At 40.3% G+C, this 257,532-nt stretch overlaps 3 protein-coding genes and 2 long non-coding RNA genes across 10 annotated transcripts; 2 read left to right on the top strand and 3 right to left on the bottom strand.

The window, feature by feature from the left end:
* Window positions 1–18,383: 18,383 nt before the first annotated feature.
* Window positions 18,384–23,311, bottom strand: ZFP36L1 (ZFP36 ring finger protein like 1). Its single transcript, XM_063289802.1, has 2 exons — window positions 23,098–23,311; window positions 18,384–20,986 (listed from the first exon to the last, which is right to left on the bottom strand). The coding sequence occupies exons 1-2, from the start codon at window positions 23,152–23,154 to the stop codon at window positions 20,030–20,032; spliced, it is 1,014 nt and encodes a 337-aa protein (XP_063145872.1). The 5' UTR covers window positions 23,155–23,311; the 3' UTR covers window positions 18,384–20,029.
* LOC134487764 (uncharacterized) lies at window positions 22,202–51,276 on the top strand. Its single transcript, XR_010066884.1, has 3 exons — window positions 22,202–22,347; window positions 30,479–30,535; window positions 47,572–51,276. It is a non-coding gene; the product is annotated as an uncharacterized LOC134487764 (long non-coding RNA).
* A 25,813-nt stretch (window positions 51,277–77,089) lies between these two features.
* On the top strand, window positions 77,090–81,430 carry LOC134487766 (uncharacterized). Its single transcript, XR_010066886.1, has 2 exons — window positions 77,090–77,147; window positions 81,090–81,430. It is a non-coding gene; the product is annotated as an uncharacterized LOC134487766 (long non-coding RNA).
* LOC134487765 (serine/arginine-rich splicing factor 5-like) lies at window positions 78,597–95,315 on the bottom strand. 2 transcript variants are annotated; one of them, XM_063289805.1, is made up of 8 exons: window positions 95,148–95,310; window positions 94,109–94,245; window positions 92,124–92,194; window positions 90,728–90,820; window positions 88,850–88,922; window positions 82,819–82,892; window positions 81,339–81,449; window positions 78,597–80,032 (listed from the first exon to the last, which is right to left on the bottom strand). In XM_063289805.1, exons 2-8 carry the CDS (start codon window positions 94,232–94,234, stop codon window positions 79,786–79,788), a joined length of 795 nt encoding a protein of 264 aa, XP_063145875.1. In that variant the 5' UTR covers window positions 94,235–94,245; window positions 95,148–95,310; the 3' UTR covers window positions 78,597–79,785. The 2 variants fall into 2 exon arrangements, 1 of the variants encoding a protein (XP_063145875.1); XR_010066885.1 differs by lacking the exons at window positions 78,597–80,032; window positions 81,339–81,449 and adding an exon at window positions 83,471–83,859 and having other exon boundaries at window positions 95,148–95,315.
* A 9,558-nt stretch (window positions 95,316–104,873) lies between these two features.
* ACTN1 (actinin alpha 1) lies at window positions 104,874–216,638 on the bottom strand. 5 transcript variants are annotated; one of them, XM_063289809.1, is made up of 22 exons: window positions 216,377–216,638; window positions 162,960–163,074; window positions 159,116–159,235; window positions 154,101–154,187; window positions 152,161–152,248; window positions 150,213–150,291; window positions 147,247–147,328; window positions 145,117–145,202; window positions 132,680–132,772; window positions 130,592–130,822; window positions 129,421–129,568; window positions 125,385–125,535; window positions 124,258–124,366; window positions 122,645–122,785; window positions 119,099–119,281; window positions 118,172–118,306; window positions 116,098–116,277; window positions 114,195–114,341; window positions 112,292–112,372; window positions 111,681–111,746; window positions 107,837–107,995; window positions 104,874–105,763 (listed from the first exon to the last, which is right to left on the bottom strand). In XM_063289809.1, exons 1-22 carry the CDS (start codon window positions 216,479–216,481, stop codon window positions 105,605–105,607), a joined length of 2,745 nt encoding a protein of 914 aa, XP_063145879.1. In that variant the 5' UTR covers window positions 216,482–216,638; the 3' UTR covers window positions 104,874–105,604. The 5 variants fall into 5 exon arrangements, with proteins under 5 accessions (XP_063145879.1, XP_063145880.1, XP_063145877.1 ...); XM_063289810.1 differs by lacking the exons at window positions 111,681–111,746; window positions 145,117–145,202 and adding an exon at window positions 139,768–139,853; XM_063289807.1 differs by lacking the exon at window positions 112,292–112,372 and having other exon boundaries at window positions 216,377–216,637.
* Window positions 216,639–257,532: the final 40,894 nt, after the last annotated feature.

Raw genomic sequence — 257,532 nt, forward strand, 5'->3', positions numbered from 1 at the left:
CAGAAAACTAACTCTGTGCTGCTATCTAATATTAATCCAGATTTTGGCAGCCCAAATATGGCAGCTCTATTTATGCTAGTGATTCATTTTCTATTTTACTTTCTGTTTGTAGCATTCACTTAATCATCTGCATGTTCTTTGCCTCCATTTATGTGCCATTTGCTCCAGCTTCTTCCACTGTAATTAGAGAAGTTTTGATGTGATCCAGCAGGGTTCTTCTGATGTTTTTACATTCAGAAAATATACGAACACATTAAATAATGAAAGGGAAGCCTATATGAGGGCAATATTTTGGGCAAAGCAAGCAGCAGTTGTAAGAGATCTTTCTCTTGGAGGCAACAATTCTTTTTGTGGTTCAACTGTTAGTAATATGTTCACTTTTCAAGGTAGAAGACCATATTATTCGAATTAAAGCACATGTTGTATCTTAGGGATACATACAGTCTCTAGACCTGTGTTCTTGTTAAGGATTTTCCCAGCACCCAATGAGATGTGTAAAATTATACGTGTATTCATGTATGTACAGTATTTCTGAGCCTTGGAGCAGCTGCAAACTCAATAGTTACAATGGCAGTGTGTAACTTGAGGCCTGTTTAGGCTACCAGTACTTCAACCAATGGAGTAGACATTCATATATACACAGAGTCAACTAAAATGCACAGAATGGCTTCTTTAAGAAAAATTATAGAATAACAATTGGCTTTTAAAGATTAGCATTGTGGTTACAAAAGCTGATAATGTTAAAGCTTCCGTCTCAGATAAAATTGGAAGAAGCTGGAAGAAATCTACCATAAGTGGAGATAAAGAAAATGCAGTTGACAAAATGAGCACTATAGAGATAGGAAAACAACAACAACAATGGAGCACTACCATAACAAGGCCACAATATCTGTGTGGCAAAAATCAAGATGACCATGAGTTGGCAACAAAGAGTTTAATGCAGGGCCAAGAAATTTTGTTACCTTCCCCTGTGGTCCATGTATGGAAGCCAACTGGTGTGCTTGCCAAATCCAACTTCAGCCCTGGCAATCATAGTTGAGGACAGTAGGCTCAGCTCAGAACAGGGGCAGGCAACCCACAGCCCCTATGCTGCATGCAGTCCACCTGTACCCAGAGACCATGTGGGCAAATTTCAGCTATGTGATTTTTCATTCCCTCTCCCCCAGGTAAGGGTGGGAGTGGTGATGGCAGGAAAATGACTCCCATTCCCACCTGAACCCCCAAAGCTCCCAAAATAACTTCTTTATGCAGCAACATGTCCTCTATTTTAAGTTGTTTAGAACATCTGGTATTTGTTTACGGTTCTAAACTCTTCCTTTGACTTATTCTTAGCTTTGTTTTCATTCTTCATGCCATTGTTGTTCTTATTCCTCATCTTCATTCCAGCGGAGAACAGTTCATTCCGTATATCATAATAGTAAAAGTAAATAATTTATGATCTTACCACAGAAAAAATGCTAACAGTGGAGAGATACGGCAGCATAACTACACTGGTCCATAGCCATCTTCCACTTCCAGTAAACTTTTCCCTAAAATAACAAGAAAACCAAAAACCAAAAAATTCAGCTCCACCTTTTCTGGTGATATCACCACATCACTAGAAGGTCTTCTGCAGCCCATGGGCCAGTTGGAGAGTGAGTTGCAAGTCCCAATGCAGAGAATGCCCATCCTTGTTGTAGAAAGTGCAGGACGGGCTGTGTGAAACACCAAAAGAGGAGAATGGTCATTGGCCAGGAACCTTCGAAGAATCTCTATGGAACCAAAATTATTCCCTGCGCTCCACATTTGTGGCATGAAGTTGTTGTTTCATTGAACTGAATACGGGGGTGGGAAATCTGAGACCCAAGAGCCATATGTGGCCTCAGTACCCCTTTCTGGCAAGCCTCAAAATCCTGACCACAATTGCCAAAAATCAGTGGCTTAGTTTCCCGTCATTCTGATTGCTTTTTGACTGACAGTACTAGAAGACTTAGCACTGCTTATTGGAAGCGGCTGTATTTCCCTAACAGAGCCTGTTCTTTGTTTTCTTCCATAGAATAACCAGCTTTTCCATCAATGCATGTACTGCTATTGAGTTGTACTAGAGAATGTGATTGTATGACTGCCATAAGCAATAAGCTAACATTACCTCCTATGTGGCATTAGCAGCTGTTCCAGCTGTAAATCGAAAGTAAGAATAGTCCTTATGCATTATGAATCCTTTCTAGATAATTATTTTGAAACAGCAAAGCTATCTTTATAAATCCTTATACTACTAACTGCCATACTGGTGAGAGATTTAAAAAATCCTTGATGTTTAAAGCCCGTTTTAGATAGGATACTTCCTTACTGGCACTGGTTGGTATAAATCATTCCTGTTTTCCCTTTTCTTTTTGCTTATTTGTGCTGTTTACATCATTCTTTCCATTTCCTTCTAAAGAACCTTTGCAAACCTTTGCTCATGTTTCTCTTCCTCATTCTCACTCATCAAGATTTTTGCTAGTTACAGACAATGGAGCAACAGAACATACTCAAAGGTTTATATTTGTTCATCCCCTTGTGCCTAGATAGATGACCTTGGCTGATTCCCAAAAGCTAAGCATGGTCAGACTGGTTAGTACTGGGAGCAATGGGCACCAGGAAATCCCAGGGCTGTAAGCTAAACTGGAAAGTTGAAGAAGGCAATGGCAAACTATTTCCATATTGTTGCCATGAAAATGATATGGACATGATGTAGTGGATGGGGAGAAATCCCATCTCAAGAGGTTCAGACACAAAAGAGTTAAGGGAAAATTTAAATCTGATCTATCACCGGAGATAGTGGGCAAAGACCATCTCAGACTGGGGAGAAAAGCCTCTGAAGAACCCAAATTCCCCTCCTCAGGTGGACTTTTAAAAAAGGACAGGAAAATTCCATTTTGTTTTCATTGTACCTTCTCTCTAACTGGGAGGAATGGAGTTGCTCTTTCTCGGCTGTCATAAAGCCAAGTGAGCAAAACCCCACTTCCCATGGAATCTGAACTGGATAACCAGAAAAAAAAATCAGTCTAAGGAACAATGGAGCTAGATTAGCTGGGGGTGGGGAGCGTTATTTTATGGAATGAGACGGGCTGTTGGGAACTTGTTTTTTTGCATGTCTTTGTTATATCTCATTATCCCATCCTGTTTCCTTCTGCCCTGTTCTGGGCCTGTGCATTTCTGATAGGCTAAGAGAAACCTCTTCAAATTAGTTGCTTACTCTCATTTTTGTTTTCCTTTCTCCCTGTGTCTTTAACTCCTGTTTATTTCCTAGTTTTTATACATATAATAAAACACTTTAATTTCTTTACTGAATCGGCCCACTTATTCCAAAATGGCTTTAAATATCATCATATTTCCTCTTAGGCTAAGCTAATGTTTCTCAACCTCAGCAACCTTAAGACGTGGGGACTTCAACTCCCAGAATTCCCCAGCCAGAATGCCTTCAAAGTTTCAGATATACTGCTGGCCCAAAGAGTTGCCTATTCTTTAAATAAGCCTTTGGGTGGTCCTTGTATTCATCTTTTGAAATTCTTTGCAATCCCTTTTTGTTTTTATAGAACCCTATGATTTAGAGCCCAGAGTATAGAGTGGGTTTCAGTGGTAGAACTAAGAGGCTTATACACTTTCTCTAAGCAATTGCAGCTATTTCTCTGAACTCTAGCATTATCATGCATACAGTAGTCCAGAAAATACATTCATTACTGTATCTAGCCTTGACATCCCAAGGTATGTATACTGGATCCATGAGGTCCAATCAATAGCATGCTCTTCCCACATCAGGCACCAGCATACAGCTATGGTGAGTTTCCATTCTACAGCTTCTCTTGCTTCTACAGCTCCTGATAGAAGAGAGACAAAGCAAGAAGTTAATATAAGCATAGGTAGACTTGAGTGTGATCTGGATCTGAGCAGCTTTTGAGAGCCAATATCCATAGTTTGACTGCAAGTTGCTTTCTTGAACAGATAACTTCTTCCTTCTCCGTGGAGGTAGAAAATATTAGATTCCCATTTTCAGATGTGCTTATGTGCTGGCACATAATAAGTCAGGAAGTTGTAACACCCTAGATAATTTTGGACAGTATCAGATCACCCAAGTGTTAGTTTGTGCCCACTGATACAACACGAATCATTTGCAACTTGTTGGATCTGTGAAGGAATGTAGTTAATATCGCATAAGATTATAAAGCCAATGAAAGCTTGCCAAAGCTTACCACATTTGCCTTGCTGCACTTTATTCAGTCACAGGTTGTGAGAAAATACAATACAAATATTAACACTAACTTTAAAAAGCCTTAGCGTCTATCACCAAAGTGAAGTCAGTGTTTGGATCCTGGATGTTCTTCCCACTTACACTAGCAGTGACTTGGAGTACAAGCCGAAGTACATTATGAGCTGTTGCACTATGGAAAGCAACTCTAACTCACGCTCAGAAGAGGAAATATAGAATAGAGGCCTTTTCAATATTTGTATACAGAATTAAATGTGATTTGCTTCATGGTCAGACTCTATATGCTTAAGTTTTTAAGAGACTGCAACAGCACATATTATGCCCCTTACTATTGCTCTCTTAATACCTAATTTTCTAGTCCTCTGCAGTGGGAGTTCAAAACTCCTAGCTCCTTTCAGCTGCACATAACAGAATATGTGAAAGAGCAGATGATAGATCAAGAGCAGGAAGGAGAACCTCCCCTTGTTGGAAAGAAGGCATGGAAAGAAGGCATGCTGAGCATCTACTGGATAAAGTTGCTTGGATTCACTCCAGGCTGGACTCTGGCCTTGAGGCAGTTCTCATGGAGCTGACCGAGGCCCAGTCTGGCCTGGTTAATTGGGATGCATTTGCTCCTATTGGTCCTGATGAAGTGGACAGGGTTCTTGGAACTGTTAGCTTGGCCACCTGTGTGTTGGACCCATGTCCCTCCTGGTGGCTGAATCCTGGCACTGGTGAATTCATCCTTGAGAAAGGGAGTGGTCCCACCACCGCTTAAAGAGGCTGTGGTCTACACCCTCCTTAAGCAGCCATCACTGTATCTGACCATTCTGGATAACTTTCATCCCATCTCCAATCTTCCCTTCTTAGGGAAGGTTGTTGAATAAATGGTTGCACTGCAGCTTCAGAGAATCCTGGAGGAAATTAATCATCTGGGCCCCTTTTCAGCCAAGTTTTAGACCTGACTGGGTACAGGACTGAAACAGAATTGATTGTACTTGTGGATTATCTCTAGTGGGAGCAGGGTGAGGTGTCCATCCTGGCCCTCTTGGAACTCTTTGTGGCTTTCAGTACCATCAATCCTGGCATCCTTCTGGACCAGCTCCAAGGATTGGGGGTGGGAGGCATGGTTTTGTGCTGGTTTTCCTCCTTTCCCCAGGACCAGTGTTTGGAGGCTTTGAGGGTCTGGATGGGGAAGAACAGGCTTTAGCTCAACCCTTGCAAGACTGATTGGCTGTGGATTTTAGAGCCCCTTGGATACAGGGATTTTCCATCTCTTGTTCTGGATGGGGTTGCACTACCCCAAACAGAACCAGCACACCTTCAGGGTCTTCCTAGACTCATAGCTCCTATTTGAGGAGCAAGTGAGAGCTGTGGCCAGGAGGGCTTTTACTCAAGTTTTGTGTGTTAGTTGCGTCCCTTCCTGAACTGGGAGGCACTGCTCATAGTCATTCATGCTTTAGTCACCTCCCAAGTGGATTACTGCAATGCACTCTACATAGGGCTGCCCTTAAGGACCATCTGGAAGCCACAACTCATCCAAAATGCAGTGACACAGGCAAGTTATGGGTGCATCTCAGTATACACATGTCAGTTCTGCTCCATGAGTGCACTAGCTCCCAATATGCTTCATGGTGCTGGTTATCACTTATAAAACCTTTCATGGGGCCAGGTTATTTGCAGGACCACCTCTCTCCAGTTGTTTCTACCCATCCCACTTGTCCTAACAGTCAGGAATCACACTGAGATGAGGAGTAGGTCTCTAGTGTTTATTACTGCTACATAAGCAGAATCCTAACAAACTGAAGAAGTGTGGGAAAAACCCAGACATATAAACCCCAAAAGCTAAGGCGGGTCTGATCTGCGTCTCTTTGAATGGCTGCTTAATTCCTCGGTACTACGCATGCGTTTTCCCCCCTGGATAGGGGCCCCCTCCTGCTCGCCATCAGTACTCATGACACCACTAAGTCGAATAGGAGAGGTTTGCTCCTGGGTTCCTCAATTAAGGAATGCCAGCTAATGGGACCTAGGAAGCAGGCACTTTCTGTCACTGTGCCTGAATTCAGGAACACCATATCCCCCAATATTACATTGGCCCTGACCCTGCCAGCCTTTTGCAAAACAGTTAAGACCTGAATATGCTCCAGAGCATGGGAGTTACGAGGTTAGGTGGCCCATGCATTGTCACTGTCCTGCTGATTATTTTGGCTTTATTCTTGGCACCTATTGTAGATTCTTCATGTTTCAATGATATTGTTGTTCTTATCGTTTTTAACATGTTGTAAGCTGCCGGGAGTCGTATCCATGAGATGGGTAGCCGTATAAATCGATTTAATATAAACAAACGAACAAACTCCAATTAATTTTACTGAAAGAGTTAAGGATATGTTTATACCTCTGATTGACAACATTTGGGTTTACATTATGTGACTTTGCCTGCCTCTTGATTCTTTTCTCCACTTTTAAAATCCCTGGGCAACATCTACACTTTTCAGGTTACTAAATTTCCAGAGCATGATTTAAAAGTGCTATTGTAATACCACTTTAGAAATGAGAACCAAACCACCTGGTTCTGATGTGTGAAATGATTGGTTCTCAAACCTTTATGGGCCTGAGCTTTAGTAACTTCAGTTAAAGGGACTTCCAGGAGATATGGCTCTTTTTGTGGGAAAGGCAAAGTATGCACATTTCATGGGGCTGAATGATAGCCATACTGAAAAAAGCTCAAATAGCTGGAGTGATAAGGGTATCAAAGACAGTGAGTTCCTGAGGAACTGAACTAACTGTCTTAAAAAGCTAAGTGGGTTTACTATCTGAGAGTTCTGTTTATGGAAACAAGGTGTTTATGGACATTTGCATTAGTCAGCCTAATATTAGCGTTAGCGCCCCCAGTTCATTTAACTGTTAATGGCAGAGGCACACACTTTGACATCTTATTATACAGAGAGCATGGCCCTTATATTTTAGGTCATCTGACGATCTTAGCCCAGTAGGTTGTTGGAAAACTGTAAAGGTGTAATTAACTATAATAAACTTTGCATAACATATTATTTTCTTCCTCAAGCTAAATAATTATTTTCTTTCCCCTTTCCATAAAACAGCATTGCCCAACCAAGACATTTTTCTGGATGTCAGCAGTCTTCCTCTCATTAGCCACGGCAAAGGATAAGACAACGGACTACAGAGCCTTTGGTTTTGTCTGGTATGCTTCTTATCAGCTACAGGAAAGATTTGTTCTGGAACAGCTGGGTTAAAGAAAAAACAACATCAACAATGGTAGTTGGCTGACTGCTGAAACAGCACTCTGCATGAAGAAGTGGTAGGTTTAGTCAATGCCACAAGCCCCACGCCCTCTACCACCAGTCAAGCCTCAGCTCCAGTGCAGAAACAAAATAAAACAGTTAGAGGAAGTATGTGGTTAAAAACACCCAGGAGAACATACAGTTCTGTGTGGCATTTGGAGATGGGTGGGGGCCTTGTGATTCTGTGCTGTATAGAAAGGAGGGTGAGGTTAATCTGTGGGAACAGAGCATGCTACAACAGGCCAAGGTTTGCACCATGTGGTGGCATGCCTCACCTTGATGCTGAAGCAGAAATAGATGCAACATGCAGATCCAACCTATGTAGGTTATTACTGACTGAATGTAGGACATCCTTCCCAGGCATAGCTGTATTTGTCTCATCTCTTACTTATTTATTCCTCTTCTTATCCATCTTCTTCAGATTACAATGTCTATGGAAAGCTTCTGCTATTGTTTGCTTATGTCCATGTTCAGGATAGACAGCAGCAATATGAATTTGGGGTGAGGGAAATGGTATCTGCTTTCAGGCTTATCACAAGTTGCTTGCAGTGGGAATATGCCATCAGTCAATAAACAACCAGCTAAACAAATTACGCTTTCATGCATTGTCAGATTGTGAAGCTGTTGGCAGATACACATGCATGGCACACAGGACACAGAAAGCAAATGATAAACAAGGGGAGTTGCAAAGGCTACAAAGTGCAAGGCATAGCAATAAGCCTGTGGTATACCTCTGCAGAACCCAGATATATATGTAAAGAAGGGATGAGGTAAGCAACAGCAGACTGGAGAGATTACAATCTCCAACTATGTTGTTCTGCTCAACACCTGTACTTGGAGGGGGAGAGAAAACCCATGGTGCTAATTAAGCCATAACAGTCTTGAATATGCTATGAGATCCACAGTCTCATGCTGAATGTAGCCATTAGAAGTTTGCTTCTCCTGTTATTGAGATCTGTTGAGTGAAGTCAATAGACAAATGGGGTTCAGTCCATTCCTACAATGTTTTAACATGGCTTCCTTATACATGCAAATTCCTTTAGCTGAAAATTGTGTGTGTGTGTATTTGGTCTGATGTGGTATGGAAGTTCTTGGTCCAATGGCAGTGGTTTCATACATGTAAAACATGCAGTTGCCAGAAACCTTTTATTAACAGACTTCCAGGAGTCCATCACAGCCAATACTTTGTGCAATGATAGAGCACTAAGAAAGCAAAATACAGGGGGCTATATTTGGGTGATGGTACTGGCAAGGTTTGCTTTGTTATTGGTGGGAAAGTGGTAGGAATAGAACTTTCTCTCCCATGTACTTGGGTAAAGAACTTTCTTTGACAGGTCCTTGGCTTTAAGCACTTGGAAGAAAAAGTTCAGAATTTGGAAGGTTTCGTCCTAATGGTTTGACTTGGGTCTTCCATGTTTCCCAGAACTAAATACAAGCCAGACTTGAATTGTTCTTGCCTACAAATGACCACTTCAGCAAAGGATCGTTACCTTGTTGTGATGCTGGAGTTTGAGCACCTCAATGATGCCATGAGCTAAACCGTGAAGGGCCACCCAAGGCGGGAAGGTCATGACAGAGAGGTCAGACTAAATGTGATCCCTGGGGAAGGTAATGGCAACCCACCCCAGTATTCTTGCCGTGAAAACTCAGTGGATCAGTACAACCAGAGATATGTCGGTATAGCATCGGAAGATGAGACCCCCAGGTCAGAAGATGGTCAAAATGCTACTGGGGAGGAACAGAGGATGAGTTCAACTAGCCCCAGACATGATGACGCAGCTAGCTCAAAGCCGAAAGGACGGCTAGCGGCCGACGGTGCTGGTGGTGAACGGCGAATCCGATGTTCTAAGGATCAACACACTACTGGAACCTGGAATGTAAGATCTATGAGCCAGGGCAAATTGGATGTGGTTATTGGTGAGATGTCAAGATTAAAGATAGACATTTTGGGCATCAGTGAACTGAAATGGACTGGAATGGGCCACTTCACATCAGATGACCACCAGATCTACTACTGTGGACAAGAGGACCACAGAAGAAATGGAGTAGCCTTCATAATTAATACTAAAGTGGCTAAAGCAGTGCTTGGATACAATCCAAAAAACGATAGAATGATCTCAATTCAAATTCAGGGCAAGCCATCTAACATCATGGGATCCAAATATACGCCCCAACCACAGATGCTGAAGAAGCTGAAGTAGAGCAGTTCTATGAGGATCTGCAGCACCTATTGGACAACACGCCTAAAAGAGATGTTATTTTCATCACAGGAGACTGGAATGCTAAGATGGGCAGTCAAATGACACCTGGAATTACAGGTAAGCATGGCCTGGGAGAACAAAACGAAGCAGGACATAGGCTGATAGAATTTTGCCAAGACAACTCACTCTGCATAACAAACACTCTCTTCCAACAACCTAAGAGACGGCTTTATACATGGACTTCACCAGATGGACAACACCGAAATCAGATTGACTACATCCTTTGCAGCCAAAGGTGGCGGACATCTATACAGTCGGTAAAAACAAGACCTGGAACTGACTGTAGTTCAGATCATGAACTTCTTATTGCACAATTTAGGATCAGACTAAAGAGATTAGGGAAGACCCACAGATCAGCTAGATAGGAGCTCACTAATATTCCTAAGGAATATGCAGTGGAGGTGAAGAATAGATTTAAGGGACTGGACTTAGTAGATAGGGTCCCGGAAGAACTCTGGACAGAAGTTCGCAACATTGTTCAGGAGGCAGCAACAAAATACATCCCAAAGAAAGAGAAAACCAAGAAGGCAAAATGGCTGTCTGCTGAGACTCTAGAAGTAGCCCAAGAAAGAAGGAAAGCAAAAGGCAACAGTGATAGGGGGAGATATGCCCAATTAAATGCAAAATTCCAGAGGTTAGCCAGAAGAGATAAGGAATTATTTTTAAACAAGCAATGTGCAGAAGTGGAAGAAGACAATAGAATAGGAAGGACAAGAGACCTCTTCCAGAAAATTAGAAACATTGGAGGTAAATTCCAGGCAAAAATGGGTATGATCAAAAACAAAGATGGCAAGGACCTAACAGAAGAAGAGATCAAGAAAAGGTGGCAAGAATATACAGAAGACCTGTATAGGAAGGATAACAATATCGGGGATAGCTTTGACAGTGTGGTCAGTGAGCTAGAGCCAGACATCCTGAAGAGTGAGGTTGAATGGGCCTTAAGAAGCATTGCTAATAACAAGGCAGCAGGAGACGACGGCATCCCAGCTGAACTGTTCAAAATCTTGCAAGATGATGCTGTCAAGGTAATGTATGCTATATGCCAGCAAATTTGGAAAACACAAGAATGGCCATCAGATTGGAAAAAATCAACTTATATCCCCATACCAAAAAAGGGGAACACTAAGGAATGTTCAAACTATCGAACAGTGGCACTCATTTCACATGCCAGTAAGGTAATGCTCCAGATCCTGCAAGGTAGACTTCAGCAATTCATGGAGCGAGAATTGCCAGATGTACAAGCTGGGTTTAGAAAAGGCAGAGGAACTAGGGGCCAAATTGCCAATATCCGCTGGATAATGGAAAAAGCCAGGGAGCTTCAGAAAAACATCTATTTCTGTTTTATTGACTATTCTAAAGCCTTTGACTGTGTGGACCATAACAAATTGTGGCAAGTTCTTAGTGGTATGGGGATACCAAGTCATCTTGTCTGCCTCCTGAAGAATCTGTATAACGACCAAGTAGCAACAGTAAGAACAGACCACGGAACAACGGACTGGTTTAAGATTGGGAAAGCAGTATGGCAGGGCTGTATACTCTCACCCTACTTATTCAACTTGTACGCAGAACACATCATGCGACATGCTGGGCTTGAGGAATCCAAGGCTGGAGTTAAAATCGCTGGAAGAAACATTAACAATCTCAGATATGCAGATGATACCACTTTGATGGCTGAAAGTGAAGGGGAACTGAGGAGCCTTATGATGAAGGTGAAAGAAGAAAGTGCAAAAGCTGGCTTGCAGCTAAACCTCAAAAAAACCAAGATTATGGCAACCAGCTTGATGGATAACTGGCAAATAGAGGGAGAAAACGTAGAAGCAGTGAAAGACTTTGTATTCCTAGGTGCAAAGATTACTGCAGATGCTGACTGCAGTCAGGAAATCAGAAGACGCTTAATCCTTGGGAGAAGAGCAATGACAAATCTCAATAAATTAGTTAAGAGCAGAGACATCACACTGACAACAAAGGTCCGCATAGTTAAAGCAGTGGTGTTCCCCGTAGTAACATATGGCTGCGAGAGCTGGACCATAAGGAAGGCTGAGAGAAGGAAGATAGATGCTTTGGAACTGTGGTGTTGGAGGAAAATTCTGAGAGTGCCTTGGACTGCCAGAAGATCAAACCAGTCCATCCTCCAGGAAATAAAGCCAGACTGCTCACTTGAGGGAACGATATTAAAGGCCAAACTGAAATACTTTGGCCACATAATGAGAAGACAGGACACCCTGGAGGATGCTGATGCTAGGGAGAGTGGAAGGCAAAAGCAGGAGGGGCCGATCAAGGGCAAGATGGATGGATGATATTCTAGAGGTGACGGACTTGTCCCTGGGGGAGCTGGGGGTGTTGACGACCGACAGGAAGCTCTGGCGTGGGCTGGTCCATGAAGTCACGAAGAGTCGGAAGCGACTAAATGAATAAACAACAAACAAATGACCAAGAACAACAACAACAGCAACCTTCTAAAGGAGAAGCTTCTGGATGACATTGCCAAACCATAATTTATAGCACATTCAGCATGTATTTTCTAATAACCCCTACAGAGCAAAGGAAGGTGCTAGAGGCTGGCACTTGGACGTATGTTAGCTTCCTATTTGATTTTGTAAAATGAAAAGAATGTTTTAAAAATATGCAGTAGGACTGGAAAGTTGGTAGATGCCCAAGTAAGTATCACCGGTACAATGATGCCAATGGGCACTGTACCATCCACCTCTATAGATTGTCAGTCAGCAAAATAAATGAAATCAATATAATTAAATATTTAATACTTAAATAATGTCTCCATATTACCTACCCATACGTTAAGATCTCCAGCAGGGGCTGCCAGAGAGTCTTCACTGTGGTGGGGCATCCCAGCTGTTGAATTCTCTTCCCAGAAAGGTTGACTGATGAGTTACTGTTTTCAGCACTAAGGCAATACTATTTTACCTGCCCAAACCTCTCAGACAGTTTTAAGGTTTCTTACATTTTGCTGTGTTTATCTTATAAAGGTTGCTTCTTTCTTATCAATTGTCCTGGAAATGTTATAGCAGGATGGGATTCACAAGAATCCAATAACAAACTATAGTGTTAGAATATAGTGCTAGGTAAAGGTAAAGGTTTCCCTTGACATAAAGTCCAGTCGTGTCCGACTCTAGGGGGCGGTGCTCATCTCCGTTTCAAAGCCTTGGAGCCGGCGTTGTCCATAGGACACTTCCGGGTCATGTGGCCAGCATGACTCACGGAACGCCGTTACCTTCCCGCCGAAGCGGTACCTATTGATCTACTCACATTTGCATGTTTTCGAACTGCTAGGTGAGCAGGAGCTGGGACGAGCAACGGGAGCTCACCCCGCCGCGCGGTTTCGAACCGCCGACCTTCCGATCGACAGCTCAGCGGTTTAACCCGCGAATATAGTGCTACACATACATTATTTCAGCAACTCTTGGAACCACTCTTTAATGTTTGTTAGTAGTATATTATCCCACATCCCACAGAGATGTGGGCTTGAGACAGAGCTAGTTATCTAAGGCAACCAAAATGAGTGCGTAATTCCACCTCATTGCTCATGCTCTTAATTCACGGTTCCCTTAACTACTAGACATAGCTGTAGTCTATTGCATTAACAGAAAGTAAATGCAATGCCCTTTCAGATGGTTAGCACTGCCAACTCCATGTGCAGAGTTCAACTGTTTTTCACAGGCAAACTTTGGCATAATAAGAGCACTGTTACTTAATACTAATCAACTAAGCTTCTACCCCCATGGCTGAAAATGACTAACTTCCAACTATGTCTACTACAGGGACTCTTTAAAGCAAGCAAAGCTTTGATAGCTGGGGTTTCTTTTATTCCCCTTCCCTCACCAGAAATTGTGTCTGTGTAGGTCCACTGTTTTGAGGGCCTTGGTTATATAGTATCACTCTGTGAATCATCTTCAGCATTTATTCATTCTAATCATCCAGAACGTTCAGAAGAAATATTTCCTGTTGATGAGATGAAACCGGATGTCAAGGGGGAGGGATGGAGCAGAGCAATGGGACAGAGCTGCTATTCCTAGGCCTGCTGCTGAGTCACTGCGTACCTTTTGGCACTTTAACCAATGTTGAGAGGGGCTTGTTTCCATCTTTCTCCAAAGACTTCAACAATATTAAATGTTTGTAAAATGCCAGGAAACAAATAGAAAGGTGGAGCAACATTAATTAGAAACAGTATGCACAGTTGTATGCCATGTCCTCCTGGAAGTGGAACAAACGGTCCAGCCTTCTTGATGGTTGTGAAAAAAATGCTAGCAAAGTTTTGGTTTGTACCTTGTTCTTATGGTTGTAGTATAGCTGAAGGGCAAAACATGCTGTGGGGAAAAAGCAGGCAGCCCAGCAGCAAAAAACTTGAGCTTTGACCAACATAAGTTCCCAGTACAAAGTAATCATGACTTCTCTTGCATCATTGCTAAAGAATGTTGAATAAGGCTGCCAATGTACTATGCATACAATTAAACCTAGCATAGGAAAAACAAACCAGAGAATGTTTATCATAAAGCATCTACAATCCTCTTGATACCTAGAGATTTTGATAGGTTTCCTTGTTTGTTTTAATTGACCTGAGTGGTTCCAATTATTTTCCCAGCATTTAAGCAAAGTGAGGAAATGCCAGATGGTACCCTCTGGTCATCAAGACTCTTCTGAAGATAGTAGCCAGATGTTGAAGACAGTTGAAAAATCTGGAGGCAGTTAAGTAGAGGTTTCACTTCTGCATGTTGAGCAAGAGGGTGAGGGTAGTGGAAACAAAATGAAACTATTTTTTTAAAAGATTATTTTCTGGCAGCTATTAAAGGGGAAAAAGCTTTTGTGTGCCTCGCCATTCTTATAAAGCCTTAGTCCTGAGGGAAACTTTTTCCAAGACACTGACAGGTCCTAAAAATTTAAGTGTTGAAATATGGGGGAAAAAAAATATGCAGATGGAACAGTAGTATCTGAAACATTTGCAATGCAATCAATTCAGTGCAGCTCAGGCTAGCTTATAAAACACTGAGAGCAAATAGGAATTCTGTTATAACTATGAGGAAATGTAATAAACCACATTTTGCCTGACAGCAACTGGCCCACAGTCCTGTTTCCTCTGTTATTGCACAATTGTGTTCCACAATCACCTTAGTGGTATTTAAACACTGCAGTGGTTTCCTTCCTAGCCTCTTTGGCTTAGATGGAAAGACTGTAAATCAAGAGCCAAATTTTCCTTCATCAGTATTCATTTAGGAGAGGGCTGGGCACTCTAAGTCCTAAACTTGGTTCCTGGGCCTCTCAGAACATCTTTTCACTGGCGTCACTGCCAATTGGAAGCAAGATCTCCTATCATTTTGAGACAAGAAGCATACAAAAAGCCTGTGCAACAGGCCAAAAGTAGGTTTAGCCATTGTTTCTTGGCCAAAATATATATCAAAAATAATAGAAAGCAGTCAACTCCCCCCTTTCCACAAAAAACAAAACACAAAAAAACCAACAACAGAAAATCCCAGCTCTAACTTGCATGTCACGGCCATATCCATTTTTTTAAAACAGGCAAAGATTTGCAGCAGCAAATTATAAAACCCAAAGTGGGCCAAAGTCATGCCATTGATCCCCAATGATGTGGCAGTGTGTCTTCTTCCTGTTTACCTTTGCACCAAAGTGCTGCAGGGTAATGGATGAACGTAGCTGAGCCTCTTTCTGTTCTAGCTTATCGGTTTCTCCTCGAGCATTAATATACAGCAATCAAATTATCCTTACAAGATGGGAGAAAGAAAAATGCTTTTCTCCAGAGAAGTTAAACAAGGAGTTTGCTTGCTACTCAGTTTGGTGCAATGACTATTAAAAGACAGCATTCATTAAGAAAAATATGCTCTTTGTAAAGCATACTTATCAGGAGTCAGATGCAGGAGCAAATGAAACTGACGTGTACATGTGTCACAAAGAGTTCAGGTGCTTTTGTTATCTCATCATTTCCCTTATAAATGACCTGTAAGGAGAAGTTTTAAGCATAGGGTTACTTTTTCATCCAGAGGCCTGAAGCTTCTAGTAGGGGATTGAAACACAAGCAGCTTTAAGTTCTATCATTGGGAGTCAGGCAGTGTAGAAACTGAATAAATAAATGTATATTTTGTACGTAACTTATACTTCCAACATCTACCTTCTCAATTACTTGAGTGCTGAAACTATAGCAAGAGATTTCCCAAGGCTGCCATTCTGTCACGAGCTAAACATACTTGTGCTGTGTACTACTCAGTTCCTTTTGGGAAACCATACTATGGTTTGTTACAATTTGCACTGTAGCTTTTATGTCATTTTTTCTCATCTGGCATGTACTGTTTCTAAAAGGTATGGTCTTATTGGTTACTTGTATCCTGCCATGGTAAAAAGCTTACTCAGAATTGATTTTATCTCCTTGCCACATAAATGTGATTATTGTATGAAACCCCAGTTTACTACAAGACATTTCCCTCCTCCTGAAAAAGGCCCTGTTACAGAATTTCTTTGCAAAAAAACTTGTTTGCCACCCACTTGAGTCTTTGCATTATTTTTAAAACCCAAGGAGATTCAATTGGCTGCTTAGGTACCACCTCTCAACTCTTGACTGCCATCTTAAGTGATCTCTTTCCAAATGGGGCACTGAATACCCTGGCCTTCACTTTATATGCTAACTGGGAAATCTAGAAATTTAAATTTCACATTTGGAGATTACCAGATGAGGGAAAGCTGCTTCTGTCAGGCCACAATATTGCAACCACTGTCGAAGTCTTACATCAATTACTTCCCTTTATGTGCCTCCTAACGATTCAATGATCCTATTCATGACCTATAAATCATCCTTACCCATTTTTCTCTGCTATATGCACACATTTGTCTTCCACTTTCTTCAGCTGTCCTGGATTATTCACATAGGACATCTCCTCCTGTTCATCCCTGCACCATCACATTAACCCCCAGTACCACACGGCTCTTTCTGAGCTGCTCTAACTTTTTTAAGATTCATGGCAGAGTCCTTGCCAGATTTTCCCTTTCCTCATGGAATCTGGACTGCAAAGTTTCTTCTGCTAATTGATGGACTTGTCAACATTTTGAAGGTTCTGTATCATCAGATACTTTATCCTATTATTAGTGTGTTCATGTACAGATATAGGAACAAAACATTTCACTGATGCTCTCCCACCACCTATCAGCTCACACTTGAGCATGTGGATTGGGGCAATGCTCAAACTAACCTACATCCAGTAAGAGATCTTGCTCAATCCTATATTTCCCTCCTTACATCAAAGTGCCCTTCATGCTAGTTTACATGCAGGCGAAAAATATGACCAGCGGCAGAGTACATGACTAAATACATTCAGTCCTATCGTTAAAAGGTTTAATTATCAGGAGGAACTATAGAGCCCAGATTTATAAAGGACCTGGAAAACATTTGTCTGTTTTCCCAGATCAGTACTATATAGTTTCATTTTTAGATCTATACAAAATAGTTTTTAAAAGGCATAAATTGGATTTACGAACATTGTCTCTTGATTTCTTCCCTTTTTCTGCTTGTCTGCATACCAAAGGTAACATGGTTCTGACAGATCCGCAGTACATAGGCCTGCCACCCAGATATGGAAAATCCTTAGAATTCCTAGCCACCACACACTCAAAACATATTAGACAGTATGAGGCTGAAGGATACTGCACTTTCTCAGTTTAATACGTGAAGTATTGGGTGAGGACTGGGGAGCCGCAAATGCAAAACTACCCTCAGCTATGGAAGCTCACCCCCTTAGCCCAACCTACCTTGCAGAGTTGCTGTTATGAGGAAAACCTGAGGAAGGAGTGCTAGAGAGGCTACCTTGAGTTCCTGGAGGAAAGGTAGGATACAGATCAAAGAAATGCAACAGCATCTTCCACATTTCTAAAAGAGCTGAGTGCACAAGCATACCACATCTGCCTAATGTTCTCTTCGATAGTTTTGAAGCTTGTCCTTACCTTTTTCTTTCTTGAAGAGAGCTGTCTTTGCAATGGCACTGGAAATGATAGATCCCAGAGACATACACGAATACCATTACTCAGAAATATGTGACACCATGTAAGGAGGGTAATGGGGCGGGGGGGGGGGGATTATCCTAAGTATTTCCTTAAATATTTAGGATAATTTTTCATCCACAATATATATGTAGTCATTCAATGTGGCATGATGGGGATGACTCTGAAGCTCTTGGACATTTGGTAGGGGAAGAAAGTAAACTAAGTAATGACATACTATCAACAAATCCTGGAAGCTCGAGGTAAGGTTTGGATTAGGAAGCAAGCCACTCAGCGTTTTCCCTCCATTACAGACAAACTATCTGGCCCTTAAAACTACACCTTCTGTATTTTCTCACCTAGTATAGTTTGCTTTGAAACCAGGAATCATGTCTGCTTAAATATTAAAGAATTTGCTACATTAAAATAGCCTTTTTCTATGAACAGAAGTAAAAACCCAAAGGTAATATTAGCTTAGCTTATTTTCATATAGATGTTTGGAATGTCAGCTTTCTTAAAAACTTGTGCAAATCTGGTGTAAGAGGATTTAGCAAGGTAATCTCTCATTCCCAGCAGCTTCCTTTTAACTTTTTTTGCAAGTAAAACCAGTTTCACTGTCAATTCTTGAAAAAACACTTGGGATTTATTGATTTAAACTGCAAACAGTCGTTACAAAAAGATTCTCTTAAATAAACTCACACAAAGGAAAAAGGAAAAAAAAGCAATGTAGTGAACAGTAATGGGAAAAATTACATTCAATGTGTTCTTTGTGCCAGTAATGTTTACCTTAAAAAGAGGAAACACTCCATTCTTGGAATACAGAAATGCAAAGACAAACTACATTTGGAATGTCTTTAGATAGGCACTTGAAACCAAAGGGTAATTTTTTTTCCTTTAAATACTTACAAAAAAAGGAAGCGAAAGGTCTTCCTTTTTATCGTCTCACAGCACAGCTTATGCGTATACATTCTAGAGGCCAGCAGTGAAATCCTCATTCTACTGAAGTCACTGACAAAACCCGCCAATGACATCAGTATGGCCAGAATTTCACCCCACCAGGGAGAGGCCTTGTTGGGCAAAGAAAGGCAAAGCAGCACATGAAACTCAATTTGCAGTCTGACACAAAAAGGGGAACGATCTAAAATAAATAATCCAAACACAGTTGTTGCATTTTTTAAATTAAATTTTCATTTTTTAAAAATAAAATAACCAAAAAAAAGTGTAAAGTTACAAAAAATGTCATTGTAGTATAATATATTAAACTGTGGGGGAGGGGGAAAAGAAAAAGACTTCACAATCTTAAGATTAATATGGAAGATCATAATTTAAACATAAAAGAATATATTCTATGAATTCATCATCCAGATAAATATGAACAAAATTAACAAAAAAGCATAGGTTTCAGCAATAAATACGTTTTGATAAGTTAAATAAGCTTTATATTGTTGTGCAGTGACAAGCAAAATTTGCTCTCCAATTTCTGAAGTTATACAAAATTAAAAACCCAGGGAAAAAAAAAAAAAAAGCCTGGCGTGAGTGCTCTATGGATAGGTCTATTGTACTCTAGAGCAAAACCATTAAAGCTATGACTACTGGAACTTTGTTTACACTGAGCTTGCATGTGTGGAATGAACACCGTTAGACACCCCTCCCCTCCCCACTTTTTGTGAAGACGTCACATGTACATGCGGAGAACCTATAGCACCAAAAGCAAGTCGTTCACTGTCCATCTGGCTTAACTCTCCATTTACCAAGTCCCACGCATGTTAGAGTGAACTGTCATCCATTCTCAGCTGTTCTTCTGGCTGACCTGAGTTGATTCAGGCAACTAGCCTTTATAAAAGGTGGAAAGGGTTGGATGTTAACAGATGTCCACCTGCCATATGTCCACTAAACACAGGCAAAGGAGGGGAAGACAAAGGAGAGGAAGAGGTTCCTGCTGAACTGCTGCTCATGAGTTGCTAGTTCTGGATATTCCTGCACATCTGGAAATGCAGAGCTTTATAGAGGCTGCTGGTGCCCCCTGCAGCTGGAGAGGTAATATAGTCACAGTGAACATATTGAAAGGCACTACACTTGTAAACTTTGATTATCACTTTTTTGTAATTTGGCACTTTCGGTTTCAGCCAGTGTCTGGACTCCAGGCAGGTGGACAATCTTGGTGTTAACATCAAACCCAAAGATGCTAAGGGAGATTTAGGAGAGGGAGGGGGCTACAAGTTTAACATTGTAATACACATGGGAAGATGCCAAAAGGCAATACCAGGTTACTCATCAGAGATGGACAGTCTGCTGAAGATGGGAAGACGTCTTGAGGTGTCCAGGATAGGCGAATCCGAGCCACTGTGGCTGCTGCTAGAGCTGCTCAGATAACCTTCCTGGTCAGAGAGGGAGTCCTGTGGACTCGGAGGAGAGTCAAACATATTTGGGGACTCAGACAAGGGTCTAAGAAGGAAAGCAGTGGGTGAGCCCCCCCCAGGCACCTGCACCCCCATGCTAGGAGCAAAGAGATTGGTCAGCTCCTGGCTGGAGAAGGTGAAGGGATTGCTGGCACAGTCAGGCAGGGTAGGAGAGCCCAGGAGGTCATCAGCACTTATGATGGGTGGAGGGGTTATTGAGGTGGGGCTGTCCAGCAGCCCATTGGCAGCAACGGCACTTGGGAAACCAGCGAAGCTGAAGCTGTGCTGGAGGCGGGGTCTTTCGGCAATTGTTGGCTCTCGGCCGCCCCCAGCCACAGCCCGGCGCTCCTCAGCGTTGTGGATGAAGTGACAGCGAGGCCCGTAAGGGCAGAAGCCGATGGTATGGAACGTGCGACACAGCTCCGTCTTGTACTTGGGATGGCGGGTCAGACTCCGCAGCTCATGGATGCCGTGAGCAAATTGGCACTTGTCTCCGTATTTGCAGGTCCCGTTCTCCTCAAACGGGCGGCACAGCTCCGTCTTGTAGCGACTTGAGTTGACTTGCCCACCAGGCTGCTTCTGCTGAAGCAGGCGCTCACCCCCTTCGGAGAAGGAGCGGTCCCGAAAGCGGTTCTCTCTGGGCCCCAAGGCTGGGGCTGGCTCTCCCTTAAGGCTGCTAAGGAGATGGGTCTGGTGGAACTTTGAATTGGGCAGGGTGACAGAATGCCTCCTGGGGAAACCCCCGCCAGCCGGAGTTCCTACTGCCTTCCTGTCCAGAAGACACCCTCCGGCAGCCGAGGGGTTGTAATTCAGCATCTTGTTACTCTGGAAGGAGGAAGTAAAAAAGCAGTCAGCAATCCAGCTTGACTTCTGATGCCCTTAAACCTGGCCACGGTGCCACCCTCTTTCCACAGCTGCACAACTGATTTGCCAACAGTGAAAGACTAAAGCTCTCTTCTGCACCAGACATGTCAGACTGTACGAAGCACACACTACTAGTCACAAGCCATGGAGTAGCTTTGCAGTGGTTTTCCCTCAGGTTCATCTTTATCGTATCAATGAAACACACTTTGATTTGTCTTATTCTAGGCAAAGGTCTATCACCCTATAACAGAAAAGAGTATCAGCCATAATCTGATCATCACAGTATACTACTTTTCTGAATACTGGCTAGACTTCCTTAATTATGCCCAAGAGACAAATGTAATTTTAGCAGAATTGTCCTCCAAACCCGTACCAGTATTTGCTCCAATCTGAAAGAGGGAGGCACCTGGACAGAGAAACAGCCAGTCTTTTTCACTAACACTATCTTTCCAGGAACCCAAAATGTATTTCTTGATAGGGGGAACCTATGCAAGATTTTTATAAGGAGGTGTGAGCCTTGGGAAAGATACTAGTTAGAATTTCTCAATTAGTATCATCCTGCCACTTCACCTTCTGCAAAGGAATTGCATTTCATGTGATGCATACAAGACCTCGTACCTATATGGATTCTGTTCCAATTAAGTTTTCTGGCCCTTCAGGGGAGTCAATCTTAGAAAAAGTTCAAGCAACTTTTAGCTTGGTACATGTGATGCTCAATCTAAAATACTTTATTTTGAAATGGATTGTGTATCTATATTACACACATTTAATAAAAAAAGAGGGAAATCAAATGCAGAACACACCCACAACAACTCACTTTTGCAAGTGGTTAGCAATACCCAAGAACGCAGAAACAACAGCACAAGTTGTGGATTTTGTTTCTCAAGTTAAGGAAGTTACTTGTTCTTCCCACTGCCTTACACTTACACAAGCAATAACAACTCTTCACAAACTTAAGAAATGCAAACACCCAGCGACTTCGGCTAAACAAAGATAAGCTGGCGAGAGAAAGAGAAAAACGTAGCCACATGAGTGGTCTGAGAGATAAGAAAAGCAAACTGCAGAAAAAGCGAACTAAGTAAGCAGGCTAGAAAACGAGGAGGCGGGAGGGGGCGGGGTGACTAGCCTGTAAACGGTATTTTGCAAAAGCCCGAAGCCAGAACCTCCTCCCCCTACCTTCCCGTCGCCCAACACGCACAGGCTCGATTTCCCTTTCGAGCAAGCTGAGATCGTAAACGTGAAACAGCGGCGCACCAAGCTTGCGGGAAATTCGTGGCAACAGCCATCTTTCTCCACCCCGAACAAACGTGGTGTGCGGCCGAGTAAGTAATCGCAGCAACTTTCCAACCCAGGCCATAAAGCGACCCCATAAATCCTAGAACCCGAGCGCAGGGCTGCAAAAGGTTGCAAAAGGCTTTGCATTCCACCACATGGGGGAGGGGGGCAGCCAAGAGGAAACACGCCTTAGTCTCAAGCACCGAATTTAGAATGAAGGGACGCTTCCACAAAAACAGGCTGCTTCGCCCAGAGTTTAACAATGTAAGGCTTTTAAAATGGAAAACTTTTCCGAACTTATCGGGTGAATGGCGCAACCATTCTAAACTGGCTTCCAAAAACACAGGCAAAGTTACATGGCGATCCAGAGAATTACTGAAAACAGAAAAGTTCGAGGAGACATCCGATTTTAAAACCTCGAAATAATTCAAAGGAGAGCCAAGCAAAACAAACAACTACCAAAAGTCAAATATAAAACACTTCCCCACCCACTCACCCCCAAAGACTTAGCGCTCCAGCAATTCAACTAAGACTTGGGGCTCAACAAGGATTTTCCTAGACAACTTTCCCAAGTAACTTCTCAAATCTCCGAGCGGTTATTAAGGCCAAATACAGCTTATGCTGTTTTAAAACACGCACGTCCGCTCAAACTTTTAATTTCTTAACTGTTGAATATGGAGGAAAAAAGGAAGGGGGCATTAGATGTAGAATGAGAGAAATCCTGTTTACTCTCCCGAAGCAATCGGAATAAAAGCTTTATTTAAAAGTTTTAGAAGATAATGCGGGAGGTAACTTACTTTGCATAAAACTTCACTCAAGTCGAAGATTGTTGGAGACACGAGGGCTGTAGACATCTTCAACTAGCAAAAAGAGGAATGAAAAATTGGAATCACACTAACAGAAAAACAAAATGAATCAATGTAAGGCACAGCCTCCAGTTTCCCTGGGACGGACTCCCTTTTGCCCCCTCCAGCTCCAACAATTCCCCTTTCTCGTTCCTTCCAGAAGAACTTACCAAAAAGCTCGATTTATAAAGTTTCAGCCCTTACGCCGTGGGAGGAGTTCTAACTTCATTTAAATGAGAGAGGCGGAGGGAGCGACGACGAGAAGGAAGAGGGGATCACCCGGTGGGGTCAAACGGGACGGGCCTTGAAGCTCTTGTTTTTAATTTGGGGAAAAAGTTTTGAAGAGGGTAGTGTTTGTACAAGTTACCTCTAATTAGGCGACGAGGGAAGGGCTAGTTAAGCCTCTTTTGTCGGGATTTGAATGTAACGTGACGCTATTCGCTGCACCCGATGCGGCGGCTCCCCTCCTCCTCTACTTAAAGGCGGGATCAATTGTTTTCTTGAGAAATTTTGGGGGGTTCTTCGAACTTGTGAGCGAGAGGGCTTTTGCAAGGTTTGGGCTCTTCATTCGCCTCACCCCCCTGCCGCTGAGAGGATTTGTTTTTTTCTGACTGCCGGATCGATACAGTACAGTCATCTTGAAGGCGTGGGCAGTCGACGCCCACCTCTTCGGGAGCCAGGCTAGCTGAATCCCACAGGACTTACTTTTGAGTAAGCAAAGCAGGAGTGGGAGCTGGCTGCGCGATTTTGATTCTAGACACGTTTCCTCGGAAGTAGGTTCTGGTCAAAGCAAGAGTTGAAGTCTTCATAAATCTCGGTAGGATCAGGACATAAAATAAAGAACTCAAACGAGTTTCTTCGCGGCGACCATGGTATTTAGCTACATACGAGTTTAAACTAGATCGAGGCTTGTCCCTTTTTTTTTAAAGTAATACTGATTTTCTAAGTTGATAGTTAAAGAAACGTTTATGGTGTTGCAATTTATAAACGACTGCAATCAAGTTGGGGGGAGAAAGGAAAGAGGAGACATTTCGAGAAAATTCCACGAACCATTTGCCTAAATTCCCGTTGGAAAATGCCTTGCTGAGTTTTTGCGTTTCCCCCACCTGCTCTGCAGGTTTTACAGGGACTCTCTTCGATTCCCATATTGCTAACGTGCGTTTCTGCAAAGGGCACCGATTTTTTTTAAAGTGCTTTCATGTTTATTTGAATCACAGACTTCCAGCGGTTGCACTTTTATCTCTGGCCTTTCCTCCATTTCTTCAATTGAATATCGGATGGTTTCCCGACCGAGTCGGGTTTTGTCCCCTTGTTTTTGGCGCGATTCGAGTTGGGGAAGGGACACATGCATCGGAACGTGACTGACACCGCGATTTGCATCTGGGAGGGGAAAGACATTGTCGACTGAATCCGTTCCCCCGCTGCCTTAAGTTGTGGAAGAAAAGGCTAGACTGAAGTGGAGCTGCTAATATTTCCTTCCTCTTTCCATGTGACCTCGCAACAGAAGTCTCACCTACACAGATGGTTGCGGCACAACACTTCAGAGCTCTCGGCCTGTTAGGAAACGCGGCGCCTTGAGTGCAGTTTCCATCGCTGCGTAATGAGGCCACTTGCTGGCCGCATTTTCGCGCTCGTTGTAGCGCGCACCATTTTGGTTTCCTCTCCGCCCCCTCTTCCCGGTACGTCTGAAGCAAGTGTAGATTATACAGGTTGTATCTCCGTTTTCCATCGCCAAAAAACCTCCCGCCTTAGGCAGGCTCGCATCTGTCCGCTTTGATTTAAATCGACTGCCTCGATATATACTCAGTCGTTGCCTTTTTCCCATCCCTCCCAGCGTTCCCCTTTTCTGTCTCATTGCAAGCGTACAAGACTGTTGCAGAAGAAAAAAAAACCCTCCCCATTTCAGTGTCTCAAAACATGGTTTGGTTCTTAACTGGTTCAGAAGTAAAGAGGATGTTTGCCTTTGCGAATTTCATGAAGGTCTTTCTCCCGCCCCCCTTTCCGATGATCAGTGGCAGGCCTTAATTTGGTAAGAACGTGATGCCGTAGTTTCCATTTAACTTTAGCTTTTTTTTTTTATGGTGGAGAACATTTACAGCATTCAACGGGCATGGGGATCCGGACGCTGAGTTCAACTCTGCTGAAGAAACCGTTCAAATAAAGGGGATTTGCAGCAAATGAGAAACTCGGAAATGATCCCTCCCTCTTGGAATGTACTGCCCAATCCAGAGCTGATGCCAGACTCCCCATTCTGGTGGCAGTGGAAAATGAGCAGAATCAGCTATGCTGAAATAATTGTTAAACTTTACAGCATCTGTAAAGGAAAAAAAAAGTATATTTTCTAGAACAAAAACTTGATTGAAAAGTTAAAGCCTTGTCTCCTGTATTAAGATTCGTTTGCAGCCTTGAAATATATATCATGCCTGAGCTGCAAAAATCCGGATGACAACTTACTGGCTGTGAAAAAATACAGAAAACTTGAACTCTGATGCCATTTCACAGCCATCCAGAATTTTGCAGTCCAGATACCGTATCTGAAGCCCAGACCTTAACAGAAAAGTAGAAGCTTATTCAGAAATACATCTACAGAATACAGTGGCTCTTACTTATTGGTAAGAATATTCTTCAGTACTGATTTCTAAAACTTGATAAACTTTCAAGAAAACCAGAACTCTGCTGAATGTCAGTTCTATAGAGTTAAAGTCAGGAATCTTATCAAATACACCTTGTTCCAGCTTCCTCCCTTTTGTTCCAGTCTGGCAACAAATGAAACCTTCTGCCAGCCCCTTCCTCAGCTGCTTAATACTACTTGGTGGCCCCCCACAGGAGCACTTAAGTAGTGTTCATAGCTTGGTAGCATTCATGCAGAAGTAAGCACCATTGGTATCTACATGATAATAGCCAGTAGTGCAAATGCTGTCACAAAAATGCTGGTACTGTGGTTGTACAATGACAACAGCTGTATAGCTTTCCCAATTGTGGAAAGAATTGTGACTTGGGCGGAGCAAGCGTGGCTTTGGCACATAGGCAATAGACCTGTGCACTTGTAAAGCTTGCAGTTTGCAACAGACATGAACTAGACTTGACTACATTAGTAGGTTTGACTTCTTTCATCGATAGTTAGCCCATGAGAATACTTACTTGCAAGGCTAAGTTGACTCCAGCAATACCTGCACCAGCGCAAAAGAAGACTTCTGATTTCTAAGAAATCACTTGAGAATAAAATATTTTAGTGAGCATCATACAGTAGTGGAAGCTATGTCCTTTGAAACTTGTCTGCTGATAGTTTTGATTATATCTGTTGAAAAACTGATTTGGTTATTTATCCCAAGACTTGTCTAAATAGAAGATGTCTCATCCTTTTGGAGTAATTTACCCTCTGTAAAAATCCTGTGATTTCTTTAGGGTGTGGCGTGTGTGTGTGCTTTCGAGTCAGTTTTTGACTTCTGGCGACTGCCTGGACTAGGCCCTGCAGTTTTCTTGGCAAGTAGTCGTTTGCCATTGCTTCCTTCCTAGGGCTGAGAGAGAGTGACTGGCCTAAGGTCAAAGCTGGCTTTGTGCCTAAGATGGGACTAGAACTTGGTCTTCCAATTTTTAGCCTGATGCCTTAACCACTACACCAAACTGGCTCTCCTTAGGATGTGGATCCCCTAAATATTTGATGAGGAACCAAAATCTATTGGAATCTCCATTGTATGAACCTCATATCGCAAAAATAATAAGTATTTCCAATTACCTTAACTTCAAAAAAACTATTTGAAACCGTAATTGCACTTCCAACAATTGAATGAGCTTCCTAGAAGAGGTTCTAGTACCTATGGTATGCTGGAATAAGCTGGAGTAAAAAGCAGGAACATTCCAAAACCAGATGAAAATATTTAGACAGTAAAGTCTCATAGTGGAGGCACCGCTAATAGATGATGATCAGCTGGTTCAAGAAGTTACATCTGTTCCAGAAGCCCAACTACAAAAGCAGCTGGGGTGGAGTAGCTGAAGAGTTCCCAAGAAAGTATGCACAGTTAAAGTGTTTACAGCTAGAAGAGCTTCAGCCAGTAAAAGGCCAGGAATTTGCCTGCTGGGGTGAAAGTATGCCACCTGAAGGTGCATTGAACATGGAGGAGAAAAAATAGAATTCCCAAAATAATAAAAGGATTGGCAGAAGAAAGATGTTGTACAGCCAGGAAGATCTGCACAGTCACAGCTACATCCTGGGGCTGAGGCTAATAATTCCCCTAATAGGGGAAACTTCCATGTGTGTCCATTGCAGCGGGAAGTAAGAGGGAGAAGCAAAAGCTGGAGGTGTATGTAGGGGTAGAGCAACCATTAGACAATAGGGTGATCTAAAATTGTTGGGTGATTTTGCCTCTTGAGTACCCCAGGATGGATGGGATTCATTCTTTTGTGTTTCCCCAAAATAAAACCCCACGTGCCTATGGATTTGGGGGGCAAGAGGCACTTTGTGGAAGTGTCCTGCCTCTGGTTACTTTATAATTTATCCAGCAGATATTTCCTGCTGCTAACTTGAATAAAATAACAGAGATGGTCCTGATGAATTTCTCCAAGATAATGTTTGTGGCAGTACTTTGACTTGCAGTTTGTACAAAGGAATGTGCTGGGCCGTTTGGAGACCCACTAGCTAAATCACAAGGGAAAAGATAGTTGGTCATGGAAAACTAGGGTTTTGTTTGGGGTTTTGAAGGCCTTTGTACAGCAATAGCAGAGCGGGAAATTGTAGGATTGAAGCTTAAGTGAAAAAAGTTGAGAACTAATTCAGTTGGAAGAAAGGCCCCAAGAAGAATACATCATTTGGGGATGGGTTAAAATTTGGGAAGAAAGAACACTTCCCTTCCCTGGGCTTTAACTTCTACTTGGCCAGCCAATATCTGATCATTCAGCATGATGAAAAGGAGACAGAATGTTACCTGATGCATACAGCCTGATTAGATTTCCACTAAACTTTAAATGTATGTGTTTCAGGCATGCTACATCTCTGGAAAGTGCCCCATTCCTCTTACAATGCTGAATTTCTGTGAGTCAAGCATTACGAATATGTCAGGAGATACTGAGTCAACCTGGACATTATTTTTGCAAGAATCTTTATAGAAACAGTATGTGCTCTAATTCTTTTGACTTAACACCTGTGAATAATACAAAAGAATCTGAAACAACAGATTAGATGACTTAATGACAAATGATGTTCTTAAGCCAGCTGTTTGTTAAGAGGACTCACCAATTTCTCAGAAGCTGAAAGGCCCTGGATGGGAATTATGGGAGCTTTTATCAAACGTAAAAGGCACAACTTTTGGCAAGACTTCAAATGACATGTACTAAGGTAGCAATGAATCCTAGCATCCGGAAACTGATTGTTTTTAAAAATCTCCTCCTTCCATGATCTTTAGAAATGCCTCTAGGCAAGCCACAGATTCAGCTCCACCCCTCCCCCTAACAATAAAACGTGATTATTCTTTCATGGTCGCTTACTAACACAATTGTCTCAATTTCTAGGAGGCAGATTGTATAGAAATTAAAACTACATATTCTTTGCAAAAAATACATAGATATACAAATTATAAACTCAAGTCCTTCTAAAGACGGGCTTGGAAAAGGCAGGAGTGCATACGAAGCATCTCTTCAGATTAATAAAGTGGCCATGTTTTTTTCCAAGGCTTAAATGGTTTCTATGGAAGCTCTTTCCAGCTACCTCTGCATGTATGTGCATGTACTGCTTCATTTTTCCCAGCCTGCAGAGAACTCAGGGACCTCTTTTTTCAGGACCATGTGGCTGTTTCGGAAGCTGCCCCTGGGTGTTTTCTGCGTGCTGAGAAAAAAGAAAAGCGGAGTGGCTGTGCATGAATACACATGTATTACGCAGCTGGAAGCAGCTTCCGAAGCAGCCACACGAGACTGGAAGACATGGCCTTCTTTAACAGTTTGAAAACAGAGCCTTTGTATGTCTTCTTGCACATTCTGAAGCACCACTTTCAGAGGAGATGTATAGTCCTAATGTATATTCATTACAGCAGCAGGAAGGCCCCAGTGTAAAGATTTAGGACTGTTCCTATTCAATTCCCATCTGATATCAGTAACAATCATTTAGGAAAACTAAGACTGAATCTTTCCCAGTTCTTACGTTCTAAGCCAAAAATTTAGAGGTCACTTTGCTTCATCTTCACAATCCAAATGTAGCATCTGTTGCATGATCATGGAAAGTGCAGGTGTAGCACTTGAGGATTATATTACAGAATACTTTAAATATTTTAATGCAATATATAAATATTGTGGAGAGCAGTATTAGAAGAGCAATGATGGTAACTGAAGAAGTTAATTTTCTGGCAAGAAGCTATATAACGAAACCATGAAACAGGTTACAGTGGTTACAAGAAGATAGTGATGGAAAATGCAGAGGTGTCTTCACATATTGTTTCGAAAGAAAGCTAAAGAAAAGGGCATCATATGTTCCAGTGGAAATAGTAACATAACAATGACTTTCTATACCGTAAGATGTTTAAAGTGTAATTTTCTTGTTTTTAAACATGAATTGTGCTAGCTGAAGAATTCAGGATTTGGAAGGTGTCTTGCCCCTGCAAAATTTAAAATGCTCTGCCAGCAGGAGAAAGGAGTGGACAGAAGTAGCCAAGTACCAAAGGTACATTGGTGGCGTGGCTGCAGCGGGGCACAAGGATAGCAGAAAAGAGAGGAGCACCTTGATGCCATGGCCATGTCCCAACCAATGATAGAGGGTTATACCAACCATGGACTTGGGAAAACCCTGAACATTATTTTTTTTCTTTAAGTGCCCTTCACACAGCACATAGTAGAATCAAAGTGCTAGACCATATCAGTATACAGAGAAACCATAGCTCAAATGATAGACCAGAGAGCTTTATCTCTTGAGATTATGTACGTTTATAAGGGGGATGTTGGTGAAGGACAACAGGGAGAAAAGACACTTTTAATAGTCGAGCTCAGTGTTTCTCAACCTGGGCAACTTAAAGATATGTAGACTTCAACTCCCAGAATTCTTTCTCCAGAAAGTTGCCAAGATTGAGAAACACTGGTTTAGCTTAACAGCACAAGAACTTCTGGAAATCGTTAACACTTCTCAGCTCCACCAGGCACCTCATCTTGGGTCTCCAAACAGTCCCTCAAACTTCCCAACAAGGGGGGGTTACAGGCTGAAGTGCTCACACATGTAAGTAATGGAAGGGAGCAGCTGACAAGGAATTCTGGGAGTTGCCTTGTGAGGAAGAAGACTGGTATTTTAGCTACAGTAGTGCTTTTTTTTTTTTTTGCATTATAGCAACACAATTCTAATGTAATTAATATATACCAGCAGCTACAATCTGGAGCTCCCCCAAAGTCCACAGTCTTCAAAAGTTATCTTCAAATGGTAAGTTTGAAATGTGATTGAAAGGAAAATCATTAAATATATAAAATATCTATTGCAAATGTTCACTTTCTATTTTTTTAGTCCAAAATGTCAAACATTTGCACTTGAATGAAACGTTCCTTATATACATAGTTTCTCTAGTTTTACAGGAATGTCATTTGTGGTTAACTTTTAATTCAAATTAAATTAATTAAATGTAGATTATATGATTACTTCCCACTTGTTCAATAATTTGCTCCTTATGTCATATTAAAAGTGATGACTTTTAGAAGAGTTCTGGTGCCTGCATTTCTGGCTTTCAAGAGCTGCAGGCTGGTTTGCTCCAGGGGTTTAACTCATTTTTCCCGGACCTGATGTCTTTCCCCATAATTACTAGCTAATGCAAAAGACAGTATAGAGATTGTGGAAACTGGAAGACACCAATTTGGGCATTGTTGGTGGTTCCCACCAATTCATTATCCCCACGTGGATTTGGACCAAGGAAAAGTATGTCATCACATGCAGAGCAAAAATGTAGGCTGATGCAGTTTTCTTGGCAATGTGTGGTTTGCTACTGCCTTCTTAGGGTTGAGAGTTACCAGCTGGCTTCATGCCTAAGGTGGGACTAGAACTCGGTCTCTTAGTTCCTAGCCTGGTGCCTTTAACCACTACACAACACTAGCTCTCTAATACAATTTGGAGATTGTATAATACTGTCACTGACCCTTAGGGTATCAGCCTTAGCATTACAGGTAGTCCTCACTTAATGACCATTCATTTAGTGATGGTTCAGACTTAACAGTGCTGAAAAAAACAACTTAGAACCGGTGCTCACACTTAGGACTGTCACAGCGTCCCCACGGTCACGTGATAATGATTTGGGCACTTGGCAGCTGGTTTGCATTTATGACTGCCGGAGCATTCCACGGTTAAGGGATCGCCATTTTCGATCTTCCCAGCCAATTTCTGGCAAGCAAAACCAATGGGGAACCACATGATTCACATGGTTTGCTTAACAACTGCAGTGACTGCTGCAAAAAAGGTTGTAAAATTGGGGCAGATTCTCTTAATGACTGCTTCGCTTAGCAACCGAAATACAAATCTCAATTGTGGTCATTAAGCAAGGACTAACTGTACATTTCTTGACTTTGCAGAGTGTAACCTGGCAGACGTTTAAAATGATGTAATATCTTGTAGTCTATGCAAGTTAATTGACTCCTTTTTGTCATCTTTCCAATGGCAGTTTTTGAGTTTGGGTTTTTAAAGCCATTTGCATTTCTTTTAATTATTACTTATTGAAATGGGGATTCTATAACATAGTTGAATCTACACTTCTCCTGAATCAATTAATCATGCCAATTTTATTTATCTTAACTTTAATATACTGCTTTTGTTCTGAAATTGAAATTGTCTGTTGTGCAAGACTGAATAATTCATATAGATTAGGTGCCTTATTTAAAATTTCAACACTTAACCACTCTGTTTCAAAAAACAGCCTTCAAGTTGAAATACCCAGCAAGTTTGAATTTTCAATTTTCTTAAACATAATAGATAGAATTCCTTATCCTTATACAGTATCCAGATACCTATCTGCTAAAATGTTGACTTCCAAGTAACACGTTTTACTTCTCCTCTCAGAAACACTATATGTGAGGATCTCTTTTTTTAGGCACACATGTGGAAAGAGATTTCATTATACAGGCATGTTAAGTATCAACAGAACGAACTCCACTTCCTTAAATGCAGTTAATTTTTTCCTCTAATGTTAATACAAATAGTTGGTAGTACTATTCCAGTAAACCTTTCAATTTGTTTTGTTTTCTTGTTTCAAAACCAATTTTGTGTTCTCTGTTCATGTTCGTTTAACTTTATTTTCCATGGGGCTTCCCCCCCACAGTTCTTCCATTTCCTTCCTCTACCAGTTTTTAAGATATTTATGTTTTATTGTGCTTTTCTTTGTTGACTTTAGTGCTTCCTTAAATTTTATATCCTATATATTTAGCTTACCTATAGTGCCCTTTATTTTCAAATTCATTTTTTCCACCATTCTTCCATAGTTTTTCACCTTATACTTGATCTATCATATATTTTTAAATCTTTTAGTTTTAGTTAGATCCTCAACAAATGTTCAGTTCTGTAGAAAAGATGGATTTAACACCTATCAAAATAGATGCCATTTCTTGTTTTCTTCTTCATTTTAGCAGCATTGATTAGCTAATGAGCTGTATTTCCTGCTTTGCTTTGTATAGACTTAGAAATTAATAATTTTTAGAACGATTAAGCGATGTATTCATCAAATAGTCAATACAATCATCAAATAACTTTTCCATTCAGAAAAGGGAATACTAGGTATCTACCTTTCCCTGACATTAGATTCCATTCCTTACATTGTTTCATCTCTGTTCCTAATAATTACTCAAAATGTTACATTAAACCATTGTGTGTTTAATTAGTTTCCTATATATTATAAAAGCTTTCATAATGAAGGAAGAAAAAGGATGGGGGAAGGAAACAAATGTATACACAAGTGCTGCCCTTGGTCAAGCAAAGATCCACAATTTAGGCCCTCATCTTTCTCGTGGTCCATGAAAGCTTTAGACACAGCCCCCAAAACTTCCCTTCTTGTTGCAATTAAATTATATTTTTCAATGTAATAAAAGGAACAAGCTACTAAACAGTGGGAATAATCATAAAATAATCAGATCAATAATCAGAGTGCTCTGTGGGCACTCTGGATTAAGTCCCCAAAGATGTTTCAGGGCAACATGAATGCAGATATAGCACTTGTCCACAGGATTGCATGGTTGCTGCTTTCTGCTTTCTCAGGCTCCTGAGAAAACACATTTAAGATGTTGCAGGCAGCTCCTGCATGCTCCAAAGCACCTCCTGGGGATTAGATCCAAAGTGTTGTACAATCTTAAAAATAGTAACAATGCTCCAAGTACCACTCAGAGTCCCTCTGTGGGGGGAGATGGGCGGTAGTACAAATTTGAGAAATAAAGATAAATGCTAATGTAACTTCATTAAATCTAAGTTCAAATTTAATTGTAGTCTTGGCCCTGTTTATTTTTTGGGCCCTTTAAAAATCTTTTGCATACCAGTCTAAACTCAAGTGTAGCCCTTGGTAGAAAATTCTGGGGCAGCACTACTGTAAGGCTTCAGCAAAATTTTCAATCTTGAATTGTTGCCAGAAGAGGTGCAAGCCTTTCTGGTGTGCTCCTCCAGCAGCTCAGAGTTTGTTTTGTTTCGGTTTTTCACTGCAAGAGGTCTGGTGGAAATGTCAGCCCATTTCTCCACTTCCTCAGGGGAAAAAGAGTCCAAAATAGTTGCTGGCCAGTTATTTCGTCTGTTGTTTCACTGAGGGAAAGGAACAATTATAGCTTTCTGCTTCTCCCCACGATTTTTTTGTTGAAAGCCAATAATTTAATTGTTAAGCAACTATACATGAGTTGATCTGGATAAATAATATACCTCTGGAGTAGAGAGAAAATATCACAGAATCAGGCAGCTGAAAAAGACTACTTAAGAACATCAAGTCCAGCCCTCTGCTTAATGCAGGAATCCAAATTAAAGCATCGCTGACAGTTGGCTGTCTAGTCCCCTTTTGAAAATCTCCAGTGGGGGGAAACCAACCACTTCTTGAGTAACAGGTTCCACTGTCAAATTGTTTTTATAGCATTCAGTCAAATCTGAGAGAACAGATCTAGACCTTATTCTGCCTAACTTCCTGTCAGGTATTTCAAGAGTGCTGTCATAACTCCTACTCAGTCTTCTCAAAAGTAAACATTCTTACTTTCCTCAGTTTCTCTCTTTAGAGTTTCTGATTCCCTGATCGTTCCTGATGCCCTTCTCTTAACTAGTTCCAGTTTGTCTGAATTCTTAAAAGAATGGTGCCCCAAACTGGTCACAGTACTCAAGGCGGTGGGGGGGCAGTCTGGTCAAATAAAGTGGAGTGATTACTCCCTGTGATTTAAAGCTTATACTTCTCTTGAGACTAAATTTACATTTGCTTTTGTACACTGCTGGATCATACTAAGTGTATCAATCAAGTGGCACTCCAAGATCGTTTTCACACATTTCTACGAGACCAGGTTATCTCCCCATCCTATACCTATGTAATTGATTTGTTTCCTAAACGAGGAACTTTGCATTTGTTTCTGTTAGACTTAGTTCTGTAATTTTATTTTCAGTCCAGTTCTCTAATAAAGATTATTTTCAATTTGATTCCTATCTTCTGGGATTTAAGGGACCCAATTTTCCTTCTAAAAAACTCCATGTTTAAAAAAAATGCAAAAAAAAGATAAAGAAGATAAGGATTTGGTGCCTACCCATTCTGGGAGTTCTCGGGACCACAGATAGGTAGCTGATGGGGTACGTGTATTTTTTGCCCTTCTGTGCTAGGGTATTAGCTATTCCATCCAATTTTGTTTCATCTACATATTTGATAAATATTCTGTCTACCTCATTAATAATGTTGAAAAGTAATGGCCCAGGACTGGACCTTGACATCCCAGTCAGTATGTCAGTGCAGTTTGATGAGGAATCATTGATGGGCATTCTTTAACTACTTTTTGAGCCAATTGTCATGTTATACAGCCCACACTTAACTAGCTTGCTAATCATAATATGGGGTTCTGTGCCATGGGGTAAATCTATAACATTCCCACAGTCTACTGGGGAAGTTACTAACTGAAAAATGATACAAGATTAGTCTGGCAAGAGCTGTTCTTGAGAAATGCTTGCTGACTTCTGGTAAGTTCCATGTTTTTTTCAAGAGGCTTATAGGTTGATCATTTAATGATTTCCAGAATGTTCTGATGTCAGACTGACTGGTCTATACTTCCCTGGGTCCTCTTTTTTCCCACTTTTCTGAAATAGAGACATTTGTTCTTGTCCAGTCATCTGGCACTTCATTACTTCTTCAGGATTTCTCAAATACTTACACACGCACACACACGGTTTCACTGGACCATCAAGTTTCTTCAGTAGTCTACAATGCAATTCATCTGACTTGGAGATTTAAAATCATTCAAAGTAAATAGGTATTCCCTGATCATGTTTCTATCGATCTCAGGGGTTTTCTCTACTTGCACCCAACCATGAAACAAACTTGCCCTAGCAACATCTTTTTTTCTTCAACCTTGTCTTCATAATGTTGCCTTCTCATCTGAAATCCATGTGTGAGATAGGCTTAGCAAACCTCAGCTGTATTGGGGTCAAATAGTACTTCCCCTCTTGTTCTGATACTATCTACAATCTGTTTGATCATAACTTCAATTACCTTGGCAGTCAGGTAGCTGGGAGCAACTGAAACAGGCAGTAGAGGTAGGATGTGGTTCAGCAATGGGAACAGCAAATGCCAGGCCAGAATAGTTTTATTTCAAATCAAAGATGAATGGATAGTACTTCATCTCAGCAATGGAGAATGATCCTCAGATTTCAATACTGCCCCTTCTTTCTGGTGTTCGCAGTTGTCTGGTGGAACATAATTTCTTTCATTGTCTTGACTAAGACAAATAGGGGTCTGCTTTCCTTTTCTGCATTTTGGTGTTTTGTTGATAGGCTTGTTCATTTCCTTTTACATTAAATATATCCAAAGCAAACTTTTTGGGTGGTCTTAGTATCCTTTGCCAACCTCAGCTCATTTTGAGCTTTAGCTTTCCTGACACAGGAGAAGTTCTGAGCCACTGGAGGGTACATTTTCTTGGTAATCTACCCCCCCTTCCCCTTTCCTGTGCCCCTTTTTTTTCAGATCTTCACTAAACTTTTTATGCTGCATACTGGATTCTTCTCTGTCCTTCATTCTTTTCCTCACTGAGTTCCAATTCATTTGGAGTTGTGCTTTTATTATTCTCCCTCTTTTTTTCTAGGAACTCCCACTCATCTTAAGTGCCATTTCCCATTACTTCTTCTGCCATGGAGTCCTACTCAGCATTGCTCTGAGTTTATTAAAAGCCACTTTTTTGGGAGTTCAAAATGTTTCATTTCACTCATCTTTAATTTTCCTTAAAATCAAATATAAGGTACATACCGTTTTTGCCTGCCCAACTGGTAAGCGTCTCTCTGTTATAATCATTTTCCTTGTATTTCCATTGACTGTGGTGACTATTAAAATCCCCCACATAGATGGCTGGGTGACACAAAATAGGCAAAACTTGGGACACATAATACAAGAATGTAAGACTAGAACCTACGATGGGAACTTTGCTGATTTCCTGATGGCAACTGATGCTGCAAAAGACTATATTGGTAATCTTAATGTTTGTTTTTAGTTATATTGCCCTATGACCAATGTATATTTTCTATATATTTTTTTATATTCCCAATTTTTAAAATATATTTGTGATATGTATAATATGCTGCCATATGATAAATAAATAAAATAAATTCCTTAAAATCAAAAGATCTTGATTGCTGTTACAATCAAGATCAGTTTTCTCCCATATTCCTGCTACTTCTGCTTCCTCAACTAAGTTAACACCAAGTGAGTAGAGTACAGCTGATGATTGTGTGCTTTCCTTACCCTCTAAAGGAGAAAGTTCAGGCATTTCCTGGAAGACCCAAACTTGGCAGAGCTGATTTTTCAACAGATGTCAGGGTAATCAGTGTCCTCCATCAGTACTACTTCCTGGTTGGCATGTATGTAAAATTCAACCAGATCGTTGGCGGCAGGGCCTTTATACTCCTATTTTAAGATTATAACAGCTCTTTCTGAGTTTTATTCACAAATCTTGTTTGCATTGTTTCTTCTTCATTTTCTTGACTGCTGCCTTTTCCTATACTGCTCTCTAGAGGCCAGATTGATATTTGTCTTTCACACTGTCCAAGCTTTCTTTTCCACTGTCATAATCTGTACAAGACATCATTGTCCACTTCGTTGGCTTTATTTCTGCTTCCTCCTTTTTTCTCCACCCAATCTGCTTTCATTTTGTGACTTCTTCCTGTTCAGTATTTTAAAATGAAAACTTCTCAGTCTCTTTGGTGGCTGACTTCACAGCTTGAGCTGTTGTGTGGCAAGAGGAAAGTTTGTGATTGTACCTTTAACAATGGTGGTTGCTGCTAAGGCACATATTGTGATTTCTAGAATAATAGTACTGAACTGATATACCACTTTTCTGTAAGCAGTACAAAATAAAATAAAAAATACATAAAGATACATGAATCTCTATAAAATTATATCATAGTATTAAAATAAAATCCAAACTACAGACTAAGGAGAATGTTTAAATGCCCTTTCAAAAAAAGATGCAAGATTTGAATTTAGGAACTAGATAGATTCATTACAAGATAAGTGTTTTGGAAAACTCTGGAAACTTCTGCAGAAGGTTTTTCAAGGCACTAAACTTTCCTCAGTAAGGCTCTTAAAGTAACTCAGCCCTCACTTTATCCCTTGCTGGGATAGCAACAGGCTGTTTTATGTGTACACTTGTTCAGATCACACCAATTGTCTGGATTCACACATTGTGCTAAACTATAATATTTGCTTTTTGTGGCTTATGAAACAGTTATGAATAAGTAAATCATGACTTAACCTGATTTTGTGAACCCAGTCATTTTCTCCTTCAGTGCATTCTGTATTTTTGAACAGTTCTGCTATCTTCTTCGTGTCTTTATCTATCTATCTATCTATCTATCAATCAATCAAATTTGTCACTGCCCATCTCCTCCCACCAGAGAGACTCTGGGCGGTTTACAACAAAATCTTGGTCACCTTCTGTTTAGTTTGCTATGTAGAGAACGCAAACGCAAACGCACCCTTTTCCTCATAGCTAATAATCACCACACCCTGCTCTGCTGGTATTGTCCCAAAGTGTTATCTTGTGTTTGTTTGCTCTTATTTAAACTGTAAATGCTTCAGTGCAGGGAGCTAGCTTTATCTCTGTTTGTCAAGCCCTCTGCAAGTTCATGGGTCAATATAAGTGCTTTCAGTAATCCACAACAACAGTAAAACAGGTCATTTTAGAAAAAGAAGTATAGGGAGATGAGAAGGTAGCATCAATTCCAGTACCACTATTGTTTGTTTTTTAATCTTACAAGAAATAAGCGTAAGAAAAAGGATTATTGCTGGGTTTGAGGTGATGTCTTGTGGCAAAGAACAGTTTTCAGTTGCTGCCAAGGCACCTACTAAATCTCTGCCATGTTATTGTTCCATTGCCTTTGTGTTCTTTCAGAATAATAAAAATCAATTTGTAGTCTACTGTAAATGGTGTCCCAGAGGGCTGTATCAAGCTTAAAAGAAAACCTAAAAGATATCTGAGGTGATGATTGTATCTGGTTATGGAATCATGTTAGGAGTGGAAAAGCCAATCTGATAATCAAGAGCAATAACTAGAGCTGTTCTACTCACTCATAACTTAAAACAGCCTACCCCTACCTTGTTCCCTTCCACCACCACCCCTCCAGATATGTTGTATAACTTCCAGAGTTCCTAAACTACATAATCATTGGCCATACTGGATGGGATTTGGGGAATTCTAGCTGAGGCATGTGGAAGGCAGTAGGCTGGGAAACACTGCTTTAGAGTCCCATCACTCAATGATTTGAGTGTCTGTTTATGTAAGAATAGGACTACCAAATCTAGGTTGCAAAAATCCAGATGACAACTAGATGGTAGGAACAAATCATTTTGCTTCCATGTAATGGTTATCAAGATTTTTGCAATCCAAACATAGTAGCCCCATGTAAGAGTGAAACACAGCATGTTCAGAATTATCCTTTGTCATATGAACGTAGTACATACATTGACAAAGAGTTTTTCTTTTCACTGAAGAAAATGGGCATTCCAGGAAAGCACATTTGTAACACTGGAATTCTGTCTGTCTGTCTGTCCATCTATCATGCCTGTCAAAGTAAATCTAACGAAGTTACACTTAACCTGTTTCCAACTGCGTTTGTTTCTACCCTATGGAATCTTGTACAGCAGCCTTTCCCAGCTGGGGGCTGCTAGATGGGTTGAAATCCCATCATCCCCAGCCACCAGCTTGGGGAAGGCTGTTATACATAATTAATTGGAAATAAGGCCCATTTAACTTGGGATACTTCTGAGTAAATATACATATGGTTTAGGATTTATCCATCTTTATTAAAGTTATCCTGGTTAGGGTTTATCCGTCTTTATTAGTTGTCTGATGATTATGTTGTTGTTATATGCATGTGATTCTCTGGATAGAAAGAAGGTCCAGGGGCAATACTGTAGAATTTAGACTCACTTGAGAAGACCTTAAATATCTGTATAATATTTGCTTTAATTACAGATACTCAAGCAGATAATTTGAAAGCAAATATATTCTTGTCCCCAGACCAAATAGCCCCCTATAGGACACTATTCTAATCAATTTTAAAATGACTTAGCTAGCTCTGTTAGTCTACTAACCAGCAACTTGCTTAGCAAACAATGGGTTGACATCAGCAACAGGTCAAATAGGTAAGAGGGATGAATTTGTTGCACTCCAAATTTTGATGATTTCATCCTTCCTAGTCCTGGGCCATGCTATTTGAAATAGGATATAAAGTTACCTTATATTTATAAACTTAGACTGGTTGCACAGGACCTTTTCTCTGGACAAAATGGTGTTTTTTTTTGTGCTAAAATTTTCCATAGTAGAGCTGTTTGCCAGAAACAATAGTTCTTTTATAACTTCAGTCAGAATGCTGCAACAATTTCCGAGAAGGCAAGTGAAAGAATTTAAGACAACTTTTAAGTCAGCATTGAAATGTTTCCAAACTCTGGGTGTGCATGTGTGTGTGTGTTGCTGGATTGCTAATGTGCTCTTGCTGTTACTTTGAAATCTTGTCTAAATGAAACTGAATTTACATGGAGCCTTTTGCAAAACTGGAGGAGATCTGGAGTTGGGTTTTTATTTATTTTTTAATTAAACTTTATTATATGTTTGTCCCATTGTTAATACTATAATCTGGAGCCATATTTTAAAAGAAATTAGGGAACACATTTGTCTAAATGGGTGATATGTAGTTCTTTTCTCCTCTGCATAGTTTGAATGGATAGGGATTAGTTTGTTAGTTTTCCATGAACACAATTTACCCATCTTAATCTCTGAGATTTCAGCTGGTGTTGCCTACGTGTTTTCAAACTTGTTTTCACAGCTGCTAAGGATCTTCAAGATAGTCAGAATGCTCTGGTTTATGCTCAAAGACACAGTATAGCTCCTGTATTTTTATCAAGCTCTGTGAATCCATGCTTCACATAGCCAAGGTACAACATCATTCCCAGGCCAACCATTTTTACATGCCAGAATGAGCACAAAAATGGTTCTGATTTATATATCTGTATATTTAGGTAGTGTTTAGGTTAGTCCAGTCCAGTGCCCAACCATTGGGACTGGAAATCCCAGAACTCCCAGTCACATGGCCAGTTTGACTAACCCAGACACCAACCACATTAAAATGATTGAGACATGGAATGGCATTTTATCTCTGCATCTCTTATGCATTAAAGTAGCTATAGCATTTAGGAGAACATATAGAAGCAATTCTAGATTGTTGGGAAATCATCGTGGGTGAATCACAAGAGAGAAGCAGAGTTAGTGATGTGTGGGAAAAAAGCTACTTGTACTTGGAGCATAATAAGGGGCTGTGTAATAATAATTACTGTTATTGTAACAAGGGCTGGGTGCCTTTCTGAGTAAAAGGTGTCTGACAGTAACCTTGGCTTGGTTTGTTTTCATCTGTGAGTAAAATAGTAGTTATGTACATCTGGCATTAATACCCATGGCCAAAACAGAACCCTGGCTCTTGATCAACTATGCAATATTCTGTTCAAGTGTATGTAGGCCAGATCAAATAATTAATTGAAGCTCACATACATTCTGACCCTGTGCGGTGCAGAAAGTCTGCAGCACAGGATAGAAACCAGCTCTGAGCTTCAATAATTGTTGTAAGGGCTTACCCTCAGATTTATCTCCTTTTTCCAGAGGCAGAATCAGCTCTAACTCTGCCCTACAGTAGCACCCACCGTCAGCAGTGCTCCTATACTACTGCCAGACTAGAAGCTGCAACAGGTTTTAATGATAGACCGAATTAAAATGGGAAGGGAAGAAGGTTGAGAAAGGCCTTTTCTGTCCCATACAAAAGAGTTCTTAGAACAGCCTCTTAGGACAGGCTCCATTCTAAATTTGATGGGTGTGACATGCTAATGCTTGCACTGCACCGTTGGTGAAAGGTGAGTTGTTACTTCCCTTTGTGATGAGGGCTCAGCTGTACAAACTAAGTAGGGGAAGGTCACCATGGTGCTTATACTCTCTAGGCTATTTTATTTGCTTCTGTAGGGACTTGGTCTGCCTCACATTTTAAGATTTATGGCTTTAGACATGTAGCTTAAGGATAATGCAGTTAGAATACTTGTTCTACATGTATGATTCCCCCCCTTGAACAAGTTAAACATGATAAGGTTTCTGTTTCACTGCAGGATTTCTTTCCATTTTATCTAGTCATACAATCCTCTAATCATTATTTATTAGGCTATGCAGTACTTTGGATTAGATTCCAGAAAGGTGCTTTGGAGTGTGCAATGTAGCGCCCGTCTGTAACTCTTCAAAGCAGTCACATCTTTTCCCAGGATGCTCTCTGCAGCTACCACATGATCCCAGGGAAAAAGCACAGCTGCTTTAAAGAAAATATTTTAAACACAGCCCTATGATTTATCACCATGGTAGATCAGCAAACAATAGGAATCAAGGGCAGCCTTTCTCAAACAAGTGCCTTCTGGAATGTGTTTCCAGTATTTCCAGCCAGAAAGCCAAAAGCCCTGTAGAATGTAAAAAAGGGAGAGTTTCCTCTGCATCGGTCCATGTTAAGCATCATCTGTTGCGTGCTTAAAACAAGTGTGTTTTACAGTGGTGTCAGCTTGATGGTACACATTGCAAATATCAAACTTTTTTGGAGGTATCATATCGATCCATGTTTTTATGACTGCAAAATTATTGAGAATGTGTCGAATTCATAGTTTTGCAAGCTAATATATATGCAATGTGTGTATTTGCCATACAAGATGTGACTGTGGAGCATCCCAAAGAAAAAAGGAATACATGTAAGAAAGAGAAAAAGAAGAAACATTGAAATAGGAAATCCAAGGCACATACATCCTTTTCTTGCTAATAACCCAAATTCAGTCTGTCTTTAAATATTGTGACCTACGAGATGTTGTCCTCCTCCCCTTTTTTGGTAGTACACAACAGTAATATGTAACATTCTGTATGAATGTTAAAAGTTAGGTTTGGAAAATCTAGCTAAAATGCAGCAGAGCTTTACTGAATTGTTTGTGTTCAGTGAAAATGAAGGACACACTGAATTTGTCCACATACTTTGGAAATACTGTGTCAGGCAGCTCTGTTGCGATTTCTAACTAGGAAAAAAGTACAAAGTGCTGAGTAACTTTGACTCATTGTGACTTCATGAAAATGTTCATATGGTTTTCTTGACTACAATACAAAGTGATTTGAACACACCCTCACAAAACACTTGTCCGTTGATGGTATTGTTGTCACTTGATTGTTGCAAAGTTTGCACTTGCTTTATCTGTGATGGTGATCATTTTCCAAAATGTAACTGATGTTCAGTTAAACATATGACAAAGAATATGCATGCTAGTTAAAACAGGAACATAAGGCTATGCACACTTCTTTACTGAGGGAGAAGTTGTAGATGCTAAAAATACCATGTTTGGAGCAATCAATAGCCTGGTATTTGCAGTTTCCAGTTGATACAAGGTTGGTTGATTTGTGGGGCCAATTTTCTATCAGCCAGAAAAAAATAATGCCAGAAATCTGGATTGGCATACTGTATGTGTTCCAACTGGAGTTCACTATTTTCTAAACAAGCCAATGAAAAATTGCCAAGTGTGCTTTTATCTGTTGAAGTGTGTTACTCACGATATTTTCACTGCTGGAAAAATTTTTACCAGGTGAGACTAACTGATAAGTCCAACAATAGAAAAGCTGAATCAAGTCAATTAAGTAGCAGCTGATGAGTTCCTTTTGGTATAAATGATAAACTAAGACCATTAAAATCATAATACATGAGAGCAGAGAAGAGAGTTTTGTACAGATTGCCCTTCCCTCCCTTGCAGCTGATAATTAGATATTAGAACTTTTGAAGCAGAGTAATAAGATTTTCAAGAGTGACTCATAGATAAGTAGATTGAATTTGTTTAGTCTCTTTGTAAAGTGACACATGTGCTATCAAAGCCTGGGAAACCATTGATTAACTTGAGATTCACAGTCTTCCTTTTAATATTCTGTCTGCTCAGTGGCCAACGGTTTGCAGCAGAATTTTGCCTGGGACCTCCACCTGCAGACACAGGTCACTACGTATTTCCTGCCAACTGAGTTTCCATGTAAAGTAGATATTTTCTCTCTTTTTGAACACTATCTATGCCATTAGAAGGGGAGCAGCCAAACTTTTGGGGAGGCAGAAGCCCATGGGTTTTACAGTGATTTGAACAAGTAGGAAGGTCCTGTCCAAAATGGCACAAGTCCATTCATCCCTCAATATTCTTTAAAAATGCCCTGTTCCTAAATTGTATGATGGAGAAAATGGTTTTATTGTAACCATGTCAGAGATACAGTTTGGCAACCAGGTTACTATTTTCTTCTGTCAACCAGAGTTACTGGGGGGTTTTTTGTCAGGGGAAATCCTATTATTTGAATACCTTTGAGAAGGGCAGACACTGAGCTGGAGACCCTTTTCGGATCTCTGAATATGTGCCAATTAGAAAAGGGAGTATTGGTGACCATCCAGTGACACTCTAGTACTCTTCGGCAAGAGTGTGGTAAGATGTAGATAGAATTTTACGTATGTGCTTTGTGTCACCTCTTTGTATATCACTCTGCCTGATTTTTGTCTTAAGAGATTGCTAATGTGAGGTCACTTCCTTCTGTCTTTCCAGGGACGCAATGCATGGAACATGTGCTTTTGGACCCTCTCCCTGGTAGGATGTTAACTAGCTGCTGGGTTTTGCTCGCCCTATGATCCATGTCCTGTAAATAAATCCTTGTTCTGTTACAATTATAAAATCTGCTTTGCTAATAATTGTACAAGCCAGGAACGCTCACACATGTACACACATACAGAGAGAGAAAACGAACACACACCTCAATCTCCAACAGCAAAGAGTTGACACAGGAGGACTACGGTAGCCCTTGGTTGAACATCTAGGCTTTGGTTCAGTGACATTTTGTTTTCTTTTAAAGGCCTTTTCAATTTTTATTACATGTACTTATTTGCTTATTTATTACATGTCTGTTTTATACTTTATCCTAGGAATTCAAGGCAGTGTTTATGATTTCCCTTTCTTTCAGGCTTCTAACTATTCTAGAGGTTAGATTAGGGTGAAAGACAGCAAGTAGGCTGAAATTATTAACAAGTAGGATTTTTTTGGCCTAAATCCAGCCTCTGCTCTCCAGAAGCTTAGTGTCAAGTGGCAGAGCACAGTCTGAAATCTTAGGCTATCACTTTCAAAATGAGAATCATCCTTTTAATTCTGAATTAACTTATAACTAGTTAATTCATTTTTTCGCTGTGTCTTTAGTAGCTACATGGCAGGTGAACATTTATCAAAAGGTTCCTGATACTGACTAGGAAAAGCTTCTAGAGTTCGGGTTTTGTTTTGTTTTGTTGCCCTGCTATATGCTAAATTAAAGGTATTGTTAGGAGATCCCTTGTGATATTCTTGTACTGACTCAATAGGCCTTATTCCAGGTATGGGAGGCTGTTGTCTTTACAGATCTGGCAGAATGACACTGTTAGAAATCTGTCAGAGATACCTAAAAACAAAATATGGAGGTTTGCAGGATTTTTTTTAATCAATTAAATGTGCTATATGCAGTCTGAATATAGTGAAGGACTTTAAAACTATCTCTTCTTACTGGAAAGTCTAAAAAATTAGTGCTAATGGAATTTGGGTTCACGCTAAAGTGAATGTTAGCCTGTAGAATGAAGTAATTCGTAGTTCATGTCATTGCATGTTTAATCTAGTACTGGTTTCAACAAACAATTTAGAAATGTAAACTAGCAGTCTATCTTGAAAATAAATTAAGTTAAATGGTATAATGGAACTTACAGAATTTTACACTTAATATGGCCTGAGTGATCTTTTGTAAAATAGCAAGCTTTTTAAAGGTGTATTTCCAATAAGTTACCTTATATACTTGAGAAGTTCTTACTATTGATAGGATTAATGATGATATGTCTTGCATGTTCTGGTGCTTCACTTGTGCAGCTGTGGCTTATGATTTCTGTAAAAACAATAATTGCTCTTGTAAGGAGGAGCATTTACATTTGATGTTATGGATATGGATCTACTGCTGAGTTCAGAGGAAATCCCCTAATGTTGGAGAAAAGAGCAGGGTGGTGACTTTCACTGATTCCCCTTGTGCGGGGAACCCTTGCAACAGCCTGGGATCTGGCACTGGAGATTTAAGGGGGATGGGAAATTGCCAGCCTGCCCTGTTCCTCAGTGGGAAAACTCTCATTTCCTCTACAGACAGGAAGACTAGTTTTAGAGTGGCAAGTCTGGATTTAAACCATTAACACTTTGAATAAGAAAAGCACTACAGAAAAATGGAGAAGAGATTTTGGTTATTAATGTGCAGAACTAATCATGTTGGTTTAAATCAGTAGATGGTTAACTTTAGAGGGACTTTCACCAGCTATAAACAGCATGACCCAGTCAGGATGTGGCTAACAGCCCTGCTCCTCCCATTAGATACTTGAGTTTTATTTCAAAACTATTCACTTCCCTGTTTGCTTTTCCATTTAGGAAGTGAAACTTGGGCTTAAGACACCATGTCTAAATTCTTTGGTTTAAATTTGTCACATGAAATAGCTTTCTGTGATTTTGTCTAAGGAAAATGATTGTGCTTTCAAAAGTCTATATAATTAGTCCTTGCAGTTCCACCACCCTCAGTGACTCTTTGTGCCATCTTTCAATGTAGCAGTAAAATACTGTTTTCAAATATTTAACAAATATGCTTTATGAAGCGTATGCATGCTTCATGCTTTATGCAGCACCTGCAATCAGTTTGATATATGATAGCTTGGTATTATGGATGACTTTCTGCATGAATATAAAAATGCAATAACCTGAAAGCTTATTTGTCCTTTCATGAACTGAAATGAGATCTACAAATGATCTTGCCTTACCTATTTTGTATTTTATCCTTAATGCTTTGAATAAGAACTTTCCTGCGCTGTGATCTAGTGAAAAATCAGTTCTGTTCTCTCATGTCAGAATGTACTGGTTCTGTCTCCACAGAGATGTTTCTTCCATGACCCAGTAGACTCTTCTATTTTCCTGCCCCAACTCAGACCTCAGCATGAAACAAGATCATGTAATGAGTTTGAATGAACTGAGCTATGCTAGACAAGAATACCACAGAAGCCATCTCATTTCTTGCTTTCTTTTGGTTTTCCTTTTTGTTACTTTAAGCATTTAAAAGATTCCTAATCAGTCCAAGAACTGTTCTGAACATATGTCTTTCTGCATTTGTGTGTTTTTACTAATATGGATCCACATTTTGCAGAAATGATACAGTTCCGTTTTAACAGACTGTTTACTTTCATTGTTAGATTTTCAGGCCTTAACCTGATATGGTAGTAATCAGATTTCCAAAATACTGAGGAACTTTTACATCTTCTGAGAACATTTTGTTCACTCCATGTTTTAAAAACTTTTAATGGAAGTTGGATGTATCTTATGTTCTTCTGAAAACATCTTCCTAGATTTGTGCCCTTTGAATGCAATGGACCTAGTGTGATCTATGGTCATGGTAACCAAAGAATTATTGTGGTTGAAATCCAACACATCTGGAGGACATCAGGTTGATGAATTCTGTTGTAACTGCTATTTATCTGGTCCAGTTGATACGTACTGGACAGAATAAAATCTTTTCTTTCATCAGGAAAAGAATCTTCCAGGGATTAAGAATAGATACAGTGCAGTTTCTTAGCATGTCAACTGGGGAGTCCCCAATTTAGGTTTAATCTAGAATTTGGATGTGGCTGCAGCTAGTTTCCCAAACCAAATGTTTTTGTCTTCACAGCTCCTGAAGGCCGAAAGTGATGATATTCCAGATGTCCCAGGAGGGCTTTGGCATAAGGTTGCATTCTGCAAACAATCTTAGACAGCAGCTAAAAAGAAGCTGCTCCAAAATCTGGAGATGGAAAACATGGCAATGCCTCCTCCCACAAATACAAGATAAAAGCTGGAGGAAAGAATCTTCACAAAGCCATCATGTAGTGAAGAAACGGATTATCACAAGTCTATCTTTGGCAGACCAGATGCTCTTTCCATTGTAGTACTTGTCTGTGAAGCAGATACTTGGGTCAGCAGCTTTGGGCCAAGGAAACAAAAGGGCATTTGTTGTCTTTTTGGCAACATTTACAATCTTTACTTTGAGGTATTGTAGGCTGTGTAGCAGATAGTCTGGTCAGCAACTTTGAGCCAAAGAAACAAAAGAGTGTTTGTTGTTCAACTAAAGTAATGCTCCGTCTCCTAGTTAAAGAATTACTGGACTTTACCTGCTCTTATCCTTTTGCAGTGCAAAAGGCAAAGGGCTTAATAAGTTACCTGCTGGATCTGATTACAATTAAAGAGGCACAGTGAAGAAACAGGAATGCCCTCCCTTTTCTTTTAGATCTCCCATCCAGAGTCTCGTAACAGTGAAAGAATTCTTTGGTGCTCTTTTAATTAAAGTAGAAAACAGCCCATAAATCCTTCACCAACTACTTTTATCAAATGTATTGAATTAGCACCACACATGTAAATTATTCTGAAATAAATAATAGCTGGTATGTCACTCCTAGGCTGCTCTGGTTGTAAAAAGCCATTTACAGCAGGCCCACAAAGATTACTGCTGAGATAGAGTGAAGTTATCAGGCAAAACATGATCAAAAACATGAGGGGGAGGGGAGGACAAGGAGGAGGAAATTTAGCCAGGTTTCATGGTTTAAAACTCTTTTTGTAAGATAAATCATGATGACAAAATATAAGGCATTTAAACAAAAGGTCCACATGAATGTCTGTGTGTGTGTGTGAGAGAGAGATTGGGGGGGTGAGAGTGTAATTTTTCACATACTATCCACTGAAAATGCAGTTTTTTAATTTGAAAGAATTCCAAAGGATCCTCAAGTCAAATAGATCTTCCCCTCTGGGCTAAGCTGAGCAGCCTGTTGGTTTCCCTAATGTAGCGTCCTGTAATGAAAGGATCAGTCTGCTTTGGGAGGCCTTAAGGGGCACCGTCTTTATTTCCAAGAATACTGCTGGGCCCTCTACAGCCTCTGAGACATTCCTTGGCAGTAGAAGGGAGATCCAGGCTGGCTAAAGGTAGTGCATAATTCTGACGGGGGCTAAACCATCCAGGTAAGCTGGGGGATAATAGGGAGGGGATAAAGGGGGCCATAGGGAGTCTTTGGAGGGCAGCTAGAGGGGATCATAGGGAGTGAGCTGTGTGGTGTGTGTTGCTTTAAGGGAAGTGTGGTAGTTTTTCAAAAAATGTGTTCCTTTTGCCCAGCATGTATGTTTTCCATTGAGGTTTTTTCTTTTCTAAATTGGTAGGGGTGTCTGTGTGTGTGTATACGCTGAACTTTATAAATTTTCCTGCTGTGAAACAGCTCTTATGATGTGCTTTATAAGGGCAAATAGATAATTTTGGTTTTGGTGCTTAGTTACTCTCCTGCCATCTTCCCACCACCCCACTGTTGCATTTGGTTTCTCAACCAAATTCCTTTCCTTTTAGTCTCATCACTTTGCAAAACAGAAAACAAAAACAAACTAAGATCAAACATACTTGATTCAAGTATGGTTTGGAGCCCAGACGTCACATCTGCCTTGTATTCCATTTCTTAGACAAAGTTCCTTTCCTTTAGCCTCATCACTCTGCCTTCTAGGGAATACAGTAGCTATTTTATGGTTGGCTGCACAAAATGGACCGCTGTTTTGGAAAGGCCTTGGCCATCATGGCCACCATTTAATGGAGGTGCTAACAGTGGTTACTAAATTCTGAATGTTGTACCTGACCAGTTTATTTCAAATTTTAAATTAAAAAGCTCATATTGAGGAAGCCAGAGTAACAAAAGAGGTTGTGTTTCCCACATTCTGTTCAAGACTGGGATAGATTACTTGGCTATTTCTGGATCTGGAGCTTAAAGTAGATCCTAAATTTATTCTTTCAATGGTAGGAACTTAGGTTGAGTCTTTGTGAATCCTTACATCCCACATAAGAAGATTTTGTTTTTCCTTTCTTAGTAACCATCTATCTGCCTTGAATGGTTATTACTTTTCCTTTAGGATGTCAAATAGGCAGCCTCATGCTATCATCTGCATGGAAAATATTTTACAATTGCTGGTAAACATTTTTAATCCTGAACCCAAGCTCCTCTTCTGAATGTAAGATTTATTTCACTAGCAGTTTAGATAAACCATCTCAGGGGAGTAGGACATAGCTTAAGTTTTATACTCAAGTGCCATGCTCACTGTTGTCAGCATATAAGTAATACAGTAAATAAGTTAACTTTATTCCTGGCTGAACTAACTGCCAGCAGCTGCTCCTGGCTTTGAAACTTGGGCCTAATGGATTTTATTGAGTGTAAAGTAGAAATTAAATCATAGGACCACAATCCAAGTGATCTAGCCATCCTGTTTCGTGATTCTTGTGTAAAAATAAAGGAGGATATAAATATTTTAGATAAATAAATATTGACCCTGAGGACATTTCCAACTGCAGTTTTTGAAAGATTTCTCTGAAAGCAATATAGCATTATTACTGCAGACAGAAATATTTACCATTTTGATCTGTATTTAATAGTTCTTCCCTAATGTTCTATTCCTAACAATTTCTTTAAAAGCTCTCTTTTCTTTTTCTTTTCTTTTCTTCTTTTTCTTTCTTTTCTTTTCCATATTCTCCAATTTACCATTGGAAGAGGTTTTTCCAGTCAGGGGTAGAAGATAGCAAGTGTGGCTTTAACGAGGGGAGAGAGAAAGAGTTCAAAATTATGCCACAGAAATGACAGAGATGCACGCTAATTGCTATTTCCCCCCTTTTGTTTCCTACCCATATCTATCTTTCAAATTCTGTCTTCCAAATCTCATGTTGGGATGAGTGACTTTCCTAAAATCATCAGTGATTTTTATGTTTGAGCAAAGTACTGATCTTCGGTCGCTGAGTTCAGTGCTAAATATTTTAGCTGCTAATCCAGACTGGTGAAAAGTTGTCTTGCTTTTCTCATGCATTTCACTCTACTCATGGAGATCTTACTGGCTACACTTCTGGGATCTGCTGGTTCAGCTCTTCCAACACGTCATTCTGTCAGGACACGCAGTGACCTGGTTAATCTCTCGCTCTTCACTTTTGACTTATGCTTGTAAATGATTTATCAATTGGCGTGGATCCCTGTTTGCTTAAGGAGGCGTGTAATGACCTCAGGCATGCACTGTATACTGAAATCCAAACTACATCTTCGATAATGACAACCAGCAAGAGGCCATCCCATGGTAAAGGCTAGAAGTGAAAGCAGAAAAATATCTAGGGGCATAAACTTGAGGAAACCACTAGTGGCCATACTATAAACAGGTTACAGTCCTGTTGCATGATAAACAGGTTGCAAGCACAGATTTTTTTTTGGCAGAATTAATCTTAAATTCATTGTTCATGACTGCAGTTTTTGAGCTGTTTTGGACTCCTCTCTATTATCTTTTTTTTTTTTTTTGTAATAAATTGCCTGATTAAAAGTTCTGAAGAATTCCAATGCTTGCATAGTCTTTTATGTCATTTTGGTCGATTCTAATAGTTTCTGCAATAAGCATTACTTTGCTGGTCTTGTTTGGACTTAGAGACTAAGCAGAGTGAATAATACTTGGATGGGAGACATTAGAAAATTCCAGAGCAGTAGATCAGTAGTAGTAATGGTAAATCACATTCATATTGTTAGTCAAGAAAACTGCGTGGTTGGATCCATGTAGCCACCAGGGGTTAAGCTCAACTAGAAAAAGTCTTTTCAGTGAAGGTATTACCCAAATGTGATTTTGAACATTTCAAAAAGAGGTGTTGGTATTTCAAACACATAATTAAGAGTAACTTGCTTGACAGGAGAGGGTTTATTGGGGCCACACAACTTCCCCTAGCACAACAGTGGGATTTGATAATTCATGGTAAATTTGCAAGGGGATGCTTTTCATGGCAACTAATGCTATGCTAGATGCTCAATCTGCATGTGTGTGTGTGTGTGTGTGTGCGTGCGCGTGCCTTTATCTCCATCTCTATCTCCGTCTCTATCTGAAGCAAAGTTTTGCCACCTTAAAGGAGAGAGGCAAAGTATCTCTAGTAACACAATATCTTCTAGCATTAGCCAGTCATTGCTGAGGCAACGTAAAGCTTGTCCTCATTAGTGTTATTTCAGCACAGTGATGGATGGATTATACCACAAGTCCCTAGTGGGGATCTTGCCCAAATGTGGGGAATAATTACTTTCAGCTATAACATTTGCTAGGTCTGTTGTATAATGAATGTGCCACTGGGGTTTCTCATTACTGTTTGAACTGAGTTTTGATTTAGAAAACGGTACCAACTCCAAACAAATGGTAGTAAATGCTCTTTGTGTTATTATTCCTATTTGTTTAGCTCTAATCCTGAATCCTGAGAAATGGATAGAACATGCTTTCTGTCAAGTGTCCTTGAAATCTAAAATGATAGGGCAATATTTTGTAATGGCACTGTAGGTATGAAAAAGGATAAAGAGAGCCTAATAATGATAGCATTATGGAGGTGAATCTATATTGGAAAATAGTTTGCTGAAAATAAATTTTTGAGAAGAGGACTGAATAGAGTGACTTCCCAGGGAGGTAGTGCAAGTGAAGGCAGATCTGCAGAAGTGGAGCCGATGACCGCAGCAAAGTGAGTAGATTGGTTCCTTGGAACCTCTCCATAAGGAGAGGACGGGAGATCACCCATATGTGCTCCAGATGGCTGCTCCTCACGAGATGGCAGGACACTGTTTTTCTGCAAGTTTGAGCACCAGGATACAACGGGATTAGCCGTCTTGCTTGCAACTGCAGCGGAGACTTTTAAAGGACACTATTTGCAAACCTCACTTTCTAATCACTTTTGGAAATTGCTCATTAACTACTTTTAAGCTATTAGAGACCTTAGGAACAACAAGTTTGAAAACGCCTGGTGAATCTGCCTTCAATCCTGAATGAAATAGAATATTGATAATAAGCTTAGTAATTTTAAGAATCTGAAATAAACAGCAAAAAGCTAAATAGGATTTTGATTTTAGAAAGTTATAAACAGACTAAGGGTCCAGATAAAATTGGAATATTGAAACTTTTACAATAAGATTTTGGAATTAAATTATAAAGAACAAACAGCTTCCCTTGGGAAATAGATCCTGACCAGCCGTAGCAACTTAAGCCTGTTTTACTCACGGACTGGGGATGAGATTAAAGTAATGCCACATTAATTTTTTTAATTCTCTGTATTCGTATCCAGTATTTTTTTGCTTTTCCCTGTGTAGGGAAAGTAAGCAAGAAAGCCTACAAAAGGCTATACGTACATACATGGAGTTGAAAGCTTGAGAAGGTCAAGAGGTAGTAGAAAACGTATCCTCAAAGATCAGTAACTGCCCACTAGCAGAGTGACCCTACTGGAATACAAATGAGAAAAAAAATGTAGTCACTAGTTAAACAGATGACTGCAGCAATATTACAAGGGCAATCAAATCTGCTAATTGGTTAAATTAATTTAAAGTTTCTTTAGCAATATCCAGTAATATGGTCATTTGTGTCATGTTGCCCATTTCAATGTTCTGTTAACATTGTAACGTTTCACATGTCAACTCATTTTCCGTGTATACTCGCTTGGCTCGTTCGGGGTTTTTCCATTCCTGCGTTCTCCGTTGTTTTGGATCTTTGGAATGTATGTTTGACGTTTCACATGTCAACTCATTTTCCGTGTATACTCGCTTGGCTCGTTCGGGGTTTTTCCATTCCTGCGCTCTCCGTTGTTTTGGATCTTTGGAATGTATGTTTGGGTTTGCAATCCTGTTCAAGGTTACTTTCCCAGGCGTGTGTAACGGTTCCTAACACCTGGGAGGGGGTGCGTGCTGACAAGTGCTTGGGGCGGAACTGGATTGAAGGCAAGGCTTTTAAAGTTTGTATTTGGCGCGCTTTTGCTCATTCTCAGCTTTCTCTGTATTTGCATACTATTCCTTTAATAAATCAGTTATCTTTAAGCCCGAGCTTGCAAGACTGAGTATTTGGGATTAGGCAACCATTACATAAAGCTGAGAATCAATTTCAATCATATTCCGCTAGCCCCATCCAATCGTTGGATAAGAGGGAACGCTAGCGATGACCGACCATCAGCTTCGCGCGAGCGAAGGGAGCGAAGAAGAGTTGGAGGCGGCAAGGACCCGGCCAGCTCTAACCTCGAGAGCGCAAAGAGCAGCACGTTGGGAGATGTGGGATGTCCAATTAGATGAGTTGCTGATATCTATGCAGGAGAGTCTGAGGAGTGAACACAAAACCGTGATGGAGAGAGCAACGGGGAGGGGGTCTCCACAACTATCCTGGGAGCCCGAAATCCCCTTGTCACCGAGGGTGGTGGTAACCAACCAACCCCTTGAAGAGCCGGTCACTCCTGCGCGTATGAAAGCACTCGAGGACAAAATGAATCTAATAGTGACAATCCTGAAGGATCTCCCCAGGGGTGCAGAGCCAAGCCAGGAAGATTGGGAGGAAGAGCCGTCACAGCTGGCTTACCCCAGGCCCAGCACCCTACCACCCAGGGGGAGAAGCACGATTCGAGCATCCCGTCAGGTGGGGGGGCGTGAGGCAAGACCTCCTAGGGATCGGCCACCCCTGGGGGCTCGGCATACCCTGACATTTACGGAACCACCACAGCCAGCTGAGCCGGTAAGAAACTTCCCACCGTTTGGAGTGAAGTTCGATGGGGATCCCACTACCCTCTCCTTCTTTATCACTAACGCTAAGCATTATATGGAGGATTGGGGCCGAAGCTTTCGTTCGGAACACGGCAAAATCAATTTTATTGCCAATAAACTGAGAGGGAGGGCAGCCGATTGGTATGTGCAACTGTGCCAAACCGAGGCGACAGAATTAGAGGACTTAGATGACTTTTTGTGGGCGCTTAAACAGCATTTCGAAGACCCTCTAGCCCAAGAGACAGCCAAAAACTCCCTGAGGAAACTCTACCAAGGGTCCCTCTCAGTTGCCAATTATGCGCTCGAATTTAAAGCCTTATCAGGGAAGGTGGAAGATTGGTCCGAGCCAACTTTAATTGAAATGTTCAAGCAAGGGCTAGAACCGGAAATCCTCCGTTGGGCACTAGGAAGAGACGACCCTAAAACACTATACGGATGGATTCAATTAGCAGGCAGCGCCGAAAATGCCCTGCAGACCTATGCCCATACAAAAGAGCTTAGACAATCCCGAATTGCCAGAGGAGCGCGGACGACTGGACCTGCCAGCCGCCCCAAACCAAAAACCTGGGAAGAGGAAAGAGAATGGCGCTTTTCCAAAGGTCAATGCCTGAGATGTGGAAAAGAAGGGCATCGCGCCACTTCATGCCCTAGACGACGTCCAGAAGAACGGCAACCAAAACCTTCAGGGAAGTTGCCTGCCCTACCGCGGAAGATGAAAGCTGCCATCGCAGAACTCGACCCACCAGAACTACCATTCGGGGAAGAGGAGGAGGAATTACAATTCGAACAGCCGGCGGGAAAAGGCTACCACCTGCCCTGAAGGGCGCTCTAGGGCAGGTGGAAGAAACCGGGCGTGACCACGATTTGGTGAGTGGGAATTTCCCTACGCTGACTGTAAAAGTTAAACTAGGCTCAAAGACCAAAACTGTGGAAGTTTGGGCTATGCTTGACTCGGGCTGCTCCCGCTCCCTTATGCACCCTGATGTCGTAGCGGCTCTGGAACTGCCTACGTTCCCTTTGCCAAGACCTATGATCTTCACCCAATTGGATGGAACTATGGTGGGGGGGAAAGCAGTCACTCATTCCACAGGACTGGTGGCTTTACAAATGGGTTCCCATCGGGAAAAGCTACCATTTGTTGTAGCTCCAGTGGGGGGCCCTCTAGTGATTTTAGGTATGCCCTGGTTTGTACAACAAAATCCTTTTATCAACTGGCTACATAGAACTGTCACCTTTGCGGATGGATTTTACAAAGTACCCGAAAAGGATCTCCTAGATGACATGGAGGGTGGAGGGATAGCACACACCTCTGTACAAACACTTCAACCCCTTGAGGGACTACCCAGTCAATATCAGGATTTAGCTGATGTATTTGGGGAAAAGGAAGCAGATCACTTGCCACCCCACCGAAAAACAGACTGTGCCATTGAGTTTTTGCCTAATGTGAAGTTACCTCACCCAAAAATTTACCCCATGTCTCCCAAAGAGCTAGCCACACTAAGGGAGTTCATTGATAAAAACCTGGCTAGGGGTTTCATTGAACCTGCTAACTCCCCGGTTGGGGCTCCTGTCCTCTTTAGACCAAAAAAGGATGGCTCATTGAGGCTTTGTACCGATTTCCGCGGGCTCAATGCGGTCTCAATATTAAATAAATATCCTTTGCCCTTGATCAAAGATATGTTATCACATCTGGCAAGAGGCAAAATCTTCTCAAAACTAGATTTGAGAGAAGCCTACTTTCGTATTTGCATAAGGGAAGGGGATGAGTGGAAAATGGCGTTTAACTGTCCTCTTGGGGCTTTTCAATACAAAGTTTTACCCTTTGGGTTGTCGGGGGCGCCTGGGGTTTTTATGCAACTAATCAATGAGGTCTTGCATGACCACCTATTTAAGGGAGTACTGGTGTATTTAGATGATGTATTGATTTATACTGAAACCATGTCAGAACATATTCAATTGGTGCGTCAGGTGTTGGCTAAATTGAAAAAAGCAGAGTTGTATGCCAAACTGTCTAAATGTGCCTTCCATCAATCACAAATGGATTATCTAGGATATAGAATTTCCGCTAAGGGCATTGAAATGGACCCTGCTAAAGTGGAAGCCATTGTGGCATGGGAGCCTCCCCGTACCAGGAGACAATTACAAAGTTTCCTTGGATTCGCCAATTTCTATCGGGCATTCGCCCAAAATTTTGCCGAAATCGCCCTCCCCCTCACTGAACTGTTGAAAACTAAAGCGCAGGGGGATACGCGGCGTTCAAAAAACCCAGGAGCGCTCCTTAAATGGACTCCAACCTGTCAACAGGCATTCGAAGCGCTCAAACACATCTTCACCACTGAACCAATTTTACAACATCCAGACCCAACCAAACCATTCGTGGTGCAAGTGGATGCTTCTGATTTCTCAATCGGAGCACTCCTACTGCAATCCGACCAATCTGGCGCCTTAAAACCCTGTGCCTACCTCTCCCGCAAGTTCACCGAAACAGAGCGGCGATGGCATGTTTGGGAAAAAGAGGATTTTGCTGTAAAAACTGCTTTAGAGACTTGGCGACACTTATTAGAAGGGACTTCAAATCCTTTTGAAGTCTGGACTGACCATAAAAACCTAGAGGCACTAAGCACCAGCCGCAAACTCAGCCCCAAACAGCTTCGCTGGGCTGAGTTTTTCAGCCGCTTTGACTTCACCCTTAAATTCATACCAGGCAAGAAAAACTTTTTAGCTGATGCGCTCTCCCGCTGGCCCCAAGATGCTGGCCCGGGGCCAACAGTCCAAGGCACCGTCTGGACAGAAAAACAAGTTTGGCAGCGGTGACGCGCAGTCAGACGCGAGCGCATCAAACACAAACTCCAGCCGCCCCGCCTCCCAGCGGCTCGCCGCGCTTGCCAGTTCCATCGGATTTGCAACAACAGTTGCTCCTCCACCTGAAAACTGACACTTGGTTACAAACGAATAAAAACATTGTAACTTTCACTGACGATTTTGCTTGGCGCAACGATCGTCTCTATGTGCCTGAGGCTTTGCGTAAAACAATCCTCCAGCGCTGTCACGACGACAAGCTGGCTGGGCATTTTGGTTATTTAAAAACACTCCACCTCGTATGGCGGCAATTCTGGTGGCCAACGTTGCTCAAAGACCTTAAAGCATATATCACCGCATGCCCTATATGTGCAGCAACGAAGCGCAAACCAGGCAAACCTCAGGGTCTCCTGCAACCTGTCGCCACCCCATCAGTCCCCTGGCAAGACATCTCCATGGACTTTATCGTTGACCTACCCCCCAGTCAACGAAAGACCGTCATTTGGGTGGTCAAAGACTTTTTCTCGAAACAAGCCCATTTCATTCCATGCGCTTCAATCCCCACCGCGCAACAACTGGCACGCCTCTTCCTCGTTCACGTGTACCGCCTTCACGGTATCCCCGCCCGTTTGGTGAGTGACAGAGGCACACAATTTACGTCACAATTTTGGCGGGCATTTTTAAAACTACTTGGCACCAAGCAAGCCCTCTCCACCGCATGGCATCCACAGACAGACGGCTCTACAGAGGCGGTTAATTCTACACTTGAACAATATTTGCGAGCTTTTGTCAATTACCAACAAGACAACTGGGTCGACCTACTCCCTTTTGCAGAAGTCGCTTATAACAATGCCTTACATCAAAGCACTGGCCAGGTTCCCTTTAAAACTGTTTTCGGTCGGGACTTCGTCCCTATCCCTGAACTTCCTCATCCACAACCCCTACCCGCCTCCCTCACTGACTGGGCTGACTCTCTCAAAGACTCATGGCTAAACATTCAGCAAGCTCTGCTCCATGCCCACACCACTTACAAACGTCATGCAGATGCAAAACGCTCACCTGAACCTGCCTTTACTGTGGGGGACAAAGTCTAGTTGTCAACCAAGTTTATCAAGTCACCACAACCTTCCAAAAAACTTAGCCCTAAGTTTGTGGGTCCTTTTCCTATTGTTGCACAAATTAACCCTGTTACTTTTAAACTTGACTTGCCCCACAACCTAAAATGTTTACATCCTGTTTTCCATTGTAGTTTACTCAAGCCCTACCTGCCATCGGACCGCTGGCATCCCCAACCCATTCCACCGCCTCCTCTCATGATTGACAACCAGCAACATTTCGAGGTGACAGACGTCCTGGACTCTCGCCGCCAACGCTCCACTTTACAGTACCTCGTTCGCTGGAAACATTTCCCTCACCCTGAATGGGTTGCTGCTCCCGATGTACACTCGCCCCGTCTAGTGGCTCGTTTTCACTCTGCCTACCCTGACAAGCCCGCTCCTTAGCATTGTTTTGGGGGGGGCGGCGATATGTCATGTTGCCCATTTCAATGTTCTGTTAACATTGTAACGTTTCACATGTCAACTCATTTTCCATGTATACTCGCTTGGCTCGTTCGGGGTTTTTCCATTCCTGCGCTCTCCGTTGTTTTGGATCTTTGGAATGTATGTTTGACGTTTCACATGTCAACTCATTTTCCGTGTATACTCGCTTGGCTCGTTCGGGGTTTTTCCATTCCTGCGCTCTCCGTTGTTTTGGATCTTTGGAATGTATGTTTGGGTTTGCAATCCTGTTCAAGGTTACTTTCCCAGGCGTGTGTAACGGTTCCTAACACCTGGGAGGGGGTGCGTGCTGACGAGCGCTTGGGGCGGAACTGGATTGAAGGCAAGGCTTTTAAAGTTTGTATTTGGCGCGCTTTTGCTCATTCTCAGCTTTCTCTGTATTTGCATACTATTCCTTTAATAAATCAGTTATCTTTAAGCCCGAGCTTGCGAGACTGAGTATTTGGGATTAGGCAACCATTACAATTTGCTTCCAATAACTGTAATGGTGCAAAAGCTCTTCCATACCCTCTGAAAATACTTTTATCTTACACTGATCATCTACTGAACTTTTAAAGCATTTAAAAGCCATTTATTCTTTAATATAATTGTTACTGTATCTAAGCATTACTTCCATATGTATAATAATAGGTGAAACCAGACCAGCAGTTCTGTTCATTCTCAGGTGGGTCATTATGGGATAAAGAATTTATCTACCAACTAATGTTCTGTCTCATACATAATTGATGTGTTAAGATTCTTCCTGGATGGAATTGGACAGACAAGAAATGTGTCAAGATCCCAATGATAGCCTACTTATCCCAGGTATCTTCATTTCCTAAACATTAGATCCACCTGCTAATTGGGCCTCAGTCTTCTAAAGTCTCGACTACTATTAAGATCTTGAGAAAGCACTATAACTGAAACAGTAGATTAGCTTAGCATCTAAATACAATGTTCTTAAACATTCAGGTGACTTACTGAGTCTCAGCAGTGAGTCAAAATATTAATGGAGAATATTTAATTATGTATTTGTGTGCCATTGCTATTATTTCATTTCCTAAACTATTTTGTTCAAATCATCTGTGGCTTTTTGAATGGCATTGTAAAGGGTGTTGAACTCATGATGTTTTAAAATAAATGTACTAGACTTAGTATTGTGACTTTTTCTGCAATGTTGAAATTCTGGGAACAAGATTGAAAATGAAATGCTTTCATGATGTGGTATATATTGTCTAGTACATGTTTTAGAAGTGGGGGAAAGAGGACAAATGGAGCCTCCAGTGGAATGAATGGAATTAAAAATAAAAATGATGAAATAATTTGGGATGAAACTGAGGGAATGTTGAAAGGTGTATATAAGAGAGCTGTATGAGAATGATAGTGATAATGTCAAAGAGTGAAACTGAAACAACTATAAATGTTAGGGTCCAAGAAAAAATGATGAAAAGGAACTCGTAAGTGCTACAAGAACGTTGAAAAATGTAACCCTGCAGGAATAGATGGTGTAACTGAAGAAATGTTAAATTATGGATAGAGTTTCCTTCTGAAGTGGCTGAATGACTTGCTTAATGTGTGTGTGAAGAGCACATCTGTATCTGATGAGTAGAAGAAGACTACTGTTGTTCTCCTATACAAAAGGAGATATATCAAGAGTAAAGTCAAAAACTACAGGAGGATTATTTTATTAAGCACACCTGGGAAGGTGTTTGACAGAATTATGATTGAAAAGCTATGAGAAACGATGATGAACAAAATTTGAGAAGTGCAGCATTGTGAAGCAGGTGGTGGCTGACCAGATTTTTGCTCTTCAGCATGTCATTGAGGAATGTTTGAATGTGAGAAAGAGTTTATTGTGCTTTTGTTGGTTTAGAGAAAGCGTATGATAAAGTTAATAGACTGTAATAATAGAGCACTTTACACAGATACGGAGTGAAAGGTTGTTGCTGAGTGTGATGATATGATAGAAGTAAATGTGTGAAAAGTAAATGCAATATTTAGAGATCCAGTTTGGTGCAGTGCTTAAGACACCAGGCTAGAAACTGTGAGGCAGTGAGTTCCATCCTACCTCAGGCTGGATGTTCTTGGGCCTGTCACTCACTCTCAGCTCTAAGAAGAATGTAATGACAAACCACTTCTGAAAAATGTTGCCAAGAAAACTGCAGGGACTTGTCCAGGCAGTCATTAACTCAAAGGTGCACAGACACACACAAAAGGAATGTTTAGCAAATGGTTCAGCATTTAGGAGGGAATAAGTGTGTGATGGTTGTTCATGGATAAATGTGTGAGGAATGCTTGTAGTGATGTTAAAGGTTTGTTGATTAGGATGTGAATGTTTATGTACTTTTGTATGCAGAGGATGCCATGTTATTGGCTAAGAACATGAATAATTTTTCAGTAAATATTAAATAGTTGTGTGATGCAACAGGAAGTATGGGTCTGAAAATTAGTGAAGCAAAGGCCAAGGTAGTTGTGTTTGACAGGGAAGATAGAGTGAATGTTTGCAAATTGTGCATATATGGTAAAAAATTAGAGCAAGCAGATCAATTTGTGTAATTTGGTAGAATGTTTACCAGAGAAAATGGATGGAGAATTTTTTAAATGTACAAATGCTCCTAGAAAGGTTAATGGGTAGTAAGTGGTGAGTGGTAAGGAATGAACGTTTGTCAGAAGAAATGAAAATGGCTGGGTACAAGACTATGCTTCTGCCCACTGTTGTATATGGAATAGAAAGATATATTAGGAGAAAAATACAAGTAAGAAAGTATTTAAGAAGTGTGTGTAGTAAAACAAGAAGAGATAAGGTCAACAGTGAATGGGTGCTGAATTAAGGTGACTTGAACAGAAATGTGAGTGTCCAGTAAAAAAAAGTATATTGAAGTGGTTTAGTCATATAGAGAGAATGAATGAGGATCCAGTCATAAATCACACATATGAAAGAAGAATGAATGGGTTGAAAGGAAATTGAAGACAGAAATATCATGGTTGGAAGGAGTTGATATCCTCAAAAAGAGAGAGCTGAAAACTTTAAATGTATGTATGTACGTAATTATAAGTGGTGTATGGACATCATGGAAGCAAGAAGGGTTTATAAGGGGAGAAAGGAATAGAGTTGTGTAGTGGATGGTCTGAAAATGAAGAGGAACTGAAGAGCCTTATGATGAAGGTGAAAGAAGAAAGTGCAAAAGCTGGCTTGCAACTAAACCTCAAAAAACCAAGATTATGGCAACCAGCTTGATGGATAACTGGCAAATAGAGGGAAAAAACGTAGAAGCAGTGAAAGACTTTGTATTTCTAGGTGCGAAGATTACTGCAGATGCTGACTGCAGTCAGGAAATCAGAAGACGCTTAATCCTTGGGAGAAGAGCAATGACAAATCTCAATAAAATAGTTAAGAGCAGAGACATCACACTGACAACAAAGGTCCACATAGTTGAAGCAATGGTGTTCCCCATAGTAACGTATGGCTGCGAGAGCTGGACCATAAGGAAGGCTGAGAGAAGGAAGATCGATGCTTTTGAACTGTGGTGTTGGAGGAAAATTCTAAGAGTGCCTTGGACTGCAAGAAGATCAAACCAGTCCATCCTCCAGGAAATAAAGCCAGACTGCTCACTTGAGGGAATGGTATTAAAGGCAAAACTGAAATAGTTTGGCCACATAATGAGAAGACAGGACACCCTGGAGAAGATGCTGATGCTAGGGAGAGTGGAGGGCAAAAGGAAGAGGGGCCAACCAAGGGCAAGATGGATGGATGATATTCTAGAGGTGACACACTTGTCCCTGGGAAAGCTGGGGGTGATGATGACCGACAGGAAGCTCTGGCGTGGGCTGGTCCATGAAGTCACAAAGAGTCGGAAGCAACTGAACAAATAAACAACAAGTGGATGGTCTTGATATAAACTAAATTTAGTGATATTTCCTTTTTCTTCATTTTACCCTTTCAGTTTCTTTGTTTTACTGTATCTTATTTAACATAAGATTATTATTTCTTGTATATCATTGATTACCCCAGAAGAGAGTAGCATATGGGCATATGTGATATGTATGCATGTACAAATGTGTGTATGTAGTACATGAATTATCATAAATAAGCATTTGCCACATCAAGTGAAGGATGCAAAATGATCTTATTACATGTATAGGCAGTGTGTGAATCAGCGTTCAGTTCAAAATCACTGGTTCCGTCCATTGTATTATGTTCTCCTTTGCACTTTCTGAGTACTTTAAAACCTTTACTCGAAGGCTAGTTTCTACAGTAGTGCTATACATATTATAACTGCAAAACTAAAGACAGTGCTTGCTAATCCAGCAAGGTACAGATGTTTGGTTGTCAGAATTGTAAGACAGAAGCTACGAAGTGAAATGCATGCAGCTATAAATTCTTTGCAAGCTGGATACAAGTATGATGAAATAAATAGATGATGGACTCTCTGAATGGTGAGTGTCCAGGTAGTAAGGGATATTGTGCCTTCCTGACTGGCTTTGAATTGGGCTGCCATAACATTTCTGGAATGTTTATTCATCTGTTTTCTAGCATGTACATCCCACCCCAGTCCTAATGGACTCCTAAGGTAAAACATGCAGTACAGAAGCAAAAGAAAAAATCTCGTTTCGTGTCACAAGTGCAGGAAATAGGGGGAAAGTATTAATTACAATTTTAAAAGTTAAAAACATTTAATAAAAATATAAAGTTTATATAACTCTAGTCCAATGGCGGACCACATTGATGGCAGAAGTGTATACGATCAGTAAGTCACTGTGTGCATGTCGGTCCCAAAGGGCACTGTAAAAGATGGGTAGTTGTTTGAATATTGCCAATTCACAGCAAATATCCTTGCCCTCAGGGAGAAACCCCAATTTTTCCATATAATCTTCTGGCCAAACCAGTGCACAATCTGTTTAAATATCTCCAAACCATCCACTCCTCCTCCGAACCTCCAGTCAACTCCTCAAGCTGTTCTATCCAATTATGAAGATGTTTACTTGAGATTTCTATCTTTTTAATTGTTCTGTTTGAGGTGTAGTAGCAATCTCCTCAGTGCAGTCTAAGAAGCTCCTTCTTGACTTCAATCTTTTTGTAGGAGGTACTTGGCCAAATAATGGGTGCGCCAGATCGTGTAACACCTTTCCATATTCCACGCCTTGTGCCACACTCCTCCTAATGCCTGGTGGAGCTATTCCCGCCAAGATATATAATTTATCAAGTGGAGTGGGACGTAAACATCCGGTAACAATGCAGCATGTGTCACCAAGCGCTCTATCCACCTGCGAAGAGTGCGCAGAGTGGCCCCAAACAGGGCAGGCATATTCTCCTGCTGAGTAGCACAATGCAAGGATGGCTGTGCATGGAGTAGTAGGGTGAGCACCCCAAATAGTACCAGCCACTTCCTGAGAAAATTATTATGGGTGGAAATCTTTTGGTTTATGTTGCAACAGTGTCTTTTAAAGGTTAATGTTCAGTCCAGTGTTACACCAAGGTAACATGGCATCTCACAATATGCCAGACTCACTCCATCCCATATAATAGCAAGCCTATGTCTGGCCTGCCTATTTTTGAGGTGAAAAGCACAGACATTAGTTTTTGAAAAACATAAGCTATGTTGAGGCTAGAAAGGGGCATTGACAAAGAGGCCCAGCTTTTTATCTCCTTTATGGGGAGAAATATATAGCTATCCTTACAAGAGTATCAACCCTTGATCCCCCCCCCCAATTTTATCCAAAATCATAGCCTTTCTTAAGAAGAGCCACTTCAAAAGGTCAGATGTGCTTAGCTATGTACTTGACTTCTACAAAACTTTGGTTTGCCTGCTGCTATTCAAGGTCATTATTATATGTGCTGAATTTTTTTACAGACATGTTCATGTATATGGATACTTTGCCAATGTTTCTCTCTAGGATAACACAGAGTAGCAATGATTAGGATAGGTGTAGGCTTTTTTCATTAAAGAAACCCCTCCCACTTCTTTGAAAGTCTGCATTTATACATATGACAACATCTCTTGGTGGTACATAGGTGACGCAACCATGTTGACAGAATCCAACTGGCTCCTCAAACATTGCAGCATTTTTGTCCTCACACATCACATGCAAGACTCTAATGAAATATCCTAACACTCTAGATAGCATGTTTTTCTCTTTTTAATTTTCCCTTCATTGATGCTGTTCATTCCCACTTTATTCCCATTGATGCTGTTCATTCCCACTTTATACTTTGTTTAATATGGGCAGGAATGCTAACTAGATTGGATCCATTTTGCCCCTTTGTTAGCATCTCTCTTTGGTTTGCATGATCCTAATTTTGTGTGCAGTATATAGGGTACAGAGTACTAAAGTATTGCTCCCTCAGCAACATTTTGGGAGAAAAACAGAAATGTTACTTTGAATGATACAGGGCTTTACTGAAGCCTCAACGGTGGACTTGGATGTGAGAAGAAGTTTTCAAAAAGCAAGAAGAAAAGTTGAGCTGAGTGCCAAAAAAAGACAGTAAAAACCCTTTGAAAAACTTGGGATATGTAGCATGTACAGTGACAGCCAGACAGATTCAGGTTCCAGATATGGCCCATAGGATTTGATTAAGGTGTGGCAAGAATTGTGTTACAACTAGTCAGCCTTGGCAGGAAGAGAACAAGAGTTTCTCTTCACAACATCCTCTGGAGTTTTAAAATTTAAAGAATCAAAGGCATTCACTGCTTCTGCAACTAGAAAACTTCCACAGAACAGCTGAACAATGGATAGGAAGCAGAGTACAATTAAGGGAATGCAAAATTAAAAACAACCAGCAACCAGATTCTAGCCCTTCCCTTGTCTTGTATGCCTAATTTGATAAGAAACCTGTTTTGAGTAAACTAACAGATCTTTTACTTCCTTGTGACTTAGACTATGTCTAGACTGTTTTTTTAATGACCCATACAAGCAGTTAATTGTTCAAATTTTACAGAGCTTTGAGTCTTTATGTAGAGAATGCTCCATGCCTTTCAGCTCCTCTTATGTACATGAAGATGATCCATTCAGGTAAAAAAAAAAAAACGAAGAGAAGCACCAGTCTTTTGTGGCTGAGAAGACTCCTATGCAAAATTCTGTCTTGTTTGGAGAGGGGCTGATGCAGTGCCAGAAGGGACTGAGATTCTTCCTCTTTGTTCAGTCATTCCTATGTGGCATGTGCTAGTATTGCAGTGATACACACTTTTGAATATACGTTTGTGTGTGTGTCGGTGTCTTGTTCTGGAATTGCAAGGTGCTAGGGGATTTCCTGGATATCTTGGTTATAAAAGAAAATAAATGTTTGAACTGAAATTACAAGGCAAACCCACAAGTAGGCTGAAGTAGCTCTTTAGAGTTCTAGAGCTCAACCTTTTCTCAACCTTGGCAGCTTGAAGATGTGTGGACTTCAACTCCCAGAATTGAGGGAGGAACGGCTGGGGAATTTTTGGAGTTGAAGTCCACACATCTTCAAGTTGCCAGGGTTGAGAAACACTGGAATTTTGCTAAAGCATTTCATACACTAACCAAACCTAGATCAGGGGGAAAAAGCATGCAAACTGCTAATGTGCTTCTCTTGAGTTTTGGAGTTACATAAACAAGAAAAAAGAATTGCATCTGTTAGAATATACATGCTTGCCTGTTTTGCAAATGAGGTGGGGCAGAAGGGATGATAGGTTAAAGTAGGGAGAACAACAGTTAGGAAGATAAACTTCCCAGCATGACCCTGCCTAAAATACGGTTAGAGTTTTATCTTCCATATGTGAAACAGCATTGAACCATGTGAACACTGTGTGCAGTTCTGGCAGTAGGAAGGGAAAGGAAAGAAGTGACATTTTTCAGAACCGGGTTGTTTTTGAACACAGCCCTGGACAACCAGGTGATGACATTCTGCAGTACCAGATACAAAGGGAAGGTGTGCCAATCTTTTCCCTGCAGTTCTGGCATCCCTTCTCATTTATGCCTGACCCCACTGGAAAATGGACCACAATAGTTCCTTTCCCCACTTTCTTCATGGATAGCCCTCACTAAAACCAACAGCTGTACCACACACAGACAGAAAAAGCATCCTTTGTGTGAATCTCTTGTTTCAGCTTCAAAATCACTTGGGGAAATTGGTTTAAACACCATTTTCCTTTTGTAATTTCTCATTAAACTCTTCAAAACATATCCCACCACTAGCCAACCAATTGTTGGAAACTGGGATGGATGGTCATTGTAAGCGTTAAGGGCAGACCTCTTCATCAGATGGATCCCCAGTAAAGGATTATTTCGCCAGTCAGAGGAATCTTCTGATGCACATTAGTCTGTCCAGCTGGAGTTTTGTAGCAAGGACTTCTCACTTCTAAAAACAAGTAGGGTATCCGTGTAGCCAGTTTTGTGCACAAGGAAATCTTTGATTGAAAATTCATTAAACCAAATCTCTAGATACAGTGGTGCTTAAAAGTTTGTGAACCCTATTGAATTATCAAATCTCAAAATAGTTCAGAGACATCACACTGACAACAAAGGTCTGCATAGTTAAAGCAATGGTATTCCCTGTAGTAAGATGGCTGTGAGAGCTGGACCATAAGGAGAGTTGAGAGAAGGAAGATCGATGCTTTGGAACTGTGGTGTTGGAGGAAAATTCTGAGAGTGCCTTGGACTGCAAGAAGATCAAACCAGTCCATCCTCCAGGAAATAAAGCCAGACTGCTCACTTGAGGGAATGATATTAAAGGCAAAACTGAAATACTTTGGCCGCATAATGAGAAGACAGGACACCCTGGAGAAGATGCTGATGCTAGGGAGAGTGGAGGGCAAAAGGAAGAGGGGCCGACCAAGGGCAAGATGGATGGATGATATTCTAGAGGTGACGGATTCGACCCTGGGGGAGCTGGGGGTGGCGACAACCGACAGGAAGCTCTGTCGTGGGCTGATCCATGAAGTCACGAAGAGTCGGAAGTGACTGAACGAATAAACAAAATGTATAAATATGATCTAAAATGTGATCTGTTCTCCACACAAGTCTTAAAGCCAGATAAAGATAACCCAATTAAAGGAATGAGTCAAAACGTTATACTTGTTTGTTTATTGAGGGAAATGATCCAAAGCTACATATTTGTGTGTGGCAAAAGTATGTGAATCTCTAGGATTATCAGTCCATCTGAAGAGGAAATTAGAGTCAGATCAAGGAGAAAGCCACTACTCTCCAAAAAGAATATTGCTGCCCATCTACAGTTTGTGAAAGACCACATGGACAAGCCAGAAGGCTATTGGAAGAATGTTCTGTAGATGGATGAGACCAAAATAGAACTTTTTGGCTTGATAGAAAATTGTGAAGTTTGGCAAAAAACAAATACTGCATTCCAGCAGAAGAACTGTATTCCATCTGTGAAACATGGTTTGGGCCTGCTTTCTGCTTTGACCAGGATGGCTTGCCATCACTGATGGCACTATGAATTCTATCTGTGAACTGAAGTGGAAGAGAAAGTGAGTCATGCAGCAAGACATAGAAGTCATATGACCAAAACATGGTTAAAGCAGAAGAAAGTTAATGTTTTGGAATGGCCAAGACAAAGTCCTGACCTTCATCCTATAGAAATGTTGTGGAAGGACCTGAAGTGGGCAGTTCATGCGATGAAGCCCACCAACATCCCTGAGTTGAAGCTGTTCTGTAAGGAAGAATGGGCTCAAATTCTTCCAAGCTGATGTGCAGGACTGATCAACAGTTACCAAAAATGTTTAGTTGCAGTTATTGCTGCCCGGGGGGTGGGGGGGCACACCAGTTACTGAAAACAAAGGTTCACATACTTCTGCCACATTAATATGTAACTTTAGATCATTTTCCTCAATAAAGAAAGTATGTTTTTGATCCATTTGTTCAGTTGGTTCTCTTTATCTAGTTTTAGGACCTGTGTGGAGAGCAGATCACATTTCAGGTCTTATTTATGCAGAAATACTGACAATTCAAAAGGGCTCACAAACTTTTAAGCACCACTATAAAAAGTCTATTGGGGAAAGAGAAACTTAGGAAAAATGAAGGGACACAACATTCACAGGCTCAGAATTTCAAATAAATATTGTCAGCCCTGCAAAACGAGCTGCAGGGTTAGAGTTTTTTGCAGGGAAGATGGTTGAAAAGAGGTCCTCTGGACCACCTGCCTGGATGTTACAAGCAGGTCTCTGCTCTTCCTTCTGGGTACAGTCCTCATTTTTTTGGAATACAGAGGAAAAGAGAAGATGAGAAATTTCTAGTAAGTCTTGGGCTTTCAGCACATGTTCACACTTTATTGCAGATAGAATACTTGGAAAGAAATAATCTGGGCCACCTCTGGGATATGGATAGACAGCTCCCTCCCTCCCTCCACAATTTCACAGAATGGAAGGGATAATTGAAAACCAGCCTTTTGCCTAGCCAAGAAAAAAGCTACATCTCTAATGCCCTGGGTCTAGCCAGCAATTCATAAACCCTGTAGTGCATCTCTTCCTAAAAACCCTTGGTGGAATGATGAAGGCTCAGTCTGGTTTTATGCCAGCTGTGCTATTGTATAAGTAGGATTGCATGGGAGAGCTATGGGGGCAGAAGAATGACTACAGCTGAATTCCACCTATTCAGGCCATTCAGCATAGGGTCAATTTATCAGATGCTTTGGGAGGCACTGTTAACACTGTTTGAGGGGGGTTGTCACAGAAGGAAAGCTCTCAGAGTGAACATGAACGGCCGATCAGGCAAGGATAAAAGGTAACAGTAGTTGTATAGTATCTTCTTAGTGAAGTCTCTGTAGGCCAATACAAGGGATTTTTTTTTCTGTTTACCTGTGGGAAGCTGGGGATGGGTGGGAATCTGTCATTCTTTCAGTTTTACAAGGGTTTGTCCTGAACCTATGAAGTACTTTCACTCGGTTAGCTACTGGAGTTTTCCTCTGCCTACATTATTGAATTGATGTCCATTTATGACCTGAGTACTTATGTACTGCTATCCCTTTTTTTCATGATGAGCTGTTTAGCACATTGCCTTTATTTACAAATAGAGAACTAAGGCATTCATAGAGTTTTTGGAGACTCACCTTCTCTAAATTGAAATAAATTGGTGGTTTGGGGGTAAGAGGATTCAAGTATGGTTAATTACTAACCACATTCCCTTCACTTAACTTTGACTGCTGGGACAGTAAGATTTATTGGCTTAATATGTACAAACAAAAGGCATTTCATCAACAAGAGTATCAGTTCATTCACCTTCCTTTGCTATTACATCAGGTAGCATAGGATTTATTAGTTTGTCCCCTACAAATATTTACTTTTACCAACATTCTGGAAAAAAGTTGCCTCCATAAACCAGTTTATTTTTAAAACATTAAATTAAAAATGAGATGGATCCTTCTCAAACACTAAAATGGTACCAGTTATTCAATGTTTCTTGTCTTTGCCACAAGTAGGTAATACTGTGCCTGCTGATATATGTATTTGCTTATGATTGCTTCTGGTTTAGTTTTTAATTTAATATTTTCAGAATGGTCAAAAGTGCCTCAAAGTAAAATATTGCCTGCCATCTGCTCATGCCCCAGCAAATTTCTATAGAAATAAGAATCTTCTGTCAAATATTTTTTTAAAAATGGTGTTCCCTTGTCATCACCTGATAGTTAGACAGTAGCTGGCTCCTTACATTTTTCTTTCTCCCCTTCAATTAAGAGAGGAAAGAAATTGGCCCAGTTTATACATAATGCTACATTATAGTATGTGTTTAGCTTAGGAAGTCTGTGAACCCATCCAGTATAGTTGTAAACCATAGTTTCTATCTTGGGATGGGTTCACACACTATAGAAAGCCAAAACAAACCACTTTATGATTAGCATCCAAGTATCTGAATACAGAGGTTGAGTCATAGTTTAACTATAGTTAATTCAACAGACCTCAGCTGACTGAGTGCACACAACATGAGAAGCCAAAAGCAGTCAAACCACATGATGGTTAGTATGCTGTAAAAATATAGCCAGTAAGTAGGTGGTCAGTTGCAGTTCCAGTGCATTGCTCTGGTTCTTTCTTTGGCCTTTCCATTTTTTTAAATTAATGAAAAACATGAATAATGATATATATGCCACTTTTACAAATGACAAATATTATCCTGCCCTCTTCAATTACTGTTGTCATCAGTGTTCACTATATTAACTGAAAAGAAATGAGGCCTTCTGTTCTGTCCAGGTATGCTGCCTCCTCCTCCTCCATGTTTATTTTGGATGCATGAGATGGAAAATGGCTGAGAACTGTCTAAGCAAAAGCAGAAGAATATGGAAGTTGAAGTTCAGTGAATACCTTCTGATGGTAGTGGCCTTTTCGTCTCTAAAAAGGTGAACTTTGCATCTTGGAACTGCCCTCAACTTTGCCTGCCCAGGTGGACGTTGTTGCCAGCATCATGTTTTGTATTCATTTCAACTGTTCTGTCAGTTCTGTTCTGTCACATGTGCCTGGTAGCTAAATATTGTAAGTTATAATCTTTCAAATGTGAAGTCCGCACCATTATTTGTCTGCTCTCTACACTATTACGCTTCGTGTGTGGGGCTGTCCCCAAAGACACTCAGAAGCTGCAGCTTGTCTAAAACTTGGCATCTAAATGAGTGTTCAGTCTTGGTTTCAATAACTTCCTCTGATTTGCTGGTTGTAAAAAGTAATGCTGTTATATGCAATTGTGTGTGTGCGTGTGTGTGTGCGTGTGTCTTAAATGTTATGTCTGCATAATAACGTTCCATCACGGAGTTAGTGTTTTAATTCCCCCCATTCATTTTATTGTTCCAACAGCCCTGACAGGTACTGTAGGTTAGAATGAGAGATGTTGATTGAGCTGAAGACACTCAGTGAATTTTGTGTCTGAGTGGGATATGGATTGTAGTCCAGTAGAGTTTCCAAGGAGTTGGAATTTTTGAAATCAAATGCATTTTTTAAAAATAATATACTCAATTATTGAAATGGAAAAGTTGTTGATATTGTACTATAAATTTTGGCCAGTTTAAAACTGCAGCTCTGTATTTGATATCTGAATTTCCTTTGTGCTTAATGGGCTAGCATCTGAGTAGATTGTATAGTTATTTAGCTTCGCTGATTTAATATGGTTGAAGACTGACACTAGTCATGCAGTTACTTACATAATTGCGAAAATAAAAATCTGTAAACAACCTATTTAGATGTCAGTAAATGATCAAAGCTGATGTTAAAGAAATGAGGCAATAATTCATCAATTTTATTTTCACTGGTACATATTTTAGATGTGATGACAGTGAACTTAGGAATAGTGGCAAATACTGACCATCATGGACTTTTCATTTTAAGTCTTCACAAGAACATCTTCAAGAAGTTCTTGTTTTGCTTCCCACCTAATTCCAAAAACTAAAAATGCCAGTCATTTTCCTTGGCCATAATCCAGCAAAATACACCACATTAGCATTTATGCTCCACCCCGCCCCTCCGGTTATATTCAAGGTCTTAGCTCTACTTAGTGGAAATCTTAATACAATCAAGTTTAATCTAGAGAAACCATTGCATAGGATACCAACATAACTTTTCTTCTACATCTGTCCAACTTCAGTTTTGCATTAGAACCATAATTCAGAGATGGATCTGCAGCCATTTTTTAAAAAAATGTATCTCTTCTATTTTTTTCCCCAAAGCATAAAGCTGAAAAAGCTACCTCAATCTGTTTCTCATTAATTATGGCTGCTTGTAGATGAACTACTGAACTTTACAACCTGTGTTCTATTTTTAAAAGCTTTAAAAAAGTGTTCGCAGATATAACAATATCAATCTTTAGTTGCAGTGTGAGTCCCATCTAGTGGCTGAGTTATCTTTTTTAATTTCCCTGCACAGAATTTAGTTCCATCAAGTCAGTGGTGGAAACAAGGTAATTTAAACTCTCAATTTCATGGTGCCCTTGCTGCTCATATTTCAAAATGAGCTTCTGCTCCAATAATATTGCAGGAGACAAGTAGGAGAGGATAGAAAGGTGGGGGAGTGGGGCTGGGGAGTGCATATAAGACAGAAGAGAGAGGTTAGGATTGAATGCGATGAGGTTGCCATTGATTGTGTGGTGTGTGTGTTTATGTGTATGTGTGTGCAGTTGGGTGTATAGATGGGGGAAGAACACATTGAAGCTTGTTTCATGGGGATGGCTGGATAGGTGGTTAGAAGAATAGGGAGTATAGTGACCAGAAAGGAGAAAACTCTGTGAGTGTATTTTAAGATCCTTATGAAGATTGTATGTGCTTACGAAGTGCGTATGGGCATAGCTGCGGAGTATGGGAAGCAGGGTCCGTGTGCCCACAAGGGGAGAGTATTTGTATCCTGCTCCATTTCAGGGTACTTATTTTTGAAAACATTAAAACATGTATACCTTGCTATAACCAGACTGAGTGGCTTCAAAGCAACATTTCTCTGAATGAAACTGCTCACCCAAGAACTGTTGGAGAGAAAGAACAATTTTTGCCACAACTCCTCGTTTTCCCTGTAGTTCCTGGAAAGGTGCACTGTAGGATGATGGGGTGATTGGGGGAGAGAAGGGAAACCTTCTAGAGTAGCCTGTGAGTTTGCAGGTGAAAGGCAAAATGGTGTTGGCTTAGCTTCTGTAGTATTCTAGAGAGTGATGGGTGTGTTGGCATTAACTTAAGAGAAATAGGAAAGTAAGGCAGCAGGCTTCCATTGAGTATGTTTGTGCCTGTAGTGTTTAGATACACACTTCGCATGAAAAAGCAAGGGTGTCCTCTGGTGGCATACAGAAGGCAACACAAGAACCCTACAGTGGGAAAAAAATGAAAGTGAGAAACTAATAGGTCTCATCACCATGTTTGATTACAGGGAGAACAGCAATTTGGAAAAGTTAGCTGACCCCTTCAGGTTAAAAAAAATGTCTGTCAATTGAAGCTTGACAATTTTGAAGCTTTGAAAGGAATCCTGAGTCCTATATAGGCCAGTGAAACAGTATGAGAAGTAAAAGACTGCAGTTTCATGAAACTGGTTGAAAATGTTTTATCAAGCATATGCTAGGATTAGTCCTTAACTCAAGAGAACAAAGAATCATAATCTATTGTAATAGTCCTTAGTTCTTATTTTTATGCAGAAAGGGGCTACCTTGTTCTTCAATCCATTGCAGGAGTTAATGATTCAAAAGGGGACAGTAAGTCACTATTTGGATGTACCATATTCAAAACTGTATGTCTGTGCAAAGAGACATTATGAAACTTGGAAACCATCTCCACAAGTAGCATCCCACTGAAAGAAATGAAGGTCTGATTTCCACAATGCACTAAGCCATGATTTAGTGAATAAACCAAAATTAGACATGCTAAACCAAAACTTAGAGAATAACATCATGGCTTTGGGCAATATGTAACCCGCCCAGAGTCATGCTCTGAGTGAGATGGACGGGGAATTTATGTATATGTATATGTATATGTATATGTATTTTTGACGTAAAGTCCAGTCGTGTCCGACTCTAGGGGGCGGTGCTCATCTCCGTTTCTAAGCCTTGGAGCCGGCGTTGTCATAGACACTTCCGGGTCATGTGGCCAGCATGACTCACGGACGCCGTTACCTTCCCGCCGAAGCGGTACCTATTGATCTACTCACATTTGCATGTTTTCGAACTGCTAGGTGAGCAGGAGCTGGGATTAACAACGGGAGCTCACCCCGCCGCGCGGTTTCGAACCGCCGACCTTCCGATCGACAGCTCAGCGGTTTAACCCGCAGCGCCACCGCGTCCCTATGTATATGTATATGTATATGTATATGTATATGTATATGTATATGTATATGTATATGTATATGTATATGTATATGTATATGTATATGTATATGAATATGTGATCACAACTGAAGATGTCCCAAGATAGCCTAGATTCAATCTTGTAAGTGTAGGGGATGTTGTGATGCATCACAATTGCTCAAAAATCATTCCCACCTGAATAAACAGGGAGAGGCAGAGACCATTATCAACAAACCCATATAATATTTGCAAGGAAGAAGACATTATTCAGGGTTATTGTCAGGAAATCAGGCCAAGGACCACACTGAGCCATTATTTCAACTCTAGTTTTTATTGTTCTCACCCTGTAGACAGAATCTTGCCAGACTAAAGGCTGCTCAACTAACCGAAGAGAAAACACCCCAGAACGGCTCTAGGGCAGAGCTACCTTGAACCACTTAACTTTCCCAGCAACAGAGGCTGGGCTGTGAAGCCTCTTATCAGTCTGGAATGCATCCCACCCCCCTTCTAGGAACCAACAGCAGCACCAGAATCCACCACAGTTATATATGCCCTACTCTAATTTTGGTTTAAGAAAAATTATGTTAATTATCAAGTATTTCTTGGACATTTTATTAGGGAAAGGAAAAATGCTGAGATGTTATTTTACCAAAAAATATCCAGAGATTCTAAAATCTTCAGGGCAGTTATTTTCTCAAGGTAATTACAAGATTTTTCTCTGTTTCTTCTACTCCAGAAAATTTGGCTCACTACAGTAAGAACGTCCTTAGGCCCCTGCCTGGTGTTACTTTTATCAACCATTTAGTCCTTGCACCAGGTCAGAACACCCCTTTACCACTGCAATTAGCAACTTCTTTTTTCCAAATTTTTCTCCTGGAAGTCAAATGTCTTTAAGAGCAATTGTTTACAAGTATGCTTCCATAAAAATAAAGCACCACATCTAGGTATTATCTTTTGAATTGTATTTGGGTATGTTAGCAAGGCAGTCAGTTTGGAGCTGAAGACTTAAATTAAACAGGTTATGATTTTGGAAAAGCCAGGATAGACAAATTGGTATGAATTACATACCTTTTATCATTTTTTATCCCCTGGTGTACTCCAGCGGCATTTATTTATAGTGCCCATCAACCCTGGCTGAAAGCGATAGGATCTATAGTCTAATACATCTGGAGCCTTCAGTTGAGGAAAGGTGGTTTTAACTTATGTAGAAGATGCTTGAGGGTTTTATTCATCAGACCCTGTTAGGGGACATGCTTCTGAATATAAGTAGAGCGCTGAAAGAATAGTAAATAATTCAATAGCAGAACATCCTGTTTTCTAAAAAAAAATCATAGAACAGTTTTTTTGGAGACAACATATGGGATTAGCTCAGTTGGTAATGAATGTTAAGAGAAATTCTTTTGAAGCAAAAGCTATGTTCATTAAGAAATGCATAAGGACAAAAAGACCTCACTTCTGCCTAAGCTTACAGGTAGTCCTCACTTAACGATGGTAATTGGGACCAGAATTTCTGTCACTAAGTGACACAGTCATAAAGGGTGACATCACATGACCGTGCCACTTACCAATGGAAATTCCGGCACTTCTGGTTGCCATTGTTAAGGGAATCACCACAGGTCGTTAAGTGAGGATGTCATGTGTTTGCTATTTGTGACCTCCTGCTGGCTTCCTCATTCGCTTTGCTTGTAGGAAGCCAGCAAAGAAGGTTGCAAATGATGATCACGTGACTGCGGGAAGCTGTGATGTTGTAATTGCGACCCAGGCGCCAGGCACTTGGATTGTGATCACGTGACCGCAGGGATTCTGTGACCAACGTAAGTACAAAGGTTGGTTGTAAATACAACTTGTTCAGCACTGTTGTAAGTTTGAATGGTTGCTGAACAAGTAGTTGTTAAGCAAGAACCACCTATATATGTAAGAGAGAGGGAGGAAGAGAGCAGGTTTCCTTTGTTTCTGAACAACAGACTCATTTCACTACCAATAGGTCAGGTAAGAAACAGATGGAGGGACATTCCTAGTGGTCAGATAGGCTTATCAATGAGGATGAAGTCTCCAACAGAAAAGGAATTTGCAATAGATGTCAGCTTAGTCTTGTGAAGCAAAACAAGCTGGCAGTAGATGAAAATGCCTTTTCTACACAATGCTTCTCCAGGCAGGGGAAGTAGGCAGAAGGTAGTGGGAGATTCTGTAAGGCCTGACTATTGGCCAGCAAGAGGAATGATGCAGAGGAAAAAGAAAAAGCAAAGTAAATGGATTAAAGGAGACAGTCAGATCTTGTGGGTAATACTATCAGACAGAATCTTTGCTGCTGTTTCTAAGAACCAAAAAGAAACAAAGCAGAAACCAGAAGAAATACTCAGGCCTAAGAAAGTCAGGTAATGGGACCCTGTTTGCCTTTTAAGAACCCAAGTTTTTGATCAGGCAACTGACAGACTCTTCTGCACCTTCATCAGATTCTCCATTTGTTTCCATGGCATTAATACAAAGCAGCAGTAATGACAGCCAAGCACAAGAAACTTCCCTCTGTAGTCATCCATGAACATGCACCCAAAACACAGATCCTCAAGCTTGTTCATGGATTTTCCAGAGGGATGTGGGGAGATCTAGATTTCCAAACTAGTCAGCTTCTGCACCAGGTATGTTGGTAAAAAATGGCCTAATCAAAGAAAAAAAAATACAGCTAAGCCTATAGAGGGACAAATCTTGCTGAGAGAGAGCCAGCATGGCTTTCTCAAAGGCAAAAAGTAAATCCATCCTCGTGAAATTTCTGGAGTTCAGAATGTCTTCAGGCACATGGATGAAGACTTATCCTTTTATAGATTATAACCAGCTTAAACAGAAAAGAAAGCATAGTAATAAGTGGACAGCTTAGTCAACAGAGGGAATTTAGAAATAGTCCGTCAAGGGCCCGTGCTGGAATTGGTGCACTTTAACTTTTCAGAAAGGAATGGTAAACAATGAGCTTGTCAAGTACTGAGAATGGTAGAAACCAAAAGTGACTGAAGAGTTCCAGAAGTTTAAACTGGGAGAATGGTCTATGCACCATTATGTGGTATACCGTTATGTGGCGCACGCGCACGCGCGCACACGCACACACACACGGTCTGAGCTGTCTAACAAAGAAAAAGATCTTGAGAGATTATCAAAGAGCTCCGTGAAGATGTCACCTCGGTATGCAGCAGCCATAAATAAGGTAGACAAAGCATGCAGTGTGTGGCTTCTAGAATTCTAACACATTTACCATCAGCAGCCATAGGAGGCATCTGTATTTTTTGTGTGTGCAAAGAAGGAATTGTTGCATCCATTTATGTGCATTTCCCTTATATTGTTTAGGCTGGGAAGCACAGGGCAAGCTGCTGTGTGTGTGCTGGGAAGCACAGGGCAAGCTATACATACACTGCTCAGACTCACATGACCAAAGAGGTGGTGGGAGGGGGCTAAAAATGGAAAAATGGCAGCATTCCAACCGCCTATCCCCAAGGGATGCATTAGGAATTTTTTTCTGGCTGGACCTGACCTATTTTCTTTTGCTGGCTTTTCCCCGCCTAAATTGGTCCTTTTCTGTTTTTGGAGTTATCCTTGCAAAATTTATTTCCAAAATTTCATTAGGGTTGAAACAATAAAAACCCCAATTCTATGCTTGGAGGGGATTGAAAATTAAACTGCCAACTATCTTTATACAAATGGACAGTATGCATGTATCTGGAATACCATGGACAATTCTGGTCACATTTGAAAGTGAATATAATACAGCCGGCGAAGTATAGAAGAGTGACCAGAATAATAATGGGTCTTCAGTGACTTACCTACAAGGACTATTCTTTTGTAAACTACCATGAACACAGCTGGGGATAAGTATATGATCTGTGATTTGATGGTGGCTTTAAAAAGTATCTCTTGTAAAAATAAGGATACTGTCAAAAAGAATATTGTAGAGCTGAAGATATAGAACGACCACAATGGTCCAAGTCCTTTATGTATATTAAATTTAAATTAAATAAATTTGAATAAATGTATGTCTCAGTCCCTATCCCCCAATCTTGTATCCATGTTTAATTAACTGAACAATGACTGACAAACTAAGATTTCATTGTGTATCAATTTTATTGGAAACAAAAACTGTTAACAAAGAAAAGTTTACCAATGTAGTTTAAATGAGCAATACCACCAAAGCTGCAAAAAGCAGGGGAGATACAGGGAGATTTATTTTATATACTATAGCACATCAGTACATTTAAACATTTTTAAGGTTGCTTACAAATATTTCAAATGGATTCCCTCATTTTAGCTACATGGAAGCCAGATAATTTAGTTGATCACAAAGTTAAGGTACTACCTATTAACAAAAGCTAAATCATGTTTTGTAGAACTAAGGAAAATGCCACTTCACAATTTAGCATTCATAAATTGACAACACATTAAGCTTTTACTTACCTTGACAGACTGAATATTATCTTCCATTATATTTGACAATTGATTGCTTCCAATATCTCATGTACCTCTAACAATTACTGTCATGTACTGGAAGCCATACAGAACAATACTTTTTGTATGCTATTAAAATAAAAACTTGGAGCTTCAGTAAGAGTGGCGTGTCTTTAAATTTTTAAGGGCATCCTCTACAAAATGGATTAAATGTTTTCCTAAACTGCTGTATTGAAGATTCCCTTCTACTTGGAACATCATGAAAAGTTCAGTACCAGTCCAGAGCAAACTCAAAGCAGAAACACACTTCTCAACCAAGATCTAATCTAAACAAGTATTCCAAAATGCATTGCAACTTAACCTGGTAACATTAAACATTTCTGAGGTTTGCTACTTTGATATATAAATATTAGTGTGGAATAAGCCACAAATCATTCAGGATCCAGATACCCTTCTGTGCACTACTAAACAGAACTGCTATGTCGAGCTTAAAACTTCATGTTAGTAGTGAACTTGATGGTTTACTGGTTGCTAAGTACAAGACAATCTATGTGCAAAGCACAGAGGACTCTGAAAAGCAGCACCACAGTCTAGGTCTTAAATTCATTGTGTACATCAATGAAGACAACACTCCAACGTGTCCTACTTTAGTCAGCAAGGCCTCAACACAGTGCATAGTACATTTGGGTGTAATTTGCCAATTTATTGGGTTTTTTACTGGTTACAATTTACCTAACTAAATGCACTCAGACATCTGTGCTCATTTGAGAATGCCCCCATCCACAACTTATTTAAGCTTGTAGAAAATTTGATTTGGAAATTAAACATTCATACGTTTCTCAAAATATCTTAAGTGCAACTTTCAGCGGAGCTTGATCTAGAGCGAGACCTCTTCTTCGGGGTAGGAGATGGAGAGGAATTCTGTGTGCCAGAGTGGTGGTTTTTCTCAGAGCCTTTTTTTTCCGGTGTACGGCTCCGAGAGCCCCTTTTTTCAGGGGTGTGGCTTCTAGAACGAGACTTGCTGGTTGACTTGGAGGATCTTGCAGATCTTGACTTGCTGCGAGATCTTGAATAACTTCGAGAACGAGATCGGGTCCTAATAAATATTGAAAAGTTCATTTTAATTGTGCATGATACTCTATAATCAGTCTTCATATTCACCAAGTATTTCTTTGTATGCAAATTTACATGTTTCTATCAACTGTAGTAGTCTGAAGATCCTAGACAGTTAAGAACTTTTCGGTATGTCTCTTTATAGTAACCCATTTACAGAAAATCTTGAAAACGCAGGTTTCTCTTTGGTTTTCTAGTTCAGCTTCACTGGGCTTACTGCTTCTTGGAGCACCAAGGATATACTCCTCAGTTCATAATAATCCAATTTCTCTTTCCTGCCTTATTTCCCAAGAGTTACATTTGGGTTTCAAATGCTCTTTTTATTTAGCTCAAAAGCTGCGCTCAAAATGAATCGTTTTTTGGATGATCCAGGACAGAAATGGCATTTGAAATCACATGATGTCAACAGGTACGTAGCTTTCTAGACCTGACACCTGTTAATGCATTACTTTAGATAAACACTAACCCGTGTCCAGAACTAATTACTGCTATTTCTATACCCAGCATAGTGCTTCTGCATCAATTTCCTTTAGCTATTATTTTAGCTGATGGCAAATCTAAGCATCAGCATATGGCCCAATATGTCTGTCAGCATCTAGTAGAAAAATGATTCTGTAACTTTAACAGAATTCCATAAATCCATTCATTTATCCATTAACAATAATAGCTCTGTCCTCTCTACGAAGTCCACATGCAACCTCCCAGTAGAAGAATCAAGTACAAAGATGCAATTTGCTTTTACTGATGCCTCCAGGATGAAAGAAAGAACACACTTCTCATTTCTTCCACCATTTGAGAGAGGAAAGGAGGAAAGGTCTCCTTCCCTTAAACCTGGGCACAGTTTGTTCGTTTGTTTAAAAGATTTTTATGGCTGCCCATCCTAAAACAATTCTGGGTGGCTCACAAAAAGTTGAAGCAACAGCAAATTCAGTTGCTTTCCTTCTGTTTTATGGGCTATTTTATTTCATAATTTTTTTTGAACAATTTTGGAGCCAGACAACATTAACTGTTTGTCTGACATCTCTCTCTCTCCCCTGTAGGTACTGCCATACTTGTCTTAGCCATAAATATACAAATTATGCTGCCTGAACTGTGGAATGGAGCCCCTAGAGGAAACATACAAAATCTGCTACTAACATCAAGTGAGAATTGATGGGTAATTTATACTTTAATAGAAAAATCTGGGGCTAAACTATGTTTATTCAGCAATATTCCCTGAACTATCACAATAAATATTCCAAATTACAATTTTACCGCCATCCTTATTGTGTTTTTATCTAACAACATACCTGCGCCTTTTGCGATCTTCAATTAGTTTAATTCTGCGCCCATTCAACTCACTGCCATCCAGCTTATCCAAGGCACTCTTCATGTCACTGGACGATGCAAACTCTACCACTCTGTTGATTCATTAACAAATGACAACATTGTTAGTGGTGACCAAGAAAATTTGCATTTCTTCTTTCACAAAAGTACAGGTAGTCCTCAACTTACGATGACAATTGGGACTGGAATTTCGGTCGCTAAGCAATGAAGTCGTAAAGCATGAGTCAGGAAGGGGATGTGGGGTGTGTGAGAGGCACCACATGGGTTGGGAAGGATGCATGGGGGTGCAGCACAGGTCAGGAAGGGTGCACAAGAGACCAGCATGGGTCAGGGAGGGTACATGAGTGGCCGGTGTGAGTGCAGAGGGGCTGGAGAGGGTACACGAGTGGGGGAGACTTACGCCAGAAACTTGCGGCCTTCCCTGCCAGCTTCCCCATTGAGTTTCTGGTTGCAAGTGGCAATCACATGATTGTGGGGTGCTTGGCAACTGGTCATAAGTGCAAACATGTTGCCAAGTGCCCAGATTGCAATCACGTTACTGCGGGGGGGTGTGTGTGTGTGCAACGGCAGTAACTTCGGGGACTGGTCATAAGTCCCGTTGTTCAGCACCGTCGTAACTTTGAAAGGTCGCTGAACAAATGGTTGTAAGTCAAGGACTACCTGTATAAATACGTTACTGGTTATCTTAGTTTCTTCCAACACCTATAATCAGTATCAATATTACAGTAACTACTTATACCAAATTCTAAAGCTATTAGAATTCCAGGACGTAACAGAGACCTGAAATATTTTCTGTGTCTATTCTTTAGAACTTCTCCATGGAGATTTTGCTATTTCTAGCCAAGAGTATGATTATGGTTGTGTAGGAAACAATTTCTAAACAGAGATGAACAGGAGTTGATTGCTTCCTTTACTTCCACTGATTCTGCATATAATAAAAAAAGCAGGTAACAGACTTATTATGGATTTTGTAACTGTTTACATTTAGAAAAAACCACGATCCCAATAGCTAGGATACAAACATGATATAAATAATTCTGTGCTGATGTCATGAGTACTGCTGGTGAACAGGAGGGGGCACCGATCCAGGGGGAGAAACGCATGCGTAGTTTAGAAACTTTGAATCTCCCATCGAAAAAACTCAAAGCAGACCCGCCTTAGATTTCTGGGTTTTATCTGTGAGGGTTTTCCCACTGCCCTTCAGTTCAGCAGCATTTTCTGCCTAGTAGAGTAGAACAAAAAACACTAGAGATCAAACCAATCATCTCAGCGTGGTTCTTTGCTCCAAGATAGGACAGCTGATTCTGGAATCTGATTTTAACAGTAGCATTTTCCGTTATATTCTAGAACAAATTGGACTATCAAAAGCTGCCTGTTATATGGTGGAAGGTCTGCTATCTAAAGCCCCACCCCACCCCCAGTGGATGCAAAATTTAAACTTACCCCTCATTTGGATTGTTTCTGTGAGCATCTACAAAAGTAACTTCCCCAGCCTTCCTCATGAAGTCTTTCAAATCCTGCAGTAAGAGTTATAATGCAGCTTAGAAAATGAACATGATATTCAAGATGCATTGTTAAACAGGACTTCATAGTTAATAAACTACAGCCAAATGTCATATACTACAACTATAATGAGAAAAATTAAACTAATTGTACAGCTAAGACATTATATACCATTTAAAGTATTACACTATGTTCTTTAACTATGTAATATATGAATGGTGTTATTAAATGCAAGCATTTGATCAAGCCTGAAATCTCAGTTCACTTGTATATTCAAGGTTTGCCTGGAAACATTCTACTTCTTTCTACAAAAATTAAACACAAATGTCTTTATTAAGTTAATGCTAAGATTCTGCCACAACCTGTCAAAAGATAGTACTAATTTTTTGTATGGCTTTTGTCAGTCCGTGCCACAACCTTAGTGTTATTTTAACAGAGACTTGCATTTAATGTAATCGAGACTGAGTCTATTTTGCAATGCTATGTAACTAAGTGTTAAAGATGTTTTAAAACAAGTTGTTTATGAATTATTTCTTAACTTTTACAAACTGTCCCAATAATAGCTGACATTTTATAGCCAGAGGCTACTTACCACAACATACCACAAGTGGTCAGATGATACAAGCAGGTACCTTAAGCAAAGAGTCGCTTGTCCAATAATTGCCTAGCAGATCAAGAGGATCTCCCTTACATGGGAGGGGTAGAGGAATGGAGCATAGCAATGTGCTTCAAGGGGATGGACCAAAGGCCCTGAAAGCACTGGAAAGTCTCCGGAAGTGGCTCTAGAACCTGAGGCTGACCTGTGCTAGCCAATCGAGCTGTGAGCCAACCAGGGTCTACATCGCCATGATAGGTGGGTCATGGGTACCAAAGGGAAAACTCAGAACAGGCCAAGCCCTAGAAATTCAGCCACTAGGAACCCCAACCTCTTGGGTTCTTTCTCCTCCACACAAGAGAAACGAGGGCTAACCCAAAGCAAGGCTGTTAAAAGAGGTTCAAAATGAACTTGGTTAGAGTATATTTGTGAAAAAAATATACAAACAAAAAGCCTAAAGCTGAACTAGATTACAGGATGCCTCAAGTTATATAGTATTTAATAAAGTTCTGTTTAGATTTTACAAGCTAGCATGTGAATCAAACAGTTCAAACACCTAAGCCTTTATCCTAACACAAAACAAACTTGAAGAGCAGACATTCCTTTTTAACAAGATTCAATTTTACGATATACTGAATACTCCAGTCAAAATTCTGCATTACTGGTAGTGACATTTCTAATAATATTTCAACAAGTAGAAGAACTTTGAAATTAAGACAGGAGTAATTAGTATACATTGAATTGAATCCCCTCAATATAAAGCTTATAACACATAATGCAATACAATGGCAACAGTAATTCAAACTATTATATCACAGTAAAAAGGTGTATTTAACCAACCTTTGCACAATTTTTAATTCTTTAACTTTGAAATAAGATTGTGCATAGACACCCATCTATCTATAAATCTGATTATATAATATTTCAAATTTGATTCCCTGCTGAGAAATTTAACTCAACTTAATGTTAAATTAGCTCTACATACATCAATGGAAATGTCGTAACTGAAATTTATACTCAGTTATTTTTCTCTAGAAATTAGAAGAAAAACTGAAATAACTCTATATTAACACTTTTAAATAAAAAGTTTTTTTAATTTTCTCATCCTAGATTGTAGGAGGATTTTTAAAGGGAGGAAAATCAGCTATATCAGAGCGTACACACCCTCGGGAGTTACTAGGATCTGGATTTTAAAGGCATGTATCAGTGGGAGACTGGCACCTTTAAACACTATAATATGCTGTCACCTTAAAGGCTAGAATTAAATGCTAGCTAATTCAAGACATATTAATGAATTTGTGAGCGTGCCTCAGTCATGTATGCTGATTTCTGTTAGCAAGATTCAAGTATTGGTTTTGTGTCCCTCTCACCAAAATTAAAACAGGAAGGAAAGTGATTTCAAAGGACTGTGAAACTTAGCTTATGTCAGATTTACCCTAAGGTTTTTATCTTCCAATTATAATTCCTGAGATCTTACAAAGTGAATGGGTTTGAATCTTTGCAAGGCTTTCAGTTATGACAATCTTGTAGTATATCCAGTTATATGAAATTAGGAAAATATTAGCAAAGTCAGTGGTTGCTATTCATTGTCTCCTGTTTCAAATGAAATTAAACTAGGCAAACAAACTAATTTAAGAAATGGGGATGGATGCATTATGATAAATATATTTTCCTTCTGCCAGTAGAAGGCAGACATTTAACATTTACCAGCTTAAAGCGACTACCTTTTTCAAGCACAGCATGAACTCTGTAAGCATTAAGTGACATCTGTAACAAACCAAAACCTGCAGTAACTTAGTGTTTCTTATACAATTGATAATCTTACCTAAATCAAAACATGGCATACCTTCCTTCAAAACAGTTAGCTGTTTGTATCATGGAAGCAAAATAGATCTGAACAGAAAATCACTTTATGATTTAAAAGTAAGGAAAAAAGATTTTAAGGTGCTTACAAGAAAGAACCACATGGATCCTCTGTCTATAATTTGCTGTAAGGCGAGGTTCACGCATGAATGGGGAGGATGGCATACACTTAAAATGTAACCATGTAGAAATTATTCCATGTTGTAAGCTGCCATTATACCTGATGAGACGATTCTGGTGGTTTTCACATGCATTTCAGCAGAAGTATACAGTGTTTGATGTCGTCCAGTGAAAACTGTCACATGAACTATTTCATACAATTTTTCTCCCTGCAGCTAACCAAGAACTGATGGGATTTTTAAAGATATGAATACTGGCTCATAATAAATGAATATACATTATAAAGCAAATTAAGGGAACAATACCATCACTGTACATATATATGAAGCCCCAGTATAATCATACTAGGTGGTGACTAAACAAAACTGTCAGAATACAGTTGTTAGGCACAAATGACCTAGTGAGTTTGCCCAAAGTCTATTTCTCGTATGTTTCCCTGCTTTCACTATAAAAATAACACCGAAAAGCATCTAGAAACTGTCATGCCAGGAATAGCAAACAAAACCTGCATACATCTCAAAAATGTATTAGGAAAATTGTGAAACAATTTTTCTCTGGATAAAATGTCAAAAAGATAGCATGCTAAGTAGCATCAACAGGTAATGAAACTGCCAGTGGCAGTTGATAGGTGAACAGGATGAACAAAGAGGCTTTCTTCATCAACAAACTTGGACTAAAATAATGGAAGGATATCTTCTGTAGTTAAATGTTAGAAGTAATAGAATATGGATTTCAGATGCTGCAAAAACATACTTCAAGGGCTGTTACCTTCATTCCCTTTTTATACTCATGCTAGAAAGCATGGCTGGTCCATACTGGAAATCAGATGCTGGGCTAAGTAGGTGTGATTCAGCAGCACTCTTTTTTTTTTTAAAAAACATTATTGCCACTGGAGGCCTCCTTCTCAGAGTCCTTTCCACCTGGGTATTTATAAAAAGAACACTGAAACGTACTGAAACTCTAAGCCGTTTTTCTCTTCAGAGTTTTTACTTCCTTCTACATCATGTCTATTGGGCTGTGAATCATTTTGGCAGGGGATACAGATTATGTTCTTTCTATAACACTCATAAAAATAATACAATTACCAAATTAACTTTTTTCAAACTATTTTACTCATTTTTCCCTGAAATGTAAGAACAGGGATATATTGCTGAATGTAATCTTTATAAGAGAACTTTCACATTCGTGTCATAAGAATTTAGAGACAACACTACAAACCTGGAGGGTCAGAGATGCACTAATTAAACAGAATCTTTTTAATCTTGGACAGTTACACTAGCATTCCTATATTAAAGGCACATGTTTGGCTCCCCAAAATAATCAAACTTCCAACCTTCCTGACTTCACCCATGTGAATTTCTCGTATTAGAGCAAGTCTAGCATGTTATGCCAGTCAGTGAAGACATCCATTCCGCTCCAAAGGCTATGACGTATCTCTACACTCACCTAAAATTATTGTGCAATATATTAAACTGCTACAATTATTCTCCTGACAGCAATCCAGTTCATACTTAGGTAATTACTCAATTATGGAATTAGCTCCATCCCTCTAAATGTTCTGCAGGTCCCTCAAAACCTGGCTATGCCTTCAGCCCTGGGGGTCCCATGGGACCAGGGACATCTTATGATAGCTCCCTTACTATGGCTAATATCATCCTCTCTTGCTCTTGCGCTTCTTTATAGTTTATAAAAATGAATGTTTTAATATATTTATTGGTTTTTTTAAGTGTTGTACACCGCCCAGAGTCATTTTTTGAGAGATGGGCAGCCATACAAATTTGGTAAGTCAAGGTTTACTGTAATTTTATTTATTTATTTAACAGATCTTGGTTTAGCAGACTTCAGATGAATCAGAGAAAATCTGTCAATATTTTATATTGTATATTCCATGCATAAAATCCTCTTTTTATGTTAAGTATTAAACCCCACTTGCCATTTTATGCATGTGTAAAATCCCAATGGATTTAACAGATGTTGTACTCTAATACCCCTTTTTCCCCACTAGTTTGTTAAACTGAGGGTTTATTTTACTTCCAACCTTTTCTTATTTGTTCTTCCTTTCTTGAGATAGTGGAAACGCTATTTAAAGAACAGGTTTTGAAATTTACAGCAGTGAAAAAATAGTAGTGCTCAAAATGCTTCAAGGCTGAATGTTCTCTTTCAGGGTTGAAACACTTCTGGAATGGTCAGAACAGTGTCTGAACATTTTCAGCAAAGTTGGTCATCTTGTTCTGAATTAGAAACAACTGTCTCTGATTTCAAACATTTTGCACTTACACAAAAAGGAGATAAAAATGAAATTAAATAAAAATGACAGCCATGCAATTATATCACGGTGTCAAAAATACATTAGAATTTGTATTACTTCATGCATAATAGAATTTAGTTGTTCATACAGGGGAGAATTATAGAAAAATTATAGATGAAATATGAACAGAATTGCTTAAAATACAATACAGATTTAGCATCCACTGAGTTTGCCTACTTCTACTGTAGAATAACATCTATTTTTTCCATCCAGCATTATCTGCAGTCCTTTGATATTTTTAAAAAGTCCGGAAATGTATATATATATATATTTTAAAAATCACTACTCTGGTATTCTTGACCACAGAATTTATGCTATAAGAAAACACATATAGGGACACAAGGTTGGAGAAGAATGGCCTAGTAACTTGAATGCCATCTTTTTAAAACTAAAAGGGAGAATGAAAAGTAACAACATATAATTGTTTCCAAACTTGTTGAGGGGTATAGAGAGTTTGCTAAAAATGTTTTAAGTAATTCCAAACAGTTGCTAGGAGCCAGAACAATCCCATTAGTAGAAGAGAGAATACACCGACCCACAGGCACGTTAGAGAATAAGAAACTTGTGGTCTGAACTTTCAGTCCCAAATGACTATGCAAAAATTTTTTTTTGTTTCACTGACAATACTTATGCCCAAATACATGCACAAATTGGATGTTTAAAATCATGTTAGCTACTCACTGTAAGCCACAAGTCCCTTTCAGAATACAGATAACATAATGCACGAAACATCCTGCATTAGAACATACACACAATACTTTTAACCATGTGATAATTCTGTTCATTCTATTGAAGCCACATATAAATTGGAAGCAACCTGCAGTTGTTACCACTCAATGAGACCAGCCTTTTACTTAATATCTTAGATGTCAAAGCACTGAGAGCCTTTTTTCTGACAATCTTATTAGGTGAAGATTTCATTTGTCCAAGAAACACTAATCAGCAGTTTTAAATGCAAATAAAAGAACTTTAAGCCTCTTGATTAAAAAAAAAACGTGTTAATGCTTTATGTTGCATCTTTTAGGAAACCAAAACCCACCCTTGTTTTAAAAAATAAATGTTATTTAATGTAAGGTCCAACTCACCTGCCAGCTGACACGTGAAGAAAGATTCTCAACTATAAGTCTGTGTTCAGTACGAAGAGGTGGACCATACTGACTACAAAACGAAAACATTTCCCATTACAGTTCATTATATTTCCAGCAGAAAATCTAAACACTTCTGCTTTGACAGATTTTATCTCTTTATAACATTTCTTTTCTAACAAATATGGCTACTCTGTATTTAAATAGTGACAAGGGTACCAGAGAGTTGTTACTAGTTTACATTATGAAAGCAAGAATACTGAATACACACAAAAAGCAAGATGTGCTAAAGAGATTATAAGCCAGTCCACATAAGAGCATACATCAGTTAGTTCCATAAACAACATTTCAGTACTGAAAGCTTCCATATTGAAAGGAATCACCTACTGTGACATTTTTCAAGGAATTTATACCTTTGGCACAAATAATGAATACATGTGCACAAATCAGCTCTGGAAGGATAAGGTCACGGATTATATGTGCTTAATACAGTACTAGGGCTTTCAATAAGCTGCAGCAAGCTCAGGAACTACTGAGTTCATTGACATTACAACAGCTGTGCTACTACAAGAGCTGGCTTGTTGCCATCAGACCCCAAGGCATTATAAGAAATGTATGAATAATTAAGGCCTCCACATTTGTTTATTCAGCCTACCTTCAAAATGATGGCTTTGTCGTATCACATCAAATGCGACAACATTTTGGGGCGGGGGGAATTGAAGCAGAGGCAATTTAGTTGCATACCATTTAATTTGCATACCTCTAAAATGCCCCCATTTTCAGAATATCCAGGTCTTCAGAGCATTTAAACAGAAGTTTCAGAATCCCCCAACTGGCAGGCTGAGTCATTGGAAATAGTAGTCTCTTCTTGTCTGGCACTATGTATCAGAACGTTAATACCATGCCAGATACCCATGAATGTCAGTCACATATCCTACTGTAAAAGTTCATTTTTAGCCTGGACCTTGGATCATTCCTACTGCAGCAATATCACTGCATTAAAGAAAAGAGAAGCTGAACAGGATACTTCAATATGCAAAAGTACAAATTTTCAATGTTTTGTACTTGTGGGTGGCAAGAAATCTGCCTCAGAATGAAATGCAAAAATACAAATGTTATATTTTATATAACCATCAATACAAGTGTCTGAACATGTACTAGATACTTCAAATAACAGTTCATACCAGAGAATCTGAGAAACATGAGAATTATTTTTTATGGATACTATCAAATGTGCATCACAAATATACACTCTTCAATAGCTCCTGTCCATTTCAAAACAACTATTACTCAAGATCTCAAATTTCAGTTTTATTGTAAGGTTGGCTAGCCTTGGGATACTGCTAACTTTTACAGCTATATTTCTCAACTATAGTTCAGCTACCTCCCACCCAAAATTGTAGCCAACTGGGGCACAGTACAGCTTACAGTGACCATTCTATTCAATGATGTTCATACAAGAACAGAAATTTACAGACTGAAATTTAAATTTTATGAAACCAAAATCTGACAAACATCTCCTTTTGAGGCTGAGTAGAAGCTGTGAATAATTTGTAGAAGCAACTATGTGCTATCCATAAGCACTTGACGCAGTTGCAGGCAGTAATTACTTCACTAAGATACCTCTCTTCTCAGTGAGTGTTTAACTTATTTGAAACCCAGCATCTTCAAAGAAATAAAGTGCCAACCCCAAAATTGTTTGCCATTACATTAGCATGGACTTACATTACCCAAAGTGATTATCCTGTTGCCTCACTGGAGAAACATCTTAAAATGTATCTAGAAATACAGTATCAACTATATTACAATCCTGAACCTAAGGACTGAGATATTTTAAAACCACATATAAGAGTGCAGTAAACAAAACAGCCTTCTTACCTAGATCCACCCCCATAAGACTGGTAGTAATTGAACCGCTGTGGGTATCTGCCCCTACCCCCTCTTCGGGCTCTGGCATGTTCAATTGTAACCCTATAAAAATAAATAACTTTAGTATTTCATTCTTTTTCTAGTGGAAAAGAACGTACTGAAGTTAAACACCTTTTTCTAAAACAGCCAAATAAAAGAAATGATAATTAATTTTGAATACTTAAGAACAAAAGCAAATACAGACCATTCAGACTCAGACCATTATAATCAAGAAAATCTCTCACTGCCTACATATTTTAAGTTTTTCAGACATTTGTTACAGAAAAGTAAAAAGATCTGCAAGATGACTAAGTGACATGTATGCATTCCCACAGCATTTGTTTAGTTAGTTGGCCAAGAAACTAGCTAGAAAGCCAATTTCGTAGACAGCATTTTGCTCCTCGCCAACCCCCTCTATCAAGTTATACACAGAGGACGTGGGGGAGAAGTAGGGTTCTCTATTGTTTGTGCTAAAGAATAAAGGTGATTCAGTAGGAAGATATTCCTGATGCTTCTTAATTTACCCAAGCATCTGCGCAAGGGAGTCCCATTTGTGCTTAATGAGTTCTAGGGGATACCTCTAAGACTCAAAGCAGTTCTCTATATCAGAGCATCTCTGATATAGACCAGTAATGCCTTGGGACTGCTTCAGAAAACCGCCTATTTATTAATTTTGTTACAAATATGCTGTGTTTGTCTCATTATAGCAAATGTTATTAGGTTTCAAGAGAAGAATAAAAATTACCAAAAAAAAGCAAAAAACTACAAAGAAAGAAAGAAAACTAAAAAAGTACAGAAACACAAGAGAATTTTTTTTTCAAATTTACAAAAAGATGTGGCTTCTGACTTTTAACACCAAGGATATACAAAAATTTCCATAATCAATCTCTTACTCTATATTAAACCAAAACACCACATTATTTCTGTAAGTCATCCCACTTTAGCACATAATAAAAATCACTAATACAGTTACTCCTCCCCCTTATAGTGTGTGTTCGTATATATATAATCTGAAATCCTACTATAGCACTTTATTCATTCTCCTTCATTAACCCTCTGAATTAAGACTTTGTGCTTCAATATTAGTTCAGATTGCTTTTCCCCCACTCCTTCCTCCCAAACCATGATTTTTAAAATATCTAATTCTCAAATGTTACTCCATAATTTCTCTGCAAATTTAATTGGTCCTAATAAACATACTGCTTGACTGTGCATTTTGAATTTTTTTCTTATGAATTGACATACATGGTTTTGTTCCCTTTCATTCTATCCTCACAATAACCCCGCAAAGTACATTAGGATGAGACAGAAAAAATCAGATTTGTAAATTGGGCTGTCATACTACTTACTTGAAATTAAACATTACCTTTCATTACACAGCTCTTTACCATTCAGTTCATAAACTGCATCATCTGCATCTCTGTGATCCTCAAATTCCTAGGAAAGCAAAAGAATGAAACAAGCCAATTGTAAAATATTTTTGCTATTAAAATTTCTGTCAGCTATTCCTCTGGTCATTCTGGGAGCTATAATCTAAAACATATGAAGTCCATCAGGTTGCCTAACCCTGATGTTTAGTGTATCAGATGTGCAGAACCTATGGGTCTCCATATGGTGCTAAACAATACTCCTCAGCATTCCTCCCTATTGCCATAAATGGATGGGTCTGTTACAGGTAGTCCTCGCATACCAACTGCCTCATTTAACAAGTGTTTGAAGTTACAACAGTGTTTTAAAAAAAAGCTTTGCAACCAATCCTCACATTTATGGCTGTTGCAGTGGCCCATGGTCATGTGATCACCATTCATGTGCTTCATAACTGGCTTGAGACCAGCAGTTAATAGAGAAGGTGGACGTAAAATCTTAAGTCATGGTCACATGATTTTTCACTTAGTGACTGAAGGGGAACTAAGGCTGTAAGCCTGTCACAGTCACGTGATTTACTGCTTAGTGACTGCAGCACTTAGCAACCAAATTGCTGGTCCCAATTGTGGTCGCTAAGCAAGGACTACCTGTATAAGATGCAGCTCAGAAAAACATAAATATATAGGTTCCTCATGCCTAGTACAGACTGTACTATCCTCTTCTATGACTACATCTGCAGGAGTGACAGATGATGGAACATGTAGTCCCATACATCTGGTGTCCATTAGGATTAAGGTTGCTACAGTATTTTTTAAAAAATCCATTCATTATAAATAAATAAAACAAAATATACCTTATTAATATGTATATTCAGCATATGCAAGGATTTCACCAAAAGACTGGGAAATTAAATTATAAGGTTCTACTAAATCCTGTAATTTCCTACTAGGATATTTGAAAGTTTGTGTAAATGTTGTTATTGTCTCCAAAATTTCACCAGTAAAACCCTGTCCATAACTAATATTTAAATACGTTTTCAAATATCCTAGTAAAAGGCATTAATTCAATAGAATTTTGTAATATAACTTTTAATCAACATTTTGTGTAAAATATAACTTTTAGACATCATTTATATAAAAATCCAAGGTATATGTTTAAAGATGCGCATATAGTCTGACAACCTATTTCTTTACTAAATTTTAGAGATCTGCCTACAATATTAACATTTACAGTGCTTAATACAACAGAAGCCAAAAGAAAACGATTCACTAGGGTGAGAGAAAACTGCCTCTGGGCAAAAAAAAGAAAAGAAAAATAGAACTACTTGCAGCCTCCATAAACTCTGAAGGCTAAATATAAGGGGATCCTCTCTTTTGCTTGGAGGAAAGGGAAAACAGAAGCATATGCTCAATTTACTTACAGTTTTATCAATAGTATCTGAAGCTACCCTACCACTTTCACACGAGACTAACAGCTATGACAGCCACTCCTTTACTAGAAAGATTATGAACTACTTTTCCCATTTTCTTCTTTCAAGGATGGGAGAATATACATAACATTTCTGTCCTTCTGATTAGCTGCAAAAATATGCAACAAGAGAGGAAAAGAGTCAAATATATTGTTATCTACAGTGGACCAGGTTGGTTAGCTGTCTCTAGCAGCAGAATAGAAAACGCAAGTTCATATAAGAGTTTGCTTGGACGCAAACAAAATTGGTTAACAGAATTATCTTCTCCAGTTAAAAAGTGGACAGGTACGTACTCCTATCAGTACTGTATTCTTATTCTTTTGAGGGGTCAAAAGAAGTGCCTTGGCTTCTTTCTAACTCATCTCCAGTGTTTAACAGCAATATTATGGAGCAACGTTATGCAAGAAATACAATTATGGAGACTCTCCCACTTCTTTTCTTCATATTTTCCTAGAAAAACAGTGCAGCACTCCAATAGCTGCTTAAAAGAGAAAATACATTTAAACAGATTTACTTACCACAAAACCAAAGCCATTTTTGAGATTAATCTCACGTATACGGCCATATCCTTTGAAAAATTTTTCTACATCTCGCTCCCGAGCATGGGGACTTAAACGTCCAACAAAGACACGACAGCCACTCATTCTATTTCAAGCTGCAAAAAGTAAAAATCAGTCATTCTTGTTAAGATCGCTGCTTAAATAAATCCAAGTTCAGAAAGGGGGCTATATTTTAAAGCACAGTTTCTTAGAATTCGATTTTCCTTTTTTTCATTCCTGTAAAAATGCATATGACAACATGGATGCAAACAATTTACCCAATCTTCTCAAGAACGCACCTGATGAACTAACAAGTCAACCACCAACTCTAATGAAATAGTTCTGCAGATCTTTCTTTTCTGCCCCAATTTCCACTAGCATGGAGCATGGACATCTTTCTAGATTCACACAACTCTTGGGTCACTAACTCTAAGTGCCTCCAAAATAAACAGGGCAGTTCCAAGACGATTCTACTCTATTAGGTAAGCACACCCCGATGCCCGATTCCGACAGATCACAAATCACTGAAAAAACGTGTCTCCTTCAGAGGTAGCTCTCAAAATTAGAAAAACAGTCATAAAAAGTTTTTTTTTAAAAAGGCATTCCTTATACAAAGAAAATATAAGCGTTCAAGGAGGAGGACAATAATAGAGGCCATTAAAAATTCCCTCTGCTTTCGCCCCCTTCTCGAGAGTTCACTCTTCAACAGAACTGAGCGAAGTTTGTTTAGAGAGTGAGGAGACCTGGGATGCAGGACTTTGGAGGAAAGCAACAGCGGCCGGAGGAGGAAAGGAGGATGCTCAAGAAAGGAGAGGGGGGAGGAAAGAGAAACTTAACGGCAACAATGACTGAGCCGAAAAGAAGAGGGCTGCTGGGGGAAAAGGAAGCTAGGAAGACCAGTCTGAGCAGCTAATAGGGGAACGGCCCAAGCCAGGCTGAGCTTCAGCCTCAATTCCACCTGCCGCTACGGACCCACCAAGACTAGCCGTCGTTACTGCAGAAGTTTCGGCCAACTCACCTTCGCCTCCGCCTTCGCTTTCGCTCTACCGCCTGAAAGGAGACTGACACTCAAGGCAATGGCAGCGCTTAAGGAAACTCGTTTCCCCCGTGTGGAACCACAACACTCACTTCGGTCCGCCAAAGAAAATGGCGGCGCTACTTCCCTTAGGAGGAGCGGCAGCAAGACAGCTGCGCCAGCGCAGACCCTTTAGCTCCAACCCGCTTGTGGACTGCGATTCCCAGACATCAGCGCGTGAACATTCAGGGTTCAGTTACCTTAGTAAACCCCGGTGGAGGGAAGGCTTTCTTCTGTGGGAGTTGTAGGCGGAAGTTATCTAGCAGGGCCGCGTGGAGAACGCTGTGTGACTGTGTGCGGAAGAAAGGCAGGATGGGAAATGTTGTCATTAGCTAGAAGAGCGGGCAGTCGCTTAATTCCTCTAAATCAGTGTTTCTCAGTCTCAGCAACTTTAAGATGTATTGATTTCGACTCCCAGAATTCCCCAGCACTTTCAAGCAATAAAAAATATCTGTTTTCATCCCTCTCCTGCAGAAGGAGGCATATCTGCAATACTGTTTTCTTGGGACTCGTCAAAGCTTGAAGAAATATACGTTTTCAAATTATCAAATTTCAAATTATCAAAGATTATTGACCTGTCCCTAGTTCAGATGTACAACTTGCTGTGACTGGCTGCAGCAGTATCCTGAAATAAATATTTACATGTGTAAGACTGAATCCCTGGCATCTCTAATTCAGAAAATACAATACTAAAGGTTGGATGGGAAAGCCACCTGCCTAAGAGCTTAGAAAATTGCTTCAGTTCTGAGAAAACTGGTTATTCAACACAGGTAACACCACTGCTTCATGGACTGCATTGGTTGCCAGTGTGTTTCCGGATGCAATTCAAGGTGCTGGTTGTCACCTTTAAAGCCCTTCATGGCTTGGGACTGGGTTATCTGAGGAACCATCTCGCAGTTGTTTCTGCCCATCCAATCTGGTCCGGCAGGGTGGCCATGCTCCAGGTCCGATCAGCCAAGAAATGTCGGCTGGCAGGGACCAAGAGGTGTGTCTTCTCCACCATAGATAGCACCTGCCCTCTGGAACAGCCTCCCTCCTGAGATTAGGACGGCCCAGACCCTGTTGCCCTTTTGGAAGGCCTTGAAGACCTGGTAATGTGCCTGGGGTCCTGAGTGTGTGAAGGACCCCATTTCCTGGTTATGCAAAAACCTACAGATTATAATATTTCTTGGCTGCTGTATGTATTTAAGTTTTCTTTTATATTGTTTTTAATTGGTTTAATTGATTTTATGATCATTCGCCATCCAGAGTCACTTGTTTGAGATGGGCGGCTATACAAATTGATTGATTGATTGATAGATAGATAAATAAATAAAAAACTGGGCTAGATGAGCTAATTGATTTTAGGAACAGAGGTGATGGTAAATTGGATTTACTATTCGGCTCTTTTGGCCAAAAATAAAAATTGTCACTATCCAGTTGGATTTAATAATTTCAAATTTGCATGGTTGCTCTCAGTAGTTATGGAAATTTGGGGAAAAAGTTAAATCTACAAGGATAATTGATAGTTGGTATTTTGTCTGGCTTATATTTTGTATTCAAGACTATACATTAAATCTGGAAACAAAGTACTTACATATTAATAAACTCAGTTAACATTCATAACTGTATTGATACTTCTATATCTACAGGTACCAGCTTTGCACTGCAAAAAGATAATTGTTGGGGGTAGTTTTCAATTTCTTTTTGTTGCCATTGAGTGCTTTTTACAGTCCAAAACAAACAGCCCTACAGCAATAAAACTTACGCAGTATGTCATTGGTTTGAAGGTTTTGCTCTGCTGGTTCAAGGAAGCATTTCAAATATTCCTATCACTTGGAAAACTTGGCTTTCTAAAATGTAAGTGGTTCTACAAATGTCAACTATGCAGTGAAAGGAGTATTTGTGAGAATTGGTACCATCAGAGTTTAGTCCAACAAATGATGAAATAACGTTTTGAGTCAGGCTGAATGTGATTTAACAGATACTTGGGAGAATTCTGCTCATGTCCCGCTCCTGTACTGAGGCAGCATCAGCATCCTAAAATATTGGTTATTGGGAAGCTATAGCGGAAGCTTCGGAGCTTCCCAAATAAATCCAGTTGGGCCCGTCTCTGAATGTTGCTCTAGATAGGCCAATAGCTAGCCGATCCAGCAGGGCATTCCTTGTATTCCTATGATAGGCTTGCTGTACTGATTACTATAAAGCAACATTTTCTTTAAAGAAACTGAAGCATTGGGATTTTAGTCTCAACGTTTTTATTCTTCAGGCCAGAAAATACTTGCCAAGAGCACAAATGAACTTAGAACTTCATCTTATGGAAAATGTCAGCATATAATGTGGATTCTTGTAGTCACAGTCTCACATTCAGCTTACAGTCATAGGAAACCACCATACTGATTAAAACAGAAGCCAATGAGGTCTGAGAAGAATGTAGGATTCTTCCTGGAATGCAGGTTTATCAGCCCACTCTCACTGGAAAGACAAACTATGAAGGATAAGGACATTTCAGTGACAACAAAGATCAGAATAGTTAAAGCAGTGGTCTTTCCAATGGTAATGCATGGTTATGAATGCTGAAGTCCAAGAAAGAGTGAGAGTATTAAGAAGATGCCTTCAAATTATGGTTTTGGACATTTTTATTGAGAGTCCAATGAACCAATCAAAGTGAAAATTTGTAGCTCAGGGATGAACTGTGGAGTTCTTGGTGCTTTCTGAGCATTGTTGTTTTCTTGCAGACGTTTCATTGCCAGGCTAGGCAACATTTTCAATGTTCGCACTGAAGATGTTGCTTAGCCTGGCAATGAAACGTCTGCAAGAAAACAACAAGGCTTAGAGAGCACCAAGGACTCCACAGTCCAATGAGCTTCCAGAAGAACCAGTCACTCAATCCTGACCAAATAAAGTCTGATAGTTCCACTGGGTGAAGATCAGCAAGCTGAAACTTACTATTTTGGGAGTGTGATGCAAACAGATTATGGATTAGAAAAAAATATATTAGGCAAAGTTGAGGGAAGTAGGATGGGAAATCAATGGATAATATGGATGGATGGGACCAAAGAGACTAGAAAAGCTACAAGCTGTTACTAAAATCAGTCAAGATGGTGAGTATACTGTCACCATCAAAGAATTTAGTTCCATTCAGAGATTGAGTAATTAGTTAACTCACCAAATTCACCCTCGAAAGTGGTGACAGATTGTCAGCGTTTTCGAGCACATGTGTTTAAAAGGGAGATAATGAATGGCAGCACATGAAATTTAACCATTGCTCTGAGGCATTACTGCACAGATGACCCCTAAATGTGCCTTCAAGATCACAAACAGCAGAAACTGTTCTGCTAAACAAAATAGGTAATGGTTTGCCACTTGGGTATTTTAGGATGTTTTAAAAACATCCATTTATGGATTGCTTTATCCATTTTTTACCAATTAACACTGGCATTACTAAACTTTGTTCTAAGAGTTTATTATCCTGGAAGAAGGCAGTGGCAAACCACTTCCATATTGTTGCCAAGAAATAACATGGAAATTATATAATACCAGGGGTTAAGCTTGACAGACAATCAAGCAGCAAACAACAGCCTAATCAAGGAACTCTCAAGGAGAGAACAACACCCCCACCAACACTGTCAGGGCCAGCTACTGTATATAAGCAGAGAGCAAACCCTACTCCCTTCTAGCACTGAAGATGTTGCCCAGTCTGGCAATGAAACATCTGCAAGAAACAACAAGGCTCAGAGAGCACCAAGGACTCCACAGTTCAATCCTGAACTACTGATATTCTCTTCGATTGGAACCTTTTCATGACCAAGCACCACACTTAACTTTTGGGGAAGGGAGCAGACAAGGGCTACATTATGACAAAGCGGGATTTATGGGGATACTTTTTTAAAAAAAATGCTTAAGGGCTTACATTAGTTTTCATTTGTCTCCTGTCTCAAAATGAAAAAAAAAATGGTGATTTCACCTGTCAATGATCATAGTCAAGTGAACTCTGACGGCTGCAAAAGGTGGACACGGGCTGCACAGGGGACAGAGGGCCATCGGTTCTTTACTCCTGCTATGAAAATGTCAGAGGACCGTTACTTTGGAGGTAAGAAGTTAATAAAGTTCTTGGCCTACTGCAATGTATGTAAATGTACCCTTTTGCAATTCCTTGACAGTAATTTATCAACACCATGGAAAGCTGAGCTAGTTCAAATTGTCCACAGTGTTTGGGAGCAATGGATCAAACTGAATCAAGAAGCCAGTTCTTTTTAGTCCAATTATTTCTTGATCGCCCCCTTTTGTTGTAGAATTACAAAATGCTGTATTTTGTATAATTCATAATCTAAAATTGTTATACGGTAGTGCCATTGTGGTCTTAGAAGGCAGTCTATATGGGGCTGCCCTTGAAGATAGTCTGGAGTTGACAGCTGGAGCAGCATGTGGGTTTGGGAAATGAGGGCCTGGTACCTCTGCTCTTCCAGAGTTGCACTGGATGCTAGTAGCATTGTGAGGTCCTGCTATTTATCCTCAAAGCTCTAAGCGGGTCTAATAGGGGGGATCTAAAAGAGAGTATTGCCCAGGACCAGCTATCCCACAAATGGAGATCTGCTGACAGCTGCCCTCTGCTGGTGAGGGTTTGGCGGGGGGCTTAATAGGCTTTTTCAGTAGCAACACCAAGACTTTAAAATAAACTTCCAATGAATATAAAGCAGGTCCCCTCACTCTGGGCTGTCAGAAAACAGCAAAAGACCTGCTTACCCTGGTATTCTGTGAAACTTGAAATTCATATCAAAGTATATTTTAAATACAGTTTGGTGGGCAGGGTATGTCAAAAATTCAAGATGGTGAACATGACTGAAGCACACCCATTTTTACCCCCTCCCCCCTCCGCACAGATGCTCCTGTTTAAATTGTTTTACAACTGTTAAGACTTTCTAGAATAAATCAATATATTAAAGTTATTTAAACCTTAAATTGGTGAGTTATTTAAGATGGATTCCATGGGTGGAAATCCTGAACGGAAAAGCAGTTCAGGAGGGTTGGGAAATTCTGAAAAATGAGATAATTAAGCCCTAAACACAAACAATACCAGAGGGAAAAAAATGGGAGACAGCTGATGGTTGCATAAATAACTCTGATACACTGAGAAACAGTAGGGACATGTTTATGAAAATGGAAAGGGGGACATGTAACAACAGCAGAATACCAGGAATTTTTGCAGGATGGGGTTGGGCTCAGGAAGACATGAGGCTTGCAATGAATGTCAAAAATAACAAAAACAGCTCTTTGGGTATATGTGGAACAAAAGGAAAGTCAAGAAAATGGTCAGTCCTTGGAGAAAATGGCAAGATGATGATGGACAACAGGGAGAAGGCTGAACTGCTTAATTCCTATTCTGCATCTGCTCACAAAAGGAAATAGTAGTCTGAGCTATGAAAAGTTGCATCATGGGGGCAGAAGATCAACGCAGGTCAAAATAGGGTGGTGAGAGAACATCTAGTGGCTTGTGAATGAATTCAAGTTGCCGGAGCCAGATAGGTGCTAAAGGATGTGATCTCAGGACCACTGACAATAATCTTTGAGAACTCCGGATGTGTAGGTCAAGTGCCAGAACATTGGAAAAGAGCTAATTTTGTTCCAATATTTTAAAAAGGGGGAAAGGTGGACCCAGGAAACTACAGACCTATCAGCTGAACATCAATTCCTGGGACAATGCAAGAAAAGTTCCACAAGCAGGGAACCTCAGGGTTCTGTCCTGGGCCCAGTGCTCTTCAACATTTTTATAAATGATTTAGGTAAGAGGATAGAAGGAATGCTCAGCAAATGTGCAGATATTACAAAGCTGGTCAGGATTGCTAACACCTCAGAAGACAGGGTCAAGATTCCAAAGGATTTTGATAGACTTGAATATTGGGCCTTTTCTAACAAAATACATTCAATAGTGAGAAATGTAAGGTTCTGCACTTAGAAAGGAAAAATCAGAGATACAAATACAAGATAGGCTCAGTAGTAGTGCAGGTAGTCCTCACTTAATGAACATTTGCTTAGTGACAGTTCAGATTTACGACAGTGCTGAAAAAAATGGCTTACAACCAGTGCTCACACTTACGACTGTTGCAGCGTCCATGTAGTCACGTGATCACGATTTGGGCACTTGGCAACCAGTTTGCATTTATGACCATTACAGCATTCTGTGGTCATGTCAGTGCCGTTTTTGACTTTCCGGCTGGCTTCTGGCAAGCAAAATCAATGGGGAACATGATTCGCTTAATGACCATGCAATTTGCTTAATGACCACAGTGATTTGCTTAATGATCACTGCAAAAAAGGTTGTAAAATCAGGTCAAATTTGCTTAATGACTGCTTTGCTTAGCAATCAAAATTACAGTCTCAATTGTGGGTATTAAGTGAGGACTACCTGTACTTTTTAGAAGGATCTGGGTGTCCTGGTAGACCACAGATTAATGAACCAGAAGTGCACAGCAACTGCCAAAAGAGCCTGTGCTATCTTGAGCTGCATCATCAGAGGTATAATGTCAAGATCAGGGGAAGTGCTAGTTCCACACTGCACTGGTCAAATTGCACCTGGAATACTGTGACAGTTTTGGTCACTACAATATGAGGAGGATGCTGAGCACTGGAAAGAGTGCAAAGAAGGACAGAGATGATGAAGGGCTTGGAGGTTAAATCCTATGAAGAATGGTTAAAGGAACTAGGCATGTTAGACATGACAGCCATCTCCCAATAGTTAAAGGGCTGTCACCGAGAAGGTGTGGATTCATTCTCCATAGCAGCCACGGGTAAGACCAGAACCAATGGGTGGAAGCTTTACAGAGGGAGATCCAAACTCAAAATAAGGAGGCATTTCCTACAGCCTGCCTCCTGAAGTCACAGGTGCTCCATCTCAGGAGGTTTTCAAAGGTTGGACAGTCATTTGTCTGGGACAATCTGAGGATTTCATCTCTGAAGAGGTTAGACCTGAAGACCTCCAAGATCACTTTCATCCCTATGATTTTATTTCAATGTTTGAAATGTTAATGCCATTTTGTGATGCTATTATTGGAAGCCACCCTGAGTGTTTGGAAGTGATAGAAGGGGCCAAATTTAAATAAGTGAATATGCTCACTTATTCCTCAAATGTTTCAAATATTTGGCTTCAAATACCCCTCACCTCAACAAATCAGACTGTATGGAATGAATAAGCAACATGTGGCCCTCCAGATATTGCTGAACTACATAAGTTATTTCAATATATTTAGTCAATGGCCATGCTGGTTGGGGTTGCTTATTGTTGCAGCTTAGCAGTATCTGGAAAACCATGCTACCCTTCCCTACTATACGAAATATGGGGTTTGGCAGGAACTCCAGTAGAATACTGCTGAAATGATTTACTTCCAATGACTCATATATGTATATATCTTATTTCATCCATCCATCATCTTCCCACATTAGTTAATTAATTAAACCTGCAACCCAACTATGTTTACATGGAAGTAAGCCTCATGAAATTATGAAAGAAAGCTGATCCTATGATTGATATACAGTACAATGAGCTTTTCTGGACATTTATAATTGAACTTCTAGGCTGCGTTCAACTTAAGAGCTTTAAATAGAGCACCTTTAGATCACCCAAGACATAATAGTTAACTAAGAGCATTGCTAAACTGATGGAAGAAATAGAGTATCTGAAGTTTATGTACACAGAAGGAAGAGCTATGAATTGTCAAGGAGTTCCCTTCTCCTAGGTATTCTCAAAAATATTTCCCTGAGCTTCTACCAGGGTGCTATGTTAAGTCTACTGCTGCTTTAAGAATAAGTGCAATATGTTGCAATGATATAACACATAATAAATGGATACTATCACAGTAAAGATAAAGGAATTGAGGGTACTCAGCAGCAGAATTCTTGTAATCAGCCCTAGTGTTATTTGGATAAAGACAAGGAAAAAAACAGGTGCCCCATGTGGATTTGTAGATTACTGCTTAAGCAGGAATCTTATTTTTGGAACAATTAAATTATAGCATTGTAACAAGAATCCCTATCACCTACACAGACCCAAATACTCTTGGGGGAAAATCTGGCAAAGGAGAAAAACACCTCTTCCTCACAAATACTAGATTTATTTATTTATTTAGTAAGAAGATGCATGTTGATAATACCTCCTTTTCTAAAATCTAACTTCTGTACATTATTATTTTTTTATAATAGGAATGAGATATACAGGTTTTAAAGCCGAACAGGAGCATGGGGGATTAAAGTCTTTGTCTTCCAACAACAAGAATGAGAGACATTGGGGTAACTTATCAAGGAAGACAGGAGGAACAATTAACCCTGTACTCCAAGGCATTCTTATCAAGGAATTGGTTTTACCAAATACAGTACTGCAAGCCTACTCTTGAGTAAATATACACATGAGCACACCCTCAGTAAGTTAAAACATCTTCTCACTAATACAATTTGCTATTTCTTTATACTGATATAAAAACAGAGAAGTTCAAGACTTCTTATTACCCTAAATTAATAAATTACCCTTTATCCACTGCAGGATAAAGTCCTCTTCTGTAAAGATTATGGACTGTAATCCATCACACTGGTCTAGCGTGGGTTGGTAGAAATAAGTTTTTTGACTTCCCAATCTAGAGCTGAGAGTCACTGATCCAAAATCACCCAGTCAGGTTCAAGGTCAAAAGGAGAACTAGAACCTGGGTCATCCTACATCCAGTCCAGCACCTTAACCCCTGCATCATGCTGGCTCTCATTCATATTTCTTCATCTCTCTTTCTCCTACCTCATGGTGACTTCACTGACATCTCCATATGGTTTTCTTGGCAACAATATGGAAGTGCATTTGCTATTTTCCAGGATATTTCTTTGACTTCCCATCTAGCCTACTGCCCTGATATTCCCTAGCAGTTTCTCATCCACATACTCTTCAAGCTGTTTAGTTTCTCAGCCGACATGGTAACATTAGTAATACAAACATCAATACATCCAAAGGAGGAAGAGGGATACATTTTGGTGTCTTGCTTTTAAGAAAAAACTAGACAATCCTGTGAGCTGTTGGGTCATCCTTTGAGAGAAAGGTAGTGCAGTCTGATGTGACCAGAATGAACATTAAATTTTAGGCTGACCATATTTTTTTACCCCAATGCTGGATGGTCCCGTGATCATCTAAGAAGAGTATATATCATAAATAGAAAAATAATTGTAGTGGCAAACAAACTTCAATAAGAAGTTAGTATTTACTTACCTAAACAGATAAACAGAATGACCACAGGCAGGCAAAAAAGCATGGGAGTGAGAATGATTTCCAACTTCCTCCCAGCTTCCCCATTGACTTTGCTTGTGAGAAGCTGGCAGGGAGCATCGGAAATCACAATCATGTGACTGCAGGGATGCTGCAACAGCCACAACTTTGTGGATAAAACTGGTTTGAACATCATGGAAATTTCAATTCCACAGGAATAATGAATCCCAGATTTTTTACACATTCTTTAAGTTACATTTTAGGTACCTTGATTCAAAATCGTTGCAGTAGAATGAAGCATTTGGGCTAACTTGAGGGTACAAAAATGAGTTTTAGTAGTATATAGATAATATTTTGAATATTGTACAGTCCTTCCCATGTTATCAAATATGTATTTAAAAAGAGTAGCTAAATAGAGTTAAGTAAGTGAAATAGACAAAATAATGAAGTCTAGATTTGTTATTACAAGATTTTTTAATATGGTCTGTGACAAGCAATATCAAAGATGCCAACTCTCAAGCGCCATATTTGGAGACCAGACAAGTTTCAGCAACAATACATAGGTAGGCAGATTGTAATTATAATTAAATATGAAAACATGAGCTGTGTACATTATTTTTCCCTAAAAAAACACAGCAATCTCAAAAAGTTTTATTGTAAAATATTTTCATGAAATGATTGAACCAGCGATACATGCACTTGCGCGTCTCCCTCTCTGTAAAACAATACGATAAGGAAATAAGAGACAGGTGAGAAAGTTGACTCAGGATAGAAGAAGCGTGTCAGGCTTCAGGTATAAGAATGGACTACAACACTGACCTCCATATCCTATGCTGGAACAAAAAAAAGGGGGAACCCCCTCACCAGCCATATTTGGTGTAATACTTTATAAACATTTTTCCATTTATGCTTTGACCTTGGAGAAAAATACTTTTTCTATAATAAAATAAGTTTGCTTCAATGTAACACCCCCTCCCCCCAATAATTTTGTGAACTGCCCTTTTTCAAGGCTGTGATTGGCTATTTCATTCCAAGACCTTCCCTGCCCACCCCAAAGGGAAGCTGTTCTTTGATGTAGAAGCAAGAAGGGGGACAAGAAGGTAGATCAGAGCCTGTTTGCAGACAGAACAAAAAGTGCACCTGGATGGAAGAGGGTCAGGTTGTGTGGTGGATAGAGAGGTGGTAGTTAAAGGTCACTTTCGCCATAGAGAGCTGTCGAGAAAGACATGTAGTCCAGGGCACCAGGTACAGAATCCAGCCCAGTGTAAGGTGCCATTCTAGCAATGCAATATTCAGCTTGATCAGGAGGCAGTTCCCGCCGTAGTTCATCCACAGTAATGTAGTTCTGGAAGAGAACACAGGGATGCCCATTTTCCATTTCAGCTTATTAAAGGCTTTAGCGTATTGGTATCAAGCGGTTGTTATTTGCTAAACATTTTAACTCGAGTATTTTTCTCTTTAACCGGATGTATTATAGAAAACTGCAGCTGGGGGTGCAAGTTAAATACTAGTATTTTGTTGTTTTTAAAATGCAAACAATAGTGCTGGGTGAAACTTAAATGAAAGGCATCTGGTGTATTGTTATATAGGTTTTGCCTTAGGGATGTTTATGATCTGTTTCTTTTTAAATTGTTTTTACTTTTTTAAAATGTAAGTGCCCAGAGTCACCTGGAGATGGGTGGGCTCTAACTTGTATTAAGTAGAAAAACAGAAAAACTTCAGACAACAATCATTCATAACATTTGTGGTATTTTCGAGTGTTTGGAGCGCTTCCTATGCAGTAACTTGTCATCCTTACAAAAACTCTGTAAGGCAGAATTTATTTATTTATTTATTTTCTATCCCACCTTTATTATTTTTACAAATAACTCAAGGTGACGAACATACCTAATACTCCTTCCTCCTCCTATTTTCCCCACAGCAACAACCCTGTGAGGTGAGTTGGGGTGAGAGAGAGCAGCTGGCCCAAGGTCACCCAGCTGGCTTTCATGCCTAAGGCGGGACTAGAACTCACAGCCTTCTGGTTTCTAGCCTGTTGCCTTAACCACTAGACCAAACTGGCCATCTTTGTTTGGTTGTTTGTTTGTTTAGAACTGTCAGCCCTTCAAGGTAGATCAGACTAGGAAACCAATATTATCTAAGCTAGTACTATTATAAAGTTATAGTAACAGAATCTTGCAAGTCTAGACATCCACCCTCCCTCCCTCCCTCCATCTTCATATGAACTAGGGAGGGGCTTGTTTGAGGTGCTTACACGTTACATTCTTGCCCGGACTCAGGTCCCTTTTAACTGACTGTTGCCTTGCTAGCATTTCCTCCTGTCCCTCAAGGCCATTCCCTCTGCTCTCTACAAGAGTCCAGAGGAGATCATGTTCCTTGACAATTGTGAATGGGGCTAAACCAAAAGTGGGTGGGGCCACCATCCATCTCTCTCCCTCTGACAGTCTTTTCCCCTCTGAACGTCTTCAGGCTGAGAGGGAAGGGATAAATTGTCCGAACTCTGTGTGTGTGTGTGTGTGTGTGTGTGTGTGTGTGTGTGTGAGAGAGAGAGAGAGAGAGAGAGAGAGAGAGAGAGAGAGAGAGAGAGAGAGAGATTAGGCCGAGGATCTCTGAAACCCAACTGATACCAGTGAGGTTTTGTAAACAGGGCAACTGAAGTGGAACGAAAATGATCTGCCAAAAACCACCTACGGAATTTATGATACATGTGAAATTCAAAGCAGGGACTTCCTGATTTGAAATTCAGTCCCTTACTTAAATCCCATTTAAATAATTCATTCTCCTACTGGAATAGCTGAAGAATATTTCAATTGATCTCCAAAGGTTTGTTACTGAATTCTTCCCAACACAGAATTTGGGAGAGATGTTGGGAGAGACGGGCAGACTTGCCAGAACCTAAAGCAGGTTCTTGCAGGCCTTCTTCTACAAGTCTGTAGCACAAATGTAACTATTACTGTCTTGAGACATCTGTCTCCACTTGGCCTGTGAATCCTTGTCACAAATGCCAGACATGGATTGCCTCTCCCCATCCCACCGTAACAGCAGAATGGATGGTGCATGCATGTAGAGAGAGACCAGGCAAATAACAGACTCGAATGCCTGGGTGTGTATATGTATACAGAGTTCTTTGACTTATTGTAGTGACATGAATTCAGTAAGCATATCTAAGAGAATGTAAGACATTCAACCCTTTATTAGCCTCTCAATTCCACTATTTCACTGCTTCAACCACAAGTAAAATATTGGTGAACTGAAGGAAAGTTCCAGGTGCTCAAGTATTTCAACAAAACCACAGGATTTGCTCACATTAGGATAGTGGCCATTACAACCTTTCTTTTATATTTATATTTCAGGTAGCCTGAAATCAAGATTAAATTTTGCTAGAAGTCAGCATCTTTTTCACTCAACCTGAACTCACTTTATCTCCAGCCAGGATCTTGAAAGAGGCCATAACTTGGTCTGCTGTATCAGTATCTGCTGTTTCCCGGGACATGAAGTCAATGAAGGCCTGGAATGTCACTACTCCAATGCGATTGGGATCCACAATGCTCATGATACGAGCAAACTCTGCTTCACCCTGGGCCAGGAAATAAAATTCAGCAACAATTTAATCTAAATGCAGCAGGAAACAATTGAATAGAAATTTGTTGCACATACACACTATTCCCTAGGATAGTTTCCCCACCCTTTAAATGCATGGGTCTAAAACTTCCTTCATCCCCAGCCAGCATGGGGTAACCAGATTGTAGAACAACAAATGCAGAGGACACCAGGCTCAGCCCAAAGTGGTATAACAATATTAAGTAGAATGAATCTGAATGCATTTTGAAGGTGCAGGGAACCCAAATCCAAAACGTTTAATGCTAGAATTCTTAGCATCGAAGACAATGCAACTGAATCCCAGAGGGCAGCTGCATGTGATCAATAGTTGTACTTAACCATGAAGTACCTTTCTGGCCATCAGAAGATAGACCTGACAGGAAAGGACTAATTCCATCTCTAACAGCTAGAAGATAGGACTTAAGCTTTCTTTCTGTCCTGTGGAGAAACCTCTCTCCATTAGTTACATGTACTGATTTCAACTGAGTGTGGTTCAATATTCCACTGTAACAACAACACTGGTAAGACATATGGGAAATGGAACAACATAAAAAGTACATAAGCACATGTTTATAAGGTAATCTGCATCTTGATTCTTGGACCATTTAGTTTCTCTGTTAATTGCCCCTGGCTCCCCAACCCTCCAAGTCAAATGGCCAAAAGAACTGTTTTCCAGATGGGAATGTTAATGGGAATCTAATGGGTTCAAAGGGGGGCAGTCATTAAGGCTCTGATATCATGTTAAGGAACTGGTGAGATACTGAAGGTGTGACTTTTCAAGGAAGTGGTGCAAATGTATACAGCCTGAAAATAGTGCCATTGCTCTTCCGAGGACAACAGATCTTAGGAGTACATGTTCACTGCTACCTCTTTCTGCAGACCTGCTCACAGGTAGCTCAAAAGTTCAGGGCCTCTTGTTGCTGATGCCACACATTTTTTTCTCAAAGACATGACAAGTCAATTGATACATCTTGGTGGAGGCCGGGGGCCTTGAAGCCTACACAGCTTTGCACCGAATGTGGAAAATCCATTTCAGGAATTGCTTTGTTCACTTTCCTGGCATACAGTTGAAGCAACTCCAGGTCTGGGTGCATCATTGGACATTTGGACTGGGTGTCCAGGCACAATGGGAAATACCATGAGTATTCCTCTCTAACAACCACTAGTGTGGAGATCCATGCCCCTGCCTCCCCAAGGCCAGAATAGAATGAATTGCCCATGTCATGTGTATCATCTTGCACAGTACTAGAAAAAGCAGAGTTGTGTAGAGAGCATTGACTTTGGTCACCGTACTACTAGGACATTGTTTTGTTGGAGTTGGGAGAAAAAGTGCTTCATTTATTTGTTGTCTGCTATTGTGAATAGATTAAAAGAGGGGCAACCCCATTTATCTGAGATCTTACAAAAACTGTCTGGACATACAATAGAGCCCATTGCTGGCAACCGAGTCTACTTGCTATGGAACTCAAGATACCTTTTATGTGTTCCGCTGATATGTACCAGAGATGTTTCTCTGCCCATCATCTCCCTCTGAAATTCTTTTGGTATGTATCCAGCCTAGTAATTCCAGCAGATTTTGTTTAATGTCTTCCATTTACACCAATTGGTGGCACCCATTCACCTTGTCTAATAGTTGTTTCAAGGTCAATTATATAGTCTTTGCAGCACTTTAATGATCTGCATTTGATGGGAGTGGGGTGGGGTTCTGATTGGGATATGAAAATAGGTTTCTGATTAAATTTGCTGAATCTAGAAAGTCATCCAGTATTCTGAAGTGGGGAGATAAAGATGCCTTTCCAATTACTATTTTTATTAGGCACCATAAAAAAAACAGAGAAACGCAGTGGAAGAGACCTCTTCAGCGGAGGTGTGGGATGCACTCCATTGCACTCATATCCAGTAACTGTTTCATTGGCCCTGATATTCTTTTCTTGCAAATTGTAGCTCATTCTTCTGAACTGTAATATGTATCCTGGTAGCCTGTTTTTCCAGCACCCCTCTATTTTGGCAGCTATATTTCCAGGTGTAGCAGAATTTCTGCAGCTACATTGCACATCCATGAGGTATTGATGTCATGCTTCGAAATGTTTAACTTGATCCTTGCCTCCTCTGCCTGGCTCTTGGAGGGATTGTCAAGGCTGGGAACCCTAAAATGTGCTTCCTTGTCTGCTTCTTGTCCAAAAGTAGTAAGGGATTTGGACTTTGGCATGAAAACACAGTGCAGGATTCTCTTTGTATTTGCTTTCTTCTTTTCTTGAGGCTGTAGGCAAGGATCCGTTCTTATCCTTAATTTCCAGAAGGATCAATCTCACCAAGAAGAGTTCTGCTGCAAGCTTGGCTTTCAACTGTAGTCCCTCTTCCAATGTCTGGTCCATAGGCGCATCATGCCACTGTGTCCAATGTCACAGATCTGGATATTAACTGTAGGTAGTCTTTAGACATTATCTGCCATGAGTCTGACTGCTTTGGCCCATATCTTGAGTGAGGCTTCTATCAGAATTTCAGAGAAGAGATCACTTGACTTTAAGTCCTGGCCAATGGAGAATGTGGTTACAGCTCAGAGTACACATGTTGTAGTCTCTCTTTTGCTTGATGGTGTCTGTGAATGACTCTCTTCCTCCTTACAGAACCAGTAATTTGGACAACTGGACTCTCACCAGAGCGCTATCCAAAAATCAGGGCTGGCCTTTGTTAATTTGATCATCCATGGCTTACCCATATGTGTGTACTGGAAGTGTTAGAGCAATCAGTTGCTGGTGGTGGAATGCACAACTACTGAACTGTAAGGTGCTGATAGCACAAATCTGTGCAGAAAATGTCTTGGCTGAGGGACTGCAGGATTGGGGGGAAATTCCATTAATATGGAAGCACTGCCACTATGGCCAAAACAGAACTTGAACTGTCCAGATGCGGTCATTGCTGGAGGTGTCACTGGGGTCACAGGTGCTACATTACACACCGTACAAATGGTGATGTAGAAATGTGTGCTGGCTCCTTCTGAATGCAAATGGCATGCGGGTGTCACTGCTGACACCTCTGGTTAGTGGGCATTAGTGGACTTCAGAGATTCTGGACATACTGTTGTCATTTTAATCTTTTCTACCAATGTACTTCTTGCCTCCTCTCCTGGACTGAGTACACTTTAAATGTATAACTAGCGATTTCCTGGAGTAGTGAAAGAATATGTCTACATTCCAAATTTTTAAAGGAATCAAATCTACTAGAAGTTTAAATCTGGAAAAATAAAAACTTTCCTTCAGGAGAAGTGCAGTCTTGAAAGGAAATGTTATGCGCTTGCATGATAGGCTAGTAATGAACACTGATTATTACAGAAAAACAGCCTGTGCAAATAGACCTTATACAGTTGTGTTTCAGTCTTAACTATGTTATTTCTTTTTTTAAGAAGATTCCCAAAGGAGCTGATTTCAAATAACATTCTGTTTCTTTTGAAAAATATAGTTCGTATTTAGTCAATCCCTTCTGTAATTAATATGCATTGATTCTCTTCCAACACAATTTTGAAATTTAAGATTGTAAATAATTTTCTGTTTGAAAACCATGGACTGATATATTTTTACCTTAAAATTTTTGATGTACGCCCTTCCCTTTTTTAAGGGCCAACTATACCAATCTGAAAAGAAGTGATGCTGCTGCTACATTACCATATTGTAACCAATGGAGATAAGGAAGGTGCGGAAATCTTCAGCATCCATCATGCCAGTCTTCTTCTACAAAGAGTAATTTAAAAGCAGAAGAATAAAGAGATGGGGGGAGGGGAGGGGGGAAGAGGCAGAAATGGGGGGGAAAGTCCAAGAAGAGATGAACTCATAAAAGATGTTGTAAGTAATGAATATGCATGAAGAAGGAATGGAAGATAAAACATTGAATGCAATGAGCATTAAAAGTAATTTGAGAAAATGAGTTTTGGATATTTTCCATGGAAAATAAAGATCAGATGGAAGTTTAAATGTAGACAAGAATAGTTATGGGGATATAAAGAGAAATGAAAAATGGAGCAGTGAAGGCAAGACAGCAAGATTTTAGGGAATTAGGCAAATTTAAAGTTTAACAGAAAGTTAAAAATGCATTTGAAAATGCACAAACAGGAAAAAACAGTGGAATTGTGGAAAAAAACAGAATACATGGAAATATGTACAGCAAAATATAAGAGCATAGACAGGAGATGGATTAAAACAAAAAAGAAAAGAGGGGAAAAATTTGTTATTTCCTGATCGTTCAGTATCTGGAGATGTTCCCCACTAGCTTTCAGTACCTGCGCATCGTTTCCAATATCATAACCCAAGCTGATGAGGCAGGCTTTAAATTCTTCAGGGCCAAGAGTGCCAGAGTGGTCCTGGTTATGCAGTGTACCAGGTAGCAGGACATGCATTGGTGGTGATGTAAAACCAAGAAACACAAAAAAGGTGTGGAAAAAAAGAGAGGTGCACCATGCAGTGAATGAAGGAAGATACATGGAAGAATGGCATGCAGAAAAAGAGAGGGAGGGAGAATAAAAAGTGCACAAGTTAGATACTGTGTTACCATTTCAAACTGTGCCAATGCTTTTTTTAAAATATATTTATTATTCATAAAATGTGAGCCTGACTAGCCAAGTGTGGGCATAACATCCATTGCTAATAGCAAGCTTTGAAGGTGACTCTGCCCCTCGTATCACCCCTTATCATTGGTTATATAACTTTAGAAGCGCCATGTTTACTCAGCAGCCAAGCACACAAAGACGATGGGCTCAAAACTGTGCTCTCAAAATAAGAATGAAATCTTTTGAAATAAATTATAGGTTCTTAAGAAGCTATAGTAATGCCGGGAACATGTTAGAAGACATTCTTTTACAAGTACACTGTAACTACATTTTAACCAAGTGCAATAATTTTTAGTCAAAGAGCCAGATTTGCAATAGAACTCTGCTGTTTGATATTTTCTAAGTCAGTCTTCAATTTAGGAACACCTAGAGATATATATGGCACATTAAACTGGTTCACATGGCACAGCACTGGACCTTCCTGTGAGTGGATGCAGCTCCACTGATAATTTCTTCACCCTGTTGTCTGAACCAATGACTCCTACTTGTTTGTCTTGAAACAAATCAGATCAAATCAAGAAGCCAAAAATAAATCCTAGAGAAACAACCCAGAATTTATGGTTCATAGCAAATGGTAAACAAACCACAGATTGAGCGATCTGTAGTATCTTAGCCACACACAATCACAGGAGAAGTCAATGGACATGGTAGGAGTAGAGTGCTGACTTGTTGCATGATGTGAACCTACACAGTATTAAAATGGAAGACAAGAAGTCCCACAGTAAATATAAGCTCTATTGAATCACAGCTAAGGCAAAGAATTAAATAGAGCAGTGTTTTAGTGCATACCATTAGATCAGGAGCTGAATCCTGCTCATATAATTACATGAGAGGCCAGACTGTGTGGCCGTTGTGTCATGGTGAATACAATCTGTTACCTAGATCCAGTAGCTTAAGTTGAGGGGCAGGTTGTATTATGAAAGTTGGCCCCTGTCTTTTCAAGAAAAAGCCCTAAAAACCCTCCTGGGGGGAAAAATGTGAAACCGAGGAGATACGGCCAGGAACGCAGGCTGTTTCTGAAAGGAAGACACAACTGTTCGCCTGCAGCAAAACCAATTTGCTTTCATTTTAGTAGTATATATGCTTTAAATAAAAACTTCCCATTCTGAGGTTTGGGTTAAATCTAGCAAAAAGGCTTATAAGTGGGGAATGACCCCGCAAGTGTAAAATATTTAAAATGAAATATATGGTCAAGGTGCATTCCCTAAGGACAGTTTTACAGCTAGCATATACAAACCTAGCTATGGAATTACACATAAATAAATATTCAACAGATATATAATAAAACAACTCCATGATCATTAGCTATTTAGAAGGAGACTCACTGGGTGAGTCTGGGCCTTTAAATTTTCATCTGAGAAGAGACATTGAGCCAAAAATTGAGAATGAATGAATGATGTTGTTCAATTGCTTCTATTAACATTTTGTCTGAAAGATGTTGGTATTAAGGGTTTCACAAAGAATTTCAAAATAATATTTGAATAGACACTAGGAGAATTTGAGACTTCAACTTTCATTCAGCCCAAGGAGACCCTGTCTGAGTTATTATAAATAATGCTATGTCTTTCCTTCTTACCCTGTCAAAGTGATTGAAGGAGGCACGGAATTCATTCATCTGTTCCTGGCTAATTCCTTTGGCATCCCGAGTCAAAATCTGGTTCTCCACTTCATTGATAGTTCTAGCAATTGTTGTGAGGAGTTGCTCCCAACCCACTCTGATGTGCTGGAGGAAAGGAAACAAAGAGATCTTATTTCCAGACATTTTAAGTTGAGAGGCAGCATTTGATGCCTAGTTCACATGAAGTCAAGGAAGCCTCGAAATAAAAGCTACTTAGGTAGTGACATTATGTGAAAACCCTGTAGAAAGAAAGCTGTGTTGGTCTATGGTGGCAAAAAATCAGGAGTCTGGTAGCACCTTTTCCAATTAACAGATTTTATTAAAAGGCATAAGCTTTCATGAGGCTCACAATAGTTTATTCCTTTTAATAAAATTTGTTAGTCGGAAAGGGTGCTACCAGACTCCTTCTGATTTTATGTGAAGACCCAGTTCCCTTCAGAGGTCCATAATGCTGGGAAAGGTGGAAGGAAAGAGAAGAAGGATGACCAGCAGCAAGGTGGATGGACTCAGTTACAGTGGTGATGGTGCACCATTGGAAGACCCGAAGGACCCAGCTGGGGACAGACCTCCTGAAGCAGGTCTATCTATGTGGTTAAGAATCAACACTGACGGTATCATATAATCTAAAAAAATCTAGGGATAAAGGTATTTCTTGATTTTAGTTTATGGCCATACTATATATTCTGTTAAATTTGAACAGGTAGCTCTTCGCTTTACAGAGCACACCTGATTTGGATTTGGGCCACATACAAATCACTTTGTTCATTAGTTACACAGAAAAAAAATCTTCCATTGGCTCAATGGGAGCTACTCAGTTTCTGCTTTCTATTTCTGTGTGAAGAGGATTAAAGCTTTGCTCCCCATGTTCTTGTTCAGGGAAATTGATGCAACAGTAGTGCACTTTAAAAGCCTGACAACGAAAACAATTTAAAAAAATCCTGTTTCTCTAAAGCAGAAGGCTCTGGTGCCTGAGACAGTCTTGGAAAGAGCAGCTAACATGCTTTAATTACTGCCAGTCACAGTGACAGCAAAGCCTTTTTTAATTCCCTGAGGGCTTTTGCCTTACCCCTGGGATCCCCCACATGGTGCTCATGGAGACGAACACGCATATCGATACCCCTCTCGGTGCCTGCCAAGCTTTCTGTTCTACACTCATTTTGAAACATTTAAAATATTATTTACTTTTAGACAAAATTAGAAAGGAAGCTGGCATGCTCCAAAGCAAAGCACTGGAACGTCCTTATATTCCATATAGGACACTTAAGCATTCTCAGAAAATAAAAAGGATAAGCAAAGGCAGTCCAGTGCTTGCTTTGAAAATGTGCCCATTTCGCCCCCCTGCCCCCATCCTATGGTAAATTGGAGACTGAGTGAGTATCCTGCAGGGTTAGAGAGTGTAGGTGGGAACAACCTCATCAGTTTGGTAAAAGATGAGGTGGCAAATGGGTGCTTTGTAACTGGACACACTTACTATGATAGCCATTGGATTGCTCTGCCTAAAACAGATAATCACTGAAGTGCTGCGCAACCTTCATTAAATGAGTACATCGGCTGTTAACCATACCACATTCATATGCTTATCTTAAAATAAGGAGGTCCAGGTAGAAATCCAGGACTTCTGAGGTCTCCCTAGCCTGTCTTTGCCCACAGTACAGCAAATATTGCACTGCATTTATTTATACATATTTATACATATATATTTATACACACTGACAGAGTCAGCCAGTGCTACTGGTCTGCCATCCTTTGACAATTCTTTTACACATAGCAGAACTCTGTGATATATAGACATTCATTCTCTTCAAATATCCTTTCCTTGCAAGCTTATGCAATACTCCAAGAGTCTTCACATGGTCTTTACCTCCATGGTGTAGTTGGTGTGCTTATTATCAAAAATAAGAGCCTCCTGAATCAGCTGGTGATCTCCCTCCAGCTGATCAATCTTTGGTTTATAGTTCACAATGCTCTTCTCATACTGCCGCAGGTGATTGAGCTGGTCCTCCAGAGTCCCATGCATCTCTATGGAGATGCGGCCAATCTCCTATATGAGCCCAAAGGAAATGGAGAGGTAAGTAACAAGTTCCAACATGTATGGCATTTGCTGCAACTGTTCCCTAAATGGACTAAAATGCTTTAACCACAGACCTTGCAGTCTCAAAAGGATACAGCTTGACTTGCAAGCTTTTTCAGAGGAAAGGTAAACAGAACAGAACACTGGATCTTATTTAAGGATGCATTTTCTAAAATGGACAGGGAATATCTATCATGGGGCTTGCTTCTACCACTGAAGGACTAAACCTAGTGAAGTATACCTCTTTCACTATAGTACTATTCTTATTCACACAGTACTATTCTTATCTCAGACGTCAATCGCTGAAGCTGCTCTCTAGCCTGATGCCCTCCAAGTACATTGAACTGTTATGTCCCATCCTCCCCAGATAGTAGACTTCTGGCTGAGGAAGATGAGACAATGTAGTTCAATGCATCCTAATTCAAAAGGAGCAAATCCGAAAAAAATACACACTTAAAATGCAAAAGCTCAATGTGGCCCCAATATGCATCTCATGTTCACTTCTCCATAGCCCTCAGTCAAATTCCTCAAAACAGGGTTCTGAAGAAACCATTCTGAACACCAATGCTCTGTGGACAAACAGATGTGGTCTCAAAATTCTGCTGTAGTTTTTTTGCTTGCCTAGTTCTTAATGGTGATGGCACAATGAGTTTCTTGCTGACTGTAAGAAACAGGCCCATTCAGATGTTATTCCAGTTCCATGAGAAGGGTAAGACTGAGCGTGGAATTCAGGTTTACAGATTTTCTCCTCCCCTCCCTTAATCCCAAGTAAAAGTCAGGAATAAATTGGAAGTTTCCAATGTTAGCTGAAGAAAGCCTGTTTCTTCTATCCCAGCAAGTGAAACATGGAGGGATTGTACAAGGAGGAATTCTACACCCCATGGTGTATGCATATCTCATAGCTCTGCCAGAGTGAGCATGGTCAATATTTTTGGATTTTTTTTATTTGCCAATTTTTTTTGGTGGGGAGATATCTAAGGTATGCAAGGCGAGTGCCTTAAATTTTAAGACACCCACTTCATCCATTAAGCTCCCAAACCCAAAATAATCAGGCCAGTTTTTCCCATTTGAGGGATTCAAGAGCAAAATGTTGCCTTAAACCACCAGAAGTCATCCTGTTTGCCCTTTTAAGCTACACACACACACACACACACACACACACACACACACAGAGTAAAAGCAGCCTCAAAATTTTGGCCCCATCCACTCCAGTGACATCATGACCCATACTGGAACCACACTGGAACCCTGACCCCTAAAAATTTGTTTTTAAAAGTGGGGTTCTCAGTCACAAGATAGCTGCATATTCCTGCTGTTATTTTTTATGTTAGAAGACTAAGACCTGTCCCAAATGTCACCTTTCTCCAAAGCCTCTCTTACATAACTTTCACTTTTCTTCATATAAACTCCTACATATTGTTTGATTGTTCCACAACCCCAATGCAAAGCTGAGACCCTTAACCTTCTTCTTACTAAAATAGAGTTTAATTGCTTTCTTTGACATAAATTTGGCCAGAAGTAGAATACTGACTTTTTTTTCTAGAGGAGCTATCACAAGGCTCAGATGTCACCATCTTAACTGGAAGGCCGACCCACAATACCATCTTTCAGCATTTTCTGTGGAGCAGCAGTTGAAGTTAATCAGTTCAGCAGCTGAAAACCTCCCCAAACCAATGGTGTCATGTGAAGACAGAAGAATGGCACTAATTCCCAAAGAGTACAGCTGATGTGCAGAGACCAAAGTGTGCCCAAAGAAAGTGGGGAAGCAGCCTAGAGATCTTTCTTTTCTGTTTCTGGCTTGAATATGTTTCATAACAGTAAGCTCTTCAGCAGAAAAGTGTCTGATGAAACATCAAGTTTTTACCTCCATCTTGGTTTGAATCCAGGGCCCAATTACATTGGCCTGAGCCCCAAACTGTTTGCGGAGTCTCTCATTATGCTGCTGGCGTGCATGTTCTTCCATCAGGGCCTGATCCCTCCTGGGAACAAGTTGTCTCACCTTTAGCAAAAAAAAAAATAAAAGCTCAGAATCTTTCACTCAGTGTTGTTAAACATCAGCAAACGAAAAGGATTCCAAAATTGGTGAAGCAACATTTTGTACCTTGACAGAAGATAAAACCCAACATTTTCAATAGTTATTACAATTGGATCTTCAGGTTAACTGAACTCATACCCACAAATAATACAATCTCCACAGATGAGGCACAACGCTAAACACATCAACAGATCAGCCAGTACACAGAATACTAAAGTTCCTGTATATATTCCAAATAAATCATTTTTAATCTGCAAGAGCGCTAACAGGTATAGCTGTCCTTCCACAATCTTGTGCCTACCAGAAGTGTTTAGACCACTTCTACTGAAATCTCCCAGCTGTTGGCCATGCTAAGAATTCTGGGAAGTGCATTACTAATACCTGCAGGGCACCAGGTAGAGGAAGGCTGGTTTGAGCCAACACACCTCTCAGCAAATACCTATCCTTTGACATTACTTTTGCACAGGTCAAGAATAAGACTTAATTCAAAATTAGCTTTTGAAATCTACACCCAAGATTCCTTGCCTACAGAACAAGAGATTAGAAATGGTTGCACAAAATATTGTGCATCTGAGATAATTTACACTGAAGGTGCAGACCTATATATACTTATACCGAATGAAGTCCCACTGAACTCAGGGAGATTTACTCAACAGAGAAGATGCATGGGATGAACTATTTAAAAAGTGCCAGAATGCCCAGAGGGACAAATCTTCCCCTCTATAGGAAAACAGCTTAGTCCTGAAAGCAACTCACACGGTCCCATTTGCCATTGATTTCCTGTGGGCTGATAGTGGTGTAGGGATTGGTTCCTGCCATGTTGACATGGTAAGTCTGGACAATTTTTGACACTTCATTGTGGATTCCTAGGATAGCTTGTCGCTCTTTGTCAGCATCTGGCAAGGTAGCTTTAAACTGTTCATGGGCTGTGGTCAGTCCCTGACAAAAAAATAACAGAACAATGATTAGAAATGACATACTCTCAAAAATATCACATTATAAACCTTAACACAGCACAGAAAAATCTGTGTCTGTCTGTAACAGATTATTTATTTATTTATTTATTAAATTTATATCGCCACCCATCTCTCCCAATGGGGGACTCTGGGCGGTTTACAATAAATAGCATTAAAACATAGCCAGATAAAAATTACATTAAAATATATATAAAAGCAAAAATGAAATCCAAGTGGAGATGGATCACTAAGGGGTACTATGGTGTCAGCCATCCCTAGGTGGAGCTATCTCTCTCGCCCTCCCAAGCAAGGCGGCAGAACCAGGTCTTAAGTTTCTTCCGGAAGTCCGAGAGTGAGGAAATCTGTCTCAACTCCGGGGGCAAGATGTTCCAAAGGGCGGGCGCCACTGCAGAGAAGGCTCGCCTCCTGGACCCCGCTAGATGAAATTCCTTTGCTGATGGGGTCCATAGCATGCCCTCCCTGCCTGACTGGGTGGGACAGGTCGATGTTATGGGGACGAGACGGTCCCTCAGGTACCCTGGTCCCATGCCATGTAGGGCTTTAAAGGTGATAACCAACACCTTGAATTGGACCCGGAAGCAAACTGATACCCAATGCAGCTCGCATAACAATGGTGTCACATGGGCTGATTTTACAGCCCCAATAACTGTCCGTGCAGCTGCATTCTGGACCAGCTGAAGCTTCCGAATACTTTTCAAGGGTAGCCCCATGTAGAGCGCATTGCAGTAGTCTATATGGGAGATGACAAGGGCATGAGTGACTGTTCGGAGGGCATCTCGGTCCAGGAATGGGTGTAGCTGGCGCACCACCCGAAGATGTTCAAAGGCCCTCCTGGCCGCGACTGCCACCTGCTCTTTGAGCAGGAGTCGCAAGTACAGGAGGACCCCCAGGTTCCGCACTGGTTCCAAATGGGGCAGTGCCACCCCATCCAGAACCAAAGATGACAACTTCCTGGAAACCGAGGAGCCATCAATCCACAGCCACTCTGTCTTACCAGGGTTCAGTTGAAACCTGTTGTTCCCCATCCAGGCCCCCACAGCCACCAGGCACCTGGAAAGGGTGGAGACTGCATCACTTACTTCACCCAGGATGGAGATATATAACTGGGTATCATCAGCATATTGATGATACCTCATCCCATGGTGATGGATGATCTCACCCAGCAGCTTTATGTAGATGTCAAATAGGAGAGGAGAGAGTACCGAACCCTGTGGCACCCCACAAAGGAGGGGTCAAGGGCCGGATCTCTCCTCTCCTATCACCACCGATTGGGAACGGCCCTGGAGGAAGGAGGTGAACCAGCGCAAAACTACCCCGCCCACCTCCAACCCCCTGAGCCGCCCCAGAAGGATACCATGGTTGACGGTATCGAAAGCCGCTGAGAGGTCCAAGAGAGCCAGGATGGATGCACTCCCTCCATCCCGGTCCCGCCAGAGATCATCCATAAGTGCGACCAATGCAGTCTCTGTCCCATATCCTGGCCTGAAACCTGACTGAAAGGGGTCCAGATAATCCGTTTCCTCCAAAATTCTCTGGAGCTGCAACGCAACCACTTTCTCAACCACCTTTCCCAAAAAGGGAAGGTGGGAGACAGGGCGAAAATTGCCCAGTATAATAGGGTCCAAGGATGGCTTCTTGAGGAGGGGGTATACTAGCGCCTCCTTATAGGCAGCTGGAAACACCCCCTCCCTCAAGGATGCATTAACCATCGCCTGGACCCAACCACAAGTCACTTCCCGGGTTGATTTTATCAGCCAGGAAGGGCATGGGTCAAGCTGACATGTGGTTGCATTCACAGTGTCATGAGTACCGATGGCGAGCAGGAGGGGGCCTCTATCCAGGGGGGAAAACGCATGCGTAGTACTGAGGAATTAAGCAGCCATTCAAAGAGACACAGATCAGACTCGCCTTAACTTTTGGGGTTTATATGTCTGGGTTTTCCCATGCTTCTTCAGTTTGTTAGGATTTTCTGTCTTATGTAGCAGTAATAAACACTAGAGACCTACTCCTCGTCTCAGCATGATTCCTGACTGTTAGGACATCCAGTCCGGAGAATCCTGTCCACTTCCTCAGGCCCAACAGGATCAAACCATTCCCAGATAACAGGGTAAGTACATTCCCCTGGCATCTCCCCAGACTCCGCTTCACACTTAGAGTCCATCTTAGAATGAATCTGAGTAATTTTATCCTGCAGATGCTGTGAAAACTCTTCCGAATGGCCTTGTAGGTGGGTCCCTGGATCTACCTGACCCAGAAGAGATCAAGCAATCTTGAACAAGGCCGTCGGATGGCATTCTGCAGATGCAATAAGAGCGGAGAAATATTCACGTTTCACCGCTCTTACCGCCACAAGGTAGGCCTTAACTGCGGCTCTAGCTTGTGTTCAGTCAGATTCAGTCTTCATCTTCCTCCAGCGACGCTCCAGACGTCTCTTAACCCTATTCAAAACCCTCAACTCCTCCATAAACCACGGGGAGTGACGGGTCGAGCGAGGCAAGAGAGGACGCACAGGCGCGATCCTGTCCAAGGCCCCGGCCCTATTCCAGGCCGTGGCCAGGACCTCTGCTGGACCGTGCAGCAGGCCCTCGGGAATAAACCCCAGCTCCCTCTGAAACCCTACTGGGTCCATCAGTGGCCAGGGGCGGACCAATCGAATGTGTCCAGCCTCCCTGCGGAGCAGGGTGGCACAATAAAATCTCAGGGTCACCAGGGTGTGGTCTGACCATGACAATGGGGACAGATCTAACTCTCCCCTCAGATCACATTGCCACTGCTCCGACAAGAAAACTAAGTCTGGGGTGTGACCACTCTCGAGTCGGATCCCGGATAATCTGGGACAGGCCCATGGCTGCCATGGTAGCCATGAACTCCCGAGCGATCTCCGAGGCAAGTCCCAGGAATGGCAGATTGAAGTCCCCCAGAACCATAAGCCTGGGGAACTCCACTGCCAACCCCGAGACGGCCTCCAGCAGCTCGGGTAGGGAGGTTGCTATGCAGCAGGGAGGCTGGTACAGCAGCAGATTAGCATCAGAAAAACTGATACAGACTGATTTTCTACTCCTACAAATATCAGAAAATAGATCTAGGGTGTGGGCAAGAGACTGGGAAACCCCTTCTTTTTACTTCATGTTCTGCATTTGTTCCAGGCTATACATCTGGTATGGACTGGCATCCACCAATAGTTCTCGTCCATTTAGGGATGGCTGCTGTTACCTGCCTATGTCTGTGGGAAAAGAGAAGCTATTTCCTGTTTAGCAGACAGAGTCAGAATCAGCAAATGTCATGCACCAACCATAATCAAAGACTGTATCTCAAACATCCATACCTGAATCTCCTCAATTGTATGGACGATAAAGGTGTCCTGAAGGTCCTCCATGGCCCCCTCCATCCAGTTATTGAAAGGGGCAGCTCGTTTGGCATATTCTAGATACAGCTGATCAATTGTCTCCAGCAGTTTTTCTGTTCTCTGCAATGAGCCCAGAGAAAAATAATGCAAGTTAGACAAAAATGGTATCACATTCTTTTGAACACTGAACAACCTATATAGTGAGGTGAAAAATGTTCTGACCTTACAAGTGTTTCAGCACTGCTCTGAGCATCTCAGAAGTGTTCCAATTTTGAACACTTATGGTAAGGATGGAACATTTTACACAGCCCTATTAACTACATCATTGGGGTATTTTTTCTTGCTTATCCTTTTTCCTTGTATTCTAAGAACAGTACTTTCAAAATCATGTTCCTCTTTTACTCCAGACAGTCCACAAACCAGCTAGACATATAGATAATCTGAAAGTATTTTAATCTATACAAAGAATGAGCAATGATCTAGGATGGTTGTTTTGAGGATAAAAATGTTACAGAGCATGGGGGAATACACAGCAAAGTACTGCATAGATTCTTAAGTTCCATGTGTGCTTGTGTGTGTGTGTGTGTGTAATAAATAAATCAGTTGTGTAAATACTGTAATATGTCTGATAAGCTTTAAAATCTGGTCTCAGTAATGTATATTTTATTCTGTATTCATTCATTCATTCTGTATTCATTCATTCATTCATTCTAAATTTCTCTAGCACCATTTAACTGAAATTACTATCAAACTGAACAAAAAGAGGACATACAAAACAATTTTGAGTATTGGTTAAAAAACACAATCAATAAATAATGAAATAGTTAAGTGCCAAATAAAGTGATACATGCCAAATAAAGTGATCTGGGGAGCTTCCTAATTTTAAAAGATCATGAAAAATAGAAAAGGTATTTGCTTGACGCTAAAATGACATGGCATCTCCTGACTGGAGCACTCTATACATCTGAGAAAATGAAATGAAATGAAATGAAATAAACAAGGCACCAGACTTGAGCAAGCCCTTCTGCCAGCAGCTATTTATCAAGCTTCAGATAACAGGGAACTTTACAGAAAGTCATCAATAGACAATATAATGTTAAATATACATGGATACAGTCCTTCAGATAGTTTTTGGGACATTAAAGCCAAAACATTAAAGCCAAAACAAGCATTAACTGAATCCAGAAATGGGCAGCAAGGCAGTGCAATAGGATCTTATTACGAATCCAATTAACTATCTATCCACCATACGTGAATAGAATTATGATTTCCAAAGAGTCATTTAAAAGAGCCACTCTTAAAACACCTTCCACTTCTGGAGAATTGTGGCCTGAGACTCTCCAGTCTTACTGCAATACAATTTTCTCTATCTTCACCACTGGCTAGGTTTGTTAGGGCTGCTGAAAATGATTACAGATCAGCAATATCAGGAGAGCCCCAAGTTCCAAATCCTGGATAGTTTTCCCTAGTGATGACCATAGATGATGGGCCACTAAGTCAATTTTGACTCCCCTGCCCCCAAGGTTTAAGAGGAGAACTGTCAGGAAACTGGGAAAAAATGGAATGTTTTAGAATGCGCAAGCATCTTTTACCTCCAATGCTTCTCGTCGTTTCTGGGTCAGAGCTCCAAGGTTATCCCACTGGTCACATATTTTCTGGCATCTGGCATTGACACTCGGGGAATCGTAATAATCTAGCTCACTAACAAAAGTAAGATTTTTTTAAAAAAGAGAAAAGAAAAACCTTTTATCCAACCCACTGGTAAAAGATTAATACAAAATCTTTCATGAAACAATATAAATAACTTGATGACATGCAAAGGTAAAAAAATAGTCTTGCAGGACAAGATGAGGGCCACTTAACCTAAAATCCTGCTTCCCATTCTGACCCACTTGGTCCAGAACGTTTCTACACATGAAGATTTCATTTGACATACTTTATAAAGTTTTCAGCCTCCGTAATTTTGGAATCAGCAACTTTCATACACTACTGGTGTACTGAATGAAATAATCATTTTCTTTTCTATCTGCGTTGAATTTCTTAGTCATCAGATGTCTGCAAATTCAAGTACCGTGAGAGGGGAGACGCATGTAATCACCTGCCTTGTCTACACCCAATTAAGTTTCGTTTCTGTTATATCTGAACTTAAATTATCTCTTGCCCAGCTAGAGGACAGCACAATTGGCTTGGCTGAGCTCAAAAAGCTAAAATGAGTCAGACCTGGTTAATATACAGAAAGGAGGAAATCCCAAGGATATAAGCTAGATTGGAAATGACATAAATATTTGCAAAATCATGAAAAATGGAGCTCAACTCAAAGCAAACTTTTAATCACCTCCTGATAGCTGTTTTTGTTAACCTGATGACCTCGAGACAATTACTATTATTTCCATGCTGGTTGGGAATGCTGGGAGTGGAAGTACGAAGTTGAACAGGGCTGATTTATGGGCTCAGGTATCCTTATTTGAGCTTGCAGACAAAATTAAGTCTAAAAAATGACTGATGAAATATGTAATCTATGCACACCCATTGTGTATCTCTCATGGTTTGTCAGATGCCACAATGCACAGTTCCCTTTCTCTTCCTGACGGCCCATTCCTTTTCTGCTGCTCAAGTGAGTGCTTCTCTTAACACCTGGGCTTACAAAGCAGCAGAGCTGACTTTGAGATGAACAGCATCACCCAGCAAAAAGTAAACAGCGTGCATACGGAAGCCATACTTAAGTTCTTGTGCAATAGCAGCAATCTGTTCTACACGGTCCTGGTGAGCAGCAAGATCACTTTCAAATGCCTCATGTTTCTTCAGCAGCGCCTTGATCTCTGAGAGGGTGGCAGTTTCATAATCCTTCTGCTGCAACATTGCTTCTTTACCTATCAAGAGGTGGACAACAAAGGTGAATGAAGGAAGGGCCTGAAAGTGACCAGCTGGTATAAGAAGTACCCTCCAACAGAAGTTCCTTTAGAGCAGCCAATCATATTAGCAACAAGTAAGGTTTGTTCTGTGAAATACAGACTCAGAGCCACCATATTTATTTTGCAATGTCTGATCCCCTATAAGTTCAGTCACTTGTCAGCCCTCCCATTTTCTACAACTGACATGCTGAAAGCCATCCTATTGGGGCTATCTCCCACACCAGAGGCAGGGCTGGAATGTTTTGAAATCTTCTAACATTGCTTCCTGTGGGAGGGGATAGCTCCTTTCCCAGTGTTACCATGACAGCCCAAAAAGAGACAAAAGGAAATGCACTTGAGAAAGGTAAATATAAGGAGTGATATGTGACACTTGTATAATTGGTTGTAGATACTGATGCTCCCTGCACATCTTCCCTCTACTTTGCCCATGCCTGGATGAGCTGGATGCCCTGTCTCTGCTAAAGAAAATGGACCTTCATGGTAAGACCAATATACTGTTTTCCTACAGCAAAATCAAGATGTCTTATAATGGGGCATACCTGGGGCAGGATCTTATATCCAGAGGGCCCCTAGTCTTTGCTAGGTGCCGTTTACTGCCGCAACTTCCACCAAAGGAAACTTTGGCTGAAATGTAAGAAATGACTTTAATAACGAAAGAAGTGGAGGATCATGTGGAAGCCTTACAGGTGTAACCCAGTAAGGTGCTAGTGTCAAAGGTGGTTAAGGAGGGTGTGTTTCTAGTGGCATGGCCCAGAATTCCCATGGGGCAGGCTTATTCTGTGTCTCATAGATTAATTTAATTCAAGCCTTGATCCACCTGGAGACCATGGTCAGTAAAGCTTTGCAGACCAGGTGTCCTGCAGCAGCAAACAAGCAAGAGACAACAAGCACATTTTCCAGTGTGCTTGATCGTAAACCAATTAGCACATAACACTAGAACTGATAGAGCTATAAATTAGGTAGAGAAAGATCCACAGAGAATCTCTTCCCTGTTACTTGTAGCTGGGGTTTAAATATGGACAAGAAGAGCAGATCTATTATAGTCTGATCATCTACATCTGAAGACATCCACAATTATCCACTCCAGGGGCAATAAGCTAAAGATCCACTTGTGGGGCAAGAAGACAGGAAAATAGATGAATTAATACCCCTCTTCTCAAGCAATCGTGCTGATCTTGCTACTTGGCCCTTTTTAGTTGGGGGCTTAGCACTCTCCCAAGTTCAGGCTCTGACTCCTTGCTATTTGAATCAGTAACTGGTCCTACTCAATTTCCACACATATAACTGCAGTCACAAGAGCCTTAGAGATTAGTGGGAATGGCAGAAAATCTATGGTAGGTCTACTATTGGTGGGGCCAATTAGTATTAAAAACATTTGTGGCTTGTGCTCCCTGGTTGGAAAACATGAAATGAAACTTTTCAGCTTGTAATTGGTTGATATTGGCCAAAGATGCACTGGTGGTCTCCCAAACATCAAAGACATTTGCTTGACCACCCTGAGATCAAGACTCCATTCACCAGGGTCCAGACTTTGCAACTGAGCCAGTCTGCAGGTATGTCATGGATTCCCTGGACTTGTTCTGCCATGAGCCATGGTACATTTCCTTCAACCAGGATAAGAGCTCAGTTGTTTCCTTCATTAGCTGAATTAAACTGCTGACTCCCTATCTCCTGATATGGAATTTGTGGAAGGTGTTGTGTGCAGCTCCAGGAAGTCTATAGGTTGAGTCATGACAACTGGATTTCTTTCTTTTTGGTTGAAATGTTTCGCTGCTTGTCCAAGCAGCTTCTTCAGTCTGGGCAAAGGTTGGTAAGGGGACCCCATATGTGTCTTCCGGGGTGGCTGCATTGTCCCTTTCACCTGAATGGCTTGTTAATTGTGCAGTGGAGGTGTGGATTGTCTTTGGGATGTCTTGCTCCTAAATCCCTCGCTCATCCCCAAGTGGATCATTAAGAGTGGCCTTCCTGGTAAACTTGTGAAGTGGTCTTACTCTTCCTGGGGATTAATGAAAGAACAGCATGAAAAATGGGGGACAAGTTGTGCCTGAGGCCTCCGCCTCTATTGAGGGAAGGATTTTCCACTTTGGCATGAATGGATTCCTTAACCCCTCTCTCAAACCACCTATCTTCTCTGTCCAAAATGTGAACATTATCTTCCCCTTACCAACCTTTGCCCAGACCGGAGAAGCTGCTTGGACAAGCAGTGAAACGTTTCAACCAAAAAGAAAGAAATCCAGTTGCCATGACTCAACCTACAGACAATTCCACCTGGATGACTGAGAATCTTCATCGGCTCCAGGAAGCTTATCTTGGTCTTTACTATTGCTTCTGTTAGACGCCCCAGGCTACTGAGTGTGGGCAGCAGCCTGACATCTATGGAGAGTTGGACCTAGTGAGAAGGCCATAAGTTCCTCCTGTAAGACAGGGCTTCTGAGAGCCACCACTTGAGGGAGCTCTTCATCTTCACTGGGTGTAAAGCAATTTTGAACTGGGGAAGGTATGAGAGAGTAGTTAAAGGGAGAAAGAAGGAATGAGCTGTTAAAGAGGGACTTGGAGAAGGTATTACATGGTCCAGAGATAGAGGAAAGCATGAGAAAGAAGTTCAAAAGAACTCCAGCCTTGATTTTGTTTAGTATAAGATGGAATGGAGAGAAACTTGGACAAGTTTTCAAGACTCTGTTAACAGAACCTAAACAATAAAGTACCATTCCTGGAATCCCTGCGGTGTCTGTTTCTTGGCCTGGCCTACCTCAAAAGGCTGATTCTGGGTTCTTACAGCCTTACATTCTGGAAGGGAAGGGGAATCCACTGGAGGGTGCATGAGTGGAATCTTGCCCATGGGACTAAATCTATGCAGGCTACCATCTGGTTCTGGAGGCTGGTGAGAGTCCTGCTTCTTCCATATTCCCCCATGGGACACCTGGCTAGAAAATCCTAAGTTGTCACTTCCTGCTGTTCCATCCCTCATGGGGTGGGTGATCAGTGGGGCGGCCTGAATTCATGGGGCCATGGCCCAATTAATTATCCCATGGCCTTCCCTGGGGGAGTATCTGATGTTCATAAGTTGGGGCACCTTCAAGAGGCATATTTCCTGATGGAGTCAATTGATTAATTCAAGTGCTTCCCTGCCCTTAGTGGGGGGATTGGATGCGTAGTGTGCAGGCTCTCTGGAGCAATGATGAGCCTGTGAAGGCTAAGAGTGACACTTGGCTCAAGGATGGTGACTGAACTAAGGGAGTCCTGGTCACATGAAGGGTTGATAGAGCTCAGCAGAGCAAAGCTGGGCTGGAATTAGGGAAGGGGCTGTGCCTTCCCACAACAAGCAAGATCAAAACATTTCTAGCCCTGCTTCTGTGGGCAAATGGGAGGAGGCTACCCAATGTAGAATATCCTGACTTGCTGTGGGAAGACAAATATTTGACCACTTTGTCCACTATTGTATGTCTATTAAGCACATGGAATTTTTTCTCTTTCCAAAACTGCTCTGACTAAATGGACACCTGTGATTACAGGATAATGAACTGACACAGGTCTTGAGAAGCACATGTACACATCTCAAATTATGGGCTTTTGGTTAAGAACTGGGATCTGGAAACACCCTGAAAGTTTACCAGTAGATACCTTTTCCTGTTCTTGTAATGAGTTATGTATAATATATTAATAATACTAACATTTATGTATATAAACAGTTGTATCCCATCCTTCTAATGCACATGCACCTGCCAAATAAAACAGTCACAGTGTTTTGTTCCTACTGATTTGATGGTTTTTATCATTCCCCGTTCTATCTTGCCTAGACTTCACAAATCCCCCATAATGGGACACGCTTAGATGTTGTCTTACCATCTGTCCAGGATTCATGAATGGAAGCTTTTTGCCGGAACTTCTCTGCCAGATGATCCAGTCGTTCTAATCGTCGAATCTCATTCAACAGCCACTCCTCGTAGCCTTTCTCAGCCTGCTCCAGGCCACCCCAGGCGTTATTTATATCCTGTAGTGACCAGAGCAGAAGCACATTACTATCAAGAAAGGGCAGATGGATTCAGAATAAGTGAAACATGCTGCAGCACTGTGAGAGTTAAGTATGGAGGAATCCACAATCCCACCATGAATGGTTGGCAAAGCCTGGCAGGCAAGTGATGAAGTTCCAGCAAGAGGATCTGGGACAATACAAGGTGGGAGCTAAAGACAGTTAACTATAGTAATCAGAAAGGACTGGGCCAGGTAACAGATTATTTGGAGAGGTTCACTAGGAAACATTTTAAGTTGCTAAGGACTGAAATTCTCCTGCAGAGGGATATATTTTCATTTCCATCCTGTGACTGATATGATGGTGAAGGATGAGCTCAGAGAATTTGATAACGAATAATATAAGAAATATAATTCCCTCCAGTGCTTCTTAGATTTTCCTCTCTATCTAAGCAAGTTTGCCTAAGAAGTGGCCTTTTCCTGTCATCATCTAGGGAGATGTTTTATGCCTTCTCCAATATGGAGGTCCTTGGTGCTACAAGATTTCTGTTCTGAAACAGCCAGCATGGTACAGCAGTTAAGGTGGACTAAGGCTGGGAAGATCCAGGTTCAGGTCCGCCACTGACCATGGGAGCTCACTCTACTGCTCAAGCTCCCCCATAGGGTTCCCACCATGAGGAAATTGGAAGAAGGAGCACTGCACACACCATCTTAAGCTCATGAAAGAAAGACAGATTTAAATCTAACAAAAACCTTTAAAAAGTGTATGAATTCAGCCTATTACTCAGTTACCTTGGGTTAAAACAAAAAATGACTTATGTGTGATATATGTTTTCTAGACAGCTACAAGGGACAACCTGCTAGAATAGTACCATTTAGAAATTTATAATCTGTGGATGCCATAAGTTGTAGTAAGGCCCACTGCAACCAATATACATTCAGTTCTAGGAAGCTGAATTCCACTGGCCCATGAAAGCAGCAGTAACAGTGGCATACCCACTTTGCCAAGTCATTGTGTACGAACTCATCAATCTAACACACTCACCGAGACCATTTTCCCTTCAGAGGGCATGAAGGCTGGCCTGTTGCTAAGCCTCAGCTTAGTCTGCAATGTGTTGAAGTTGATTTCCAGCTGGCACTTCTCTTGGACCTTGGGAGGCTTGTGAAGGCGGCGGTAATCTCGGAAATCTTCCAGTTTCTGCTGCATGGCTTGCATGGTGTTCTCAGGTGCTCGATTCTCCAACCATGGTATGGTGCGCCGGATCCACTCCAACAGCTAAAAGCACCAAGAAGGGAAAAAATGGGAATTGCTGGAAACTAAATATCATAGCTAGTACTAATTTGGCCAAGACTTAGATTTCTATTGGGGAGTTTTGCATTTTGTCCCATAGCAGGCAGCAGCACCTAGACAAGCTTGGCTAGTTCCCTCAAATTAAGTAGGTTGAAACTGATTAATATTTGGATGGGAGGTTATTTGGAAATCTCTGGCTAGATTGGGGAGTCTAAAAAATATCCTGGAAGAAGACCACACAAATTTATTACTGCCAGGCAAATCACATGGACAGACAGTAAATTCAACTTGAGGGAGCCTTTTTCCCTTCTGTGTTTTCCAGCATCGTGACAAATTTGCGCATTCATCTTTGAGACTGGTTTTGCTAGGCAGGCTTAGTATTAGGTAGGGACCTTTCTGAAAAGAGGACAGCATGAGAGGAGAGCCAGCAGTCCTTCAGGTGTTGCGGAACTATGTTGACTTGAAGATAGCACTCCAACGACATTTAGAAGCCCAAAGGTTCTCTCTCCCTGGGTGTAATGGTATTTGGGAATGACCTTGGTAGACAGGGGGAAGAGATGCAACCAAGGGAACGGTCAGATAAAAGCCAATTTAGTTTGCAGCAGGAATGTGGGTGGGGCAAGAGGCTCAGAAGAGACTCTCCCTAGTTTCTTGGGCTATAAAGGGGATTGGGGGAGACATGTACTTTCAGACTTGCAAGATTCTGTTAATGTAACCTTGCAATTAAGTAGAATTAACTCATCTGGCCATGTTTCCTGTCTGGTCTACCTCACAAGGCTGACATTGGGTCATAATGTGCATCTGTACGTTTTACCTTGGGTAAGTAATCTGTATGATCTATTATTCTTATCTATTAATGTCTGGCTTTTTAACCTGGGTTCTATGTACGTTCCAATCAAAGAGAATGTATGTATGTTGTTTTTAAAGCAAATTACTAGAGAACTCAGATGTTTTAGTGATATGAACTGCTGGTATAGGTTTAAAGTGTGTTAAGGGCCCAATTTCTTGGCTATATTAACATCCATGCAGTTTACTTGGCAACCATATATATTTATTTTGTACTTCTAATTGTTTTTAATTATTTTAACTGTTTTATGGTTTTTATGATTGTAAGCCGCCCAGAGTCACTTGCTGAGATGGGCAGCTATAGAAATTAAATAAACAAACAAATGTAATCCACTTGGATAAAATACTGAGAAATGTACATATTCTATGAAGCCATGGTTCCAGGAATCATCCCAAGAGCCATGACAGTAGCATACAGCCCTTGTTGCAATTGTTCACAAAGACATCATTTGCTATGTTCCCTACTGACTCTCCTGGGACTGTCTCTACCCATCCCATCTGGTCTGTCAGGAGGGGCGTGCTCCAGGTCCCAACTGCTAAGAAGCGTTGGCTGGCTGGGCTCAGGAGAAGAGCTTTTTCTGTCGTGGTGCCTACCTTCTGGAATATCATCCCTCTGGAGATTAGATTGGCGCCATCCCTCTTGGCCTTCTGTAAGGCCTTGAAGACTTGGCTCTGTGCTGGACCCTCACGCCCTGGGGGGCAGAGCCTGTCTCCTGGTTGTGTTGAATGCTGGATCAGTGTTTTTAAAGTTTTTCCTGGTTGCTGTATATTTTATGTTTACTGTATATGTTTTTGGCTTTTTTAATATCATTAGTTGCCCAGAGTTGAGATGGGCGGCCATATGAATCTACTACATAATAAAGATAGCATGCTGTAAACCACGGTGCTGCTCTGTTTCTTCCCTTCGCTTGCATTTGCTGCAGCCCTTCAGTAAATTAAACTGTTCCAAAGAATCGTCCTGGCTATACCAAAACAACTGAAAGCAAGACTACCTACATCACTGGCCAACTTCTCATAGTCTTCCATTAGCTGTTCATTCTCTTGATTCACAGCCAGCACCTTGCAGATACGATTGGCTGCTGTTTCAGCCTATGACAAGAGAGAACAAGAGAAAAAAAAGTAGTGTTAACAAAAATGTTTCACACTGCTTCATATTACATGCCTACTAGAAAAGGGAGAGTCCACTCCGTTTCTAAGCAAATATTCCTTGTCAGATTTTTCTCTATACTTCAAAGACTTGTTAGTACCACCACTTCTGGGAGATGAGGACGAGAGGCACATTCTGGGAATTTCAATTTGAATGTGAACTTGTCCAATCTGAAATGGTTTCTTTCATCCTCTGAATCAAAATTATTGAAGATAGAAGGGCCTGAGGTAGCCAGTGGAAATAAGAGGAAGAAGAGCAACCAGCCCTGAATTCAGACCCCAGACAGAAACACTGCATGACAATCCCTTGCGCTGTTATGAGGACAAGCATCTGGCACAAGCCTCATGATGATGTCACACAAGTCATGACATCATTGTGCAAATTATGCAAATTTGTGTCAATCATGTGACTGGAGCAAACTGCATGATTAGTGTAATTTGAATGATGTCCTCATAACACATGTGACATCACTGCCCCTTTGTTTGCCCAGCAAAATGGCAATGGCCATGAGTTATATATGCTACAATATATTTCAACTGAATTATTTCCAAAAACTTACTTGACAGTCTTAAAAGCAGGAGCAACTGATTGCTTTCCATTTGATATTTTCTTTCTTTTGTTCTTGTGGGTTTTATTGGTTGCTAGCAAACAATACCCCCAAATCTCTAGCATATTTGATCCTCTGCATCCTATCACAGTTCCCAAAATAAATGAATCACCTCTGCTACTGTAGGACTTCTTTGGCAAAAATAATTGACTTTTTTTCTTTTACTGGTAGCTGCCTTGCCCCTTTTTAAAATTATCTCTATAGGAGAACCCCAAGCTTTGTTCCAAAGTGTTCAGAAATTTCTTTACATTATTATACTGGGGCCGCCTATGGCAGAAAACTGAGCTTTTGGCATCTGATGGCTTTGCTTTAGAAACTTTTAGTGAAGAGGCAAGGAGAAAATTCATAAATAATAGGTAATACTCAAAATGAACAAATGCCTATTTTAAAATAAATGGCTAAACTACCCTAAATTAAAGAGGTAGCATCGGTATCAAACTCTGTAGAAAATACAGTCAGTTGTTTTAAATCTCCTCTGATCCTGACAATCAGCTTGGTGCAAAGTATTTGATATCAGAAAAGGAGATCAACACAACAGCAACATTTTCTTGCTTTTTCTCTAGGAAATGGGTGTGCCCTGGGTTTAAAAGTGACATTATAAAAATGTTATCCTAAAAACTGTATTCTGCAGTCTTTGTTCATTAAATTAAATAGTTAAATTATATCATTGCTTTATTTGATTATTTTGCATATGTGATTTGCATCTTCTATTTAAAGAACTAGTGACAGCAGTGCAGTACTGTCCTCTGAACATTGAAACTTTTACGATTTTGGGCTTGCATTGAATTCTGTCAATAATAATAATAATAATAATTTGCTTCTATTTACCTGCCTTTGACCAACAAAAATACAAGCTTTCAAATTCCACAAGGTTCTTCTAGCAACCTAGATACTGACAGCACAATTTGATATGTATTTTATTCCAAACTAAGTCCCATTGTTTTGACTGATGCTTACTTCTAGATATATCACATAATATAATTAAATTCTCAGCCATTTACAGAACACAGGGCTTTGGCTCATGCAAATACTTTTAATCAATTTAATGGGGAGGAGGTTAAAATTCCAGCTATAAGTAGCTATTCTTTTGAGGCACTCTGGTTCTGGAAAGGGAGGACTTCACTAAGTTACAAAATTCACTTCTTCACATTAACTGTTCATAAAATACATTGCACTGTATATGTATAATGCAGAGTGAAAAATATTGATATATGCTCTCTCTCAGCCCAACTCATCTCACAGGGTTGTCATTGTGGGGAAAATAGGAGGAGGAAAGAGTATTAAGTATGTTTACCGCCTTGAGTTATTTATAAAAAATAATAAAGGCGGGATAAATAAATAAATAGATGTAATAGATGAAATATATAGCCCTTATCTGAACTGATTAATGTTTCATCTATCAAGGATTCAATTGTTTTGAAGGTTTTTATTTTACTGTATTTTTACGGTAAAAAAGTTTTCTTCCAAGCTATATTTGTCCTAAAATTTCACTCATCAGAATGTACCATTTTTCTGGGCCAATGTCCAGTAAAAAAGGAGGCATTATTTTAATTACTGAGTTAAGTATGATAATAGCTTGGACAAAGACACATCCACAGAATTTCCCTGAAAGATGCCAGACTGCAGTGGCTCTGAGAGCTGCAAATTTTACAAGTTTTGCTCACCTCTTTGCTTTAATACCATTAAGAATGTACAGAATAAACATGGTTACTGCAGAATCTCCTTTGCTCCTAAGCTAACCCGTAAGTGAGTGAAAGTCAATATTATTATATCCATCTTTTCAGGGACCTTAAAAAAACACTAAAGCCGAATTAAAAGGCTTCACTTCCAGAAATCCACAAAGTATTAAAAACACATTATAAATATCAATTTAGCCATTAAAAATGCTCATGCACTTTAGGGTTATGAAAGTTAGAAGCAGCTGGGGAGGGAAGGAAGCAAACTGACCAAAGCAAGTGTATATTTAGAGAAATACACAGATACACCCATATACCCCCCCCAACACACACACACATACAAATCAAGTGAAGGGAAAGCAACCCTACATACACACACACACACACATCATGGCAGGCAGGGGCCCTGTACCTTTAAAGACTCAGTATAACAGAATGAAAGAAGCAGAAAGTTGATCATGTGACCTCCCCTTCAGAGCTGGTAGCAGTAATGAGAAATCTGAATGAGAAATGGAGTGACATCACAGTAAGTCACCTGGTCAAGAACAAGGGTGGAGCCTGAAAAGATAACCATGTGTTCCTAGGCCTGCGCTGAAAAAAATGCTACACACTCACTATGCATTAGCCCTGCTGGCTAACAGAAACAAGCCCAGAAAGAGGTTCAGAGGAACCGAATCCTCAGGGGCAGCCCCCCCATCCTGATCCCCTTTAAAATAGATCCTTAACCAAGCCAATGAAAGACCCAGTATGCCATGCACGCCCTACAGCCAGGACATTTCTGAGTCAGCGTCATCCTCATTGTGTCTCCTGTGTACCAGGGTTAACCAGTGCGCTAGGACCTCACCTAAGCCAGGGATCTTTGCCTTATTTGAAACAAGCCCTGAAGGAAGGTCAAACTTGAACTTAATTCTCCCTTCCAGCCCCAAGACATAAAAGGGAGAAGCTAGAGTGGCTGTGCTGTTTCTGTGTGTTTTAATTCTTTCACTTCCTTGCAGGTACATGGTAGGGATGTGAAACCAACTAAGGCTTCCCACCCACCCCCAGCACCCCAACTTGACACAACTTACTTGGTCAGGGGCTTTTTGTGAAAAGTTAGAACAGGAAGCATGAGCTTGTCAGCCACCAGAGTCTTTGTGAAATGTTAAAACAGGAAGCACAAGCCTGTCAGCTACCACAAAGGTGTATGGAATTCTACCCAAGGTGATTGGTTCCTGATATAACTAGGGCAGCCAATAGTTCTGTCTTAGCTGATAACCAATCCCAGGTAAGGCACTTACTCATGATTGGGGCCAGACACTCCATGTCATCTGAACACTGCTGATACGTTGGACTTAACCCCCACCCCACCCCCATCCAACCCACGGTCTTTGTCCAATTCCCTTCACAGCTACCAGGTTGGGAAGGCTGATCATCCAGTCAATTTCTTTTAATAAAGTTTATACCAGTTATCTGTTCTGTGATAAATACCTTCTAACCAAGCAAAGCTTCTAACAAGATGGATAACAATGCCGACAAAACATACGATCTAATAGTTGGTGGATGGAATAGTTTTGAGTGTTCACCTAATCACTCAAGGTAATGAAACACTGAATTGTTATTTAAAGTGAGTAGTAAAAGTATATATTTCTATTTATTTATTGACAAGGGTTTCAGTTAACACATTGAAACTTGCTGAAAAACTTCTACCAAATTGCCTACTTTCCAAAGAAGTGAAACAACTAAATCGATCTATTCAAATAAAACTCTTAATTGTAAATACGTTAAGTTTAAAAATTAATTGTGTATGTTGATATATACTTTGCCTTCTACTAACATCAGAATATTTACAGAAGAGGGTTTTCCATCAGTCTCAAGCAGAACTGAGCAAAGTTCTCTGCACCATTCTAGAATAGAACATATTTGAATTTATAGTCCATGTTGTCTCTTAAGCTTTGAAGTAGTTTTATAAAAGTTTAAGGTAAGCTTTTTAATAAACCGGTAATATAGGTCTTTGAAAACCTGAAGACTTATATCCCAGTTTTTTCAAACTAAACTTTTTTATGTTAAAAGGAGAATGAGTGAAATGTGTTCTTTTAAAACACACACATATATACACACATTAAGAAGGTCTGCTGTCACTAAGGTAAAGGTAAAGGTTTCCCTTGATGTAAAGTCCAGTCGTGTCCGACTCTAGGGGGCGGTGCTCATCTCCATTTCTAAGCCTTAGAGCCGGCGTTGTCCGGAGACACTTCCGGGTCATGTGGCCTGCATGACGACACGGAACGCCGTTACCTTCCCACCGAAGCGGTACCTATTGATCTACTCACATTTGCATGTTTTCGAACTGCTAGTATGTCCTCTAAATAGTGGCTTTACGTACATTTTTAAGTTTTAGGCCCCATTCTATCATTTCCAAGGTGACATAGAAGCACTACTGGAAAACGACTCGATCAGAAACTAATATGGCCTATCAGTTGCACATGAAGTGAGTCTATACTTTCAACTCAGTTTATAATATTTTAGTTTAATGCAAATTCGTACTTTAAAACCCTATAGGCTTGGTAATTAATTTGAGAAAAGAATAAAAATGTGCATGCTAATTGTTATTATAAGATTATATAATGGAAAGTTAGGGTGAAATTTCCAAGAAAAAGAGGAGGATGGCCTTGGGTAGTGAGCACGATTAAGCCTCGCATCAGCTGTCCTTAAGAGAGCAGAAGGATCCAATGGGAAGCTAGAAGAACATGGACTAAAGGCTGCTTTCCCCTTGGTATCTTATACTCAGGTATGGATAAATGCATTAATGCCAATTCTGATTGACACACATAAACTGCTGTTCTCCTACAAAATGCACACAATCAGTGAAACAGAATCCATAGAAAGCAAATACAGGTTGTGCCCAAGTACAAAAAAGTCAAGGGAAGAGCAGCTAGCTTTAAGGCATGGAAAAATCAGTGGAGAGATGTTTACAGAGGGTTTAAAAAACAAAACAAAACTGAAAGGATAAGGAAACATCACAAATAATACAAAGGAAAAATAATGCCAGGAACACCACTGAGTGGCAGAAGACCACAAAGAGGTGGGAGCAAGGATAAGCAAGAAAAGAAGGCGTATGCAGAAATCGGTGTAATTCAATCTAGCCTTAGAATTGGATATTTTGGAAAGGTGTCAATGCATCTGTACCCCAACTTGTCACCCTCCAAATGTGTTGGTCTGTAAATGTAATTCTTCCCCAGCTAATGTAGGTATTCCAGCACATATAAGGTGAGTACCAGGTTGGGGAAAGCAAGGTAGGACGGCCATCTCAATGTGCATTAAAGTACTAAGGTGGTGGCCTTGGAGTTTTCTCCTCACCCAGGAAGAATGTCCAATGTGGAGGAAAGCACCGCACCTTCAGGGTGAGACCTGAGAAGTCTTTTGCCCAGGGTGCATCTGGCAAAAGGGAAACTGTTCTCTTCTTTTAAAAATGTTGTTTTAAGGGGCTCCATGTAGGTATGCTCTGATCACACTGCTATTAAAACACTATCAATGGGAGAGAGGGGATTTTGGTTTTTATGATTACATAAATTCTAAAGAGCAAGTTTATGTCCACAACTATTTAAAAAAAGCTGGAATCTATAACTCTACTATTGGTATATGCAGCCAATAGCAATGGAATCCTCTTGCTTATTGAAAAAAAACAGAAATAAAACCTTTTGAATAATGGCTGGCTTTTCCCCCCCCAATTATAGGGAACAAATCATATGTGATGGTCATTCATGCACAGCTTTTTCTCAAATGTTTTTTTTTTCAATATAGACACAGAGACTATAGCCTGGAGGGAAAGCTCAGAACGGAAGCTCTGCTCACCCTTGCCTCTAGAGCTTTTTCTGCTAAAGGTTGCCTGGTCCGAATTCTTCCCCTCTCAGGGGAAAAATGAGGCATGGTTCCTTCCATTTATGGGATATTTCTAATTTCTTCTCCATAAGAGCTGGTATGAAGACTCCATTTAAGAGGAAATCAATTTTAGAAGAAGAAACATTGGAGGAGTTTAAAAAGGACCCCCCCGCACAGATCCCAAAACGGAGTATTTCACTCCGCACTGCAGTCTTTGTGGTTGCAAAACATCTGAGAACGACAACCGTGGCTGAGCACGACTTGCAGCATGGGTCTCAGCCGTCTAGTGCAATGGTAATTACAGCCACACTACTAAAGCACCTGTAAACTGGCCTTTTTAAACACACCCAACTGTTTCACTACTGTAAATGGTAGACTAGTGCTGTATCAGTCTTGAAGAACAATCAGGCTTAAAAGGCCCCAAGGGATTCTGCACCCTGCAGAGAAAAGTGGGACTTAGAGGGCACTTCCCACTTGGAAGACACAAGCTTTGTCAAATAAAGTAGAATGTGTTTTCTTAATTTGGACTAGTGTGAATACAGCCCGAGAGCTGTAGGCATGAAACTCTGTCCAGGAAAAGGCAGAGATCTGCTGTGTTGCAAGAAACAGACAGACTGGCCAGCAAACTCAGTGGTCTTTTTTTTTTTATCCCCAAGATACTAAGAATGATAATATCAGAGTTCAAGATGAAAGCCAGCACTGGATTCCATATCCGTAAGAATTTAGAATATTTTTCTCTAAATTTGATGGGCAGGAAATAGGAGGAGGAGGAGGGGGGTTGTTAGGAGTAAAGGCTCACCTTCTGCGCACCTGAGAAGGCGTGGTAGTAACATGAAACATAGGTCATAATGGCCTTCTCATCCGGCCTTAGCGTGCCTATAATATCTGTGCAAAGAAGGAGAAGAGGTTGAAAGGATAAAGTAAGAAGCAGCACACAGAATAAAATAAAACAGTCATGGGTGATAAGAGAGGGGGGAAACTTCCCATCATGCGCTGCAGAACAGGCCAAACAGATTTCCATGCGGAATGCTGGGAATTTGGATCAGAATGTGACTGGCAGAATTGGCTTTGTGGACTCCATGAACCTGTCACCACCACCCCATCAGCTTGGTGTGACACTGCGGAACGTTATTATTTTTTCTTTACACAACCCCAAAGTCAGTATATTCAACCCACTTGGAAATGGGGAAAATTAACTTTCTAGGAAATAAACTTCAGGTGAAAAGTAGACCCAGCAAAGCAAAACAAGAGTGTGACTGCCTTGGATGAGTTACTTGACTACTAACTTTTGTGCGCGTGGAAAACCTTGATAACTATACCACTCTTTTGACTGAATAAACCTTTTGGCAAATTAGAGCCAAGCTCTATCTTAGGAAGTATTACCAGCACTCCCTTCTGATCAGTATAACTTCCAAGTGCACACGACTACCATGGATGAACATTTCTCGTTAACAGAACTTCGTTCTTACTGAGCGTTACTCTGTTAGAACAAAGAAGTCTTGCTTTTCCTCCAACATGCTAGCTTTCCTTAAAGAGAGTTATTGCTAAGGGGAAACAGCCACTCATGGACATGGATTATATGCAATGTGTAATTCTTCTGGACATACGGGGCTTCAGGTGTGGCATCAGCTGTGACACTGGGGCAGAGGAGGAGGGTGGCTGTCGTCATCCCAGAATCTCTGGTGGCCTTCAGGGGCGCTGCTCCCAAGTGGCTGGCTGTGAGACCCAGTTTTTCAAGTTGGGTTTTCGAGAGCAGTTGGGAGTGTTGCTACTGTACCAGCCTCCCTGCTGCATAGCAACCTCCCTTCCTGAGCTGCTGGAGCCCGTCCCGGGCCTGGCGGTGGAGTTCCCCAGACTTACGGTTCTGGGGACTTCAGTTTGCCATCCCTGGGGTGTGCCTCAGAGGCGGCTCGGGAGTTCATGGCTACCATGGCACCTATGGGCCTGTCTCAGATTATTCGAGACCCGACTTGTGACAGTGGCCTCACACCAGACTTGGTTTTCTTATTGGAGCAATGGTAATGTGATCTGAGGGGAGAGTTACATCTTTCCCCTTTGTCATGGTCAGATCACACCCTGGTGGCCCTGATTCTCTTATGCTGCCCCACTCTGCAGGGAGGCAGGACCCATTCGATTGGTCCATCCCCGGAGACTGATCGACCCAATGGGTTTTCAGAAGGAGCTGGGGGTTATACCCGAGGATCTACTGCATGGTCCAGTGGAGGTCCTAGCCGCAGCCTGGAACAGGGAGGTGGCTGGGGCCTTGGACAGGATTGCGCCTGTGCGACCTCTCTTGCCCCATCCAACCCGGCACTCCTCGTGGTTTATGGAGGAGTTAAGGGTTTTGAAGAGGGTTAAGAGACATCTAGAGCGCCACTGGAGGAAGACAAACACCAAATCCAACCGAACACAAGCTAGAGCCGCTATTAAGGCCTACCTTGTGGCAGTTAAGAGTGGTGAAATGCCAATATTTCTCTGCTCTTATTGCATCCACAGAATGCCATCTGGCGGCCCTGTTTAAGATTACTCGTTCCCTTTTGGGGAAGGTGGGCCCAGTGACTCACCTACAGGGCCGTGCAGAGTTTTCTGAGCATCTGCAGGATAAAATCGCTCGGATCTGTTCTAAGTTGGACTCCAAGTGTGAGGCACACTCTGAGGAGATACCGAGGGAACGTACTTACCCAGTTATCTGGGAACAGTTTAATCCTGTTGGACCCGAGGAAGTGGACAGGATCCTCCAGACTGTCAATGCCACCACTTGTCATCTAGACCCATGCCCCTCCTGGCTGGTGAAGGCAGTCCGGGAGGTGACATTTGGGTTGGGCCCAAGCAATGGTTAATACATCCTTGGGAGAGGGAGTGTTCCCAACTGCCTTTAAGGAGGCGCTGGTGCACCCCCTCCTCAAGAACATCCCTGGACCCTACTGTGTTAGACAATTTTCATCTGGTCTCCTACCTCCCCTTTTTGTGGAAGGTGGCTGAGAAAGTGGTGGCATTGCAGCTCCAGAGGATGCTGGAGGAAACGGATTATCTAGACCCTTTTAAGTCAGGTTTCAGGCCTGGATATGGGACAGAAACAACATTGGTCGCACTTATGGATGATCTCTGGTGGGAGCAGGATGGGGGTAGTGCATCCATCCTTGCTCTTCTTGACCTCTCAGCGGCTTTCGATACCATCGACCATGATATCCTTTTGGGGCAGCTCAGGGAGTTGGGGGTGGGTGGCATGGTTTTGCGCTGGTTCACCTCCTTCCTCCAGGGCTGGTCCCAATCAGTGTTGATAGGGAATGAGAGGTCAGACCCTCGCCCTCCTTTGTGGGGTGCTGCAGGGTTCAGTTATCTCTCCGCTCCTATTTAACTTCTACATGAAACCACTGGGTGAGATCATCTGTCACCACGGGATGAGGTATCATCAGTATGCTGATCAGTATCATCTCCATCCCAGGTGAGGTAAGTGACTGCCCTCTCTTGGTGCCTGGGGCCTGTAGGGGTCTGGATGGGGAACAACAGGATTCAGCTGAACCCTGGTAAGGCAGAGTGGCTGTGGGTTAATGGCTCTTCCGTATCCAGGAAATTGTCATCTTTAGTTCTGGATGGGATAGCACTGTCCCAGACAGACCCGGTGCGTAACTTGGGGGTCCTTCTGGACTCACGACTCCTGCTCGAAGAGCAGGTGGCAGTCGTGGCCAGGAGCGCCTTTGCACAACTTCATGTTGTGCGCCAGTTACGCCCTTTCCTGGATCAGGAGGCCCTTCAAACAGTCACTCATGACCTTGTTATCTCCCACATAGACTACTCCAATGCACTCTACATGGGGGCTACCCTTGAAGAGTATCCAGAAGCTACAGCTGGTCCAGAATGTGGCCATGTGGGCAATTCTTGGTGCCCCAAGATCGGCACATGTAACACCCTTGCTGCATTGGGTACCAGTTTGCTTCCAGGTCCAATTCAAGGTGTTGGTTATCACCTTTAAAGCCCTACATGGCATGGGTCCATGTTACCTGAGGGACCATATCATCCCTATCACGTCACTCCATCTTACCCGATCATGCAGAGAGGGCATGCTATGGACCCTGTCAGTTAGAGAACTCTGGTTGGCAGGGTCCAGGAAGCGGGCCTTCTCTGCAGTAGCTCCTGCCCTGTGGAACATTCTACCGCTGGAGGTCAGGCTAGCCCCCTCCCTTCTGACCTTCCAGAAGTCCCTGAAGACCTGGCTGTACCGCTGTGCCTGGGGTGGAGAGGGGGTTAGTCATTCTTGGGGATGGCTGACACCTTAGAGTGCTCCCCCTGTATTTACGATCTTTTGTAGCCATCTGGTTTTTTATCTTCTATTTTCATTTTATATTGTATTGTATTATATTATGTTTTATTAGGATTACTGTTTTTAATTTTTAATTGACTAATTTATTGTAAACCGCTCAGAGTCCCTCTTTAGAGGGAGATGGGCGGCAGTATAAATTTTAGAAATAAATAAATAAAGATAAGCCCTTAGTGTCATCTTATGAAATATATCCAATCCCCAGAAACCTCATGTTTGTAACTGCAGAATGGGGGTGGGGGGGAATATTGAATGCTTGTTATTTCAGACATGTGCAGCAAAAAGCACTGGATCAATCCCTTGCCCAATGTAGAAAAATCATTAGGCAACCTTGCCATACAATTGGATTGGATATTGGATTACCATCCAATATATGATAGACTGAACACAATTACAAGGCCAGTGATATCATAGAGGAATACTGGAAATGTGTTTTGCATTGAAAGCATTTAATCATTTGGAAGGTTTGAAATACAGTAACAAATCTTTTAGATTTGCTACATATCTCTCTCAAAGCAAAAGTGGGGAGGCCTATCTTAAAGTTGAGTTCAGCACAGTCTAACATGTTTGGTGGTGACCAGGGTAAGGAAACTGTTTGAATTCCTATGAGATCGGGAATATTAACTAACTAACTAACTAAATAAATAAATAAATAAGCAAGTTTGCTTAAGAAGAGACATTATCTGTAGAGCAAACTCAAGCCATTTACTCCAGAATTTTTTTTGCAAATATTCCCCAAATGTTTAAGGGGATTTTGGAGACTCTTCTATCTATTACTGTCTTGAGTCAAATTTCATGTGTATTTTTATACCTTTTCAAAGCAGTTTGCAAGTTTAAACTGGGAAAGTTAAGCTTATCTGATCCACTTTCAAGCTCCATCTTTCTTTGGAATTGTATCGTTAATTTTCCAAAGTTCTGTTTTCATGTTCATATACATTTCTAAATGAAAGATGGGAAGCATCTGTCAGCCTGAACCTTGATATTAAATCTTCCATGAAGCTGACATGAAACAGCAGTATCTCATTTACACTGTAGTCCACTGCAATTACTCAGGATTCATTCCTACTGAATTCAATCGCATTTACTTCTTAGCAAATGTGAACAGCTACTGCAAAGCCCCTTTGATCTAGGACAAATTCTGAGACAACAAGGAACAAATAATTCATTAAACTACAATCTTCAGCATCAAGTTCCTACTTGGGAAATGAGTAACATTTTCGGAGGATTAAAAACAGAATGCACACATACTTCTTTAGGAAATCTAGGCATTTCCAAGACTGTGCAGTTTTGCAAAACAAGGGGAACTACCTATGCCAATTTCTTCTGAAGGGTAAATTCTTGTGACAGATCCGCGAAACAATTCTGCACCAACTGAAATGATGGATGTTTATATATCTGTCAACTTCTACAGTACTTCAATACAAAGTTGCATTGCTGAGGCACTGTGGATGAAAAAACAATTGGGCTTCTGCAAAATATTTATCTTCCCTGGTCAAAGTTAGCGTTTCTGAGGCTCATCTTTGGGAGAAATGCTTACATTCAGTGGGTCAAGGGAGAGTTCCTAGTGCTTTCAAAGAGACCACAAGACTTGTATGGAGAATAGCTTGGTACCACATCACTGACTGTAGAACTGCATTTGATTAATTTGCATACCCAGATTGCTATATACTTGGAGTACCACTAAGACAACGCTGCCCCCAAATAATAACAAAGATGCCCGTAGCTAGATAGGAAAGAGAAAGAAAGAGAGAGAGAGAGAGAGAGAGAGGTCTGGACATTAGCAAGAGGACCAGGTGCGCTGTGTGGAGGGAGCTTGGAATCCTGCGATACCTTCTGGGCTCCTGAGAAGGCGTGGTAGAAGCTAGAAACATAGGTCATGATGGCCTTCTCGTCAGGACGGGCTGTTCCAACAATGTCTGTCAAAGAAAACCTCAAGTTAAAGAGCATCTTAACTTAGGAAGTGAGCAAAGTGAGGTATTTGGGGCACCAAGTGAAGAGTGGAATTATTTTTTAGGTCCTGCACATTTTTTACAAAGGCCTCTGCAGATGTACTTAGGAGAAGCTTTCTCCTGTGTAGAAGGGCAGTTGTTCCTGCTTCCTTTCCCCTTGATTAAAAAAAAGTTTTTGAGAAATATGCAAATTAGCACTTCCAGAAGAATAACTGTCTAATAGGTCAGCAAGAAGATGGAACATATGACCCCTAGGTGGCTACTGTACTAAATGAAACTGCTATTCCTCCCCCTTAAAACTTGCCAGTTGTTTTCAATATGCTAGAGAAGTAGGTGCTAATCATTTTTCAGACAAATGTTATATAACGTTTTTCACAGCATCTCTTTGCTGCTATGAAGGGGAAGATAAGGAACGAGCAAGGTAATATCTAGAGCACAAAAGGGAAAAAACACTGCTAAGTCTAACCATTCATTTGTTCTGTGAGTTTTGCTGGGATCAAGCTCTTTACCTTGATACTGCATAGCAAGCCCAGAGGCTCTCTGTAAAAGAGCATGGGGTCTTGCGAATGTCACCTACAACTACTTCCAGGGCATAAAGATGGACATAAATTTTTTTATTTGTTCATTTATTATTTTCTATCTCACCTTTATTATTTTTATAAATAACTCAAGGCGGCGAAAGTACCTAATACTCCTTCCTCCTCGTATTTTCCCCACCACAACAAACCTGTGAGGTGAGTTGGGCTGAGAGAGAGTGACTGGCCCAAGGTCACCCAGCCAGCTTTCATTCCTAAGGTGGGACTAGAACTCACCATCTCCTGGTTTCGAGCCTGGTGCCTTAACCACTAGAAAATCATTGTTTAATCTTGATCTAAATCATTGTCCCCCAAAGTGGTGCCTCCTAATATTTGGATCTACAACTCCTTGAGTCCCTCAGCCAATGACCTGGTAGCTGGAGAATTCTGGGAGATGTAGTCCTGAGATACCTTGAGAACTTCAAATTAGAGAAGTTTAAGCAAATCAAACAGTGGTCAGACTGTTTAATATTTTAAGTATTATTTTTTAATACTTCCTGCAGAGTATGTCCTACATTTCTGCTTATAGCTATGATCTACTCTAACAGTTCTCAGAACTCATGACCTAGATAGAAGGAAACAGAACTAGAAAGAGCTTAGCAAACAATAAAATGTTCTCCCAAACTTTAAGAAAGAAAAGGCAATGTAAAGGGCCTCAGAAAAAAACGCATCTACAGAACTAGATTTCAGTGCCAGTGTTGATTTCTAAAATACAGAGGGACAACACAGCAAAATACATCAGTATTCTAGAAGCAGATATTCAAGAACAGAAGGTTATGCTGAACCTGTGTTGATCCCATTTAAAGGACAGTGGCCTAAGAAATAAAATGTCAAGATAAACCATTTAAAAAGGCAGAATACAATGGATGACTGGCCTTTGTTCTATTCTCCCTTTATGCGTTGTAGATTGCTATCATGCCACTGTGCTGAGAATTCGGCTTGTTTGTCCAAGGTGGAACACTGAATTAGTCAAAGACAGGTGTGCAGCTGCTACTGAGGCTCAAAGAGCACACCAGGGACCAGTGAAAGAAAGTATGAATGCTATTCTGCTATTATCTGTCTTAGCCCAACTCACATACTTTTGCTACTGTATGGAGCTGATGACCATGACAGGATCTTGTGGCTGGAACAAAATCATGTAGGGCTGACAGATCATGCTACTCCTGCTGCTCCTACCTTTGGGTACTGATATACAGAAATGTATTCTCTGTTATCCTATTAATCAAAAGTTGTTAGCATTGTGCAGGATCCAAACACAGATCAATGTTTTAAGACTGTGGTAGCTGTAGGTGCGTCAGAACTTAGTCTAGTCTAAATATATGATAAGGAGGGAATGATCTAGTATCTGAAAGTTTTAATAAATGTATGAGGACATTTTGAGGAACCTTTTGGGGGAGAGGGAGGGAGAGAAGGAAAAAAAATGGATTTTACTATACCTTCTGCATCCAACATCTTTGGGATATCTAGGTATCTTTCAGCCACATCAAAAGCTGTATTCAGATTTGTGAGAGGATCATCCTAGGAAAAGAAATAGTCTTGTTAGCAATAAATACATAACAAAAGAAAATACTTGAATGACTGTCAGTTGCATATTATACCCTTTACTGAAAAGCCAGATTAGCTAACCAAAAGAAAATAGAGGAAACAATTAAATTTAACTAAAGAACAAAGGACTTGCTAGCACATTTCTTCAGGAATTACTGCTTTCTACTTTCTCCATTTTAAAAAGAACATTAAAGCACATTTTTTTTATTTAGCTTTTTGAGTATTTTAATAGTGATTTTTATTACTGTTTTATATGGAGAGGATTGCTATGCTTTTAACTTTTTTAAAAAATCCATTTACTATTGTATTTCATTATTTTTTTCCCCACTAACCTCTCTGGCTACTCCTTTGAGATGGTTATCTGTGGCCCTGCCTTCTCCCATAATCATCTACAGTACCTGTTAAATAAAGTCAACTTTCTCCAAATCCTGCACTTACTAGGCTGTCATCTGACGGGAACTAGGAAGTAGGCATTTTTTATTGATACCCCCATACTTTGGAGTTCCCTTCCCATGGAGATCCAAATTGTTCTTATTCTTGTGGGTTTCAGGAAAACAATTAAGACCTGTTTGTTTTATGGGTAGTCCTCAACTTATGACCACAACTGAGACTGGAATTTCTGTTGTAAGTAATTGCGGTCGTAAGTTGAGTCACCACATGACTGGATCTGATTTTACGAGCATTTTTACAATGGCCATTAAGCAAATCACCACAGTCATTAAGTGAATCCAGCTTCTCCAATGGACTTTTTTTTGCCAGAAACAAGGTCAAAAATTGTGATCACATGACCGCAGGATGCACAACCAGTCATAAACGTGAGCCACTTGCCAAGCACCTGAATTGCAAATCACATGACTGTGGGGGTGATATGATGGTCCTAAGTGCAAGTACAGTTCATAAAGCACTTTTCCTGAGGCTGTTGTAATTTTGAACTGTCATTAAATGAACTATCGTCAAGGGCTACCTGTATTTAGCACAAGAGGAAGACATATTGTGAGTGAAGACTGGAATCTGGTGGGGTCATGACTATTTATTATCTTGATGCTTGACAAAATTAATTGTTTTGATGTTTCATTTTTCCTGTATTATGGGCGGGTTTATGGGTTTTGAGGGAGTTGCCTTTTATTTTAGGCTAATCTTGACTGCTGCATATAAATAAATAAAATAAATATACATATATCTCAGTTCAGGCTGTGTACACTGCCAGAACCAGAAGATGGAATCCTGCCATAATCTCCATTATTTTCACATTAAAAAAAATTTAATGTGGGGAAACAGGTAGAATTTTGTGCACTTTTCAGGTAGCCTCATAAACACCCTTCTGTGAAAACCTTGAAGGACATCCTTAACTTAATTTTTCCATTTGTCTGAGTCTTGCTCCTGCAAGAGCTGACAGCTAAGACATCTGTCCTAAAGGATGCTGAAATCATTTTTGTCCTTAATTTGGGAAAGGCAATATAACAGCGTTCAAGGAGCAAACAGGACCTTAAAAAAGAAAAAAAAGCTGCTGAAACATCTATTTTGTTATCTCACGTGAGCAGTTAACTACTAAACCATGTGACCTATATTATAGAAAACAATTAGAACAAACGTACAGCAACTGCATTTTTGTTTAAATTGTTCCTCTTTTCATAAATGTTAAGCAAAGGAAAGATCAGATTAACTTGATCTTCCAATCTGCCATTTTCTGTTATTCTGTCTTTTCTGACATACGGTATATGACCCATTTGCTGAAAAATCTCCATTTCCTTTAATTTAGTAATAGTTGAGGAAAAATGTTATTAGAACTTACTGGTAAATTAAATGGGTGCCAAAACTTTCAGTCAGAATGGGCAATAGGATTTGAGTTGGAGATGGCTGCTATACTGTATAAGTAAAGGTAAAGGTTTCCCTTGACATTAAGTCCAGTCGTGTCCGACTCTAGGGGGCAGTGCTCATCTCCGTTTCAAAGCCGAAGAGCCGGCGTTTGTCCGTAGACACTTCCATGGTCACGTGGCTGGCATGACTAAACAGAACGCCGTTGCCTGCCCACCGAAGCGGTACCTATTAATCTACTCATATTTGCATGTTTTCGAACTGCTAGGTTGGCAGGAGCTGGGACTAGCAATGGGAGCTCACCCCGTCACGCGGATTTGAACCGCCGACTTTCCGATCGGCAAGCTCAGCAGTTCAGCGCCGTTATAATCACAGTGGTTTATCAGACCTCAGTTAAGTGAACTTCAGAAACTGTGGACATATTTTCCATCCAGATACCATCCCAAAATAATGGACAAAGCCTACTGTATCAAAAATAATTTCAACAATTCACTGAATTTACATCGTTGTGTAATTATGTAATTTGTATAATCATATACAGTAAACTGATGCAAATGATGTAAATTCAGATGTAATGGATATTCAGCTTTAGCAGATATGACTTCCTCCTGAATGGTCCATTGAACTGAGGTTTCATTGTATTAGGTTTAAATACACATTTGTATGAACACAGACAGATGATGCTGTCACAGTTATTATTGAAACGTCACCAACTGCTACCCTCCTAACTTCCGCAAATCAAAACACGCATTAGAATTACCTGAGTTAGAATTCTGAAGGCCAAGGTAACCACTTATCTGATGCTAACCTAGCCATCAGGAAGTAACTACTCCCTTTTCCAACGTGGTGCCTTCCAGATGTGTTCTGGAATGGGAGTCAGTCTAGTACATTTGGAGAACATCAGGTCAAAGAAAACTGCCTTGAACCAATATATCCAAGCTTTTCAGAGAACTTGTTTCATCTTATGTAAAATTAAGTTATCCAAAGGTTTCATTCTCTTGGGATCTATGAACCTGAATCATCCCAAAACATAATACAGTACCTTTCTTAGTTTTCCATAGTCAATAAGTTCTGGACGATGTCTGTGGATCAAGGCACAGAAACCAAGACCATCCTTCCAGCTGTGAGAGAGATGGAACACAATTAACTATATCCCTCAAGATACTCCAGAGACACAAGATGACAAATTTAAAAGCAAACTGCATGAAGTCTCAATCAGCAGTGTTCTTGTGCACACAACTGGGCAGAGAATGGAGTTGATTTAGATAGCAGCTTTCAAAATTGCAAATGTTATCAATTTACAACTCCCTTCATCCTGAGCCAGCACAGCCAACAATCAGGGGCAATTCGAACTATAGGCCAACATGTGGAAAGAAACAAGTTGGCCATCTAGAGATTAATTGTATTTGGATTTAATCAAACTTTCTGGTCACTACATAAGCATTTTTGAAAAGTCAGCCACAGTTTCATATTTAGGAGGACCTGATACCAAAGTGGACTGCGGAATAAAAATAAAGAACATACATTGTTCCATCAGTCACTAATGGATGTATCCAGTAAAATAATTTTAAATTGCTCTTTGTTCATTCTTTTGCCAGATTTTGGCAAAGAATCATTCCAGTTTGTCTAATGATGTAAGAAGGAATACAGTGCGACAGAAGACATGGGCTATTTCCTTCCAATAAATGAAATACTGTATATTTACTTCAACAGAACTGAAATGAGAGGGGAAAGAATAGGGGTACCCACATCACTTGTTGGGTCCCAAGGTATAACAGTACTTTTTATTCTTCTTTTTTACAGATTCTTGGCAGGTTGTGTTGACTAATTGTATTTTAATGGCTCAAAAGGACAGGAGCAGTAGGGAACGTAAGTACACAAAAGCACCATTAGAATATGATGCTTTGCTTCCATCTTGTCTCCATTGCCTGGCTTGCTGGGATCAACCACTGTTAATGATCAATTCAGGCCTAGCTTTAACATTCAAGCTTTCCAAACTGATGTATACAGAAACACTGGTAGAAAAAACTCTGCTAGAGAAATGCATACTTTGAAATATATCTGTTATGTGAGTGAAGCCTCTGTAGGGCAGGGATAAAGGGGGGAAAAAAAGTAGCAGTAGCAGGTAAGAGTCCCTTCCCTGCACATCAAGCAGGAACTGGAAAGGGCTCCTCAAGGCAAATGGGTTGTTTTACATGTCTGTACATAGCTCAAGTCCCATAAAGTTTGTCCATTTGGCTCCTTTTCATCATCTCTCCCTAGATTGCTAAACCACAGCTTAACATTACAGTTCTCCATTTGAATGTTGAGTAAGCCAACAGGAAGTGACATGGCCTTCACGTTTCAGGTATAACAAAGCTGTTGTTTAACTTAAGTGATGAAGGGGTGAGGAAGGAAAGGTGAGCCCAGCATTCATTTTTGGTTTGAGAACCTTTAGTTTAGCAAAGTGGGAATATGTCTCTGAACTGGTCCTACCTTTATCTCAAAAACTTGGCTGGACAAAAGTAAAAAAAGCTTCAGCGTTTTAACCTAAGTGCCAGGCAGAGTTGTACGTGGGTCAACAAAAAACAAATGATGAAAGCAGCATTGTGATACAAGCTCTGTCTGTTTTGTAGGGACACTGTCACACACATGTACAAAAGGGGCAGAGTTTGTGTTGCATCAGTGCCATGCTGCTTGACAGAAACCCCAGTCCTGCAGATGCATCTGATGCCAGGCAACGTAGGAAGAAACCCTTAGCCAACCCCAGTCCTCAAACCCTGAGCTGGAAGGTAAGGTCAAGAACACAAGCACTCCATCACCCTCCTTCTAATTGGTTAACTGTGAATGTTCTTAGCATAAGATTTAAGAGCAGCTCAGCTGAGCATTAAGCAGCATCCAAACCCTCTAGATGAGCCTCTTCTGCAACCCGGGACAGGTACTGGCTGTGCTACTGGGGGATGCAACACATCAGAAAAGTGCTACTTTCAAGGAACTGTACTTTATGTTACCTAATATGGAAGTTTTGGATGTTCACATTTTTGTAAGGGGCAGTTTTTCTCTGGCACCACAGCAAAAGCCCTTCTTTCGCAGATGTCTCTACAGAACAAAAGACATAAGGATTAGCCGGTTTCTGAGGATCTCTTTTTGTTTTCTTTGTTCATTCTGACCTCTGAGGAGAGTCTGGATGGCCCCTTCCATTTGCACTTCAGAATCTGCTAAGAACCATTTTTATGTTGAAAGCCCCAGAGTAAAATAGTAAAAGTAAAGTAAAGTAAAAGCAAGCAGCCCAGAGTATTCTGGAGCAGATGACCATAATAAATTTTAATAAATAATGATAATAAAATACCAAACTAAAAATAGCAACTTAGCCATGAAAAAAAATAATCATTTACTCAAAGTTATGATACCAGGTACAAGCTTTAGAATGCTCAAGAACTCTTCAAGATGAGCTGCCGTAATAAAAATATTGCTGTGACATGAAAGACTGACATTTCTTTTGGTCAACATGATTATGTGCATTGTATTATTTTAATGACTAAGAAATTGCTGCATTTAATTTTTTAAAAGGGAGGGGGAAGACTATGTTTACGTAGGCTTCAATATTAAACATTTAAGGTAAATCAGCCTTATTTTAAAGAATTCAAAGTATACTCACTGGTTTTCTTCCCATACCCCTTTCCCTCACTGAGATTTTATGATGTTTCTGGCAGTTGGCACCCAAAAGTGAGAAAGAAAGCAGCAGCTGGGGCAACTGCTACTGAGGCTGCATTTCCACAGCACAGTGTTCATTTGAGCTGCTCTTTCTTTGAAGTCTTTTTAAACTTTAAAAAATTAGGTTATAAATCTGGAATGCTGTTGTTTCAGCTCTCTCCAAAAGCATTCAGTTGAGTAAAATAACACACAGAGGTAAAGTCAGATTTCCTTTCAATCAAATGCAATTCTCAGTGATTACGTGAACATGCCCATGTAGCTTTCTTGACAATAACATGGAATTGGTTTGCTACTTTTTTCTTCTGGGATTTTTCTGCCCAACTTTCCAGTTTAGCCTAGAGCCCTCTAATTTTTAGTGGTCTCACATCCAAGGGCTATGCAGACCCAACCCTAAGATCAGATCCTACCACCTCTTTCTCAAGATTGGCAATATGCTGCCACATATAAAACAAATCTGTTCAAAACTATTAACATAGCACAATAATTACAAAGATGAACCAACTATAAAATAATACTAAATGAATTAAAAGGCCTAACTGAAGAGGTGTCTCTTGAAGCTCTTTCAGAAAGCAGAGAGCCAGTTTAGGGTAGTGGTTAAGGCCTTGGCCTAGAAATCAGGAGACTGAATTCTAGTCCTGCCTTAGGCATGAAAAAACCAGCTGGGTGACCTTGGGCCAGTCACTCTCTCTCAGTCCAACTCACCTCACAGGGTGGTTGTTGTGGGGAAAATAGGAGGAGGAAGGAGTATTGGTATGTTTGCTGCCTTGAGTTGTATATGAAAAAAAAGGCAGGATTAAAAAGAAAAAACCCAACAGGGACTTCAAAGGAAACATTGCAAAGTGTGGACAGATAGAAAATGTCTTTGAAAGAGAACTCTGCAAGCAGGGTGACCTTAAAAAGGCCTTTCCTGCAGACCTTAATGCCCAGGCAGGTTCGGAATAATAAAGGGAAATCTAGTCTACAATGTCATGGAAGCAGTCAGTCTGTGCCCACCACTCTTGTGCCAAGTCAGGGAATGCAGAACTTGGAGCTCCTTAACTCTGCATTTTGTAAACAGAATCAGCAGGTTTCAGATACATCAATACAATTAAGCAAGCAGAAACACTAACTTCTAGTTAATGTGCACGTATCTTTAATTCAGAATATAGGTTTCATGTTCTTTCATTTAGGCAACTCATAATATAGTTTCCCCCCTCATAATTATCCTTGGAAGAGGTGAAAACTTGTTGGGATTTACCTTCTACTGAGATATCCTGAATGGCAAAACGAAGGATGATGGTCCAGATCATGCCAAGGGTCATTTTTGCATTCCCATCAACAATCTCTATAAAAATGAAATGTAGCAGTTGAATAACCCAAAATAGAATAAGCATATACTTCAAGAGAATGTATCTATTAATCCAGCAGCAGAACTAGACACCCTCTGAAAGATGAGAAGAGGAGCAGAGGGTACTTAAAAACTTGGTTTGGAAATACAGAAAGTAATATTAAATGATTAGTTTGGGTGAACATAATTACTAGGTGACCCCAATTTGGATTGCCTTCGCAATCCAAGGAATAGGTTGCAGGTACATTTGGCAAATTCAACAGCAAACATAGAATTCTCCAGCCTAGCATATTGTACTACCATTTCCAGCATTCCCAGATAAGCTGTAGTATCTAGAGGGCAAGAGTAAAGGAAAGCTGAGATATAGTTGTGTAATGAAATTACAGACAACAGTAAATATGCTGAGTGTGAGCACCTGTTTTTAAAAACCAGAAACAACCGCTGGGCTCAGTCCTTGTTTAAAAGATATGATCTGGTTTGGTACAATTAGCCCCCTTTCACAATTTGTAACATTTAGAAACAGGCTGGTTGTTTACTGGTGTTACACAATGCTGTGCCCACATCAGCACACAAAAGGAAGTTCAATTCCTATTGACTGGCAGAAGCATCTTGAGGGTATTCAGGGGAAGCCCATAGTATTGTCTTTCTGCCCAGTCTGATGCTCGGAGATTCCCATCAGATCTTGGATTCCCCCAGGACAACAGCTAGTCAGATCATCTAGTAGCTGTGGCCCCACAGCTGAAAATTAACAATAAGCATTTCTGTTCCACTTAGAACTCCAGAGAGAAGTAGCCATATCCTTCTTTGCAGCAAAACAACAGAATCTTGTAACTTCTTAAAGACTCATCTATGTATTATTGTATAAGATTTCCTGGATCACCAATGAGATTCATGGAGTACTGCCCTGAGAAAGGAATATATAGAAACCCATGGTTGATGTTGTGGTAGGAACAGAGAGAGTCAGAGCAAGGAATGAAATGCAGGTGGTAATGCCACTGAATTCATTTATGCAGTCATTCATTATACAGTTTGGGGTATAACGGATATTTTTGCATAAAACTAGCACTAACATATGTAGTGTGATAAGAAAAGAACCTCTTCTGTTTAATCCAGAAAGGTGTTAATTCTTTTAATTAATTCAAGCTTGATTACCCTATTACATGTAAAAAAAGTCTATCGAGTCCACCCAATCCAAATAACACTACCTTAAGCTATATTAGGGTGTTTAGGTGCTTACACAGACACTATCGTTCTGAGATGTTCAGCAGTTCACAAGAATCGCCTAAATCAGCTGAAGAACCCACTCAAATGAATCATGTCAGTACAACTGCAGGCATATACAAAACTAATTCAGGAATACTAAAAAAAAAAAAAAGGACAACTAACAGTCCAAAAGCATTCCAAGATAAGTAAGACAGCAAATTCATGATGGACAGCAGAACTTATTAACAATTATGTAAATAGGAGAGGTCTTCATTCAAATGTTAGCTCTTCCAGTTTAGTTCTTTGTATCATCTATAACTGGGTAGCCGTAGAAATTGAAATAATTTAAAAAATATATTTTTTCTGAAACAGTCGGGATAGCAATTTGAGTCCAAGATGTGTTCCTGACTGCCAGATCTACCAACTAACAAATTCCAACATTCCAGTATTTTGTAACAATGAAAATGTGGTAAGTCGCAAAGAAACCTTTAAAGCAGATTCATGTATGAAAGAACTGTTGCTAGGGAGCAACAGTTTGGATTTTGTTAAAATTGGTAACTGCCTTGTATGTCTTGTTCCCCACCTCAAAACCAATGTTGTCACAATGGTATCAGGAATATATCTTTGAATAAAATGTGAAGATCTGTTCATATGCAAAATATTCATTCTGTTGCAGGGGTCAAGCATGGAGCAAATCTGTTTTATCTTGAAATTCCAGAATTCTAATATAAAAAAGAAAAAGGGGGCTCACAGTTCTTAGAGATGTTCAGGGTAGTGAACAGGAGAGATATGGGTAGTGAAAAATCTTTAGTACAGCTACTGGGGCCCCCTTTCCTCCAAAATTAATGGGAGCCTTTTGGGACATCCATACCAAAGAAGAATTGAAATTCTGCTCTGCATCTGTCACACTTTATGGATCTTCTCCATTAAAAGAAAAAGGAGTTGACAGAGACATAAAATGTGGGCTGATGACTAAGGATGATGATGTCATCTGAATTCCCCAAAAATAATTGTGAAAACTTATAACGAAGGATCCTTAAAAGGTCAATCAGAAAAATCTCAGGTATGAATTCTAGAACAGTTGTCAGTTCCCTTTCTCATGATCACAGGCTGCTATTCACAACACTCTCAACAAGGAGAAATTTTCAGGTAGATCTACATTCAGCCTGCAAAACAATATACAGACTGCTGTTTGAAGAACTGGAACAGTTGGAAAGAAGAAACCAAAAGTGTGCTGCTCTAGTGAGCATATCTCCATATCATTGGTTTTACTACAATAAGTCTTTGTGAACAGGATATGCAAATAAAGATACAATTTCCATCTCTTTGGTGCTCAATTCTTCAAAAGGAAAATAACCACTAAATATTCCAGAATAAAACTGGGTTCTTGAAAAGGACTCCAAAATGCTCTGAAATGTATAACTCTGTCATATTACTCTCTCATGTTCTGTTCCATTATCTTCTTGGTTTACATAGGAGGATCACAGGATTTTTTTACATCAGGGGTTCAAAGAGGATTTATAAAGTTATTTCATATGTAAATAGGAAATATGGTAGAAAAGCATCAAAAGAGAATGAAAATTTGTTTACACTCCATGTTGCAGTTCATTTCATTACAAAATGTGGACTGCTCTTGTGCAGTTTATAAGAATTCACTCTGGATAAAAAAAAATCCATTACTTGGTGTGAAAGGTCATACAGCATAAGCAACCAAAGGAAGTGCTTTCTTAAACCCACAGAAGTTGCAGAGGATAAGCAGTACTGTAATCCGATTTTTTAAAATTCTTTCCAAATTTCAGCGACTCTTCCTCATACAGTTTCCTTTTTGCACCACAGTAAGCAATGTTGGCATTGCCAATCTAGCATCAATATAGCATTCCTGTGTTTTGATTTGTTTTTCCAAACTTGTGATATAGTTCCTTGGAAGTTCTGGAGCCAAGATGACGATTAGGAAGCCTTGTGGCACTAGAAGATTTTACCAGAGATCCTTTGACAAACTTTGTTGCTAAGGGTGTTTAAAAACACACACAAAATCTCTTTTATTGGTCCAACATGACTTTTCTAGTTAAACCCTACCTGCTTAATATAGCTTATTTTGCCTGAGCTATATTAACAATGTTCAACTTCCTTCACTGATTTTTATTTTCTAGCTTATGGCAATGACAGTTTTTAAAGCACTATTTGGGTATTTCAAATATGGAGTTCAAAAAACTTCATAATCCTTTTCACAGCCCAATCACTTTATAGAGAGGTGCCAGTCAACCCAAGAAACCAACTTAAATGCAATGATATATCCATAAAATTCAGGCAATGGGTACAGCAGGTGTCAGACTCCACAATCAAATGACTGATTGTGTTTGTCTGCCATGATGAGCCAATGCATGTCAAGAACCAGTTGGAAGGGGGAACACCAAGGAGTGTGAAACTATTCTGTTTGGGCTAAGGGGGGAAGTCAAGGTCGTACCATCAGAGACATCTGTGCTTGGCCTGGCCATTGGAATTAGGTGGGAAGAGAAATAAGGGGGGAAGTGGGGTGTCTGCTAACTTTTAATTAGGTAGTTTAGGCGGGAATCGTCAATCACAGCTTTTCTCTTGATCTGTACACATTCTCAATAAATCTGAATTCTGCATATTTCAATTGTGCACGAGTCAAGTCATTATTGGGATCCAAAGTGTCAGTTCTTACAGCAGGAATCATATACAGTCTGTCTACACTTATTCTGACATTAATGGAAGGAGAATTAATTCTGTTTTTACACATATAGCCTGGATAAATTACGTAGGTTTGATTTAATAATGAAACATGTTGACCTAGTTATATCTGTGTTTTTGTTCCTTTGGTTCTCATGCTGAACCTAAGGAATAACAGACAACATAAATAAACTAAACATCTCCCTTAACTTTGACATGCTGTCTATTCCAATTCCACATTGGGCATTTCCAGAGACTGCTTCTCCCCCTTGCCTCACTCAAGATATATGAACTTGTAATCACACATACCATTAATTGTTTCACTCAAGTAACTTTTGGGAAAGTTTGTGATGTCTATGTTAAGTTTCATGCATTAGAAGACAATTAGGTTCACAATGTTCTTGAATTAGAGAATCCGTGAGCAATTTCTATTTTAAAATGAACAGAGGCATAGGATTCTTTCTTCTCTCTTCTTCCCCCAACTCAGAGATATGAGCGAGACAGAATAATAATCCTTTAGAAGGAACACAGAGAACATATATCTATGCAAAGCCTGGGTCTTTGTGACTGGCCAGGATATAAATGAATGAAATGAATGAATGGATAATGATTGCCAAAATGGATGGATAATGGATGCCAAAAACCTACTTCCATCCATTCTAAGACTCCTTAATCAGTTGGTCTTCAAGTTTGAAGCCCTCATTTATGAAATACATTATTTTTTAGCAATGCATTGAATATTAAATATGTATTGAATATTCAGTACAATTTTATTTCATACACCTCTCTGGAGTATGGTAGAAAATTAAAATTTGCAAATAAGATCACAACCTGTGAAAGTGTCATTGGCAAGATGTATTTCCAAGACGTAATGATGTATTTCCTAAATGCATATGTGTGTATTGAATTTTTTCACTAGATTCTGCAAAAATCAGCATCACAGAAATAAATGACAACCATTATTTTACCATAATAAAAGAGGGTCCATTCTTGCTACTCTCCAGCTCCTGCTGGAAATGATTGCTGCTTACCTTCTGCTCCAATGGAGACTAGCTTGACTCCTTTGCTAGCAATAAAATCCAGAGCTTTGTTCACATTTGAGATTTTGTGCACTCGCATTTTGCCTCTTTCTGGTTTAGCCAAACGTTCACCTAGCCAAGTTGAGAAAAGAAGATTGTGATATTTTTTTAAATGAAGTCCTTCATTCCACCTCAGCCAAGAACTCAAAGTTTCTTCTCTTTTGCTGTAAAACCACAACTAGTCTATTGGGATTTGTTCACAGCTGATTCTGTAAATACCTGATCATACCACTTCATCATGTAGGGGAATCACGTATTTGACTACTTCCCTCAAGTGACAAATTATCCGCATACTAAGCAGTACATCAGGGAACAAAAAAGCTAAAATAATCATACCATGGTCACAAACAGGAATGAGATTAAATTGTTGTCAAATTTCCTTTATTTTCTCTTTTCCTTTTTCAACACTGGAGACCTTAATACTAAGTAACCAGCTTGAGATCAAAACTTTTATTATACAACAAATACTTTGATGCAACCTGTGGTGTTTTTTTAATGTTCTATTCAATTCTGGATGAAGAAGTCAAATAATCTGATGCTCACTAACATTAACATTTTAAATCATCATTAATATTGATATACCTCTCTTGTTTTGTATCCTCAATAGTCTAAGTTATCTAAACATTAGAGTGTTAGTAATCTTTAATCAACAATGTATAAATACCACTGTACCAAAACAATATAATGTATTATGTACTGTAAGTTTTATAACAATGTAATAAAAAAATTACTAAAAAAAATTAAAGGGAACACTTTGTATAGGGAATATTTAAGTATACAATTGCCTCTTATTCCAAAGTGGCACTGTTTCAGAAGGGCTGCACCTCATGATTTTCCCTAATATGTGCATTATCACATGTCTCAAATGCAACAATGCTTTTTTCCCCCGCAAAATATCACACATAGTTCTGATACTGTTTTTAAGGGCCTAGCCCAGACAGAGCAAAGTGCCTGAACAAATGTGCTCAATTATCTTCATAGTGGGGAATCAGAAGTATATACAGAATAAATAAAAGCAGAACTAAGTTATTGTGGCAGTTTTCATTGGGATTACTTTTTAAAGATGTGCAAAACACTCGGTCTGTAGAGCAGCTGATTATGGGTGGTCTATGACTGAATAGAAACATACACAAAGCTTTGGGAGTTTTGGCCCATGCAGAGAAAAAAATGAAGCTTTTTTTATCCAGACACAAGTGGCTTGGATTGGTTGGGGAGGAAGCAGGGAAAAAGCCAAGGGCATTAATGGCTAAGGAGAGGCAGCAAAGGAAAACATGGGAAGATCAGGGGACAGGCTGGCCCGGGGAATATGCTATACTGCAACATCAGTGGTGGCAGCAGCAGAGGGGAGGAAGGGAAGGCTCTGGAAAATGGAGGGGTGGGCAGGCTGGTGGGATACCCTGTACTGGGAACCATGGAGAAAAGAGGAAGGCAGGGCAACATGGACCAGCCTTGTCCTAGTCAGTCCTCTGGATCTTGTTTCCTCTGACACCCAGAACAACTAAAACATTCTGGGTTTTGTTCTAGTAAACCAGGGTTTCTCAACCAGGGTTCCATGGAAGCCTAGGGTTCCGTGAGAGGTCACTAGGGGTTCCCTGGGAGATCACAATTTATTTAAAAAATTATTTCAAATTCAGGCAACTTCACATTAAAGAGGTAAGTTTCATTCTTTATTTTTAGTTTAAGAACACTGTTAGTGCATATACACAGGCCTACACATGAAACAAATATAATAATTTTGTAACTTGTGGCCTATATTTGAGCCTGCATGTGCAAGGGTTCCCTGAGGCCTGGAAAATATTTCAAGGGTTCCTCCAGGGTCAAAAAATTGAGAAAGGCTGTACTAAACCATGGCTTATCAGGGCTCTTGTTCCTTTTTTGCCCACCAAAAAGTTTTTGCCTGCCAGTGAGTTTCACACACCAATTGATTACACCTGCTTATTTTTTACGAGGCTGGCAAATTTATGTACCCACACATAAATTATAACAAGGATATCACACCAATCAATTACGTCCGTGGAGAGCAAAAACTTTTCAGACATGAGATTTTAACAATAGTGGCGGGCAAAAAGGGAACAAGAGATCTTATCTGAAACAGTTTGGTAGAATCTCTGGAACCCGATGGCTTGTTGCGGGCTTGAAACAAAACATTCTTCCCTTTTTGTGCACACTTCTCATTATTTTGTATGTGTGTGCATATTTCCCATATTCTACTTTCAAATACTCCAAAGGGTCTCTTACGTCAGAAGGTCATCAATATACAGCAGCAGCAAGAAATCTTATAGAAAAAAAATAAACTTGGAGGGGGGGAGGACGATAAATGGGATCTCCTTTCTTGCAAAAGATTCAGTCTACAATCCCTTGCTTTTCTTCAGTTACGTGTCCTTTCTTTCCAAAATATGGCATGTCCAGCCGTTGTAACTGCATTTACTTTGAACTGCAGCCAAAAGCAACTAAACCTGAAGTTCAAAGAGGCAGGAGAACAGCCGCCTTTCCTTCTGACAAGAGCGAACTGACTCTCCTTTGGCAGTCACAGTAATCTTTACCAGACGATGCCACAACAAAGAGAGGGGTTGTCCTACACTTTCAAAAGAGGTCAGCGACACATGCTAACTGTGTATGTTTAATAGACAGGAAAAGAACTTCTACCAGGGAGAAAGGAATCATTGAGATCTTAAGGGGCCATGGGACCTGCTTACATAATGCGGCAAACTGCCATGTCAAACGTGCAGCAAAAAATGTTTCAGAGTATTCTGGCTGTGTACAGTGTGTATACCAGCCTTCCCATGACCAGTGCCCCCTAGATTTCTTGGTACTACAGTTCCCAGAATTCCTGGCCAGGATAGCCAAAGGCTAAGAACTGTTGAAGCCACAGTCCTAAACACAACCTGGAAGGCACTGCAGAGAGAGGGAACATTAAAAGCAAAAGGCCACAAGGGCAAAGAGATAAAGACTGGGAGAGGAGAATGCAACATCAAGGAATATTTGCCATGGCAAAATTCTTTAAGCAAAAACATCAAGGCTTGGTCATTTGCCCTCTGCCTATCGCTGTCTGTAAACGGCTTCCTCTTGGCTTTCATCTCCTTCCGCATGCATGAGTGAGCACTTCACTAACAAGATAAACAAGACAGGAATAAATAACAGGAGGGACAAACTCAGCTTGCTTCTGGAACGCTTTAAAGAAAGCCACAGGACATGGACCATTCAACATCTTGCTTTCAAATTCTGCAGAGGGAGGAAGACCACTTGTGGTTTTCTCCAAGGCCTTTGGTTGTGGAAGAGCAAACAAGGCTCTATAGAGGAAGCCACAGAAGACAACACAGTGGGAAGGACCCCCCTCCCAAAAAAACATATCGAGATGAGGTCATACTACTGCTTTGGTTGACTTGATTTCCAATCTTGAGAGTGAAAGTACATGCTGACTGGATAAGCAATGCTGACATACCCTCCCCCAGCTGACACTATTCAAATGTCTTGGATAATGGCTGTCATTAGCCCAAGCTGGTATCACCAGTCTGGAGGCACCAGGTTGTATATGGATGCTTCATGTCCTGTTAATGGAGGAATGCTAACGATGCAAGTGCTTTGCTTCTTATGGTAATGAATACTGGATACCAATAGATGCCCATTTATTTGCCTCTCTGAAGTTCCTTCTCTCCATAAACGTCACATCATGAACTCTGCACATGGGATACTGGTATAAACAATGGCCATCTTTGCTCTTCCTTACCACAGGGAAAGCTTGAAGTACAGGTTCCTCTACTCCAGCACGTTAACGATTGCACAAAGATGGTCTCACCTGATATAACTTCCAGGAGTAACATGAGCTTAAGGCCATCTCTGAAATCTTCTTCTATGTTCTCAATCTGGGTGCCAGCCTTGCGGAGATGAGAGTTACACCACGCTGTAAATGTCTGGAAAGAGATGAAATGAGAAGAAAAGGAATTAATTTATCTCCTAAGAGAACCTGTAGGGCTGCTGAAAGAAATCCATAATATTGCAAAAGCACTGATGCCATGTGGTTTACTGAATTAATGTCAGAGTTTAATTAGATTTATCAGTTCTTCTTGTTCTACTTCCATAGAGCACAAAAGCCCGGGAGCCCAAGCTGAATAAAAAGAGTTCATTTTGCAAATCAGGGAGGGTGCAAGTCCTTGCAAGGAAAATCTCTGGAGCTCATTTGCCGTTTTCTCTGAATGTGCCCCCGTGGTTGGAGCAAGGTGTATTCTTACATAAGGATTCCTGCCTTCACAATTTCCACCTCAATCACAAAATGATTCCTCCAGAATTATACCAGGGTTATTTTAAACTGGGGATGCCAAGTCCAACAAAGCCTCCGACGACAAAAGCGGGCAAACCTCAGTCTTGCAAGACCTACTTCCTTTTTTATTAGAATCCAAAGACCCACCAGCCAGAGCCATATGCTAAGGCAGGCTGGCAGAGCTGAAGAAGGCCAGATACTGATCGCTGTTCTTGGTAAATATGAAAACTGAATAGACCTCAGCACCCTTCCACGTTAAAATGAACCCCTGGCTATCCTCCAAACCTTTTCATCGCAGCAGTGTGATTTAGCGGGATGGACAAGGAGAATCGTGTTATTGTTGCTACTGTTCAGCAGGTAGGAGTCAAAAGCCCTTGCTGATTACTGCAAATCACCAAAGGGTCTGTCAGTAGATTAAACTCAACTTTCTGCCAATTGTTGAATAGGAAGAGTATGTCTGAAGGTAGTTCCCCCTCCCATCTTTCTTGCTGACCGACCTCAAAGAAACATGGTCCACTGTTTGCAACCTTGCCTTTCTTTTTTAAAAAAAACCCTATAAAGCTCACAGGTCTCCAGTCCAATCTTTGCACATTATCAACTAAATTCTTCATTAGTGGATGCCAAACTAATATATGGAGTGAAGCTAGGTAATTTGTTTAGTGCCCACATGTAGTTATTCTCCAGCAAATGCTTTTACTTGAGTTTTCAGTAATCGTTTCCTGAATTTACAGGTTTGCTGCACTGAAAGTAACAGAGGAGATGCATTTGAAAAAAAAAGTTTCTCACATATGTGAGATTTTCAGGAACCATTTTTTTTTCTTTATAACTACTGATCTGGGCAAAATGCTGCTACACCATGGTTTCTATTGGGGGCCAGTCTGAAGTTGTTTTATGTGTCACTTTCAGCATATGTCTCTTTTTGTGAAATTTCTATCCCACATCTTCCATGCCCATTAATATTCCCAGACTGATCTCCAAACATAAAAGCTCAGAAAATTTCAATAACGAAATTACAATCAACTGTCTGAAAATGTAGCACACTGCAGAAACATCAAACTTATCAAAGTTGGTTGGGAGGTCATCTCTTCTGTAACTACTGCTCTAGATACCTCAGCTGCAGTATTAACCAACAACTACATCATATTGTCCATGTTTTAAGCTACGAGATGCTTAAAATATTTAAGAGATAGTTTTATGCTTACAGAACATATATGATTGTGAAAAATCAAATTCCCATCCACCTCGTTTCAGTGGCATGAACAACAGGCCATTCCCTGAGTTAGAATAATAGTTGCACCATGAGAAGGTTCAATGTTTTCCAAGCAACGAAATGGGAGAAATTGTGCCCACAAGTAAGCCTGAAATGACAAAAATGCTGCACTGGAGAAAAGCCATCAATTTGAAGCTAATCACTAAATAAATGGTTCGGAGAGAGAATAGTCTCACCCTGACTAGTAATACATCTCTATTATTCTCCAGATGATGAAGATGTCTGCTTGAAGCAGGAGAAAGTATCATGAAGGGAAAGTGAACATTAAAACTGACTGTTCTTGAACTGCCACTTAATAAGGAGGAGGATGAACAGGCTAGAAGTAGAATTTGGTGTTTGTAAGAGCCTACTGAGTTATCTGGATTAAGATGATCTTAGGATTTCTCCTCAGAAGACCAAAAAAAAAAAAAAAAGCCACAAAAAACACAAGATTTTTATACTGAAGTCCAATCACGGAGGCAGTGGTATAATCTCAAATAGAAAATCAATGTTAGAATTAATGATGGCAGAGGAGGGCACAAATTTGAACAGGTTTGTTTGCTCTTATGCCCTGAACAGTGTGAGGCTTCGCATCAACTTTGTAACAATAGTTTTAGTTATAACAGAGAAATCTGTAGTGCTACTGTGAAAAAACGATTCTGATTATTTGCAGTAGTTATGTTCTATAAAATCACTGCGATTTCTGAATTAGCAAATACTGAATCATTGCTCCTAACGGAAATACAATGTTAGGTCCCTGCAAGCCACTGGTCACATTTTCATCCACCGATCAATACATAACCTTGTTTTATGTGTGTTTCTGTTTAAAGACTTTTAATGTATATTTCAGCACAAAAATTAAAAAAAATGTGGCATTAAATAGACCGTGAAAAGGACACCTGTTTACAGTAAGAGAGCTGAAACAAGAAGGCAGAGCATTGCCTTGTTTGACCTCAGCTGGGCATCGGGCAACTCAAATTCTTTGCCACTCTGCACATGTCTGCAAATGACATTGATTTTGGGGTTACCAATAAATTTTAGTGCATAGGCAAATTCGCAAATATGGAATCCATGAATAATATCTATACAATTAGGCACTCAGCTAGGTCCACTTCTAGGGCAAAAATCAAGGCAAACTCCAGAGTTCATAAGATCTGTGTAATTACTTCTAATTTCTCTAATATGATCATCTATGTCTGTCCCATCTTTTTTCCCATTCAAATCAAATTAAATTAATACAAGCACCGTGAAAAAAGCTTTATACCCTGGTTCCCCAGTTTGTTCACCAGCATCTGGAAAGTCATACATTCCCAATCCTGAGTAAGATAGACAGACAGACCCAAGATGCTTCTTTCCCCCTTCCCCAATAATTTTAGTTACCATATTGTTCCCTATAATATTATTTGAGATGTAGCCATCAGAACCGTATATCCTGTAGAGATTTGTACTTGTATTTGGATAAATATTTTGTAAATGATTTTGGGCCAGCCACTCTATCTCAGCCCAACTCACCTCACAGGGTGGTTGTTGTGGGGAAAATAGGAGGAGTATTAGGTACTTTCGCCACCTTGAGTTATTTATAAAAATAATAAAGGCAGGATAAAAAATTAAAATAAATAAAATAAATAAATCACAATGCTGGTAGTTTTATTTTCAGACTGTCTCCTAATAACGGTTAGCATGGAAAACAATGTTTTCACGGTTACCAAAACTTGGGCGAACATTTTCATTGAGCTAATAACTGTTTTCCAAATACCTTTTCTCCTGATAAGTCATATTCATTTCAGATTTTGTCAGTGCATAATTTAAATTAAGATGGCTATCACAATGCATAAATCATCTACACTAAATGTGATACATAAATATCGCATTTACTGATGATCAATCAGGTTGGAACTGGGTGGACTGAAAGGTTTTGTCCACCTTGAACTATAGTTTGATTTATATCACATAAAACTATGACAACAAAAACTTATACCAGAATAAATGCATCTGTAAGTCTTCAGGGTATTCCAACTCTCATTCTGTTTTTACATAAAACTGTTCTATGCATAGACAAAAAATTCTTGCTACAAATGCAAGAATCATGCCAGTTGTAAAAGCTTCTTTTGTATCAGCCAAATGATGCATGACCAACTCGATAGAGCACTTAACAGTTTCTAAAATGAAATGGTGAATTGCCATTATATGACCACTCAATTGGTCACAGGCAATATTATCAAATCTACTGCAGCAAGCCAATACATTAAGTTTAGCTTCTCATTTATAGCATGTTGACAGGAATCACTGCTTTTCATGTCTCTGCCAATTTAATCCCACCAGAAAGTTTTTCCTATCTTTGGAGTCAACATGCAGTCCATCTACAGTATGTTTAGTGTGGTTCCAGAGTGATAGTTCCTGGGGCTACCAATTCATAAACTCCGTGCAACAATTCTATCTTGTCATCCAGAACTGATGGGAAAACACAGGATGCTTACAAATTGAAGACAATGATCTCTGAACCACCATATAATGTTGAGAATGAGGCAGAATGACTGTTAACAAAAGCCCCAATAAACAGCACCTAAAGGGGAAGATAGGGTTTTCTATTCATTTCTGACAATTCTTATGTTTCTTTTTAGGCCCCTTTGTGGGTCATGCAGAAATGGAAAAGGTATCACTTTCAAAGGAGTTGACTGCTGAGGTTATTACATTTCATTTACACCCTCTTCTTTTCTCTTCCTTTCAAATGATACTGCTGTAAAGAAGCATTCCCCAACCTGGCCATGTCTCCACACGGGAGGATTTCAGCACCCAGAATTATCAGCTAGCATGGACATTGCTAAGTATTCTGGGAATCCACATATCTAGAGGGTGTCTGGGCTGGTCTAGGCTGCCATATAAATTAGGAAATAGTCTTCTGCAAACACACATACATACATATCAAAAGAATAATCAAAATTTTCTCAGCGTGCAGGAAATTCTGCTTGGCTGAAAGAATTGTCTGCAAATCTTTTCACTGTCAGAACCCAATTTTAATATGGCTTAAAACAACACGGCCATCAATGGTTTTCAATTTTTGTTTCAACAGCTGTAAATCATATTTAGCTGAAGCCAGGAATAGTAGGAAACTGATAAGTGTTGCCATGTTTCTATGGAAGTGAGGTTTTGTGTGCGTAAATCAGGAAAGCCTGCTGAAAGGCGCCAGACTAACAGCCTTTAAAAACACCATCATGGTGTCACCAAAAAGGTGACAAGGAATATATAATCACCTGCATTTCCTGAGATTCTTGGAAATGCTGAGGAGTTTTCCAGGAAGAACAACAACTCTTGGACTGAGACATGAAGCAAATCCAGTAGAGTGACTTTGGAACAGTCACTGTCAATCTTACCCACCCAACAGTATCTTAAGACAACAGAAGTGACATTTTTCTCTGTTTTCCATGTTGGTGAACTTCATCACTTAAGAACCCAGAAAAAAAGATTGTTTTGCTTGGTGTCATCATTCATTACTCCCTGACCTAAGCTAAAATTTAACCAAAAGTTCAGTTATGTCAGCACGCTTATTCAGTTTTCCTGATTCACAACTTTGCTTTTGAAGTATACACATTTCCCCTATTGAACAGCCATCTGTGGCTCAAAAAAAAATTCTGATTTCTAAATAAACCTATTTCTGCACCTTTGCAGCAAAGGGTTTTTGTATGTTAAGCTTCCAGTCAATGGAATTCAAAAGGCAGGTTTAAGGCCATCAAACCAGGCAAAAGTTGTAAGGATGAGAGAAAGGCCCATTGGGGAGACAGTAACAGGTACGGAAGGACAGTCCACACACCTCTGCATAATGTTCTCATTGATTTCCTTAATGACCAAACCCCTATTTCAGACACTCTTCTCTCTACTTGATTAACATTGTATAGAGAGTGAGGCCATGGGGGCTAGCAGAGTCTATTTATTTATTTATTTATTTATCTATTAAATATATATAGCCACCCATCTCACAAAAGTAACTCTCAGACTGATACGTTGTGGCATGTCTGCCGGGGGGAAGCTCCTGAGTTCAGCCTGTATCTGTTTTACAGAGCCCCCATCAGCAACCCAGAGGTGTCCCCAGTAGGTGCACAGCACAGGTTGGAATTAACACAGAGCCTTGCTCTATCTCAAAAAGAGACTAATGAGTTGCTCAAACTGGAGCATTTAAACATCCTCTGAAAACGATCTGCCATAGCTTTACTGAACCTGGTGCTAGATGTGCTCAGAATGCAGTTCACAGAAATCCTTCCATATTGGTTGGGAATTCTGGAAATGGCAATCCTAAAACAACTGGACATTTCCATTCCACAGGAAATTGACAGTGGCTGGATTCCTGGACTCAAAAGGTTTATTAATTATATAAAGTATACTCCTCTTTCTTGCCTGTATGTTTCCAAGCAACAGTGTTGTTAGCTACCACAAAGCATCCAAGGACTCTCCCTCATCCCCAGATTAATTTTCCCATAGGTAAATTAGGTATTAAAACAAACTCTGTATGTCTTAAAATCAAGAATAAAACCACATTTACACAATAAATTAAGTCTATGAGCATTGTGGCACCTGCCAGCAAGGCTACTCTTTATATAATTCATCAGTACTTCTGCACTTGAACCTATTACAGTATTTATACAGCATCCATAGTGAACCCTATTTCAGAATGGTTAAGCATAACTAGCACCTCTTAGCCATTGTAGAAGCCTATATGAAAACCACAGTCCTTTGGTCCCATAAAGCATAATCTCTATTACCAGGTTTCTCTGCTGCCTTTAATGCTGAGGTATACAGTTCCTGAACTGGATTGGGAACACGGCAAGGGGTGGGGGAGCTTTAATCCTCTGCTCCCAATCCATGGGGATGCATCTGAAATTTACTCCTGAATTCAGAAACATATCTGGACTCAGAATCTACTGATACTGCAGGGGAAGGTACTGTTAGCACACACTTAAAAATCCCAGAGAAAATACTGGAATAAATCAGAATCTGGTAAGATTGTTTTGTACACTGTCCAGCCTATTTATTTATTTATTTATATTAAACACATTTATAAGGCTGCACAACTCACACATGGTAAATCCAGGCAGCTTACAGAATTAAAAACCATAAAAACACAACAGACACATTTTCTTTTCTTCCACCATGATTTCCAAGCACATCCATTTTGAAATGCGACCCAAGCCACCTATCCAACTTGGCAGAACCCCATAGCTATACAAAGGGGCTACTCCTCACTATGGCAACAGCGCAGCTCTCATGGGTCCCTGCAATCACTTTCATCTGATTTCACTGCATTCTGGCTTTGAACGTAGTTTTGAAGCCAGTGCTTATCTCGGTTGGGTTTTCCAACAAGACAGAGGTTTTGCAAAAGTATAAAGGCCCCCTAGTATTTCACTCCATCTATGCAGAAAAAGTCCAACAAGAACTACAAGTGCAAAGTAAGTGTCTCCTTGAGGCCCCCCGAGTTATAATGAGAGTCATTGCCAATGATCATTCTTAGCTCATTTCTGCCTCTGAAAAGTAAGTCTTCCCTCTAACACAGCAAATGTTCTAGAAAGCATTGGCAGATGTATGCCACAGTCAAGCAACAAAATCTTAACTATTCCAAGCTCAGAAGAAAAGTATTCTGTCACAACTTTCTTAATATGACTGGTATGAAAACAGAGAAGGAACTAATCAACAGAGCAAACATCTACAGGCTTGAAACAGGGAACTTTCAGCAGTGAAAATGCATCCAGTAGTCATCTTAGGAAGTCAGTGAAATTTTATCTAGTTAGCAGTATTTTCAGATCCACTTTTCTCACACTCTGTAAGATCAGCAGCATCATAGCCCTCTGACTTTGCTAAAGTCAGCAGGATACCTAACACTCTGCATGAGAAGTCTTTCAGCATCTTTTAAGACTGTTTTGGTCCCATTAGAAACTAATCAATTCTCATTTTCTTTTTTCTATATTAGCCCAATGTCCTATAGACTGCCATTACTCAAGGGAGGGTCAATAGATAATTCTACCAAAATATAAAACATTACCTTTGATCCTATCTCTTGTGATAGCTTGCCAAAATCCTAGATCTGTTGGGACATTCACAGCCATCAATGCAATGATCTGTATATTTAATGTGTTATATTTATAATACCACACCTCAGAACATGTTTCCCCTCCCTCCAGGCTTTTCCTTTTATAAAAAATCAGGGTTTGATTTAATGGCTAAAATGTAAAGAACTAGAGGTTTCCTGACAACTTTGCCCAATAACCCCCCTTTGTTGAGATTATATCTGTATTTAGCAGATTTCTTTAAACTGAATTAAGATTTTGTTGTCAACTGTTTGTGCCTCTACTGTACTTCATAGGCTAATGCTAGCAGGGATGATTCCCATCATACCTAGTGGGAACACCTCTACTACATATCACAGAGAGAGCAGGAGTAATTCACTCTGGGTTAGCAGTTTCAGATTTCATGTCTGTGCTCCTATCACATACTGTATACCGTGATTTCTGCTATTTACTTGCCCAATAGGTTGAACTCCCACCCATATGTGGGTGGGTGGGTGGAAGTTGAGTGACACCATAAGTGTCATGACCTTCTCATATGAATTATGTAATTTCTGTCATTTACACAATGATGTTATGATGCACATGAATTCATCTATTGAATGCCTATGACTCCCACCAGTCATAACCATAGACTTCATAATCTGAAGTCCAAAACATGTTGATGCACCTTTCAAAATAAAGTGCCTACCCTGCTATGACATGAATATTTTGAATGATGAATAAAAGCATGATATATAATTAAAGCTTAAGGAGTTCTATCATTGTTTTATAAGAGCTGCAATAATTTTTCACTAACATGTCAACAAGGACTAGTGCTGAAAACAGTTCTGAAGCACTAACTGCAGCAGAAAGAGATATATTGAAATTATAATTCACTTGAGCCTTGAAGTGATGTTTGCAATCTAAATGTCGAAGCTGCAATCACACAAATACCAGAATATTTAAAAAGCCAAACAAGCAGTTTGGTCTCCTTACCGCTTTCAAAGTGACATTCCAGTTTTAAGTGACCTTTACATCTGTTCTTTCAGTCCCTCTTTATGGTCTTAATGTCTTGTCTCCATTACAATCCCTCCTTTCTCCTATTAGACCCAGCTTCCTATTACTTAGTCTAAACTACCATATTTGGAAAGTAGCTTAACAATCAAGGGAAAATGGTGATTAAAGGCCAATTCCACAACCATTGCTTGAAGACAAGTTATATGAAAAACACTAGTAGATGGGAAACAGATTCAGGCTGGTTATTTTCAAACCCCTCCTTAAAAACAAGCCAGTCACTCTTTCACCCCACTCAGCTCACAGGGTTGTTGTTGTGGGGAAAACAGGAGGAGGGAGGAGTATTAGGTATGTCTGCCGCCTTGAGTTATTTATAAAAATAATAAAGGCAGGATAGAAAATAAATAAATAAATACATTTGCATATCTAATACTGCAGTGCTTTGAATCTCTCTCCCAGAAGACAAGCTTCTCCCTGGAAAAAAAAATCTATCTTTGTTCAGAAAAATGCCAATGCACTTTCTCATTCAGGGTGAGCAGGTCTTGTTTTATTTTTGCAAGTCCTTATGATATACCCTACAAGTCACTGAGGACAGTTGTGAAAACAACTTTTACAGGGTTACCATTAATTGGGGTGAACAATCCAAGAGACTACTATTGAGCAGCAAAGAGACTAAATCAATCAATCAATCTGCTACCATCTACTGGTTGTTTGGATTCTTGCAGTCTGTATCTGCTAGCCCTAACTTTATATTATTTTCACCATAGTCAGCAAAGACAGTGTATGAGCATTTCAGATCTAATATTTAGAGATATAGGGTGCTTCCTGTGGGTCATCCTTTATTCGGTAAAGATTTGTAAGCAACTGCTAACTGCCACGCAGATGACAGTTGATAACCTTCCTCTCTATTTAAATTATAGGACATTTACACATTTCTAAATTTCTTCTGACACATTAAAAACTAACATTTATTATGAAATAATGTTTTCTTGGGTTACAATCCACTGTACAGTAAGAGATAGTCTGTGGAATATTCTGAAAAATAATTTATTTCAGCATTCAAAATAACTGAAACTTATTTATTTTGCAAAATATATTTTAGGTTTCAAAAATATTTTATATGTTTTGAGCTCTCTGTATTGTACTTGTATGTATGTATTCTATAAATTCTGCCTCTAAGCTTTTTCCACCCAAATAATCCTTCTATTCTAATTCTACAGTTGCCCAATGATATTCAAATTGTTTTTAACAGAACAGGGTATCTGTAGCTCAGGGTTGAACTTGGTGCTCTCTGAGCTTGATAGCTTGCTTGCAGATGTTTTATTACCCAACTAGGTAACATCATCAATGCGAGTGTGAGGAACCCCTGAAACGTCTGCAAGCAAACAACCAAGTGCAGAGAGCACCAAGAACTTGTTTTTACTAACAGTGACAGTGCCCTATTGGAGGAAGATACACAAAATCAATCTATTTTCATTTCTGATTGAGTGATTTCTGTGAAAATAGTCTGTTAACAAATGTTATTTGAATCTCAGAGAAGAAAATAGTAGCATTGGGAAAGAATGAAATGGTCAGATTCAGATAGTATGGTAAGCCAGGATGGTAAAAAAATAACTGATTTATTCATGAATCATTATGATTTGGCTTTGCCAGTGGCCATAGCTACCTATCTTGACAGCATCTTCCACAGCTTCTTTATCTTCGTGTGCAAATCAATAACTCTGGCTTAGTTCTCTCCTAATAAGCAGAAATCAAGGGGGGGAAATAATTCTGGCTTGTTAGCAGAAAAATAAGGCAAAGTTCCACATTTCCACTTAACACCAATGCTAATAAGTCATGGAGTAAGCCAGAATGTTTTACAGTTCAGGCTTAACATAACATCCAAATGCAGCCCGTGATAAATGTGGTGTCTATTGCTCCTTGCAATATACTGTTCCACATAGCTATCTAATTTTAAGGCCAGCCATAATATTCATTGCTTTCTACAGCAAAATACTGCTTTTGTGTGGTTGCTAAGAGACCCTTTTATCCAATCTTTGATCCAAACATTGCTTAGGAGGTAACAGTACCTCCTAAGCAGCAGCCAGGAGCTATTGCAGCAACAAGCTAGGAACTCATTGCCCTGAGTTAAATGCTACTTAATATATTGCCATAATTAAAGGCTGGTTGTGCTAGTATCCCAATCCCTAGAAGAGTATTTTCTCCTCATATTAGAAGGGCAAGGAAACTATACATTACAGTCACTTTAATGTTTAACGATGAACCACAGGACATTTAAGTCAATAAATGTGACCGACTGTACTTCACAGTTGTAGAGATCAGTCACGTTGGGCAGGGGGTGGGAGCATGCGTAGAAGACAGATCTACTATAGCCTTTTCCAACCTATCAGGATGGGAATTCCCATCCTATCCATCTGGAAGGTGATAGGGTTAGGAAAGGGGTTGTTAATTATCTCTTCTACAGAGCTTGGCTACTTTGACAGTTCAGTTGTTTTTGCAGTGAGGGGCACCTTTTCAATTCTGAAAGCATGTTCTTCAGATGAATATTATATGCAGCACAAAGCCCACTTCTTTTCCAAGTTGTACAGATTCTTTTTAAGTTAACCGAGATACAGCTTTAACTTCAGAAAGGTATTACTGGATAACAATCAACATGATGGAGAAAGGACACATTTTTGATGTGGCATGGCTCATGAAGTTACAATGCAAAGCTCGCCTTTTGTACTTAAGCCTTGACACTGAACACAAGTGCATTAAGTCATGGGATTTGCACCATGATGTCAAGATGCATGTTTGGTTGTTTGCTCCCTTCCCCTGCCCTCTCCTGTGGACAGCTTTGCAAAAACACTGTAGCTCAGATTTTCCCAATGTTATACCAATACACTGGTCTACACCTGCCAAATTATCAGTTTATATAGCTAAGAGCTGACTGAGAATTCTGGGAGCTGCTGTCCAGAATATCAGGGTGATATCAAGTTGGAGAGGGTTGCTGTGGACCAACCTACATCCTCCACGAACAGTAGATAAAGTGAAAAAAATCCATAATATTGTTTCAATAATGACAGGTTCTGGATGATAATTGCTGAGTGGGATAAAATCACTTAAAGGCTTATGCCAAGGAAAGTGACTTACAGGAGGGCAAGGATGATGTGATTATGGCTGACAATAAAATGAAAGGGTGCTAAATGCACAAAAAGAAAGGAATATTTCAAACGACAGCATATTATAGTGGAGCGATGTATTCTTCACTTCAATAGCATACACTGACTGGCCAATTGGAAGTAGTATTTTGTTCACAATATGGCCTTATGTACTGAACACTTAAGGAACAGAGAAACATCTCCATTACACTGAAGTGCAGATGTGTGAATAGAGGAACTTTCAATAACAACAAAATAATAAAGAACAGCAAGAGCTGGGCTGCTGCCTTCCAATAAGGCCAGTAGCCTAACGCTTAGCTATGACATGAAAAGAACTGATAGCCATACAGGAATGCCAGTTGCATCTGCATCTGCCACAGAATGGCATTACTCAGTGAAATGAATTCCTTATCCTCTTGCAATCTTCTGCAAAATTGGATCTAGGGGTTCGGAGGACCCTCCAGAACACATCTGAGTGTGTATATATGAAGAGAAAGTGGATTTAGGATTTGAACGCAAGCTAGAAACCACAGCTAAATTGATCCTGCTGAGGCTGATATTAAATTGTATATTCAAGACCACAGAACACCAACAAACACATATCACTATTTACTATTTTTTAATGGAGGCAGGGAATGAAAGGAATATTGAAATAAAGCTGGTGTTAATAATGTTTATTTTTCCTCACAATTAAAGCATTAATTGTCAATCTTCATGGGATGCATGAACTTGAATAAGGCATATTTTATCAATATATGAAACCAGATTTGTGAAATAGTGTCTTAGATTTGGCACACCATGCAGCAACACCTCCACCAAGCCTCTTTTTTATTAATTCATCCATTCATTCATATGCATAACTCTGGGAAGCTCACAACAGTTAAAAACAACAGCAAAGACTATAAAAATGTAAATAAAAGCAACAACCATACAACCATACTAAAACAAAAGAATTCAGGATAACCATTAAAGCGGCTCACCACTCCCACCAGACCTCTTCCTCAGTCTGCCGAACTAGAACAAATGTTCTGGCATTGCCTGCTTCTTGTCACTCACCATCATCTAACACTAATAACAGATTCCCAGTACATGGGAATTTATGGGCAACCCCCCCCCCCACTTGATGTCTTCAAGTCATTTGGGAAACATGGATGTTCCACAGAACACAGATTAACAATCATGGCTGTAAATCACTAATCTAATCATCTGTGAGTCTTAAATACGCTGCATGGTTAATGATTTAGAAACTTTCTCTTATTAATTGATATCATAATCTTAAATGCCAGCTAATGGTAAGTATGACTTTACTTGCTTTTCTTTGATCTGTATATTTTAGTTATAACTTAGAACTCGGATGGAGTTTCTTAATAGATTTTTCCATACTTAGGGAGTTCAGAACATACTCCTTTAATAGACTGGTACCAGATTCTTAAACATATAAACTGAAAAAAATTAAATTGCAAAATTTCAAAACCACAGTAGCACTGCATTTTTTACTTTCTACCTTCTAAATTAAGATAGGTTTACTAGAATGAAAAGGTACCATTTTGTCCTAACAGTGAGAATCACACTGAGACGAGTAGTAGTTCTCTAGTGTTTATTACTGCTACATAAGCAGGATCCTAACAAACTGAATAAGCGTGGGAAAAACCCAGACATATAAACCCCAAAAGCTAAGGCGGGCCTGATCTGTGTCTCTTTGAATGGCTGCTTAATTCCTCAGTACTACGCATGCGTTTTCCACCCTGGATGGGAGCCCCTTCCTGCTCGCCATCATTACTCATGACACATTTAGTCTTTTGGGGAAAAAAATCAAATCCATCCTCATGTTTTAGGAATAAAGTCAATGTTTCACAGAAAAAAAATATTTCCAGGTTACATTTTTAAAAATAACTATTTATGCTGCATCCACTTTGGATGAAAGGATTTTGGATTTTCCAACCCAATCCTGGTTTTCCAGTGCCTATAAACACACACACAGACGCACACGCTTTTTAAATATGTATTTATGTACTTCTAGTCATTGCTCTCTCCAGATCTTCCAGGTATAACCTTTTGGCTTGATTGACAATACTGTACTGCATCTAGCTAGAAGATTAGTTCAACATAAGGCAAGGCAGGAGAAATTTACAAATAGAAGAAAAGAAGGAACTTCAGCTGCAGGGTCTAAAATTAGAACCATAAATTTTATAAGATAAAAGAAAGAAAGAAAAGCAGATATATGCAAGGCAAATTGCAGAATGCTAGGTGGTCAGTTCCACTGTCCTTCTGTCTTTGGACAAACTGGTGGTTTTGCTATTAGTGTAGGATATGCCCACCCCCAACCACAGAAGCTTACTGGGTTAGTCACTCTCTCGCAATCCAGCTGAACTGATTTAACAGTGTTGTAGATGTGGGAAAAACTGGAGGAGGGAGTGCTGTGTATGCTATCTTGAATCCTGGGGAAAAGGCAGGATATAAATTTAACCGCCTACCTACTTAACTAACAAAAACAAGACAGAAAATAGGCAGTGTTGCACAAGCCATAATGTAAGTTGGTAGTAAAAGCTATGACTCTGAATACTATTTACTTAGTCAATTTATCAGGTCAGCTACTCGGCAATGACATTGACAGCTTACAGGGGATTAAAAACAGGTAAGAACAAATCAAAACAGAATCAATAAAAAGGGTTCCAGGAAGGAGAAACAAATTCCACTATAGCACAATTAGTGAGTTCACGTGCCATCACCAACCTAGTAGTTGTGGGAAAAGAGAAGACACACCTCCTAAGGCTCACTGCTGGGACCCAGAGCATGCCAAGTGGGTCTGATCTCACAGGATGGACAGAAAAAATAGGGTGGGTCCACCAATACTAAGGCCCTATGTCATGAAGCGTTTTAAAGATGACCACCAGCAGCACCCCAAATTGCACCCACAAGCCCACTGATAACCAGTGCAGTGCACAAAGTAGAGGTGTAATGAAATGTGCCCATGTACGTACTTGTCATGTACTTGTACCATTGCATTCTGGACAGCTGTAGCTTGTGAGTGGTCTATAGGGGCAGCCCCAGGTAGACTGCATTGCAGTAAGCCAAATGTCATGTGACTAAGACATTGATATAACTAAAACACTGAGTAACTGTGAAAAGGGCCTCCCAATCCAGGAACAGGTGCAACTGGCACACAAGATGAATCTGTGCCAAATCCCTTCTGGTCACAGCTACCACTCGTTCTTTGAACAGGCTGTGAGTCCAGGAGGACCCCCATATTGCACACCAGTTCTCTCTGGATAAGTGCAACCCCATATAAAATTAAAAGTTGGAAGGTCCCAGGAAATGGATGGTCCATGAATCCATAGCCATTCAGTCTTGCTACGGTTGAACTTAAACCTGTTCCTCCCCATCCAGACCTCAACAGCTTCCAGGCACTACAACCCTAACAACAACACTTGGCCAGTCTGGGGTTGAGACCCACAACTGGCATCGCTGGCATACTGATGATACTGACCCTGTGCTGTCAGATGACCTCATCCAGCAGCTTCATGCAGATATTAAACAGGAGAGGTGAGAGCCCTGAGGAATCCCATAGTGCAGGGGGCTTCACTAAATTTCTTCCCTTCACTACAGGACCTACCCTGGAGATAGGAAGAGAATCACCACAGCACAGTGCCCCCTCTCCCATCCCCCAGATCCAGTCCAGAAGGACACCATGATCAATGGTATTGAAGGCCACTGAGAGGTTGAGAAGGACCAGGAGAGTTCAATCACTCCCATTCTGGTCCTGCCAAAAGTCATCTACAAACACAATCAATACTATCCAGACTGAAATGAAAGTTCAGATTAGTTTTGTGGTGTTCTCAAATGCTAAGGGCATCAGGCTTCCATTTACTGTGGAATAAAAACACTCTTTGCTGAAACAGGCATTTCTAATCAAAATCAGATTCTGACAAATTGTTTTTCAACTATATCCTGTACTCTATTTAAAATCAAAGGCTCTTTTACCACAGTTTGATTCAGAATCAAGGATTTTGCAAAGTTTGTATGCCAGACCATGTTTTGTCTTTCAGCATTCTGAAAAGAGACTGAATGTGGAGGTATTTTCCAAGTCTAAACTTTTATCCAGTCCTTCTTCAAAATTTTCTAGGACTTTTTTAAAATTTGCCAACCTTACCAACTTTGCCACCTTTTTTAAACTTAGGTTCCAAAAATGTAAGTCAGGAGAATTTCTATACTTTTGCTATGAATCCTGAAAATAAATAAATGGAGCGTGCAGCATCCATAATAAATCAGAGATCGGTACAATTCTATAGGTTTTCATAATGTATGTCCTTGGGTCAAGGAAACAACTGTTCTAGCAGAACCAGGAATCTGACTTCACAAGAATATACAATGAGCAGAGTACAGTTTGTATTAGCACTTTTTTTAAAAGAAGCAACTTGTTGACAAGCAAAGAATTTAGATAATCCAGCATGCTGCTCCAAAAGAGGCCAGCCAGGCACAATGAGACTTCCTCAATCTTCTAGCAGAGGAACATTGCTCTTGACCATGGAGCTTCTGATTTAATGCAACAGGTATTAGCTGATGAATCAATTTTCAATTGATTTATTTCATCTTTTAAAAACCAGTGGCCATCACCACATGTTAGGGACTACACATTCTATAAATAAACCTGGGCTGTGCAACGCTTTGGACTGGAAGCCAAAAATAGCACACAGGGATGTGCATGCAACTTCTTAAACCAATATGGATTGTGCTGCAACTGCAGAAGACAGTGGTGCAAGCACAGGGACATAGACGCAGCTAGGGACAGATGCCACGTGAATATTCCTGCTTTTCAAAACAGCTTTTTGGCTCCAAGTCCAAAAAGATGCATGCCCCTAAGGTTAACCATGCAGTTTGCAAAGAATTCCCTTTTGCTTGTACTTACAAAAAAAGTGCAGACGGTGGGCGTAGGGTGAAAGAAAACTTTGGGAGAGAATGACAAATCCTGCCTGGAGCACTATGAAGGAAAGGCAGGACAGAAGTGCCATAAATAAATTAATAAGTAGGAGGAATGCTCAGCAAAAATGTTCTAGCAACCAACTCTTTGTGAGATGAATGCTTGGTATAAGAAAGTTATCAAATGTGTTCTGGGCTATGGCTCTTTGACTGTATGCAGTTCAGCTAATCCAGCCTTCCCCATGCAGGTGACCTCCAGAGTTATTGAAATTGCCTCCCTCAAAATTCTGGGGAAAGTTGCAGTCCCAACAGATAAGACGGTCTTACTCTGTCTGAAAAAACAGTCTCCAGAGGAACAGCAAAAAGAACAAAAAATGTCACCTCAGAAACATATTAGGCCATAATTACGAGGAGATATTTTTACTGCTCAAATCATTCAGACTGAATAGTCCACATCTCCTTCATCTTTGTGAATCATTTCTGCTTAGTTTCCTCCTATTTACCATGTGTGAAAGCAAGCCTTAGTCACCAGGGTGGTTGCAATCAAATGAGCCTGACTGCAGTATATATCTCCTATAACTTATATCAGTACTGGATGTATGTCCCTGGCAAAATGGGACACTTTCATCAATAGCACATTGACTACTTGGTATTGGGATCTATTTATATTGTTTGTGGCATGAACAGCAATAAACAACAAGGTTCTCTCCTTACTCATAAAGTGATCTTTAAATTGCCTTATTTAAGGTTATTTGCTCCACTCTGTGTCACATTAGAAACAGTAATGACAATTGTAGAATTTAAAAAAACACCACATAAAACAATATGCTATTATTTTGAAGACAATGTGTTTTTTCATACTTCCATTTTAGCTCAGTCAAGCTACATGTTACCTCTCCCTAAGATGCCTCACCATAGGGAGTTACAACATTCACCAACTTTTTTTACAGTAAATCCCAAACAGTAAGTGAGTTAAGGTACAAACTAATCTTGACTTTATAGCACGAGGTGTTTTTTTAAATGCTTGGTGCAAAGGCTAGAATGACAGGCTCAGAGTACAAAATCTCCCAAGAGGAGACATTCAAACAAATGTAGGAATCTCAATAATGAAAAGAATAAAAGCAAGGTGAAAATATTCCTCTTACTATTGGAGGAAAACCAGTCCTTGTCCCCCAAAATATGGAGTTACAAGAGAATAATGCTTTCACATATAATTCTCGATTAGTCTATGGAATCTGCTAGCAGTGCCTGAGACTGAAACAAAATACTTAAAAGATTAAACATTAGTAGAGTTAATGCATCTATAGCCACATTTAAAAATAAACAATTACAAACTGAATATATTTAATGGCTTCAGCCTTTCTTTACCATTTACTATATTAGCTGTGCAAGGTTGCCTTTGGTAACCCACTTGCCCAGTGGGTTACCAAAGGCATCAGAATTATTTATTTATAGGATTACTATCCCATCTTTCTACCCCAAAGAGTTCAATAATCATAATTATGTTAGGGCTATGCCACAATCTGAATTCAGAGAATAAAGGGTGATTTGGAATGCCTGTGGGTGTACATGTAGTGTCTGCAAGAACCCCATAAAGCAGCCAGGTTTTTTCCGGGGTTGCACAGCTAATATAGACTTGGAAAAAGGCATGGTTGGATTAAGATGTTGCTGACAGGTGCTACACGGATCCCCACAGCTGCTCAGGATTCCACTTTCCCCCTGAAATCTAATCTATATTATTCTTCCTGTTTCAAGTCCAGCACCTTAACCACTGAAGTGCACTGGCTTGGTTTAAGGCCCAAAGTGAGTTGAAGAGGCAATTTCATATATATTCCTGAGAAATTTTACCATGACTAAAGAGCTCTCCCTAAAAAGCCAAATTACATGGGTAGCAGATATTTCTTTTCTGATGTATCTGGCAAGTAGGTTACCAAAGGTTCAAATACAGCCAAGTAGCATCCAAAGAGGAAATCTTATGTGAGAGGAGCAGTTGCCTGTCGTAATTCACTGACTTTATATGCAAACAAAACAGCAGGAAGGGCTACTTTCTTTAGAGCAAAGTACACCCCTGTAAAAGGCTGGGGTGGAGCAGGGGAAAATAGCTCCACAGCTAAATACGTGCTTTTTTGTGCAAGAAGACACAGGTTAGTTTCCTGGAATTTCCCTACAGGGCGGAGAAGACTCCTTTTGAAACCCAGAAAAATTTCATCTGCCAGTCTATCCAGTGAACAATTCTTCAGGTTAAAGGACTTCCAGGGCTTCTAAGAATGGCTCTACTGTGTTTCTCTTCCTCTCTCTTTCACAGTTGTTTCTTTCACCAGAGATATATTCCTGCCACTTCTGACCTTGGAAAAAATAGTGTAATTTTCAGAAGGCCTTTTTTTGAAATGACTTAAGCACAGCAAGGTAAGAGATTACATGCTCCTCTCGTCCACGTTCACCTGTCAGAAGATGGCTGTCAGACATATATTTAAAATATTGTTATTGTATTCCAGCCCACTGTCTACTAATGAAAACCTCTATACTGACAATCAGTACTGTTTGAATTACATGAAGATCAATACTCTAAGCTGCATAGAGTGGATTGTATTCCTCCTCTCTCTTTGAAAACAAAGGCAAGAACACAGCTCCCTGCCACTTTCCAAAGGAAAATTTCTCAAACTTCAGGCCCTAATAGGTTTCAGAATGTTATATAAATATTCACTTTAGACAAGGCTTCTCATTTAGAAGCACTTCTAGCATAGAAATAGTATCCAAGAGTTTCCAAAACGATGAAACACAGCATCTGTTAACTCCATTATTTACAGTGGGACCATAACAATGTAGACATTTCATGTGTAATCCTGGGCATGTGATGGGAGAATACATCTATCCATGTCTCTATCCTGGCAGATGAAAACCAAGCATATACAAATACCTTCCACAAAGTCATCTTTAGACTTCTTTTGGCATGGAATATGGGTGTTATCACCATTTCGTCTAGAACAATTGTAAATCTGGCTCTTTGGACTCTCAACCTCTTATTCTGGAATTGGTTTACACAGTTGTAGCGGATTGTGAATTATCTGTCTATTTTTTTAACTTTTATGACCTGCCCTAAGTGTACTAATGGAATTTCTAGGTTTAAATGGTTTTAATTCACAAATAAGCTTTACTTTACCATTACTCTCCAAAACTCTCTATCTAATACACACTGAGTAAAGGACAGGCCACCTTATCTGTTTTTGGTACCACTATATGAAGAGGCATAATGAAGATTGGGAATTGTATGCAAAGAGTGCCTATGTCAGTCCTGCCACTGGAAAGAAATATTAAGTATGTAAGTATAGAAATCTAAAAGGATGTGGCAATGGCTGGGGGTTATTTAACTGGCTACATATATTGAAAATGGGAAAAGCTAATCAAGCCAACACATACATTTTATTTCTGAAGGATGTTCTAAACTATGTGTGTTTCTTGTTGGTTTTTATACACAAAGATTGGCAGGAAAATAATTGGCAAAGACTGGCAGAAGAACTGACTGCCAATTTGGGTGGGAGGCAGAGAATTCACAGGCATGTTAGAGATCTATTCTAGCTATGTTACTAATTTAGAACAGAACACCAAATTGGGTGAAAGTCCTATGACGTGGACCTGCTGACTTGCTCCACAAAGATGAAGATGGGAGAGACCCCTACTAAAAGAGGGCCCATGGAAAAATAAGACAGTTACTGGCCAGTTGCAATTACTATGGAAGCTAACACAGAAGGCCTGAGCACCTACTGATTAGCCAGTTGTGATGCCAAAAACGGTCTACACTGGGAGCTGACACCTTTTGTACAGTTTGATATTTAGAAGAATTCATCATATTTATTTTCCTACTATTAGATTCTATACTTGTTTTTGCAGCAACCGGAACATGGATATATATGGACAATCAATGAGCACCTGGATTCATAGCAATGTTAGGAGGATCAGTGGTCACAGAGAAGGAACCTCTCCGTGGCATATGAAATGGCTGTGCAAACGGGACAGGGGAGGGGGTGAAGGCTCTGCTAACAATAGGTTTGGATAATTTATTGGAGGCAGGTATTCAAAGAGTTTTTGAGATCTATTATATATTGATTTCTGTACTGACACTTCATCCTAAACTGAAGTTCCCAATTTGATGTCTTCTACAGGCACCATCTCCTTAGCATGACAGTCAGTCACTTGTACCAAATGGGGGTGACAGTAGCAAGAATCTAGATGGTTCACAAAATAGTTAGCAGACACAGAGCACAATAAATGGGCAAGGTAACCAGTGGACTGAGGAAAACTACTATCTGACTTTCATAATAGAAGAAACTTTGGACCTAATTTCAAGATGACCTCTTTTTTCACACTCCATATGTATATATGTAATAGGTTTGGGGATAAGCATTGGCTGACAAATCCCCAACTGCTTCATCACCCCTCTAAAAGGTATTACTAGGGCCTTATTTATTTCAGTGCAGTACAGTTCTCAAGCCCTCTTTATGGAATGGTGATATGAAGAAATGGGGCAATTATTGTATGAATAGGCCCAAGGCTTGCTGGTTCCTGAAATCAAACTATTAAGGTGATTAAGGAGAATGTATGAGTACGAGCACAAAGCTAACACAGTTGGTCCTGTATCCAGGCGACAAAAGCATATAAACATTTGCAGCACCTTGACAACCAGACATCATAACAGCTGGGTGATGGCCTAATCAACACAGGGATGACTTTCGTAGATAGCCTCTATTTCTTCATATATCTATTTCTTAAATTCAGATTAAAAATTTAAGACTAGGTATATTCACAGCATTCTGGTATTCCACAAAGTCACAAAGAGAAAGCTCATCCTGACTTGCACCATGCAAAGCTATTGGCAATTTTTATTTAAGGACAACTGAAATATGCTGAAACTCGAATAGCCAGAAGAATTGCCCTTTCGCAAATGTCCAGTGCAAACCACCCTTCTTTGTCTTCATCTGCCACAACTATTCAAGCTCAAGAAACAGAAATACCACTCAGAGGAGGGCATAAAAGATGTATGCTTTTGGAAGAGAATTTAACGGTGTGGGTATAATCACATCCCCATCACTCAAAAGTCACCATGCCCACCTCAAAACTAGTTCAATTTTGCTGCAGCTTTAGATGGGAAAAATGATCCTCTTTCCCATTTGTGCTTTGGCTGAAAGTGCTTCTGCTTCTCAGGAAGAAGGGGTAGCAACTTAACACTTAAGTGAGCATGAAAGGTGCAAGGAATAATTTAGGGATTCTGGCATTAGCTTAGCAGGAGGCAGAGAGAACCCATGGAAGTAACAACTAAGAAGCACGTGTAAAGCAATATTAAAGAACACCACAGCTAAACAAAATTGGAAAGTTCCTATTCCAGGGGCCAAAAATTCAGGACAGGATTATTCCATGCTTTGTGCCAAAAATAAAATGTATTTGTTTGTATATATGTGTATGTCAGCCTCAGGCTCTTACTATTTATGGTAGAGAGGTATATTGATTAGAAAAAGGGACTACAAATATTTACTGATCCAATGAGGTCAAACCAAATATATTTTCATCTATCCAACTAAACCTAGATATGCATACTATTCCAATTAAGAGCTGTTTTTTAAAATGTCACACTGATTGATACGGTCTCCTGAGCTGCAGCTCATGAAACCTTATGCCTTTTAATACAATTTGTTAGTCAAAAGTGATACTACTAGACTCCTCCTGATTTTTGGTTACCATGGACTGACATGGTTCTCTTCCTACATTTATTGACAGGAATTAGACATCTTCATCTTTAAAACCTTCTATCATCTTGTTTTAGTATATATAGCAGGTAGTAGCAATTCAAGCTGAAAAAAATAGTCAACTCTTAGCTATTTGAAGTGAAGCACATAAAGCTGAGATTGGCTGCTATGGTAACAAAGTAACATGGTTACTCATCCAGACTGTCCCAGTCTGGAGCAGAGTAAGGTGAATCCAAATAAGTAAATATGAGTCCTAATTACTTTGCACCTAAAGATATGAAACTAAAAAAAAAAGACAAAAGATTGCATGTTTCACACCCAATTGTACAGATCAGTGTTTTTCAAACTTGGTAACTTTAAGATGTGTGGACTTCCAACTCCTAGAATTCCCCAGCCAGCATGTGATTGGGGAATTCTGGGAGTTGAAGTCCACACATCTTAAAGTTGCCAAGTTTGAAAAACATTGGTATAGAAGGTGTTTGCATTTCTATATGTTAAACCTGTATGCATATTATTTGATAATAATATTAACACATTGGTGCTCCTTGCTGGCTCTAGACCAACACAAGTACAGGACAAAACTCTACATGCTGCCTGGGTATGAGGAGTCAATTGTCTCCAAGGGCATCCATCTGTGGAACGTCAGTTAAAGCAGACTATCTACCACCTTCTAATCAGGACCATAAGCTTCACCCAAAGAGATTTTTTCAAGGGAAGGAACCCTGACACTGAATCAATGAACCCTCCCTCCCTCCCTCATGAATCTTTTGCTGATTTCCATCTGAAAATTGCCAGCCCAAGCACATGAGCTGATGCTTTTATTTTCTGTTGGTAACCAGATTAGTTGAGGGGGTGGTGCTAGTGTAGGATCTGTAGGGAGGAATGACAGCAAAAAATAAGGTACCAATTACTCATCTGAAGGGAAACAGGCAGCTTAAAAATCTGACACTGAGCAAAACCTCTCTAAAGTGGATTAAGTTTCTGTTCCAAAATTGTGCAACATTTGAAGCTCTATGTTTACACTGAAGTGGGACTTAATTGCAACAGAAAATAGTGAGTGCTGAGTATCTTTTCTCAGATGTACCCTCTCTTTCAGCAACTGGAACGAGATGGCCCATCCATTTCAGTGTCACTCAGTGTGCAAACATTGGTGAGTCTCCTTCAGCACCAACAGGAAGGCTAAACCATTATCTTTGAACTGGCCTTTTTCCTCTTTATTTTCCAGTATAAGCAAGGATAGATACATTAATAATTAAATTACAAAAGTCCCCAGTGAGGAAACAATAGAAATAAATGGAAACAACCACTACAAATCCTTTCATATGCATCCAATTACAATTCATTTATCATTCATAAATGCATATTTCAATTAAATGGGAAAAAAAGCTAAATAGCTTGGACATATTTAGAAACATTTTGAAAATAGAGACCAGATTTGTTCATATGAAGAAAGCCTTTTTTCTACTGTTGGCATTTCTTTAGCATCACAACAGCTTATAAAGAAGTTAAAATGGATATATTTCCATTTTTTGGTAGAAAAGGATATATATTTTTAAAATGTCCTGTTAAAAATTTTAGCTTTGAAAGTTGCTAAAAGAAACCAGTTTTTTTCTGAGTGCTTCCAGACATTTTTTTGGCAGCAACAGTAGCAGCAAATAGCGAAACATGAGATACTTCTAAGAAGAAGTTACTAATAGCATATTTAGAGGAGTCTGGCACCTTCCAGATGTGCAAAGACTAACAATCTTATCATGCTCAGCCAGCATGACTATTATCTATGCCAATTAGGGGCTACAGGGCTTCCAATCCAGCCTGTCTGAAGGGCACCAGACTATGTTGCACCGTTTCCTCTGATACTTCAATTAATATTCAGAGTCCCTCTGGTGGGAGGAGATGGGCGGTGACAAATTTGATAAATAAATAAACAAAATATATACTTGCATGCACGCTCAGCCTATTGAGGCAGATATCCTGAACTTCTCTACGAGAACTGCCAAACACACTTTCAATTCTCCTGTTTCATTCTTGACACAGACATGAAAAAAATCAAAACTGTGCTCAAGTCCACTTTATGCCTTTGCAACAGTTATCATGAAGCCATTGTCAATGTCAGCATGGACTTTAAAGTAAAAAGACTTTAATGCAGGAACAGCTTGAGTCTATTTGTACTTTGAAATAGTACAGAGAGTCCTTGCTTAATGACCCTAATTGGGACTGGAATTTCCATCGCTAAGTGAAGTGACTATTAGGCGAAACATCATGTGGCCACATCACTTAGTGACGGCAGTTCTGGTAGTCCCAGTTGTGGTTGTTAGGCAAGGACTGTGCTGTTGTTAGGCGAGGACTCACGCTTCTCCTGCTCTGCGCAAACTGCCAGCTCCTTCCCACTGCCTCCTCCCCAGCTGGTCCCAGCAAGCTCCCTTCAGTCATCCTGCACTCTGCTGCTGCTGACTAGCCCTGCCACCTGCACCACCTCCAGCTGACCTTCATCATCTTCTTCCTCCCGCTGCTGATGAGGTGCACCTGGCCAAGGCAGCTGCTGGCCCTTTGTGACACAATGGCCTCTGTGAGGCCTTGCAATGCCTCCACAAGGCCTCATGGAGGCATCACAAGATGTCATGAAGGGACAGCAGCTGCCTCAGCCGGGTGCACCTCGTCAGCAGCAGAAGATGGCGAAGGTTGGCTGGAGTTGGCGGGGGGCAGTGGGGATGGCAGACTGCAGGATGGCCAAAAGGGAGAGATGGGGGAGATAGGCAGATCGGGAGAACTGAAGCTCATGCTGCAATCATAAATGCGAACCGACTGCCAACCGCCCGAATTTTGATCACGTGACCGCAGGGCCACTGCAATGGACATAACTTTACAGACCAGTTGTAACTACCATTTGTTCAGTGCCATCGTAACTTTAAATGGTTGCTGAACGAAAGGTTGTTAAGCGAGGACTACCTATATATAGCATATAGCAAATATTTCAAGGGAGATTTCAGAATTCTCTTTTGCTTATGGATGGTTGGACCAAAATTCTTTGTGCTTTTCAAAACAATAGTGCAGGTATTTTAACTGCTGCTCATGCGCTTTTAACATCAAACAAACAAGCAGGCAAAATTTAAAATTTGTGTATGATCTACTGGCCAGGAGAAAGTCTTAATTCTGACACTTTTTGCATTGCATTGTCCCCAAAAGAAGTTAGCCCAACAACTCTTCTTTGACCCCTCCAAGAACCCTCCTATCTAGTCTTCCAGTGGGGACATGGAGGACTGAACAGCTGTGCTCGTGGGCTCCCCAGGCAGAACTGACAACGCGGCAGTTTTTTGGGGACTCAGGCAGGTTTTTCCTGAAGCCCAGGAGCACTTTACCGGCAAAGGAAAACGTTCAGAATTACCCCATTTATCCTCCAGGATGACGCCTTGCAGCCAGAAGATCGTAAACAGTGTTCGCAGCTGACTGGTAACAGCTGCCTGGAGGCTGGGATGTCACCATTTTCCAAGCCATGCTGTAGCCTTAAAGGGACATTAAGACCAGCCACCCCATTTCTAAATCACCCAATTTATACATTTTTAAAAGTATATGTACCCTAAGAGAGGCTTTCTATAGCAAGGAGAAGCAGGTTCTCTCGGTGCTTATCATTATTTCTGGGATTAATTTTAAAAATTCTTTTTAAGTTTTGGCTTGTTTTCCATCCAAATATTAAGGAAGATTGAGAGTAAATAATTATCTCCCTGTTATTATTTTTGTACTAAATTTGAAGAAATTAGCATTTTCCTACACGTTGAATCGGCTGCTTTGAATTTTCAGTTTCCTGCTTCTACTTTCCCTGGGGAAATGTTTGCTTATCACTTTCACTTGTATAAACATACTCTGTAACTCTTTCATGTCTTCCACTTTTGCTGGTTAAGCTCCAAGGGGGCACCGTAATCTATTGCTTGAGGCATGGAGGATCTTAAGCAAACTTTCTCTGACTTCCACAAAGATTTCAAACAGATTATTTCTGATTCTTATCAAGTGTTTATGCAAGGCATTCAGGACATTGTGGAAAATACGAGCTTTCAAATGTGTTACTTCGATGGGGATGTCGTGGATGGAACTGAAGAATTTAACAGCGACAGAAATGTCTCTTTGACTTCTGTTGAAATGCTGGATAGAGATTGGATAGTCAAGTTGAAAAAATCAAAGGGAGAGATCGAGTTGCAACCCATAAGTGAAACTGATCTTCTGATGGAATGCCATGGAAAAGAAGGGACATGGGAGGTTTCCTGAAGAGAAGTTGGAGTTTTTGAGGAGGGCGGTTGGGCTGTTTGATTTCTGTAAGAAAAAAGCTCTGTGTGCATTGTGGGGACAAGTAAATGCTTTGGTCTATTTTGAAGGGGGATAAGCGTTTAAGAATATCTATCTGGATTGCTTTTATGGTTTGGCTGATTTCATTTATCTTTAATGATTTGGATTAAGGTTACTAAGGTATATAAAAAATATTATTTGGTTTTGGGTGCAATATGATTAACATTACTAAAATTGTTGCATTATTAAGTATAATGGTAGACCATTTATATGCTTTCTAGTTTGATTTTTATTATAGTAGAGAGGAATGTGTAGAATAGTAGTAGGAAGGAAATAATTAAATAAATGTTATCTTTGGTGCGGGAGTTGATTAGGAAGGGTGTGTGTGTGTGTGTATATCTTTTAATATAAGGGGAGGGAGCAACTATACTTAGTGATTTTTATAATGTGCCAATGGTATGATTTATACAAATAATGTGATCTTGGTTTAGTATTGAGTAAGGGATTGATTATGGATTTGTTGTATGTTCTTGCTGTTAAAAGTCAGAAGTCACCTCTTTCTGTAGCTTTAAAAAAAAATTTCCACTTTTTTTTCTTGTGTTTCCACACTTTTTTCGTTTTTTTTTCTTTGTAGTTTTTTGTTTTTCTGTAGCTTTTATCTCTGTCTGAAAATTAATAAAATTCTTATTTAAAAAAAAAAGAACCTTCTATCTAAAGCAGCACAACCAAGAGCTAAATGTTCCCTGGATGACAACTGGAGGATGCAAAGATGGGTTTTTGTGTTTGATAATTTTCTTTCTTTAAAAAAAGCATCTTATGCATATAAATGTTTGGCTGACCATGCAGGTTTTCTATATCCCAGAATAATTAGACATGTAAATATTTTCCCTCCTCCCAGCTTTTTACTTCAAGTGATAGTTTAGGAAAACCTTTACCACCTTGTCTTGCTGAGTGATTTTTATTCAAATTCCTGCAAACCCAGAAGTTCCTGTCTCAGAACTCAATGTCCAGAAGACAGATGCAGCTAAGACATACCCAAACCAGTGTTACTGTATTAATCTTCAATTAATGTCTAAATAAAATATATTCTTCCATCCCCACTCAGTGCATTTTCTGTTAATGTTTTCAATGTATTTCAAGCATAGCACCTCATGATCACAAAATATCAATATGAAAATGCAATGAGGTCCATTTGTGATTCTATCATACAGTTTGGTCTTGACAGTAGACACAAAGCAAAACATTGAAACCAGCTTTGTTATCTTAATTGGTGCAGGGCTCCAAGTCAGATTATTAGGTGAATGAATTATTTCATAAACAGAATTAAAACTCGGGTTTGGAAAGTGGGTTACAAATCAAATTAACGATGACAGAAACAAAAGCACAATGTAACAGGCACAGATAATCATTAAAAAAAACTTTATTTGAAAATATCAAACTTCTTTAAAAGTTGCAGTTTCATGTATGTCTTCAAGAAGTCACATAGCCTGGGCATAAATTTTTTCTCATCAAACCTCAGATTCAATCACACTGATCAATTCTGCTGCTTCTCCCCATGCTTGGGGGATCTTTTGGGTCTGAATTCCCAACAACTCCAGTGCCAGCCTAGTAAGAGATTGTGGAAACTGCAGTCCAGAAGATCTGAAAGGCTGCACGTTGCCTACCTGCTTCTAAAATCCAGCCTCCTTTGCTCAATACTGCTTATTTTTCTTAAATTATCTTACAGGTTGACTATAGCAACACTGCCTTAGCTGATTTATCCATTTCTCACTCTAGTCTCTTCATTTTCACTACGTAGCTTATTCTCTTTGACAACTCTCCAACCACATTTCTCTGTACATCAGTTTTCTCACTGGGGTGCTTCCAAATGGAAAGTCCCCAATACTACCAGTCAGAAGTCATAATGGGGCTATTCCATCTTTTTCTCTTAAATGGTTGTGGGGGGGTGTGTAAAAAATAAGAGATGAACATGAAGGGAAAAATCTGGGAAGGTAACAAATGGAAGGCAACATCATGTGAATACTCAGTAAAATTCAGACTCTTATTTCCAGATTATGCTTAAATGTAATATCCATGCCACTCCATCTCTACCACTTAAAACTGCTCAGAATTTATGCTTCTTGTCATTTTAATTCTCTCTTCCTGATCGTGTCCTTTTTTCTGGTTTCCAAGTACATTTCATCCTTCATTTTCCTCTTGTATTCTTTCTACTTTAGTTTACAGATTCAAACAAAAACAAAAGACAAATGGTTCTAAATGGGATCACATTAATCACTCCTTCAATGTCTTCTGACATACTTTCAACTATTGTGTGCTCTTGTGCAAAGAATTCTAAATCTTCCAGGCTTATTCATAAATAGCTCTTTCCCCCCCCCCCTTGTTTTTATGTTCTGGGAAGAAGAGGCTCAGTGCTGAAATCTGAAATCAGTTGACCAAGAACGAGGGGAGCATCTGGAGATGCTAGGTTGTGAAGTCCAGGCTAAGTTATTATTTTCTGAGGGAAGCTGGGATTTGATATTTTTCATAGTGCTGCTATGAGTAGTGTGAGGAATGGGCACCTTCTTTTCCCCTCCCCATAAGCCCTCAAAATTGGTTCAGGGGCATATTTTAGAGGGGTGTGGGAAACTCTAGGGAAGAGAAAAAAAGCCTTGTAATGCCAGAAGACATCCACTGGCAGAACTTTAAATATTGTGTGTAAGTTATGTGCTGCAAACTTGGCAATTTTTTTAAAGTCCACTGAAAGTTTGGTAGCATTGCTACAAGAAAGAGAAGTGTTGTTCCAGGCTCCTACTCATCAGCATAACTAATACAAATATTTCTGATATTTTATTCGTTAAAAACAGAGAAATCTTCTATGGTTGTATAATCTCAGAGGTAATCATAGGCTTCAATTATTGATACAGGTTCCAGAATTTATATATTATTCTGCAGTGTGTACTTTTTTCTCTGTATTACACACACAGGTGGTCGGTGTTACAGAGGTATTCTGCTCTGGTGGTACACGGTCACCAATGAATGAATGAATGACCTTCTCTAGCCTGAAAATGAAATACCTTAACAGATATGTAAGGTAATGCATTTGTAGCTTCATTTCTAGTTACACATTTCCCAAAACGTATCTTCTCTTCATAAACCAAATTAGCCTAGAACAAGGACTTACTCTAAATAAAGCATGAGGAAATTCATGCCCCATCTACATTGGCAGTACCCCATAAACAGATGGGTGTGGGAAGCTGCAGATTGACTGACTGTATGGATTAACAAGAGTCATAGCCTGAAAACCATATATTGTTTCAGACACCAGAGCTGAATGGTAGTCTTAGAGACTTAAATGACCACTGTATTAAAAACTGGTACATGGAGAGAGATTCCAGCTTTGTTAGACTGCAGTTAACACTCTTTAGGCTGGCAGAAGCACTTGCAGGCAACAGAAGGAGCTGGAATATGTTGGCCAACTGCTGTTCACAGTGTAACTCTAAAGAAGAAAATTGAGTCTGTGTGCAAGGCCTGTAACACACTCTTGCCAATCTGCACCAGGGCCCTGATGTTATTTGCAGACTGAAGCATATGTCACATGGCCACCCGGACTGGCATTAAGGCCCTCACCTGAGAGGATTTTGCAGACATTCATTTCTTGCTTAACATATTCACTTGGAATCTATTATTATTTTGAGTCTTGTTTTATTCAGTTTGGATGCCACCCAACTCCAACCAACTCTTAGACAATGCAGATTGTTCCTAGAAGGAACATGAAATAACTATTCCTTTCCTATGGATATGATGTTTGCTCACACAAGTAAATACAGGCACAGGTCTTTTCATGGAGTTAGCACCAGTGGGAGCTTCCCCTGTGACTTAAATAGCAACCCCAGGCAATTTTAGTTGGAACCACTGTGCAAGAGAAAGGGCTCTTTTTTATGTTGTCTTCGAACTGTCCCAGTAAGACCCCTACATTTCTATTTAAGAATTTAAAAAAATTAAGCATAATTGACCTAATCCTGCATTTAATATTTAGATGCAGTTTAAGCCTATTCTCTCTCTAATATACACCCCACATAGGCTAAGGAGAAACTTAAAAAGAAGTCAAACATATTTTAAGATCTGTATTAACAATGTTTTTTTAGATATATTAAACACAACCACTAATGAGCTAAGTTGAATTAGGACAATTATTAAGGTAAGAAATACTCATTTTGCTTCGTTACATGCAGGTGGGCTGCTGTGAGATTTTTTTTTTTTTTTTGGTGCCTCCAAGTCAGTTTTTGACTCCTGGCAACTGCCTGGACAAGTCGCCGCAGTTTTCTTGGCAAGATTTCAGAAGCGATTTGCCATTGCCTCCTTCCTAGGGCTGAGAGAAAGTGACTGGCCCAAGGTCACCCAGCTGGCTTTGTGCCTGAGGTGGGACTAGAACTCACAGCCTCATTTCTAGCCTGCTGCCTTTAACCACTGCACCAAACATGCTCTGCTGTGAGAACAGACCGTTGTATTCTGTGAGTCTGGTCTTTAGGCAGCCACTGGAATGCTTGTAAGAGAAAGATAGTTTGGCAACAGTTGCAATAAATTCCAATTTCCTAAGCAATGGAGCAATTTACCTAAAGATCCACTAATCCCATGTGAACCTGCCCTGGCCTTATAATTGGTTTTTTACTCCTGCTAGTTGGTCCACATCAGGTCAGCAAGGCTGAGAGAGAAGTCTGGTTTATACTTGCCAACCTTTCCCTCTCAGGACTCTGCTTAACCATTTCCATGAGGTTTTCAAAGAGGCCTACAGACTATTTTCTTTAAGCTTTTCATTGAATGTATTGCCAGTAGCTATATCCTATTTTAGCTGATGCTTTTCTGGTTGCTCATCCTACTATAATATTATTTTTAACTTTCTTACTGTAAGCAGTTTTTCGACAGCTTGCCTAAAAGCTAGGGCAGAATTAAAAGCAAAGATGCTTTTGTTCCTTCAAACCTGTTTCTACAGAGTTCAACTCTTTACATATAAAACAAATTATCCATGAAGTTAAGATCTTTCAGGGTGAAGATGATTTTCTCTTTCTCTTCTGTATGACTGCCATCTTAAACGCAGTGATTTTAAAAGTTAAGCTGAAGCTAGAAATGCACAGGATGCACTGTAAACAGAAAATACAACTATAGAACACCACACTATCTTGATATACTATGAAGGCTACAATTCTGATTTGTAGATCATTTCCATTTCTCTCTCTTAAATAAAGGGCTGCTATTTTGATGCTTATACTGTATGCCACACTGAAGTGTACTATGTTTATTGCTGGCAAGCTGGCTTGATGAAACAGTAGTTGGTGATAGGAAAAATATGTTACATAAATAAATAATTATAAAGTTCAGAGACTTCAGAATCCCCATTTGTTCTAACTGCAAAACCATTCTTCCATTATATATTTAAGTATATTTATGTACAGCGTATCTTGGGTTCTGTACAGTACACAAAGCTCTAGATGAAAGAGTGCTGTATGCCCTATAAGAAATGGTTCCTAAATGCACTCCTTAAATTACCTTCTCATAATCTTTAAAAGAAAATGTATAAGTAGTATAGATAGCAAGTCTTAGTCACCAATGGGGGAGGAGAGGTATATTTTCCTTATTTTTCCAATAATGTCCCAATTAGGATACCATGCAAAAAGCAGAAACTGGTGTAATAGTTAATTGTTCATCTGTGGTAACATCCAGTATTTCCTTCCAGAGCTGCATCCATTCATGAATATATGTACACAAAAGTTTGAAAAGTCAGATTCTCAAAGCATTGGGGGGAAAAATGACAGAACACTGAACAAGAACATGGAGGATCTGAACACATCACACCACTGATGGAAGAAGTATGCAACATTTTAAAGCGTATTATGTGGGACCATGGGATAAGGTTATATAAGTTATGCTAAGCATACAACATCTCCCCTCAAACTGCCTTCTGGAAAACCAAGTAATTTGTGATACTGTAGTGTAGAAAACAATACAAAAAGGGTCTCTTACGTTTATGTTCATTTCAAGTGCAATTATTGGCATGTTGAGATGCACAGCTTTCTTCTATCCTTCAGCCATACAGACAGAGACTGCCTGAAGATCCTTAGACCCTTTAAGAATGGTATCCAGCACAGCTAAAGCCACTAGAAAACCAAGCTCTGTCAGTCTCTTAAGACTTCAGTTGACTAAAGTTCCTTGTGGAGACTATAGTCTTTGCATAATACTAATCCATGATGTATGCGTTTGACCTTAGCACAATGTGCAAAGCTGTCCATTAAAGGCTTCATGATATCTGTGAACCAAGCTTACATCTTTTTCCAGCTCAGCTGGACACTCTGAGAACATCTTACAGTTCTGATTAGCTGCTCACATTACATAAAAAGCCAGTAGTGAGTTAGCTTGGCTTGATCTGTTCATTTTTACCAAGACTTTAGTTTAATCTGATTGACCTCAGTTAAGCAGGAACTGACTTACAGTGACCTGACTGAATCAACCTTATCTTCTTGACCAAATATGATTTGCTTCACCATTAACCTGTCCCTTCCCACACAGGCTTTATTAACCCTTGGCAAACAGGATATAGATCTGTTCACTTTCCATTAATTAAGACACTTGATACAGAGTTTAATTTCTGGACCAGAACCTGGAATTCCTGATAATCTGAAATGTTTAATTTCAAAACCAATGTTGGGTTCAGTCAAAGGGGACAGCCCTTCTGAGTTCTTGATGGTCATTGATGCCTGCAATGCTCTCTCTTCTCAGCCATGCCCTCCTATCTCTAGGCATCACTTTCATGCTCGGTATGTTACCAAGTCTAGTTTCTGCATGAAATACACCTTTAAAATGTAGCAACCAAACGTCCAAATTACAAGTATGCAAAATGAGCAAATTTGTATGCTTTACTGCTTTAACCAAATTACATCAAGGGAAATGTTTGTTTCCCAAGCAAGTATGGGTAAGTTTGATTCCTAAACTATACCAAGATCAAAATGGAGTCTACAGGAGGAGAGCCTTCTTCATTGCCTTTAATAAATCCCAGCTGGGTTTTCTAATTGCTTCTTCGGTCAGGCCATAGGTCAACACACACATAAACAATGTACCTCACTACAAAAATGACACAGTTTTGGTAGCACAGCACACCAGCATTTCAACCCTGCCCTTTTTTCACTCTTAGCTTGCCTGCCTCCTCACCACCACCACCTCACTTGTGCCATAATAATGTTTGTTTGAAAACACTTGAATTAAATATCCTTCATGATGGCTCCCTCCTAAAATTAGAATGGATTTGGGACTACGTACTGAAAATAGATAGAACAAATGAACATACAAGGATTATGAACTAGCTAAAGAAATGGAAGGGTGAGTGAAAGATGAGGAATAGACTGTAAGTTTGTCATTATCTTGGCCAATGTTGGAAAAAACAGAAGAAAACATCTGGGATTTAGCCATGACTGACCGACTGACTCATTGCTATATATTTAGATGGATAAATGTGTTCTTTCTGCCTAGAATTACATACACAGCTCAGTGCGGTGCTACATGAATGGACTCAGAAAATGGAATGGGTGCAGGAGAGCAACGGAGCATGAGTAGAAGAATGCCCAAATTCTCTACAGCAAAACTGGGTGGTGCATGATATGGATTGCAAATCCACTATACTGGATAACTAATAAATGAAAGACATACTTGTATATGATCCAATAACAACAACACCCAGGACAATAAATATTCTTATCTTCTTCTTAAAATTTCAACAACCAAAAGTTGGTTTCAGCATTAACTGTATGACTTCAGAGTATCCTTTCATTATCAAAGATAGGTGAAATCTTTACTAAAATATCTGACTATCAAGAATATATTTCTGTAATGTGCAAGGACAGGTGATAGTCATAATTGCTTATCTTTGCATTATGAATAGATTAATTGGTGCTATTAGACTATAGTAATAGGCAATCAAAGTATGTTTACTGAGAGTATGTCTGGTCTTGGTTAGTCATTGCGACAAAATTTGAGTCTAAGTATAATTCTGCATAATCAGTTTATGACAGAGTGAGCATGCCAGCGTGACTTATTTATTACACCTGTATCTGGCGATACACCTACTTTGCAGGAGTACTGATTTACTCCTGATCTAGATATACAGCATTCTTCCCCAAAGGAAAATCAACATTACTCTCAGACAAAACAGGCAATACTGCAATGATTTCCAGCCAAAATAATGTAGCTGCCCAAATGTCTTGTTATGGATTCTACTGAACATCATCTACAACATTTGTAATTAGCTTGTAAAATGGCAGTTTTAAAAATACTTGTTTGAAAGGACAGTATACAACAACGGCAATGGAATACTAACCTAAATTAAATAATGGCTGTGAGCTAACCCCAGCAACAAACCACTTCTATCCTTGCCAGTCTGTATGGTGGGCATGGTGTTACTACTGGCCATGGATCATGAGAGCATGCCAAGCTAAGGCAGGGTACAGAACTGCTCTGTGCTAAGGGCTGTGCCATGCCTTTGAATGGTGCACTGGAAGCTGCACTTAAAAGGTAAGTGTGGCAGAGAAAAGACAGGGGTGCACACAAAGCAAAACTAAATTTTGATTTAATTTAATTTTCATATTTAATTAAAATTAACTTAATGAAATACAGGTATGATTACTCATCATGTGTTGAGTCAGTGTTCTCTCCTGTAACTCTATGAGAAACAGGGAAGTATGCTTCCAACTGTAAGCATACTGTAAGTTAATTTCCCATATTTTGAAAGGGATAAGCACGTTTTGCATATGCATGCACGAATTTTAATAATAGGTTTTTTCAGTAGGCAAAAAGCACATTCAAAGCGCTAACGCTAAGTTGTGTCATTGAAATGTAGAGCCTGACATCTAAGACCGATAGCCTTAAACAACCATGCAAACATCAGCACTGGAACTTTTCAAAAAGACACAGCAGTGTCTGCATTTGTATGCAATTTTGGTTTTCCACTTTCTTTCTAGAGATACTTTCAGAAATACGAGAATGGTAGTTTGGTCTGTATAAGTATGGATTCCTGGCTTTATCCTCCTCTTCTGCCTTTTCAGCGGTATTTGCTGGGGGCACGTCTGTAAAAGGATAGGGTTTTGATCACGCTGCTACGACTATCTTGATTACTATTCTAGTATTTTTTAAATGAATCTTTTGAAAGAGATTGGAAAACCACAACAGCACCCTCAAATTCCTGAGAGGCAATTTGAGAATAAATACCCAGTGTGGAAGCAGCCCCTCAACATTTGTGGGCCGTGTTGCTGTGTCTAGCTTAGAACCCCAAATTGCCAGTCTGGCTCCAATTTGGAAACTATATTGTACATAGGCAAATGCTAGTCTTTCCTGGACAGCAATCAATATTAGAGGGGTTAGATAAAAATCGTAAGATTCTTAGGACAAACTTTGCTTATAATATGCAAGAACTTTCAAGTCCCCCCAAAATCCAATTTTCAGTAAAATATCTGTGGGTTTTCGAGGGAGAGAGATGAATAGAAGCTATTCATGCAGGACTATGGAGGTACAGTATCTGAGATAGGACAGCAAACGCTTCCAAACACAGATCCACAATATCCTGTCCGCTATACACTATTTCCTGCCACGTTTCAGGCTTCCCATATACAGTTATGGCAGAAGTTTGCTCCCACCTCTCTTCATATGTAGCAGTATTCATTTTAACACTCTCACACTACCCTGGTAATGAGCAGCTGATTGGAGTACAGTCAGTGTAGTAGCCAATAATGTCTAAACTGTTCTATGGCACCCTATGTAGACATCATAGTAGTTAGCTTTACATTGAAATGTTTCAAACATTATTGTATACAATAAAAAGCTATAATTATCTACACTGTAAAATGATCAACATTATTTCTATAAACTTTGTTAAAGTAGTACAAATATCAGGAAGGTTCACCACATGCCAAGTTCACTCGAGTGATGCCACCTGTGCAGATACACAGGCATTCAAAGAGGATGTCTGCAAGAGAAAAGCTCTCCAGCTCTTCAGGATCCTGGCTCCTATAAAAGCCATATCATGTGTGCAAAGGACTTCCTTGGATATCTGTAGGAGACTAACATCATTTGAGTAACGTCTTCAACGAACAGGGTATATTGGGGATTACTTCTGATTTTGTAACATTTGAAGAGGGCTTTACTTCGGCATTACTGAGAATTTCCTATACTGCTGTGTTGAAGTACAAGTGCTGAAATCCTGTTTCCAGAAAACAGCAAGAAAAGCAAAAGAAGGAGCCACCCTCAACTTTGCCAGCAGTGTGATGTCAGCACCTGGCTTCATACCATGCTGAGTATGACTGGCTCTGTGCCACCCTTCAACAGTCAAAGAACAGGAAACAGGCAGCCCAGCCACATCCTCATGATAGGCTGTATCCAAGTAGGCACAAGGGAAGAAACAGCCAGTTTCCTGTTCTGTTAACCAGTTTTAGAGCCAATTAAGTACTTCTCTGACATTTCTGCATGTGCTATACCCCTTGTAATCTGTAGTCTCCTAATAGAGTTACTCCCTGGGAAACAGTTCCATCTTCCATTACACACAGCAGCCAGGACAGTTTTTCCAATAATGCTAATGGGGAAAGGCTGAGAATGACAAGCAGGAGGGAAACTGCTGGGTATTGTTGGTGACCCAGGGAGATTGAATAGAGGCATCAGGCGCCCTCCAGATGTGTTCAGGATGCAACTCCAAGTATTCCCAACCAGCATAATCAATGGCTATTCAGGACTTCCTAGCATCTCTTAAAGGCCTTGATTCAAAGAAGGCTGAACTGTGGAGATGAACATGAAAGAAAAATAAGAGGGGGAAAAAAGAAGAGAATAAAGAAGAGAAAGAAAAAAGATGCACTGTTTGGGGCTTGTAAATCCTCACTTCCATGTTAAACTACATTATACTAGTCAATCAACTTTAATTGATTTGAAATTATCTTCCTTTACCAATTCTGCAAGAATCTTCTCTAAACTATGCACAAGACTTAGCTGAAGCAGCTACCATACAATCACTAAAAACAGTAAGGGCACATTCTTCCTATGACAGAAGCATTAGAATTTAGAACTGTCATTGCTAAGTGTTGCATCAAAGATAAACTTGAGCTTGATTCCTGATGAATACATATCCATGTAATTTTCTTGGTAGCAATACAGAACTGATTCATTATTGCCTTCTCCCAGCATTTTTTTTTAACTTCCCTGACTCCCTTATAGAGCTGGGCATTCCTGGGGTCTCCCATCCAAATGCCAACAAGGTCAAACCTTATTTAGCTGTCTTTGAAATCATCCAAGCCTGACTAGGTGCTGCCAGTTGTTAATGACATACAAAGATGGGATGGATGCCATCTATGTCAAGGCTCAAATATAATGCAAAACATTCCATCACTGCAGAATCTTGGTGTTATGTCAGAGAACTTCTTACAGTAAAGCATGAACTCTTGTATGCTTTTAAAAACCAATCAGCTAAACAGCTAATTAGTCCTCAAAACATAAATTGCTGCAAGGCCTTAAAACTGAATATTTTCCATTTACTTTCCTGTGATATGTATTTATTTATTCTTTTTTTAAAACATCCCAGCCCAAACAAGAGCCTTTTCTGACAGGCAGCAGTTTTTGAAGTGTAAGAGAATAGGCATTTCCCTCTCTGCTTTCTTCCAAGCCAACAACATTTCCCACATAACTATAATAGGCAAGTTAGTAAAACTTTCTGACATATTTGCATGGACATGATAAGTCTTAGCTAAAATGAAGAGTGACACCTGCCATTATACACTCCACATCTACTCCAGTGTGTTCAGAAAGGAAGTGGAGTGGGGGTAGTTTAGAAGAAATAACAACAACAAAAAAGTTGAATTGTGTAATTCCTTTTTTCAAAGCAACATCCCACTGAAGTTGTTTGCAGAACAGAGCTAAAGGAGGCAAGACAGAACCATCATAGTTAGCAGCAACAATGCAGTAATGTATACAGAAAGAGAAAATATGAGATTATTGGCTAATAGGCCAGGCCAGTCCCAAGGTGCTTTCCTTTGCTCAATTAAAATACATAGAAAAGGAACTCCTTGCTAACAGTCTTCATACTTGTAGTTGCAACATCACTCAGTTGGCAAGCTTTGGTTGCTTCAACATCCATATTTCCTCTTTGCCTTCCCACTTCCCACTACTTGCTGTTTTAACCCAGACTCTTCCAACCTAGTGCCCTCCAGATGTGTTGGGACTATAGTTCCCAGAAGGCCCAGCCATTATGGCTGAATACTCCTCAGCTCATATAACCCTCATCTTTTCTAACCAAAGTTTGAATTCCGGTTCTTTTCAATTCAAAATTCTGTGGCTTGACTCAGTTTTTCAGATTGTTGTTTGATCAAACCAGGTTCCCCATATAACAAATCTCTAAAGCAGTTTTAGTGGTTCATTACTAGTTACATAGTGTTTTATTACAAAACAGTCTCCCTAGCTTGGAGGGGAACTCTAACCCTAACCAAGAAATTAGTGAGTTAAAAGTTTCTAACAGGTCATCTCACATAAACTCCTTAACTAATAAAAAGCCCATCCATCTGTGGTGTGAAACCAGATGGACTCCTATGTCTACCTGCTCTGTTGGTAAGTGGCTCTCTTCACACAACACACTTATCTTGATCAGCTAAATGCTTAGCAGCAGCATTTGCACAATATATATATTGATAAGGCTTAGCATGTTTTGTGGACCCAGCTTGTTGGGTAAATTTACAGTTCAATCCACCTTTTCTCAACCTTTTGACCCTCAAAGAACCCTTGAAATATTTTTCAGGCCTCGGGAACCCCTGCACATTCAGGCTCAAATATAAGCCAGAAGTTAGAAAATTATTGTATTTGTTTTCATGGGTAGGCCTGTATATATACATTAACAGAGTTCTTCAACTAAAAATAAAGAATGAAACTTACTTCTTTAATGTGAAGTTGCCTGAATTTGAAATATTTTTTTAAATAAATTGTGATCTCCCAGGAAACCCCTAATGACCTCTTGCAGAACCCTAGGGTTCCATGGAACCCTGGTTGAGAAACCCTGTAATAATCTATTCTGCAGATCCAGGAAATAGATTAATTCCCTATCCAATTTATGCATGTTATCTGATCTGAATGCTGCGACTTTTCCTTAGGAAGACTCAAAGGTAGGACCAATGCATCAAGTGCATATGTCTAAGTGCATACGTCTAACAAATGTATCCAGCAAGGAGGCAACTGAGAAGTACTGAACCACAATAATGCTTGTGCAAATCAGCAACTGGGAAGAAGATACCACAAGCCAATTCATCTTGTGTACTGAAAACTCTCAGGTGGCAAGAAGCTTAAGTACTAGATTACCTTGTGCTATACTGATTCCTTAAGGGACGCGGTGGCGCTGCGGGTTAAACCGCTGAGCTGCCGATCGGAAGGGCGGCGGTTCGAAACCGCACGGCGGGGTGAGCTCCCATTGCTAGTCCCAGCTCCTGCTCACCTAGCAGTTCGAAAACATGCAAATGTGAGTAGATCAATAGGTACCGCTTCGGCGGGAAGGTAACGGCGTTCCGTATCGTCATGCTGGCCACATGACCCAGAAAATGTCTACGGACAACGCCGGCTCTAAGGCTTAGAAACGGAGATGAGCACCGCCCCCTAGAGTCGGACACGACTGGACTTTATGTCTAGGGAAACCTTTACCTTTATACTGATTCCTTATCTGACATTTTGCATTGTTATCGGTTTTACAACCTCAGAAGCAACTGTACCCACTACACAAATTTCCCAGGTGATATGGTTGCTGTAAACAAAATGGAACAAACCAGGACAATATATTCAGATGATTTAATTGGCAGAAAGGCTGGTGTATATCCCAAAAATGATGAGATTGGATTTTTTAAAAAAAGACAAGGATGAGGATTAAGATTAAGATTAAGATTAGAATCAAACTGATGTTTTACCTTATCAAAAATGTTTGCCATGCCCTACCAAATAATTCTATAATAAAATACTGTGCTGAACTGCAAATAAAGGTGCAGTGTTGAATCTTTCTTTACATTTAATATAAATCTGTATTCCCAAGGCAACAATTAGTGCAGTTCCTTTTCAATAGCCAGCCAATCTTTTTGAGGCAGGGAAGAGAGCCTCATTTCTGAATTCTAATCATCCTTCTGATCATCATGAAGACATGAACAAATTACATCTCAGCCAACATGTCCAATTTCCTATATCATTATCACTGATCAATCTACCCTCGTGAAGCTTTATATGCAGATCACACAGCTCACAGTACCACCATACTGAGAAAGTTCAAAGCGTTAAATAAAAACTAATCTGTAACCTAACAGATTTCTTCTTCAACCTGACATTTTCCAAATAACCTGGACAAGAGTCTCAGAATTCCCAAACAATAAGGCTGTTTGCCACCGAGGTTGGGAATTCTAGGAGTTTCAGTCTAAATCTTTTGGTGGGCACAGGATTGGGGAAAGAAAGCTGGTGCAAGATATTTGTTGCTCCTTAAAAGGGTCAGGGGTGTGAAGTACCTACATCAAAAGGGATTATAGTTTTCACTCTCCAAGTGCCATTATCAACTAAATCTGAATGCTATTTGCACACCAGCCTGGTTGTCTCATTATTATGAAGAGCAGAATGGAGGCATGCTAGTACATCAAAAGGCCTTGGTGCTGACACTTTTAAAAGGCAGCTAATGCCTCCTGTTTGTTTGGTTTTGTTGCAGTGCATTGTGTCTTATGCTGAGAAGCTAGCACTGAAGGAAAACTGGTACAATCAGCAAGTGGAAAATGGGCCTGATTTTTTTTGTGGGGGGGGTGGGTTTGGCCAATATCTGCAGCTAAAGTGGGAAGGAAGCTTGCAGGTTGTGAGATGTATATTTCTGAAGGATAAATTATCTGGGAAGGAACATTGGGAAATTATTACTACCTGGGATGGGAAAGCTCTGTAAAGAAATGTCTGGTGCAATCTGAAGAATTGATCACAAGAGATAACTGGGTTTAGTTACTGCTTAAGCCAGGTGCTAACTTGTCTCTAAGCTCCAGGCTCCAACCTGTCTACTGCTGCGTATCCCACACCTGTCTCAGGTGCCTCTGAGAAAATCACAAGCAGGGCATTTCAAGAGCAGCATGCTAGGTGGCATGTGACAAGTGAGGGAAGATGCTTAAGAAATGAAAAGCAACTAACACTCCCCACACCCCATCACTGAAACTAATTTTCCCGATTAATCAATTTCATGATTTGCTTAGCAACCAGGATGTGCAGACTGTTGATCAAACAGAAATTGATCCTACCTCCCAAAAGATACTACTACAATACCATTCTGAAATGCAAATGTATGTATGTATGTATAGAGAATAGAGGGAAAGGTTTGGAAATATGCTTCCTGATTATGAAAAAACTGTCACTAGTGAGTCAGCAAGTGAGAGATTGGTTAAAATGTATAACAAGCAATCATCTAACAAGCAGCTTGTTCCAGAAATGTAAAATTACAAAATAAAAACATTTGACTTAAACCACTTGCCTTTTTGAGTCCCCCGACCCACTCACACCCCCCAGAGAAAAAAGTCAGTTTATCAGTTTTGAACAGACAGTTCTAAAACTAAAACTATCAGCATTTCATGAGCTGGCTGGATGCCAAAGGAGGCATCTTACCATGATTGGAGGAACTTTTCAGTTACTCTATTGGCATTGGTCCTGGAGAGGCCAAAGAGCAGCTATAAACAACACCCCAGGTAACAGATTCTAAACTGCTATGGCGTTTTAGGACTTGTTTCCAAGGTAGCAGCTGAGAGGCTACTCAGGCATTTACATTTGAAATAAGAACCATATGGTACCTTAGTGAAGATTTATGGTTTCTGTAGTGATTTGTTTACCCATTCATCCACTTCCCTCACAGGAAGGGGAGGGGAGGAAATGAGAGAGTAACTTGTGCTGAACACCAACGGATGTGATGCGTTGAAAGGGAACTCATGAAAACATCTTGAGAGAACTCACAGTGAGAGGTTATTTTAAAAGTGTACCAGCAACAGGCCTATTCATTACACACTGGGAGGGTGTGTCAGCTGTTCCAAGGGATAAAAGGCATTCGGATGCTGCCTGAAGGACCCCCCTCCCTCAGTTCCCAGAAGCATAAGCTTACACAGATTGAGCAAAACAATGTTCTGATTGCAAACAGAAATTAAATGGCCATTATTTGCTTGGCAGTTGTAATACTCAAAGTTGCTCCACAGAATAATACCTGAGGTATTGTATCATAGTTATGACTCAAGACTTGCTGGAGTTATGCATTCCAGTTCCATGTGGTTAGCTTTTATAAACCAACCATGTTTCTGCTTGGTTTGGGCTCAGAGCAAAGGTGTAACGTTTGTTTCCAGCACAGGGTTGTACTTTTCCTTTTTGGCCTTCAGGGGCCATGAGAAATGTGACCAGTAACATCCCCAAATGGGTAGCTAAACCTACTGGGGTTGTAAAGAGAAGATTAATGACTTAAGATGTTCATTTCATAAGGCAGAAGTTTCCCATTTAATGTCCTATCCCCCCAAAATTGCAAAAAATGTTTAAGAAGAGCCCAGAAGTTTGATCCAATTCACTTTAGGGGTTCTCTGGAGGCTGCAGGTGGAAACCTGGGTTGGGGGTAGCATGCACCTCATGGATAGCCTACCTCAGGCTTAGTGTGATATGTGAACGCAACCTCTGTGGCTTGCAAACATGAATTACGGTTTAGCTTTGGATCCCCGGTATAGTGCCTCTCTCAGCATCTGTCTGCCCCACCCAACTTTTAAAATATCATTTTAAGCACAAATACAGTTAAACAGGCCATGCTGCAATTTCCATTCTTTAGTTGCAGGAATGCCTACAGGCCTCTACAGGATTTTTAATTCAACTAATTCTTAACAATTAAAAGAAAAAGGGTGGGTGGCGGCTGCCCAAGTGCTTTGTTTGGAAATGCTAAAAAAAAAAAGAGTAAAGATAAGCTGGTGGTAGAAAGCCATCCGAATCGGCTTACAGAGCGGTGCTGTCATGAGTGAGGATGGCGAGCAGGGGGCTCCCATCCAGACTGTTAAGCGCATGCGTAGCACTGAGGAATTGGGCAGCCATTCAAAGAGACACAGATTGGGACCACCTTAACCTTTGGGGTTTATATGGCTGGGTTTTTCCCACGCTTCTTCAGTTTGTTAGGATTCCTGTTATGTACAAGCCATAAAACATTAGAGACCAATTCCTTGTCTCAGCGTGTTTCCTGGCAGTTAGGACAGGTGCAGGCAGTGCGGACAGTATTTTTATCATTTTTTATTTTTTGATCAATGTTGTGTGACTGGGCATGTTCGATATGGTTACCATTTTGTGCATGCACCCACAACATGTTTTCAAAATCTCAAAGGTACCCAGCAGTCCAAAAGGGCTTGGGACACCCCCCCCCCACCTTTAACATTATTCATGAACAAGGTCAATAGATCAGATCAGGGGCCGAGGCCAAGGGCAGATGTTTCTCCCCGTGTTACCCCGGTGTTATGGAATAGCCTCTCCCTGGAAATTAGATTAGTCCCAACCTTGCTGACCTTCCAGAAACGAGTTAAAACGGAGTTTTTCCAGAGAGCTTTAACAACTCAAATGAGTTGGCACCATTTTAAATGTAATTTAAATTAATGTAATTGTTGTGTAAATGGCTGCCATTTAAATTTTTGGTTTATTGTTTTAATGAGTAATGATTGTTTGCATATTATGTTTTATGGTGGATATTAAAAACATAATATACAAAAATTGTATATCAGTCTCTTTGTATATTGCTAACAGCTGGTAATTGTAGCACTATAAACAATTAATAAACTGATTAATAAAGTAATCCATAGTTAGAAAAAGCCATGGTATATAATGATATAAGAACCCACAAATCCCAGCAGACATCATGTGCATCCTAAAATAAAGGCACTTCTCAATACATGAATAATTAAATAGAAAGAAATTTACAGATAAGCTTAGATAAGAAAGCCTTTGATGACACAGAAAGGAAGAAATTTATAGAATAAATGACAGAGAATGCTACTTGGATTTGCTACAAACTGGATCATACTAAGTCAAATGAATGGTCTACTACTGTGAATAACAACACCATATCTGCTTTAACTGATCTATGTCACTGTCCAAGTAAATTATCTCCAACTACTTAAATCAACCCTTCAAGGTAGGCCAGGTCAGGAAACAGATTCTACAAGGACTACTGGAACTCTGTCATTGTAGCTTGTAGAAATAGAATCTTGAAAGCCTGACAGTTTCCCTCCACCCACTTTTATACCAAACAGAATCAAGGCACGGTTATCTTGAGTTTCTTTCTTATCCCTTCCTTCCCAGAACTAAGTTGACATTTACTTAACAGTTCTTGGATTCCTTCTTCAAGGTTATCTTCCTACTCCTGTACACCTTAGGCACCCCAAACCCAGCAAAGGGAAGCTGAATATTGCTACAAGCTTATGCAAAAGGCATGAAGACATATGCATTTCTAGTGGTGCCAAGTGGAAATGGGGTAGAAGAGTATGGAGTACAGATCATCCCTACTTTAAGCAGGAATGAGATGTCAGCCCTATTAGGGGAAGCTCAGCTCACACAGGTGAAGCCCTTCTCCTATCTGTACTTCCAGCCTACAGGAACAAGGGAAATACAGCAGCCTGCTGAAACCTAAAGTATTCATATGAATATTCTCCTAGGATCCGGTGACTTACATTTACCTAATCATAATGGCTATAATCCAGAACAATGTATATGGCAAGCCATGTTTCACTGCCAATCTTAGTTTGATTTTCCGCGTAGCTGTCATGCAAATAATAGGGACACGATGGCGCTGCAGGCTAAACCGCTGAGCTGCTGAGCTTGCTGATCGGAAGGTTGGCAGTTCAAGTCCGCGTGATGGGGTGAGCTTCCATTGCTAGTCCCAGCTCCTGCCAACCTAGCAGTTCGAAAACATGCCAATGTGAGTAGATTAATAGGTACCGCTTTGGTGGGCAGGTAACGGCGTTCCATTTAGTCATGCTGGCCACATGACCGCGGAAGTGTCTACGGACAAACGCTGGCTCTTCGGCTTTGAAACGGAGATGAGCACTGCCCCCTAGAGTCGGACACGACTGGACTTAATGTCAAGGGAAACCTTTACCCTTTACCTGTCGTGCAAATACACACATATATACACATAGACCAAGTAAATAATGTATTTTAAAACTAGCTTCAATTGCATCTACTACCTCTTGTAAATTAGTACTGTAACTTTCTTGTCTGACTTCACTGTACCTTGAAAAAAGGTAAAGGTCCCCTGTGCAAGCATTGAGTCATGTCTGACCCTTTGGAGGGATGCCGCTTAAGAAACAAAAGACTCTAGAAAGCCCCCCAACAAAGCACATGTCCAAGAAGTAGAAATTAGGATGGCAAGAGATACTTGCTAAGTTTGCAAACTCAGGAAAGCCTCCCCCATCTGAAAAATGAAACAAGGTAGAAGCTACTTTTGCTCAACAGTGAGGTCCCTTTTACTGGGATCCTTGTAGGAATTCACACACACAGACCAGAGTGGTTAAGTGCTGTGTATTTTAAGGCAATAAGTAGGGCTCTATGAACTATAAACATCCCATATTCTTTGCCTCCTCTTTACAATATATGTATAATCTATGAGTTTCTTCTTGACCTTCCTTAAAAAAAAACATGAATAACTTACTCTCATTTTAAGCTGGCCTGTGAGAGTAAAAACGTTTTTCTTTAAAGTCATAGGTTAATGCAGTAACTGGTGGGTAATATATTTGTGTGCAAGCTGATCCACAAAGGCCTTGCAGGAACATAGAATCAGCATTAACTGTTTTGAACAAATGGATTTCTTTCCGTTCAGACTAATTTATTGTAACCACTTCAAACAAATGATTCCTCAAGGGACCCACACAGTCAAGAATATGCAAGCTGGGGTAGAGGACAACTTGGGAGGTTGAATATATTACTTCAGTGAAAAGGGCTAATTATTTTTGTTGTGTGGATTACATGACCCATGTTTAGCCAAACCATAAATGAGTTTATCTTCTTCCAAGCTTCATAGCACAAGAGACAGCAATTACCCCGTTAAAATCCTGCAAGGGATATTTTAGCACAGAGGCTGCTTCTAATATGTTGAACTACAGCTCTCAGAACTCCCATCCAACCCAGTCTGCCTGTGGGAAATCTAGGAGTTGTAGTACTCCAGCACACTGGGAAGGGAACTTTGCTGTTTACTCTAATAAGATCACGCAGATCAGCTCAGAAACACGCGCAATATTTTGGAATTTAAAGTGAAAAGCACATTAATCCCATAATGTAAGCCTCCTGTAACAAACAGAAGGCTGTACAAAAGTCAGAACTGGGCCTGTTCATCATTCTCCCTTCTTTCCTTTATACTGATGATAGAAGAAGCTTTTAAAAGATTCAGTATATACTCAGTTTCTTATGCAAATACCGCTCATGTGGAAAAATTGTTCCAGGAACCCACACTGAACAACTCTTTGAAACTTTACAGATCTCCTGTTTCCAGGAGAGTTCTGTAGCCCTTTACATATGGCTGTGGGGGTAAGAGAGTGAGCAGGGCAATCACATCTCTAAAGTTCATTATTCTCATTACTTGTCCTACGAAGGCCCTTCAAAAGACAATTAATAAAATTTGGTTTGCTTCTGTCTGCATGTTCTGGGAACAGGAAGCAAACAATTAATTCAATCACAGTTGTTTCCATGCTTAAAAACTAAGGAATCCAAAATTAAGTCCGTCTCTAGTGAAATGCAAAGCTATGGGACTTCTCAGGATATACTGATAAATCCAATCTCTGCTTCTTATTTATGGCTAATAGTGGATTGAATCTAATGCTGACCAGGCAGGTTCTATTCATGTGGCAGGTTTCTTGCCGCCCCTCCCCTCTATAGCATACCCAAACTGATTGACATACTTATTACATGCACATCTTCTGTTTCTTCCAGGAACACAAGTTAGCACACATGTTTCCCCTTCTTACAATTATCCTCATGACAAACTTGTGATGTAGGTTGCTTAGGCTGAAAGACAATGACCAGCCCCAAAGTTGGTCCAAGCAGGAATATAAAGTCAGGTTTCCACCATTTTAATCCTCTCATCTGGCTCTCCCAACCCCCAGACTAGGGAGCAAAGCAGAGCAGGTAGAGCAGGGTAGACCTGTGGTACGGGGAAAGAGGAAGCCCATTCCTAATTCCGCCAATGCATGCCATATCATCAACATGAGCACTTAATTGATTCCACCCAGTACAGTAAGAGGCAAAAAGTTTGCTTGTTATCAAATATGCTTTGTCAGCTGTGAAGGAGTGACATTTTCAGTTATAACTTACAACTACACAACACCAATAAACTTTTCTGAAGGGATATTTATCTTTACTCAGTCTGCAAGGGAGGTCTCAGGGTAAGTATTGTTGCCTTTAGAAAGGAGCCAGGTGTGACCACAGTTAGGCTTTTACTTGGGGGTGGAGCCTTTCCATATTCCACTGATGCTTATGTTTTCAGCTATTCAGCACCAGATAAAACCTACTTCCTGAGCTTTAACCAATAATTTACTTTTATTCATACTTTTGTTTTGCTGCTTTTATTGTACTATTTAGCATTCTATGGTAATGCAAAATGTTGATTTTCTTCTCTTTTGTTAGCTGCCTTTCTACTGAAAAGTAAAATAATAAGTCATTTAAAAAATAAAGATTGAGATGCAAATAGCACTTGAAAATGTAATACTACAGATGATCTTGTTCCAGTCTCTCTTAATTTTATGAGGTCAGCAATACAGAACAGTACAGAGTTTCAAATCTCCACTCAAGAAGAATTCACAAGGTGACTTTGGGCCAATCACTGCCTCTCAGTCAACCTACCTCACAAGACTGTTGTTGGGATAAAATTAGGAGAGGCCTTCATGTACATCACCGTGTACATTTCTTTCAGAGAAAAAGCATAATATAAATACAAGGAATAAATAGAATAGGCCTAATTTCTAACTGAAGGCATTCTATATGCAAAGACAGCGTTCACACTATATGGCTGGTCATGAGAGTGGTTAGTGTGTCATGCTAACATCACTCAGCTATGAAGTTTTGCAGAGCTGTGCTTTTTATGTCCTCCCCTTATGAGCTGCACCTACGTGGGCTTACTCAACCTTTGAAGAAAAAGAAGGGGGCTATAGAGGGGCTGGAAAATCCAGATGTACCATTACAGAACTCACTGCTCAGATGCTTGCAGCGACTGAACATGCCTCCCTAACACTAACTGGCTGTAAGCATCAACTAATTCACATCTTGCATGCATGCACACATGCGCATGCGAGCACACACAAGCTCTTGTCAAGCTGTCTACAGATGCTCTTCCTGCAAGCAGCAATGATTCCAAATGAGAAAAATCCCTCTGTGCAGCCTCTTGTGCTTCTGTTTGCCCACATACCACAAGCTCTCAACTGTTAATAAACCATGCTACAAACTTTCCTATGTGGTAAAAGCACGTGTGCTCCTAGTCTGATATTTGCCACCCTACTTTTCAAGGCTTACCAAGTTTCACTGGATGAAAAAGATGTGCCTGACATTCAGACTACTGGCGTGAGTTCCTCTTGTTCCCTTTCCTTCCCTCACCCAGGGGTGTCTTATGCCCCCAGTGGGGATTGAGGGTTGGAAAGAGCTGTCTTCCTTTCTAAGTCATCAAAGGCTTTCTTATCTATGCTTTTAACAGGTTCCTGAGTGTGCAGAAATCCACCTGTTTGCAACATTTCAAAGCAACTACATCTTCTCCCCGATCGATTGGTGCTTGGCTCCAAAATACCTTTTGGAGACTGACTCCTTCATGAGCCAGTTTTCCTATTCAGGAGCTAATGGGGGTGGGTGGGTGGGTGGGAGGTGAGGACTGAGGCAGATAGCTGAGGCTTTTCAGCACTCCCTCTTGTAGCTTGTCTTCAGTGGCTGTACTGGGGGAGAGAGTGATGTTGGGTAGAGATTGACAAAACATGTTGCTGGAAGTGAGCATGATAGTAGAGATGGGCAGCCAGACTGAGTAGATGAGGTTTTGTGTGAATTAGGCTTGGAGCACAGCCCATTTTTTCCCTCTGTTTTTTTTATTCCCATTCCTTCCGTAACACTGTTACCTGCCTGATCAACTGGGAAGGGGCCAGTCATGTCAGGAAGACTTGCCAGGATGCTGACCTGGAGCAAGGATTCATGTATGTCCTAGAGAAACTGGGCAAAGGCTCTGTATTCCCCAGATGGTGACTTCTGAACCTGTTAGCATAAGTATGTGCTCTTAGAACAGCTGGCTGGGGAATTCTGGAAGTTGAAGTCCAACCATCTTAAAGTTGCCACGGTTGAGAAACACTGTCTTAGAATGACCAATATGGAGATCTGACTGAGTTAATGGCTGACTGGGTTGTACAAACAGAGCCAAAGGATCGTAGGGGAAAGGAGATGAAAGAAGCCTATATTCTGCTAAGGAAAAGGAAAGACCGCTTAGGACAGAATACTGTCACTTACTGCTACACCTAGACCTTCAAGATTAGTGCAGGGTCTCTCAAATTTACAAAAAATCAGATCTGGTTCCAAACCTTTACCTTCTTTGACCCCTCCCAAACACACCATTCCCCTCACTTTTTTCTCCACTGCCAATCTAGCTTGGGCTGTTCACTCTCTTCTTACATCTCTCTCCAACATCTCTATGTTCATCAGCTGCTGCCTCAAAGTCACACAAGCATCAATAAGAGACCATAAAGGAGCTGTTCCTCTCCCCTCCTCACAAATGTGGTCAGGAGGTATCTAGGGCATGGCCAAGGTTTTGGAGTATGGGGAGATTTACAGAGAACATCTGTATAGTTCTAGACATTAGAAGCGCACCTAAGCTGTTTGAACAATTTAAGGAAACACCTACCTCAAATGTTAGGAAAAGGCAGACACAAAATTTTAAGCAACTTTCTATCATGGGTTTTCCAAAATAATTCCAAAATCTTTGCCATACAAGATAATTCCATTTGAGCATTTCTTTTTAGATGTATTTAGGACTGCAGACCTCTTGTGTCTTATTTGTGCAGTATTTTTCAATATATAGGCTCATCTCCTCATTAAGAGTGATGAGTGAAGCCCTGTCACCTTAGAAACCCCTCTATTTTATTCATGAGTCTCATAATATTTAATTTTTTTAAAGATTTTTAAAAACATTCTCTTTGTATGCTTACTGTTAAAATACTTTTTTGGGGGTAAATTCCATTTGAAAGATAGAGTGTTATCTATTAAAGAAAATAAAATTATATATGTGACAGTGAGGGACAAATTCTTTTTCTCTTCTTATGGGAGCATGATCCACAGAATTTCTCACTTTAGAGTTTACTAGTTGGTACACTAAAAACAGATCTGACAGTTAATCTTTATGATTGCTAGATAACTGCTTGGACCTGCAGTTTAACATTCTTGCCACATGGATAAGGAATTAAATTTCCAATCTTCTCTTCATTGTCCTTTTAAACTCCTGCATTACAAACCTTTTTCACCATAAATAAGCTTGTTCTTAGGGGTTTATTCCTCCAGCTTTCATTGCCTCTACGGAGCTTTGTCAAGCCAGGAGCCACATCCTACTGAGGAGAGTTTTTACTTATCTTTGCTTCTGCTGAAAACACATCTTTTAAAGTATCCATCCCTCCCTTTTATCATTAGACAAGGGGGATAACAGACTATTCTTTAATTACTAGGTTTTTCCAAGCAGGACATTTTCACCTCCATTCAGAGCTCCTTATAATGAAAGCTTTCTTTCAAAATAGTGGCGTAAGGTATTCCTTTCATCCACAAGCCAACCCCCCCAAGTTCTCTTATATGGCAAAAGGGATACAAAACTCAAGTCTGACAGAGAAGGGCCCTTCCCTCTGCTGACCTTGATGTGCCACATTGCTAGGAGGCAACTTTGCCAAATTCCCCCCCCCCTTTTCTAATTGCACTTCACTGACAAATGACTAAAGGGAAGTGTTTAAGAGCTTAGGATTCCAGAGTGAGCTAATACAGGATGTCTTTGGTTATTGGGGAGGGGGGATGGAAAAGAAGAAGGCAGCACGCCTCCTAACCTCCCTTCTCCGCCTCCTTAAATTTAAAAATGAGATGAATGTTACCATTTTTGGACATGAGTTTTGTACAAGCCCAGCCCTAAACCGCACCATTCAAAACTGATCCCGCCGGTGAAGGACTCTCTGGGGCAGGCAGAGGAGGGCGGGCAAGCATGGGTGCTCCACCGACCTAGCTTCACCAAACTGGGGCCCTGCCATTCTTACTCACAATGTCTGGGCATCTTTACTCACAGGGATGTGCTCCAGCTGGTTTCCCCAAAAACTGGAGACCAAATTCCTAAGGGTGACCGCGGAAGGGCTGTATTCCCAGGGGTTTGGGGAGTGGGGGGAGTGACTTGCTACAACTCTACTTTTGCTTTATCTTTCTCTGCCTGTTCTTTACACCCATCTCCTCGGCTCGGCTTTCAGTTCCACACAGTAGTGGAGGAAAAAGTGTTGCCATTTCGAGTGACACTTTGTGGCAAGGACACGCGTTAGTTGCGCCCTTTTCTCGCTTCTGGGCAGGAGCCCAGCCTCAAACCACTCGAAAGCGGCGGCGGCAAGGCAGGGGAACGGCAGCCGCTTCCCTCTTCCAACAGCCCCTCCGGGAAGGTGGCTTTTGTCGGTTGCATTGCGAAACGCCGGAGGGGCCAGCAGAGCCAGCCAGTCTCCCGACGTTAGCAGGGGAAACATCTGTTGCTTCACTGAAAAGGAAAGCAACTTCGGCGCTGCCGCTGGCTTGGGCAGGCAACGGCTTCCACAGACCTTCCCCCTACGGTTTCCTGATAGATCGTATTATTTCAGCAACATCTCCCCCACAGCACCCCGCCTCCCCCTTGCACGTCACCTCCGCTCCCTTCTCCAGTAGCCTAATGCCTGCGTTTAGGAACAGGAATGTTAAAAAAAGGGATTTCTTTTTAAAAAAAGAAGACGATGCGGGTTCTGCACGAGCCAGTCTAGATCGCACAACAACGCTTGATTCCTATAGATAATTATCGCCGCCTATTGTACCGAGCCAGCGTCCTAACTTCAGTCGAGGCTCCGCAATTACCTTTCTCCCCACCGTCATCCCCAAAAGAGGGGAATTGGTCATTATCATTAGCACTCTCCCACGCCCGACCTTACCTTCGTGCCCAGCAGGCCACGGGGGGAGGGGAATAGCAGGTCTCCCGCGGACACAAATCCCCAGAGTGGCCACCCCGCCATTCCCGTCCCCCACAAGCATGCGGAGAGAAGTAAAATAACGCTACACTGTTTAAACACGGATTTTCCACGCAAGGGCAATGCCAGTAGGGTCGGGGGTTCCTACAGGCAATCTGCACAACCAGCAGCGGCTCCACAGCGTGAAAGCTCGGTGGGAAAAGGCGGGCACAGGGGAAGCGACGGCAGGGAACATGTGCGCCCGCTCGCCCCGGAATCTCGTCCGCACGGTTCCCAACCACGCTGCTCGGAGGGAAGTCTCCTGCAGCCTCCGGCGAGGCGTCTTTCCCAACCCCAGGCCGAAAGCAGAAAAAAAAAAAGAAATGCAGGCTTACCTTTCTCTGCTGCTTCTCCCAAGCTGGATCCAAGAGGAGGTCCCTGTCCCAGTCTTCCTCCGGCTGCATATAGTCATTGGTTTGCTGGCAATCATAGTGATCCATCCCTGTGAGGCTGCGGTCCTCCGCGCTCGTTCCTGAGGCTGCTGCTGCTGCCGCTGCGGCTGCTTTCCTCCCTCTCCTCCTCTTCGGCGCTGCTAGGCTCGAAAGCTCCCTTCCGAGGCACAGCTTCCACACAGCAGAAGCAGACGACAGCGAAGAAGGCAGCTCCCTCCGCCAGATCGCAGTCTAAGCTTTGCACACCCCGAGCAGGGAGGGGGAGCAGGAGACAGCGTTCAGTCCTGCCTCCTGATTGACCTCATTGGCTAAACAGAGTTGCCCAAAGTTCACTTTCGAGGGCCACTGGGACCCCCATTGCATCTCTCAAGTGTCAATCGCAACTTGCGGCAGCTCCTATAGGTTGATTTAAGAGCGCGCCCCCTGCAGCCTTCCCCTTATACACATGTGACGTCTGAGTTATTTCATCTGTTCAGCAGGAAAGCAGGGCGAATTTTCCTTCTGGGCAATGTTCCGCGGGAGTTGCAGGACTGTTGGGTGGCAGATACTTTTGATTGAGATCCGTGGTGTGCAATGCAAGGGATTTTTAGGAAATCAGTGGGATTGTTTCTCTCTTCCTTACTCTTGCACTAAGCAGAGAGGATCCACGTTCAAATTAGCCCGGAATCCCGAAAGTTCAGTGTCCGAGAAACAAGTTGAAAAACGATGTTCTCCTCTCTCGGTTTAAACGCTTTTTGATTCAGCCCTAGTTCTGTGTGCATTTGGTTGACAGACACGGATTTGAGTCTGGTTCCTTCTTAAATTTCTAAGGAGGGTTCTAGAAATATAAATAAATAAAGGAATCCGTGAATTAAGGGAGGAGAGACACTCAGCACCTTTGATAACATTTGCACTGAAGTAGCAACAACTAGCAAAACGTTTGAGCTAAGTGGTGTTTCACTACAGCATAAACCTTATAAATTGAGCAATCAACCACTCCTTCAGCAGATCCAAAAGTTATGACCAAGTTGTAACTTTGTATGTGACTGAAAGGGAAAGGTATTAAACACAGAAGGGGGAAATAATAATTTCAACTGTATTTAATTAACTTTAGTTTTAGTCCAAGCCATACCTATTTGTTTGGTCATATACACTTTTGAAGAGTGGTCCAACAAAAAGGGCATAGAAAGCTGTGCAACCATGCTGTAAAAAAACAAAACAACTTTTTTTTTAGGATTATATCAACACTTTCAGAATACTTTTCCTTCCTTTGTTGTTTATTCGTTCAGTCGCTTCCGAGTCTTCGTGACTTCATGGACCAGCCCACGCCAGAGCTTCCTGTCGGTCATCAACACCCCCAGCTCCCCCAGGGACAAGTCCGTCACCTCTAGAATGTCATCCATCCACCTTGCCCTTGGTCGGCCCCTCTTCCTTTTGCCTTCCACTCTCCCTAGCATCAGCATCTTCTCCAGGGTGTCCTGTCTTCTCATTATGTGGCCAAAGTATTTCAGTTTTGCCTTGAATATCATTCCCTCAAGTGAGCAGTCTGACTTTATTTCCTGGAGGATGGACTGGTTTGATCTTCTTGCAGTCCAAGGCACTCTCAGAATTTTCCTCCAACACCACAGTTCAAAAGCACCGATCTTCCTTCGCTCAGCCTTCCTTATGGTCCAGCTCTCGCAGCCATATGTTACTACGGGGAACACCATTGCTTTAACTATGCGGACCTTTGTTGTCAGTGTGATGTCTCTGCTCTTAACTATTTTATTGAGATTTGTCATTGCTCTTCTCCCAAGGATTAAACATCTTCTGATTTCCTGACTACAGTCAGCATCTGCAGTAATCTTCGCACCTAGAAATACAAAGTCTTTCACTGCCCCTATGTTTTCTCCCTCTATTTGCCAGTTGTCAATCAAGCTGGTTGACATAATCTTGGTTTTTTTGAGGTTAAGCTGCAAGCCAGCTTTTGCACTTTCTTCTTTCGCCTTCATCATAAGGCTCCTCAGTTCCTCTTTGCTTTCAGCCATCAAAGTGGTATCATCTACATATCTGAGATAGTTAATGTTTCTTCCAGCGATTTTAACTCCAGCCTTGGATTCCTCAAGCCCAGCACATCGCATGATGTGTTCTGTGTACAAGTTGAATAGGTAGGGTGGGAGTATACAACCCTGCCATACTCCTTTCCCAATCTTAAACCAGTCCGTTGTTCCGTGGTCTGTTCATACCATTGCTACTTGGTCGTTATACAGATTCCTCAGGAGGCAGACAAGATGACTTGGTATCCCCATACCGCTAAGAACTTGCCACAATTTGTTATGGTCCACACAGTCAAAGGCTTTAGAATAGTCAATAAAACAGAAATAGATGTTTTTCTGAAACTCCCTGGCTTTTTCCATTATCCAGCGGATATTGGCAATTTGGTCCCTAGTTCCTCTGCCTTTTCTAAACCCAGCTTGTGCATCTGGCAATTCTTGCTCCATGAATTGCTGAAGTCTACCTTGCAGGATCTTGAGCATTACCTTACTGGCGTGTGAAATAAGCGCCACTGTTCAATAGTTTGAACATTCTTTAGTGTTTCCCTTTTTTGGTATGGGGATATAAGTTGATTTTTTCCAGTCTGATGGCCATTCTTGTGTTTTCCAAATTTGCTGGCATATAGCATGCATTACCTTTATAGCATCATCTCACAAGATTTTGAACAATTCAGCTGGGATACCGTTGTCTCCTGTTGCCTTGTTAGCAATGTTTCTTATGGCTCATTCAACCTCACTCTTCAGGACGTCTGGCTCTAGCTCACTGACCACACCGTCAAAGCTATCCCTGATACTGTTATCCTTCCTATACAGGTCTTCCGTATATTCTTGCCACCTTTTCTTGATCTCTTCTTCTTCTGTTAGGTCCTTGCCATTTTTGTTTTTTGATCATACCCATTTTGGCCTGGAATTTACCTCCAATGTTTCTAATTTTCTGGAAGAGGTCTCTTATCCTTCCTATTCTATTGTCTTCTTCCACTTCCACGCATTGCTTGTTTAAAAATAATTCCTTATCTCTTCTGGCTAACCTCTGGAATTTTGCCTTTAATTGGGCATATCTCCCCCTATCGCTGTTGCCTTTTGCTTTCCTTCTTTCTTGGGCTACTTCTAATGTCTCAGCAGACAGCCATTTTGCCTTCTTGGTTTTCTCTTTCTTTGGGATGTATTTTGTTGCCGCCTCCTGGACAATGTTGCAAACTTCTGTCCATAGTTCTTCTGGGACCCTATCTACTAAGTCCAGTCCCTTAAATCGATTCCTCACCTCCACTGCATATTCCTTAGGAATATTAGTGAGCTCCTATCTAGCTGATCTGTGGGTCTTCCCTAATCTCTTTAGTCTGATCCTAAATTGTGCAATAAGAAGTTCGTGAAGTCAGCTCTGGGTCTTGTTTTTACCGACTGTACAGATGTCCGCCACCTTTGGCTGCAAAGGATGTAGTCAATCTTATTTTGGTGTTGTCCTTTAAAGGGAGTCATTTTTTTCTAAATGTATGTGACCTAACATTTCATGATGATTTCTTGATTGTTTTCCATCAAGATGACATGTCATCTTAAAGCAAGCACCTTGTTGAATAAATAAAGCAAGCACCTTGTTGAATCAGATTAAATCTCTGGCCCAGAGACAGAGGACCTCTGGCTCTCCAAGAGTTAGGTTTCAACTTTTATTTTCATCCTTGGCCACTGCCAGGCTGATTGAGGTGAATAAGTTAGTGCAGTAACATTTGAGAGACCATGGATTTTCTGCCTCTGGCTAGCTCCAAGAGCAGTCAGTCACAACCAAGCCCTGAAGATTACTTTGTTCTTCATTTTCAACATCTGGGTCTTGGACATCTGTTGGCTGAGTTTATGTAATATAGACATTCCAGTCCCTCTCCCACTCCACAGACTAATCTTTGTAAATCAGCAACACACAACATGGGAAGACTATTTTTTACAGTCCTGCCAGATAGCACAAGGGATGTTGGAATGAATTGAAAAAGAAATGGTGGCATGATTGACACCATCTCACTGCTACTCCCACTTTTTTGGCCATTCCTGCCTCCCCCACTTGTAGTTGCAGGGAGGCAGAATGGGGACAGAGAAAATATAGGGGCTCTCTAAGATGTTGTTCTAGTCTTGGAATAGATAAGGGTTAGCTAATTCTCCCCAGACAGTTGTTTGCATGGCAAGGCTGACCAGCGGGAGCAAATCTGACTTACTAAAGTATATTGTGCAAATGGGGTTGCTAGACATTCTTATTATTTACCATAACTAATGCTGACCAAAGGATCTGTTGCCCACTGGAATGAGTACTTTAAACAAATTGATAACAATCATCCAAGGACTAAATTCCACAAGCACTTCCTTTGGATCTATCCTTCAATTTGTTTGTCCAGCAATTTGAGTGACCCCCTCAATCAGTTCTGTATTGTTGCTAACGTGTCCTTGTTTCTATCTCTTTATACCAGTGTTTCTCAACCTCAGCAACTTTAAGAAGTATGGACTTCAACTCCCAGAATTCCCCAGCCACCCATCTTAAAGTTGCTGAGGTTGAGAAACACTGCTCTATATCGTTTCTCTCAACATGACAGCTTTATCCCAATCAGAAAAACTGACAGCATTCACACAATATTCTGCATTTCTTACTTTACTATTGAGTTCTAATAACTAAAAAAAAGATCAGATTATGGATAAGAGATCTCCTACACAGAGCTGTAACTTGATTAAAACACACACACAGACCATTTTTGTTTTTTGTTTGGGTAAAATAATTGAGGGAAATAAGGAGTTGGGATTTGGAGCATGGATATATATCCTAGTGTTTGACTTGGAAAACTGTCAAAACCTAAAAATGATTAACAGGAGAATTCATCAGGTAGAAAATTACAGGGTTTTTATGTTTTTTACAGGGATTTGCAGGAATGTCCCTTTGAAGTACAAAATCAATTAATTCAGTCCACATGTTCTCAGGAAGACTGCAATTATGGAGGCACTTCCACATCACAATCCAATTGTCTATAAAATGGTTGGAAACCAAGAACCATAACCTGAAGCACAGAGAACATGCAGAGAACATGTTCAAGGCTTTCTTTCCCTCCAGTTGACCAGCAGGAAGATACAAAGAACATCATTCAATGAGTGTCTTGCTCCCAAGTTATCATCAGTCATGGAAGAACAAATATCCCCTCACTCTCACTCCATACAAAAGGAAACAAAATGGATAGTACCCACTCCTCCTGCATCTTCCTCATCTTTGCCTAATCTTCTCACAATGGTTGTACACTCAGCTTTCAAACTAAAATGTAAGATATATGTATGATTATATAAATAGCAGATAGCTGCAAAACCTATGATTTTAAATTTATTGGATAATTTATTAGAAGGTCAGGTGGAATAAACATGTTTTAATCAAACAAATACAACTTGCAGGCATCAGAAATGCTTATTATTAAGGAAAAATCATTTTGTAGCAACATAAAGTCAAGTCCTTGTAGCATAAGCACATATAGGCTATAAGCCACCTCATCAACTACATTAAAAGTCAGGTACAGATATATTAGGTGAAGTTGTCCTGCTATTATTTACATGTAAGTGTGTGTGCATGTGTCTGTGTATTTGCATGTATACAAATAATAGAGAGTATTCAGTAACAGACTTATGGTTGGAAGATGGAAAATTTCATCACTATATTATTTTGCCTCTTATGTATAGTTTCCGCTGCACAAATTGGGTGGTATCTCCATTTTTGCTGTATTAAATTCTATATTTTAAAAATATTTATATTAAAATAAAGCTAAAGATAGGTATATGTGTACTAATATATAACTACAATATACTGTATATAAAACTCTGTAAGAAAAATTTTAAAATACTGAAAACACTTGTAAACATTAACAAGAGGGGAATTATAATTAAAATATAAATTATTTTCCCATCTATCCTGTTGCTGTCAGTTCTCAATCTTCCTGAACCTTTTATCTGCCAATCAGATAAGATTTAATTGCCGTTTGATAATTGTAGGTTTTTTTTCCGAATTTCATGAAATAAAGTGACCAATAATATGCCTACATATCCTAAAGAGAGAGAAACTTTCATTCTCTGCCAAAAGACAGATTTCCTACCTTCTCATTTTGTCTTGGTGGATTACTAGTTGCATTCCTCTGGGGAAGCACAAAGGAAAAGCTGAGGTTTTCTGCAGGAGCTTTCCTTTGAACTAAATGTGGGGTAAGGGACCAAGTAGATTTACTTGTCATCTGTTCCTCACCATGATGATGACAGAAAGATGAAATCTGCAGTGTGATATCAGTATGCAAGCTCTGATCTTTCATGCTTGTATTGTGATGTTGCATGCAAATATGGAAGGGCTAGAACGTTTGTGGCGTGATGTCACAATGCATGTTTTGTCACTTGCCTCCTTGCAGACACCTATGCTGAGGGGAAATGGAAAACAGTTGTAGCAGAGTGGCAGTAAGATCACTTCCGTTACATGGAAACAGTATGTTGGATTTATGTAGGAGAAAAAGTGGGTCTGTTCAATTATCAAGACAGTTCAGGACAAAATCAAAGATTTTTCAGGCTGTAAGATGCATTTTCCTCATTAATAATCTGGCCATGCAGATTTTCATCCATTATGACCTTGGATATTAAATGGATGGATAAATTAGCTCCATTAGCATGGAATAATCCCTCAGCATAATAATCTTGTTAGAATTTGCTGGATGAATCTTAATAAAATGTTAGAGAGGTAATTAACAATAAGGCTGAAAGAGGCAGTGTCATATCAATTTTTCTACCCTTGCTGTTAGTTTTTCAGTATAAGAATGCAGTCCTGCTATATGCATTTTTCAATTCTGTTCCTTATGAGCATTTAAGCAAATGTAACTGAACAATGACACTTATTTACATATGCAAGCAGATCCTATACATGTTGGCAATGAAATAATGACCATTAGATTCAGTGGAATATCCCCAAGTAAGTTTGTATAAAATTATAACCTGAGTATATTTATGACCAAAATATTCATTTATTACATCTGCATGCTGCCAAATCAAATGGGCTCATGGCTCTTATAATAAAGTCAAATGAATAACATTAATAGGATGACCTACAGCCACACACACACACACAGAGATACACACACACAGTCAAGAAATCTTTCCACATACTTAAGGGGTGGGGCTGGGATTTCACTACAACCACAAACTTGTCTTGTTTGACAGCTCTACCCTGCAGGTGTCACTGCCTCTGACTCTAGGTAGGCCTGCAAGTGCTGGTTGCTGGTTTCAGAAAAATACTGTATGTTAGTGAAATTTTGAAAAGAAAAATTGCATGTCCCTAATGCCAAAAATTTCATAAAGTCCAGTATAAATTTTTTCAGTGATACTGTATTTGGTTTTATAGTTTCTTGAGTGAACATCAAAGGAAACATTCTGGGATGCTATGGTGCTTCATTCTTAATTTTGAATGACTGTTTCATTTTACAGTATCAACTTCACATTTCATCACCACAAATTAAGTGATTAAACTTGTTACAGCACCCCTGCCCTCAGCAGCTGTAAGACATGCATGTAACCAAGAAGAAAAATTTTCCCACATTCAGGCAGCAGCAGGTATATGGCCAGGGAGAGTTGACAAAAGAGCCACATGGCTGAAACAAAATCCAAATTTCCAAATGTATTGGCCAGAGCAGATAATATCCCAACAGACAAAATATACGATAATTTCCTCTCGTAACAGCTTTTAAATAGCTGTGATATCTATGACACTACTACCTGAAGGAACAATAGGAAAGCAATAGATTGCATTAATTCAGGGAGCAAAATATTGGATTCTAAACTGCATTTATCAAGCCTTGTGCAGTGCAGAGTGGTAGGCAGCAGTACTGCAGCCGAAACTCTCCCCACGACCCGAGTCCGATCCCAGCAGAAGCTGGATTCTCGGGTAGCCGGCTCAGGTCGACTCATCCTTCCATCCTTCCGAGGTCAGTAAAATGAGTACCCAGCTTGCTGGGGAAGGTGACGACTGGGGAAGGCAATGGCAAACCACCCCGCTATAAGTCTGCCAAGAAAACATCGTGAAAGCAGCGTCCCCCCAAAGGGTCAGACGTGACTTGGTGCTTGCACAGGGGACCTTTCACCTTTCACAAACTGCATTTAGCTATGAAGTTGGACTAGTTAGTGTCTCTCCACTATCTACCAATATATAGATTGGCTGAGAAGTTGCTGTAGAAGCATGTTTACCATCGTCTGGTGAAAATAAATGTATCTATTCCTTTCCAGGGGTGAAAATAGAGAAGAACCACTTCTACCAGTTTGTAGAACTCAACAATCACCATGTTGAATGACTGGTTTGGTACTAGCTTGTAACATCATAGTCCATACCCAGAGCAGTTTTGCAATTTTACCATTTTCCCCTTAAAAAAAAGTTTGCTGCGGCGGTGGGTGAAATGTATTTTGGAAGCAGAAGAAAGAATAAGTGACAATTGAACTCAATCAAAGGAGTCTGTCATTAAACCCCCAAGGCTGAGAAAGCCAGCCAGTCAGCATGACAGCTGCTGTTTGCTGTTGTTGTATTGGGAACTTAAAAGTAATAGACTTCACAGAGTTGTGAGGACAAAGTGGGAAGGGAAAATGTCCCTTAATGCTGTAGGAACTATGGATAGAAGGTGTATCTACTGAAGATGCACCACTGCATGACTCTCATTAGGACCTGATGTACACAAAGCTTTTTTTCTTTTTAAGCTGGATATAATACAAACATTCTACCTGTTTCTCATTGCTGTTCCTGCAGTTCAGAGATGGTGAACTCGCTCCCTCTGGGCAGCGTGACACCTTCCCATTTTTACCAGTTTCAGAGGCTCTCAGAATCCCACTCCTAAAAATCAGCAGCAAATCTATGGAGGTTTTGGTGCTGTTACTTTTTACTTTGATAGTTCATTCAGTAGACACTGCAGATGCACCAAGTTACTGTAACTACCCTGCAAAATTCCTTTTAAAAAAGGATGACACCATAGCATTACACTGGTGACAGCACTTCCGGGAGCAGAAAACGGGGGAGAAAATGAAAGTGGTTCCTTAACAAAAAAGTTGCTGATCCCTATATAGTTGATTAACTAAGTGAACAATCATTTGGAGAAGCTGAATTACATGCAAGGAATATTATCTCACTTCAAAAAACATGTATCTCTCAGTCCTGCACTGATGTTTATTTTGATCAGCTTTAAATAAAAAAACACTGCCTCAGGACTTGTACATTCCACTGTGTTCACTGGATCTTGGTCACTTTCAGTTACAAAGATCAAGCATCAGAAATCAAGCAGTCTCAGGTTGAGGCCATTCATTGTGACAAAATTCAATTTGGTCTGTAAGTACCTGGAGTAAAAAAAAATTCTACCTGTAATCTGCTTTCCTGAACAGCTGTTTCTTCTTCTGGATGGAAGATGGTTTTAGGTCATAGAATGCAATAGGATTTTTTTCCCCCTCTTCATATCTGGGGGGCGGAATGGGAAATTAGAGCTGTTGCACAGAAACCTCTAGCCTGGTAAGATAATGTAGTGTGTGTTCTTGGGCCTCCCTTTGAAGTGTTGAATTTGAGGTGTTGTTGTAATAGATAGCCAGTCTAAAATACACATTACCCTATGTCTTCAACCAAAATTACATAAAAGAAAACTATATTAAATAAATAACATTTGGGATTTTAAAAAAATATAGTGATTATATTGTTAGACTGGGACTAGGGATATCCCAGTTAAAGCCTATACAACCATGGAGGTCACTGGCTGATTTAGCCCAATTTACCTAACAGGATTGTTGTGAGCATAAAAGGGGCAGCCCTGTGTGCTGTGAGTTCTTAGAGGAAAGGTGAAATATGAACGCAAAAATAATTGATTATGTGCCATCAAGTCGGTGTTGACTCTTAGCAATCGCATAGTTTTCTTTCAGAAGATCTATCCCTAACCTGGACCTTCAGGTCTTCCAATGATGCCACCCATTTCTGCTGTAACTGGGTCCATCTACTTTGTTGCTAGTCATCCTCTTCTTTTTCCTTGTACCTTTCCCAGCATTATAGACTTCTTCAGAGAGCTAGGTATTCACAAGTATGACAATTTGAGCCTGGTTATTTGTGCCTCAGGTGAGAACTCTGGGTGATTTTTTTTGACGATCCATGTTTATTTCCTTGGCTATCCATGGTATTCTCAAGAGTCTTCTCCAACACCAAAGTTCAAAGAAGTCAGTATTCTTTCTTCAAAATCCAACTTTCGTTTCTATAGAGTGACACAGAGAAAGTATTGCTGCGCAGTTCTAATCTTGTCGGTATGGACACATCCTGGCATTTCAGTATCTTTTCCAAGACCTTCACTGCTACTGTACCAAGTCTGCAGCATACTTCTTGACTGCTGGTTCCTTTACTGATGATGATTGATTTGAAAAGACAGGAGCTACCTACCACTTCAATATCTTCGTTGTCAGTTGTAAGACTGGTTGCTGTACCTGTTGTTAATTAGTTCAGTCTACTCTATACGTAGTCCCAGTGTTTTACTGTGAACCTTGATTTTCATTACTAGAACTTGCAGACCATTTGTATTTTCAGCAATTAGTGTCATCAGCATAGTGTAGGTTATTGATGTTTCTTCTTCCAATTTTAATACCATGCTCATCTTCTTCCAACACAGCTTCTTTCAATATACATTCCACATATAGTTTGACTAAGTAAGGGGAGATATACAGCCTTATCTCACTCCTTTCCCAACCATGTTGTGCTTGTACCATAGCTTCCTGACTTGTGTAGAGGTGGTCCTCAGTTAACAACCACTTGTTCAGCAACAATTCAAACTTGTGACAGAGTTCCAGCCATTGCAGTGCCCCCACAAACACATTTGTGATCTGGGTCTTCGGCAACTGGCCCAGATTTCCAACTGCCACAGTGTCCCGTGGTCATGTGATTGCGATTTGTGACTTTCCCTGCTGGCTTCCCACTAGCAAAGTCAATGGGGAAGCCAGCAGGAAGTCAGAAGTCACAGTCACAGGAGGTCATCACTTAACAATGGCAACCAGGGACTGCCAGAACTGCCGTTGCTAAGCGGCATGGTCATGTGACATCACGCTTTATGACCACATTGCTTAGCGATGGAAATTCCAGTCCCAATTATCATTGTTAAGTGAGGACTACCTGTATATGTTTCGCATAAGGACAATGAGATGCTCTGGGGTTCCCATTTTTCTAAGCACATTCCACAGCTTGACATGATTGACATATCTGAAGGTGTTTCTATAATCAGTGAATCACATATTGACTTATTTTAGGGATTCTTTGTCTTTCTCAATTATCCAGCATGCATCAGCAACAATTTCTCATGTTCTTCAGCCCTTTCTGAAGCCAGCTTGAACATCTGGCATCTCCCTTTCCATGTAGGGCTCTAGCAGAAATAATACATACATACACAAAACTTTCTCATGCTAAATTCAACACATCCAAGGAAACTTTGGTAGAATTGGATTTTCTTTCAGTCTCTGTTGTTAATTTGGGAAAACTGATAATTGAACACAAAGTCAGGAAAGGGTGATAATGCACATGAAATGTTAAGTGGCATAAGTAAAGATTGCTTCAAAAGAATAGTATCATGCTTATTGAGGCTAGAGCTGTGCCAACAAAGCCATTCACAATAGCACCCATATTACTTGATTTGTTCCAGATACCCATGTACCTAACTGCACAGTAACTCCATAAAGAAAGTCGATGACTAAGTTCATGTGTCACACTAAGCTTTTGTTTGTTTACCCACTATTTTTTGAATAAGCTATAACTGGCTGGGTTCACACAGCTTGCTAAGCCAACAGCAAACAAATTACTTTATGGTTTAATAGAATGTGTGATCCCAATACATATAGGAGTTTATACTTAGACTCTATGTAGGCAGGCTATACCAATGCATGGATATTGGAAGGCAGGCAAACATGATATCTAGATCCAAGATATGGGTCCACACCACAGTCATATTTCAAGTAATTATATTATGTGCTGTTTGTGTGATTCACGCATGCAAGAGGCTTCAGTTTATTTGGAACTACAGCTCATTAGGACTGGGCTGTTAAACCTAGCTTCAGAATCAGAACTCAGTCTTAAAAAAGGAAGGATAAACACATGTGCAAATCATAAAACATAAAGATTGCTCTGCTAAATTAGACGTAAGTTCATCTTAGTTCAGCATTTGTTTTCTCACAGTGGACAACCAGATGCTCACAAGCAGGAGGTGGGGGACATACTTGGAAGCTGCTATCTCCTTACCTGCAATAAAGTAAGTAAGACTACTCACAAACTTGCTGAAACTAATTTGCAAAAAAATAAAAAATGCTAATAAAGTTGCTTGCCTCTGTTCCAGTTTAACTGAGAACAAAATCAAGGGTTGTGCAAGTAGTGTGTTTTTTCTTGAAATATGTAGACTTTATTGGATATGTATCAGTTCATTCAGCCTGTGAATATGGACAAATTGTTTAAAAGTTTGAAAGTATTCTGGCTGATGAAAGGTGCTAAAGAACCTCCTTGAGGAAAAGCAGGACAATCAAAGTTGCAATCAACTTGAAAAAGCAGCAGCAGTGACTTCTGTTTAAAAATATTCTTGTTGGACCTTGCCCTTTAGATAATCATTGGCCAGACTCTAACATTTCTTAGCAAGGTTTTCAAGTAATTGGTAGCAACACAATTTCAAACTTTTGTAAGTTAAATAATGGACCAGCATCACCCTATCCCCAGCATTTTATTGAAGTGGTGGTTAAAAACACCCCTTCCCGCCATTGATTCGATCATATGGAGAAGCGAAAGTCTAAGATCTTCAATAGGAAGCAATATGTTACCTCTTCAACTGATGTTTCATGCTTCTTCAGGATGCTCCAGAAGGAAAAAAAAGGTTGTATCTCTGTCATCATTATCTCTGTCAACATACCCTGGAGATCCATCCCAAATTATGTTATCGTGTCATGCTGTACATAGTTCTGTCTCTTAAAAAGGGGCTGGAAATTTGCCACCTTAATTTAAATTAAGTGCCAGATCTTACCTGTAAAGCCCCTAATGATTTAGGAACAGGATATTGGGAGGAGTTCCTCCTCCTGCAGAATCTTTTCTGCCTCCAGCCTTCAACGTCAGAGGTAGAAAAATGGAATTGTATTGGTATCCAAAACAGGGTGTCTCCTATTTCAGCATCCAGGTTGTAGAATCCATTGTTTGGACAGGATACTTTCATGGCTAAGCTGTTTGAGAGTTTGGGGAGTTGTAACCAACAAGCACTTCTATAAGAACAGCTTTTCCATCTCCCCAAACCTCCCATTTCACAGCAGGAATTGTTTGACACCATTAGAATATTGGGGAAATATGGGAATGAGCAAGTTTAAACATCTACAGAGAATAGACAAATGGGGGAAATTCAATTCCCCATGTCTGGCTGGGGAATTCTGGGAATTGAAGTCCATACATCTGAAAGTTGCCATGGTTGAGAAACTCTGATCTAAAGGGTACCAGGCTGGCAAAAGCCACATCAAGCTGCAAAAAAATTGTCATGAAGGGCACTATGATTTACAAGTCTGAATATAAGATTTCAAAATATAGAAAGAGCTCAGAAGTACATAACCAAAAATACATTAATGAAAGGAATTCTAATGGAAAGGCAGCCTGGAAGAGACATATTAAAAAAGCTTTCTTCAAAGTCTGCACCAAGGGAAGGAAACATAATCCATTTGTTTCATGTTATATGAATATGATTTATTTTTATAAGCCACCTTGTCTCTTGTTTTTAAAAGATATACAATTAAACATGTTAAAAAATACACAATTCTTTGTCTCTTAGTGACCACTAAGAGGGCTAAACTAGATTCTAGTGACCATAGTACTGGAAAATTTTTTTAGCTGAAAATAATTCTAGCCCAGCTACAGCACTAAAACTTCATACTTTAGCAAAAGGCTGTTATCACCTGAAGCTCAGGGTCACCTGCAGCCCACAAAAATCTTAGATAAGGGGCCCAAACCCACACCAAAAATTGTTTCCCATGCATTTGTTTTGTTGGCAATCATATTAATTGGACATCATTAAACTTATTTTTATTTAAACTAAATCCAATTAGTTGTTGTCCCGCCTACCTCTGGAAATCCACCTCCCATGCTGCGTACCACTGAAAAGTTACGTATGGCCCGTAGCCCATTAAAAGTTGCAGGGTCATTACTTTAGAACAGGGTTTCTCACCCAGGGTTCCATGGAATCCTAGGGTTCCACCAGAGGTCACTAGGGGTTCCCTGGAGATCACAATTTATTTTAAAAATTATTTCAAATTCAGGCAACTTCACATTAAAGAGATAAGTCTTATTCTTTATTTTTAGTTTAAGAACACTGCTAATGCAGATATACAGGCCTACCCATGAAACAAATATAATAATTTTGTAACTTCTGGCCTATATTTGAGCCTGAATGTGCAGGCGTTCCCTGAGGCCTGAAAAGTATTTCAAGGGTTCCTCCGGGGTCAAAAGGTTGAGAAAGTCTGTTTTAGAAGTGATTATACTTCCTGTAATAGTATAGAATTTGGAGGAGAACTGTGGGGGTGGAGGGCGAGGGAGAGTCTAGGTCCCCAAAGTTCACCATTCTTGAAGCAGGGAAAAGGTTTGGGGTGACATAAACCGGATTTATTTCCTGAGATTAAATAGTGGTGGAAGAAACAGCATCTTAACCTAAGTTATCTCCACCCACATGTGAATAAGGAGGCTGATTGTGCAGTAAAATCCTTCTTCGGACCGGAAAGCGCCTACAAAGCGCACCTTCGGTACTCAAGAGTTTCCCACTAAGCCAAGTTTTATCCCTGGAGAACCGCTGGCTCTCATGAGGAGCAACGCGAGGGGCGAACCGCCAGCCCGCTTCCTTTTGAGCCAACAAGACTGCACCGCATTCCGGGAACTGCTGCTGCTGCTTGTCCTGCTTTCTTCTCCGCCACTGGGGAGCGTTAAGGACTGCGATTCCTCCTGTTGCTGCGGCTGGTGGCGGCGGGGTGGCATAGCCTGGAGCTCTGCAAAGAGGCCCAGACAGTCGTGGCCTTCTAAGGTAAGGTAAGCTCTTCCCAGCCCAGCTCCCCGCAGCTCAGCAACCGAGCAGAGAGAGGAAAGGTGAAAAAGTCTCCCTGCCTTATATGGCTATGCTTGCATACTTGAGCGACGTGAGAAAGTGGCGTCATGGAGCTGGAAGAGATTGGGGGCGGGGGGATTGGAGGTCCCGCCCGCGGATAGAAGTAGCGCTTGGGGCAAGCTGGACGCCCCACCTCTCGGATGCCAGCTTTCTTCTTGCTGACGCGCCCGCGGTTTCTCGACTTTGCGGCGGGAGACACACCTGAGGGAGGGGACGGAGCCAGGCCTCCCACCCGCGGAAACTGCCCTAGCTGCTTCCCGAGAGAACAAGCCCGTGCGCGCCTCGCGCTTCTGCAGGCTCGTAGCGACTCAGCCAAATTCCTTATGAAAACTGGAAGAGGCCGGAAGGAAAGGCTGGCCAAGCTGTCGGGCGGTCGCTTTAGAGCTAGGCGGATGAAGGCTTTTTGCTTCTGGTAGCTTCGCTCTAAAAATGACGCTTAACATGTTCTGTTCTCACCCCTTTAGAATGTTGCTCAGGAACTGCACTTAGCCAAAGTGTTTCTTACTGTTGCTGGGTAACTATAGCAATTATATAACATAACCACCCTTGGAAGATAAATAAAATAATTAAAAGATACAGGGTAAAAACACTGCAAAAGGCAATTACCTACTGCAGTGTTTCTCAACCTTGTTGAGAGTTTCCCATGTTGGCTGGGAATTCTGGGAATTGAAATCCGCACATCTTAAAGTTGCCAAGGTTGAGAAACCCTGACCAACTGTAATAATTAGAGCAGTCAGCCCATCTTCTGAGTTCGAGGACAACTGTGTATAAGTTGGAAAGCTCTACCTCTAATGTATTATTAAAGAACAGGTTAAAATTTATTTATTATGCTTTTATTTTTATGTGTTTCAAAGACAATTCCTCCAGGCAGTACATGAGCACCTGTTTAAGAAATTAATAACAATAAAAGGCTATTTCCATGTGTAAGGTGTTGATTAAGGCAATTACTGCTTTCAGTGGCAAGTATTTCACTCGAGCCAATGACAAATATTTTTTCTTCAAAAGAAGGAAGGCAGGCAAGAAGTTAGCCTTGCTGCCACCGTCTGGCCTTACACAATCTGGCCAATTTATGCTTCTAAAGATGCTGCAAAACCATGTGTATCAGTACTAATTAGAAGGAACCATGTTCACTGAGGAGGAAGTGTAACTCCCAAGTGGGACTTGAAATGTGGAATGGATTCAGAAGTTTAGTTACTGCCCCTTTGTCACATTTTTCATTTTGCTATCAAAATGTTGTTCTGAGTTGCCTGAACATGCTTAGTCCTCACTGAGCAGTTTGTAGGATTTTTATCTTTGGTAGTTCTTGGTGTTTCCTAAAATGTTTGTCTTGGATGCAGGCTGCTCATTTGTCTCATAAGAACCTGTGACATAGAGGGTTATGGAAGAGAAACAATTTAGAGATAAATCTGTCATTCGCAGATGCTGAAGGCAACGGCACAGGTTTCATTTCTTCAATCAATTGTATTAAGTAGTACTTCTTCACAGAGCAATTTCCCAGCAAATGCATTTAGTGGTTTAAATGTTAGGAACTACTGGTTCTTCCGTAATAGCAACAAATAAAGGGATTTGGCTCATGAAAGCAAAGGTCTTAAGTTCTTCCAGAAAGTTGTGTCTGGATTGTAAGGACAATGTGGCTTTTCTTTGTCAGTGTCAATTGCCCAATCTGTCAACAATCCCTTCCAAGGAATTGGCCAGAAAAGTTTGGCCAGAGTTTACCTTTGTTTACTATGTTCTTCCATCCATACCTGTTTCATATAGAAGACAAGAGATAGGTTTTGCTTTGTTGTTTTTTTTCCGAGTAAGTACTCTTACTTAAATCTAAATGCAAATGTTTAGAAATAAGAGGGAATAATTTGTTCTAGTAGCATACATACACAATTTTAAAAAAATTAATGAATATCTAAAATGGCTGGTAAAAAAAGATTGAAGCTTTTTTTTTTGTCCATGTAAGTATACGTAGAACGAAGCTGCATAACAACTAAATTTGGAAAAAGATTTTTCTGCTGCAGTTCTTGGTTAGCCATCTAAATTTTCTCTCTGTACAGAAACAAGGATACTTAAGGTCTTCTGAATCTGATCTTTCTTCCATAGATACATACTTTTTTACTGAAAGTGCTCACTTAGGCACAACAATGTCTGCTAGGTTTCCATGTTCAAACAGAGGGCAGGAAAAAAGATTCCACAAAGAATCTTTTCTGTCTTGATGTACTTAATTCAGTTCAAAATACTAGTGTGTGGGAAGTTCATCTAGCATCAGTGCGGTTATGAGAAGCAGAATCAGACATTTGTATCATAAAAAGCGTATCCTCTTAGAAGTGAAAATAAACTTGCATAGTCAGTAAAGGAACAAACTATTTTATTTCCCTCTAGCACTGTTTTAACTATAAAACAGGCCATGAATTATGAACGTAGAAATTGCTACATGGCTTCAGATCGTGATTCTGTTCGAAGAAAAAAAATGACATTTTTCAAAGCTTCAGCATTAGGAAAAGCCAGCATCTTTGACATAACCATTTTTCAAAATCTCATAATACAACAGTTTAATCTTTAAACAGCATGCTTTTTTCAATGTTGGTGGCTTCCAGTGCATCCAGTGATAACAAGCAAAATGTAAGAACCCACAGAGGAATGCAGTTGCAAGTCAAAGCAGCAGTTCGGAATGCATATTTCTGTTTCATAAGTCAAAACAGATACACATTCTTTCCATGTCACAGGTTTGTTTCTTTACCATAAATGAAAGAGATAAGATAGGGAGCAGCTCTCAAGTCCATATGACCAACCCTACCATCTGGCAACGTGAGGCTGTGGTGTTAGAAGGCAGAGCTGAAGATACCACTACATTCCTTCTACCATCTTGCTATCTTCAGATCTTTAGAAATAGGCTGTACCAAGTGTCATTGTCCTCAATAACTCCAAATCCCACTGCTTTCAAAGCAACATATTTGCATGGTTATATTCTGCCTTATTCACAAGGGCCAAACTGTTTTTTTTAATTAAAATGGAATGTGACTCTTCTACTGTAAATTCTATGCGTGTTTCTTCAGAATGTCATTCCCTAGAGTCCAGTGACCCTCCAAAATAAGCATGCATAAGATTCCAGCCTTCAAGCTAAACTAGAAACTGTAGAATTTGTAGTGTGTGCTTGAAAAGCTAACACTGGGAAGGAGTAGAATCCCAGTTGGATCAGGACTCATGCTGAGGAGTAGGCTGCAATCCTATTTTGTCATGCTGGTTTCCTAACATTACTTCCATCCCTGTATTTGCACCAGTAAATTTTCCCCAAAAGGTGATTTCAGTTAGATGAAGGGGTTAATCTCTGATTTGCTCCCCATTTCACATGCCTGAAAGTAAGGTGTGAGCTCTTGAATCAAACCTGGCTGTGCCATTGATGGAGGAATCTTAATTGGTGTGGAACAAGAGCAGATTGTGGATCATCTCCCTCTACAAAAATAAGGAAGAAGACTTTCCTGGAAAAAGGAATCCATCTGTGCATCAGTTGTCCCATGAGTGTAAGAGAAAGCTAGATAGGTAGATGTGCTTAAAATCTTAGTTTCATTCTCAAATATGTTATTGTTGTTCTAAATCAAAATGAAGAATATGTGGGCTTCCAAATACTGCTAACTACAACTCCCTGGAGCCCCAATCAGCATGACTAATCGGGGATGCTATGGATTGTAATTCAGGAGCATCTGGAGGACAACAGGTTCCTCATCCTTCTCCTATATATGTTGTCTGTGGCCAAAATGATAACTCTTCCTCAGTTGGAAAATTCATGAATGAAATTTACATGTCAGGACCCAGGACTTTACTGAGCCCTGACCTGGCAGATAACTGAAGGTCTTTCCCCACTGCTGAATTGAGCTGCTCTCCATCCACCCTGAAGTCAGAAGAAAATTATGCCAACATGAAATTTGCTTTCTCCATTGTTGATCTCATTTGCTTATATTGCCTCTGTTTCAGGTCACTGCAATCACATGACTTCCCTCTATGGTAATGCGTGCCAAAGGCTAACTATTTATATACCCCCAAATTGCTCTTGCACAGTGTCAGAAGAGAATTTAAGCCTGTCTCACTCATAAGATGAAAGCGGTGACAAGCAAACCCCCCGACCCTGAAAAGATGTTGCTAGGGCATATTTGTGCCATGATTAGGTGCAAGTGGGGACATGGCTCTAAGAATTTAAATATGCTCATCCATCCCTATGAAAGGAATATTGAACAATTAGAGATGACAGGGTGGCAGTGAGGAATAGACGCTCCAATATTTTTTCTCCATATCTGTGTTAGGAGCTCTCCCTCCAACCTTAAAGGGAAAGAGATAATCTGTTCTACAGCTTTAAGATTACAACCTCTGAGCATCCTCACTGTTTGTGCAGGAGCTGTGTGTGTCATAGTGATTTTTGTATCTCAAAATTATGCTTATTAATTTTGCATTTTAATATCTGTAGGGTTGATTTTTTCACCTTGAGATGCTTATTTTTTATAATCTGCTTAAAGCTGCATGTTTTGAAGTGAGATACAACTATTTTAACAGTACTGCTGCCATCTGAAATTGTAATGGTACTATGAGGATATCTCTCTGTAGGACTAAATTTGGAGAATCATTTTTATTCTTAAAATATGTTCCTGTAGATCTCCTCTGGATATTTATGTATCTCTCTGGTTTCCTTTCAGATAAACGCTTTCTGTTGATAACAGATAATTTTTCAGGATCATCAAATATTTAGATAAGATGCCTATGATTCTTGTGTCAGCATTGCTGCCTTCTAGAAGAGGAACATTAAAGCTTCCTGCCTTATAAGGATCAAGTTCTTTGCCCAACTGCATTTGTCTGGTGAAAATCTTGGAACCAAACTAGACATTAGATGAAAATACAGATAAAGGAATGTGAGAAGACCATCTTAGACCAGCGGGCTATCTGGTCTAACATTCTATTTGACACAATAGCTGTGTATTCAGGAAGCTCAACAGATAATGAGAGGTCCACTTCTGAGCATCATAACAACAGAAGTTGTTGCCAAGAACCATCTACTTTCCTCAGAATGTTAGAAGAAAACAGACCTGGCCCTTTTGGGTCAAGGTCAATTCTGCCAATGCACTGACTCTAACTTGAAGAAAACAACTAATTTAACAGTATGTTACCCATCCTTGGTCAACAAGCTATGTGTTATTTGAACCACTGGCTTACTTTCTGATGTTTGATAGTTCCTTTTTGAGAACAGTAAACTATAACAATTGTCTAGTGGCTTCTTGAAGTCATAATATGTCACTTTTCACCAAAAAAATTCACAGATAACAATGGATTTGGGAAGGCAGTAAGCATTTATCCCTGCCTAGGCAGGATCTGGGACGCGGTGGCGCTGCGGGTTAAACTGCTGAGCTGTCGATCGGAAGGTCGGCGGTTCGAAACCGCGCGGCGGGGTGAGCTCCCGTTGCTCGTCCCAGCTTCTGCACACCAAGCAGTTCGAAAACATGCAAATGTGAGTAGATTAATTGGTACCGCTTCGGCGGGAAGGTAACGGCATTCCGTGAGTCATGCTGGCCACATGACCCGGAAGTGTCCTATGGACAACGCCGGCTCCAAGGCTTTGAAACGGAGATGAGCACCGCCCCCTAGAGTCGGACACGACTGGACTTTACGTCAAGGGAAACCTTTACCTTTAGGCAGGATCTAGATAGTCTTTCCCCCTTCCTTTTTCTCAGGGAAGCCACAACACATTGCTCTCTTGAAGGAGCATGGGTGCACAGCCAGGAAATGATGAGTCTCTTTGCCATATTATCTTCTGTGAATTTGGACCTGGAAACAGAGTTCCAGGCATTCCCTTAATTTTTTGATTTCTGGGGGGGATCAGCTGAAGGAGAGACCAGTGAGAAAACTGGCATCTTCCCTTTTCTTTTTACCTGCACCAGAGTCCTGTCATGCATGGATTTGTGATGCTCTGTTGTTTATTCATTTAGTCGCTTCCGAGTCTTCATGACTTCATGGACCAGCCCACGCCAGAGCTTCCTGTCGGTCGTCAACACCCCCAGCTCCCCCAGGGATGGGTCTGTCACCTCTAGAATATCATCCATCCACCTTGCCCTTGGTCGGCCCCTCTTCCTTTTGCCTTCCGCTCTCCCCAGCATCAGCATCTTCTCCAGGGTGTCCTGTCTTCTCATTATGTGGCCAAAGTATTTCAGTTTTGCCTTTAATATCATTTCCTCAAGTGAGCAGTCTGGCTTTATTTCCTGGAGGATGGACTGGTTTGATCTTCTTGCAGTCCAAGGTACTCTCAGAATTTTCCTCCAACACCACAGTTCAAAAGCATCTATCTTCCTTCTCTCAGCCTCCTTATGGTCCAGCTCTCGCAGCCATATGTTACTACGGGGAACACCATTGCTTTAACTATGCGGACCTTTGTTGTCAGTGTGATGTCTCTGCTCTTAACTATTTTATCGAGATTTGTCATTGCTCTTCTCCCAAGAATTAAGCGTCTTCTGATTTCCTGACTGCAGTCAGTATCTGCAGTAATCTTCGCACCTAGAAATACAAAGTCTTTCACTGCTTCTACATTTTCTCCCTCTATTTGCCAGTTATCAATCAAGCTGGTTGCCATAATCTTGGTTTTTTTGAGGTTTAGCTGCAAGCCAGCTTTTGCACTTTCTTCTTTCACCTTCATCATAAGGCTCCTCAGTTCCTCTTCGCTTTCAGCCATCAAAGTGGTATCATCTCCATATCTGAGATTGTTAATGTTTCTTCCAGCGATTTTAACTCCAGCCTTGGATTCCTCAAGCCCAGCGCATTGCATGATGTGTTCTGCATACAAGTTGAATAGGTAGGGTGAGAGTATATAGCCCTGCCGTACTCCTTTCCCAATCTTAAACCAGTCCGTTGTTCCGTGGTCTGTTCTTACTGTTGCTACTTGGTCGTTATACAGATTCTTCAGGAGGCATACAAGATGACTTGGTATCCCCATACCGCTAAGAACTTGCCACAATTTGTTATGGTCCACACAGTCAAAGGCTTTAGAATAGTCAATAAAACAGAAATAGATGTTTTTCTGAAACTCCTTGGCTTTTTCCATCATCCAGCGGATATTGGCAATTTGGTCCCTAGTTCCTCTGCTTTTTCTAAACCCAGCTTGTGCATCTGGCAATTCTCGCTCCATGAATTGCTGAAGCCTACCTTGCACGATCTTGAACATTACCTTACTGGCATGTGAAATGAGTGCCACTGTTCCATAGTTTGAACATTCTTTAGTGTTTCCTTTTTTTGGTATGGGGATATAAGTTGATTTTTTCCAGTCTGATGGCCATTCTTGTGTTTTCCAAATTTGCTGGCATATAGCACGCATTACCTTGACAGCATCATCTTGCAAGATTTTGAACAGTTCAGCTGGGATGCCGTCATCTCCTGCTGCCTTGTTATTAGCAATGCTTCTTAAGGCCCATTCAACCTCACTCTTCAGGATGTCTGGCTCTAGCTCACTGACCACACCGTCAAAGCTATCCCTGATACTGTTATCCTTCCTATACAGGTCTTCCGTATATTCTTGCCACCTTTTCTTGTTAGGTCCTTGCCATCTTTGTTTTTGATCATACCCATTTTTGCCTGGAATTTACCTCCAATGTTTCTAATTTTCTGGAAGAGGTCTCTTGTCCTTCCTGTTCTATTGTCTTCTTCCACCTCCGCACATTGCTTGTTTAAAAATAATTCCTTATCTCTTCTGGCTAACCTCTGGAATTTTGCCTTTAATTGGGCATATCTCCCCCTATCGCTGTTGCCTTTTGCTTTCCTTCTTTTTTGGGCTACTTCTAGTGTCTCAGCAGACAGCCACTTTGCCTTCTTGGTTTTCTCTTTCTTTGGGATGTATTTTGTTGCCGCCTCTTGGGCAATGTTGCGGACTTCTGTCCATAGTTCTTCCGGGACCCTATCTACTAAGTTCAGTCCCTTAAATCTATTCTTCACCTCCACTGCATATTCCTTAGGGATATTAGTGAGCTCCTATCTAGCTGATCTGTGGGTCTTCCCTAATCTCTTTAGTCTGATCCTAAATTGTGCAATAAGAAGTTCGTGATCGGAACTACAGTCAGCTCCAGGTCTTGTTTTTACCGACTGTATAGATGTCCACCACCTTTGGCTGCAAAGGATGTAGTCAATCTGATTTCAGTGTTGTCCATCTGGTGAAGTCCATGTATAAAGCCGTCTCTTAGGTTGTTGGAAGAGAGTGTTTGTTATGCAGAGTGAGTTGTCTTGGCAAAATTCTATCAGCCTATGTCCTGCTTCGTTTTGTTCTCCCAGGCCATGCTTACCTGTAATTCCAGGTGTCATTTGACTGCCCACCTTAGCATTCCAGTCTCCCGTGATGAAAATAACATCTCTTTTAGGCGTGTTGTCCAGTAGGTGCTGCAGATCCTCATAGAACTGCTCTACTTCAGCTTCTTCTGTGGTTGGGGCGTATATTTGGATCACTGTGATGTTAGATGGCTTGCCCTGAATTCGAATTGAGATCATTCTATCATTTTTTGGATTGTATCCAAGCACTGCTTTAGCCACTTTACTATTAATTATGAAGGCTACTCCATTTCTTCTGTGGTCCTCTTGTCCACAGTAGTAGATCTGGTGGTCATTTGATGTGAAGTGACCCATTCCAGTCCATTTCAGTTCACCGATGCCCAAAATGTCTATCTTTAATCTTGACATCTCACCAATAACCACATCCAATCTGCCCTGGCTCATAGATCTTACATTCCAGGTTCCAATGGTGTGTTGATCCTTAGAACATGGGATTCGCCGTTCACCACCAGCACCGTCGGCTGCTAGCCGTCCTTTTGGCTTTGAGCTAGCTGCGTCATCATGTCTGGGGCTAGTTGAACTCATCCTCTGTTCCTCCCCAGTAGCATTTTGACCATCTTCCGACCTGGGGGTCTCATCTTCTGATGGTATACCGACATATCTCTGGTTGTACTGATCCATTGAGTTTTCACGGCAAGAATACTGGGGTGGGTTGCCATTACCTTCCCCAGGGATCGCATTTAGTCTGATCTCTCTGTCATGACCTTCCCGTCTTGGGTGGCCCTTCATGGTTTAGCTCATGGCATCATTGAGGTGCTCAAGCTCCAGCACCACGACAAGGTAACGATCCTTTGCTGAAGTGTGATGCTCTAGGTACTCTTAAATACCACGGTTTTACCTTACACTTCAGACAAAGCAAAGTTCTCATATGCTTCTCACAAATCAGTGACCTCTGAATCTGTGGGATTGTTGTTATTACCCCAACCAGTGTGTTGGTTGAGGGCGATAGGAGTTCCAGCCCAACACATTCAGACCAGAAGGAATCATACTGGGAGAAGATGGTTCCATCTATCTGCTAAACTGGGGAGCCAAACTGATTTTCATACTGACAGCATTCTGCTCTGTGATGCCTCTGGTTCTTTTCCCACCTTGGGGTTGAGCTCATTATGTGATTAACCAGGTCAGTTAGAAATCTTATGCACAACATGTTATACATAGCTGCTTTTAACCTTGGTTATATTTCCTGTCGCGTAATCTGATGTACAAGTCCAGGCCATTTGTTTAATTTATGAATCCATATATTGTGGAAATCCAGAAGATGGGTTAATTTAGAACCAGGATAAATGTATTGTCTGGACACAGCCACTTGAGCAATTAGGCAAGAATGTAACAATAGCTTCACATTTCATGGCATTCCCTAGGTCCCTTCATAGTTGCTACAGCTTTTTATCACTCATTATATCCCCCATATTACTAAAATCAAGACCCTCTGAGTGAAGAGGAACTTAGAGAGGCCACTTCACATATTACTGAATGTGATTTGTATGTGGCTATAGCAAAAGAAGTTAATTAAACTAAACTAGCATAGACACAGCATAGACATGGAAAAGAATGTTGGGGCCAGGTAGAGTCTGGCCAGTAAAGACTTGCTTCCATTTGTTGTCTTTCTGGCTTTGGGAAGCTTCATGTAGGAACAGGAACAATCATCCTCATCCTCTTCCACCTGTCTAGTTCCTGGCATAGATAATCAGCCAAGTCACCAAGGCCATTTCTGTCCTAAATCCAGACCTGAATCCAGATTGAGGTGGATCCAGTTAATCTATTCCATCCAGAAACTCTAGGTGCTATAATACCATCATACATTTCTCCATTTGGTCAGAAAAGGTAGATAGAAATGGGACAATAATTCTCTAACATGTTGCTGGTCACAATCCAGTGCTGACCTGAGAATTATTAGACCCACTGATTTTTTTTTTTTAGGGTTGTAAACATACTTAGAACTATTGGAATAAGGTCAGAGGGAAACTCTGATCTGTTTCCGCTCACCATAAGGGCAGAGAAAATGTTAGGAAAAGATCTGGCCTCATTTCTCACTGCTTCCTCCCCCCTCCCCCACTGGCTGGTTTTAGTTATGAGTCCCATTGCCAAGGGTGGAAAAGGGAAATTTTCCCCACATTTGAAATTCACATCTGTAACAGCAACTATAAAGAAAAAATAATCTCTATATCTAGATTTTCTTATTCTAAGAGAACACTCCCATTTCTTCTTTCTAAAGAACCACTTCAAGAATTCAAGGCATGGAGCTGAAATTTTCAATAATTTAGACCAATTAAAATTACAGTTGTTGAGACTTGTAATCTGGTAACATCCTCCTAGCAAAATCCATTTTAACACATTTTTTCCTTATACCTGGATGCTTCCCCTGAGCAATTTATTTATTTATCAATCATTCAATCAAATTTGTATGGCTGCCCATCTCACCAAAAGCGACTCTGGGCAGTGTACAACAGTCTGATAAAAATAGCACATATAGAAAACAATAAGTGTAAAAATGTAATAATATTAAAAATAAATAATAGAAAAAACAAAACACACAAACTCTAGGCAAAGAGACAATAAGAATAGCTGTCATGACCTCGTTGCAAGGCACAAAGAGCCTCACAACGTAGATCATGATCATTAAGAAATAGAGGAAGGAGATAATTAAACCAGGGATTAACACAAGTACCCAAAAGCACACACACCCACGGACCCATAGACAGCTGAAAAGAAGGACGTCGGAAGAACGAAGATAAGCCGCACCTGGTGCCCTGGAGGACACAACCGAATCCGGGGAACAAAGGGAGACACCGGGAAAACGCCCAGGCAGCCATCAAGGGTCCCATCAAGAGGGATCGGGACAATGCAGGGTGGAGGAGCACGGGGCACTACAAGAGGGTATAAAAGGGGCACCTCCACACCACCACCCCCGTTCCCGTTTTTCGTTCTGTCAGCCATCATTCCAATAAACCAGAAATCCTTAAGACCCATTAAGTGAGTCTGTGTCTTATTGCGAAGCGAGACTGACCCTGACAATAGCCACCTCAGCAATCAAGCCGTCTAAGCATATCTTGGGTTCCCTAGGAGCCCCAGGCCTGGTGACAACTGAACATGCTGACATCTTCCCATTGTTTCTCAGGAGCCACATGTTGGTCTTTTCTCCAGTTTTTATGCTTGACTTGCATAGCCTGGCGTTTGATCATATGGAAGTTACTCCAGGCTACTGACATTTGTTTTGGAGTGTATCCCTTGGGTGAGAGCTGGAAGGAACAGGACACTGTACTGTTAGAACTTAGAAGAGCTCTTGAAGCGGTGATCAGAACTGTCAAGTTGCAGAGCTAGTAGAAGCAGCTTGTAGAGCTAAGAGCCATCGGGCTATTTGTCTTACTTACCCTTGACTATACAGCCAGTGGCTTCTCCGTGAAATCAACTGTATTACGCTGCCAGGAGTTTTCACTGCTGAAGGAAATAGCAAAAAGCGGTACGTGAGTCTTCTCTACCTGGGAATGTGCCAAGAATGGAAGATAGGAGCAGCTCTCAAAACTGTGGCTTGTAAAACCAGAGATTTATGTAATAAAGACACTCTTCCTTTTTCAGGACATGCAATTCTAATCTTGTCTTGGAGTAAATTGGAAAATACGTCTCATAAAGTAGTTAACTGTCTCATGCATTTTAAGGCCTGTTAAGGGATACCACCAGCTTTGCAAGCATTTGGCCTGTTTCCCTTGTACAACTAATTGTTATCATGATTTTTAAAGTGATTGAACATGACAGAAAAATGGAAGAAAATAACCACCCAATGCATGCTGACTTTGGAATATGTGAAACCTCTGCACATGATAAAAGGAAAGAGGAACAAGCCAATTAACCTTGCCTCTCTTCCTAGGCCTCCTCATCACCTTCCTCACAGAGAAGTACGCTGTGTGCCACAAAGACCTTGCTCTGCCTCTAAGATATATTCTGATTATTCACATTGGAAAGCCTCTATAGACAGAGGAGATGCTACAGCAGTGCAGACACTTGATATTTGGAAAATGACAAGACTGGGGAAATGGGTAGTAAAGCTCACATGCTTTGTCTCACTTGCCATCAGTGCATACAAGCAATGCATCTCTTAGAACATCTGAAAAGGGCTCACGTTATTAGCCAGGACAATAGTCACCAAATTATCTCCGAGTCATAGGCCAACAGTTCAGTATCTGCTCCTTACATGGGCACACCAAGATATTGGGCCCAGAGTCATGTGTTTAAGATGGGTGGCCATATTATACTAACAAACAAGCAAACAAAGGCTGTTGTGCACATCAGAAAATCATGTATCAGAAAGAAAATGGGGGAAAAGTATCTCCTACACATTTTCTATTTTCAAGTTGGGATGCCAAGACAGCCTAGAATGGATCTGGTCATTTCTGAATAGGCAGCTCCCAGAGTGAAAAGGGTAAAGAGGAATAGGAGAGATGTTTTTCCCCTTTGATCCTTGCTGTGCTTTACCAGAGAAGCTTTGTACATCCCACTCACATCTACTGTATCTTCAAAAGAACAATAAAGAATCTAACATAACCTCTAAACAGAAGCCTGTTATGTGAGCACAGTGGAATTTTCTCTATTGCCTTGCTCCTTTATGTATGCTTGCTATAGACTGATAAAACCTACATGTTCTCTGCTGAGCTATAGTAAATTCTGACCTTGAATTCTGATGGAAAAAAGGAAAAGAATAAAGCTCTTGTGCAGTTGGTAATGCTTCAATCATTTCAGGCAGAACCTGCAAGCAGAATGACGCCGAGCTCCTATTCCCTGCTCCAGACAGCCCTGGATTCCTCCCTTCTGAAAACTTCCAATACATGTTTCCATTTCCCCAGGTACACAGCAGCGGGGAGGGGGGCATTGAGCATCATATTGGGCTCAAGATGGATCATAGGGTAGTGGTGGGGGAGAAGATTACAGGGATTTTCATGTTTTCCTACTTTATTCCCAGACAGGCCAGTATGCCTCCCCTGTTTCTTAGAAGCTCCAATTTGCTGCACTGGCTTCATCATTCAACAGGTGAGTTCACTATTACAGTGTTGTGGCAAGTACGTTGAACTGGGACAACAGAAACCCAAACTCAAGATCCCATTGGCCATGGGAATTCATTGCATGACTATCACACTCTTGGAAGATACTCCACGACATTCCCTTCTGCCAATCTTAGTCGGTACATTTTGGCTTCTGAGCTTGCTTATTTGTTTATTTGTTTGCTTGTTCATTTGATTTTGTATCCTGTTTTTTTCTTCAGGATCTCAAAGTGAGTATACATAGCATTCCCTCTGATTTTTTTTTCCATTGGGCTGACAGATAGCAACTGACCCAAAATCACTCTTGAGCTTCCATGGTTGAGGATGATTTGAAACTGGATCTTCATGCTTAATCCTCACTGTATTATTTTTCAGGTTTGTTTCCCTTGAGATTTTCCCTTGATTTTGTAATCCTACAAACCTTGGTGCCACCTCCCTCTCATAAATAGATGCTGCTGGGTTGGCTACACAAGACTTAATATTTGGAGAATTTAGCATACTCTTGGTGTGTTTAAAAGGGAGTTCCTAGATTTTCTCTAGCAGCTTACATATACTTAACTGACTATAACACTCCTTGCCATAAATCAGAGGACAGCTATGGTGCTTTCAGCTCAGGACAATGTACAGCATGATGATGCACATATGGTATGCATGTGTGTGTGTGTGTGTGTGTGTGGTGCCATAAGGCCCTTCAGGGACTCAGGCAGAAGCAAGCCAGGTACACTCCCAATGTGTTGTCTCTCCCCCCTTAAACCTAAAAGAATTTGACTTATGATTCTGCTTTTCTCATTGAAAGCACTTTCCTGTTAGTGGCACTTTAATGCACAATAAAGTTAAAGCAATGGTACTCCCAGTAGTAACACATGGCTGTGAGAGCTGGACCATATGGAAGGCTGAGAGAAGGAAGATCGATGCTTTGGAACTGTGGTGTTGGAGGAAAATTCTGAGAGTGCCTTGGACTGCAAGAAGATCAAACCAGTCCATCCTCCAGGAAATAAAGCCAAACTGCTCACTTGAGGGAATGATATTAAAGGCAAAACTGAAATACTTTGGCCACATAATGAGAAAACAGGACACCCTGGAGAAGATGCTGATGCTAGGGAGAGTGGAAGGCAAAAGGAAGAGGGGCCGACCAAGGGCAAGGTGGATGGATGACATTCTAGAGGTGACGGACTCGTCCCTGGGGGAGCTGGGGGTGTTGACGACCGACAGGAAGCTCTGGCGTGGGCTGGTCCATGAAGTCACGAAGAGTCGGAAGCGACTGAATGAATAAACAACAACACAACATATAAAAACCATGCTGTGGAGCTTCTGAACAATGAACGCATTCACTGAAGTTTCTGGGAGTGGTGAAAATTCAATTTTGCTCTCCTGGCTGAAGCTGTAAAATACATCTAGTCAAGGTTTAAATCTCAGCAGCCATTTAAAAACATCAAATGAGTAATCCTAGTCCGAGGAGAGAGGAATCAGCTAATTAAGAAGTTCATCTCTACCATCTCATTCAACTGACATAACAAAGGCTGATGCCAGGGGGCTTCAGGAAGGAAAGGCTATTTTTAATTAAACCACAGTAGATGAGGGACCACAATATTATTTTGGAATGAGACCTATTTAAAGTACTACACCATTGCTATGGCAACGGTGAATTGTGCTCAAGAGATAGAAAGACAGGCGTTTGAGCCTTTGAGAAAACTTCCATTTGATTATGTTCTGAACAGTTACTTTTGCCATACCGTTTATACAGAAGGTCAAGAAGCCATAGTCAAAAGCACTGTGGGACAATTTGCCCCATATTTAAAGATAGACAAAACTATGCAATACTGGGAACAAAAAAAGACAGTGTATTTATTTCTAGGGTCTAGGAGCAGGGTAGAAAATGAGCCAGCCAAAAAAAGAGAAAAACAGCCAGAATTTGATCTCAATTTCTGATTAGTGATCATCACTTTCAGTGGCTGCTCTGGGTTTGTATTGGCTCATGTAGCTTCAGGCCCTTTTCCCCACTTGCATCTAACTGCGGGATGAACATGCCCTGGTAGCCTATTTTTCTGCCAATTCCCCATGACATTGCCTTTATCTCATTTCCAACCCATTCCTGAGGCAATCTTAAATCATCCTCAGCTATTCTGTGGTGGTAGTTTTGCTCTTTAGCAGACAGTAACTTTAGCTCTGACTGGAGTTCCCATCCTCTCACTCCATTCCACTATGGACTCAATCATAAATCGATAACACTTTAACTCAGTGGGGAAAGGCCCTTATGCAAGACATGAACTGTGGTAAAGATTGACTAAAGGTTGGGAACTTCACAGTCAGAGCCAGCTGTTGCGGAAGAAAGATAAAAGGCAGCCCTCTATCTCTCCCCGTTTAACTCTCTGAACTTGAAAGAGAAACAAAGCACATCCTTGATCCAAGAGGAAACTGATAATCAAGAAGCCAATACCTCTGCACTAAAGTTATTTTTCAATCTTGCATTAAGCTGATCTTTTAAGCCTTAACCAGAAACTACTGGGATACCAGTAGCATCCAAATGTCAGCATGTTTATTTAGAAGCAGGCTCCAGGTAATTCAGTTCAATTTAGCTGATTCAACATGATTAGAAATGAGATTTTAAGACTGCTTAAGGTTGCAGCTTGAAGATAGATAGGTAAGTGTAATCAACTAATGTTAGTTATTCTTTTATCCGTTCAATCATGTCCAATTCTTGGAGTCTGCCTGAACAAACCCCTGCCGTTCTCTTGGCAAGGTTTTTCGAAAGTGGTTTGCCATTGCCTGCTTCATAGGGCTGAGAGTGAGTGACTGGCCCAAGGTCACCCAGCTGGCTTTGTGCCTAAGGTGGGACTAGAACTCACGGTCTCCCACTTTCTAGCCTGGTGCCTTAACCATTATGCCTAACTGGCTCTCACATAATTATTCTACCCGTAATAAAATGCTCTGAAATTCTCACCTATAAAAACTTTCCTGTTGTTTACATTCTTTCCTGTGCCTGACAGGAGATACATGAAGTAGCAAGTTCTGTTTGTGCAAACGTGTAAAATGAAGCTCCAAGTCTTCTAACGGAAATCTAGAATGCTACAAGAAGTAAGTAGCATAGTTGAAAATTAGTTCAAGTTTTATTTACATAGCATTAGAAATGTAATTTTAAAGTGCATCTGATACCGATTGAAAAGGTGCTGTATTACAGAGGATAACAAGTCTAAAAAAACCAAAGTACAACCTTATTAAAGCAACTTGACTGAAGTTAGTAAAGGCATCAAAAGGCACTGAAGCCGATGGAGATTAACAGGAGTTCTTGGAATGTCTTAAGGTCAGAAATTTTAGGGCAATGATTGGGGATGTCCACAGGGGGGTCAAAAAAGTAAAGGTTTACCTTGTCCTAGGGTCTCTTGCAGGGGAGGAAGTAAACAATTCAAGATAGCAGCCACAACCATGCTATTGGAGTCCTGCCCCTTTAGGCCATGCATGTAAAAAGGGGAGGGTCTTCGATTGCTTGGCTGTAATTGCCATCTTGAGTTTTTTGCAATGGGGGAATTGGCAGTTTATTGATCTGTAGAGAAACAGGATTAGGGAAGCTCTGCTCACTAGAAAGAAACCAAATGTGTCTCATTCATTGGGAGCACAAGGCTACCTGGAGAAGCAAGCAGATGGAACAATTTACCAGCAGAACAATCTACAGTTATAATGCATTTCTTAGTAACAAGAATAGTTGTCATGCAAACTCCCAGAAGCTTATTAGTTCTCATAGAGGTGATGATGCAGTGGTTGCAAGCACATATGAACCAATGATTTTATCACTTGGTCCTGTATCGCAACGGTTGGCAATGCTAGGCTACCAGGACTGGCTGTGGCTTTCCAAAGTCTCAGGAAAAGAGTTTCTTGGTCCTACTGCCAGGTGTCTGGGTCTGGACTTGGATCTTCTACAAGACAAGCCCATGTCCACTCTTCTCCAAAGGACTACTTCTAATGGAAGTCTTCTTACTATTTCTAGAATCATTCTACATTGCCCTCATTTCACTACAGAGGGGTGAGTGTGTGTATGTGGGCATCCTTTAGATCAAGGTTTCCTAAATGCCCACTATAACAGCATCCCCAAATTTGAATTTAAAGTACAATTCTTTCTTTAAAGCACAAAAGAGCAGCAATAGCTATAACCCAGGCTGCTATAGAGAGGTTGTTCTTTTCTTGTTGGTGATGTTCTAATTCTCTGGGGATAACGCCATATCAGCAGCTTACCACAGCTGTGGTTATGATTTACACAACGTTTGCTTAAGAAATGTTATACTTTGAGCACACAATGCGTGGTGAGTTTACCCATGTTGGCAAATTCACTTCCCAGGGAGGCTTAGACTGGGATCAGAGAAACAGAAACACTGTTCAAAACTAAAGCTTCATTCACACATCATGCTAAGCTGTGGCTTTGTTTTAACCATGGGTTGTTGAATAAACCTTAATTCCTATGTCCACACATAGCATTCCTTAAACCATTGGTTACAAATTGCAATGGCCAGCATTAAACAGAAGATTTATCACATTATGGGTTATTGTGATGTGTGAACCCAACTGTATTTTCCATACTTCTTGATTTATTATAAATTTATTATTATGCTGTCGCCTCTTAATGTGAGTATCCCACATACATTAGGCTTGCTCTTAGCTCAGGAGACAAACACTTATAAAATGATACCAGTCAACTACAGTAAGATTTATTTCAAATAGCTGAACTGAGGTAAGAATTTGCAATTATATAGCTCTAGCAGTAGAGCACTGAAACAAATGTCTCTTGGTTTTTTTAGCCAGAATAATAATCCTTAAATAGTTTTACATACAGATATAGTCATTAAACTGAGCGAGTGAATAAATATTTGTTGATATGCATGAAATCTGCAGAGATAGAAATTTCTTCTGCCTGCTGGGAAAATGACCAAAGAAGGTTTTCCCCAATTTTTTGTCCTCCAGATATGTTGGATTTCAGCTCCCATCATCCCTTGCCAATATGGCCAATCCCTGATGAATTAGATCCTTTCTTATGTGACGTAGCATGTCCTAACTTTCCTCCTCATTTCTCCTCAGCAAACTGTACCTCTAGACATTACTTTTAGAGACTAGAATCTCATTCTTGCTGAGAAGTCTCCTGACACCTCCTGACTATTTATTACTTTGATTTGGATGCACACAACTGGAGACGGTCCAGAAGAACCATCTGCCCAGAAGATGTCTTCCCTCTTGAGCCAAGATGCTCCTTCCTCCTGTACCTGACAAAGAAAGGTGAACTGCTGGCTTCAACCTAATACTGAATACTTTTACGGCTTTCCATAATGAAGAGTAAATGTTTCTTCTTTGTCGTCATGGTTTTATACATTGTCAACTTTCCATCAAGTCTGCACAGAAGCAAACTCTCTGCGTACTATCAATCCATAGCAGTTGTCCTGTCACAGCATAGAGCAGCCACTGGGCTTAAACAGCCAGCATTTAACATGTGAAAAGCAACTAAAAAAACCTGCAGAAATTATATACCTTCTTATTTAAAACATCTCTGATGGAGAACATTCAGGAGATGACAATTATTTTTCATTATTTTCATTCACTTACTGTATTATTGGGTTATATGACTGTCATTTTCATTGCCCCAAATCTTAACCAGACAAGGCTGTTTTCATTCTACAAGAAGCTATTTGAGGCAATCATAAGGAACCATCTTTCAGCCAGAATGGTATAACCTAAGTTCCTTGAAATATTGCAGAGGATGCTGTCATACACTGTTGGATAACAAGGAAAACTAAACAGAGGCATTGATGATACTTTGGTCTATTCACTGCATTGTGTTAAGCTAAAACTTAAAAAAGAAATGGTTTAGCAAGTTCACATCCAACAGTAACTCCAGGAAAAATGTTTAGAAACAAGTAGATTGACCTTTGTATCTTTACATGCTTTATACCCCAAGTAACATGTAAAGGTGCTACAGGACACATGGTTTCTATTTCGTGTTAAGATAGTGGACAGTGGACAGAGTGGGAGTCAGTGTTAAAAACTAATTTGTCTTTACTGCATTAGCATCATATAAGCAAAATCCAGCTGAAGAGGAGTTTCTACCTTCACAGCTTTGTTTAGTCTTGAAAGAGCTGCCTGCAGCAGTCACTGAGAGTGTCCAGGACTCTTAGGATGGTGGGTTTCTATTAATAATCTATTCCAGGCATATAATAAACCAACAATATACAAGTCTTTTATAATTATGAGTTACTCAATACTTTCAGTTTATGTCAGCATAGATCTTGATTGATTATTCTTCATCTGCCCAGAATGCACTATTCAGCTTGTTTTTGACAAACATTCCTGGTGTGGGGGGAATCAAAGGGGTGACATCAAAGAATGTGGGCTTGGAGTGGTGAAATAATTTATCTGCTGTATTCCTTTGATTGTTTAAGGGGAGGCTGGAAGTCATTTTGTCTGCCTCCTTCAGTACCAGGAAAGGGAATGGTGTGGAGGTGGCGTTTCAGAGAAAGGCATGTCAGATCAGAATACCATACTGTGCTGAACTGGAGAAATTCATGGGCCCCTTAGACCCACAGGCTGGAGGTTCTTCAAGGATATTCTAATGAATCAGTTTTTTAGTTCAAGAGGGCCGTTTGATATACCTTTGGATATCCAGATAGTGTCTTTCCCCAGTAATTTCTCCTGGATCTGACTGTTCTTCAAATTCTGGTAAAAGGTTAGGCTACCACCATGTGTTTCCCCTATTTTCCTACCTAAATCTTCAGTAAGTTAAAAAAAAATACATGTAGCCTACAATTGGGAATAGCCATTATTAATAGATTTTCTCAGGAAGCCCTGATAGCTGCCGGGTCATGTTAGCTGCTGAACACATTTAATATGTGATGGTGATGCTTCCCTTTAAAGCTATTGCTTGGGTACTTGAAGATTGCTTGATTCCACATAGTCTGCCCAGTTACTTGCTCATGATGATTCGTAAGGGTTTTGCCCGGTGACTTCTGACTTCTGAAGGCCAAGTGGGTGACTGATGATGATGGAGAAGGTCTTTTTTCTGGTGATTCCTTGCCTTTAGGATGGCTTTCCCAGTAAAGATCACCTGGTGCTCACTTTTTTTGCATTTCCAGTGCCAGGCAATAAGACCTCATTAAAAAAAAATCCTTTTTTAAAAATAGTAATTGTATTAAAATTACAATTACAAATATAAAAACAAATACAAACTAAAAAAAAGAAAAAAAAGTGGAAAGTGCAGAAAAGAAAAAAAATAGAAAAATAGAAAAGAAAAGAAAGAAAAAAGTAAGAATATAGTAAAGAAAAAGAAAAAAATATATGAACTTTTATACTTGTTGTGATGAACTTCTCCCTTCACAAGTATAAACAATTTTAGTAACTTATCACCTTATCTTAAAATACAACAAATGATCTCTTCTTCCCACATCCCATCTCTTATCTAAAAACAAATCCTTAAAGCCTCATCATTTCAGTCCTGATCAGCAAAAGTCCATTAAGAGTTAACAGAGATACCAACATACCTATTTTAACCTTGATCAAGTAAACCAACTTTATATTCCTTCCTTTTGCTTTTAACGATCTTGATCTTAGTCCCTTCAAATAATGTCCTAGCCTTGAACTTGATTTTTCTTCATTCTCACAAAATTCCTCAAAGCTTTAACAAATCTCTTTTGTAAATCTAGTATAGGAAAATTATTCAGGTCACTCTCTTGGTTTGTTATTTGTATATCCCTTTTAATTATTAAGACATCAGCCAGCTTCTTTTGTATGTCCAGTGTAGCATCTTTTTCCATATTGTTCTTATAGCCTGTCATTTTTAAATACAATTTCAGATCAGTCTCAATCTTTTCAGGTAGAACTTGTTCCTCTTTCATTACATCTTTTAAACACAGTCTATCTATAGAAGTAGACTATTACAATTAACTTCTGGCTCCATTGTTCAAAAATATCCTTCCATATGTCCAATGTTAAGATATTTTGCTTCATTCTGTATTAGTAAGTCAAATTTAAGTGTTGTTCTTCTTTAACTGTAATCTTTAGTTCCTTCTGGTTCCCTCTAGTGTCCAACCTTCAGTCTCATCCTATCAAGTTTATTAAGAGAATTCAAACAAAAAGATTTTCCCACAGGAAGGATTCTTATAATTAATTCCAAAATCTTATTTCAAATCCATCTGGACTCTTAGTCTGTTTGTAACTTTCCAAAATCAAAGTTCTAATCAAGCTTTTGCTGTTTATTAAAAAAAAATTAATGCCTTAAACTTGTATTTAAAACTTCTCTCACTAAAGATTGAAGGAAACTTACCCAGTTCTGTAAAACTTGTCGATCCAAAGGTTCCTAATAGCTGAAATGCAGTTAACAAGCAATTTCCAAAAGTGATTAGAAAAGGAAGTATGCAAACCCAATGTCCTTTTGAAGGTGCCAACCATGGTCTGGCTATTTGCTTTTCTCCCAGAGTTCTAAATCTGCCAGAGGCTGCTGTCATGCAGTCTCCTCATGAGGAGCAACTGTCTAGAGCACTTATGGGTGATCTCGAGTCCTCTCCTTATCAGGAGAGGAATTACAAAGAGCCAGTCTACTTGCCAGCTCTTCATTCCACCACGGCAAATCTTCAGTTTGCCATTTCTTCCCCGGAAGTCTCCAGTTTTTTTTTTTAATTATTATTCCTATGCATTTTAAAGAATGCTTTGTTAAGCTGAGGTTTTTGCCTAGCTACCTTTAAAAAAATGCCATTGTTTCCAACTTAGGCCCAACTTTCTAACTTAGGGCCAAAAATATAATTTTAAGCATATGCCTGGCCCTTGCATCCTTTTGAAAATGTTTTGTTCTTCTTATTAAGTAGCAGTGCTGGGTGGCGATCCAGATGAGGACTACAGATGGTGAGAGTGCCCATAGTGGGAAGATTTATTCTTGTATCCCTCGTGCAGTCTTGAGTGAGGCTGTTGAGCTATTATTAGTTATCAAGAAAAATGAACCCAACGAGATCTTCTTGCGTTACCTTCTTCTGAAGCATAGGTCCTATGTACTACTTGCTTCCTTTTTTTTCCTGAGAATTTTATTAAGTTTCAAGCAAAGATAAAAGCTACAGAGAAACAAAAAACTACAAAGAAAAAAAACTAAAAGTGTAGAAACACGAGAGAAAAATTTTCAAAATTACAAAAAGAGCTGACTTCTGACTTCTGACAGCAAAGATATACAACAATTTTCCATAATCAATCCCTTACTCTATATTAAACCAAAATCACATTATTTCTATAAATCATTCCATTGGCACATTATAAAAATAACTAAATATGGTTGCTCCCTCCCCTTCTATTAAAAGAAAGAAATGTATATAAACCTCCTAATCAACTTCCCCCCAAAGATAACATTTATTATTTCCTTCCTATTACTATTCTATACATTACTGTCTACTATAATAAAGATCAAACTAAACAACGTATAAATTGTCTGCCATTATACTTGATAATACAACAATCTTAATCATATTAAACCCCAAACCAGACATTTATATTATTTTTATTATACCTTAATAATCTTAATCCAAATCATTAAAGATAAATGAAATCAGCCAAACCCTAAAAGCAATCCAGATAAATATTCTTAAACCCTTATCCCACTTCAAAATAAACCAGAGCATTTACATATCCATACAATGCACACAGAGCTTTTTTCTTACAGAAATCAAACAGCCCAACTGCACCCCTCAAAAACTCTGACTTCTCTTCAAAAGACCTCCCACACATAATAACCCCTTCTTTTCTATGGCGTTCCATTGGAAGATAAATTTGACTTAACAGCTTGCAACACGATCTTTCCCTTTAATTTCTTCAACTCTACTATCCAATCTTCACCAAGTATTTCAACAGAAGCCCCAATCTCAATCTTAGGAGAGACATTTCTGTCGCTGTTAATTTCCTCAGTTTCATCCACAACATCCCCAACCAGATGACACATTTTAGACCTCATGTTTTCCACAATGTCCTGAATGCCTTGCATAAAAACTTGGTAAGAATCAGAAAGAATCTGTTTAAAATCTCAGTAGAAGTCAGAGAAAGTCTGTTTAAAATCCTCCATGTCTCAAGCAGTAGATTATGGCGCCCCCTAGGAGCTTAACCAGTGAAAGTCAAAGATAAGAAACAATTCCAAAGTGTGTTTACATAAGCGAAAGTGAGATATGGAGACAGTTCCCCAGGGAAAGTAGAAGCAGAAAAAATGAAAGTTCAAAACAGCCAGTTCAACGTGTAGGAAAATGCTAATATCTTCAAATTTAGATAAAAATAATAACAGGGAGACAATTATTTACTCTCAATCCTCCTTAATATTTGGAGGGAAAACAAAGTCCAAAACTTAAAAAGAATTTTAAAAAATTGATCCCAAAAATAATGATAAGCACCAAGAGAACCCGCTTCTCCTTGCTATAGAAAGCCTCTCTTAAGGTACACGTATTTAAAAGAAATATAAATTGGGTGATTTAGAAATGGGGTGGCTAGTCTTAGTGTCCCTTTAATGCTATAGCATGGCTTGGAAATGGTGATGTCCCAGTCTCCTGGCTGCTCTTGCCAGTCAAACATGAATGCTTCTGGCTGCAAGCAGCCATCCAGAGGACAGATGGGGTGTTTTCCTTTTTCTGGAAAAACACTCCTGGGTTTCAGGAAAAACCTTCCTGAGCCCGAAAAAACAGCTGCGTTGTCAGTTCTGCCCACTGAGCCTGCTATGTCCCCACCGGAAGTCTCTACTTGCTTCCTCATATATTATTTTTATGTAGTTTATAATAAGTAAGCAGCTGTAAGAGACAGCAAAACATTTTTTTTCAGCAGTTTCCTGTACTGAAAATATGACTTGATTAAATGAAGGATTTATTATCCAGGGCAGGGCCCAGAGGGATAAATTAGACTGATGTAAAAAAATTACAAACCTTGCAACTTTGCTTTCCTTATTAATGTAATTGAACTTCACAATGAATGCTTACAAATCCCATATGGATGCCAATTCTGCTTATTTCTTTTGTTAACACAGTGATGGATTATCTAGTTAACTGGAGTCTGATTTGGTTCACTAAAGACAAATGAGCTACATCTTAAAAGGTAGCTTTTGAGGTATCTAGTATGTGTGAAGGAAGTTTTGTGCAAGTATTTATCCAGTTAACCATATATAATTTTCTCTTATGCTAAAGCTTTACCTTGAATGACTCCAGATGGTGGGATATCATCATTGTTCTTGAGTTGCTGTTAAGAGTTAATGTCTGCTTTCTTTTAAAGAAATGTTTGACTGTAAAAAAAGGCTGCAATTGATTCTGGCATGGAACAATCCCACAGAATTGCAATGCTACCTACACTTACCTAAGGGTAAGTTTCCATAAGCTCAGTGGGACTTATTCTGAGTAACCACGGTAATACTACAATAGGCCAGAACAATGGCTGCCTCCCAAATATTTAAAAAAGAAGCACATGCAATCCAAATATGTTTAATAGGCATCCTCTTTCTTGCATATTCCATGACTCCTTTTGTGGACTACTCAGGAATTTTCATTAAAAGTCTCCAGTATTACTCTATACTCAGGATGAATATTATCAACAGGAGCCCCTGGACTACACGTGATCCACTTCCCACTACTGAATAGCAATTGAACAATTTAAACAAGAATTGAATGCCTCTCAGAAGGTACAAAATGTATGTTTTATTAAGAATTAAGACCTAGTACAGATTTTCCAAATTGGGTACCTTCCAAACGTGTTGAGATTTTAACTCCCAGAATTCCTAATTCAAATGGCTATTGGTATCAAGTTGAGAAAGGGTGTCCTAGTGAAAAGCATCTGCTTGGTTTCTACTCATCTTCAGCCATTTTTATGCAATGAAAGTACTTTAGTTGGGTCAGTGGGGAAAGGAAGTAGTGAAACCAAACCAAATGAAGAATTAGTCCAATGTGTCCACCAACTTCAGTAGAGAAATAGATGCTGGTAATTAACAAAACTGCGGATTTAATTTAGGTTAAATCAACAAGCAACATTTATACATGGTATGAATTGGTTAAGTCAGATATTTCAAGTTCTTGCTTCCTTTCTGGGCATATCTAATGCAATCTATATTGATCAATCATAATTTGAAATTAACATTTGATGTTTGAGCTGCAGGTTTCAAAGGAGGCCTGTCATTTCATGTTTTATTTTTAGAAATGTTTCTTTATACTGTATATCTTATGAAGATCAGTTCCAACCTTTGGGTGTCTCATTCCAAACACTGCTAGTGAGCAGTATCTAAATTTCCACCAGCTCAGAGATCAAGGGTTCTGGTGGCTGGATTATGTGCCAGAGTCATATAGTAGGTTCTTGTGAACTCCATATTCCTTCTGTTGGTTTAAACCAAGCTATCCTGAGAAGTAGTTATTATTCAAGATGCCTTGGGAATTATACTGAAATCTGATAGCCTGCCTGTGTGATATTAACAAGCCAGCTTTCCAAACACAGAAGACCTGGCTATACAGTCAGTAATACAAAAAGATGCAGCATTCTTGAACTCTGCAAGGTGTTTTAAATAAGCTATAAGCTCTTCCACATGCTTCTGTTCATCCCACAAATACACTAACTACTTATAC

This window comes from Candoia aspera, chromosome 1 (genome assembly GCF_035149785.1).
Source record: "Candoia aspera isolate rCanAsp1 chromosome 1, rCanAsp1.hap2, whole genome shotgun sequence".
NCBI classification, from domain to species: domain Eukaryota; kingdom Metazoa; phylum Chordata; class Lepidosauria; order Squamata; family Boidae; genus Candoia; species Candoia aspera.

Excerpts from the sequence above, each read along its gene's own strand:
- ZFP36L1 (XM_063289802.1), bottom strand. The coding sequence starts at position 23,154 with ATGTCTACAGCCCTCGTGTCTCCAACAATCTTCGACTTGAGTGAAGTT. Across the intron at positions 20,987-23,097 it reads TGAGTGAAGTTTTATGCAAA|AGTAACAAGATGCTGAATTA; the intron begins GTAAGTTACCTC and ends TCCTCCTTCCAG.
- LOC134487765 (XM_063289805.1), bottom strand. The coding sequence starts at position 94,234 with ATGAGTGGCTGTCGTGTCTTTGTTGGACGTTTAAGTCCCCATGCTCGG. Across the intron at positions 90,821-92,123 it reads AAAGAGCTGTGTAATGAAAG|GGTTACAATTGAACATGCCA; the intron begins GTAATGTTTAAT and ends TTATTTTTATAG. Across the intron at positions 81,450-82,818 it reads AGAAACAATCCAAATGAGGG|AGTGGTAGAGTTTGCATCGT; the intron begins GTAAGTTTAAAT and ends ATGAATCAACAG.
- ACTN1 (XM_063289809.1), bottom strand. The coding sequence starts at position 216,481 with ATGGATCACTATGATTGCCAGCAAACCAATGACTATATGCAGCCGGAG. Across the intron at positions 145,203-147,246 it reads AAAGATGTTGGATGCAGAAG|ACATTGTTGGAACAGCCCGT; the intron begins GTATAGTAAAAT and ends TTTCTTTGACAG. Across the intron at positions 118,307-119,098 it reads TCAATGGCAAATGGGACCGT|GTGAGACAACTTGTTCCCAG; the intron begins GTGAGTTGCTTT and ends TTTTTGCTAAAG.